General features: G+C 39.3%; 3 protein-coding genes, 1 non-coding gene and 1 pseudogene across 7 annotated transcripts; 2 read left to right on the plus strand and 3 right to left on the minus strand.

Annotated features, from left to right (window-relative positions):
• Positions 1 to 4,014: 4,014 nt before the first annotated feature.
• LOC115859529 (serpin B4 pseudogene) lies at positions 4,015 to 5,036 on the plus strand (annotated as a pseudogene).
• A 5,287-nt stretch (positions 5,037 to 10,323) lies between these two features.
• BPNT1 (3'(2'), 5'-bisphosphate nucleotidase 1) lies at positions 10,324 to 33,746 on the minus strand. Of its 3 annotated transcripts, XM_060298552.2 has the most exons (11): positions 33,645 to 33,746; positions 30,301 to 30,587; positions 26,018 to 26,145; positions 22,762 to 22,866; positions 21,963 to 22,070; positions 20,498 to 20,546; positions 19,177 to 19,268; positions 18,017 to 18,061; positions 14,954 to 15,151; positions 12,471 to 12,576; positions 10,324 to 11,199 (listed from the first exon to the last, which is right to left on the minus strand). In XM_060298552.2, exons 3-11 carry the CDS (start codon positions 26,135 to 26,137, stop codon positions 11,051 to 11,053), a joined length of 972 nt encoding a protein of 323 aa, XP_060154535.1. In that variant the 5' UTR covers positions 26,138 to 26,145; positions 30,301 to 30,587; positions 33,645 to 33,746; the 3' UTR covers positions 10,324 to 11,050. The 3 variants fall into 3 exon arrangements, with proteins under 3 accessions (XP_060154535.1, XP_030724195.2, XP_060154621.1); XM_030868335.3 differs by lacking the exon at positions 18,017 to 18,061 and having other exon boundaries at positions 33,645 to 33,742; XM_060298638.1 differs by lacking the exons at positions 30,301 to 30,587; positions 33,645 to 33,746 and adding an exon at positions 23,776 to 25,434 and having other exon boundaries at positions 26,018 to 26,142.
• Positions 33,747 to 33,869: 123 nt separating this feature from the next.
• IARS2 (isoleucyl-tRNA synthetase 2, mitochondrial) lies at positions 33,870 to 102,396 on the plus strand. Of its 2 annotated transcripts, XM_030868339.2 has the most exons (23): positions 33,870 to 34,231; positions 35,604 to 35,726; positions 61,533 to 61,692; positions 63,307 to 63,455; positions 63,539 to 63,588; positions 63,669 to 63,778; positions 63,866 to 63,956; positions 64,579 to 64,694; positions 67,756 to 67,925; positions 68,659 to 68,749; positions 70,055 to 70,206; positions 72,271 to 72,431; positions 82,300 to 82,402; positions 83,031 to 83,124; positions 92,255 to 92,363; positions 93,308 to 93,410; positions 94,467 to 94,592; positions 95,204 to 95,335; positions 96,378 to 96,484; positions 97,719 to 97,864; positions 98,559 to 98,749; positions 100,522 to 100,666; positions 101,868 to 102,396. In XM_030868339.2, the coding sequence occupies exons 1-23, from the start codon at positions 33,965 to 33,967 to the stop codon at positions 102,008 to 102,010; spliced, it is 3,039 nt and encodes a 1,012-aa protein (XP_030724199.1). In that variant the 5' UTR covers positions 33,870 to 33,964; the 3' UTR covers positions 102,011 to 102,396. The 2 variants fall into 2 exon arrangements, with proteins under 2 accessions (XP_030724199.1, XP_030724200.1); XM_030868340.2 differs by lacking the exons at positions 33,870 to 34,231; positions 35,604 to 35,726 and adding an exon at positions 53,233 to 53,251.
• A 248-nt stretch (positions 102,397 to 102,644) lies between these two features.
• Positions 102,645 to 192,380, minus strand: RAB3GAP2 (RAB3 GTPase activating non-catalytic protein subunit 2). The gene is made up of 35 exons (XM_030868336.2): positions 192,142 to 192,380; positions 174,163 to 174,224; positions 160,664 to 160,787; positions 159,706 to 159,787; positions 157,809 to 157,856; positions 157,657 to 157,732; positions 157,243 to 157,344; positions 153,028 to 153,127; positions 150,646 to 150,744; positions 142,742 to 142,890; positions 141,480 to 141,559; positions 141,267 to 141,356; positions 139,369 to 139,508; positions 137,035 to 137,251; positions 136,319 to 136,462; positions 135,999 to 136,081; positions 135,580 to 135,644; positions 132,209 to 132,299; positions 130,056 to 130,183; positions 127,436 to 127,649; positions 126,953 to 127,050; positions 124,551 to 124,656; positions 123,761 to 123,921; positions 122,441 to 122,669; positions 120,053 to 120,226; positions 119,846 to 119,952; positions 117,387 to 117,453; positions 114,956 to 115,026; positions 112,456 to 112,491; positions 111,128 to 111,202; positions 110,595 to 110,813; positions 107,295 to 107,384; positions 106,872 to 107,093; positions 105,884 to 106,042; positions 102,645 to 105,678 (listed from the first exon to the last, which is right to left on the minus strand). The coding sequence occupies exons 1-35, from the start codon at positions 192,254 to 192,256 to the stop codon at positions 105,523 to 105,525; spliced, it is 4,179 nt and encodes a 1,392-aa protein (XP_030724196.1). The 5' UTR covers positions 192,257 to 192,380; the 3' UTR covers positions 102,645 to 105,522.
• LOC115859563 (small nucleolar RNA SNORA36 family) lies at positions 148,046 to 148,177 on the minus strand. Its single transcript, XR_004042104.1, has one exon. It is a non-coding gene; the product is annotated as a small nucleolar RNA SNORA36 family (small nucleolar RNA).
• Positions 192,381 to 288,358: the final 95,978 nt, after the last annotated feature.

Here is a 288,358-nt window from a genome sequence, read left to right on the forward strand (position 1 = left end):
CCTAGAGCCCATGCTCTGCAACAAGAGAAGCCACGACAATGAGAAGCCTGCACACCGCAACAAAGAGTAGCCCCCGCTCACTGCAACTAGAGAAAGCCTGGGTGGAGCAACGAAGACCTAACAGCCAAAAATTAATTAATTAATTAATTAATTTTTTAAACATTGACTTTGAAAAATATAATTAAGAATTATGAAACAATGAAAATAAATTTGCAGGACTTCGCTGGCGGCGCAGTAGTTAAGAACCCGCCTGCCAATGCAGGGGACACGGGTTCAAGCCCTGGTCCGGGAAGATCCCACGTGCCGTGGAGCAACTAAGCCTGTGCACCAAAACTACTGAGCCTGCACTCTAGAGCGTGTGAGCCACAACTACTGAGCCCGTGTGCCACAACTACTGAAGCCCGCGCGCCTAGAGCCCAAGCTCTGTAACAAGACAAGCAACCACAATGAGAAACCCATGCACCACAATGAAGAGTAGACCCTGCTCGCTGTAGCTAAAGAAAGCCCGTGCTCAGCAATGAAGACCCAACACAGCCAAAAATAAAAATAAATAAATTTTTTAAAATAAATAAATTTGCATCTTTTATCTTACAAAATTTAGGTATTCTTGCAACTATGTGTTAATTCTTATCTTAGAACAAAGAATAAATTAGATATTGAATGTTTCTTTTTATTGTTTGAGTTTTGCTGAGCAAAGGGAATGAGGCAAGAGTTTTGGGCCAGGAACCTAAGAGCTGTCCTTTTGGAAAGCACTGACCACAAGTGCCTAGAAAGGGCTTAAGAACAAAACTTTACATTTTTGCCTATTAGTGACTCATTACCAAACTAGAATCGTTTATGATTCATCCCATTTTAGGGCAAATGCAGAAATGTGGGCCTCCTCTTTTTTTTTTTTTTTTGCGGTACGCGAGCCTCTCACTGCTGTGGCCTCTCCCGTTGCGGAGCACAGGCTCCGGACGTGCAGGCTCTAGACGCGCAGTCTCAGTGGCCATGGCTCATGGGCCCAGCTGCTCCGCGGCATGTGGGATCTTCCCGGACCGGGACACGAACCCGTGTCCCCTGCATCGGCAGGCAGACTCTCAACCACTGCGCCACCAGGGAAGCCCTGGGCCTGCTCTTTGACCAGCTAGTTTGAGGGATATCAGGAAAACAGGTCTATGAGAGACTTGCAAAATGGAAAGCAGTCACCTGGGATCTTACCAAGTTTAAATCATACTTATTTACTTATATTGCCTTATCTTGTTCTGAGGAGTAAATCCTTCAATTCCTCACTTAGAAACGTGATAAAACAAATCATTTTAATTGTGGAAAGCAGACAATAAGAATGTAAAAGGAAGGTGACATCAAGAGAGAAGCTAGAACACTAAATAGATGGCATGAAACTCTATTCACCTTCTTGGGATGAGCTAAAAAATTGGAATAAAAGCCAAGAGGAAAAATATTTACTATATGTTGAGGAAAGCACAACTGTGCTAATACAGAGACCGGAATTAAATTAAATACAGAGACATTCTCAAGGTTTCTTATAGAGAGGGCACCATAAAAGGTTTCAACACATACTACAGTAATTTTGATACATTGTTCTTTCAACAACATTTTTTAAGTTAACATTTTAACTATGTGCCAGGCAGTGTTCTTTGTGCTAGGAATATGTAGTGAACAAAAATAAGGTCTCTAAATTCGTGGAGCTTACATTATAGTGGGATGAGGCAAAAAATAAACCAGCTAATTTCATAAAATAATAAGTTTAATAAAGCAACAAAAGGATATGATAGGATTAAAAGGGATGAAATCAGAGAAGGGGAACTTCAGATACAGTTGTCAAAGAAGGCCTCTTTGAGAAGGCATGTACACTGAGCCCAGTCCAATAAGAAGGATACAAGTATTCAAAGATCTGATGTTTCATCACTGGAGGGAAAGTTGACTTATTTCTTAAAGAAAGATTTGTAGATCCTGCTTTGGAGAATCTTTCAGATGCAAATCTCTGATATAAACCAACCCACTATTGTCACTGAACCTGAGCCCTCCAATGCCAAGAGCTATGTATTATTCATCTTTGGGTCTCCAACATTATTCACTGTGCTTGACTTATAGAAGGGTCTCAATAAGTGTTGAGTTGAATGAATGAGTGGATAAATGCATGTAAAGCAATCTATAATATACTATGCTTACTCAATAACCCACCTAATAACACACGTGAAGACTTAAAAACTAAAGACATGAGTTAAATGTCAAGTGCACATATGGATTTGTAAGAACTGGAAGAGGAATAATTTAGTTCCTTATCTAACAGGATTCTTGATGTTTTAATTATAAATGGGTTCCTTACAATTAAATTTATGTAACTATTATTGGTCCCCTTATTTTAATATGTGATTTATTTATTTTCAATAGAAAAATAGAAATTCAAAGTAACTTTTTCTGTTTATCTCTTGCTATTAACAAATCACCACAAAATTTAGTGGCTTAAAGCAACACCACCATTTTATTAGATCTCATATTTTTGTGGGTTAGGAATTTGGACCGTCCTTGGCTAAGTAACCAATAGAAGCCCCAAGTAACATCGAGTGGGGTTTTTTGGTGCTATTTAACTGGAGGTTAGGGTGGTTGAAATTGCAAAAAACTTTACTCACCTGGTGCTTAGGATAGGAAGTCTGGAAGTTTAGGCTCAGATGGACCGTGCTTACCCTCCACATTTTCTCAGGTACTTTCCCTGTGATACAACAAGCAGGGTAGTAAGACATTATAAGTTGTGGCTGGCTGCCCCAAGAGTGGAGGTTCCAAAAGACCAAGATGAAGACTTGCAAGACTTCTCCTGATCTATCTTTGGGAGTCACACAGCATCACTTCTGCGGCACTAGATTGGTGACCAATGAGTCAGAGGACCCACCTGGATACAAAATAGGGTACTATACAAAGGCATGAATACCAGGAGGTGTGTTTCACTGGGGACTGTAGTGGGGTGAATTGTGTCCCCTGGAAAAGATATGTCCAAGTCCTAGCCCCCAGTACCCCTAAATGTTAACTATTTGAAAATAGAGTCTTTGCATAAGAAATAAAGTTAAGAATCTTGCAATGACATCATCCTAGACAGGGGAAAGAGATTTGACACACAGTGGGGAAAAGAGATGTGAAGACAGAGGCGGACATTGGAGTGATGCAGCCACAAGCTAAGGAATGCCAAGGATGACTGCAAACTACCAGAAAGGAGGAGAGAGGTATGGAATGGTCTCCCTCTGAGCCTTTAAAGGAACCAACCCTGCCAACACCTTGATTTCTGACTTCTGACCTCCAGAACTGTGAGTGAATAAATTTCTGTTGCTTTAAGCCACCAAGTTTGTGGTCATTTGTGACAGCCGCTCTGGAAAACTAATAGATGGGCAATCTTTGGAGACTGGCTACTACAAAGTTTAAACATTCTTCAGCGTCTTACTGTATACAGTAAATCATGTTTATCATAGTGTCATTGATAACAGTTCTCTACTCTTGGCTGTGCCTCTTTCTTATAGAAGGTAGTGCAGTGAACTGTAATTATAAATGTTGTCATGATATGTGCCATATTTAGCAGACACTAAAAAAGAAAATGGTGTTTGTGGATAACTTATTTTTCTTCATAACTGCTGAGGAAAGCGCTATGAAAAAGTTTATGTGTACTGTGAAGACAGTGAATATTCACTTAGTGAATATGTATTGTTTTTAAGTTTAAAAGGTATATTTTATTTTACAATATTTATAGGCAAAAATTCTGCAGTTCAGTAATTCGTGGAAAAGAAAAGCTTGAGGTGAAGAAAATATAGATCAAAAAATTAAAAGCATAATAGGTCTTTAGTTTGAAAATACTAGCACATGACTCAGTGAAGCAAACACCCAATTTGCATTTCATCTGTTTCATAAGTTCATAAAGTCAAGAGAGGACAATATTTTCTTTTCCCATCAGTATCTTATCGGCCTTAGGCCTGCTCTGTGTAGAAGCCAGAGAAAACACTGCATTCAAAATTAAGGTCCTTTACTTTAATGAACACAAAATTAAGAGCTACAATAGATCATGCTGAAAAGTCAGGAAATGTGCATCCCCAATTTCGAAAGCTTCTGAATTAAAGAAACCACTGATATATATTGAAGTGAACATCACCACCAGACTCTAAGGAGAAATGATGTATAGATTTCTTTAGGAGTACTTGAATAATGTTAGGAAATTTTACCTAGTCAGTGTGGAATATGCTGGTTTTGTAAATGCTGTAGAAGAAAGTAAAAAGATTAATTCCTGGGTGGAAAGCCAAACGAATGAAAAAAAATCAAGGATCCATTTCCCAAGGGCTCTCTCAGCAGCTCTGCCATCCTGGCTCTGGTGGACACAGTCTATTACAAAGGGCAGTGGGACCAGGACCTTGATAAAGAAAATACTGAAGAAGGAGGCTCTTGGCTGAACAAGAATGTGAGCAAATCCATGCAGATGATGAAACAAAGGAAGACCCTTCACTTCACCTTCCTGAAGGATGTGCAAGCCAAGATCCCGGAAATACCATACAAAGCAAGCATGATTTTGCTGATCCAAGCATGACTCTGCTGCTGTCAAATAAAGTAAATGGTCTGCAGGAGCTTGAGGGTAAACTCACCACTGAGAAATGAAGAGCCTGAGCAAGCTCACAGAACATGAGCAAGAGTGATGTGGATTTGTACTTACCTCAGTTCAAAATGGAAGAGAGCTAGGACCTCAAGGCCATGCTGGGAGCCATGGAGATGGTGGTCACCTTCAGTCAGTAGGACACCGGCTTCTCAGGCACCATGGTGTCTAAAATCCTGCACAAGTTCTATGTGGAGGTGACTGAGCAGAGCATGGAGGCTGCAGCTGCCACTGGTGTGGAAACTGTTCTAGCATCATTACCAATTTATGAACATTTCTATTGTGATTACCCTTTCTCTTTATCAAGCACAGTAAAACCAACGGCATCATCTTCTTTGGCAGAGCTTCTTTCCCTCAGATGCTATTAGCCTGTCACTGCTTTTGGGAAAAGATCACAGAGTTGTTCCAGTAAATTGATTGCTAGAAATAATAGGTTCTCTTTGATTCATTTTCCTTTCCAATATCATAGTCATCACTAACAATTTAATAGTTGAAATAGAATGTCAGGCAATCTCTCTCCACACACAAGAGAAACCCTCTTTTTGTTCCATTAAAATTCCCTTTGGGGCTTCGCTGGTGGTGCAGTGGTTGAGAGTCCGCCTGCCGATGCAGGGCACACGGGTTCGTGCCCCGGTCCGGGAAGATCCCACGTGCCGCGGAGCGGCTGGGCTCCTGAGCCATGGCCGCTGAGCCTGCGCGTCTGGAGCCTGTGCTCCGCGGCGGGAGAGGCCACAACAGTGAGAGGCCCGTGTACCGCAAAAAAAAAAAAAAAAAAAAAAAAAATTCCCTTTGGACAAATTGTTCAACTTTAAGATAAGGTAAGGGGATATTTCAATACTGTTATCGTCTAAATTTGAAATATTGTTCTGTATGTGACCTGTTTTAAATGAACCAAACTAAATTACACCTGCTCTCCAAACTTGTTAACTTGGACACCTACATTTCTTTTCATTTCGGTTATATCTGGGGCCCTTAAATGCCTATTTTTTATTTTATAAAGTAAATTATCAGTGAAACAATGATTGACTCAAATCAAAACAAAAAAGAGAAAATACTAGCACAACTTATACCTTTTATTATCATTGCATTGTTAACATCTTATATTTATCACTGTTTCAGACATCATTTTACACTGTAATTGCCTATTTTGTCTTTTGTATTATAAGCTTCCTGCAGACTGTACCCTCGTTTCACACCTTTTATCTGTTCGCACATTCCCTTTGCCTGAAATAATTTTCACCCAGGTTTTCATGACCAACTTCTTTTTCAAATCTGAGATCTGAATATACCTTCACCTTCTTCTGATGTCTTTAGCTTTTTTTTTTTGCTAATCTTGGATTTTCTTATCTATCATCTTTCAAACATCATCTTTACAGATTGTCTTTTAAACATATATACAAACACAAAAAGCCTTGTAAAGTTGGTCCCGTAACCTGTTCAGCCTCATATTCTCTATTGATGTTATATCTCAGTCAGTAAATTAGACAAAATGTTCTACTTGAAATCAGGGTAGTCTTAAATCATCTTTTGTTAGATACTTCTGTTTATTTGCTGAGAACTCCTTGGATCTCTTTTCAAGTTTCTTTTCATACTGATTGGTCATGCTGACCATTATATGGTCTTCTACCATATAATGCACTAGGGATGAAGAGGATCCTGGTATCATTTATTCAACAAATGAATAACCAGATAATCTGGTTTTGAACACCTTCAGTGATGAGGAACTTAATACTGCCCAAGACAGCTCCCTCTGTTTCTAAACACCTACTACTATTAGATGCACCTAAATCTGCTTTTTTGTACCTCTATCCACTCTCCTCTGAGGCTTACAGGCTTAGAATCCTCCACATGACAATCTCTCATATATTGAAGGCTGTCATGATGTCTCCCATTCCTTTGCTCTCCAGGATAGATGTCTCCTTCAAGTGATAGTTTTAAACTATCCCGGCTGTCCTCCTCCAAACATACTCCTGCTACTCAGTATGCCTTTTAAAGTGGGATACTCAGGGCTTCCCTGGTGCCGCAGTGGTTAAGAATCCACCTGCCAATGCAGGGGACACAGGTTCGAGCTCTGGTCTGGGAAGATCCCACATGCCGCCGAGCAACTAAGCCCATGCACCACAGCTACTGAGCCTGCGCTCTAGAGCCCGTGCTCCACAACCACAACAAGAGAAGCCACAGCAATTAGAAGCCCGCACACCGCAATGAAGAGTAGCCCCTGCTCGCCGCAACTAGAGAAAGCCCACGTGCAGCAACGAAGACACAATGCAGCCAAAAATAAATAAATAAAATAAATAAATTTATTAAAACAATAAATAAAATAAAATGGGATAGTCAGAACTGAACAAAACATTCTGGGTGTGGTGTGATCAGGGCAAAGCAAAGGCAGAAGCATTGCCTCTCTTAGTTTGCCCATTACAGTGCTATTAACATACACCATACTAGCTTTTTACAGCCACATTAAATTGTTGACTCATAGTAAGATTATAAACAATGAAAATCCCCAGAGTTCTCCATCCTCCAGTTATCTAATATAAGACCTTGCATATATCAGTTTACCCTTATATTGACGCACAGAGGATTCGACGGAGCCAATATTCTCTTTTAAAATATTGCTAAATTTTAACTTTTGAGATCATTTGAGTCCCATCTCTGTCATTCAGTACATCTACTACTGTCAAACGGAACAGAAGGTTCTAAAAAGACTGCAATACAAAGCAGAACATTCCAGGGGCCCAATGACTGAGTCCAGAGATGCTTTAAGAGTTCAGAAGAGGGCTCCCCTGGTGGCGCAGTGGTTGAGAATCTGCCTGCTAATGCAGGGGACACGGGTTCGAGCCCTGGTCTGGGAGGATCCCACATGCCGCGGAGCTACTAGGCCTGTGAGCCACAACTACTGATCCTGCGCATCTGGAGCCTGTGCTCCACAACAAGAGAGGCCGCGATAGTGAGAGCCCCGTGCACCGTGATGAAGAGTGGCCCCCGCTTGCCACAACTAGAGAAAGTCCTCGCACAGAAACGAAGACCCAACACAGCAAAAATAAATTAATTAATTAATAAACTCCGATCCCCAACATCTTAAAAAAAAAAAAAAAGGAAAGAGTTCAGAAGAGAGTGGGACTGTTTACTGGTGAGGTTAGTGCTAGGGAGTAATGATACCTATTCCAGTTGTTTAGAGTTTTCCAGTTTTATTATTCTTCCCATTCCCAGATTATAGTCACCATGCTGAGCATTACATCCCAGATCACTGATTTTGAGAAGCATGGAATCACCAAGGAAAGGGATATCATCAATAAAGACAATAAAAACAGTGTAGAGCTGTGGTACACAAAAAGAAACCTGTATTCAGGAAAGCGAGACACAGCAGTAAGTGTCTTAGATCTTAATGTCACTGTCTGTTAAATGCTTTTATTTGTTCCAAGAGTTTTTTTTTAGTTATGCTGAGTTTTCTAGATAGATATTTTTTTTCTTTCTATGCAACATTTGTATCTCTGAAGGCTTATCTCTTTCATTGTTTAGGACTTCCAGAACAACACTGAATAGGAGCAGTGGTAATGTTGAACAAAAGCATATTGGTCTGGTTGCTGACTTTAGTGAGAATGTCACTATTTCACTATCATGAATAGTGTTTGCGGGCTTCCCTGGTGGCGCAGTGGTTGAGAGTCTGCCTGCCGATGCCGGGGACACAGGTTCGTGCCCCGGTCCGGGAAGATCCCACATGCCACGGAGCGGCTGGGCCCTTGAGCCATGGCTGCTGAGCCTGCGCGCCTGGAGCCTGTGCTCCGCAATGGGAGAGGCCACAACAGTGAGAGGCCCACATACCATGAAAAAAAAATATATATATATATATAAAATTCACATACCATACAATTCACCCATTTACAGAGTACAATTCAATGCCTTTTAGTACATTCAGAATCATCCAGTCCTTACCACAATCAATTTTAGAACATTTCATCACCTCCCCAAAAAAAGCTCTGTACCTTTCAATAGGCACTCTCATTTTCCCTCAACCCTTAAAATTAAAAAAAAAAAAATGGTTTTGATGATGTGGCACCTGCCTGCCTCCCCGACCTCACTCTATAACACTCCTCTCTTTGTTCACCTTACTTCCGCCTACTCTGGCTTCCTTTGTGTTTGTTATTTTCCTTTCTCTTCTCAGAGACAATGTGCTTATTATTCCTACTAATAATCCCAGCTCTCGATATGGCTGACCTCTTTCCAGCCAGTTTTTGGCTCAGACATCACCTCTTCAGAGAAGACATCCCCACTTTATCTACCGGATATCTTCTCCCCCCCCCCACCCCGCCTCCGCTGCTTCCCAGCTCATCTTCCTGCTTGATTTCTTCTACAGCGTTTTCCACAATCTAAAATAATTTCATTTACTTATTATCTGTATTGCTTCACAAGAACATGAGCTCAAAAATGGAACAGACTTATGTCCACTGTTGAATGTTCAGTACCTAGAGCCATGCCTAATATACAGCAGGTGCTCAATAAATATTTGTTGAGTAAATGAATGATGGAATAAATGGAGGCCAAGGTGAGAGAAAACATGGTATTTTGGGGGAACTTTAAATGGTTGAGCATGGCTGGAGTACAGGTTAGTGAACAGAGGTGATCCTGGAGAAGGAAGAAGCTATAACATCAAGAGGTTCACATGTCATTGTAATGAGCTTGCATTTTATCCTAAAGGCAATAGGAAGCCATAAAAGATTTTTGAGGAAGTGAGTGGCATTACTAGATTTGGCTTTTTAAAAAACCTGGAGCCAATGAGAGATGGACTGGAGAGGAGTAACAGTGCAGGAAGGAAGATTAGACAGGAAGACACTGCAGTGATTCAAGGAAGAAATAAAGGGGTGTATGTGTGTAAATTAATGTAGAAGAAATGGGAGTGGAGAGAGAATGCAGACTTCCAAATATGTCACTTGGATAAAGTTTTTATATAAGAGCCTATAGAAAATAACTTCAAAGTTATTCTCACATTGTACTTAGATTTTTTTAAAAATTAGGTCTAGTCCACTGTTTTCATATAGACAGAGAACTCTTTTCTTAGAAGGAAGTACTTTCCAAACATGGCCAATTATCAGGATCACCTTGGGGATCTGTAAAATAATTTAGGGAGGGGTAGGCAAGAATGAAGAGTTTTTTAGACATAATTCAGAGATACCTGTGAGACATCAAAGTAGGCTTTTGGGTATAGAAATCTAGAGTTTGAGAGTTCTAAGCTAGATACAGATTTTGGAATTCTGGGTAAAAGGCCCTTAAGTGAAGCCATATTTGTGGATTAGATCATCTAGAGAGAACTTAGGACAGAATCATGGTGAACACTGACATTCAAGGAAAGGGAGACAAAGAGAAACCAAGAAAGGAGACTGAGTAGGAGTGGCTATTAGGGGGAAGAAGAAAAACAGGACAGTGAGAAGAGAGTTGCAAGAGGGAGAGGGGCCAATGGTGTCAAAGCCACAAAGACCTCTTCCTGCAGGTGCCTTGTGAAAACAGTACTCCAACACCGTCTCTAGTGAGTGTTACACTTAAATGACTACCGAATCCCTGGAGTAGCTGTCTTAAAATACACGGAATTTTAAGACAAAACCGCTTGGCTGGAGCCTGTGAATTCGTATTTTCTGAAAAGCTTCCCAGGTGATTCTGACATGCAGTGGGTTTGGGAATGATTAATTTAAACCACTTGCTTAATACAATGAGAGAAATTTATTTAAGAGCACAGGACAGAGTCCTAAACAATAAAAACCTAGGCAGAATATCAGAATAATTTTGATAGCATACATTATAATCTTCCTTTGGAAGGAATAGGAGCAATTACCTAACTTTCCACAGTTAAACTGCATAACGATGCCATAAGGATAAAGTAATGCCCACAGCAAGAATACATAGTTTCCAACTACTTAAAAACAAAAAAAGCTGGTGAATAACAGAGAGAGCTAGAATTAAATAATTTATTATAAAGAAATGTTTCTTCAAAATCTGTTTCATCAACATATAGAATATTTTAATGTATTCAGAATGGGGGTAGGAAAACGTTTTACATTACTGTGAAAGACAAGAATGAGATTTAGGTAATAACTTGTGGTTCTGTGCCCTAAAGAAATCTGGTTTACAAAACAGGAATGCTGATTCAACAGTGCACCAGGATGGCCAGTTGGAACTAAGCTTTACTTTCACTGCTCCAAATAAAAGGAGGAAAAATGAAATGTGAAATATACTGACTTTACAAGTTTTCCAGATGTCAAAATTGGTCTGGTTGATTCATTAATCAAGACGTTTAAAAATTCAGTTTTCTACTCCTAAGTAACCAAATGTAAATCGGTGATCAACAATGAATGAAGTAAAGGTAGAGCTCAAATTCCATCCAATTAGTTTTTGAGGAGCAAGTCCTTCTCCTGGTTGAGTCGACGAGATTTCCCTTCAAGGAACAAGTACATTTTTAACAGATTCGGGAACTCGACTTGCATAGTAGTCATAATTCCTCAGTGTGGCCAGGACGCCAGCTGAGTTCATGTGCTTCACTTCCTTGTTATACTGAAGGGCATTTCCATGGATATCGGTTAACTTGCCTATGGAAAAAACATCAATACAATGTCAATGGCTGATCGGATCATTATGGTTCTAGTTATTTCTAACAGCTTCTTGCTTCCCTATATAATAATATCCATTGAATTCTGGATAAAATAAGGAAGATAATGCATGACCACAAAGGTTAAGTATTAATTCACTTACAATTTAAGACTACAGAGGAACTTGACTAACTAAAGGCTAAATCATTATTTTTTCTGCCTGATTAAAATAATTTCACTTAGTATTTTCAATTTATACTTCTCAGTAGCAATTAATTTCTCTTTTCCTGGAGTGATTACGTTTCCTATTGGTTATACTCCATCACCCACGATTCCCGGTTTCAAAAGTGTTTTCTTCATTCTACCATTTATTAGTAACATTTTATTTGGTAAGAGTTTAAGTGAAGTATGTTCATAAAACACAACTGTGTTATATTACAGTCTCATTTAACATTCTAATGAGAATGGATCGTGATGAATTTAACTTCCTTGTCATGTAATATGCTGAGATATCGACACAATAATGTACCAGGAGAAATGATAAAATAAAAGTCAAGTGTTTAAGAGTAAATGTGGGGGCTTCCCTGGTGGTGCAGTGGTTGAGAGTTCGCCTGCCGATGCAGGGGACACGGGTTCGTGCCCCGGTCCGGGAAGATCCCACATGCCGCGGAGTGGCTGGGCCCGTGAGCCAGGGCCGTTGAGCCTGCGTGTCCGGAGCCTGTGCTCCGCAACGGGAGAGGCCACAACAGTGAGAGGCCCGCATACCGCAAAAAAAAAAAAAAAAAAAAAGAGGAGATGTGATCTGATGTCTATTTGAATTAGAAAAATTATCTTGCTGTGTATATATCTGTAGTATTTTTGTAGGTAGATTAAAAAAATTCCAACTCTGTGATCTTTAAGCGCTAGCACTGAGACATTTACCAATACAATATTGGTTCAAAAGAAACTAATGAGGATGATGATGAATATTTTACTTTTCAAGAAGAAAAACCCCTAAAAGCATTAAAGCCATAAATTAATAAGGGTTTAATTAAATGAACTGTGTGTAGATCAAGGTCCAAAAGAGAAACTGTAACTAAAGGAAAATGAATTCACTGAAAATCTACTTTCTCACCTATGAAATGCGAGGCTTAGATTGGATAACCTCTAACTTTCCTTCTATCTTTTATATCCTAAGAGTCTAGGTAAAGTAACATTACTGAAATATCATGTCCTAGCATAGTACGAAAACTGTATAAAAACTGTAATTCCCCCAAATAAAATGGACTAACCTCCCACAGCATGTAAAATGACTTCTGGAGCACAGGTATCCCACTTCTTACAACCAGGACTTGCAAATACATAAGCAGAGGCTTTGCCTTCAATCAGCTGGATAATCTGTAAGGTTAAGAGAATAATTATCCGTCAACCATGAATTAACTGAGGTACAAATAAAGAGAAACTGCTTGTTTCTATCAGTATATTTCAATTCCTCTGTCAGACTTGGGTTATAGCCTTTAGCAGGTGTAAATGAGTATTATGAAAAAACATATAGAATACATGCATAATAATGTAGTATCTGATGGGAAAAAAAGAAGTCAAATAAGCTACAAGGAGGATACCTGAATGGTCTCTATATTCTAAGTTAGTTAAAATAAGGTTTTCTTTTTTATGCTTTCTTTTCTTCTTACAGTAAAAGCAATATATATTTGTTGTAGAAAAAATAAAGCTTTTTAATCTTGTAAAAAATTTGACCATTATTATATAAAGGATACAGAAATATCGACCAGTACAATAGTGTATAGGTTGTAATAAATCCTAACAGATATGTGATGCTGACTAGTCTAAAAGCAGTTTCATAAGTCCTTGTTTTGGTATCATATCTGTTGCTATTTCTGCTACCAAAGTATGAATTTTAAAAGAGTCATCTTGGACTTCCCTGGCGGTCCAGTGGTTAAGACTCCGTGCTTCCCCTATAGGGGTTGCGGGTTTGATCCCTGGTTGGGGAACTGAGATCCCGCAAGCTGCACAGTATGCCAATAAATAAATAAATAAAAATCAAATCAAACAGTCATCTTACTAATGCCCTGTAATATTCATACAAAACTGAGGTCACTGAGGGACTTCCCTGGTGGTCCAATGGTTAAGACTCCATGCTTCTACCGCAGGGGATGCGGGTTTGATCACTGGTCAGGGAACTAAGATCCCGCATGCCGCGTGGTATAGCCAAAAAAAAAAAAATCTGAAGTCACCGATAGAAGCCGCATGACTCTCAGCAGTAACTTGCTATCAGCCTTTCGTTAGTTGCTTGACTTATTTTTTGGTTATACTATAAAGTAATTAGTGCTGTAAACTTCAGACTTCAAATATTGAGATGAAGAGGCCAGCCTGGGAGAATAAGGAGAGCCTCAGTGAACACAAGGTAACCAGCTATTCTTTTTAGGATTGCTGTATTCAATGACACGTTCAAACCATTAACCCTTGCTGCAGACTTCTGAGTAAAAGCTTTCTCTTTCTTTTAAGAAATCTGTGTCAAGTCTTATTATGTGCCAAGAACTATGCCAGGTATATTTTTTGAGGGAAGAGGGACTGTGGCTTTCGTCCGATTCTCAAAGAGGTCCTTGATGCAGAAAAGTTAAGAACTGCCCAACAAGGTCTTTGCAAGGAGAAAAGGTGGGAGCTGTGTAGGGTGGGGACTTTGCTCCTACGGGGAATGGTACCTCCTCGGGAATAAAAGAGGTAATGGCATTTTGTAGTTACAAAAGTAGGGGCAAAGAGAAATCATATTTCAGTGACTATCAGGAATATATTTTTACTTTGAAATGTTTTACATTTTTTTCAAAATACTGCTATTTTTAAACTTCCATTTTTCATCCTCTTATAAGTAAATGCTTTTAGAGGGAGATCACTTTGGAAGCTGCTGTAAAGGCTGGTTGAGGGATGATGACAGGTTTCACCCAAGGCACTGGCAGTTGAGATGGATGAGACATTAGGGAAGAATTAAGAAGATCTATAGGTAGGATCAGATTGATAGGATGTGAGGCAGGAAGGAGGCTAGGATGGCTTTCAGATGTCTGGCTAGAGCAGTTAGAAAAATGGCGGTGCCATTAAGCAGATAGGAAGTAGGGAGAGGAACACATCTGGGGGCAGGTAGAAAGAGGATGCGTTCCAACTGGGGATGCCAAATTTGAGATACCTGATGGATGTCATCATGACAACCAAGGGGCAATCAGATGAGAAGAGATCAGGGATGGAGATCAAATTGTGTTCCAATTCACAATATTCTCAGGAGGATGGGAGCCTAGGTGAATGAATGGGGTAAGTATCCAGAAAGGGGCAGGCAGGCCCATCCTGGAGTCTGTAGAAGAAAGGTCTGGGAAGTAATCCAAGAGGATCCTTGAGAAAATGAGGACTGGCAAGAGGCCTGGGGTCTTATCCAAATGGCTTATCACTGAATTCTCTTAGATAAAAAAGACTTGAACCACAACATTTAAAAAAAATTCAGGGAATTCCCTGGTGGTCCAGTGGTTAGGACTCTGCACTTCCACTGCAGGGGGCACAGGTTTGATCCCTGGTTGGGGAACTAAGATCCCACATGCCGCGTGGTACGGCCAAAAAAAAAAAAAATTCAAATGTTGCTGTAATGTGTCTTTAATGGCAAATTACAATCTTTAATCTCTTCTCCCAAACTCTTATTTCACATTTTGTAACAGTGCAGTATTTCTTTTAATAATTCAATTGCATTTCAGGGTAGATGATGGATGGATTTTGGTACCTTATTTCCTGCTCCTCCCACCCGCAGCACATCATCAGGGTTCATAGCTGCAACGCAGTCCGTAACCAACTGGCTGTTATGGGACCGGGTAGTTGTGATAATGTGTTTCCCGGCAGGCACTTCTTTCAGCTGAAACCCGAAGGCACCTAAACCTAAAACTCCCCAGATTGTTCTCCCCAACACAGCATCTGGTCCTGCCTATGTAAATGGGTGAAACAATGGCAAAGCTTGTCATCATTTGGAGAGAAAGGTTCGCCATAAATAGAACATTTAGTTATATTAGCAACATGATTTTTTAAAAATAAAAACATGATAATGTTATAAAGTACAAAAGCAGTATCATCGACAAAGAAATTTTCCTGAGAACATCAACTGATCGTTCTCATTGTTTTGGTTAATAATTGGGTTTCAGGGAGTTCCCAGGTGGCTTAGTGGTTAGGATTCTGGGCTTTCACTGCCGTGGCCTGGGTTCTATCCCTGGTCGTGGAACTGAGATCCCACAAGCCACACAGCACGGCCCAAAAAAATAATAATAATTGGGTTCCAAAGGTACGGAAAGGAACTTCTGGTTATTCCCTGGAGTCTTCAGGAAAGGCAACATCACATACTGATTCCTGTTCCTTTCAGAATTATCCAACAACCTCATTACTGTATTTGAAAATAGCTGTTTGCAAAAGGTACATAAAGTCCCCAGGAAATGAAACACCGTGTATTGATTACTTTTCATTGTCCAAGGAACAATAAGGATCATATTACTATGGGAATAGGTAATGGTGATAATATAATAATGCTGCTATAGAGACAAAGCGAGTGCATATGCCGATACTGAAGAGCGGCCATGTATAATGGGGTCAGGGTTAAAAGATTTTACTGACAATTGGGATGGTAAGATGACAATGACAGTGCAATCCCAGAATCTGTATTTTCCTTTGCAGCACTCAAAGAACTTTCAGCCACATTGTTATAACTATACACTTCATATAGAAAAACATAACCGGTATTTCATGGAAAGTAAACCTGATGCATAAAAGATTAACACAAAGTCGTCAAAATACCACTATATCAGTAGAGTAGACATACAGACATATATTTTTACTTAATACTAAACATGTACCACCCACCATACTAAGTACTTTACATATATTATCTCATTTAATCCCCAGAACAATCCCATGAAATAGTATTATCATCCTTATTTTACAGATGAGAAAAATGAGTTTTGGAATCATTCCGTAACCTGACCAAGGACTCTAAGAAGATCATAATCAAACTCAAGCTCATCTGTGTTCAAAGCCAGTATTTTTCGGGACCTCCCTGGTGGTCCAGTGGTTGAGACTCTGCACTTTCACTGCAGGGGGCGTGGGTTCGATCCCTGGTTGGGGAACTGAGATCCCATATGCCACAGGACATGGCCAAAAATAAATAAATAAAATTTTTTTAAAAAGCCAATGTTTGTCGTCACTAAACTAGTAGACTACCTCGGTTTACTTCTCAAAATGCTTTCACATACATCATCTTATTTACCCTACAGCAGTACTCTGGGTGCTGTTATAGTGAAATATGCTTGGGCTGCAGGGTTGGATTCCCTGGGAAGCGGAGATCAACACCTGTGGAAGGGAGGGGGGTGGGCAGAGGGAGAAACCGAGCTGTGATGCAGACACGACCACAGCTTCAGCCAACCCCATGGGGAGCTCTGGAGCCAGAATGGCTCTTCAGACTTGTACCAAACTGGGGAGAACACATCCCAAACTGGGATGAAATGCCAGGCCTTTACACCCCTCCAATCATCAGTCACTAGAAATGGACTACCTTGGGAATGGGCGTGTTACTGGCAAGGCGGTTCTTCACAGGTGAGGCGATCCCCAAAGAGGCTGAGAGCTGAAGGCTTTGTGCGGACGGCACTCCCAGCAAATGGGGCAACAGAGGAACCAAAAAACAAGCACTGGGGGCTCAGTATATGTTCAAGTGCTTCCCCTCTTCCCTCTTGAGTTTACACTATAGGAGAGGCTGGAATCGGGAAAGTACAGAGAGGCTCTGTGTGCTCGTTATGCTTCAGCTCAATTGCTGAGACTAATTTCATGTGCCCAAGAAGCCTATTTATTAATTCAGCTCTCCAGTTATTCTGAAAAAGAAAGGAAAGCATACTAAATAGAGGACATGAGCACTCTGGTCCCTAAAAACTCATATGACCTCTGTGAATGAATACGTCCGCAAAGAGGATGGGACCGTGGAATCTGGCGCCCTGATGAGGTAAATGCAATCCCATGAGGCAGCCAACTAGCCTTCCTCTGTGCTCCTGATCTCTCAGCCTCTCTTGCTGACTCTCTCCTTCAGAGTTCCCACACCAACTGTCTGGGGGTAAAAAAGGCTAACATTTTCACCTTACTGATGAGTTCAGTAAGATTCCTAATGGTTAAGGAGCTACCTCCGATATACAGACAGACTGGGTTTCTTTGCACTATTCCATGCTCTTTCCTTTGAGTGCTTCCCAGCTTCAGGATCTGTTAGAAGCAGTAATAAAGTCTGAACTGTAAAAAGTCTTCTATCTGGCTCAAGAGAGCAATGTAGAGCAGTGGCTAAGAGCTTGGACTGCAGTTTAGATACCAGACCTGCCATTGACCAACTAGGGCAAGTTACTTGTCTCAGTTTCCTCTTCTTTAAAACAGGGATAAAGGCTTCCTTAAAGGACTTTGGTGAGTATCAGAATGGGATAATGCATGTGTATCCCTCGAGTCTGTCAGTACACAGTAAGCTCTTGATAAACGTTAGCTATGATGATAATGACTTTAAATTGGACATTCAGCCTTGAAAACTACCAACAAAGCTAAGCAACTTTTCTCCTTGTTGCAACAAATTTTAAGGCATAAGCAAGAGAGAAGGAAGAGAGGAGGGAAAGAAAGTGTACAGAAGGGCACGTGGTGAAGGGACAGGTAACAAAGGAGAGAAGCAGAGCAGGAGAAAATGAGCTGGTACGTGGGACAGACAGTGACTACCAGGGTACCACAAGTTGCCTACCTCTTTTCTGCCTACCAGTGCAGCCAAAAGCCTAGCTATTTTTCTCACCTTTGCTTCACTCCTGGGTTCCCTTAACTTTTGATTTTCATTGTTCTGTGGAAAATGAATACAATTTTTCTAATCTCAGAAAGAAGTGATGGAAATGGTCAACAATTCCTAAGCACTTAGATCCTTTTTTGATAGAAAGTGCCACGCACTGCAATATTATCTATGAATTAAATGCCCCTATTTCACTTGCTTTAAAGTTTACATGACAACGGCAAACTTGTGTCTGCATATCATACTGTATAAATATTAGTCGTATTAAAAGAATGAATGGACTCTTAAGCAGTTCAATGTGAGACTTTCCCAGTAATGAATGCATAAATAGTTTTGCTGAATAATCGTAAGATGCACACGGTTATAAATAAAAAGTTATAATCACATAAATGATATTAAAAACAACAAACTTATCTTAGAACTAGAGATTAATCCTGCTCTCAACTCAAATTAGAGATTCAGAAGTAATAGTCCCCACTCTGGTTACTTTGTTTCTCCAAAGTTCTATCAAGGTCACACTAACGTAAATACCTTAAGTATTTTATTGCAACAATTTCCTTTAACATTTAATGTGATCTAACAGTATATTGCTGATTTGGAATTACATTAGCCTCTTACTTCTAAGGAAGACAATTTCTTGGGAGTATAGTAGAAAGTCAAAGCAGATTAGAGAGACAAAATGAGAGAAAAGAGTACAAGAACATGTTTAGTTAATGCTGACTATAATTTAGGCACTATGTAGTATTACCTGCAAAACCACATGGCTAGCCTCTTTTCTTGGTTGAAATGGTTCATTTCTTCAACGTGCTTCAAGCACCACCTGTAAATCAGGTGTCTCAATGACCAAGCTAACCAAGAGCCATATCAGTAATTCCCACACTTTTGCTTATGATTCGAATCATAAGGCATACGTAACAAATATGTGCAAATCATACAGTGTGTCTGTGTACAGTCACATACATACATACACATTCCTGGTATCAACACCCCCCAGAGGACCTGATTCCATACATCTGGGGTATAACCTGGGAATCCTTACTTTGGAAAGCTCCCCCAGATGATTGCATGTGCAACCAAGCTAGAAATCATTGGATCAGATAACATTAAGAATCATATAATACCATAATTATTTATCTAATAAAATATTTTGGTATCATTTATAGTAATACCTGGTAGTTGTAATATGGCTGGTTAATAACTCCTGCTATGGCTTTTCCTTCATAAGCAATTCCAATAAGAACTGTTACATTGTCAAGAAGACCTAAAAAGAAGAAATTTGTATCAATTACATAACCTTCTCAGGTTATGACTCATCATCAGCACATCAATGGCTCCAAGTTATTTTTGCAATAAAGGTAAGGAATTTGCAATGATTCATCCATGATTAAACCTACTCTGGCAAAATACACAAATTATGAGAGATGGCCAGGGACAGAAGTAGGGACTACAGCCACTTAATTGAATTGATACACATCGTCTCATGGTCCCATTAGTAATCATCTGTAAACCAATCAAGTAAATCAGCCATAACTCTGCAGCCATCATCATCAGATTCCTCTGTGCCCCCCCTACCACCATCCGACTCACCTCTGCCTGCTAGATCACTCTCGATTGCAGGATTACTCTCTAGATTTGCATTTCAAGCCCCTAAATTAAGATTTCTCACAGTGGGGCCAATGGACTAACAAGCAGCATTAGAATTAACTGGCTCAATTTTTTCAGTACAGATTCTCAGGCTCCTTTGCAGAGCTAGTGAATCAAAACCTCTGGAGGTCGGGGTTGAGAGCTGAATGAGCTGTTTAGGTGTTCTTACACGCACTGAAGCTGCCTAGAGCGCCCCTATTTCTCAATGGATTACAGAGACATTTTCACACGTACTACAGGATTCACTCCTCGTAGATATGTCTCATCCAAGGGCAGAGAGAGTTTTTTCTAGGAATTACGAGACAGTTTTCTTTTTTCAGCTGAGAACCAATATAAGAAAAGCTACGTTGATCTTCCTCTCAAAAATAAGAATCTAAGCTTATGCTACGCTCCTAAAACCTACCACTCTGGCTCTGAGCCTGGCACTTCTCACTTCAGCGTTGCCAACTTTATTTTAATTTGCTGCCTTCTAATTTTGCTCATCTTAGATAATTTCAGGAAGGAGAAATATTGCACTGTGTTTCAAAACCCATCTTTAGAGGTGAGGCTGTGAAGTGAGACAGCAGTTCGCAGAGGAAGCGAGCGAGGGATGGGCATGGGATGGTGGCAGAGCAAGGCGATACAGTGACACTTTTCATCATTTTTCTACCCAATAAAGCTGGGGGTTCAGTATAGTCCCTTCGGTTACATTGGTTTAATGTTAGTTATTTTCATCTAGGGGACATTAGGATTGTGGGACTGGTGGAGTATGGGGGGGGTGGTATTTGAAGAAGATTAAATGTTTACAACTAAACATCATATATTAGTCCTACTGCTGTCAAATACAAATATAAAAGAGATACCAACCTTCAGTATATTCCTTGGTACCATCCAGAGGATCAACCCAGACCACAAGCTAAAAAAGAGGAAATGTCCAAATTGAGCATATAAAATTTAAAAAATTGATTTAAATGGATAAACTAAAACTATCTTTTTTTTTAATTTTTGAAATTATATTATGGGTGGCTTAAGCCAATGTCATCATTGTAATAATTTTTTGTAATAATTTTTTAATAATTTTGTAATAATTAAAAAATAATTAAAATAATAATTAAAATAATTAAAAATTAAAAATAATAATTAGAATAAAAATAATTTAAAATAATTAAAAATAATTTAAAAATAATTAAATAATAATTTAAAATAATTAAAAATAATTAAAATAATTAAAAAATAATAGTAAAAAAGTAAAATATTAAGTAAAATATTAACACAACATTGTAAATCAACTATACTTCAATAAAAAAAATTTTGATATAAAATGGTTAACTGGTAAAAGTTTATTGTTACCTGAACACTAAACATGTGGCCATGAACATCCTGGGCTCTAGATGGTGATATAAGGAAAACTTTAAAGTGGCACCAAAAATGTTTTGTGTGGATGCTACTCATTTTTATATATAAATGTTGATTTAAGATAAATAATGACAGTCTGATTATCGTAAGGACACACGTATATGCGGCCAAGAAAAATGAATGGTTTATAAAACTGGCAGTAGCATAAAAAAGAAGTCCCCTCTTCTTAGGACTTTTAATATGATTCAGGATACGCAGCCATTAACCACTAGATGCTTGATGTAAATTTGTGAGGCATATTTCTGACGGGAGACACCACATCTTTTTTTCTATACTGCATATCACAGAACAAAGTGCCTTACTCATAGTAAGTGCTCAACGAATGAGTGTTACATAAATTAAAACTCAAAAATTAAAGAAGTGTGATAGTTATCTGAAGTCATAGATTTAATTTAAGCAACAATCAAAAGCAAGGGGGGTAATTTTTATGGCCTTCCAAAAATATAAGGTAGCAATCCATTTCATCTCCTTCCAGCTCCAACTACCAATGAAATGTTTTACTACCAAATTTACTAAATAACAAATTAGATTTTCTCCCTAAAAGTATTTTGTTTTTTGGCCATGCCACGCGGCTTCAGGGATCTTAGTTCCCTGACCAGGGACTGAACCTAGGTCCCAGCAGTGAAAGCACCCAGTCCTAACCACTGGACTGCCAGGGAATTCCCCCAAAAGTATTTTTAATAACAGTTTTAGAGTGAAGAGGAAATCAATAGAATGAGAAAATGAACTCGAAGTGAATAGGTCAGACATCCCATATGGTTGCCAGGCACTTATATGTTGGCTCTGAAAGATTTCAAGTTCCTGGTTTCCCTTGTTTTATAACTACCAAGTTTTCATCATGATGGCAAATTTTATTTCCTTTACTACGACAAAAACTGAAGATAAATAGAAAGTTAAGTAATAACATGGATCATACGTCTTCCTCTTTGATAGCACTGTACTGTGATGGGCATGGTTGCTTCAGTATCTCCTCCCACTGACCATCTTCAATCAACTCTTGATCCACGTCTTCAGGAGGCAGATCCTAAAACAGAGAACACAGATGATGACCGAAGCGGTTTCCTGTTTACAGAATACCGTCTGTCTCAGCAACAAGAAGAAATGCAGTATCACAGGTTTCACTAGTCCTTCCTGTTTACCATTTCTATTTAGAGCTTTTAAAGCACACTGAATAAAATTGCAAAAACAACCACATATGGCTCATCAAAGTTGATTACAAAGGATCCCAACTTCATTATCCTGAACAAGGATTAAAAAGAAAAGAATTTTTAAGTAGTATACACCTATTTACACAAGTGACTCTGCTATCAGCTATGTCTAACACTCAAATACATGAGATGTCAATTCCTTCACCTTCACAGTGTTAGTCTTTGAATAAGTATGCAAATAAGCCTTAATTAAAAAAAAAAACAGGAACCATAAAACCCATTTTATTCCAAAGTTCTAGAACTCCACCCATCTTATACTTTGTATGTTGAATGTCACAACAGTAACCATATCATCTATGGTCAAGAACTGACATATGTGGCTTAGAAATAAACCAAAATATTAAAAGCAGATATTTTCTGAAAGTCCAAGAAAAATGATAGTTATTTTTGTGTTAAAACACAAAAATATAATGCTTGAAATCATAAAAGTAGTGTATAAATCACTAAAGGGGCAATTACAAATCCATACAGTAAACAGGGATTTAAAAAAATATATGATAGTCTTACCTCTTCCCCTATAATTGTTAGTTTGGGGAATTTCCGTGCCAAAGAAGAGCATATGCTCATTTGAACTAATCGGTCCGCCTTGGTCTGCAGGTCTGTTGCACAGGTCTGCAACAAAGAACGCACATTTTAGCAGAACTAAGTATGAAATAAGTTGTTCTTTGATGCCTCATGCGTGATTATCTATATCCATTTAAATTACACTGTCTGTTTTAAGATTGATCAAGCTTAAATTAACATCATATGAGTCAGTTTCTTGGCTGGGTTTTTCTCATGGGATTTATAGTGGCTAAAGTTTGGAAAGGAGCTTTTAAATTACTTAGAATATTTTTTCCCCCAGTTCACAAATTCCTTTTATAAGATCTCTACGTTAATCTTTTGCTTAAGCAGGTTGACAGACAAGAAATTTACAGTTTTCAAGGCAGTTAATAATAATAAATAACTCTTTAGTTATTTAAAAGGTATTTCTTATATGGATCTTTCTATAAACTCCACTCAATCCTAATTTTAATAATTCAAGAGGTCCTCAGAATGATTCGTTATTTCTTATTTCAAAATTTTTATTTCTAAACTATAAAAAAATAAAAGTGAATGGCAGTAGTATTTACTACATAACTCACCTATGGCACTCAACTCAATCCATAACTCATATAGTCACACTTGTGAAAGACAGTGACCACTTCCTTGGTTAGCTTGCTTTCAGAGAATTAAGACATGTTGCAATTTATACATGCCTGTTTAGGTGGATTTACACATTATTTTATCTTAAATAGCAGATCTTTCGCAATACTTCGTAGTGAGATAAGGAATGACTATGAAAATCAAACTCTTTTCTGCCACAGGGAAGTTTGCTGGTTATCTCAATGTAAAGAACAATTTTGCTAGAATGTAGTGCCACAAAGGCAGAGACCTTTGTTTTATTTTCTAAAGAACTGTACCTGGCACACAGTAGGTGCTCTGTAAATATCTGTGGAATGAAACTACTTAAAATAATTGTTGAAATTGAAGATTACTTACCTATCAATCAAGTTTAGAGACCACTGCTCCAGAGGAAAAAAGACACATTGATAGCCATTCAACTCTATGAGGAAAGCTCTCCCAACTCTTCTCTAGGATAAGATATTCCCTGCTCTTTCTACCGACATAGTGCCAGATCTCACCATTCTAGATACTTTGTGTGACAAATCTGTTTTTGCCCTGTCTCTTTTAAAATGAGGTGTCAACAAGTGGATATAAAGTACTAGAAGTGTCTGACCAGTAGAGAGGACAGTGAGGTTATTATCTTTCTTTCTAACTTGAACACTATATTTCTATTACTCTTTAGCTATCGGCTACAAAGTGGTCCATCTAATATAATCACAAGAGAAAATCAATTTAAACAAAATAAATAATGCTAAGAGAAAAATATGCAAAGATATGATCCAAAATATTGGCGGTGGTGGCCTAATAGATGATTTTGTACTTTTTGCTGTTTTTCTCCACTTCCTATGTTTCATAATAGAGAAAACAATAAAAAAGGAAAGACAGTAAGATTAGTAGCCTTCTGAAAGTAGCTGTTTTACATTGTTGGCTTGTCATTGAGCATGTATGTGATCAACTAAAACCTCTTTTTCACACAAATTTGAATCAGACTCCCCCCTTATTACTTGAACATTAATATAGGACTTTATTCCTATTGTAATATCTTGTTGAATTTGGCCCACCTTTCTCAGAGTTTGCAACTATTTTGAATACTTATTCTGCAATCCAATACAACAACTAGCCCTTCCAGCTTCATTTTATTGACATATTTGATAAGTATCCTTTCTACATCCTCCTCTTCCACAGCACTTTTGAAAAGATGCATTCAACAAATTTTTTAAACTGTATTTAAGTTAATGGCTAAAGAGAAAAAGACAGTCAGGAGCAGAGTCCTACGATCTGTCAACCAGTGACCATTTTCCAGCTTGAAAGTGAATCATGAATAAAATTATGGGGTAACATTGTTCACCTAGTTATGAGTACACCTAACAGTGGCTCAGGATGGGGGATGAGAGATATCATCTATATATTATAAATAGCTTGAATGCTTTTTGAAAATGGAAAATAAGGGACCATAACAAATTTTTTAAAAAGTTGATTCAAATCAATTTTGATTTCAAAATCAAGATACCCTATATCTATTTCCTATACTATTAAGCCCATAAATCTATCAAAAAAGGAAATGAGATTTATTTCACTAGTTCTTGTGATTTTTATTCTTAATTTTAAAAGTAGTTATGTTGAATATCCTATAATTAGTTCACAGGAACTTATTTCTAAGTTGTTTTTTACTTATATATATAAGGTCCTTATTTTTTTATACAAATAGCCTTAAATAGATGCTTGACTAATCATAAAGGAGCATCTTAACTACATCTCTATTTCAAATCATTAAAATGTTTATCATATCCTAAAATTTTCCCACTTGGGAAAAATTACAATACAATTTTCCTTAAAGATTATGACAGGGCTTCCCTGGTGGCGCAGTGGTTGAGAGTCCGCCTGCTGATGCAGGGGACGTGGGTTCGTGCCCCGGTCCGGGAAGATCCCACAAGCCGCTGAAAGGCTGGGCCCGTGAGCCATGGCCACTGAGCCTGCGCATCCGGAGCCTGTGCTCCGCAATGGGAGAGGCCACAACAGTGAGAGGCCCGTGTACTGCAAAAATAAAACAAAAAAATTTGTAATGTGAAATAATCATAAAATCTTGTGGAAGAAATTATATTTTAAACTAGAACACATGCACGGTGGGATTTCTTTTAAGAATCAACTAACACTATAAACTATCTTTCTGTTAATTTACCTAAGTTTTTAATTATCATACTGGAAAGAAAACCTTTGCTTTAGGTTTCTTTTCCATGCAGAAAAAACATTTTAAAGCTTTGAATATAGGGGATACTTATTTAAATGCCAGATGTTACCAAACATGTCAAGTTCACCAAGGACTGCACGGCTTTGCATGAAGTAGATTACTTCAGGATATGAAGCTTGGTTCCAGTGCTCTGGAGCTAGACAGCGGTTAGAAGGCCCAGTCATATAAGTAAAGGTTTTGGAGGTAGGAAGTCTAGAGTCCTCTGCAGAGCAGAAATGGAGCCCATCTGAACTAAGGGTCTTGCAATCGCCATAAGGGAGCCATTGAGTATTTCAACTATTAAAGTCTGTCCAGATTATTATATCCTTTTAGCTAAACCTCAAGGGACAAAAACAGAGTTGGTATGAAATGAGACGAGACTTTCAGTACCTTCTCCACGATACCCAGGTCTCCTTCAGCAATAACACGCCTGACTATCGTTCCTGCCTTTTGAGCAATAGAATATGCTGAAGCCACCAACCGCATCAACACAGTGTGACTGGAAGCCATGACGTGCCCTAAAGGAAAATCGAGAGAAATGTTATGTTACTTTCAAAGCCAACTGCTGGTTTCATTTACTTGAATTCAATTCAACATATTGGTATTGAGTGTTTACTTGAGACTGCTTCAATTAACTGTATAGATTCTCTAATAAACATTTACTAAGAGAGACTTGGAAAAAGACTCCATTTCAGCATTAGCTCTCCCAATAAATTCTATAGTATTCTTTTTCTCTGCAGATGGGACATTTTGAGGCATGGGGGTAACTGGCCCAGGACTATAAACATGTGAATAAGTTTTATGTATGACAAATGTAATGTACAAAAGCTGTGGACGTGCTGCAGGGGCTAAAAAATAAGGTATAATACCTGCCCTTAAGGAGCTAATATTTTGGTGGGCTGAGGGTAAAATACTGTAAGCTAATGTCTATAACATAAAACTGGTAAGTGCTGACAGAGGTATGAAGAGCATAAGGGATGTGTGTGTATGTGGGAAGTAATTAAAAAGGGGAGGGACTGCATGTGATTACATTTAGTTTCTGAAACTCAATGAATATTCCTTTAGAGATTGAATAAAATTTAATCTGCTGGTTATTGGCTACCATCCTCATCAGTAGCAAAATAAAGAGAACAAGCAGGATAACCACTGGACTGAAGACCAAGCATTTGGAAAAGTAATGAGTGTCAAGCAGCCCCTGGCCCAATAAAAACTATGAAAAAAACAGTCTTTAGGATCAAGTACTTTCCTTTTTGAAAATACAGATTCAAATCCTGCAATTTTATTGACTGCTTTGATGCTGGGATACATCACCCAGATTCCCTCTGGGGTTGAAGGACTTACTTCCCCAGCTGTTGAGAGGGCTGCCAACAGATGGTCTTTGGCTGCCACGTCTTTAGGAATTTATCTGCTGAGAAGAGTCATTTCACCTGAAACTGGTCAACAGGGGGGTGTAAAGGCCATTCCTCACTCCAGCTGGGCTGCCACCCCAATTCTGCTGGGCCTTCCTAGCTTCCAAATTCCCAGTGGGGTGGGCTGAGCCTTAGCTGGGACTGAATCATGGTCCAACTGCCCTCATCCCCCATCCTGAGCCACTGTTAGGTGTACTCATAACTAGGTGAACAATGTTACCCCATAATTTTATTCATGATTCACTTTCAAGCTGGAAAAGGGTCACTGGTTGACAGATTGCAGGACTCTGGCCCTGACTGTCTTTTTCTCTTTAGCCATTAACTTAAATACAGTTTAAAAAATTTGTTGAATGCATCTTTTCAAAAGTGCTGTGGAAGAGGAGGATGTAGAAAGGATACTTATCAAATATGTCAATAAAATGAAGCTGCAAGTCCTTAACTTCCTTATAGCAGTTCAGATTACATCCAGTTTACAGATTAAATCCAGATTACATCCAGCAGTTCAGATTACATCCACTGTACTTCCTTCTCTACTAGTTTTACACCTTCTGGCTTGTAAAACACTAACTTGTGTAAGCATGTCTCTCTGAAAGCTCATCAAAAACAGGGATTAAAGGCACAGGCACTGAAGCCTACTTCCTGTGTTCAGTTCCTAGCTCTGGCACACATTAGTTGTGTGACCTTGGGAAAGCCACTTAAATTCTTTGTGCCTCGATTGGTAAAATGGAGCTAGCAATAGTATTATAACATAGAGTCATGGTAATTATTAAATCAGTCTCTGGCACAAGGTAAGCACTAAATAATGCCGGCTAACCATTATTATAATGATTATTCTCATTGCTGGCTATCCTGCAGGGACATTAGGGCAGCGTTAATGGCAAAAAAAAAAAAAAAAAAAAAATCCTATAGCTTCCGCAACATTATTTTGACTCTGAGGATATAATATTACCAATATGACCCAGAATCACAGCACAGGTTCTTTTTCATAATGTTCTGGGCTTGAGGCTTGGAGTATGAAAAAGGGTTGTACAACATTTAAGGCAATCAACCTAATATCCTATCATTTAAGGAATCTTTACAGCTGTCAACATGGCTAGTTCAGAAGGACAAAAACAATAGGAATCAATGATCCATTTCTTCTCATAGCCTGGGAGAGGTATCTTGAATTCAATATAAAGGTGGTGAGCATATGAGGATTAGGTTCTTAAAATAAATGATGAAATCGGAACCCAGGGGGAGTGCAGTAGTATCCAAGTTGAGGAGATGGAGCTGGGTGTCTGCCGAGGCCAACATGATAGGAGTGTGCAGGGCAGAGTACCAGAGAGACCTCTGGAGACCTGCTAATCAGTGCAGGCAGGTGAGGAAACTACCTGAAGGAACAGTAGGTGTGATCTTCAGAGCTCACACGGCTTGGGAGTTCATGCACCCACTAGCCAGTGGGAGACCTCATCATTCACAACACACTGGTTAGAGTAACACACATTGCGGGTGGGAATGTAAGAGGGTGCAATTACTTTGGGAAACAGTTTGGCTGACCCAGCATTCCACTCCTAGCTATTTGCCAAGAGAAAAAGAAGTGTAAGTGCTCACAAAGACTTCTTCATGAATTTTGTTTGTTTGGTTTTTTTTTTTTTTTTTAAATTTTTTGGCCACACAGCACGGCACGTGGGATCTTGGCTCCCCAGCCAGGGATTGAGCCCATGCCCTCTGCATTGGAGGCGCAGATTCTTGACCACTGGGCCGCCAGGGAAGTCCCAAGACTTCTTCATGAATGTTTATAGCAGATTTATTTGTGACAGACAAAATCTGAAAACAACCCAAATGTCCCTCAACAGGTGAGTGGATAAACAAATTATATCAAATTATACACTTTAAATATTTACATTGATTGTATGATAATTATACCTCAATAAAGCTGCCAGAACCATAAAAAAAAAGAAAAATAAATAAATGGTGAGTTCCCACTCAAAATACTAAGACAATTTATCTTTTGGAACTTGACTATAACAGAGCAAATTCTGAAAAAAAGAGAAATGAGCATATATCAAAATATGATATAAAACTATAGTAATTAAAAGTTTAGTCCTGGGCAGAATTTGAGAGACAAATCAATGCAATCAAATAAATTCCAGAGATAGATCCAAATACACTAAAGGTGATAATTCAAATCATGGAGGAAAGTTAATTGTGCAAAAAACGGTGGGGACAATTGCTAATCTTTTTAAAAAGTGTTGGAATCTTTTTGCCTTCTTTATATCAATGTGTATTCCAGATCAATGCATGATTTTAAAAGTAAAGAATGAAACTATAAAAGTATGGGGATAAAACATGAGTGAAATGTTTTATAAATTTGGAAAAGCACTTTTAAACGTGACTAAAACCAAGAATCCATTATATATTGATAAATCTGAAGGCATAAAAATTAAAATGTTTATATAGCCAAAATACCATAAACAAAGCAAACAGATGAGTGACAAAATGATAACAAAAATTTGTATCACATACTAGACAAATGTGCTAATTTTGTTACATAAGGGGCTTACATATATCAATATGTAAAAGATGAATGATTCAACAGAAGAATGTGCAAGTGACGCCAATAGGCAATACTTAGAAAAATAAAAGCAAAGGCCATTAAATCGTGAAATGCTCAATTTCACTAATTATGAAAGAAATGCAATCTAAAACAATGAGAAATGATTGTTCGTATGTAAGACTGGCATAGATAAGAAAGTTTGCCCAGTGTTGGCTGGAGTGTGAGGGAAGATCCTCCTGAGCATTATTAGCGAGGATGTAAAGTGGTGAAACCGCTTTTTTGAAAATCTTATTAACAGTAAAATGTACACATCTTTTAAACTAGCAATCACATGTTCAGGGAATCTAAATAAATAAAGCAAGTCTACAACCAGAAAAGGCAGTAGGAAGAATGTCTGCTATTTTAACGAAATTTAATTTTAGGCGTAAGACAGCCTCTAAATTTGGATGCACTAAAGAACTCACCGTCTAAGTCTGCCTTGTTATTTCAACAACATATGGCCATAAAAAGACCCCGGGGCACAGGTAAACAATCAAAATGCTGACACTGAAGAATCTAGGTCCGATATCGGAATATCTGGAGAAGTACTCTGATTTGCGTAATTTTTTTTAACATAAATCCTTTGAATCTCTTCATATCTGTGCAGAGGGGTGGAGTTAGGGGACCAATAAACTACTCAGATCTGCCTAAGGCCCTTGCGCTGCCCCGCAGGAGAGAAAATTACTTACAGTGACAAGACTGGCACCAAGTCGGACGAAAGAGACTTCAGGGGTAACCAAAAAAGCGTTACCAAGCAACAGGTCCCCCGCAGCGTCCAGTACAGCGCTTACCCTCCGCGGATAGGTCATCAGTGGATGCAGACTAAACCTACCTCAGCTACTGAGCATGCGGGAAGTTCGGCGCAGGCGCAGAACAGTTACTTTGCCACCGCCCGGTCTGATTTCAGACCCGCCGGAAAGTTCCACTTGTCCGTGTTTTCGCCAAGCTTTCCAAGCTTTCCGTAGGCTCTAGTCTCCTGAAGTCAAACCGAAAGGTGTATTAAGTAATCATTCTGGTTTCAGGTGTCTTCCAATCCACTTTGTGCTCACAGTTTACTCTTAAGATATTTGTTCGGTTAGTGATACCGCCCCGTGGCGGCAGGCGGCTACTTAACCTCGAAACCCTACGAGTCCGTGGACTGGCTTCAGGTGGTCCGCGACGCCCCTACCTCTGTGCCCCCTAAGAAAACTTTATGCAGAAGTGTGTTTGTTACTAGCGTTTATTTTTTATTTTATTTTTTTAAGCATTTATCAGATTCCTGAAAGGGTCTGTGACCCTCTCATTCGGCTACTGATTAGTCCTGGAAGATTTTTTCTCTTCCTGGTCGGATGTACCATATTAATTATTTTTGTTTGTTTTTTTGAAGCACAGGAAAAAAAAAAAACCTAATTACGACTTTTATTGCACTGCCAAAAGTAAAAACAAACAAGCAAAACCAAAAATTGCCTGTTTATTCATTTTGGCTTTCACCATATATTTAAGGAGCACACTTCTTGTGTCTGCCTGTATTTCTGTGTCCATGTGGGAGCCGACCTGCGGTGAGAACAGCAGAGCGAAGAGGCAATGATCTTTTTTTTCAGTATTGAAAAGTAGGGCACTGTGATTAAAATATAACAACATAAAATAAGATGACAGAGTTAATAGCAAACATATCAGTTATAACAACAAATGTAAATTGTTTAAACTCATCCATTTAAAGACAGAAATTCTCTGATTAATTAGAAAGCCAAACCCACTGTTTCATCAGAGTAGAATTCAGGGTAAGAAAAATTATCAAAGGGAACAGTCTTTTTTTTTGTTAAAGGTATCCTTTATATTAATAAAACTGCTTTATTTTTAAACATTTTAAAATTAAATAAATAACCCATCACTGCATTCTCGTTGCTAAAAAAGAAAAACAATCAAAAAACCCCATAACAATCTGTCCAAGCCTTTTCTTTTCTTATTTTCCTAGTTTCATATGCTTTATTTTATTTTCACTTAAAAAAATAAATTTATTTATTTTTATTTTTGGCTGCATTGGGTCTTCGTTGCTGTGCACAGGCTTTCTCTAGTTGCGGAGAGTGGGCTTCTCATTGTGGTGGCTTCTCTCATTGCCGAGCATGGGCTCTAGGCATGCGAGCTTCAGTAGTTGTGGCTTGTGGGCTCAGTAGTTGTGACACGCAGGCTCAGTAGTTGTGGCACGCAGGCTCAGTAGTTGTGGTGTACGGGTTTAGTTGCTTTGAGGCATGTGGGATCTTCCCGGACCAGGGCTCGAACCCATGTCCCCTGCATTGGCAGGCGAATTCTCAACCACTGCGCCACCAGGGAAGCCCCATTTTTTTTATTGGGTAAAAGATTCATTAAATTCTATAGTGCTATACAATTTTCAAAAATTTTGCACATGATTTCGTATAATCCCATAATAACCTTTTCCCCCTACTCCTATATTGCCCCTTCCCTTTCCGCTCTCTCTGCTGGTAAGCACTAGTTTGCTGTCTATATCTGTGTCTGCTTCTTTTCTGTTTTATTCACTAGTTCATTGTATATTTTAGATTCCACGTATAAGTGATATCATAACGGTATTTGTCTTTCTCTCTCTGACTTATTTCACTTAGCATAATGGCCTCCAAGTCCATTCATGTTGCTGCAAACGCAAAATTTCATTATTTTTTATGGCCGAGAAGTATTCCGTTGTTTATAGACATAACACATTTTATCTATTCATTTGTTGATGGACAGTTACGTTGCTTACATACCTTGACAATTTTGTAAATAATGCAGCTATGAACACTGGGGTGCATGTACCTTTTCCAGTTAGTGTTTTTGTTTTTTTCGGTTACATACCCAACAGTGGAATTGCTGGATCATATGGTTGTTTTGTTTTTAATTTTTTGAGAAACCTGCATATTGTTTTCCACAGTGGCTGCACCAATTTACATTCCCATCAACAGTGTAGGAGTGTCCAGACCTTCTTAGAGCTTCTGTCCCCAGATTGGAATTTTGCTTTAAATTTCCTGATAATGCAGAGCCATACTGCACCATCTGGTTTTGTAGGTTAGACAATTAGGAAAATTCTAAGAGCAGAATACTTACAAAATTTTTACAATGTTTTCCCCACTACTTTACAATTGTTTTAGCTTCATCTAATTCAACAGCAGTTTGTTCTTGTTTTTTAGAGACATGCCTTTACTAGATTCTTAAGAACATCAGCTTAGTTTGCATTAAAAAAAAAAATTGCTTTGGGAATTCCCTGGTGGCCCAGTGGTTAGGATTTTGTGCTTCCAATGCAGGGGGCACGGGTTCGGTCCCTGGTCAGGGAATTAAGATCCCGCATGTGGCAGGGCCCAAAATTAAAAAAAAAAAATTGGTTTCGGGGAGAGGGTGGTTAGTGAACAATTTTCACTTGTGTGCTCTTCTGTAACTCCCAAAGTTTTGTAATTAGAAAGAAACAATAATTTCTATTAAAAAAAAAAAAACAACAACTCACCAGAGAGCAGTATCAACAAATGGCTGCCATTACATGGAGTTCTAGTTTGAGAAGACTTTTACTTACATAATCTCATTTGATTTTCATAATAACTGAGTTAAGTCAGACCATTTATTTTATTATGTTACAGATAAGTATAACAAAATTTACCATCCATTGGTTTTTATAATTAAATTGTATAATTACACAGCGAGTACAACTGGCATGAATAAGTTCAAGGATAAACACAACCGACTGTGAGCCCAACAGGTGGGAAGGGAAGTGTGCAGGTGTCCTAGAGAGTTGCCTTATGCTCTGATAGCTCAGTGTACCCTCAGTGCAGGTTTTAGGAGTAAACAGAGAGCACTGTTGCATTCAACAACATGTTATGTGGAGGTAGGCTGTACTTGCTAAAGCGGTGCTTCCCAGTAAGGTAGCCATTAGCCCCATGTAGTTGTTGAGCACTTGGCAAGCTGCTAGTCCAAATGGAGATGTGCTGTATGTGTAAAATACATAGCACATTTCGAAGACTTAGCATGAAGAGAAAGAATGTGAAATATCATACTTGTAATTTTTGTTAATTACCTGTTGAAGTGATAATATCTGGTTTATACTGGATTAAAGAAAATATACTTTCTAAAAAGGCAGGCCGCTGTGATTGAAACATGAGCCGGTCGCGCCTGCCCCATCTCCTTCGGCCCCTGGGTATCAGCCCCGATCCGGGATGGTTGCCGCGGGGACCCGGATGTGGCCCCGCCCCCTGCGTCTCCCCGCCCCTTCCCTGCCCCGCGCTTGCGCAGTCCTGCTGAGGCGCGCGCAGGTGCTCTGGCCTTCCTCTTCCCCAGAGCCGGGCGGGAAGCTAGGCCCCGGCGCCTCTCCGGAGCCTGGGGTTGGCTTGGCTCGCCATGCGGTGCGGGCTGCGCCCTCGCGGGCCGGGAGCAGCGGCCCTGGCCGTGGCCCGGAATTTGTGGGTGCCGCCCCGCCTTCCTCGTCGGCCTGGCTGGCGAGGGGCGACGAGGAGGCTTTTGGTGCGGTCAGTCACCGGGGCCAGTAACCAGCTGCAGAATTCGAGTAATGGCAGCTATCGGGACACGGTGTTGCTGCCGCAGACCAGCTTCCCCATGAAGCTGCTGGGCCGCCAGCAGCCCGACACGGAGCTGGAGGTCCAACAGGTACGGACCGGCCTGTGCGCGGCGCGGGCCGGGAGGGGTCCTCGGGAGGGGGGACACGGGCCCTTCCCGGAGCCACGCCCGGGCCACTCACACCCCGGGTGGGGCGGGACCCGGCCGCAGGCTCCAGGCCCTTTTGGGCCGGGGGTATTGCGACCAGGTCAGTGGAAATCATGCGCTTCCCACAGGTTGTATTGGGTGAAAACAGAAGTGCACAAACCTCTAGGCAAGTACCATAGAGGTGGCCGGTTCCAGAGCGGAATGCTAAGGGGGAACCAGCGATGCTCAGCACGGATGGAATAGAAGTCCCAGTTTTAGTTTAGACAGAACCAGTCGAATTTGAACGCTTTTCCAGTGGCTTTTAAAAAGTAAATTAACATGTACACATATAAATAAAAATTCGATTATGAGAAGTTGAAGCTCACTCTTGTGGTATCAGTAGGTCCCTAGTTGGAATTACGGCTTGTTTGAAAGGTCAGGTAGCTGTGGTTACTTCCTTAGAGTCCGCTTCCTAAACTGTGCCTCTGTGTCCTGTATTAGACTGAATTTTCTAAGGGCAGAGATTCACTTGTTAGTTTGTGTAATTATAGAGTCTTTAAAATCCCTGATATTTTGGATGTATTGTCTAAGTAAATATGCTTAGATTAAATATTCTTATGACAGCTCTCAGAGTTCTAGACTCACAAACCTGTTTTGGCCATCTAATTTTTTAAAGCGTTTTATCCAGTACCTTCTGTATTTCTGGAACTGTGACAGTTGCAGATATTTTCTCGTATAATCTTCACACCAGCTCGGTGAGTTGGATATTATTAACATTTTTTTCAGATGAGGGAATAGGCCTACAAAGGCAAAATGACTTGGTCAAGGTTACACAGCAAGTGGGGGAAGGACAGTGGGATTACAATCAGTGTTATTCCAAATTAAGAGAGTAGCAAGTGTTGAGGCCAAAGGATAGCAGGAATAAGATGTGAGTACGTGTGTGTGTGTGTGTGTGTGTGTGTGTGTGTGTGAGAGAGAGAGAGAGAGAGAGAGAGAGAGAGAGAGAGAGATGGGGGATCTTCAGGTCCTTCACCATGGAGTGGAGGGTGGGGAGTGCTGAGAGACTGCCCAAGAACTTAGTGGTACTAAACCTTTGTAGGGTCCTGTATACGTTTATAAAGCACTTAGACTTTAAACTGAAGTCTACGGAGAAGCTATTCAAAAGTATTAAAAGATGAATACTCAGATGTGCATTTTAGAAACCTCACCATTTGTGTTTTAGAGTTGAATACATTAGAATGGGATAGGAAATAAGCAAGTGTTGGTTGTTATTTATGGTAAGATTCAGGAGTATGTATTTACATGATGTTCAGACATTATTGTTCTTTTTAAACAGAAATGTGGATTTTTGGAACTTTATTCATGGCAAAGAGAAAGAAAAGTGAAGACAGAGTTTTGTCTTCACGATGGACCTCCTTATGCAAATGGTGACCCTCATGTTGGACATGCTTTAAATAAGGTAATTATAATTTAGGTTACAAGACTTGAGGGAACACCTTTATTTAAATACACTTTGCAAAAGAGTATATTCTAGTTTTATGACAGTTATGTAAATTTGCATTGGCATACTTAAACTAAAATGTCTTAATAGAAAGTAGCAATAAACAGTTTCAGTACTGTGTGAAAAATAACATCACTTGTATTTGCTTTGAACTTATTTTATGTTAGTAAGTATCATTTTATTCAGTAAATCATTATTGAGCGCCTATTATGTGCCAGGTATTGTTTAGACTCTGGGAATAGCAGTGAACAAAATAAGGATAAGTCCTGGCTTTATGGAGCTCGTGCTCTAAACAGGAAGGCATAATAAGATAAATAAGTAAAATATTTAATATGTTAGATAATATAGCAACTGCTATAGACTGAATATTTGTCTGTGTGTCGTCCTGGCTCCCGCCCCCTGCGAATAATACGTTGAAACCTAATCCCTAATGTGGTTGTATTTGGAGGTGGGGCCTTTGAGAGGTGATTAGGTCATTCTTGGCTGCTGTGTGAGCAATAGACTGTAGAGGTAGAGGGAGTTTGGAAATAGGGAGACTAAGAAGGGGACTAGTGCATAATTCAGGAGAGAGATGATGGCCATTTTGACCAGGGTTGAAGCCATGAAAGTGGTGTGAGAAATAGTCAGGTTCTGGGTATAGTTTGGAGGTAGAGCTGACAGGATTTGCTGATGGATTAGATGTGTGGGGTGGGAAAATGAGAAGAGTCAAGGATGCCTCCAAGAAGCATCTCGAGCACTTAGAAAGTCAGAAGAGCTCTTACCTGAGATGGAGAAGACTGGGAAGATCAGTTTGGGGGAAGAAGTCAGGAGTTCAGACCTGGGCATGTTTCCCTTGAGACAAGATGAGACGTGCAGGTGGAGATATTAAATAGGCAGTTGGAGGCGAGAGGTCCATACTGGATATGTAAAGTGATAGGTCATCACCCTATACAGTTCAGGGTTGCATTTTGTTTTGTTTTTGAGGGGTGGCTGCTAGGTGCATTTTAAATAGTAAATGAATTGAGTGAGAAATTTAGGTTCTCCTCTAAGAGAACTCACTTGACTTCCCTGAATGTCACGTAGGCTTTCTCTGCTTTCTACCATGAAGAGTAAGAATGGTTATAGCTTGCTTCATGGTTATGCTGAGGTAATAGTAGTTAAGTGGTCTGCTTTCCAGGAAACAGTTGTTTTTATTACAGGCTATTTATCAGCTGACCTTTCTTTACTGATTCTTATTTCTCACCTACATTAGGTTAAATCATTTTATATTAGTACTCTCCTTGACTTTTTAAATTCATTTGGCATTCCCTCCCACCCCCTACAGAACCCCAAGAGACTTTTTTGCCAAGTAGAGCAGTAATTACACATGCATGCCTTTTGCAAAGCAGTGATTTTGTTGCTTGACATCAGTGTTCCTTTTGAGTCTAGAAGAGTATCTAAATCTTAATTTCTAGCATCCAGTCAGAATTTTTTTTCCCTTGTATTCAACTTACTCAGGTACTTGGATGAGCCTTGTAAGACTCCTTGAAATACTCCTTTTTTTTTTTTTTTTTTGCGGTACACGGGCCTCCCACTGTTGTGGCCTCTCCCGTTGTGGAGCACAGGCTCCAGACGCACAGGCTCAGCGGCCATGGCTCACAGGCCCAGCCAATCCGCGGCATGTGGGATCTTCCCGGACCGGGGCATGAACCCGTGTCCCCTGCATCGGCAGGCGGATTCTCAACCACTGCGCCACCAGGGAAGCCCAAAATGCCCCCATTTGTAGACAAAATGGCGTGTAATTTTTTCCTTCTGTTCTTGCATTATGGGTATCATCCAATATTTACAATGGATATGTTTGAGCACTTTTATAAATTAAACCTTGTTTTTCTATTTAAAATAAGACGCATGGGAATTCCCTGGTGGTCCAGTGGTTAGGACTCGGGGCTCTCACTGCCGGGGTCCTGAGTTCAGTCCCTGGTAGGGGATCTAAGATCCTGCAAGCTGCATCACAAGGCCAGAAATAAATAAATAGAATAGCATAGAATAAAATAAAGAAAATTAAAGAAAAATTAAATTAAAAAATAAAATAAGATAAAATAAAATAGGCAGGTATGTGATTGATCCATTTAAGGTATTATGATACCCCAGTCTTGGGTGGTATTTTTAAAACTAGAGTAAGTGTGGTATATCTTCCCATAATATCAATTTTATTTGTAGTTTGGGAGAAAAAAGATATTTAACCAGTTATTCAAAACCATTTTATGTTAAGATACATATTAATCTGCTTGGGCTGCTATAACAAAATACCTTAGACTGAGTGGCTTAACAAACATACATTTATTTCTTACAGTTCTGGAGGCTGGGAAGTCCAAGATTAAGGTGCCAGCTGATCTTGGCTCTCTTCCTTGCTTACAGAAAGCTACCTTCTCACTGTGTCCTCACATGGGGGTAGGGGGTGGTGGAGGGAAGAAGGGGAGAGGGGAAGAACGCTTTTCTTATAAGGGCACTGTTTCCATCATTAGAGCCCCACTCTTATGACATCATCTAACCCTAATTACCCCCAAAATTTCATTTCCCAACACATTGAGGGTTATGGCTCTAACATATGAAAGGAGGGGTTTTGGGGACACACAGACATTCAGACTGTAACACATGATATGAAATGGAATACAAAATTCCTTTGAATTTGAGAGGAATGGAAGGGATTTTCAAGTTTAAGCTTGTTCTAAGCCCTATTTCTTCTTTCATCCTTCTCCCACAGGCTGCTAGCCCAGCTGAGCGGCTGTTGATATCCAATTGTATGTTACAGCCCTGCCTGTGTTGAAATAGAGAGCTTCAACCAGAATGTAAATCAACTTGGTTACTAAGCACACAGTTTAGTGACTATTTTTGTAGCAAGACTTTCTTGATGAAGGAAGCAGTGAGTTGACTTACATTATGATGTAAAGCTCTTTCTCTTGAAATAGACTGGCACCTTTGCATAGTACTAGACGAATGTATAATTTCATTGTTCTCAAAAATTTTTTTCCAGAATAACCTGTGGTAACATGCACCAATCTTAAATTATTCAGTTTGATGAGTTATGACAGCTGTATACATCTGTTAATCTCCCAGTGCAAGATATAGAAGACATGTATATATGTGTATATATATACATACATTTATTGAAGTATAATTGATTTACAATATTAATTAGTTTTAGGTGTACAACATAGTGATTCAATATTTTTATACAGTACAAAATGATCACCATAGTAGGTCTGGTTGCTGTCATGATACAATTTATTACAATATTACTATATTCCCTATACTGTACATAACATCCCTGTGACTTATTTATTTTATAAGTGTAAATTGGACTTCTGAATCCCTTTCACCTTTCCTTTCACCTTTTTGAACATCACCCTACCCCCTTTCCCTCTGGCAACCACCAGTTTGTTCTCTGTATGAGTCTGTTTTTTTTTTTATATTTGTTTGTTTTGTTTTGTTTGATTCCACATATAAGTGAAATCATACGATATTTGTCTTTCTCTGTCTAACTTATTTCACTTATTTCTAGGTCCATTCATGTTGTCCCAAGTGGCAAGATTTTATTGTTTTTTTATGGCTGAGTAATATTCCATTTTATATATATGCCACATACCCTTTATCTATGCATCTATTGATAGACACTTAGGTTGCTTCCATATCTTAGGTTGCTATTGTAAATAATGCTGCTGTGAACATGGAAATGTGTGTATCTTTTCAAATTAGTGTCTTTGTCTTCTTCAGATAAATACCCGGAAGTGGAATTGCTAAATAGTATGGTATTGATAGTTCTGATTTTAATTTTTGAGGAATTTTCATACTGTCTTCCATAATTGTTGTATCAATTTACATTCCTACCAATAGTAGACAAGGGTTCCCTTTTCTCTGTGTCCTTATTATTTGTTGTCTCTTTGGTAATAGACATTCTTACAGGTATGAGGTGATATCTGAGTGTGCTTTTGACTTGCATTTCCCTGATGATTAGTGATATTGAGTATATCTTTTCATGTGCCTGTTGGCCATCTGTATATCTTCTTTGGAAAAACGTCTGTTCAGGTCCTCTGCCTATTCTTTAGTTGAGTTTTGTGTGTGTGTGTGTGTGTGTGTGTGTGTGTGTGTGTTTTCTTTTCTTTCTTTTTTTGCTGTTGAGTTGTGTGAGTTCTTTATAGATTTTGTATATTAACTCCTTATTGGACATCTCATTTGAAAATCTTCTCCCATTCCCTAGATTGCCTTTTAGTTTTCTAGATTGTTCCCTTCACTGTGCAAAAAGCTTTTTAGTTTGATGTAGTCCTATTTATTTTTGCTTTTGTTGCCCTTGCCTGAGGAGAAAGATCCAAAAAAACATTGCTAAGACCCATGTCCGAGAGCTTACTGCCTTTGTTTTTGTCTAGGAGTCTTAAATTCAAGTCTTTAATCCATTTTGAGTTTATCTCTGTATATGGTATATGAAAGTGGTCTAGTGTCATTCTTTTCCATGTAGCTATGCAGTTTTCCCAACATCATTTATTGAAGAGACTGTCTTTTTCCCATTGTACATTTTTGCCTCCTTTGTCATAGATTCATTGGCCATATAAATGTGGGGTTTATTTCTGGGCTCTCTATTCTGTTACATTGATTAATGTGTCTGGTTTTTGTTCCAGTATCATACTGTTTTGATGACTGTGGCTTTGTAGTGTAGTTTGAAATCAGAGTGCATGATACCTCCAGCTTTGTTCTTCCTTATCAAGATTGTTTTGGCTGTTCAGGGTCTTTTGTGTTTCTATATAAATTTTAGAATTATTTGTTCTAGTTCTGTGAAAAATGTTGTTGGTATCTTGATAGGGATTGCATTGAATCTGTAGATTGTCTTGGATAGTATGGTCATTTTAACAATATTCTTCCAATCAATGAGCAGCATATATCTTTCCATTTGTTTGCATTTGTTTGTGTCATCTTCAGTTTCTTTCATCAGTGCCATAGCTTTTGGAGCACAGATCTTTTACCTTAGATTTATTCCTAGGTATTTTATTCTTTTTAATGCAGTTGTAAATGAGATTGTTTTCTTAATTTCTATTTCTGATAGTTTGTTGTTTGTGTAAAGAAATGCAAAAGATTTCTGTATATTATTTTTGTATCCCGCAACTGTACTGAACTTGATGAATTCTAATAGTTTTTTGTGACATCTTTAGGATTTTCCATATATAGTATTATGTCATCTGCAAACAGTGACAGTTTTACTTCTTCCTTTCCGATTTAGATTCCTTTTATTTCTTTTTCTTGTCTGATTGCTGTGGCTAGGACTTCTACTACTATGTTGAAATAAAAGTGGTAAGAGTGGACACCCTTGTCTTGTTCCTGATCTCAGAAGAAAAGCTTTTAGCTTTTCACCACTGAGTATGATGTTAGCTGTGGGTTTGTCAAATATGGCCTTTATTATTTCAGGTTATGTTCTCTCTATACCCAGTTTGTTGAGAGTTTTATCATAAATGGATTTTGGCAAACACTTTTTCTGCACCTTGTGAAATGATCATATGATTTTTATTCTTTGTTCTGTTAATGTGATGTATCACATTGATTGATTTGCAGAAACTGAATCATCCTTTCATCCCTGGAATAAATCCTACTTGATCATGGTGTATGATCCTTTTAATGAATTATTGAATTCACTTTGCTAACATTTTGTTGAGGATTTTTGCTTCTGTGTTCATAAGTAATATTGGCCTGTAATTTTCTTTTTTTAGTAGTGTCCTTGTGTGGTTTTGGTATCAGGGTAATGTTGGCCTCATAGAATGAGGAGTCCCTGCCCTCATCACTGTTTTGGTTTCTATTGCTTTAATTTTTTTTCCCATTGTAAAATTTCAGGTGGGTTGAATCATAACATATTCTTTTGTGTCTGGCTTCTTTAACTCATGTAGTATTTTTTGATACTCGTAGGTGCTGTTATAGATGTCAATAATTGATTCCTTTTTAGTTGTCTTTAATTGGTTAGTAGCATTCCACTGAGAGAATGTACCAAAATTTATTCACTATTTTTTTCAGTCCTTTATTTTTATGTATACTTTAATGGAAAATTTGGAGAGGGCATGACCTTTGACATCTGTCTGTATTTTCAAAACCAGAAATCTGGTCACTAAACAAGTCAGTATTGCTATTAAAGCAGAATTATAATATGTATTGTACAATGTATTAGAACAGTTAATTGTATTGAAAACTTCTGAAACATTTGAGATGTGTTACACATATTGCACATTCCTCAGTATTAAGTTTGTTTGCTTCCACAGAGGCCAAATTATGCTGCTTGATAGCTCACTTTCAAATTATTAGACATATTACATCAGATGGTAAAAAGGGCATTTATTTCTTTTCATGGACAAAACTGAAGTGCTTGGTTTTTTTTTTTATTGTTTTTTAAGTACATGCTATTCGAAAGCAATATCATTCAAATTTTGTCTTAATTAAAGTTTATATTTGAAGTAATTGTAGATTCAAGTGCATTTGTAAGAAAAAATAGAGAGGACTCCTTGTACATTTTACCCAGTTTCCCCCAGTGGTAACATCCTGCAAAACTACCATATCACAACCAGGATGCTGACATCGATACAATCAAGATACCAAACATTTCCATCAAGAATCCCTCATGATGCCCTTTTATAGCTATATTCATTTCCCTCTTTTCCCACCACCTCCTTTAGCTGTTCTAACTACTAATCTGTTCTCTACTTCTATATTTTTGTCATTTCAAGAATGCTGTGTAAATGTAATCATACAGTTTTGGGGATTGACTTTTTTCACTCAGCATAATTTCCCTGAGACTCATCCAGGTTACTGAGCATATCAATAATAGTCTGTCTTATTGCTGAGTGGTATCCCTTGGTGTGATGTACCACAGGTTGTTTCACCATTCACCTGTTAACACCTGGCTTGTTGCCAGTTTTTTATATTATTAGGAATAAAGCTACTATAAACATTCACGTATAGGTTTTTGTCTGAATGTAAGTTTTCATTTCTGTGGGATAAATGCCCAGGACTGCACTTGCTGGGTCATATGGTAGTTGCATGTTTAGTTTTTTAAGAAAATACCAAACTGGTTTAAGTGGTGGCTTTTAGCATTTTACATTCCTACCAGTAACGTACGAATGATCTTGTTTCTCTGCATGTCAGCAGCATTTGGTGTTGTCACTGTTTTTTATTCTAGCCATTCTGATGGCTGTGTATCCCATTTTGGTTTTAAATTTGCATTTCCTTAATGGCTAGTGATGTTAAACACTTCTCCATCTATTTATTTGCCATCTGTTGAGCCTCTTTGGTGAAATGTCTCTTTATGTCTTTTGGCCATTTTCTAATTAGATTGTTTAATTTTTTACTATTTTATTTTGAGAGCTTTTAATATATTCTAGGTACTAAATCTTTGCCAGGATACGTGGTTTGCAACTATTTCTCCCAGCCTGTAGCTTGTGTTTTCATCCTCTTAACAGGGTATGTTGCAAATTGAAAGTTTTAAATTTTGATGAAGTCTAATTTATCAGTTTTTCCTTTCATGAATCATGCCTTTAGTGTCATGTCTAAGAACTCTTTGCCTAACCTGAGGTCCTGAAGATTTTTTTTTTTCTAAAAGTTTTACACTTTACATTTAAATCCCATGATCTGTCTTGGGTTTATATAAGGTGTGAGGCTTAGATTGAGGTTTATTTTTTCCCATATGGTTGTTTACTTGCTCCAGCACCATTATTATCTTTTCCCTAATGAATTGTTTTTGTACCAATGTCAAAAATCAGTTGGGCAAACTTGTGTGGGCCTATTTCTGGATATTCTGTTTGGTTTTTTTGTTCTGTATGTCTCTCTTTCCACAAATACCACAGTTTTGTCTACTATGGCTGTAGAGTAAATTTTGAAATTTGGTAGTCTGATTTTTCCCTTTTTTTTTTTCAAAATTGCTTTAGCTATTTTGGTTTCTTTGCCTTTACATTAAAATTTAGAATAATTTTTTTGACTTTGAATTTTGGGAGTATTAGCAGGTACCAGGTCAATTGTGTGGGTAGGTAGTAAACAGCAAGCAGTATGCAAATTTTTTGTGAGAACTAATTTTTAAAAATTACCCCCAGTTTTATTTATATATATATTTATTATATATATATTATATATATATTATATATAATATAATATTACATATATATATACATATAGTGAAATGATTACCACAGTAAGTTTAGTTAATATCCATTGTGTCACATAGTTCTAAATTTTTATTTTCTTATGGTGAAAACTTTTAAGATCTACCCTCTTAGCAACTTTAAAATATATAATACAGTGTTGTTACTATAGTCAGCATGCTGTACCTTACATCCCCAGAGCTGGTAAGTATTATAATTTGGAGTTTGTACCTTCTGACCAGTCACCCATATCTCCAACCCCCCCAGCCCCCACCTATGGCAACCACCAATCTGTTCTCTGTTTGATTTTTTAAAAAATCCATGATATATAAGAGGAAAAACAGATAAATTTGATTTCATCAAACTTAGAATCTTTCTAGGAGTTTGATTTTTTTTTATATTCCACATATAAGTTAGATCATAGGGTATCTGCTTTTCTTTGTCTGACTTACTTTATTTAGCATAACACTCTCAAGTTCCATCTATGTTGTTGCAAATAGCAGGATTTTCTTCTTTTTTATGGCTGAATAATATTCCATTGTATATATAGAACACATTTTCCATATTCATTCATCCATCAATGGGTACTTAGGTTGTTTCCCTGCCTTGACTGTTGTAAATAATGGGGCAGTGAACATGGGGGTGCACATATATTTCCAAGTGTTTCCATTTCCTTCAGATAAATACCCAGAAATGGAATTGATGGATCATATCATAGTTCTATTTTAATTTTTTGAGGAAACTCCATGCTATTTTCCATAGTGGCAGCACCAAATTACATTCCCATCTGTAGTCATTTTCTTAGCCCAACGCAGCCTTTCTCATATATACCTCCTTTGTGCTGTTATCAGCAAATATATTATATTTCTGTATGTTTTACACTGGACAACACATTACATACATATTTTTGAACATTTGCCTTTTACACCAGTTAGGAGAAGAGAGTATTCAGTTGGCCAAAAACTTCGTTCAGGGTTTTTCTGTAACATCTTATGGAATGTTTTTTTCCTGTGGATTTGAATTACCATCTGTGGGCACTTGCTTTTAGCCTGAAAAACATCCTCTCATGTCCTTTCCTATGAGATGGGTCTGCAGCAACAAATTCATTCCCTCTCTCTCTTTCTCTTTTTTTCTTTCTTTTTTTTTTTTTTTTAAATAAAAGAGTGGCTTTATCTTGCTTCCATTTTTTCAATTTAGCTCTGCTGGATGTAGGATTCTTGGTTGAGAATGTTTTCTTTGAGCACTTTCAATACGTGATCCCACTGCTCTCTGCCCTACGTTGTTTCTGCTGACAACTCAGCTGTTAGTGTTATTGGGGTTCTCTTGTAGATAGTCTTTTTTTCTCTTGCTGCTTTCAAGGTTTTCTCATTTCTCACTTCCAGCATTTTTAATGTATCTTTGCTTGGATTCGTCTGTGTTTATTCTTCTTGGACTTCATTTGGCTTTCTGGTTGAGTAGGTTAGTGTTTTTCAGTAAATTTCAGAAATTGTCAACTATTATTTTTTTGTATATATTTAAAAAATTTTTTTAACATCTTTATTGGAGTATAATTGCTTTATGATGGTGTGGTAGTTTCTGCTTTATAACAAAGTGAAACAGCTATATATATATATCTCCCCATATCTCCTTCCCTCTTGCATCTCCCTCCTACCCACCCTATCACACCCCTCTAGGTGGTCACAAAGCACCGAGCTGATCTCCCTGTGCTATGCGGCTGCTTCCCACTAGCTATCTGTTTTACATTTGGTAGTATATATAAGTCCATGCCACTCTCTCACTTTGTCCCAGCTTACCCTTCCCCCTCCCCATGTCCTCAGGTCCATTCTCTACATCTACATCTGCATTTTTATTCCTGTCCTGCCCCTAGGTTCTTAGAACCATTTTTTTTTCTTTAGATTCCATATATATGTGTTAGCATTTGGTATTTATTTTTCTCTTTCTGACTTACTTGACTCTGTATGACAGACTCTAGGTCCATCCACCTCACTACAAATAACTCAATTTCGTTTCTTTTTATGGCTGAGTAATATTCCATTGTATATATGCGCCACGTCTTCTTTATCCATTCATCTGTCGATGGACACTTAGGTTGCGGCCATATCCTGGCTATTGTAAATAGAGCTGCAATGAACATTGTGGTACATGACTCTTTTTGAATTATGGTTTGCTCAGGGTATATGCCCAGTAGTGGGATTGCTGGGTCATATGACAGTTCTATTTTTAGTTTTCTAAGGAACCTCCATACTGTTCTCCATAGTGGCTGTATCAATTTACATCCCCACCAACAGTGCAAGAGGGTTCCCTTTTCTCCACACCCTCTCCAGCATTTATTGTTTGTGGATTTTTTGATGATGGCTATTCTGACTGCTGTGAGGTGATACCTCATGGTAGTTTTGATTTGCATTTCTCTAATAGTGATGTTGAGCATCATTTCATGTGTGTGTTGGCAATCTGTATATCTTCTTTGGAGAAATGTCTGGTTAGGTCTTCTGCCCATTTCTGGATTGGGTTATTTGTTTTTTTGATGCTGATATTGAGCTGCATGAGCTGCTTGCATATTTTAGAGATTAATCCTCTGTCAGTTGCTTCTTTTGCAAATATTTTCTCCCATTCTGAGGGTTGTCTTTTCATCTTTTCTATGGTTTCTTTTGCTGTGCAAAAGCTTTTAAGTTTCATTAGGTCCCATTTGTTTATTTTTGTTCTTATTTCCATTTCTCTAGGAGGTGGGTCAAAAAGGATCTTGCTGTGATTTATGTCACAGAGTGTTATGCCTATGTTTTCCTCTAAGAGTTTTATAGTGTCTGGCCTTACATTTAGGTCTCTAATACATTTTGAGTTTTTTTTCTGTATGGTGTCAGAGAGTGTTCTAATTTCATTCTTTTACTTGTAGCTGTCTACTTCTCCCAGCACCACTTATTGAAGAGGCTGTCTTTTCTCTATTGTATACTCTTGCCTCCTTTATCAAAGGTAGGGTGACCATATGTGCGTGGGTTTATCTCTGGGCTTTCTCTCCTGTTCCATTGATCTATATTTCTTTTTTTTTTTTTTTTTTTTGGGAAAAACAGAGTGGCTGAATGGATTTTTTTTTTTTTTTTTTTTTTTTTACATGGGCCTCTCACTGTTGTGGCCCCTTCCGGATGCGCAGCCTCAGCGGCCATGGCTCATGGGCCCAGCCGCTCCGTGGCATGTGGGAGCTTCCCAGACCGGGGCACGAACCCATGTCCCCTGCATCGGCAGGCGGACTCTCAACCACTGCGCCACCAGGGAAGCCCTTATATTTCTATTTTTGTGCCAGTACCATACTGTCTTGATTACTGTAGCTTTGCAGTACAGTCTGAATTCAGGGAGCCTGATTCCTCCAGCTCTGTTTTCCTTTCTTAACATTGCTATGGCTGTTTGGAGTCTTGTGTTTCCATACAAATTATGAAATTTTTTGTTCTAGTTCTGTAAAAAATGCCATTGGTAGTTTGATAGGGATTGCATTGAATGTGTAGATTGCTTTGAGTAGTTCAGTCATTTTCACAGTCTTCATTCTTCCAATTCAAGAACATGGTATATCTCTCCCATCTGTTTATATCATCTTTAATTTCTTTCATCAGTGTCTTATAGTTTTGTGCATACAGGGCTTTTGTCTCCTTAGGTAGGTTTATTCCTAGGTATTTGATTCTTTTTGTTGCAGTGGTAAATGGGAGTGGTTCCTTAATTTCTCTTTCAGGTTTTTTATCATTAGTGTATAGGAATGCAAGAGATTTCTGTGCATTAATTTTGTATCCTGCTACTTTACCAAATTCATTGATTAGCTCTAGTAGTTTTCTTGTAGCATCTTCAGGATTCTCTGTGTATAGTATCATGTCATCTGGAAACAGTGACAGCTTTACTTCTTTTCCGATTTGAATTCCATTTATTTCTTTTTTTTCTCTAACTGCTTCTGCTAAAACTTCCAAAACTATGTTGAGTACTAGTGGTGAGAGTGGGCAACCTTTTCTTGTTCCTGATCTTAGAGGAAATGGTTTCGTTTTTTCACCACTGAGGATGATGTTGGCTGTGGGTTTGTCATATATGGCCTTTATTATGTTGAGGTAAGTTCCCTCTATGCCTACTTTCCAGAGGTTTTTTATAATAAATGGTTGTTGAAGTTTGTCGAAAGCTTTTTCTGCATCTATTGAGATGATCATATGGTTTTTCCCCTTCAATTTGTTAATATGGCTTATCACATTGATTGATTTGTGTATACTGAAGAATCCTTGCATTCCTGGGAGAAACCCCACTTGATCATGGTGTATGATCCTTTTAATGTGTTTTTGGATTCTGTTTGCTAGTATTTTGTTGAGGAATTTTGCATCTACGTTCATCAGTGATATTGGCCTGTAGTTTTCTTTTTTTGTGACATCTTTGGTTTTGGTATCAGGGTGATGGTGGCCTCGTAGAATGAGTTTGGGAGTGTTCCTCCCTCTGCTATAATTTGGAAGAGTTTGAGAAGGATAGGTATTAGCTCTCCTCTAAATGTTTGATAGAATTTACCTGTGAAGCCACCTGGTCCTGGGATTTTGTTTGTTGGAAGATTTTTCATCACAGTTTTAATTTCAGTGCTTGTGATTGATCTGTTTATATTTTCTATTTTTCCTGGTTTAGTCTTGGAAGGTTGTCCTTTTGTAGGAATTTGTCCATTTCTTCCAGGTTGTCCATTTTATTGGCATATAGTTGCTAGTAGTAATCTCTCATGATCCTTTGGATTTCTGCAGTGTCAGTTGTTACTGCTCTTTCTTCATTTATAATTCTGTTGATTTGAGCCTTCTCTCTTTTTTTCTTGGTGAGTCTGGCTAATAGTTTATCAATTATGTTTATATTCTCAAAGAATCAGCTTTTAGTTTTATTTATATTTGCTATTGTTTCCTTCATTTCTTTTATAATTTATTTCTGATCTGAACTTTATGGTTCCTTTCCTTCTGCTAACTTTGGGGGTTTTTTTGTTCTTCTTTCTCTGCTTGCTTTAGGTGTAAGTTTAGGTGGTTTATTTGAGATTTTTCTTGTTTCTTGAGGTAGGATTGTATTGCTATAAACTTCCCTCTTAGAACTGCTTTTGCTGCATCCCATAGGTTTTGGGTCATCATGTTTTCACTGTCATTTGTTTCTGGGTATTTTTTGATTTTCTCTTTGATTTCTTCAGTGTTCTCCTGGTTATTTAGTAGTGTATTGTTTAACCTCCGTGTGCTTGTTGTTTTTTAGAGACTTTTTCCTGTAATTGATATCTAGTCTCATAGCGTTGTGGCTGGAAAAGATACTTGATATGATTTCAGTTTTCTTAAATTTACCAAGACTTGATTTGTGACCGAAAATATGATCTATCCTGGAGAACGTTCCATGAGCACTTGAGAAGAAAGTGTATTCTGTTGTTTTTGGATGCAATGTCTTTTAAATACCAATTAAGTCCATCTTGTTTAGTGTATCATTTAAAGCTTGTGTTTTATTTATTTTCATTTCGGTTAGTCTGTCCATTGGTGAAAGTGGGGTGTTAAAGTTCCCTACTATTGTTGTGTTACTGTCAATTTCCCCTTTTGTGGCTGTTAGCATTTGCCTTATGTACTGAGGTGCTCCTGTGTTAAGTGAATAAATATTTACAATTGTTATATCTTCTTGTTGGATTGATCCCTTGATCATTACGTATTGTCCTTCTTTGTCTCTTGTAATAGTTTTTATTTTAAAGTTTGTTTTGTCTGAATTGAGAATTGCTACTCGAGCTTTCTTTTGATTTCCATTTGCATAGAATATCTTTTTCCATCCCCTCACTTTCAGTCTGTATGTGTCCCTAGGTTTGAAGTGGCTCTCTTGTAGACAGCAATTATATCGCTCTTGTTTTTGTATCCATTCAGCCAGAGTATGTCTTTGGTTGGAGCATTTAATCCACTTACCTTTAAGGTAGTTAACGATATGTATTTTCCTATTACCATTTTCTTAATTGTTTTGGGTTTGTTATTGTAGGTCTTTTCCTTCTCTTGTGTTTCCTGCCTAGAGAAGTTCCTTTAGCATTTGTTGTAAAGCTAGGTGGTGCTGAATTCTCTTAGCTTTTGCTTGTCTGTAAAGCTTTTAATTTCTCCATAGAATCTGAATGAGATCCTTGCTGGGTAGAGTAATCTTGCTTGTAGGTTTTCCCCTTTCATCACTTTAAATATGTCCCGCCACTCCCTTCTGGCTTGTAGAGTTTCTGCTGAAATATCAGCTGTTAACCTTATTGGGATTCCCTTGTATATTATTTGTTGCTTTTCCCTTGCTTCTTTGTATTTAATTTTTGATAGTTTGAGTAATATGTGCCCTGGCATGTTTCTCCTTGGATTTATCCTGTATGGGACTGTCTGCACTTCCTGGACTTGATTGACTATTTCCTTTCCCGTGTTAGGGAAGTTTTCAACTATAATCTCTTCAAATATTTTCTCAGTCCCTTTCTTTTTCTCTTCTTCTTCTGGGACCCCTATAATTTGAATGCTGTTGCGTTTAATGTTGTCCCAGAGGTCTCTGAGACTGTCCTCAACTCTTTTCATTCTTTTTTCTTTATTCTGCTCTGTGGTCGTTATTTCCACTATTTTATCTTCCAGGTCACTTATCCTTTCTTCTGCCTGAGTTATTCTGCTATTGATTCGTTCTAGAGAATTTATAATTTCATTTATTGTTTTTCATCAATGTTTGTTTGCTCTTTAGTTCGTCTAGGTCCTTGTTAAACGTTTCTTGTATTTTCTCCATTCTATTTCCGGGATTTTGGATCATCTTTACTGTCATTACTCTGAATTCTTTTTCAGGTAGGCTGCCTATTTCCCCTTCATTTGTTTGGTCTGGTGGGTTTTTATCTTGCTCCTTCATCCGCTGTGTATTTGTCTTCTCATTTTACTTAACTTACTGTGTTTGGGGTCTCCTTTTTGCAGGCTGCAGGTTCATAATTCCTGTTATTTTTGGTGTCTGCCCCCAGTGGGTAAGGTTGGGTCAGTGGGTTGTGTAGGCTTCCTGGTGGAGGGGACTAGTGCCTGTGTTCTGGTGCATGAGGCTGGATCTTGTCTTTCTGGTCGGCAGGACCGCTTCCAGCGGTGTGTTTTCGGGTGTCTGTCACCTTATTATAATTTTAGTCAGCCTCTCTGCTAATGGGTGGGGTTGTGTTTTTGTCTTGCTAGTTGCTTGGCATAGGGTGTCCAGCACTGTAGCTTGCTGGTCGTTGAGTGGAGCTGGGTCTTAGCGTTGAGATGGAGGTCTCTGGGAGAGCTTTCACTGCTTGATATTACGTGGGGCTTGGAGATCTCTGGTGGACCAATGTCCTGAACTCAGCTCTCCCACCTCAGATGCTCAGGCCTGACACCTGGCCGGAGCACCAAGACCTTGTCAGCCACACAGCTCAGAAGAAAAGGGAGTAAAGAAAGAAAGAGAGAGGGAGAGACAGACAGACAGAGGGAGGGAGGGGGAAGAGGGGAAGGAGGGAGAGAGAAAGAAAGAAAAGAAAAAGTTATTAAAATAAAAAGTAAAAAAAAATACATTATTAAAAATAAAAATAGGGCTTCCCTGGTGGCGCAGTGGTTGAGAGTCCGCCTGCTGATGCAGGGGACGCGGGTTCGTACCCCGGTCTGGGAGGATCCCACATGCCGCAGAACGTCTGGGCGCGTGAGCCATGGCCACTGAGCCTGCGCGTCCGGAGCCTGTGCTCCGCAATGGGAGAGGCCACAGCAATGAGAGGCCCGCGTACCGCAAAATAAAATAAAATAAAATAAAATAAAAATATATAGGAAAGTAATAATAATAAAAAAACAAAGTAAGAAAGAAGAGAGCAACCAAACCAAAAAAAAAACAGTCCACGAATGATAAGAAGTGCTGAAAACTATACTAAAAAAAACCAAAAAAAGATGGACGGGTAGAACCCTGGGACAGATGGTAAAAGCAGAGCTATACAGCAAATCACACAAAGAAGCATACACATACACACTCAGAAAAAGGGGAAAAAAATATGTATGTATATATGTGTGTGTGTGTATGTGTAAAAAGGAAGAGAGCAGCCAAATTAGTAAACAAATCTACCAATGTTAATAATCTCTAAATACTAAACTAAGATAAACATAAAACCAGAAACAAATTAAATGCAGAAAGCAAACCCCAGGTCTACAGTTGCTCCCAAAGTACACCGCCTCAATTTTGGGATGATTCGTTGTCTATTCAGGTATTCCAGAGATGCAGGGTAGGTATATCAAGTTGACTGTGGAGCTTTAATCTGCTGCTCCTGAGGCTGCTGGGAGAGATTTTCCTTTCTCTTCTTTGTTTGCACAGCTCCTGAGGTTCAGCTTTGGACCGGCCCCGCCTCTTCGTGTAGGTCTCCTGAGGGCGTCTGTTCTTCGCTCATACAGGACAGGGTTAAAGGAGCCGCTGATTCGGGGGCTCTGGCTCACTCAGGTCGGGGGGAGGGAGGGGTATGGAATTCCGGGCGAGCCTGCGCAGCAGAGGCCAACGTGACGTTGCACCAGCCTGAGGCGCGCTGTGCGTTCTCCCGGGGAAGTTGTCCCAGGATCACGGGACCCTGGCAGTGGCGGGCTGCACAGGCTCCCGGGAGGGGCGGTGTGGATAGTGACCTGTGCTTGCAGACAGTCTTCTTGGTGGCGGCGGCAGCAGCCTTAGCGTCTCATGCCCGCCTCTGGGGTCCCCGCTGATAGCTGCGGCTTGCGCCTGTCTCTGGAGCTCCTTTAAGCAGGGCTCTTAATCCCCTCTCCTAGCGCACCAGGAAGTAAAGAGGCAAGAAAAAGTCTCTTCGGCAGCTCCAGACTTTTCTCGGACTCCCTCCCGGCTAGCCGTGGTGCACTAACCCCCTGCAGGCTGTGTTCACGCCGCCAACCCCAGTCCTCTCCCTGCGCTCCGACAGAAGCCCGAGCCTCAGCTCCCAGCCCCGCCGGCCCCGGCGGGTGAGCAGACAAGCCTCTCGGGCTGGTGAGTGCTGGTCGGCACCGATCCTCTGTGCGGGAATCTCTCCGCTTTGTCCTCCGCGCCCCTGATGCTGCGCTCTCCTCCGCGGCTCCGAAGCTTCCCCCCTCCCCGCCCCTGTCACCCCCCCCCCCCACCCCAGTCTCCGCCAGTGAAGGGGCTTCCTAGTGTGTGGAAACTTTCGTCCGTCTCAGCTCCCTCCCGGAGGTGCAGGTCCCGTCCCTATTCTTTTGTCTGTGTTTATTCTTTTTTCTTTTTCCCTACCCAGGTACGAGGGGAGTTTCTTGCCTTTTGGGAAGTCTGAGGTCTTCTGCCATCGTTCAGTAGCTGTTCTGTAGGAGTTGTTCCACGTGTAGATGTATTTGTGATGTATTTGTGGGGAAGAAGGTGATCTCCACGTCTTACTCCTCTGCCATCTTGAAGGTCCCCTTTTTTTTTGTATATTTTTAAGCTCCTTTCCTTTCTTCTGAAACTCCCATTCCTTCCATTATGTTCGTATACTGAATATGCATGTTCCACATTTCTGTGAGGCTCTGATCATTTTTTTCTGTTCTTTTTTCTGTTTTTTCTTTGTTTTATGTAATCTCTGTTGCTCTGTATTCACATTCACTAGTTATTTCTTTTGCCAGTTCATATATACTGTTGAGCCCCTCTAGGGAATTCTTTGTTTCAGCTATTATTTTCAACTCCGGAATTCCCCTTTTGGTCTTTTTGACAAAAATAGCAATTTCTGTCTCTTTATTGATATTTTCTATTGATATGATATCATTATCATTCCTCCCTTTATCTCTTTAATCCTAGTTTCCTTTTAAGTTCTTTACGCATTGTTTTTTTTTTTTGGCCATGCCAAGTGGCTTGTGAGATCTTAGTTCCCCAACCAGGGATCGAAGCTAGGCCCACAGCAGTGAAAGTGCCGAGTCCTAACCACTGAACTGCCAGGGAATTCCCCTTTATACATGTTTATAATGGCAGTCTTGAATTCTTTTTCTGTTAACCTGACATTTGGTTGCCCTCATAGGTAGTTGATGTTGCCTGCTTTTTTTTTCAGTTTATATGCCACACTTTTGTGTTTCTTTGTATGTCTTGTAATTTTTTTTGTTCTTGGAAATTAGGCATTCTAGTAATATAATAAGTCTGTATATTGGTCTTTCTGCCACCGCCTGCTTCCTGCCCTGGCTTTTCATTGTAATTTGCTTGTTTATATGTTTGGTGACTGGCAGGGTTATTTTCATGAGGTCTGGTCCCACCCTGTCCCATGTTTCTCTAGTGTTAAGCCTCTGATGTTGTTTCCCAGGGAGGAGCAGCTTTGGGTATGCTCAGTCACCCTCAGAGGATAGTGGTTTGGGCAGAGCTCCCATCCTCTTTCCCTGCCAACACCCATCTGTTTTGTTCTGAAATTTTCCAGCTCTTGGCTCTGTTGTTTTCAACAGTGCCCTTGGGCATAAACTGTTTTGTAGACTAATTCAATCAAATTTGGGGTCCTTTGAAGTATTGGTTCCTGAGGTCAGTCTTTGATTCTTGTTCTGATCTCAGGAGGACTCCTCCCAGCCATCTTCTCTCCTGCAAATGAGCTGGCCTAGAGTTTAGCTCTGTCATCTTGAATCTATGAACCTTTTCCCAATTACCTTTCACCACAGCCTCTACTCTTGTTCAGAGCCCTCTTAGGCCTGAACCTCTCCTTGCTCTGTTGCTGGGAGGAGAGTAAGAGCTATTTGTTTTACTGCCCGCTTCTCCTTCCCCCGGGCAGAACCTGCCAGGCAGGGCTCTGGAACTGGGAGTGGGGAAACTACACTTCTGTGTGAGAGACACCCCGACTTTTGGAGCTGAGCACCCATGGGGAGGGTCACTAGCCTGAGATCTTCTTGAACTGCCTTTCCGGGTGTGGAACCACCATTTCATGAGCCCAAACAAGGGTGATTAGAGCTCCAGTATTCCCAGCAGACTCTCACACACGGTAAAGTTTCTGTTCCATGAGTGGGGTCTTAGAAGTAGAGAATCTCGACCTTGTAGCCTCAGCAACAGGTAGGTGGACAGGATCATAAATGCCGACCCCCTGCTCTCCCCAGGATCCCTGTGTCCTTGGCTGCACGGTCTGGAGTGGAGTCGGCCTTACAGAGCTGGCAGGCTGGAGGGAGGGAGTGGTCTTGGTTCTCATTTTTCTTGCCAAACTTTCATGGCATTTTTCTTGTTTAGATATTTCTTCCTTTGCTGTATGCCCTTAGGACCATTTCCAGAAGCTTTATTTATTTTTAAATATAAATTTATTTATTTACTTACTTATGGCTGGGTGTTGGGTCTTGGTTGCAGCGAGTGGGGGCTACTCTTTGTTGGGGTGCACGGGCTTCTCGTTGCTGTGGCTTTTCTTGTTGCAGAGCACGGGCTGCAGGTGCGTGGGCTTCAGTAGTTGTGGCTCACGGGCTGTACAGTGCAGGCTCAGTAGTTGTGGCGCACGGACTTAGTTGCTCCGTGACATGTGGGATCTTCCCGGACCAGGGCTTGAACCTGTGTCCCCTGCATTGGCAGGGGGATTCTTAACCACTGCGCCACCAGGGAAGTCCCTCCAGAAGCTTTAAATGATTAGGGTTTTAAATTATTTTCACCAGTTTTCCTGGCAATCCCATCCATGTAGCTTTTTTACACTGTCATGCCTGAAGTCAAATTCTGTTGCATTGAATTTTCTTTTATTTTTCTGTTCTTAATTTCATCAATTTCTGTTTTTTTTTATTGTTTCCTTGCTTCTGCCTGCATTGGGCTCATTTGTTTTTCTTTTTCTAGTTTTTGAGATAAGACTTTATATTATTGATCAGACTTTTATTCTTTTCTAATGTATGTATTTTATTGCTATAAATTTCTGTGTCATCACTCCTGTAGCTTGTGTCCCACAAATTTTGTCATGTTGAATTTCCATTTTTATTCATCTCATCGTTTTTTTTTTTTTTTTTTTTGCGATACGCAGGCCTCTCACTGTTGTGGCCTCTCCTGTTGCGGAGCACAGGCTCCGGACGCGCAGGCTCAGCAGCCATGGCTCACGGGCCTAGCCGCTCCGCGTCATGTGGGATCTTCCCGGACTGGGGCATGAACCCATGTCCTCTGCATCGGCAGGCAGACCCTCAACCACTGCACCACCAGGGAAGCCCCATCTTATCGTATTTTGAAAATTTCCTTTGAGAGTTCTTTGATCCATGGATTATTTAGAAGCATGTTGTCCCTTTATATCTTTTTTCCTTCCCTTGCTTTTAGCTTGGTTTACATATTTCCTCTGCATGTATTTTGGTCCATATAAGACAGTGTTTGACAGTTATCTTTTCAACTGTGAAACATAATTTAGATGACTTGAGGAAATGGAACGTTTATTATATTTACCCATATTTTTGTTTACCATACATTTTCTTCCTTCTTGATGTTTCAGCATCTCTGCTTTATTGTTTTTTTTTCTGTTTAGACAGTTTTTTTTAGCCATTCCTTAGGGTAGGTCTGCTGGTCACATATCCTTTTAGTTTTCCTTCATCTGATAGTGTCTTGATTTCTTTCCATTCTTGAAGTATACTTTCAGTGTATATAGCATTCTGGATTGTTAGTTTTTTCTTAGCACTTGAAAAATATTGTTCCACTTCTTTCTGGCGTCCATGTTTTTTAATGAAAACTTTGCTGTCTTTTAAATTATTTTTCCCCTAATAAACAACATGTCATTTTTCTCCAGCTGCTTTCAAGACATTTTTATTTTCAAAAATTTAATGATTATGTGTCTTGACATGGATTTCTTTGGATTTTTCCTCTGGATTTTGTTAAGCTTCTTGAATTTATAGGTTTATGTCTCATGGCAGTTTGGGGAGATTTCAGCCATTATTTTTTTGTGTACCTTTTTCAGCTCTGAAAAAGTCTCCTTTCAGGGCAGCAGTGGCACCAAAGTTAAATCTTTGTTATAGTCCCACAGCTGCATGATATTTTTTTTCTGTCCTTTTTCTCTCTTCTTTTTAGATTGGGTCGTTTATTGTTCTGACTTCAAGGTTAGTGGTTCTTCCCTTTTTCCCCTCCATTCCGTAGTTGAGCCCAACTACAGAACTTTTTTTTTCTTTCTTTCTGCGATACGCGGGCCTCTCACTGTTGTTGCCTCTTCTGTTGCGGAGCACAGGCTCCGGACGCGCAGGCTCAGCGGCCATGGCTCACGGCCCCAGCCGCTTCGCGGCATGTGGGATCCCCCCGGACCGGGGCATGAACCCTTGTCCCCTGCATCGGCAGGCGGACTCTCAACCACCTGTGCCACCAGGAAAGCCCTACAGAACTTTTTATTTCACTTATTTTCTCTTTTAAAATTTGCATTTGATAGCTCAGTAAAATTGAGCTATCAAATATAAGAAAAAACGTTTTCCATTTACTTTTTCTTGGATATCTACTGACTCTTTGCTGAGGCTTTCTCTTTTTTCATGTTTTTCAAGTATGTTCACGGTTGGTCATTTAAGCATTTTTATCATGGTTACTTTAAAGTCATTTTCAGGTTATTCTCGTCTCAGTCTTGGTTATCTAGTGACTGTCTTTTTTTATTCAGTTTCAGATCTTCCTGGTTTTGGGTATGAGTGAATTTTTGTTGAAACCTTGGCATTTTCTGTATTGTGAGATTTGGCATCTTATTTAGAACTTTCTGTTTTAGCTAGTTTTCACTGATACCTCTCTGGCAAAGGAAGGCCGTCACTTACAGAAAAAATTTTTAAATGTTCTTAATGGATAAAAAGTAAATCTGGAAAGTTAATGAGTTTAAATAGTCAAGAAAATTTAGGGGAAGACTGAGGACTGAATTGCTCTATCCATTAGGAGTATCCTGCAGTATTATCTGGTTGTGGTTCAGATCAATAAGACAAAACAGGTGTCTGGACTAATCTTTAGTCTAATATATTGTTATTTACCACACAGAAGCTTGAATAGGTATTATCTTTGCTTTAAAGTTGTTGCTTTTAAGTCATTTCTTCTATTTTAAATTATTTAAGGCTGACTTTTCCATTCTTCTTCTGGAACTTTCTGCTGCATATGTTAAGTGAAGACACTTTAAATTAATTTGAGAAAGATAGCCTAGTCTCTTGTTTTTAATACACTCAATGAGACTGTATGTTATAATAAAAGTCCAAAACAAAACTCTACTGTTCCAGATTCTTTTGGTTCCTAGGAATAGAAAAGCCAACTCTATGTGAATTAATCAAAAAAGGGAATTTATTGACTGTTTTAATGGTAGTTTTAGCTCCGTGCATGGCTGCACCCAGGGACTCAGATAATATTAGGGGTTGCTTTCTCTCACTTTCACTCTTAGGCAGCCTTTCCCCCTTTTGATGTCTGTACCCTCACCTTTACCTCCACCCCTCATTTCCCAACATTTTCAGGCTTACATTCGTCCATCCTTTCTTTTCTAACAGTTCTTACACAAGTACTTGGCCTGTTTGGGGTCACAAGTCTATCCCCGAAGTAATCAATTTGGACTTGGGGATAAAATATGTTGATGGCTGCAGTGGATCATGTGTTCACCCTTAGAGCTGGAATGGAGGGCAGTAGGCTCCACATGGCTTAAGGATCGAGGAGTAATTCTCTGAAAAACTGAGGCACCCCACAAAACGGTCTCTTCTGTGCCTAGTTGGAGGCTCTGTCCAAGACCATGGGCACTTTGGAACTAGAGGAGGAACGGTTCTTGTTCTTCCTCAGACAGTGCCATGTATAGTTTTGCTTGTTTTTCTCTGCTTGGGATACATCCCGGATGTTCAGATGGCTGCCTTCCTCATTTCCTTCATATCTCTGTTCAGATGTCATCTCTTCAGGCTTACTGATGTCCCTGTAAAATAGTGCCACCACCACCAGCCACATGCCTCTTTCAAACCCTTTGCCATGCTTTTAACTTCATAGTGAGTGAATATGTTTATCTTCTGTCTTCCTCCATCTGAAGAAGGACCTTGTTTCTCCAGTTTACTGCCATACTCTAGGTTCCTAGGACAGTGCTTGGCACATTGCAGGCATTCAAATATTTGTCTGTTAAACAAAGGAATACACGAGTATTGTGATAGGAAAATGAAAAACAAAAGGAGAAATGAGGGCAGAGAGGACTGTCATGACCAAAAGAGACAAATGGCTTTTAAAGTATGGAGGAACTTGTTTGGAGAGGAGGAGGGTAATGTTTGATACTGAGCAATTAGGAACATATTCCTGTTGCATCCCTGCTGTTTCTTTTACTAGAGGCTTCTAATAAAGGCTTCTGTCTTTCCTTATTAAGGACATTGTTAATTACTAGCTCATGATTAAATTAAAATTTTCGTTAATTAAAAGTAGCTTAAATGATGCCTTTCTGTTAACATGATGGATAGCAGCACTGTAAAGTAGAAATGTTGCAAGCTACAAATGTGAGCCACATAGGTAAGTTAAATTTTTTAGTAGCCACATAAAAATATTTCAGAAGAAATAGATGAAATTAATCTTAATATTATGTTTAGCTCAACATATTTGAGCCATCATTTTAACATATAGCCATTGTAAAGTTTGTTGGAAATATTTCACATTTTTTGGGGTATTAAGTATTTGAAATCTGGTATATGTTTTATATTTACAGTACATCTCAATTTAGACTAGTCAGTTTTGATGCTCATTAGCTGCTGGTGGCTAGTGACTACTGTATAAGACATCACAGTCTAGAACATATATGCATGCATTCCTTTATTCAGTAAGCACTTTAGAATAGTTCCACATACCATTCTAAATGCTTGGAGTTTGTGGATGAAGAAGACAGATGGAATCTCTGGTTTCAGGAGTTTATATTTTCTCACAAAGGGACAGATAATTAAATAAATAAAATAACTTTGAATAGGGATAAGTGGGAAGGATGTTATTTATATTGATTGATTTAAGTAATATACATAACATAAAGTGTACAGATCTTAAGTATATATCAGTAGATGAATGTTTATGCAGTATGACTACCACCCAGATCACAAGGCCCCCCTGCCCTTTGGTAAGAAGTTTGAAAGACTTTTACGTGGAAGAAGGGGTGAGTGGGAAGAATGTGTATTATCTTTTCTACTTTTGAGAGACATGGAAAGGAAGAAATATTTTTCTGGACTACTGCACTGTTCAGTTTTGGGAAGAAGGAGTTAAGCTTGGAGCCAAATCTGTCCTTTGTCTTTGAGCCCCCATTTTTTATTTTTATTTTTTTAAGATTTTTATTTTTTGATGTGGACCAATTTTAAAGTTTTTATTGAATTTGTTACAATATTGCTTCTGTTTTATGTTTTGGTTTTTTGGCCAAGAGGCATGTGGGATCTTAGCTCCCAGACCAGGGATCAAACCTGCACGCCCTGCAATTGATGGCGAAGTCCTAACCACTGGACCATCAGGGAAGTCCCTGAGCCCCCATTTTTAATTTTTATTTATTTATTTATTTGTTTGTTTGTTTGCTTATTTATTTATTTATTTATTTTTGTGGTATGTGGGCCTCTCACTGCTGTGGCCTCTCCTGTTGCGGAGCACAGGCTCCGGACGCGCAGGCTCAGCGGCCATGGCTCACAGGCCCAGCCACTCTGCGGCACATGGGATCTTCCTGGACCGGAGCACGAACCCATGTCCCCTGCGTCGGCAGGCGGACTCTCAACCACTGCGCCACCGGGGAAGCCCGCCCCCATTTCTTAGTGGTAACATATTTTTTAAAAGACTCTGCTGCCCCCTACTATCTAAAATGAGCTGAGAAACAGTTCTAGAACTATACTAAGTGAAGAGGTCTATTGTTTTATTTAGGGTTTTAGTAATAACAGAGTTAACCATGGACTTCCCTGGTGGTCCAGTGGTTAAGATTCCGTGCATGCTTCCACTGCAGTGGGTTCAGGTTTGATCCCTGATCAGGGAAGTTCCACATGCTGCGTGAGGTGTGGCCAAAAAAAAAAAAAACAAAAGTTAACCGTGATATTTCATACTCTGAGTGCATTATAAATTCTGCATTGATTCTATGATATTTATTAACTAAATATACATAATATTGGATTATTCACATTAATAATTTTTTTCAAAAGAGTAAAGCAAATTTGTACTCTGATATTTAGAAAGTTTGAATTATTTCTTTTTTAAAATAATTAAGTAATTAATTTATGGCTGCGTTGGGTCTTTGTTGCTGTGCATGGGCTTTCTCTAGTTGTGGCGAGTGGGGTCTACTCTGCGTTGCAGTGTGCAGGCTTCTCATTGCAGTGGCTTCTCTTGTAGTAGAGCACGGGCTCTAGGCGCGTGGGCTTCAGTAGTTGTGGCACACAGGCTTAGTTGCTCCACGGCATGTGGGATCTTCCCAGACCAGGGCTCGAACCCGTGTCCCCTGCATTGGCAGGTGGATTCTTAACCACTGCGCCACCAGGGAAGCCCTCAAATCATTTCTTAAAAAGGTAGTATGGTTTGCATATTTGCATACTCCAACTTTACAAACAGATTAGTAAATGTGGATGTAATGTTTTTCACTTTAGAATCTTTTATAATTCAACTTCCTTCTGGGGGAGTTAATGGCATTTTAAAAATCAGGTATTTGTTACTCTTGTGTTTATGTAGAACTTGAGGGAGTTGGTAGGTTTAATAGATAATTCTATATAAATCTTATTAAAATTAGGTTTTCTTAGTGTTTTAAAATGATATTAAGAAGAGAATATAAATTGTAGGCCACATGCTTTATGTGTGAATGATGATTATCGTTTTATCTTTGCAGATTTTGAAAGATATAGCCAACCGATACCATATGATGAGAGGTTCCAAAATACATTTTGTGCCAGGCTGGGATTGTCATGGCTTACCCATTGAAATAAAAGTATTATCAGAACTTGGTGGAAAAGCTCAGAATCTTTCAGCTATGGAAATTAGAGAGAAAGGTAAATAATCTCTATTTCTGTTTTAAAATGGTATTTGTAAACACTGCTTCCTTGGAAAAGTCAGGGCTTTATCAAAGACACCTGTTGTGTTTTGGTTTTTGCTATTGTTTTTCGCTTATAATGACATCTGTTGGAAACCACTTTGTGTCAAAGAAAATTAAGATTTTGTGTAATTGACTTTTATGAGAACTTATGTTCAGAAATGAAGGAAAGATTTGTGAACACATCCAAGTACATTTTTCAGTTCTTTAGTCTTCACATTTTGTTGAAATTATGATTTTGGTCAATGTTTTTATTTACTTTCTTGGCTAGGACTTGACCTATTTTAGGTGCTAAACCAAAAGTAAATTTTAAATTAAAAATTGTTTTGAAAGATCTCTTTTTTTGATCCTTTCCTTCCATAGAATGTGTCAGGGAGGACTCTTCTATCCTTTTTCTTTTTTTTTTAATTAATTAATTTTTTTGGCTGCATTGGGTCTTCGTTGCTACACACAGGCTTTCGCTAGTTGCGACGAGCCAGGCCTTCTCTTCGTTGTGCGCGGTTTTCTCATTGCGGTGGCTTCTCTTGTTGTGGAGCACGGGCTCTAGGTGCACAGGCTTCAGTAGTTGTGACACAGGGGTCAGTAGTTGTGGCTCATGGGCTCTAGAGCGCAGGCTCAGTGGTTGTGGCGCACGGGCTTAGTTGCTCTGCGGCATGTGGGGTCTTCCTGGACTAGGGATCGAACCCGTGTCCCCTGCATTGGCAGACGGATTCTTAACCACTATGCCACGAGGGAAGTCCCCCTTCTGTTCTTATATGTTAAACTGTTTTTGTTTTTTTTTTAAGGGCTCCTCAGTGTTTATTTATTTATTTACTTTTGGCTGCTTTGGGTCTTTACTGCTGTGTGCGGGCTTTCTCTAGTTGCGATGAGCGGGGGCTACTCTTTGTTGTGGTGCATGGGTTTCTTATTGTGGCAGCTTCTCTTGTTGCAGGCCACGGGCTCTAGGCACATGGGCTTCAGTAGTTGTGGCTCTCGGGCTCAGTAGTTGTGTCTTATGGGCTCTAGAGCACAGGCTCAGTAGTTGTGGCACACAGGCTTAGTTGCTCCATGGCATGTAGGATCTTCCTGGAACAGGGCTCGAACCTGTGTCCCCTGCATTGGCAGGGGGATTCTTAACCACTGTGCCACCAGGGAAGTCCCTAAACTATTTTATAATTGGATATGATTGTGAAGATTTCATACTTCCTTATGAAAGAGTATTATTGGTTGTACTGGTTAATTTTGTTTGTGTGTATATATAATGAAATAAGAATTGTTCTCTGACCTTTTCTTAAACTGAGAAATATGAAGAATAACTTTTCCAGTTTATTTTTTCTAAAAGTAAGGCCATTTTATGATCTCTCAATAATAGAGGAGATGGTAACAAAATTTTAACTTTTGAAATTTTAGTTAATTTTAGAATTTGTTGTAGGTATCTTCTGAACACTTTAACTTTCAGATAATTTTCCTATTAAAAATTTTTATAGTCTAAATTGTGTACAGTACGTGCATTTAGAGAGATACATGCTAAACCACGTTTAAGAATTTGAATTAATTTGTTTTCAAAAGCTTTTTGTTTCTTTATTGTTTTTAGCTAGATCATTCGCTAAGGCAGCAATTGAGAAACAGAAATCGGCATTTATTCGTTGGGGAATAATGGCAGATTGGAATAATTGCTACTATACATTTGATGGAAGATATGAAGCCAGACAGTTGAGAATTTTCTATGAAATGTATGATAAGGTAATAAAAGTTTTTTTTTTCTTTGAGTATGTTAAAATATGTGTTACAGAATTCCAGCTTTCATTTTTCTTTGTCTTTTATAGGGCTTGATTTATCGATCTTATAAACCTGTGTTTTGGTCTCCCTCATCAAGGTATTTATGTCTTTTTGGTATTCAAGGGGAGAATTTTGTGAGGGTTCCAAATATTTATGTTTAATATTTTTAAACCTTAGGACTGCATTGGCTGAAGCAGAACTTGAATATAATCCAGAGCATGTCAGTTGCTCAGTATATGTAAAATTTCCTCTCTTGAAACCTTCTCCTAAGTTGGCATCTCTTATAGGTAAGATTTATCTGTTGCTTGAGTTTATTAAAGTTATGGAATTATAACATTTGATTTGCTAGCATATTTGAAATTTTATTTTCACAGATGGTTCATCTCCTGTTAGTTTCTTAGTCTGGACCACCCAGCCTTGGACAATTCCAGCCAATCAGGCTGTTTGTTATATGCCAGAATCAAAGTAGGTATATTATTGCAATTTTTGTTTTATTCACAAATAGGATCAATTCTATTTTTAGCATTATTTTGATCTTACTTAATCCTTATTATCCTTTTAAAATTAGTGAATTATAACTTAGTTCATATAGATTTTATTAAGCTTTAGTTCATATAGGTTAAAGATTATAGGGCTTCCTTGGTGGCGCAGTGGTTGAGAGTCCGCCTGCCGTTGCAGGGGACATGGGTTCGTGCCCTGGTCCAGGAAGATCCCACATGCCGCGGAGCGGCTAGGCCCGTGAGCCATGGCTGCTGAGCCTGTGCGTCCGGAGCCTGTGCTCCGCAACGGGAGAGGCCACAACAACGAGAGGCCTGCGTACCACAAAAAAAAAAAAAAAAAAAAAAAAAAAAAAGATTATAAGTTTCAGTTCATATAGATTTTATTAAGCTTTAGAGGATTCTACTTAAGACCTTATTTCTACCTTTTTTGGAAAAGAAAACAGAAATGTAAGGAATGAAGTCCCTTGAAAATAGTACTTTTTTGATCTTAAAGTTAGTTTTTCTAAAATAATGTAAAACATTTAAAATGTTATCTGTGGTTTTTCTTTTTTCATTATTAGTAATTTACTCCTAAAATTTTATTTTAGATATGCTGTCGTGAAGTGTTCCAAATCTGGAGACTTCTACGTTTTAGCTGCAGATAAAGTAACATCTGTTGCTTCTACTTTGGAAACAACATTTGAGGTTATTTCAACATTTTCTGGTAAGGATTTACAGGTATTCTGACCATCAAAGTCATCAAAATATTGGGTTGATCTTAGTTTAGTACCTTGCTGAAGATTTCTTATTGTGAATCAAAACAGATATGGCCTCTACCTTTCTAGAATATATTTTACATTAATTAAACTGAAGGAGAATATGCATTGAACATGATAGGAGTATAGAAAATGTGAACATTGACAAAGGCACAATAGATTAAAAAAACATTTTTGGCAAATATCCAGTGGAAAATTAGACAGATGCCCTTTGTACAACATATAATGTACAAATTTCCCTCTAAAATTTTATTCAAAATTAAATTATTGAAAATTACTTTTATCTGATTTGATGAAGGGAGCAAGGAAGGAAATAAATACATTTATTTTGGGGTATATGATTTTAATAAGGAAGTTGAATAAATTCTGAAAGTTATTTCCAAGATAGCATTTCTATCAAAAGGATCCTTAGTAAGCTATAATTTGGGACTTCTGAAGTAGTGGCTGATTTTGAAATACAACTATGGATGAAAGAATGCTCAACATCATTAATCATTAGAGAAATGCAAATCAAAACTACAATGAGATATCATCTCATACCAGTCAGAATGGCCATCATCAAAAAAAATCTATAAACAATAAATGTTGGAGAGGGTGTGGAGAAAAGGGAACCCTCTTGCACTGTTGGTGGGGATGTAAATTGATACAGCCACTATGGAGAACAGTATGGAGGTTCCTTAAAAATCTACAAAATAGAACTACTATACGACCCAGCAATCCCACTACTGGGCATATACCCTGAGAAAACCATAATTCAAAAAGAGTCATGTACCAAAATGTTCATTGCAGCTCTATGTACAATAGCCAGGACATGGAAGCAACCTAAGTGTACATCAGCAGATGAATGGATAAAGAAGATGTGGCACATATATACAATGGAATATTACTCAGCCATAAAAAGAAACGAAATTGAGCTATTTGTAATGAGATGGATGGACCTAGAGTCTGTCATACAGAGTGAAGCAAGTCAGAAAGAGAAAAACAAATACCATATGCTAACACATATATATGGAGTCTCAGGGGAAAAAAAAAGGTCCTGAAGAACCTAGGGGCAAGACGGGAATAAAGACACAGACCTACTAGAGAATGGACTTGAGGATATGGGGAGGGGGAAGGGTAAGCTGTGACAAAGTGAGAGAGTGGCATGGACATATATACACTACCAGACGTAAAATAGATAGCTAGTGGGAAGCAGCCGCATAGCACAGGGAGATCAGCTCCGTGCTTTGTGACCACCTAGAGGGGTGGGGTAGGGAGGGTGGGAGGGAGGGAGACGCAAGAGGGAGGAGATATGAGAACATATGTATATGTATAACTGTTTCACTTTGTTATAAAGCAGAAACTAACATACCATTGTAAAGCAATTATACTCCAATAAAGATGTTAAAAAATATATAACTGGAAATCTAGGGAAGTTTAAAATTACCTTTGATCCTTAGGGATGATATATCTTTGAGTTTCTTACAAAAGAAAAAAAAAATCACAAGAGTAGATACTCAAAAATGGAAAGATTGTCTAGCAAAGTAAGGAAGGCCTCAAAATGCACTGCTTTAGATATAAACCAGTTAGAGGTTTAAACAAACTTAACAAAAATCAAAAGGTTTTTAATGCCAAAGGCATGAAAGAAGCTCCAGAATGTTTAATATTTAATACCCTTTGGACCTTGTTGGTGCATTAGGTAACTTAGAGGCTCCAGTATATTCTTTACTCCATACACCTCTCTCACTTCTTTTTAAAAAAATTGATATGTAATTGATATATAACATTATATTAGTTTCAGGCATTCAAAATAATGATTCAATATTTGTATATATTGTGAAATGATCACCATAAGTCTAGTTAACATCCATCGTCACACATAGTTGCAAATTTTTTTTGTTGTGATGAGCACTTTTAAGATCTAATCCCTTAGTAACTTTCAAATATACAGCACAGTATTATTAACCACAGTCCACCTCTTTTTTAAGTGCAAAAGGTATTAATAGACTTCCTTGACATGTTAGATGTTGTTACAGAAGTTGAGTGGCTTCTCAAAGGGTTTTTGAAAGTATTAAGGTTAAATTTAAAGGTCATTTTTCTAGACTGCATTATTGTTTCAAATTATTACTTTGTGAAAAATTAATTATTGCCATTTTTAGCCACCATGTTTCAGAGGAATATATATACTTCTCATTCGTGGCCTATATTTTCTTGTTTTCTGATTTGTAAATTGGGGATAATGTTAGCTGCTTTGTAGTATTATGAAGATGAGGTAAGAATTTATGTTGAGTCTAGTACATGTGGGTGCCCAGTAACTGTCAGGTATTATTTATCATCTCTTACCTTTTTAGGGTAACATGAAAAGCTACGAGTTCCCGCAGAGATAGTATTAGAACGTACTAGTCATTGACGTGTTGATCTAGAATTCTTTGTCCTCTATTCTAAAAGGTACATAACTGCACATAAATTAGAGAAGTTATTTTGGATTCATTTGATTATCTATTTTTTATAATAATTGCTAATATTTTAAAGCATCTACAGTGTGGCAGGTATTGTGATAAGTACCCAAAATGCTTAATGTGCATTAACCCAGTTTATGTTCACAGCAGACCTCTGAGGTAGGAACCGTAATTGTTCACATTTTATAGATTCCTGAAGGTCACAGAACAAATAAAAGGGAAAGCCAGAATTTGAGCCCAGTCTTATCCCAGATTCTGCTGTTTTCAGCTGATGTCTATTGCTAATCTTAAAGAGGTAGAAGAATTGCTATATAAAATAATTCTTTTTTTTTTTTTTTTTTGCTGTATGGGGGCCTCTCACTGTTGTGGCCTCTCCCGCTGTGGAGCACAGGCTCCGGACGCGCAGGCTTAGTGGCCATGGGCTCACGGGCCCAGCCGCTCTGCGGCATGTGGGATCTTCCCGGCCCGGGGCACGAACCCGTGTCCCCTGCATCGGCAGGCAGACTCTCAACCACTGCGCCACCAGGGAAACCCTAAAATAATTCTTAATTGTGGCTTTCTTTCCGCACAGGTGTTGACTTGGAAAATGGTACTTGTGCTCATCCTTTCATTTCTGAGAGGGTGTCTCCTCTTTTACCTGCCAGTCATGTGACCATGACAAAAGGAACAGGGTTGGTTCACACAGCCCCAGCTCATGGTATGGAAGATTACAGTGTAGCTTCTCAACACAACTTGTCCATGGTACTGCTCCTCTTTTTTCCTTTTAAATTATTGCTTTTGAAGAATTAAAGCAATAAACCCTAACTAATGTCTTTACTTTTGATAATAAACAATAATTTTTGTCATCGTAGTTAAGTTGTGAAATGCTTCTGTGCAATAAGCCTCCAAAGCCTTATTAACTCATACTAATTGAGAACGATTTCCCAGAATTAGCACAAAATTGTCACAGAGTTAGAATTGAAGAATGCATAGTAAATGGGGGCATTTTTTTTTTCCAAGTATTAAGTCACATAGACAAATTACTTTCAATCCCTGAAAAATGGCAAGTGGGTTTTACTAAATAGTTGAAAAGAGCCGGTTTTTAAATTTTTTTCAGACTAAACAGTCTTCTCTAAATTTATTTTACACACGTCAGTTACTTAGCAAGTTTTTCTATTTAGCTAAAGGCAAGTCTCAAAGTCGTCACAATGTATGTACACTGCCATAGATCTGTAAATTGAGGTTTTTAGTATATTTTGTTACTTTTTGTAATTAAACTTTAGGTGTATGTTTTAATAATACATTTTGCCTTTGGTGATTTAAATGTGTAATTCACAAATTCTGATTGACTGAATAAGTAGTATCCAAATTTTCAGTGTAGTGAAAGACTAGACTGTAATGAGATGTTTTATATAGTATACTGCTTTGCTAGATATTGTCATAAGATGAAATGTCTTGATACTTTATTTTAATTGTTCAAAATGACTCTTTTTAGGATTGTTTAGTGAATGAAGATGGAGTCTTCACAGATGCTGCAGGTCCTGAACTGCAAAACAAAGCTGTTCTTGAAGAGGGAACAGATGCGGGTGAGTACTGTTTATGTTGGTATCATAAATATGTATTTTCTGAAAAGCAGCCAGAAGTAACCTTTGCTGACAATTCTCTCATTTTGTACTTTCAACAAAAAGCTAAAATTATATTTTATTTATATTTTATTTTGCCACATGGTTTAAAATGGAGTTTGGCACTTTTTCATCTTTTGCTTTGAAGTTGCTCTACTTGTTTAAGCAAATCAAGGCAGTCAACAGAGAGTGATGTTATTTTAGGACTATAAAGATAGTCATCAGCAGTGTTAGTTTTGTGGAAGGATGAAATCAACCTTGGGACTAGATGCTGACTGTGAATCAGACACTCGCACTCCGTTTGTAACCCTTATATCACTGATACATATAGGATAGTTGATGTATCAACAATTTTAGGGGTCCTCCAGTCTTGAGTTTTCTTTCTGCCTTTCTATAAATATGGATCCAAGGACCAGGTACTATGAAAACCTTTCTTTGCCCACACTAAGACTAAGGCTAATTAGATCTGGTATATTAATTTTCTAGGGCTCCTGTCACAAATTACCATAAATTTGGTGGCTTAAAACAACAGAAACTTATTCTCTCACAGTTCTGGAGGCAAGAAGTCTGAAATCAAAGGTGTTGGCCAGGCTCTGCTCCCTCTGAAAGCTCTATGGAAAAATTCATGTTTGCCTCTTCCTGGCTTCTGGTGGCTCCTGGTAATCCTTGGCATTCTTTGGTTTATAGCTGTATCACTCCAGTCTGCCTCTATTATAACATGTTCTTCTTTGCTCTGTGTGTCTCTGTGTGTCCTTTCTTCTTAGAAGGACACCAGGCATTGGAATTAGGGCCCACTCTAATCCAGTGTGACCTCATCTTAATTGCAGATTACATCTACAAAGACCCTATTTCCAAATAAGGTCACATTCACAAGTATTAGGGGCCAGGACTTGAACCTATCTTTTGGGGGGACAGAATTCAACTCAGTATACCTGGTTTCTTCTGGATTACCTGGAGACCATTTTAAGATTCATAGTATGAAAGATTGTGACTCTGAATTTGAGATGTAGAATTCTAGATGTATTCTGTCATCTTTGAAAAGAAGAGCCATGGGAATGGCATAATTTGGAGTCTGATTAAGGTTTTACAGTGTCTGCTTTTATTGCCTGGAGATTCCCAGATTATGCCTTTGCTACCTGGTAGATGGCTACTCTTACTGTCACCTGTTGGCCCAGATTTAGTACTCCCTGGGAGTTTAGAGAGTTATTAGGATTTTCATAGTGCTTTTTAATTGTGTCTAATGTAAATTGTTATTAATTGTTTTTTAAGTTATAAAGATGCTTCAGGCTGCAAAGAATTTGTTGAAAAAGGAAAAATTGGTACACAGCTATCCCTATGACTGGAGGACTAAGAAACCAGTAGTTATTCGTGCCAGCAAGCAGTGGTTTGTAAATATCACGGATATTAAGACTACAGCCAAGGTATAAAAGGCATCCTACTGTAAGGGCTGGGTTTATCATTCCCTCAGTATGAAAGGTTTACCTGTGAGGTTGGGGTAGGGTTTTGGGAGTAGAAGGGATTAATGCTATTATTATTTGGTTTCATAAACTTGTAGAATTTTAGATCTGGAAGGACCTTGGGTTTCCATCCCTTCATTATACATGCTTAAAGAGTTTAAGTTGCTCTAATTTCCTGCCCAGTGTAGTGAAAATAGCATAGAATTAGGACTTCAGTTCAGCAAATTGTTTAACCTCTCAGAACCTCAGTTTCCTCATCTGTATAAAAGTGATAATAATGCCTACCTCACAAGATAAGTGAATAAAAGTTCCCAGAACAGTGTCTGGCACATAGTGGGCATTCAGCAAAACTCTTTTAAAACTCTTTGCTTCCTTAAAATTGAAATTGCAGTTCATTTGAAAAGCTATTTCTTTTGAGTTAACAAATATTTTATAACTGGCATTTTAAATATTAATATATATTTGAGCTCTTTCATTCAATACGTTTATGTATCTGTGTGTGTGTATATCTCATGAACAACTTGATTCTATTAAATGAAAGAACTCAAATATATATTTGGTAACCAGGCTGAGTATACAGATATTTTGCTTTACAGCTTGCATGTAACGTTGCTAATATTAGTTGGTTCATTTGTTGACATGGCAATTTGGGGTCCATGCCAAAGCTATGCAAGCAATTTATGCTTTCTACATTCATGTAGAGTGGATAACTGTGCTATGGACCGTTTCTTTGTTTTCTTCTGTTTTTTACATTTCTGTGAAGGCTGTTTTTCTTACCTATAAATGTTACAATTTGTAACTTTCAGCTCTGCACGGATTTTTGTTGCAGAACATCTGAGTCTGATGCTGATGCAATACGCTGAAGCCATATTTTTTTTTAACTTCTTTATAGAAAATTTTCAGTTGTTCCTCGCAGAAATAGAGAGAATAATGTACTGCCATGTTTCCATCACCCAACTTCAACAATAATCACCTTTTTGCCAATTTTATTTTTATCTGCATCCCTACCCATTATCTACACTTCCTACCCATTGGATTATTTTAAAGCAACTTAAAAGGCATTATGTTTTCCATAAATATTTCATCATGTATATCTGACATTTAAAATTAAAACATAATTTTAATGCCATTTTTACCACCTTAAAAAAATAATAGTTATTCCTTAACAAAATCAAATATCAAGTCAGTATCACGTTTCAATTTTTAATCAAAATAAATTGCGAATGTTGCCTTTCTACCAGTGGGTGGTGCTACAAAGGGCTTTGGGGGAGGGGATTTCTGGTGGTTCAGGTAAGCGAGGAAACTGTTTAAACATGCTCTAAAAATGTAAAAATGCTTTTATCGATGGGTAGAGAGACTTTCTTTGAGACTTTTTAAAATGAAGTTATATTTTCACTTACGGATATTTTTAAACATTTTTGCTATACAATTCTTTTCTTGGTAATTAACGAATGAAAGCAAATGCTAGTAGTTTACAACTTTTGGAGGCGGAAGGTGGAGGGAAGGAGAGTTCTTGAGAGACAGCCAGTAAATAGGAAGTAACTTATTTTGAGAAAGTGTTTTCTATGTTGTAAACCATACTATGTAAAATTAGGTTACATTGCAGTCCTTGTTTGTCCACCTAAGATAGTAGCTTATTTCTTAAGCATTTAAAGAAGAATTATTGAAATCAAGTTTGAATTGATTTTAACTGTAGTTTAATAAAGTATAATACTTCTACTAAACCTGTTATTACCAGCTTTGATCTAGGGTGCTTGGAAATTAGTATAAAATTTCTTGTCACATCCTCCAAAGGTGAAGTCTGCTCTGGATGTTATTTATTAGATCATTTGTGGTCCTATTTTAACATTGTCTCATTTGCTCTGAAATCTATGGTGTTTTTAGATTAGTTTCTTTTTGGTGGGGGAAGGGGGCATGTAAATGACTATAAACCTCTAAAATAAAGAACTGTATTAGGGTAAATAATGGCAGTTCTAGAAAATTTGTTCTGCTTTCTCTCACTGAACTTGATTTGTGAATCAATTGCAGGAATTGTTAAAAAAAGTGAAATTTATTCCTGGATCAGCACTGAATGCCATGGTTGAAATGATGGACAGGCGGCCATATTGGTGTATATCAAGGCAAAGAGTTTGGGGTGTTCCAATTCCTGTGTTTCATCATAAGACAAAAGATGAATTCTTGATCAACAGGTAGAACTCTTTCTAAAATTTTCAACATTTTAAAGTGAGTTGTATTTTCTTCAAAAATGGAAAAATAGTGGACTATTGAAAACTCTTGATATATGTTAAATAAAATATTCTAAAATAGCTATCTTTTTTGAGGGGAGTAAAATATAAATTTCAGAAAGATCCTTTCAGATGGATGAAATTTTAACAAACACTGGATTATTTTTTCAGTATCGATACGTAGAAGCAAAGACCGTGAATATTTTCCTATGAGAATTCATTATCCCTGACTGTGCCCTGTGCTGGGATAAGGTGTCAGGAGCCCAGAGATAAGCAGTGTTGAGTGGTGGAGCCCAGTATGTGATTTTTCTTCAGGAATTAGTGTCAGTCTTTCACTCCGAGTCTACGCTCCCTCTCAGTAGAAATGGCATTAGGTAATTGTATAGGTAATTTAAGAAACTATAATATAATTGAATGCACATAACTAACTCTAGTGATGATTACATTCCTAGTTATTTTTTTTCCTTAATTTTTTTTTTTTAATTTGGAAAGATAATACATGAACCTAGTGAACAATTCAGAGTAGAAAAGCTTATACAGTAAAAAGAAGATTGTTTTCCCTAATCATATACTAGACCCTTTTTTGAGGCAGTAAACAAGACTGACATGGTCCCTGCTCTTGATGAGGTGATAATCTAGCTAGTTTATCTTCTAGTAAATTAAGGTGGCTCTCAGTATTGTTGCTGTTATTAACAGATGTGGAAAGGGGAATATTAATCATTTCTTTTGCGAATACATCCTGGGTTATCATTTTTTTTGGAGTAATTTTGTTTTGGACATTTTACTAAGTTATTCTAGACCATGAGCAAAGAGTTTGACTGTGTTTTGGTAAGTATTTTCACATTTCATCAGTTGAGTAATGGAGAATTTAAGTAATGGAGAGATGACAGAGTTGAATGTCCTACCTTGGGGTTCATCATCATTTTTGTAAAAAGGTTCTGCTTTTCATTGTCAACATTATTAGTATTTCTTTAGGTGGTACTTTTGTGAATATATGCATTTTAGGTTTTTTTTAAATTGTTGACTACACTGTTGGTTTTTTTTTTTTAAATTACCTTTAGCCAGTATTAGTTAGTTCTTAGTATCCTTGGTGTGAAGGTTCCTTTTCACTTTGAAATGTTCCTTGTATCACTGCTTCACCTTATGGCTGACACCTTATGGCAACATGGTTCAGAGGGAAGAACTAAAGGCTCTGCCTTGAACAAATATTGAACCCTAAAACAGCTCATTTGCTTCAGTTATAAAGGATATGGCATTTGAGTAGGGCCTGGAGGATTAGGTGGCAAATGGGGGAAGGTAGTGGGATTAGGAGCTGAGGACCCAGAGTGGGGAAAACATAGCATGTTTACAGGAACCATAATGGGGCTGCAGGTTGTGTGAGGGGAACAGAAAGATAAACACTTAAGAAAGATTGATTGGGGCAAATTGAAGTGAGTCTTAAATACCAGGCTAAGGAATTTAAACTTTTAAGTAGGCATGAAGAGTCACGGTATGTTTTAGGAAAAGAAACTAGAGGTTAGAGACCAGGAAGTGATTTTAAGGCTATTGCAATATTATTACAACTTGGAGCTAAGACTGTTTGGCCTAAATATTGTTGCATATGTTGTTCTTAAAATTTAGAGCTTGATCACATAAAAACTAATATCTTATTTCCCCTACTAAGAATTAAAGTTGAGATAAGTTTACACAAGAATTGCTTAAAATTCCACACTGGAGAGTTTTCTTTTAAGGAAACCTTTATAAGACGCTGCCATTGTTCCTCATTCTTTTCCATATTTAGAGAGCAGGATTTTTAGGGTGTTTCCTTGAAGTGATTCAAGTGGACCAATGTACGTATTAGTAAGTAGAGCAAGCTGGTTTATTTGACCATTATTTAATCACTACAATAAAATGGTACATAGATCGATTGGTCAGTGACCTAGGTGAAATAAATGTGAGCTTTGTCAGAGAAACAGAAGCAGATTTTCTTTAGGTATCATTTATGTTTTATTTACAGTCAATACATTTACATGGTATGTAACAGATTCTTTTCTGTGCATCTGCCGTTGTGTTGCTTGCATGGTGTAGTTGATTTCTGATGCTGAAGTCGCAGAGATATACAGAATATTGGCCTACAGAAATGACAGACAAACAACCATACTGTCTGTCAATTCATAGGTCATTTTCCTGTACACCATTTCTGAATAATGACTCTAATCCTCTTCCATTTTTGGTCCTTTAAGTGACATAACAGTTAATTTTTAAAAATGGATGTTAATTCTTTGTCAGTTTTTAAAGACGGCATGAAAGGCTGTCTTTTTTTTCCTCCTTAATCAAATGAGACTCAAGTGACCATAATTTTTTTTGTCTTTCTTGAATACGCCTCTACATTGAAGTGAGTTGGTAGCCATCAAAAGTAACAGCATCTCCACTGGAAATTGGTGCACAGTCCACATGGAGTTGCTGTTACAGTTGATGACCCCATTAAGCAGATCAGAAGTTTCCTTTTTTTTTTTTTTCCGCGTACGCTGGCCTCTCACTGTTGTGGCCTCTCCCGTTGCGGAGCACAGGCTCTGGACGCGCAGGCTCAGCGGCCATGACTCACGGACCCAGCCGCTCTGCGGCATGTGGGATCTTCCTGGACCGGGCCGCAAACCTGTGTCCCCTGCATCGACAGGCGGACTCTCAACCACTGCGCCACCAGGGAAGCCCCTTTCTGCTTTTCTTGATGAAAGTCTATAAATTCTCTCTTAAGGATACTAGTTTCACAGAAGAAAATCTTGATTTATTCATGTTCTGAATAAGCTGAGAGATGGGTAGATTTGAAACTCTGATGTTTAATTTTTATTTGAATTAATGTTCTCATTTGCACTTTGTATTTTCTCAAGAAATAATTCCATTTTTGACTTTAACATCATTGATCATTTTTCTTAATCTGTAATATAATGCCTTTATAATTTAGGTGGAAATCTATTACTAATTAATAAAACAAATACTTTTTAGCATAAAAAAGATAAAATGTAGAAACATTTGCCACCTAGGAAGGAAAAGAGGTTGTTAGTTAAATTGCTTTCATTTCAGACCATTTAATCAATTTAAGAGTATTAATGCAATAGTTAACATGCATTTAGGAAACTTAGCCCCCAAATTCTGGAAATTGTGAGAAATTCACTAGAAGCAGGCAAGGATTTTCAAGTTTGGGTGTTAGCTTTAGCTACCTCAAATTTTTGCTTATGTTAATAATAATGACTTTTTGGTGAAAAAGTTTGATAATGTTCATCAAATAAAAATTTCTCCAAAATTGTTTCCTGTCATCTTCAAAACATAAGTATAGAAATAAATTAAAAATAGAGCTCCCCCACATTTCATTGTGTTCTAGAATTAAACTTAGTAAATAAATATGAAAGATTTAGCCTCTTACCTCATTCTTATTCCAGTAACTTCCAGAAGAAAAGAATATTATAGTCCTTAATATTTTGGCTTTTATAAAGACGAAATACAGGAAAATGAAACGACAGCAACAGTTTGTTCATTACGTAGCAATCTTAATGCTGTTTAATTTCTGGTAACACGTTAAATAAGCTTCAGCCCAGTTGATAGCAAAGTTTAGAATGATTGGTTGGTGTTATAGTGGCTGGTACTACCTAGCGGATTTTCATGGATTGAAACCTAAGAAGGACACATAATGCGTGTGTTTAGATAAGGCCGTTGCGTAAAGTACAAAGTTTTATGATGGACTTACTGCTTTATGAAATACAGCATTAAGATGGAAGCATAGAGATTATGTAGTGATAAGTGGTTTCACCCACTTTTATCAACAGTAATTTATACCATCTTTAGGTTATAAGTTAACTGTGTGTTTGTGTTAAGTATAGGGTATAATTAACAAAGGGGGGAATTCTTACATTTCAAAAGACAAATTTTGACTACTTGTGTGTTTTGGAAGAATATTTAATATCACTAGAAATGCCCATAAAATTGTCTTAAAACTTTTTAAATCACCATCTCAGTTTTGTAATAAAAAATTACACTTCTAAGTATTTATCCGAAGGAAACAAAAGGACTAACATCTCTTGTACAAAGATATATGTGTGTGTGTGTGTGTGTGTGTATATATATATATATATATATATATCTGTAAGGATGTCTAATACAGTTGTTTATAAAGAAACGTAATTATATGAAAAAGAAGAAATAATTAAAGTCAATTCTGGAAGAATGAATAGGTAGCCATTAAAAATGGTAGCTTAGCTCTTAATGGTTGTGTATGAAAATCAAATAAATGTAGCCCATCCTGACATTTGGCTGTTTCTAAATTTTTGCTAGTGCTATAATGAGTATCTTTTGAGCACTTGTGCAGCATTTACTTGTATATTTTATCGAAATTATCTTTTCAGATTTTGTTTGAATGTTAAATTTATCTTTATTTTGCAATCTACTATAGTTACCTCAAGTTTGGAGGTTATATGTGTTTTTTTATTGCAAATTTTGTTTTTAAAACTCTGCCACAATATTTTTAGGAGCATTCAGACCACCAGAGTACAAGTCAGAAGAAAGTTTTCGCTTAGTGATACCAATTCCGTGCACTTAAATTTTGATTTGTTTGGATTGTGAGAATGTTTTTGTCTTTGAAATCTGCATTCTTATTTGTCATAAATTTTATTCAGTTTTTATAGTCTGAGTTGTCTTTATTTTCCTGTTTTTAAAAACTTAAGTAGTATAGTTGTCTAAGATCTCAAAATAGAATTAAGTTACAGAAGATAATGCCCATTAAAGTATATTTAGTACATCATATTTTTATATTTCACAATAAAAAGAAAGGAAGCAAGTCTTGCTCTAAATATTAGTAGGAATTGGTCTATTAATGAAGCAGAGCTGCTTCTCTCCCCTCTTTAAAATGTTTCATATTTCTTTTTGATACACTGGAAAAAACATTTTTGGGGGGTCCAAATTCATCTGTATATGTCAGAAGGGACACAAATATAATGAGTCATATTTTTAGTAGTATGTAGTTTTATTTATGACAGCCTTTTTGAAACTAGATTTTTAAAAGCTACTACAGGATTATTTTCATTGGTGCAGTTAACATTGTATGGTTATGCCATTTTTAGTAAGTATTATTTAGGTAAACTAAAAAAAACAAAACCAAACTTTCCTCCTCACTGAAATAAGAGACCTTTATGAGTTAAAAAGTATATTTGCAAATAAGGTGTATATAATACAAGATTAAATTTCTTCTCATATTGAAATATTATATTGTATATCTAAGTGAACAACCTATATCTTTATAAGAAAATGTAGCAATTAAAACTTCAACTTTAGTTAGACTAGAGCTGGTTGACTAAACTTGGTAGGATTTTATAGTTGCCTTAATAACATGCCAGCTGCAAAATTGGAATCTTTCTTTGCTGTTGGGTATTTTTAGTTACAGACTCTCTAAGATACTTGAATATAGTTAAGTAATACTTAAAATATAATTCTGAAACTTCATTGAATTTATCTGCTATTTAGCGATATAAAAAAGAACTTAGTTTCATTAGAGTTGAATCAGGCGTTGTGAAACAGATATGTAAGTATCATCTACAGTTGTTAAGGTTACTGACTACAATGTTAGGACTTTTTTAAGAATAAAATTTTTCACATAGCCTTTCTTCTCCCAGCTTTTCCGAATGTTCATAGAAACTGAAGCTCAGAAAAAAAAAATGATGTATTCCTGTCAGTATCTAATAAGTTGCAGATAGCCTCTGCTCTTTGGACTTGGTGCCTGCTCTGTCAGCACACTAATCTCCCGAGACTCCCTGCTGCCCTGACTTGGTCTCTGGTTCACGCTTTCATTACACATGGGTAATAAGAGTCTTTTTGCCTTTGCTTAGCAAACCCCAGAGAAGGGGAGTGTGAGTTCACAGATACAGTGTTTGTCTTCATAAATGAGTTAGAAAGGCTGAATGGAGAAGTAAAAGCAGAATCAAGCCGTGATTTAGGAGAGACAGTTTCGAGGCCTGGCTTTTAGTTGTGTTACTTGCTTATTAGGCTCATGATTTAAGGAACCCCAAGGCACAGAACAGTTTATCTGTCAGTTTAGCTATAAATATGTTTTTTTATGAATCCAATTAGAGAGTGCTTGTAAAGTCCTTTTAAAATTATACACATAAATGTGTGTATATAATTTGTGGTATACACATAAATGCTTTTATTTATTTATTTATTTTTTGTGGTATGCGGGCATCTCACTGTTGTGGCCTCTCCCGTTGCGGAGCACAGGCTCCAAACGTGCAGCCTCAGTGGCCGTGGCTCACGGGCCCAGCCGCTCCGCGGCATGTGGGATCTTCCCGGACCGGGGCACGAACCCGTGTCCCCTGCATCGGCAGGCGGACTCTCAACCACTGCGCCACCAGGGAAGCCCAATGCTTTTATTTTGATTAATAATAATATTATTCTTAACGTCTCTACCTTATTTTCTAAATTAATATGAAATTTGAATGATTTTCCTTTATGTTTGTATTTTTTTATGTTTCTTTCCAACACATTTAAAGGTGCTTCACTGTTTTTATTTTACTATTTACCGAAAATTACAATCTAATGATAACATTGTAAAGATAGAAAGGCAGAATGAGGGGACTTCCCTGGCAGTCCAGTGGTTAAGACTCTGAGCTTCCAATGCAGGGGGCATGGGTTTAGTCCCTGGTCAGGGAACTAAGATCCCACATGCCGCATGAAGCGGCCAAAAAAAAAAAAGGGCAAAATAAAAATGACACTCATATTTAGAATCTTTTTTTAGTGAAAATTTCATAATTGGTATGATATATGTGTATAAATGTACTTTGCTAGTATCTTTTTTTTAGTTCTAAGAGTAATAGCATTAGGTTTATTCAGATTTTCTATTACAGTATATTCATATTTTCTTAACTGATAAAATGTTCTGTGCAAACTATTAAAATAGTAATATGTAACTAAATATTGTCATATAACTAGGTTGTTATTGCGCAAAGTTTTTATGGTCTCTTGTCACAAAAGTTTATCTTTATTGTTAAAGTCCATCTGAAATGTGTGACTGTATTAGAAATATGGACTTGTGCCCATTTAAACATTCTTATTGTTCATAATTTCTTCAGAATAGATGTGGTAGCATTATACTTTTTCATTCTGTCCTTCATAGTGTAATCAACTTAGGTATTTTGGATATCAATTTGTAGAGCATATTTAATTTAAATGCCCATTTGATTTTTGCTTCCCACAACAATTTTTCATAAACACTTCATTTTATCTGAATTATCAGACCCAGAGAGGTTCAGTGATTTGCTATACATAGTCATGATTAATAAGAAGCAGATCCAGATTAAGAACTTAGAACTTCTCCTATCCACTCCTCCTTCCATTTCCATCGACTCTCATAGACCTACATTTTTAGTTACTTACATTAATGGAGTGTGGTAGAAAAGAGGATAATTGGAAAGTTCGCTTTAGTGTATATACTTTAATCTCTAAATATTAATATGGATATGTGTTTTGGTAACTGGTTAACAAAATTAACTGTCTTAAGTTTCCTGACTTCAAAGAATCAGTTTATGGGACTTCGCTGGCAGTCCAGTGGTTAAGACTCTGTGCTCCCAATGCAGGGCACAAGGTTTGATCTCTGGTCGGGGAACTAAGATCCTACATGCTGCGTGGCAAGGCCAAAAAAACCCCAAAAGAATCAGTTTAAATAATAGCTAATGCTTATATAATACCTATTAATATGTGCCAGACACTGTTCTAGGCATTTTACATATAAGCTCAATTCATATCCATAATAGCTCTATTAATGATACTGTTATTATATGCATTTTGCAAACCAAGGTACGGAAACGTTGAGTGCTTTGCCTAGGGTCACATAGCTAGTAAGTTATAGAGCCAGGAATTAAATGAAAGCTGTCTGGCTCTGGAGTCCATGTTCTTTTTTTTTTTTTTTTAATTTATTTTATTGAAGTATAGTTGATTTACAATGTTGTGTTAATTTCTACTGAACAGCAGAGTGATTCAGTGTATCACACTGAATTCTTTTTCATATTCTTTTCCATTATGGTTTATCACAGGGTATTGAATATAGTTCCCTGTGCTATACAGTAGGACCTTGTTGGTTATCCATTCTGTATGTAATAGTTTGCATCTGCTAATCCCAGACTCCTAATCCATCCCCCCTCTCCCCTTTGGCAACCACAAGTCTGTTCTCTGTGTGTTTCTGTTTCATAGGTAAATTCATTTGTGTCATATTTGAGGTTCCACATATAAGTGGTATCACGTGGTATTAGCCTTTCTCTGTCTGACTTACTTCACTTAGTATGATAATCTCTAGGTCCATCCATGTTGCTGCAAATGGCATTATTTTGTTCTTTTTTATGGCTGAGTAATATTCCATTGTGTATGTGTACCACATCTTCTTTATCCATTCATCTGTCACTTTTCGAATTATAGTTTTCTCTGGATATATGCCCAGTAGTAGATTACAGGATCATATAGCAACTCTACATTTAGTTTTTTGAGGAACCTTCAAACTGTTTTCCATAGTAGCTGCAGCAGTTTACATTCCCATCAGCAATGTAGGAGGGTTCCCTTCTCTCCACACAGGGTCCATGTTCTTGACCAATATATTCTGTGTCTCAGTGGAAAGCAACTAGAGGAAGTTGTAATGTCCATAAAGCTGTGAGAAAATTTAGTATAAGATTTAGTATAAGATTTTCCCTGAGTTTAATTTTCAGACAATTTATAACTGTGTATTTTATCTTCCCAAAGATAATGATCAATTTCAGTACTCATTTGATATGCATTTATTGGCTTTCTGTTGTGTGTTAGGCATGTGTTAAATTTTACTGGATCATCTCATTTAGTTTGCAGTCATTCTGAGGAGAGTATCTAGGATCATTAAAATGCAAGTTCCACTACAGTGGGAATCTTATCTTCCTTGTTAACTGCTGTATCTCCAGTGCCTAGAACAGCGTCCAAAACATTGGAGATACTCAAATTATTTTTGAACACAAATTGCACTATTCTTCTTAACAGAGGGGACAACCAAGACTTAGAGAAGTTTTAGTACTTGTGTGTGGTCATATATATAAAAAGTAGCCGAGTCAAGATATAAACCTGGATATCTGTTATCAAATATCAGATCTCAAAATCTGTGCTCTGGTACAGTATTGCCTCTTATGCAGATGTATTTGGACTCAGTCCTATAAGCAGTGAGGGGGCACTGCAAATCTTTGAGAGGGGATTGGTGTGATAAAAGCAGTTTTAGGAGTGCAACTCTTTCAAAGATGTGTCATATAAATTAAATTTCATGTGTCATGTAGAGGAATGAGCATAGGGGAAAAGTCAGACCATTGCATCAATCTAGTATTGACGCAGTGAGGTTGGACTAATATTCTTTTATTTACTCAAAGAATAAATTTGAGTAATATTTCAAGGTAGAAACTGACAGAATGTGGTGGCTTAGTTTGAGCAGAAATTGGAGGAGGTAGATAATTAGCAGGTTTTGAATATAGGTACTTGGATAGAAAATAGATTGATAGAAACAGGGAAATCAGTAACTGAAATAGGGATATCAGGAGAAGTCGTTTTTGTTTTTCTTTTTCTTTTAAGGGCTCCATATGATCAATTTTATTTTATTTTATTGAATTTAAGATGACAGCAGGAACTAAGTAAGCAAGTAACTGAAGATAATACCACTAAATTTGGGGGAAAAGATAGGAAAAAATACCCTGCATATTGGGATAAATATCCTGCAGATAGGGAAAAAGTACTACTGTTTCTTAAATTTAAAATATTAGGTATTAATCACAATAATTAAGTGAACAATTCTACTTTGTTCCCCCTAAAATAGCCAAACTATTGAGCATATTATTAAACTAGTGGAGGAACATGGCAGTGATATCTGGTGGACTCTTCCCCCGGAGCAACTTCTTCCAAAAGAAGTCTTATCTCAGGTAAATTTCTATTCGTATTTAACAGCCTTTGTTATGTATTGCATGATTTAATGACAACACGAGATTCCCTGGGAGTTAAAAAGTAGTTATGTTATCATGTCAAGTGCATGAGTTTATTCATCTTAAATGAGGAGCCGGTGCAGTTTGAGAGTAGACATTTTTATTTAGCTAGAGAAGCTAGGTATATAGTGTAGCAGTAGAGTGTGAGGGATATTTGCTGTCTCACTGAGGGCCAAGATTGATTTTAACTGCTTTGTTGGCTGAGCAGAGAGAGGCACTTGTGACTTTGAGGGAACAGTGCCTAACATTGGTATATCAGGACTTTGTAGGACATGAATTCGAGTTAACTGATGGCATCACATGTTGACGAATCCAAGTTGGAAGATTATCAAGAAATAAAAAGTTTATATTTCCATTAGTAAATGTATAATTAAGTGACCACAATCACTTTTACATGGAAATGAAGCAGTTGTACGTAATTGCAAAATACTTAAAAACGTCTGAAATTTCATTTTAAAATGTGAATTTAATGGTTGTAAGTATTTCATTTTCTTAAGACCTTTTTGGGTATTAATTGTAAATGTTGTGATGGCTGTGTAATTAAAATGTTTTTACATTATCTTACTAGGTTGGTGGTCCTGATGCTTTGGAGTATGTGCCAGGTCAGGATATTTTGGACATCTGGTTTGACAGTGGAACTTCATGGTCTTATGTTCTTCCAGGTAATTTAAAATAGTAGATAAAATACCAATCAAGCAGTTTTGAAAATAAATAAATGCTATCAGAAGAAATCTATAATCAAGAACTCTTTTTTTTTTTTATGCTTTATTTGGAAGTACATCGGCTATAATATAATTTTAGATCTGGAAGAGCTATTGGATCTTTTAATCATTTTAAAAAAATGATTAAAAATCATTTAATCCAATGCTTTCTAAACTTTTTTTTTTCCATTTGAAATTTTTATATAGAACCACAATATATAAGATTAATAAAAATGGGTATTTTCTTCTTCCTCTCGGTCAGCTCATTCTCCTTGACCCCAAGGCCCTCAGTTCTGTAAAACAAAGTTTGGAAATCACTGAAATAGCCTGACCCAATCATTTTTCAGAAGAGGAGATGAGATTGGATTAGGGTCCAATTAGGTGATGGTTACATAGCTTAGTGTCAGGCTAGAAGTCGGGTACCCTGCTTTCCGGTTCTCATTCGTCTGTACTCTGTTACCTTCTCACAGCTTTACCCCTGTCTATGCAGGCAGCTGACTAATTTCTACTTCCTCACAGTTAGGGGAAGCTTTTGACTCCGTGGATAAAAAGGGAGGCGAGATTGGGCAGGAATTAGAAGGGAGTAGTAGCAGGCACACAGAGGACGTGTTTAGATGTGAGAAGATACCTTCAAGGATACTAAGTGAGAAGCTAGAAGTGAAATGAAATAGAGCTTGTCCCCACTGTGAGGTTAAAGACCGGGATGAGGTGCCAGGGAAGCAACGCTGCATCAGACAGGTCCTCACATTGCTGCTGAGTGCTGGCTTTTACCCAGGAGATCCTGTTTGCTTTCTGGAGCAAAGGAATGTGGGAAAACAGCTTGCCTGTTCAGCTGACCATTGTTAAAGGGATGAAGAGGGATCGTGGTCAGGTTTTACCTGGGGTATACTTCTGGTAGTAGGCCTCATTACTGAGAGGACAGCAATGTGATTCCTAGCAGGTAAATGCTAGGAATGCTCTAATTGGGCCTTTCTTTCAGCATAGGAAATTTGAAAAGCAAAATACACAGAAATTCATGCTTACTCTGTATTATAGCTAAACTGTACATAAAAATTCATAATGATCTAATATAATTTTTATAATATTGTATGCAGTAATTTTCAGAATTATTTCATACGTTTCTCCCACCATACTCAAGAGAAAATATTGCCAGTTTAGGTACTTTGTTTTCCTAAATTATATTGAAAATGTCGGCAGATAACACTACAGAAGGTAGGTAGGTAGGTTAAATAGTGTTATGTTATAAACAGGAAAAAGAGTTACCTCCTACCACATTTGGGGCAGCATCCTGAATTTCAAAATAGAATAAATATGCCATATGTGAAATAGTGCTTATAAAGTATATTTCAAAGTTCATTAGCTGCTTCAGCCTTGGTGAGTATTGCTGCTACTGGCATTGTTGCTTTTTAATTTCTAAAGTGGTTTTATGTTACCAAGTGCAGCACGTACAAATTATACCTGGAGCCATTGACTGTTAAACTGTGTGAAAATTGTCATTAAAACCTATCTGTGCTGCTGTTGGTGGTACAGATAGAGTTTAGTCGTACTATTTCAAGTTTGTTCTTAACCAAATATTTGAGAGTGACAGAAATAATTTATCAAACGAAATTAGTGGTAAAAATGCACCTAATCAGTAAATCATTTTTTCCTTCCATGTCATATATAGCTAATTAATTCAAAGAAAGAAAATCATTTTGCCATTTAAACATGTGTGTTGCATGCATAGGAGGATGCCAGAACATAAGTAAACTATCTTCACAGATAATACACAAACCCTATTTTATTTTATTTCATTTTGGCCATGCTGTGCGGCTTGTGGGTTCTTAGTTCCCCGACGAGGGATTGAACCCGGGCCCCCGGCAGTGGAAGTGCTGAGTCCTAACCACTGGCCCACCAGGGAATTCCCACAAACCCAATTTTAGACTATAGTTTCTACTTTTTCACTGAGATCTTATATTCCTCTTCCTCAAAAAAAAGTAAAGAATAAATAAAATAAAAATCTTATGAGATTGATCAGTAACAGATTAATTGGTTTATATTTCATCCTGTTTTCCTCCCTTTTCTTCTTTCATGATAAAAAATTTCAAAAGATAGGCAGAAAGAATGAGGTGGGAAGGAGTCCAGATACTAGGTGAATTCATAGTTCAAAAAACCATAAAGCAAAGGTGATTTTCCTTTAAAAAACAAAATGAGCAGTCATCTACTTTCCTGGGAAGGCTTATTGTACTTTTCATTCTCAGATGGCTTGTATCAAGTCTAATGTGAAATGATTCAATGTCTGCATGTTTCCTTGAGAGTGTATTATTGCAAAGTAAAATCAGCTTGATTTTGAGCTTAATTTTAGATACCAGTCTTCATCAGTATCTACTGATGTTTAACGAGTTGAATTTGGTGATTACATAGCATACATATCTAGTTTTACTTTTTGGTGACAGATTTTATGGCAGTGAAAGAGATTTTGCTTCTGTTTTCACACCAGGTCAAGTACCTGGTGAGTTCTTTGTGAGTTTCACTGTGAGTGAGTTCAAGGTCAGTAAAACTTAAGAAATTGAAACTTGAACACTTTCTGAAAGGGAATGGCATTTAAAGTGAATTAAATATAAGTAATAAGTCATATCCATATTTCTAAAACATTCCTTAAATGTTAACCAAAGATATTAATTATTGCATTGATTTAAAACTAATTAATATTTAAACTTTTTTAAAAATAGCTTTATTTTTTTGAAAAAATTTGTATAGACGATCTTATTTACAAAGCAGAAATAGAGACACAGACGACAACTTATGGATACCAAAGGGGAAAGAAAGGGGGTGGTGGGATGAATTGGGAGATTGGGATTGACATATATACACTGTTGATACTATGTATAAAATAGGTAACTAATGAGAACTTACTGTATAGCACAGGGAACTCTACTCATTGCTCTGTGGTGACCTAAATGAGAAGGAAATCCAAAGAGGGGATATATGTACAGCTGATTCACTTTGCTGTACAGTATAAACTAACACAATATTGTAAAGCAACTATACTCCAATAAAAATTGTAAAAAATAAAACGAATTAATGTTTAAAATTTTTTAAAAATAGAAAAGTAGAGAGAATCCATACCCCTTGAACCCCTTCCCCACAGCCTTCCCATTATCAGCATCCCACACCAGGGTGGTCTATTTGTTACGTTCGATGACCCCACGTTGACAAATCATTATCATCCAGGGTCCATAGTTTACATTAGAGTTCACTGTTGGTGATGTACATTCTGTGGGTTTTGACAAATGTATAATGGCATGTATCACACAGAATAGTTTTATGGCCCCCCAAATCTTCTGCTCCATCTTTTCATCCCTTGTTCCCTACTAACCCCTGGCAGCCACTGATCTTTTTACTGTCTCCATAATTTTGCCCTTTCCAGAATGTGGTATAGTTGGAGTCATACAGGATGTACCTTTTTCACTTTGGCTGCTTTTACTTAATAATATGTATTCAAGGTTCCTCCATGTCTTTTCATGGCTTGATAGCTCATTACTTTTTAGTGCTGAACAATACTTCATTGTCTGGATATACCACAGTTTATCCATTCACCTGGTGAAGTAATTAGTGTTTTAAAATATTTATTCTACATCATTTCTGATTCTTTTTAACAGATAAATAACTTGAATTAGAGAAAAGAGATCATTTTTTGAAACAGAAACTTAGATTTACAAATAAGTTTTTTTTAAAGTTACCTGTTTAAGGACATATTACAGTACTAATAGCTTAATTTCAAAAATTAATGATTATTTTTAGCAATTATTTTTTGTTTAAATTATTTTTAAATGTATGTATATTAAACAGTAGTTTTGCCAAATGTTTGTGCTGGTTCTACAACCTGCCTTCTTAGTTCAATATAATAATCTTGCTCAAAATTCATCAATTCAGCAAAATTATACCAATTTAGTAATGAAATTGTAGATTACTCAGTTTTTTGCGAATTCCTCTTTGATAGTAATTTTTTAGCAGTTGGTTTATTCTTTAAATTTTTACCATACCTAAATCACAGTCCTAGAGGTATTGAACAGTTGTTTCCTCTAAACGTGTATCTTTACTTTTTTTTTGGCTGCGCTGGCAACTTGTGGGATCTCAGTTTCCTGACTAGGGATTGAACCCGGGTCACAGGAGTGAAAGCCTAGAATCCTAACTACTAGGCCACCAGGGAATTCCTACAATTTTCATAAGAGCAAAAGTTATTGTAAAGAAATACTAACTTTTTACCACATGGTTAATCGTTACTTTTCCTGGAATTTTAAGACACCAAACATACTATGCCTCCATAAGAAGGTTCTAAATTTTTCTTTCACTAAAAGATCTATGCAGAGGCTTCCCTGGCGGTCCAGCGGTTAAGACTCCACACTTCCAATGCAAGGGGCACAGATTTGATCCCTGGTTGGGGAACTAAGATCCACATGCTGCCAAGAAAATATTAAAAAATAATGATAATAATAATAAAATTACAAAAAAATCTATGCAGGAAGGAAAAAGGATAAAAAATAGGCAGAAAAAAAGCGGTACCGTTTCTCCCTCTTGTACACTGCTAGTGGAAGTGTAAATTGGCACAGCCCTACCAGAAGGGGTTTTCACATTATGCGTCAAAAGCTTTGAAGTAGTTTTCTGTCTTTGGACTGAGGGATTCCACTTACAGGAATCTGTTCTGTAGTATAGAAGTAATCAGATCTGGATGAAAAATTATGTGTGAAGATATTCATTACAGTATTATTTCAAATAGTAAATGACATTGACCAACAACCCAATGTCCATCTGTAGAAAAATGGCTGAAGTGATATGGCATACATTCATATGATAGAATGATATGCCTCCATTAAGTCATGTTTTTGAACATTTTTTGAACATTAAATGGTCATGGGAAAGTATTATTTAAGGGCGTGTTAAATTTTTAAAAGTGCAGAATACAAAGATGTAGGATATTTACTCATGTAAATATTGGTATGCATAGACAAAATAGTGGAAGGAAATATGCTGAAATAAAGTGATTATCTCCGGGTATTGGGAATATATGTGATTTTATTTTCTTGAACTTTACTGTTTTACAAGTTTCTTAAAGTGAGAATGTGCTTTTTGTTGTGAGAAAAAAAAGTAAGCATTACTAAAAATAAACTTACTAGAACAGAAAATAGTCCCAGTAATTAATTATATGAGGTTGTTAAATGATTCTACAGTATACCAGCACTTGAGTTTGACTGTGGTTCGTATTACTTACCATCCAAGACTAAACTTCTCATCTTCATTTTGAAAGTTCCTATAAACTTTATCTTTTCATTTCTTACTCAGTGCTTTGCTACTCCAAAACTTCCCCACCTCCATCTTTTTCTTCTGGTTTCATACACCATCGTGGCAGGCTCTTGTTTGCAGAAATTTTCTAGGGTTACACTTCCTTTTCCAGAATGATATTTTGCTCCTTACCCAATTCCAGTAATTCAACATATATGAGAAATGAGAAAGACACCAAGACTTTACCCTTAATATGAATTAGTTGTTTCGTTGTGCTATTATTAATGGCCTGATTTTATTAGGTACAACATGTGTTTCTAGGACAGAATCAGAGACCATGTATTTTAAAAGTAATTTAGTATACCTAATCACATTTTTGCAAGTATTCCTTCATATAAAACTGTTTGAAAAAATATACCATCAGCAACTATCAAGTGCTCTTTATGATGTATCTTAATAATAATTAACATTTACTGAGTATTTACTATGTCCTAAGCATGTTATATTACGTGTTTAATCTCTAGAACAACCTTGTAAGTAGATTTTGGTGTTATCCTCATTTCAGTGAGGAAGAAATGGAAGCATGGAAAGGTTATGCTAAGGCCCCATGGGTAGTAAGCGCCACAACCAGGATTTGGACCCAGGCAGTCTGAATCTAGCCACTGTGCAGTCTTCAAATTGCTTTTATTCGGCATAGTGTAAGTCCTTAGGCAACAGCCAGCTTTCTTAAAACTAAAAATTTTAGAGCTGGCAAAGATTTTAGAGATTATTTAAACCCTTTGTTTTTTTAGGTGTGTTAATCAAGGCTTGGAAGCTATGATTTATTTCTCCAAGATGACAGAACGTTAGTTGGATTTCATGATTATGGACTGTCATTTCATTAGGCCAGAAGTAGGTATTTTCTGAAGAAATGAAAATTTCTTGGGAATACTTCCTGCTATTTCATTTTCCACTTATTTCAGAGAAGGATTTCCCCTAGTATTCTGTTATTAATCTTCTCATTAATTATTGCTACATCCAAAATGTGGTCTCCAGTAGGAAGTTAACATTTTGGGTGGGATGGGGTTTAAGTACTGGTATTGTAAAAGTTTAAATGGTTACAGATCGGTAGAGGAAGAAGGAAAGTAGGATATACATGTAACATTCTAGACGTTGAGGATAAAATTTTTGTTCTCATTGCATAGGCATTTATCATTTTATATTATCCTAGGCTTTCCTAACTACATAGACTAGGCTAACCTGTGTTTTCACCCTGATAACAACATAGTTATTTCTTGTTTAACAGAAAATCTACCCTATTGGCTATCATCTCCAAGAGGGCAGATAGCACAGTGCCTGCTAGGTGCTTGATAATGTTAGTTGAATTTAACTAATTTAATGTTTGATTACATTATTTCAGTTTTGTCTCCCACCTTCACCCAGATACTCTTTGTCACATAAGGATTACAACACTGAATCTTCAATGTTAGGACATAAGAGCAAATCACCATCATTTTACAAATAAAAAGGGATTGTGGGGGTTTCTTAGAGTTCTGAGTTTAGGTTTAAAATATGGAAGTAATCTTCCCCAAAGACCTCATGCTCCTGTTTTTGAAAACCATTTTTATTCTGAAAAGTCACAGAATAGTATAAAGAGGTACATACCTTCACCTAGATTTTCCATAGTCAACATCTGGCCACATTTGCTTTATATATTTTTTTTCTATATGGATATATAAACAAACTTTATTCTGTACAATTTAAAGGTAAGTTGCAGACTTGATGCTCTTTTATCCCAAAATATTTCAGTGTGTTTCCTAAAAACATGGACAGTCTCTTGTATAACCAATATGAACATCAAAATCAGGAAATTAGCACTGATTCCATACTGTTACCTATCTATAGATCTTACTCCAATTTCACCCAGTAATGTCCTATATGGGAAAAGAAAAAAATAAATAAAAAGTGGTATAGACCCAATCTAGGATCTCATGTGACATTTAGTTATCTCTTTAGTCTCCTCATTTTGTCCTCGTCTTTCATAAACTTGACATTCATGAAGGTACAGGTGGTTTATTTTGTAGAAGATAGTACCTCGGTTTGGGTTTCTTTGACGTGTTCTCATGGTTGGATTTAGATTGTGCATTTTCGGCAGAAATATCACAGAAGTGATACTGTGTCCTTTTCAGTGCATCATGTCAGAAGTCACATGATGTCTTTGCTGGTGATGTTTAACTTTTATCACTTGGTTAAGGTGGTGCCTGCCCATTTTCTCTTGCAGGGTTACTCCTCCCCCACCCCCATCTCCCCATCGTAATTGTTATTATACGTACAGTTGACCCTTGAACAACGTTGGTAGGGGCACCAACCCTCCCTGCAGTCCAAGTCTAACTTCATAGTTGGCCCTTCATATTTGTGGTTCCACATCCCTGGATTCAGCCAGCGGCAGATCATGTAGCACTATAGCACGTATTTAGTTAAAAAATTCCGGGTGTAAGTGGGCACTCACATTTCGAACCAGTGTTGTTCAAGGGTCAACTGTATCTTGTAGAGAGATACTTTAAGACTGTGGAAATATCCTGTTTTCTCGCCAGATTTTCACCTAGTATTTAAGCGTCCTTGATGATTTTTGACTGAAATGATCATTACTTATGATGTTTGCCAAATGGTCCCGTATTTCGGATTTTTAACTCTTGAATCAACTGTTGTTATTTGTTGAATGCTGAAGTAGCTCTCAAGCTTGGGTACATATATGTTCTAACGAATTTGAGGCTAAATTATTTGTACGGCATTTTTTTTTTCTTTTGCCATGTTTTTTCTTAAAGACTTAATTTTTTAAGAGCAGTTTCAGGTTCACAAGACTTAATTTTTTAAGAGCAGTTTCAGGTTCACAGCAAAATGAAGAGGAAGGTGCGGAGATTTCCCTGTACCCTCTGCCCTCACACAGGCAGTCTTCCCTGTTATCAAGGTCCCCCACCAGAGTGGTACATTTGTTACAATGGATGGACCTACCTTGACACATCATTATCATCCAAAGTAGATCGTCTACATTAGGGTTTACTGTTTGGACAAATGTATAATGACATGTATCCATCATCATAGTATCATTTGGAGTATTTTCACTGCCCTAAAAATCCTCTGCACTCTGCCTGCTCATTCCTCCCCTGCCCCGCCACCAACCTCATGCCTCAACCCCTGGCTCATAGGGCTTTTTTATGCTTTGCCCATCTTTTGACTGGGTCGTTGTCAAATTAGAAGTTAATAACTTGCCCTTTATAAGACATTTTTTCCTAATTTGTTTAATATCTTGGTTAAGTGCATATGCTCCGTGGCCAGATGGTCTACATTTAGACTCCATGTCTACTGCTTACTGTCTGCATAACCTTGGGCAAGTTATAAAAGCTCTCAGTGTCTCACTTTCCTCATCAGTAAAATGAGGATAATAATAATATCTACTTTCTAGAGTTACTATGAGAATTAAATGACAACATATAAAGTTATTGGATACTTAGCAAATAATTGTTGAATTAATAAAAATAGTTTATTTTCATAAAAGATTTAACTGGAAATATTGATATTGGTAGTTAATATGAATCAGTCCCTAATTTAGATAATATTTTAGTTATCTGTGGTTTAGGAGATCATACTCCAAGGTTTATTTTCTTCATCTTGATTAATAAATTGGCAGTGAGGGTAACAGCCCAAGTGAATGCAACCTAGCCATTGGGTATAGCATGACACAAGCAATAAGTAACATGATTACTTTTAATATTTTAATACCTTGATAAATATTCATTTCCATTTTCCTATTTAATTAACTTAAATTTGTTTTTTCATATTTATTTTTGAGGTACTGACCAAAGAGCAGATTTGTACATGGAAGGAAAAGACCAGCTTGGGGGTTGGTTTCAGTCTTCCTTATTAACAAGTGTGGCAGCAAGGAATAAATCACCTTTTAAGTAAGTATTACACCTGAGCTAAACAAGTCAGCACACGGTTGAGTATTTCTACTGAATATTCGCCAGTGTGTGAAGCACTGTACTGAATAATATGTATGTGATAAAACACTGCCCTTAATTAATTAGCTTATAGTCTGCAGTCTCAGGAGAGAAATAGGTTTGAAGTAAAAAAAAAAAAAAAAAAAAAAGAGACAAAAATGGAGACAGCAGTACAAAGAAGCCTTGTCACTTCAATACAGGTCATAATTCCTAGAAGAGGTAAAACCGGCATTGACTGGAGTAGTGGAGAAACCCACACGATGGATGTGGAGAAGGATATTCTAGCTTGACTGAGGACAGCCTCAGTCAGATACCCTTACATTTGTAATTTCCACAAGTGGCTAATGGATGGAAATATTTCTTTAGTGAATTTTATTAAATTAGGGATTCTTATTTAGTTACAGAGAATAGCTTTTCCTTATTCAAATATGTGAATGGAGGTTCTAATCAGAAAGATTCTTTAATAGCTTAAGATTTTTGCTATCTTAAAGTGAAAACCCATCTCACAATTTGCATGTTTTATGTCTCTTGTATAACATGCTTTTAAAAGTCGATAGAACAGCAGATATATATTTCTCTCAAATTGTCCTTTTGAAGATAATTTTTTTTTTAAGACATACTTTTTCCTGGTTAGTTTTAATGATCAAAATCAGTACATAATAGATGCTCAGGAGATAATTGTTTAGTGAATGTAAACATAAAAATTTTGTGTATAAGAGAGCTTACTATTTATCAGGATAAACAAGTAGCTGAGAATCAGACTTTGAAGAAAAGTTTTCATACATAATTTGTCAAGAAAAAAGATTCTTATGTCAAACTAAGTTACTCTTTTTAAGCTGTGAGTCATCTTCAAAAAGACCATCATCATTGTGTTCATTATTATAATAGCTAATTTGTCTTCTTAGGACAGTGGTTGTTCATGGATTTACCCTTGGAGAAAAGGGAGAAAAGATGTCCAAGTCTCTCGGGAATGTCATTGATCCTGATGTTGTCATTAATGGAGGACAAGTAGGTGGTTCCCTAAAAATTCATTTTATTTTTAAGGCTAAGTTGGCAGCCAGAACCCTTAATATAGTTACTTCAATGTAAAAAAAAAAAACAAAAACCTCACAAAACTATCTTTTATACTAATAGCAAATGCTTTACCATGTTTTAAATCTAGACTCTCAAATGATATGTGATTTTTTTCTTTTGTTTTGAAAAAGGGCAGGGTTGGGATTGTGGCCCTTTTGACTCATTTCAGGTCTGAATCTCCAGTTAGGTCCTGAGCCATGCTATCCCTCTTTTAATTGTCTGAACTTTAAAACTTTATAAACTGTAGTTTTACAGTTAAACAGAAACAGTATAGGAAAAAAATTAGATCACATCTTCTAAATGCATGTTTCAGGGAATTCCCTGGAGGCCCCGTGGTTAGGACTTGGCGCTTTCCCTGTGGGGGCCCAGGTTCGATCCCTGGTCAAGGAACTGAGATCCCGCAAGCCATGCAGCCATGAATAAATAAATGAATGAATGAATTAATGTTTTATTATTATATTCTTGGAAATGATACACTTTAAAGCAAGTCATTAATGAACATCAGTCTGGGGTTGCTGATACTTTGGTTTATTTTGGAGTTGCTTTCAGAAAAGAAATCCCTTCTCTTATTTTACTACCTTGGCTTTTTACTGCCCTCCTAGTGTCCAGTAATCAACTCTCTTTGTCGGAGTAGCTTGGGAATATTGCGAGGGAAAAGCAATCCTTCCCCTCCACCGGCCTGCTCCCCCATCACAGACGCATCTGGGCCAGTACTCTGTCCACCTGCTGTAGTGGCTGTTTACAGACATGACAGGAAACCATTGAACAAGATTGCAGGCCGAACTCTCCCTTTTTCCAGTTTTGTTGTTGTTTTAGATTCAGCCTGATCTCTGAGATCATTAGCCCTTATTTTGTTACAGTACGGTTATATTTTATGCTTACATTTTGCTCAAACATTTCTAAATAGGAGTCTTACCTAAAGCCTCTGTTCACCAAATTGTAATCGAAAGCCATTTATATGTTTATATGTTTTTTTCCCTCAATGAAAAGGATCAAAGCAAAGAGCCTCCCTATGGTGCTGATGTCCTTCGCTGGTGGGTCGCTGAGTCCAATGTCTTCACTGAAGTGATAATTAGTCCATCTGTACTGAATGCTGCCAGAGATGATATTAGCAAGGTCAGAGTCACTACTCTTTCTATTATGTACTATTCCCGAATGAAAAGTTTACTGAGTCGTTGTTAAAAAAAAATGAGGCACATTTTTGTTAGCACTTCACAACTGAATGAAAATGAGTTCTCCACATGTTAGGAGCTTTTAAAAATATCCTGTGCTAATTTATTTGTTTAAAAACAGTAGTAGTAATGCTGATAATTTTATACACTGTCTTTTTATATTTTAATATAATATGAAATTATACTAATTTTGTATACTTTTTATGTGCTCAATGACTGTGCACATTTATTCCATTTATTTTTACCTACACAACATTCTTAGCGACACAGATGAACAAACTTAGGCCACTGAAAGGCGATTTGCCCTTAGATTTTAAAGAAATATAATGAAAATTCAGTTTTTATGTATAAAGTACAGTGGTTGTTTCTGCAACTGAGCTTTTGAAATGAGAGTTTTTCTGCATTTGTAGTCTTATTATAAGAATGATATAACAAAGTATCCCATTAAGAAAGTAACATGAGTTGGATAAAAATTATAAAGAAAATAATTTTTCAGTAATAATTGAAGGACTCATATATTGTTTGACTGTATATTTTTTTCCTCAATATTTATAGCTTAGGAATACACTCCGCTTTCTTTTGGGAAATGTGGCTGGTTTCAACCCAGAAACAGATTCTATCCCTGTTAACAATATGTATTTCATAGACCAGTATATGCTACACTTACTGCAGGATTTAGCAAACAAGGTAAGTGTGCATTAATAAGCTTTTGGAAATAGCACAGTTGTATGTTGAAATTTGGGTTGTACACGAGTGGAGCATTCCTTGTTAGAAATAGTATCTAAAAGCACTAAAAAAAGTTATACTTGGGCTTCCCTGGTGGCGCAGTGGTTGAGAGTCCGCCTGCCGATGCAGCGGACACGGGTTCGTGCCCCGGTCCAGGAAGATCCCACATGCCGTGGAGCGGCTGGGCCCGTGAGCCAGGGCCACTGAGCCTGTGCGTCCGGAGCCTGTGCTCCGCAACGGGAGAGGCCACAACAGTGAGGGGCCTGCGTACCGCAAATTTAAAAAAAAAAAAAAAAAAAGTTGATAAATTCCACATGGTCCTAGGTTGATTAGGTATGAAGTCTTATGATTTCTTTCCTGGTCTCTCAAAAGACTACAGGAGTACCTGGTGGAAGCAGTAGGCACAGGCCTCCCCTCAGACCACATTTTTCTCTTGAAATCAGTTCCATGTATTTCTTTAATAGGAAGGAATAAAATAGAGTTGTACTTTATTTAACTGCAGAAGTATAGAAATATACATCTCAAAAATATAGAAATAACTGAAATGATGATTCCTATGTTGTCTTATAAGATACCCTGTCATATATAAACACAAATATTTTGTGTTTTCTCAAAAATTAAAATTGCTTCCACATACCCTTAAGAGTTGTACATGCAGATTTTCGCCCAATTTGACTTTTCAGGCATAAATGAAGGAACATTGGTAACTTAAACTCTTTGCAGTTTTAAAATAGTGTGGCTTCATCATTTAAAACCTGATCTTTTCATTTGGTGTGTGTTCTTTTGTAGTTTTCAGGGTAGACTATTCAGTGTTTTCTGAGGATGGTGACTTTCATATCCAGAAATGACGTTTTAAAGATCCTTAAGTGCTCTCGCGTTTTGCTGGTTTTGTATTTGTCTGCCTTTGAAACATATTTTGAAAAGGAACATATTTTGCTCATGATGACTTGCATTTTTATTTGCTTATCCCAGCTTCCGAATTTATTTTGGCTTTGTTCCCTAGATTACCGATGCATATAAGCAGTATGACTTTGGAAAAGTTGTTCGGTTATTACGAGCATTTTATACCAGAGAACTCTCCAACTTTTATTTCAGCATAATCAAAGATAGGTATGTATGACTGAATATTGAAATACTCAGCAAACACTGCTTGAACGTCTGCGCTGCCTGGCAGATGTTGGAAAGCAGAGGCGAGCAAGAGGGGCTGCCCTGTACCGTTATTAAGAAGTTGGGTTCTTGAGTCAAGTCTGATTAGGAAGTTTCATCCTGTCACTAGCTTTATGAGCTGAGGCAACTTATCCTATAATCTCAGTTTTTTAATCTGTAAAATGGTGACGATAATACCTGTCTCAGAATGTGGAAATGAAAAGATACAATGTAAGTCATGTGCTGAATGCTGTGTTTGACAGAGTAAGTGCTCAGTAAGTACTAGCTGTGAATATGAGGTAGCGAACGTACTGCTTGTCCTCAGGAGTTTGCTGACTTTGAGAGGGATATTTCTCAGAGAGAAGTATTCAGCCAGTTATTAATATAATGACATTGTATAACATCAGCGATACCCTTTTAGAGGCAGGCTTGGTGCTGTCCTCATGTTTTGCTCCAGAATGCAGGCGACACGGCGTGACTCTTATGTGTGACAGTAACTGAGCCAGTGTGAGGTGTCAGCCGCAGTCTATCAGCACCTCAGGGACCTTCCACTGGGACTGTAACTCCCAGTCCTTCCCTTGACACACTGAGAGGGTCACAGGGGTGGTGAGTCACATTTTTAAATACCTTCAACTAACATTAATTTTCCTTTAACACAGTTGTCTAGATTCTAGCTGTTACTGATCGGAAAAACAGAATTGGACATAGCGTAGGTATGAGAGTTTTTGAGGAGGTGGGCACACTTGGAAGGCATAGAGGATGTTATCAAAAAGGTTGTATGGGGCTTCCTTGGTGTCGCAGTGGTTAAGAATCCGCCTGCCAGTGCAGGGGACACGGGTTCGTGCCCCGGTTCGGGAAGGTCCCACATGCCGCGGAGCGGCTGGGCCCGTGAGCCACAACTACTGAGCCTGCGCGTCTGGAGCCTGTGCTCCGCAACGGGAGAGGCCGTGACAGTGAGTGGCCCCCGTTCGCCGCAACTGGAGAAACCCCTCGCACAGAAACAAAGACCCAGCACACACAAAAATAAATAAATTAAAAAAAAAAAGTTGTATGATGGAATATTTTATCCTTTAATTAGAAGACGTTGGAGCCATAGGCTTAGGCACTGTCAGAATGAACTCAGCCTGAGGCAGATCCCATCTTGGCAGTCATCGTGTACAAAGTGTTGTCAACCGCTCAATAAGTTGTTCTTCAACAGGCTTTATTGTGAAAATGCAGATGATCCCAAACGACGCTCTTGTCAGACTGCATTAGCCGAAATTTTGGATGTAATGGTTCGTTCTTTTGCTCCCATTCTTCCTCACTTGGCTGAAGAGGTATTCCAGTACGTACCTTACATTAAAGGTAAGAAATACTTGATTTGTTCTCTGAATGAGAAAGACCCTGGCTGAGGGTGCAGCTTCTCATTTTATCTACTTCACAAAAGAGGCACTTATTCATCTACAGTGACTGTTTTGTGGCCTTTTGCATCTCGATCATTTAGTAGTTTCTGCACCTGTGTGTGGAGTAGGATGAATTTCAGCGTGGTCTTCATGCCACCTTAAAGTGCTTTCTGAAATGTGTTAGCAGCTTGACTATATTGAGAAATCACTTTTTCTTAAATACCTTTATAAATGTCAGAAATATATTTTAGGCTTTTACTAAAACAAACGTATAGTGTCTGTGAATATTTTTATAATAGTTTTTTCTGTCTGGTTGTATTAATAAGCTTACAGAAAATTAGAAACTGTAGAATTCTAGAAAGAGGACAAAAGTCACTCATGATCTTACTTATAACCCAGAGACAACTACTGTAATATTGGGATATTTCTATTTTATTTTCTTCTAGGCATCCTTTGAGATCTCACTGTATATCTTTATCCTTTGTTTACATTTCCAAATGTTGATATAAATGTTTGGTAAGCATTTAGGATGGCTCCGTGCTAATTGTCATAAATAACAATTCTTATTTTCCATGCATAGTAAATATTTGATGGTTTGAGCTTTATATACAGTTTAAAATATATGTAAATTGGTTAACTTTTTTTTTTTTTATAAGAACCCAAGAGTGTTTTTCGTACTGGATGGATTAGAACCAGTTCTATCTGGAAGAAGCCTGGACTGGAAGAAGCAATAGAGAGTGCATGTGCGATGAGAGATTCATTTCTTGGAAGCATCCCTGGCAGAAATGCAGCTGAGTATGAGGTTATCATTGTGATTGAGCCTGGACTGCTTTTTGAGATAATAGAAGTAAGTAGCAATTTGTTCCTTTTGAAATGGTGTTCATATCATACAGCTTCATGTGAAATTTAGTTTTAAAAAATCTCAGTGTAAATAATATATTTAAAAAAAATTATAAATTAGGATTTCTGTTTTCTAATCCTAATACTAATCACTGATTCTTTGTTTCCGACTTCTCTGTGCTTCCTTTTTCTTCTCTTATGAAACATGTACTGTTGCTACTTATTTTTTAGGTTGGGATGGGAAGGTGTAATAAAGTTCTGTTTGAAATGTAAGCCCTCAGGGCTAATTAGACAATATGGCAGTCGTATCAGAATACACAAAAATTGGGAGCTTTTGAGAATTTTGTCCATCTGGACCAGATTCAAAACAAATCCCAAAAAATATTTTTATCTTTTTCTCATGAGATCTGAAGAAAATTCATTTGCTCCAGCAAATTATCATGGGATCTCAAAGCATTCATCCTATTTTTTAATTTTCAAAAGGGCCATCAGAAGTTTCTTCTTGGGATTCTTAGGGGTTGATTGGGCAGACTGACTTGTAGCTTAACATAGACTTAAGATCTTTCTCTAGTTTTAACGTTTGAGAAGAAAATTGGTAGTGAATATGTTTTTTAAAAAAGTTTTACTCGTATCATAGTTTACTAAAAAATGACCGTCTCATTTGGTTGGAACTTCAATTTAAACTTTTAATAATATAATTAAATTGATTAAGATTTGAGGCTTGAAATAGCCAGTAGGTATACGATTGTTGATCAGATAACAGAATTTTGGTAAGATGTTCACATTTTAAAATTTACAAGTTGGGAAGCTGATGACTCCATTTTATGAGCCAGGAAACTGAGCCCCATTGAAGCTGTGACCTGGCTGGGGCCACACAGCCTAGTACTGGGCTTTTCCCCTACATGTCATGTTTCCTTTGACTTCATTAGGTCTGAGTAATAAGCTGAAAACAATACAGCTTGTTTGGATCATTTATATTGGAAAAAAAATACTTTGGGATTTTCAAAAATGTGAATGTATTTTTCTTAGGAATTACACTAACTAGCTAATGGAGTCCTGGATATGTCAGTTACTAACTGTATGAATTTGTTAAAACCAAATTAATCTCTGAATCTCCTGTTTTGTCATGAGCTGATTTTTTTTCTCCTTAAGGAATTTTGTATTACTTAGCTCACACACTCGTTTTGAAGATGGAAATTACAACAAAAAATGTAAGAGTGCTTATCAGATATCCAGATTGTGTGCTTCAGAAGAGCTCTGTGCATTACTCAGATTGTCACCATTGGTCTACACTGCTAAAAGCAGATCCTTGTTTAGATAGTATCTTAACCCCTCTCCTACTGTAGGAAGCATGATACAGGGAAGAAGTATGGGCTCTGAGGTGGACAGACCTGGGCTGAACTGCAGCTGTACTATTTACTGGTCGGGAACGCCTGGCAAGTTAACCTCTCTGAGCAAGCTTCCTCACTTGTAAAATGGGGATAAAAAACACTGTAGCTGTTTTGTGATCATTACAAATACTGGTTGGACATTTAGCCATCTAGCAAAGTGAAGTGCCTGGCTTACAGTGTATTCTCAATCAATATAATTAATTAGAAGTTTTTAGTTATTACCTTTTATACTAGTAAGAATTGATTTATTTAATAGTATTAGCTCAGGAGGTAATGGTCCCAAAGGGTTCCTCACCAAACACAAGAACTTGCAGCATCTCTTTTTATAACCTGTTTATGGTAATAGCTTAATTTAGATAGATAGTAACTTGCAAATGCTCGTGCCCAGATGCTACAGGCTGAAGAGACTTCCAGCACCTCTCAGCTGAATGAATTAATGATGGCGTCCCAGACAACTTTGCTCTCTCAGGAACCACGAGCAGTAACTGCAGATGTCACTGAGCTTAAAGGGACATTTCTAATCAACCTAGAAGGTAAGAAGGAGGTGAGGGTAACAGCGGTATCTGGGGAACTGAATGATAATTATAGGTCATCTCCAGCTTTGCAGTGGACTACTTGTATTCTTAAGGCACATATACACTTGGAATACGGTTTTCTATGGAAGCAGTGTCAACAATGGCCAGGTTTCAAAACTAGCTCTCAAAGTGCCGTACCTGCCGATCTTAGGAACACAGGAGTAGGGGGAGGAGAGGGAATAAGTCATTGTCACTGCATGTGAAGTCAGTCTACCTTACTTTGGTTGGCTTTTGTGCCCCCTGTCCTTTGATACTTAGTCCTGCCCAGCCCTGCTACCCTTCCCCACTGTTGAGTCTAAAATTTCTTATTATGCTCACCCCAAATTAAAGTGTCATGTAGCCACCGTTAATGAAGAATCAAGGAAGTTTTATTGAACTCATTCCCACATTGATATAAGCATTTTGTAGTTATTTGTTTGATAGGGCATTTTGTCAGCTTAATTCATTCTCGTTGATGGAAAGGACGCCGAGTAATGGTAAGAGAGAAAAACTTGCAGATATTTTGGGAAAAGTGATGCTGTCTGTGCTTTTCATAATAGCTTTTAGGTACCAGCAGGAGGTGGGAGGCATCGGTTGAAATCTGAGGCCTGGCAGCATTGACCATGTAGTAGATTCTGGCTTAATTTGCTTTTCAAAATGTTAATCTACATTCTCTGTGCAATGACTAGAAAATAATTTACTTCCTTTACTGTACATTACCAGTCTGAGGTCTATTCATTGTGGAGAAGTTTTTGTTTCCTTTTGTCCAAACCAAGAAGTTTAATGTGGGGACACTGCCATTGTCAGTCTAATTTGGCTCTTTTTAAAATTCTTAAACCAGTATGTAGCTGGAGAGGCAGTGTAATTTATCAGAACTGCACCCAGATGAAGAGCTAGAAGGCCTGCTCTGCCTGAGTAGATACAGAACTCAGTGACCTGTGGAAAAATCAGTCTCTCAGGGTCTCAGATTCCTCATCTCTCCCCAGTCAGTCAGGTTGTATGAGTGAGTGAGTCCACTGTCTTGGCTGTTTATGTACAGATGTGCAAATGAAGCGGTATTTTCCAAGGCAGGAAGGAGGAAGCTTTGAAAAAGGAGCACCTGCCAACCAATTAAAAAGTAAAGAGCTGTACAAGTTCAGTGGCCTATCAAAAATACTCTTCACGTGTTTTTCTTTCATAGGTGGTGATATTCGTGAAGAGTCTTCATATAAAGTAATTGTCATGCCCACTACCAAGGAAAAATGCCCTCGCTGTTGGAAGTACACTGCTGAGTCATCAGACACACTCTGTCCGCGATGCACAGAAGTTGTGAGAGGGAAGTAATACCTCGCTGTGTGTTGAGGGCTTTCTGAGCAAGAACTTCTGACGGGACTGCCTGGGGGTTTAGGTGGACTGTTCACAGCACTGCAAAGAAATCCAAGATTTAGGTAATGAGTGGAAGAGTAAGTGGTAGAGGATGAGAGTCAGAGTTAGAGCTACAAGCTTTTTCTGCAACAACTAAATAAAAAATGATGTGTATATATACACATGGAAAAATATACCTATGCAGATGGATCCATAATGGACTTCCTCAGAACACAGACACTGAAAATGCTTGCCTACAAATGTGGCTCAGCAGAAAATGTTTTATATTTTATCAGTCTTCTTGACTCAGTATTTAAGTTCTATAATGTCTGTCTAAAAATAAAGGCACCTGGGAAATTACTGACTGATGGTGGTGCAAAAGTTGTGAATATCCAGTAAAAAACCTGTGGTTTTGAAGGAGAATGGCAGAGGGGTGTCTCGCTTAAGAGATGACAAGAGTAATTTCACTCCGCCTTAACAGCACGCACCGACCTTTTCAGAACAGCTAGTTTTTGGGTTGCCTCGGAAGCGAAGACATCACCAAGTTTGTTATTCTCCTGTAAGAGCGGAAAGTATCTTAATACTTATATTTATAAATGTTAAGGAAACAACATGAAAGCTGAAAATTTATTTCACTAATACACATAAAAGTTCACTACAATGAACAGACACAGAAAATAGCAGTATATACAGAATTTGACTACTTACAATACATTACAGTAGATAATAGGGCATTTTATAAACAATTCAGTACTGGATTAAAATCTTTCCAAGGATGGTTAATTCTGTTTAGCAGAAATACAGCAAATCCATTCCTGTCAGGGTGAGAGAGGGCTTTCACTGTTGCTGTTGAGTACTTTAAAAATATTTGTCTCTTGTAAGTGAAATGAACCACAGCAACTGCTAAGAGAACTTATTATTCCATGTATGCTTAGTGTTATTAAATCTGAGTTTTCTGTGACTTTAAACTGTAATCAATTTCTTTTTTAAAGAAAGCAATTTAAATTGAACAGTGTTTACTTCAACCTTAGTTTAATTTTTATAACAAAGGTGAAACACTTTTCTCCATACCTCATTTTTCTTTTTGCAAAAGCATGAACCATTTAGAAGCTTGGTGTGCTATATTCCTCTTCATTTGCATTTATCCTGTCTCTTCTAGTTCTACATCTAAATACAACCTGTAATGCAGAATTTATGATTATTTGAACGCTTTTATTTTCCTTTGCATTATACAACAGAATTTAACAAGGTATAAAATGCCTATTTAATGTTCATGAGGAAAGGTGCATTGGGGGGTTGGCGGTGGGAGTAGATCTAAGAAAACACTACTCGCTAGTTATCGGTTTCCCACCAATAACTGCAGTATGTGCAACATGCCTGTTTCAGAAACTGTCCATTCTGTATCATTATTTGTGGCTCTTCATGGTTACACAATGCATACACAGGTATTTATTTTCCTTTCCTCTATCAGATTTATTTTAAAAGCCCTTAATGAAGTAGTAAAATATTTAACTGCTTTTTTTAATCATACAACTGAGAATTCAATTTTAAAATTCTTTGAATGGCAATGTTTAGGATTATAAATCTTAACTAGAGACTCAATGCTTTGTTATGGTTCTAGGAGCCATATTTCAGCTGATTAATATTCTCAACAATCCCCAAATTTGATTACATGTCCTACTAGAATAAGTTCAGCCAGTTTTATTATCTAAAATGCTTATTAGATACCCTCTCCCCCAAAAGTGATAATGGAATCAAAGTGACTGATTTATTAATCTTTAAAAACGCCTGTAATTCCAAGTTTCTTTGACCAGCCTCCAAGGTTCATAACTACTTTCAGAGTATTTAGAAAAGTCACAGAAAGAACTAATCTTTCAGAATGCACGCAAGTGACTATATAGAGCTAGACATGTTTACGAGAAATCATATAAATGTGTCTGGATGGGGCAGCAGAGATCCCAGCAGAGGCTGAGAGGCTAGACCAGCCCGGGGTCGTTTTCAGTGTTTCTATTGCAGCGTGTGCCTCAATCAGACATACAAGGCCCTCACCCCACGTCCTGAACACATCTGAAAAATTAATCTTTCAAGATTTTATCATCGACAAATGAAACAGTAATTATTAAGTAAGTTTTAGACAGTTCTTCTTATTTGGATGTGATCTCTTAGTTAAAAAGAATTTACACTGGGATATCCTCAAACATCAGACTTTTCCTTTATGTTCCTGATTAACGCCTCAAATTTGTACAATTGCGAGAGTTGGCTTCTTCCTAAGGAAGTGAAGAACAAACTTCTGTATCACAACGAGTTGCTACGAATAACAGCTGTGATCCAGGACATGTCAGTACTCGCACTGTATGGCTACATTCCAAAGATTTACCATAATAAATACTTGGTGTTATTTGTACAGCTCTTTACAGAGTTTTGGTTTACAGTTTTTTGGTTAATTTGGTTTTAATCAACAAATGATTATTCAGCACTTGGACTGCTCTGGGCACTGTAGGGTACAAAATTAGTTGTATTTATCCTCTCAAGCCAGCTGTGAGGTAGGTTCGCTAAAGCTGCAGTGTCATCACTGAGCATTTCCTGTATTGTTCTTAAGAACAGGTAACAGTACCAAATCCCAGAAGCAGACACCTCAAAACACTCGTAGGAAAAATAACGTTGGACCTTAGATTTTTAGCATCTTTGCCCCTTTTTTTTAAACGTAAGTTTTACAAGATAATACATTTTTACAATTACCTGATGTGGATACAGCTTTGAATCTTGGCAAAAAGCAAATCTTAACTTGCATTTTAATTAATTTTGCTGTGTTGCTTGCATCTTAGATTCTGTTTTGGCAAGTACAGCAGGTTAAGGGTTCCATTTAGTGTCCATTCTGATGAATATATGATCTTGAACCCATTATTCCGCCACAGGCAGGGTCATCCTCCTCTGATGGCAACAGCATAACCTCTGGGAAAGAAACCTGTCAGCATCCAGAGCTCCAGGGGGCAGTGCCCCAGTACGGGACCAAGCATGATAACAAAGGCGTTTTCCCAACATTTACTAAAAAGGAAGTGGTGTACTTCTCTCATGTAACTGGTGGGGACTATACATGAACACGTTTAAATTTAATTACAATAACGTTTTGAGTACGAAATATAGAATGTTATAATAAGAACATTATCTGTAAATTATAACCAGTTTTAAATAGCAAAGTTTAACAATAAAGCTACTTAAGTGCTTGAATTAAAAATAAACAGTCAAACATCTGCAAGAGGAGTTAATAGTATAGTTGATACTTGTTCATATTTTATCATCAGTATTAACCAAAGGAGGGGAATTTAGCCAAGACTGCACTTTTTAAAAGTAATAATGTATTTTTATTTATTTTACAAAAGGAAAAAAACCATATTCCCTCCATAAAATTCCAGATCTTACTGTGTAAAATAACCATGCACTAATTCATATTATAGTCACAAAATTTTAGACTGTTTACAGTAGATAAAGTGTCATAAAGGAGGAATAGCTATGGCTTCCACAGCTTCAGTGAGGTGCAAGGCTAAACCATACTGCCCGTGGTTTTCTGGTAAAAGCTCAATTACTTTATTTACTAGTTTAGCTGTTGTTGCAATTGGCACTTCTGTGTTTTGAAGATCCTGGGGGCTCTGCAAATGGGACACAAAAATAACCCGTCAGTTACATACAACTGAATCATCTTACTTGAACTTAAGCATTAGCCAGAGAGTAATTTCCCAATAAAAATGCTTTTCTTCAGAACTAAGTAGATTAAACTTAAATTTTTCCTCTACTGAAAATGCACATGAAAAAACATCCAGTGACCTGCTGACTCCTCTCACTGCTGGCACTTACCATGGCCTTCAGCCAGGTGCACAGCGTCGGGGGCAGCCTGGCAAGTAGCTCCAGCCCCTCCCTCGTCTGCGTGCGCAGCACCGCGTGCGCCAGCCGCTGCCCTATCAGCACCAGCAGCTGCGAGGCCAGGACCTCTTTGTCCTGAACCTGGAGGATGGCCTGTGGAGATGAACGTGAACAAACAGATGCAAAAGCTAACAGCTGGGCTTCCTTTAGGAAAGGCACCCCCCGTGCCTAGTTCGGTGCCTAGGCGAGGCTACTTCATTTCTGAGGTATGGCCATTTATACAACCAAAAGAAAGCCCAATTCAAACAGCATTTAAACCCCAAATTTCTTCTCATCACCTGACTTTGGCCGCCTCTTATCTCCTAATTTTTCAGTTCAGCATGACTACAGGAGTCATTTTCAAGCTTTAGGCAAAAGAAGGGATTATATTAAATCATGTCGTGACTAACCGTGGGCTATGAGACCTCCTGTGACCTGGTCCCTGACCTCAGACCTCGTGTTCTTTCTGCCTCTAGCAGTAAGAGGCAGAAAACCTCCCCCTGGTTTTCTGAGTGGCTGGGCTGCTTCTTATCCTTGGGGGCTCGGCTCTCATGTCACCTCTGACCACCCTGTTATACTTCTGTTTATTCACATGGTCTTGTGAATTTTCTTCGCAGCATTTACCACTCAGTACAGAATTGAGCATGCTTCTCTGCTCCTACGAGTAGACTGTGGATTCTGAGGAAGGCACCCTGTCTGTTTTGTTTATGGCTCTGTCCCTCTGCATAAAACAGGCCCGGCATACGGCAGGAGTTACACTAAACATTGACCAGAAACAGGAATCTGATTAGTTTTTTATTTTAATTCTCTTCACGTTTTGTGCCTAGAAGTTCTAACAAAAGAAGGAAAAGCAAAAAGCTTTATTGGCAACTTTACTGATTCTTTACTCGAGCTATCAATTTTAAAACTTGAGCCCAAATGACATTCACCGGGTGATTATTACCTCTTCTCCTAAGTGGTCAGCTCCATAGCTGTAGAGTTCCCCCACATAATGCCTCCTAACAACGTCTTCACTAACTTGAAGGTGATGGGCCAGATCCAGGGCCAGCACTGGCCAATCTTGGTCTTTCCCCAAAAGAGTGGTCATTGCCTCTTCTGAGGAGCCTTTGTCCTTCGTGACTGCATGTCGGGCCTGGACAGCTGCACTGACGACTTTCAATAAGAACTTGAAGATGGGCAAAGAAGGAGAGCAACATCTTGTTAGTATGTTTCATTAAAAAATATGCAAATCCAAGTAATCGTTGACTTTCCTGTCAATTACTGTGGCTTTTCCATTAAAATAGTTATCAAAAAAAGACACATAATTTAAAGGGAAGTTAACTCTCAAGAACACCTTAGAGGTGGTCATCCCAATAACTGTAATTACCTGCTGTCGTACAGAAATAAAATTTGCATCCATTTCTCCACTAGGTAATAACTGAATTGAAGTTAGGTCTTTGAAAAATGCGTTTTTCCCCTAAAGAGAAAGAAGAGACCAAGAAAACTGATGAGTATGAACTGTTACTAAGGTGAAAAAAAGATTTAAAAACGAAGTCATTTAATCAAGAATAACTTTGATTTTTTTTGTCTTTGAACAATAACAATTCTATTCATTTAATTTTTATAACTATTACCTAGCGTGCGGTAGGCAGCCTTTAGGGTGGGCCGCGGTGGTCCCCTCCTCCTGGTACCCGTGCCTTGTGTAATCCCATTCCCCCGAGGGGGTGCTGGTGACTCACTGCTAGTGAGCAGAATTAGGCAGAGATGAGGCAGGTTACTTGCAGGATCAGGTAACAAAAGCACTGTGCCTTCTGCCCTAGGAGCTCATAATCACTCTCACTTACTCAGAGGGCTGCTGTGCCGTGAGCTGCCCTACGGAGTCACGCGTGTGGCAAGGAGCTGAATCCCGCTGGTAGTCGTGTAAGCCTGGAAGTGGATCCCCAATCCCGCCCCTGGTGGAGCCCAGAGGTGAGACCGCAACCCTGGCTGACACCCCAGCTGCAGACCTGCGAGAGACCTGGGGCCAGAGCCACCTAAGCAAGACTCACACACATGCTACTCATTTGCTGTTTTCAGCCACTAAGGTTGGGGATCATTTGTTGTGCAATAATTGATAACTAACACATAGTATATACTCTGCATCCTCTTAAAAACACTTGCTGAACTGTTTAAAAACATTTGTTTCAGAGAACAGATCTGTTTCCGAAGAGCCAAAAAGGAATATCAGGAAATAGTATTTCAGAAGTCCCCAGGAAGGAAATGTAATACAGAGCAAAGAGCTGGAAGACCCAGGCTCTAGTCCCAGGCCCACCCCTTCCAAACAGGTCACCTTGGACAAATGACCCCACCATCCTGGGCTGCAGTTTTTTCAGGTCATGCCAGATATCACCTAAGGTACTTTCTAGACCTAATCTATGATTGCAGGTCAGCTGGTGTGACCGCCAAGTAGGGTGAAGCCACTCATCGTTTAGTGGTGAGAGACACCAGACTTCCAACGGCAACCCACCACATGTGGACATCACCGTTTGGAAGTTTTCCCACACACTCACCCACAGTCTGTTACTCTGTAGTTTCTACCCGGAGGTCTTAGATATCAGGGTCTACTCTACACCAGAGCCTTTGGATTGGGAATATGTGTGCACGTTTATTATTTACTACGTTCCAGACACAAAGTACTTCATGTTGAGTATGTCATTTAACCCTCATGACAACCATGAGGTAGGCACTAGAATAATCACGCTCAGGCTAGGAGAACTGAAATAACTCTAGCCGGTAAATGGCAGAGGTGGGATTCCGTTTCACCTGCCAAAACACACTGCTTTGGTATTTGCATGTGAGAGTCACACAGCTGTCTCAGGCCATCCCAGCATGATCCGGGTTGAGACTAACATCACCACTGTGCTTGTCCAATTCTGGACATGTTCTGGTTTCTAAAAGTACCTTTTTGAGGGGAGTACTGAGCTAGGTACTTTATTTTGGTTGCTTTAAAACAAAACAAAAAAAAAACTTTTAAGTACTTATTGAAATAAATTTCTTAAAACATACTATTTCTGCTTCTATATACTCTCAGATTCAACACTTCCAAACCACTGTAAATGGGCTTCCTTGTAAATGGCATGCCCAGTCTCCCAAACTTGAAACTGCATTTAATTTTAATCCCCTCTGCTTCAGCACTGAACCTAGTGTGTCCTCAGGTTACTGACTCCTGGAAACCCCTTCATGATCTGTATTATTCTCCCCAGTCCACATCCTCACCAACTCCTGATTCCCAGTGGTTTCCCAGACTCTACTCACCACGCCCTCCCGTCCCTTCTGCAGACCTCTGTCATGTACCTTCTCTTTATCACCTCCTTACTTATGAATGCATTAAACATTTATTGGGCTCCTGTTATGTGGCCAGCATGGCACATAGACATGGGGATATGGCAAAGAGGTGGTCAGTTCAGGAAATGTAGACAAAGACTTTGAAGCGAAGGTGACACTTAAGTAATAAATGAATAACGAATAGGAGCTGACCATACAGAATAGTTGCCTGTGAAAACGGAACGATACAAACACGACAAGAGATGATAAGAATGTCTGCCTTCTCTGAGGGGTGGGGGGTAGTGAACAGTGGCTAGAGCACAAGGTAAGAGAGGAATGGACGGCAGAAAAGGTAAATTATGGGGTGGGGAAGCCTTCCTCGGGCTCCATGTTTCCCCGTGGCAGGAAATATTAATACTATGCCAGGTCTCCCGCTCTCACTCGCTGCTGCCCAAATGGACGGTGCCTTTGGGAGAAGGAACTGAGCTCTCAGCAGCGCCCTGTTCCCCCTTCTTCCAGGACGCAGTCTTCCTGGGGGAGCTCCCGGCACCAGGAGCCCGACGGGAAGCCTGCAGGTGTCCGGGGGTGCCGTGGCTGCGCAAGAGCGGGATCATCGTTTACTGACACAAGCTGGGGTGGAGAAGCCAGTTGAGGCTGTGTTTTACGTACTGGCATGAAACTAATACAACTGAATCTGTGTTTTGGGAAGAAAGCTCTGGCAGCATGGGACTGGGTGGAGGGAAACTGGAGGCTGCTGTACAACCCTAGGGGAGACGATGAGGCCTGAGCTCAGGCTACAGTGATGGAGAGGGACGGACACAAAGGATTTAAGGAAGAACTGATAAGAATGAACTTACAGTGACTGTGGGACTTGAAGAAGGGAACTGAGCTAGCTGTCTCCAAGGTCGCTAGTTTACGCCAGGGCACAGACAGCGACATCACTCATCAACTGACCAAGCCAGCGAACTGGGGGGGAACAGCAAGTGTAGGTAAGGGGAGGTGCAGGTGAGGGTCGAGAGAGATTTTAGGAAGGAGGTATCTGCAGTCCACAGCACATGCCAAGAGAGGCGTTCAGTAGAAATACATGCCCCAAACTCTGGGGACAGGTCAGGCCTGGAGATGCACAAGACACACAAGAGGGAGAAAAGGAGTGTATCCAAGAAGCATGTGCAGCATGAGAAGGGCAGATGGCTGAGAGGGCAGAACCCTGGGGCACCAATATTTAAGGTAGACCAGAACAAGGAAGCCTGACAAGGAATAGGGGACAGAGACCCCCGTGACGAATAATCCTATACAAGACACACACAAAGGGCTGAATGACTTCGATAAGACAGTCCTGCTAGACCCTCAGCTCCAAGAGGCTCTCAAGTCCTCCGAGGATTACCTTACTATCAAAGAGAGAGAGTGGCTTCACGGCCTTCAGAGAGAACCTCATGACAGCGTACAGGAGGGAGCACAGGACGGAATGGTGCTCCACCAGTGGGTAGTGGATGTGCCTCTGCTCCAGCGCCAGCTCCACTATGGAGACCGGTCCTTCAACGGCCAGCCAGGCATCCTCCGTGTCCAAGACGGGCACTTGCATTTCATCCCGGCTGACGTCTGCCTGGGTGTTTTGAGAAGGGAGAACTGTGTTCAGAATTGGAGAAATAATAGTTTGCAAACATCTTAATGAGCTTACTACCAGCAGCAAAGTACAAACCCGTATTTCTCCCCACCCCTCAAGTTATAATAGTAAAAAAACAAAACAAAACCATAAAATCTAATTCTAATAAGAAACATCACTATTTTTTAGGCTTAAGTCAAAACTTAGATGTGAATCAATGAAAAATAATCTCTTTTAATGGTTCTTAAGTCCAATGACTTTCAAAATATTTGACACTTTAGAGACAGTTCAGAATGAAAATATAGCTCTTTTACCTCCATTAAAGTCTGAAGAAGATCCCAGCAACACCCAAGGAAAGATGTCATTGCTGTGTCGCTCATCCCCACATCCTGTTGTTAAGAAGGGACATAATTAGCTCCGGCAGCAAAACTGCTAGTTTTTAATCAGAAAAATAAACAGAACACACACAAAAAACGCACCTATTCGACTGACTTTCTGCACTGAATAGACAGGTAAGAATTGAAAGTCAAGGCACTTGACTTTAATTCCTTTCTTTAGATTCAACTAATTTTAAAATTAGGCTTTAAAAAAGATGGTTTTACCCTCAACTTTTAAAATATGTCTCTCTGTATTGGAAAGACGCAGTGTCATCGGTGAACCACAGATAGCGGGGTGGCAATCCCGCTCCCATCTGGCTCGCTGAGGCATTTGCTAGCCAAACCATCACGGTGTGCGGTAAGATTCCTCTCGTGTGTGAATCTTAAAAGTTCCAAGAAAACAGCTTGGTGTGGTTCCAGAGCATCTTTGAGGGACTGAATTGAACCCTCTGAACAAAACTAGGATCCCCAAGCCAGTGAACTAAACACCAGACTGATGCTGTGGGCAACGAATCCTTCCTGAAGGGGCCTGTCCAAGGGGCCACTGTGCTCACATGCAGTCTTTTTTTAAACCAAGAGCCAACAAATCCCTTACATCCCTAAGTAATTCATCCTTAAGGAATACAGCACGTGTGTGTGTGTGTATGTACACACATATACGAACGGTAGTCATACAGCCACTCTCAAGAGCATACAGATGATTTCTTCAACAATGGCGATGTTTCAGGACCTAAGGGCCTATAATGGCTGGGTTCTTGTGTCCAAGTATTTATTAAGATACTCGTAATAAGAATATTTCAAAGTTTTGAGCAAACGCTAGCACTGTGAATCACTGACCTCAAATATAAGCCCCAGTATCCATGGACTGGAACATTACTGAAGACTATTTGTACAATAGCTATTAGATAAAGGTAGATCAAACTCACTACTCATATGAATCCACTTCCATTATAAATTTCTAATAGGAAGGACAGCAAAAATACGCAGCAGTGGCCGCATGTTATCCTCCTGTCCACAGTCCAAAGTTGAAGACATCTTGGCAAACTTAGTTTCAACATACTATCTGATAATCTGGAAAGGTAAATTAAAATTGGCCATAGTTCATGACCAGTTTCCTTATTAATATACTATTCTCTTTGCATTTTTCTTATCTCCCGATGCGTCATCAAAATGGTTAAAGGCAGAGTTCATCGCCACAGTTAATAAGGTACTACATAAAGTGCAAAATTAACAACTACACGTCTAGTTAAGGGAGATTCACTTACCCTGCGGCATAACCTATCCTTTGGTGCTTTTCCAACCTGAGACAAGAGGACATAAGATGCTGCATTTAATTAATAATTTAAATCAAAAGGCATTACCATGGTACAGGAAGTAGAAAGTAACCAAATTTAAAAAATGTAAACACAGCTATGAATAAAGGCAGTACTAATTTCATCCATTAAACATTGGTTCTACTGATTTATAACATAACGCAACTAATTTTGTGGTGGAACTTAAAAATATATTACGAAAAATACACTGGGCTCACAAATAACCCCTTTCAAAAATACTTATTTTTGAACTATTAAATAAGAAAAACTCCAAAAATCTGGTTCCCACTTTGCATAATCAGATTACTGCACTACCTTAAAACCTAGAACCAAACTCAAGGCTACGAATAAGCAGCAGCTAAGAATTCTGCTAGTTGATGAAGACACACAATACGAACCTTTAAATGGTCAGAAAGAAGGAAGAAACGTCTAAAGCAGACAGAAGTTATATTCCTGGCTCAGAAAATCAGCTGGTGTCCTTATTCAGTAAGTAATTAGTGAGATTCAACTGTATACTTTATACAGGGTAATAAGTGGGAGATAAAGGTTCTGCCCTTCAGGAACATTACTTGATAAGACAATTCACAGGAAACAGTGAAAATGAAAAGGACAACAGACTCTTCGCCTCATTACCTCTCACTGCGATTACTGCAATGGCCTTCAACCCCAATTTCAACATACTTCACTCTGTTGCCAGAATCGTTTTTTAAAGATGCAAATCTGAACATATCATTCCTCTGCTTAAAACTGCCCCAATGTCTTCAAGACAAAAATGACAGCTACCATTCACTGCGCCCTCACCAGCTGTGCCAGGCGCGATGCTAAGTAAGTTTACACATGTCAGAAAACCCCAGGTCCAGAGCCCACACAGAAGTTCTCCACGGTTGGCTTCCTGCTCCTTTCTATAGCCTGTACTTCAACCAATCAAAGCTACTTGCAGCTCTCTGAATCCAACATGCTGTCTCCCATCTCCAGGACTTTTTGCTGGAAACATTTGCTCCTCACCCACTTTTTACTGATTCATATATACTCATCTTCCAAAATTCAGCCCAGAAGCCTTCCCTTGTCATTTACTTCCTCTTCTGAGTTCCAAGAGCACCCTGTTATCTGTTTACCATCTTTCTGATTGTGGGTTCTTTGAGGGCAGGGGCTGTGACTTTTATCTCTGCAACCACAGAACCTAGCACAGTCCTTGGCACATAAGAGACACTTATAATAAATATTTGTTGAATGAATGATCCTAAACTCTCTGCTTCCTTGTTCAGGACTGCTTAAACCCCGAGTTTTGAGGGTCAGATGGGACAGTGGGTATAGAATGCTGAACATCTGTACACGGTAACACAAACATAGAAAAGGCTTTGTATTATTAGTCTCTCAAGACGGTGGTCAGAGGTGAAATAGAACAATACCATAAAGGCCAAAAGGAGTGTGTTTCAAGAAAGAAGCAGGTAAGTGGGCAAGAAAGATGAGTGCACAGGAAACAACTTAGATTTAACTACACAAAAAGGTTACCAATGATTTCAAAGCACTTTCTAGAGGAGCATGGCCTATAGGGGGTCTGAGCTGGAGTGCTGTTTTCCGTTTAGGAATGTCTGTCATTGTACATTTCAAAGAACATGTTGTCATTATAGTGGTAGTTCTCCTGACATCCACTTAACTGCTGCCAGAGTAACTGACATTCTCAGCTGGCCCGTAAAGCACACTGACAAGGGCCCTGGCCACACTGCTTGAGGCCCAAAGGCTCCCCTCCAGTACACCAGCAGCTTCTCCCACCGGTTGAGTTATAGGCTTACCTGTTAGGTTTGTTGCCAGGTTGTACATACTGTAATTAAGTCACTGATGAAATATGAACGAGGAAAAAAGGGAGTTCTTTATGTGAATACTGTGTTGACCCCTTTAAAAAGATTTATGGAGGAGAGTAGCTAACTCCTAGGTCTACTGGATTAGATACAGAGGAAACAACTACAAAACTAGGGGATAAATTATAAAAATCTAAAGATTTTGCACTCAGATTGCATCATAGCTTTAAAGAAACAGGATCTAGAAATCACAGGCAATGCTTTATGGGTGAGGTTAATGTAGGAAAACCTAAGTAAAATTGCAATCGACCCTATTCAGAGAAAATATCTTGGCCCTACATCCAAAGATTGGCGAGGAATTGTGCATTTGTATGCTTTAATTTAAAATAAAGTGCAAATCCTTGCTTGAATCGACCTCTGGTCTTAATCACTTGGGTTAAGAGGCTTTTACAGGACATTACTCTCTTTCAAGGATTTGGGCTCTTCAAGTCATCATCATCAAAAGGCCAGCACAGCTGAGCACAAATAAAATGTAATGTCAAATAAAAAACAGTCTAACAAGGCTTAATGTAAATAATCTTTCTTATATCAGTCAATTATTAAGGGAGCCAAATAAACAAGAAGTCGGTACAGGAAATTTACAATTACCTTACCTTATCCATCAAGTACGTAGCAGCAGAAAACCTTTTAACTAAAAATGTGTTCCACATCATCAGTGCGATGCCTGGACAACAAGTAAAGTAAAGCAATGACCAGAATGCTTCTATATTTTCTCTTCATCATATATAACAAATTGCTGTCTTCCTTAAGCTTATAAAACTATCTGGGCTATTTATTTAGATATTATTTCTTATATCTTATGTAATAAAATTAATAAAAACCCTTATCTTTAATAAAAATCAGAACTGGGCCGCGTGAGAGGATATCCAAATGGCCAATAAGCATAAGAAAAGACTATGTCATTAGTCATGAGAGAAACAGAGATTAAAACTACACAGAGATAGCTTTACACAACCAACAGAAAGGCTAAAATTGTTTTATATGACAACACCAAGTGTTGACGAGGATGTGGAAACAATGAGAATGCTCATACACTGCTGGGGGGATAATAAATTGGTAAAACCACTTGGAAAACTACTTGGCAGTATCTACCTAAGCTAAGTACGTCTACCGTGTGACCCAGCAATTCCACTGCAGAAACAGTCACAAAAATGTGTAGAAGAGAGGCAAGGACAGCTTTATGCATAACAGCCAAACACTGGAAACAACCTCAATGGAGTTTTCTAATATGTGACCACTAAATAAAGTGATATACAAAAAAAGTATTAAAAAGCAAAACAAAATACAAAAAAACTATTTTTAAAAAACTCAACCAAACAAAAAATCTGGGCTTTACATGTCCATATACAATAAACTGTGGCACTGATATTAAATTTCTGTAACAGCTGACAGGCAGTGTAAACATGACATTTCACATGCTGTATTATCACCCACACAGCTGGTTCTGTATCTAGGAGTGAGGTCCTGCAGAGAAAGCCAGGAAGCTTACTCAATGTGCAAATTGGGTAAAGTTTTTTTTTTTAATTGAAGTATAGTTGATTTACAATGTTGTGTTAGTTTCAGGTGTACAGCAAAGTGATTCAGATGTATATATTCCTTTTCAGATTCTTTTTCCTTATAGGTTAATACAAAATATTGAGTATAGTTCCCTGTGCTATATAGTAGGTCCTTGTTGGTTATCTATTTTATATGTAGTAGTGTGTATATGTTAATCCCCAACTCCTAATTTATCCCTCCCCTAACAAACTGGGTAAAGTTCTAACTTGAAGAAACACCATTTTTTCAGTAAGGATAGAATATTCTAGAGACAATATTTTCCAAATGAGCCACTTTAAATTGTTTGTTTTCTTCTTTGGAAGAAAGTAAGAGCTAAGATATGAATATATAAAATAAATTTTAAGTTCTTATCATGTAAAATGAGACATTTTAGAATTTCTGCAATTTGACCTCATACCACCTGCAACAAGGTGTTACAGGAGAGGAAATAAGTAGCTTCTCTAGAATGTAACACAGAGACATAAAGGTGATAGATACCTCCCCTTACCTGGACCCAAATCTAGTCTCACCACTTAGTATTTTATTAACTTCCTATCTTAGTATCTGACTAGCCTAGTACTGAGCTCCTCGATTAATTCATAGGGAATCTAATCTATCTATTAAATGGAACCAGCAATCTGGTGACAATTTTTCTACAATACTTTGTAACATTTTTTTCAAGGAGACATCAGCAGTCCCCATGGTACAGCAGCCAATGGAGAATATTCATGTTTATCAAAAGAAGCACAAGGTGGAAGGGATAAATTAGGAATTTGGGATTAGCAGATACAAACTATATTATATATAAAATAGATAAACAACATGGTCCTACTGTATAGCACAGGGAACTATATTCAATATCCTATAATAAACCATAATGGAAAAGAATATGAAAAAGAACATATATGTGTATAACTGAATCACTTTGCTGTATACCAGAAACTAATACAACATTGTAAATCAACTATATTTCAATAAAAACGTTTTTTTAATTGATGCAGATACTGACACAGACAATTCATTTTGTAAACAAATGAAATAAACTTAGGTTATTGATAAATACAAAAAAAAAATGGAGAAGAAGAAGAAGCACAAAGTAGTTTGTAGGGTACAGTATTATTAGGCTTTGGCTATCTAACTTTTTCATCAGGAATTACAGTCCTGAGCAGACCATTCTTCTTATCTACCTGTGAACTACAGAGGGAATCAATAATTCATGCATAATATTCTCCTTACTTACACCTAGGAATAGTCATCAGTGTGGGAAACTGATTGGTGGGGAGAGAAGGTGATAATTAGTGCCAGCCCCCTCCCCCTTTGGGGACAGCCTTTTTTCAAGCAGTTAAAACAGCCAGTACTTTGCATACAGCAATACACAGTAATGTGTTAGGTGGCAGGACTGTCAAGGAAAATTTTAACAGGATGTGAATTTAAGAGACTTGGCTCTTTGGAATGGAACAGTTACGTTTTTAACACCTGTTTACTTACCATTCTGAACATGTGCATTAAGAATGTGCTCCAAGTGTTCTATTGACCTAACAAAAAAAAATGCTTCCTTACATAGAAGGAGCAAAAAGAGAGAAAAAAGATATTATTTAATAGGTGTTTCAAATACAAACGGAGACTTCTTACATAAATTTCCACATAAAGTTACCCAAGAATGTTATACTAAGAACACAGAATTATTAGGGAAGAAGTAATTTTGCATAAGATAATGTTAATGGTCGCTCTTAAATTTACATCATCTATATAATGATTGATTCCTAGGACATCTGATTCAAAATTTACTGTGGTTTGTACATCATAGCAGTATTCTCTCCAATAAATACTTGAATTTCACACAGATATGAAAACAATAGGTTTACTTTCTTTGCAAATATCATTCATTCTTCAACAAATGTTTATTGAGCAACTACTATGCACCCGTCTGCTGGAGGCACCAGAGATATTGTCATGAACAGAACAGAACCAAATCCTTGCCCTCCCTGAGGTTATGCTCTAGTGAGGGCGCTAGATAATAAATATGATAAGTAAATTACATAGGTTGTTAGTAATAAGTGCCAAAGAGAAAACATTAAAGCAGTAAAGGGAAATAGGAAATAGCAGAGGGGATGTTGGAAATTCAACTATTTTTAATCAAGGTAGTTTACGTATGAAAACGCAAATATGGTATGTAAAACTGATGAAATTATCTGAATGTTTGCTAAATAAATTTGTGGCCTGGGGGACTTCCCTGGTGGTGCAGTGGTTGGGAGTCCGCCTGCCAATGCAGGGGTCACGGGTTCGGGCCCTGGTCCGGGAAGATCCCACATGCCGTGGAGCAACTAGGCCCGTGCGCCACAACTACTGAGCCTGCGCTCTAGAGCCCGCAAGCCACAACTGCTGAGCCCTCGTGCCACAACTACTGAAGCCCGTGCACCTGGAGCCCGTGCTCCGCAACAAGAGAAGCCACGACAATGAGAAACCCGTGCACAGCAACGAAGACCTGACACAGCCATAAATAAATTAATTTTTAAAAAATGTGTGGCCTGTACAATATTAAACACATCACCTTTGCTAATACGTGTCAGAAGTTCCCCACAAGTAATTTTGACTGTTTTGAGCCTAATAAAGCTGTGTGTGTAAAATGGTGGAATTGGGATAGGGGCTGTTGAATGGGACAAGGAGATAAATATTTAACAGGAAAAGAACAAACAAGAAAAATGACCAGTAAACAAACATTTTAAACTGACCACTTATTTTAAATGTTAGACCTGAATCTGGAATTAATTCATTCAGATTTTAGAAACTACTGTGTCTCTGTTCTGGTCCTAACGTTCTTTTCTCATGCGGGAAAAGTATCCTGTATAGGAGGAGCCTGAATACGTCCACCATTCAGGCCGCAGGGCAGTCAACCGAAGACGGCGACGGGAGGCGTATCAAGAGGCCCCCTACCCTAAAATCATCTTTTGGTCAAAGTTTAACTGATCAAAGACGATTACTTTGTTTCAAGCACTTACTTTTAAAATGTCTTCCTTTAATATGAAAGTGATTACATGTTCAAGACAACATTTTTCTCAGAGGAAGGAAAACTATTGTTATCATTAATGTATTAGTGTGAATTAGTTCATCAATGAGATTCTTCTTCAAAAGTACAACCTGATATAAGGACAATGAAGGAAAGAATTTTGATTTGAGAAGGTTAATTTACCAGAGTACTGACTAAGGAGGCCTATGTGAATGACTGTGCAGCAAAGAGAAATACATGTCATGTGTTTTTACATCTTATCTTATCCTGGTGTCAACCCTGAAGGACTGGCACCATCATTAAAAAAGGGTGCGAGCAAAAAACCAGGTTCAGTGACTGGGCCAAACCCAGACACCTGTCTGGAGTCATCAAGTCCAGGCCTCCAGCCTCCAGGCCTCGGGCCTCTCCCTGCACCGCTTCCAGACTGAGAATGCCTGCGAGCGAGGGCGGCTGCTGGAAGGGGCAGAGAGCGATGCCCAAGCGGAGAGTCAGGCTGGCATCAGAGTCCTCACTCTGGTTTTTATCATGATGACTACAGTACAATACGAAGAACTGTCTATAGGTAGATGCTATCTCACACAGACAGTCCAAAGGAAATAAAAAATACACTCATCACAGTTTAACCAGGAGTAGGGCAAAACACGCTGGCGTTAGAGACGCTTAGGCTTGAATCCTGGCCCGACTCAGGCAAGGAACCTGACTCCTCCGAGCCAGTTTTCTCTTCTCTAGAGTGGGGATAATGATGACACCCACACTTCACAGGTTTACGGTGAGGATGTTGAGAGAGGGGGTATGAAAAGGGCCTGGCACAGCTCCTGGTATGGAGACATTCCACAGGGGAAGACGCCAGTGTTTGTGAGTGACTGATGGAAACAGTCCCACGTACGTACAGCATGAGCACAAAACAGAACCAACACTAAAGTGGTGACGAGAGTCGTACCTCCGGATCTTTATTCCACTGAACAACGTACTCCCAGCAGCAATGGGCGTGCAGCACGTCCAGCTCGAGGCTACACGGAAACTGCTTGTAGGCCAAATGCAGCAGGTCTGAAAGTCAGAGGAGAGCGATGTATTGCTCCTGCCTGAAGGAAAGCTCCGCCCGCCTTCTCTATGCCAGATTTCATGTTTCCCCGTGTTTACGTCTTACCTGGGATGGCTCCCAAGTCCATCTCCACCTCTGACACCTCAGATAAACCTCTGTTGATACCTTCTTTGGGTTCATCTGAGTTTTCTGCATCTCTTTCTTTATTAGCCAGTTTTAATACTTCAGGGCTGACATCCTGTTTAAATATCCACTTGGCTACACTGTCTGCAATGCCACCTATAGTTTGGAGACATGAAAGGAAATGAAAATTGGCAGCATTTGCCAAAAGGAGCCCATACAGCACAGGATCTGAATGTCTCCATGAAGATCTAAGTGCCACGTTGTTTTAAGCCTGAAAGTGACCCCAAAGCTATGAGATTTATAGGTGTCGCCGCCTACCACTCACTGTATGAGGGCAAGTGGGATATTGGATCTCTAAGGGCATCTTTATACTCTTGTAAAAGATTAGCTAAATACTAATGCAGATGCATATATAAGTCTGTATACCACACACCTTCAAAGTCCACAAATTCAAAATGTACTTTATTGGACATAGATGGAGACATGAATACATGTTTCAAATGCTTTCATTTAAATGCAAGTGAAAACAGACTGATTAGCATGATACTTGTGTCTAGGTTTCTTAGGGCAAAACACTACTGTTAATAGTCAACTAACTTGCCTATATGGAATATTTGAGGGCAAAATTTAGCCATAGTTAATTAACAACATGATGCGATACCATATTTCCGTCATCAATATAGTTTAGGAAGTTATAAATTATAAAAAACATTCAAGATGAAGAGTCCCATTACCTAAAAGAAATAGAAACTTCTGTAATAAACCAAAACTTTTCCTCTCAGACTTTCTTTCTATTTTGATTCAAATATAAACCTTTTGACAAAAAGAATGTGAAGTCATAATTATCAGTGGAAATATCAATAAATGCTTGGCTTCTAAATCATCTGATAATTCCCGTTCCAGGATCAAGGCCCTGATCCTGTTGCTCGGGTTAATATTAAAATGGCGTTCCTACATTTTCACCAGGTGGCAGCACGGAGTGCAGTGAGTTTACAATTAAAAATGTTCACAAGCCTTCTAATGAATGAAAAAACGAGTTACCTAAATAAAAACTATAAATACCAGTATTTCTAAACCCAGACATGTAGTCACTCCAGTATCAAAAGCCTGACAGAGCGGCTGGTAAGGAGAGGGTACACGCCACAAGAAACTCAAAATTTAAGACGCCCGTGATCCTGCAAGATAGAAGCAAAGGAAGCCAGCGACTCCGGGACAGAAGAGAGTGGTGCATCGGAAAAGCGGTATGAAGTTCTGGGGAAGTTAGGAGGAAGAAGAGAGAACCTGCAGTCAGTGGATCAAGGTTTCGCGGAGGGAGGCAGCATTCGAGGCGGGCCTTGGCAGTTGAGTAAGATTTAGGGCCCACAAGCGGAAGCAGCTCAGCCTCTCAGACCCAGAGATGGGGAATCACAGATGTTCCGTGTGAATTAGAATCTAGCAACAAGCAAGCAGGAGGTGGAAATGAGCTGCATTCCAAGGTGAAGGTCCGTGGGGAGCAGGCCTAAGAGTTTACACTTTGTCCCACAGCAATTTCTGAACTTCCTAGTCCCAATCTTAGTCCCTTAAACCAGTAAAATTTTTTTTTTTTTTTTTTGCGGTATGCGGGCCTCTCACTGTTGTGGCCTCTCCCGTTGCGGAGCCCACGGGCCCAGCTGCTCCGCGGCATGTGGGATCTTCCCGGACTGGGGCACGAACCCGCGTCCCCTGCATCGGCAGGCGGACTCTGAACCACTGCGCCACCAGGGAAGCCCCCCAGTAAAAATTTTTGACAAGCCCAAAGGACTTTTAGCTTATGGGTTATATTTATTGATAATTACGGTATCAGAAATTAAAACTGAGAAAATGTTTAAAAAATTTTATTAATTCATTTTAAAATAAAAATAATAAACCCATTACATGCTAGTATTTTATGAAAATAATTGTATCTGCCAAAGCAAAACAAGATATTCAGTGAGCACTACACTTTTGCAAATCTCTTGGATGTCTAGCTTGGATCTGGACTGCCCAAATCAGCTTCGACATGCTATCCACTGTGACCTGATGTTTTGGTTGAGGTGTATGAGGAAGATCTGGCCTCACATAGATATGAAGCTGGAAAAAAAGAGGAGTGCGACCACTCTTTGAGAACCGCGGCTTATTTTCTAAGGCGAGGGGAAGTAGCTGGTGGTTCCTGAGCAAGGAGCTGACAGGATCAGACTTGGAGGAGATTAACTGAGAAGAAGTATGTGGTGGGTTATTTATTTTTAAAATCTGAGTGTATTTCTCTTTCCTTATTCTTTCAGTCATTTCTATAAAAAGCAAATGCCAAAATAGCCCATAACCATAAAAAAAAAACGTATATGGATACAGATGCTCAAATAAGCTTCAGGTTACCTTTTCCTCCTTCTAACAGCTTTTTAACAGAAAGCTTCGGGAGCGGCTCAGCCTGCAGCGATGATGCTTTGGAGGTTGAGGCATTCACTTTGCTATGAAGCAGAGTCTGAAGAAGGAGACAGTCCTCCAGCTGTTTCAGCAGAAGTTTCCAGTACTCGGTGTCAAGGGAAAGGGCCTCCCAGGAATCAGTGAGGGCCTCCGAATCAGTACCCGAAACTGTTTGGGAAAACTAACAGAAAATGCACAGGTGATACTCTGGCCAAGATTCTGGATCTACATTCACTTGAAGGAGCTTTTAACTTGAAAGCTGATGCGCAGTCAGGATACATCACAAAGCGATACACAGATGCTGTTTCACAAATATTACTACTTGGCTGGATGGAACATGAGGGTCAGGAGTAGCCTGGAGATTTAGGGGCAACGAGGATAGAGTCGGGGCATTTACCAAGAGAACAGCAGTGAGGCCCCCAATTCAGTTAGCACGCACGGCAAAGGTTTCAGGGCCATCCCTACGAGAGCCACAGCTTTTTCTGTCAGCACCAGGATACTAACGGTTCCTCAGAATGTACTTGCCAACATAAAAAATGTGTCTTAAATTTCTCTCCCTCCATTAGTATAAACATCGTAAGCCAGTCATATTAAAGTTAGCCCATAAACTACTGAGACTGACAATGTTGAGTGAACCTCTACGGACCTATTGAAGTATCTCATCTAATTTAATGCAACATCCCCCTAGAAAAAATTATTTGATTTACCATGAGATACAAGGGATGTTAATTAAGTCTTTTTCTCTTCTTAAATAAATTTCAGTTTTCAAGAGATGGGGAAAAGCCACAAAGCAGAAGGTCAACAGGAAACTTCCATTTGAGTCATTCAACACTCTATGCCAAAACCACCTTTGTTTATAAAAGGGGAGTATAAATACAATTGTAGGACTTCAGAGCCGCAAGAAATCTGAGAAGTGATGCCGTCTAACCCTGATCCTTTTGGACGAGGAAACTGAACCAGGACCCGCCTTTTAAAGGCACTCACCACAGATCACCAGCTGACGGCGGAGACCAGATCTCTGCCCTCCGAATCCAGTGCTTTTCCCCTTACGCCACGTGGAGACTAAGTTCAAGTATGCATGTCATCGGAATAAACAAACTAAGGACAGCACCCTTCACCCCCCAGAGAGACAGAAAAGATCCTGCTGGACACACATGTCAAATCCTAGATGTCGCACAACACTGAAGACGATGCAGCCCAGAAGGGGAAAGCGGCCCGGGAGCCAGCTGGAGAGGTGCCCCCCACCTACAGAGCAGCCCTCTGCCCACTCACTTTCTTCTCGGTCAAGCTGTTGGATATCTGGGCGGCGACAGCGTGCCCAACGTGCGCGGAAAGCAGAGCAGCCCCGTTGTGCTCAGACTGAATACAGGCCGTGCGCATCTGCTGCCACCAAGGGGACACTGACTGAGAGTCCCAGGTCTCTTCGATGGCCACTGCAGGCAAAGGGGGAAAGTTAAAAAGAAGAAACGCTTAGCTGGGAGACTTTTTTTTTTTTTAATTGGTCCAAACTTTGACATTAAACATAATGTTAAAACTAAATTCCCCACTGATGCATCTATATATTCCTCAATGAATTGGAAAATAAATCTACAATTTATTTTATTCAGAACACTTATAGTCTATTTATTTACGCTGTTAGACATCTTGCTTCTGAATCAACTGTAAAGCTCCGTTTGGAAAATTTTCATCATTGCTGAAAACTACTCTTGAATGTTTAATGTAACAGACTATTGTTCTCATCATGCCAAAACAATAAGAGAAATATTACCTCCACAGAAGACCATTCGATTCACCTCACTGAGTTGAGAAAATGCACTGTTCACATCATTTTTGATGATGATGCAAAATATAATTTTCATAAAGCACACTTTGAACGCATTAAGAGCTTTCTATGACTACACAGAAGAGTCTCTCTAGTGAAATGCTTGGTACCCTCTGGCCTCCTCCTGTTAAGAGAAAGTGTCCTCCCTCCCGTTTCTGCAGAATTTCAACACTGCACGCGGTTTCCGGGAGTGGGGCCCACGCTCCCGAAGAGCTGAACCTCGGCGCCCACAACGCTCACCTTTCATCTTGCTCAGGAGGCACAGCGTCGTATGGAGACAGCAGACAGACTGCGGTTTGTCCAAAATATCTTTTTCCTTAGAAAGCCAAACACTCAGGAGCAGAGACTGAAATCAGATTTTAAATCTTTTTCAGTCTAAAAAAATATTTACCATAAACAAAATCTTGTACTTTTCTAGAGAGCACACATGTACGCATGAGCGATCCGGTCTCTCTACTTTTCTAGAGAGCACACATGTACGCGTGAGCGATCCGGTCTCTCTACTTTTCTAGAGAGCACACATGTACACGTGAGCGATCCGGTCTCTCTGGTTGACAGGGAAGTGCTTGCTTGTTACATGATGCAGCGTGAGGGGTGGAACAGGCAGCTTATCTAACTTAAGAGATTATCATTTGTTGGGGATCTACATCCCATTTCCACCACTTCTTTAGGCCTCCTGGGACAGAGGCCATACTGGTTTTATTTTTGCATGTCCCTAATGGCTAATGGTGTTCAACATCTTTCAGGTGATTGATTATTTGCCATTTGTATGTATATGTTTTGGTCATGTGTCTGTTCAAATCCTTTGCTCAGTTTTAAACGGTACTCTTGTCTTATTACTGAGTTGTACGAATTCTTTGTACAATGTGGACACAATTCATTTATCAGATCTGTTTTGAAAAAATCTTGCCATTTCAGTTTCTTAACAGTCTTTTAAAAAACAGAAGTTCTGAATTTTCATGAAGCACAGCTTATCAATATTTTTCTTTTACAGTTCATGCTTTTTGTACCCTAAGAAACCTTTGCCTAAACCAAGCTTTCTCTGGTGTTTTCTTCTATAAGTTTTGTTAGTCTTACCTCATATTTATGTTCCACTTGGACTTAAATTTTATATATGGCTTGAGGTAAGGGTGTGAGGTTTGTTTTTTCCAGGTGTTTCTCTAACCCTGATTTAATGTAGACAACAAATTTAAATGAAATTGATTAAACACAATGGAAAATAAGTAGTATTCTGTGTTCATCTATTTAAGCATCACAATTTTGAGTGATAGGTAATACTTGTCTCCTTTCTAACTTTTTATTTTGAAGTAATTATAGATTCACTGGTGACACAAAGGAATGCACATGGCGGTCCCGTGCGCCCTTCCCATAGTCTCCCCTAATGTTCACATCCTACACAAAGCCAAGAAACTGCCATTTGTAAAATCCATAAAGCTGACACACGTTTCACCGGTAATACAGGCACTCATTTTGCATCATGCAGTTTTATCACGTGTAGCACTGCATACATGACCATCACCACAATCAAGACACTCGACTCTACCATCGGCACAAGACTCCCTCCTATTAACTCTTTATAGCCACACCCGTCTCCTCCCCTACACTCATCCCTAACCCTTGGCAACCACTAATCTGTCCTCTCTCTCTACAACTGTGTTATTTTATAAAGAAAATAAAATCACGTAGTATGTATCTTTTTAAGATTGGCTGTTTTCTATCTGCATATTTTCCTTGTTTATTCAAGCTATTGCCTGTAGCAAGAGTTTATTCCTTTTTGTTGTTGAGGAGTGTTCCACGGTAAGGATGTGTCACCGTTTGTATATCCATTCACCCACTGAAGGGCACTGAGTAGTTTTCAGTGTTTGGCTAGTATGAATAAAGCATCTTATGGACCTCCACGCGCAACCATGTGTATCTTTAACTGCTTTCCTTCCTGACATATACACTGCAGAGTGAGGTAGAACAGAATCCCTTTTTAAAGGGCTTACATGTTCAATTAAAACAATACGTTAACACAGTCACCAAGTTCATAGAGGGGGAATGCCCAAATCCTGGCCAAAATTTAAGACGTGTGTGTGGGGCTGTGACAGAGTATGTGTATGTGTACATGTGGTAGAGGGCAGGACGGTGATGGTGGGCTCACTCCCCTGCCCTTTTCAGAAGGGGTGAAAATTTAGCGTTGTAGTTTTTCCATTGGACGATTCTTTTATTTGCATTTGTTATAGCACAGACATTAACTCCTCATATATATTCAGAGTCTGGGAGTGTTTGATAATTCTATAATGCTTTAAGGGAACTCCATTTCGTTCTCCAGAGAAGATCTTTTTAGTTCTAATATGAACGTTTTTACTGAAGATCACAGTCCATTGTAAATGCGTGCATGCGTGACAGATTCTACATTTATTCTAGGCCCACCCGGAATATGCTGGTTATAGCTTACAGAGACCGAGAAAAGTAAGGTAATATGATTCCACTAAATACGGTGATTATAAATAGCCTTGATCATTTTTAGAAAGTTTTCATGTATGTTCTATGATATGCTTTAGACAATGGTCAAAAAAAAAAAAAAAAGAAGAGAGAGAGAGACGGACACGTCTGGGTGACAGTAGCAAGGAAGAGCATCCAGAAAGAAGAAACCTTACCAACAACAGCTGGGGGCTAAGTCCAGCTGACTCCAGAGCGTGGCACATATCCTCAGTGGAACTTTCTCCACATAAGCACTTCCAAAAAAAGAAACTGCCTGGTAAAACAAAGTCAAGACACGTCAGTCAATGACCACTTACCATCTGGACTCACCATCTTCCTGAATTGCAACCTAGATCCCCAGAGGAGCAAAACAACAGGAGAGAAGAGAAATCAGTGGTGTAACCGGCTTACGTGATTAAAGCAGAAGGCAAATCATTACATGTCTGACACTGTCTCCTGAGCGTACTTACTAATTCAGTACAACTTTTATGACATAGTGCCTACCTGTCCAGAGGATCTTCTGTTGACTGTGAAACACACATTAAATTCTTCGGTTAATTAATTTCAAAACAAACTCAATCTCTGAGATGCTATAAGCTCCTCCCAGGCTTTCATCTAGAATAGGGAGGATTCAAAGAGCAATTTCTCATTCTGCCTACCTAAAGCCACACGGTCCTCTTCACTTATCTTCTTTATGTTGATCACATCTTTCTCATATTCTAAATATTCCAGAAATGTTTTGACAGGCAATACACCATCCTTATCATCAGAAAATCGGACAGCAGTCCTGCTGTTCTCTTGTTTATACTTCTCTAATAACGCCTGGAGCTTAAGAAGTTCTTTTTCATCAAGCCTTAGTAACACAGCCAAGTCCTTAAATATAAGGGGAAAAAAAAACAGTTCTGAATAGACCATGTCTCTTTCTATGACTCTTCCGTAAGTGTCAACACTGTCATCTGAAATGAAATGCAAGACTAAGCAAAAGATGATGACTTTTGAATTAATGTCATAGCTGTGATGTGCTCTGCTTAAAACTTTACTCTCAATTCATGAGTAGGAGGTTATTTAAATAAACTAATCTTGAAATACTACATATTACTGAAAGTACCACTTTTAGAAAGTTTCTTGAGATTATACTCTTCTAAAATGTCTAAATTTTAATAAACATGTATTATTGCTTAATCAGAAAAAAAATTTAAGCTTTTCCCCCCAAACCAACGGGGAGTTCGGGGGTTTTGAGCATGAGCCCCCTGTTCTCCTGGCTTGGCCCCGCAATGAACCTTTCTCTGCTGAAAAAAAAAATATTAAAAGGGTGTCAACTGCCAACTCTTGTGATTCCGAGGAAACTAAAGAACTATTTGAAATTTAATGCTTGTTTATTAAGCAGCATAAACACTATAAAATAAAAGCAGTGGAAAACAGTCTTCACTGTATCTACATATAAATGCTCTATGTGGCTCTTGGGGCTGCAGAGATACAACCCGCCAGCCTTTCAAACTGTTTTTACGCACCTTATGTGCAGAAACATCTCTTGATCTACTATTATTCTTCTAAACTAGGGACAAGTGTACACATACACACACAGACACACACACACACGCACACATTTGCCATAGCAAGCAAAACTTTCTTCCCCTCATGCTACATGATTAAAGCTGCATTCTTAAACAAGAGCAGTTTTGTTATTTATTTACTTATGGATGTTGTTTTAAGAACAAGTAGTAAACTGCAAAATGCTACGGAATACACACAGGTGGTTCAATGCTATACCAAACTTATATGAACTATGTCCTACAGACAGCAAAAATGAATTAGTTTAGATTTGAATTTTAGTTTTGTATGTACAAAATTAGCCATTCAGCCTAGAAGTTGACTGCATGTTTTTTTAAGGATCCAAATAAGTCTACAGCAAAATACGGTTTTAATTCTTTAAAAGCATTTTAAAGATAAAAAAATAATAAAAAAGAACAATCTGTCAACTGATTTTTAAACGTTTATAATTCTTTTGCACACTATATTGGGGCTATCAAGTGGAAATGAATTCTACAAGGGATTATTAATGCCATATATTTAAGTTTCTTTTGCAGGGTTCAAGAGAGATAGTTTTGATTTTATAAAAAAAAAATTTAGGCATTGAAGAATCTATGAAATGTCCAGGCAATCCTATAGACATAACTTAATCAACTTGAACTTTTCTGTTGCTTGAAATGATTTTTCTCTATTGGTGAAATAGATAGCAAAAACAAAAGCTCCTGAAAAATGGCTTTGTCATTTATAATGGCACTCACAGAATATTATTGTGAAGATTGTTAAAATGTTTTATAAAATCCATCTAGAACCCCAAAGATAAAAAAAGATGTTAGGACTTGTAGGTTATTTCCAATACAAAGGGAAAACTTTCTCTCATTTTTCTGTCTAAAAATTTGTATTTGTGTATGTGTATTTACAATAAAAGGCATCCACTTTAAAACTCAATTAACTTTCAGATACACCAGATGAGTTTTATAAAAGCATCACCAGTGACTTGAAAAATCACTAAAATCACCTTAATAATTTTCCTTTAGACAAATAAAAGACATGAGGCCCTGATGCCAGGCAACCTGCCCAAGGTCACACAGTAGTCGAGGGAAGAGAGGACAATATTTCTCTCTATTCTCTATCAGGAGAAATGCGATTTCTCTAGATGGAAAGTAAGAATTTTGTATACTCTCCTCAGAAATGAGCAACACTGCACTGTAATAGAGATTACAAGGTGCTATCAGTTTTTTACGTTTTATAGAATAAAAACACAGAACATTTTCTACAATTACTTTAAACACTCTGATGTACGATAAAATATATTTTTTTAATGTATTTCATTACATAGGAAACAACAGAGCTTGCTAACAACACAGAAAAGCTGGTCTCTTCTGTTTGGCAGAATCTTTTTTTTCTTTAAAAGAAATTAAAATTTTGCTACTTCAGTAAACTGCATATATTTTAATTTGCAAACCCTGTCCAGAAGAAGTTGTATTGTATGAAGTAACCTTAAAAAATAAGGAAAACCAAATGCTTCTAGGTATTAAAAATGGATTAACAATAAGTTCAATATTCTAGCCTAAATAATATAAATTTAGCACCAAGGCACAGAAAGCCAGCAGAAGGTCTTGTAAAGAAAATACTGTTTTTTTACACCTAAAAAAACCCAAAACCTTAATATTCTACTTCTTTACTACCAATTAAAAAAATAAAAAATAATCAAAGAGATTATTTTGTATAATGAATAATGGGATTACTCACATTATCAGAGAATGGCGTGTCTGAATGAAAATCAATGGAATTTAATTGACTGACAGACTCATAAAGATGGAGTAATTTCAATTTATTGGCACAAAACTGTAGCAATCCTTCATCAACACACTCAAGCTCTATAAGGTAGAAGGAAAAAATAAAGAGATATATTTAACAGACTGATAAAAAAGGCCTTTCTTTCATTAAATCTCTTAATATTACATAATTCTTTGATGTTCTATTTTATTAAATATTGGGATGCTTAAGCTATAATGGATTAAGAAGGCAAAAATAATTTTTCCCGTCATGGCAAATGTCTAAATTTTTTAATGAAATAAGGTGCTCTAATAGAAGGGGACGTTAAAAAAAAAAAAAGAAAGACAGAAGAAATATTTTAGTCTAGTACTCAAATTTAAATAAATGATTTGGAAACAGGTTTGAAAATGTTCTCCCTCACCCCGTCAATCATATGTTGTCTATTATGCTCACACCCTGAGGAAGGACAAATAGAAAGTTGCCTGCCTCTTCTTATTATCATGGTCAAAGATATTATAATTCGACCAGAAAATGTGGATTGTGACAGAGGTATCCTCAAGAAAGGCTGGCAAAAAGTAGAATTCCACTTAATATCCTCCATCAATCAGGTTTTTTTTCAAGGTTAGTGCTGGAAAAATACTCTCTGTATAATACATATGATAATTTAAATATTTATTTCTAATACAAATGAATACTTATTCTCTAAAAAGGCAGACACTGAAAACTCCCAAGAACTCTGATATGGGATATAGCAACATGGAAGACTGTCCAAGTTCTTACAGCCATAATAAAACTTAGCATACTAAATACTTGACATTTTTAGGAGTCTCATTTATGGGTAGAACTTGGAACTAGTGATGTTACAGAACTCTGACAATGGTGTCTGGTTTACTCCCAGCCTAGTGCAAAATAATTTTTAACTTAATAAATTTTGATATTTTTTAAGGCCTTAGGATGGGATAGGGGGACTTTATCAGTGCACTATACTTTTTGAAAGAGGTATTTCTAACAAGCTGTATGCATTACAGGAGTTTACTATTTACCAAGAGTCAGCTTTACACATGTGTTGGAAAAAAAATTCTCAAAATTAGGATGCTTGAAGTCCTGAAACAGCATATTACGACTTCTCTATTAAGTGACTCTAAGTTGGCTTAAATATAATTAAATACACAGCTGGTTTCATATTTACACAACAAGCAAAAAGTCATGACTAGATGAAGTCACTGCATCACACACTACATTTTTAAATGATGTTAGGAATTCAGAATAAATTAAATTTTTCTAGCTCGGCTGGACAGAATGTGGAGTTACAAACCCACAGTTATAGATGTAATTCTTTTCCAGACAAATACATTCTGAACAGTAACAAACAACCAGAAAACTCAGAACTGGTCATGTAATCATAGTCTGTGATTTTGGAAGCCCTAGTTCCGTTCATGAAGGACACGGATGAAAAACTGTGGATTCCATACACTAACAAAACATAAATCAAAGCCTAGAATTTTTTTTTAATCATTATCATAGTCAAAACAACATTACTTAAAGTTAAATAAGACATAATGGCAGCAAGAGAACCTGGCTGTTTTTTGCTTACCACCAGTCATCTCGTCCCCTCCTGCCAATGGCTTTTACAACGCTCTACAGCTATTACCACAATAATCACTTCCCATCATTCTATACTGATATCTTTCCTCCCAGTAGATGGAGTCAAACGAAAACTATTTACAGTAAGAAACAGAGGCAACATATTCAGAGAAAGCTCAGAGGAAGATCAACAGCATACAGGGAATTAAAACAACAGGGAATTAAAAAGTCCCCAATACTAAAGGTATGAAATAAGTTTCCTTCTTTCTTATATATTATTTCCACATTAAAGTAACATGATGGGGAATTCCCTGGCAGTCCAGTGGTTAGGACTCTGCGTTTTCACTGCTGAGGGCTCAGGTTCGATCCCTGGTCAGGGAACTAAGATCCCACAAGCCGTTCGGCCTGGCCGAAAATTTAAAAATTAATTAATTAAAAAATACAGTAACGTGATGGCATCATAAGCAGTTAATACTTTCTATCGTCAGAGTTATAAAATTTGAGATGAGACCATAACCTCCAGTCAGTACAAATCCTATTACCTTGATTTTGTAAAGTGTCCATTAACGTCTGAGTGATGTTTTTAAGGCAGGAAAATGGTAAACGTATGCTTGCCAAAATGCTTTCCAATGCCTAGAAGAAAGATATGGAGCAATTCTCATAATTAGAAGGCAATGATTTTGTTCTTTAAATTTTACATTTATGCCTATACTTTCACTACCCCAAGCTTCAAAGGGAAGCTCCATTTTTAAGATGTTTTATTATACTTACCTGAGGGTTAAAGTTGCATCATAAGTATTATGTAATCAATTTCATGTCATGTCAAACATGGTACAATGACAGAAAGTCCAGACTGAGAATGAAACAACTTAGAAGGCTATTGATGTTCAACAGAATGGCCAAGACAAAACAGAAACAGAGATAAAGGTATTCACCAATAAGAGTCTGAATAAGTCTATACTCTATAGGTATAAATGAAAAGCAGACACTGTCATTGTCATGTCAATAATAAAAGCAGACAATAACTTAATTACTGCTATATTACTGCACTTGAGCATGGCTGGCTGAATCCACAGGCCATGCTAGATATGTATGTGTGTATATATATATATATATACATATAGACACACACACACACACACACACTCCCCACCTACCCGCTTCCTACCCACTAGTAGATATTTAAGAGTGGTTATCATCAGTTCCAAAATCCCTCTTCATGCCTAAAGAAGCAACAATCAGAATCACAAATGGGTCAGACACAGCACCTGAAGTTCCTACTTATCTGTTCATATCAGCACATTAAATTGGATTTTGACTGATGAGATTAAGTAGTCTAAAAGGTAGGCTAAGAATGTGGCATGAGACAAATATCAGACTGTAACACAACAACTCTGTGTGTCTGTGGAGGAGAAATGGGCGTAGAGGGCGGCTCAAGAGGTTGGTCCGGCCTATGATGAGGCAACTGGGTGAAGGATATAAAGAAAGTGACCGAAGAGGCAAATACCCTGGAAAATGTGATCTGCCTCTGTTCTGTCTACTATCACACAAGCTAGCAGCTGGCTCACTGTCCTATTATTCAGTCTTCCAAAGTCTAAACTGGTTTCTTTTCCCCCTTAACTGTTGTAAAACAATACACAACTTTCACTGTTAGGTTGTCTAGTATTTTTAATAAAATTCATAGCTTCATACAAAATTCAGTAGTAGAGTAAAACAAAAAAAATCAAGAAGACAGTGTGCACTATGCTGAAGTTTCCCAATTTCGTTGTTCCACGATGTAAGATAAGAAAGATGGTATCAAAATGAGAACTGTGTGGGTTATGAGCTTCCTTTCCACGACCGATGCCCTAAACTGCCTCTCCACATGCCCACCTTCTCACAAGAGTCCCTTTAATAACGGAGGCTGCCCTGAGGAAGATGAGAGCCCATGAGTGCTGTCAGTGGAATGGAAAACTCAATTAAAAGTCAGAGACTTGCCTGTTGTACAATAAGACGATAAACAGCGTTTTTAAAAAATGACTGCCGAAGTGAGAGAGTGGCATGGACATATATACACTACCAAATGTAAAATAGATAGCTAGTGGGAAGCAGCCGCATAGCACAGGGAGATCAGCTCGGTGCTTTGTGACCACCTAGAGGGGTGGGATAGGGAGGGTGGGAGGGAGACGCAAGAGGGAGGAGCTATGGGGATATATGTATATGTATAGCTGATTCACTTTGTTATAAAGCAGAAACTAACACACCATTGTAAAGCAATTATACTCCAATAAAGATGTTAAAAAAAAAAAGACTGTCACAGTAGAATAAGAGGGATAGAAAGAAATTAGTATTCACTAACATCCCACTACTTTAGATGCTGTGCATTATGAAAATGACATATTTGGTAAGGTCCCTGTTTGAAGGAGCTTAAAAGAGGTAAAGAGGAAAAAGTTGGGGAGCTTGACTAATATACACGAAATAATTAGAAAACAAGCATAGTCGGCCCTCTGTATCCATGGGTTCTGCATCTGCAGATTCAACCAACCATGGATTGAAAATATTTGGAAAGAAAAAATTCCACAAAGCTCCAAAAAGCAAAACTTGAATTTGCCACACACTTGCAACTATTTACATTGCACTTACATTGTATTTACAACTGTTTACATAGCACTTACATTGTGTTAGGTATTACAAGTAATCTAGAGAGGATTTAAAGTATACAAGAGAATGTGCCTAGGTTATATGCAAATATTACACCATTTTATATAAGGGACTTAAGCATCCTGAGATTTAGGTATCACAGGGGGTCCTGAAATCAATGCCCCCGAGGATACTGAGGGACGATTATAGTCATTAGCTCTCTGGTTCTGATTAAAAGTAGAGCTCAGAGGCATCCATGAGGATTGATGTGTCAGGTAAGAATTTATAGTTAGAACCTGAGCAGCATTATGAGGGACTTGGATAGGAGGAGAGTGGGAGTAATATAATGAGTTACTGTATTATAAGCAGGAGCCTGGAAAAGGTAACCAGTCTGACTATATCATGAGAGGCAGAGGCTGTGGAGCTACAAGGCCTCTTCCACAGTATAAATGCGAATGTCAATTAGTACTTTGAGAAGCAATTTATCATCAACTAGTACAGCCAAAGCTCATACCTAGCAATTCCACTCTTACACATGTGCACCAGCAAAAATGTACAAGGATAAGCACACTATCATTGTTGTTAATAGCAAAAAACTAGAAACAAGCTAAATGTCCACTGACAGGAGAGTGAACAAATAAATGGCAGTCACAGAGTGGAATTCAGATAGCACAGTACATGAGTCAACTGCAGCTGCAGGCAGCAACGTGGATGAGTCCCAGAAACACAATGCTGAAGGAATGAAGTAAGTCACAGAGGAAGACAGAGCGTGACCCCATTCATATAAAGTTCCCAAAAAGCAGAAAATGCATCAATATGTTTTAAAGGAGCCATACAGAAATGCTGTATCTGTAAAGAAAAGCAAAAGAGAAAGGAACACAAAATTCTGAAGACTGGTTACCTTAGGGATGGGAGAAGGGGACGGGATGGAGGAGGGACGTGCAGGGCTCTTCAGACTTCCTGGTAACATTCTGTTTCCTAAGGTGGGTGGTCACACACGTCGTTGTCTTATTATTATTTAATTTGAATATACGTTATGTATGGGTTTGTTTATGTGTATAAAACACATGTGCTTCCGCATATGGTAATATTACTTAATTAAAGAAAGAAGAGAGGAAAAAAAGAAACAATAGAAGCTTCCACATGGGAATATAAAAAAGGATGAACAGGAATGAAAACACAAAGGAAGATTTTAGCCTGTCATGTTTGGAGGGAAATAGGAAGAAAAAGATTTTGTTAAGAAGGATATGTACTAGCTACTCAGCAAGAAAGTTCATTTATTATATACACTTACTTGTTTTTTGGTTGCAGGGTACTTAATATCGAGAATTAATTCCTTTATTTCTGTTTCAATCAAATCTAGAAAGAAAATTAACCAAAGTAAGATTTTCACTTTTATGACAGTTAAACTTTATTCTGAAAGAAAAAATCATGTATTTGCAATATCAGTCATTCTAAAGGATTTCTGGGTTCTCGCGGAAATCATTGTTTTATTGTTACCAATTTTAATACTCCCTCGATGGCACATTTCATCCTCCAGAGTAATTCCAGTAAAAACTACACATGATTACTTGTACCTCACCTCATTCCAAAAAAGGAGCTGAAATAGCTCATAAATGCACTGAAGTGTTTTGATTGTTCCATTTAGAATATTCTATTAATTTAAAAAAAATGACATAACAGTTTGCTTCATTTTTACTGAAGGACACCTACCAAGATTGGGAGATTTTGCTTTCAGTAAGGCTCCCAGTTTCTTCACTAAGTGCATGTCCTTGGCTCGTTCACTCTTCTTATCACTAAAACAATAAATACAGCAAATTCTTACAGAATGTGAAACTGTTTTCCTTCTAACTTTGACACGCTCCAGATTTCTTTTTCCTTGCTATTCTTCCTATTTAACTTTAAAGGTTATCAGTCTAATCCGAAAAGAGAACAAAATGATAACTATGAAACAAAGTAAAACTAGTAGCAAATAAAGGACCAGGAAAAGTTAGCAGAGGGACACGAGTAAGCTGGCACGTGATACAACTTACCTCAATGCTAAATGGAAAGGGACATTTACTGTTTTCACACTTCCAGACACTGGATCAACCAGACAGATCTGGTAAGTCTGCGGCTGCCAATTCTGACTGGTAACGTTATTTAAGCCCATTATTTTATAGCCAGGATACAGAAGCCTGAGGAAATCACATACCAACAGGGTAAAAATCTTAGAGAAAGGAAAAATGTTACAAGGTGCTATTATTACAGCTTGGGACCCCTACATTATTATCAACTCAGAAGCATTCGTAAGGCAAATAAATACTGAGACCAAAAACATAAGTAAAGCAGGACCCAACTAGCAGGGTTCTTATACCTTGTTAAAATGTGCTAGAAAATTAAATGAACACAATCAGGCCTAAGCTGCAGTGGTAAACAAAGCATTCACCTCACTCAACATCATCACCAGGGGAACCGGAAAGAATCTTTCCTTTCGAGCCTCCACAGTGTAAGTAAGGGCTGGGGACAAATGACAGCACCAAAGCTGACTTTAATTCAGTAGCATATCACGGCCTCTTCAATCAGATTCCTTTGCTCTTAAATACTTAATCCTTAATTATATACCAGGCACTCGCAGGAAAAAAACGTAATAAAGGACATTTCAATTCTCAAACAACTTGTAATCTAATAAGTAGCTTTAATAAAAGCTTTACTCTAACAAAAGCATTCCTTTCTGTAACCAGGAAAAGGCCCGGCGTTTGCAGCTTACCTGCAGTGCTTTCCCACGTTGAAAGCGCCTACTCTAGGGCCCTGCTGTGTGCTCCACACTTCTAAAATGCCCCTCCGCGGTGCATAGATCACAAGGAACTGAGCTACTCGACTTGGACCCTGAGGACTTCCAAAGGGGGAAAAGTCCACCTTTTCTGGCACTCTTTCGTGGAGGTCCTCTACAATTTGGATCCAACCAGTCTGTGCATCTCGATACCCTTGGAGACAGAGGAAAGGAAAGCTACTTAGTTAGTTATGTCATCTAGGTTTAGCAGTAGCCTCCTGAAGCACTCTGGGATGTTTCTGGCGGCGAGGCGGGGAGCCTTAAGAAAAGCTGTAAAAGTACATTATAGGGGGCTTCCCTGGTGGCGCAGTGGTTGAGAGTCCGCCTGCCGATGCAGGGGACACGGGTTTGTGCCCCGGTCCCGCAAGATCCCACATGCCACGGAGCGGCTGGGCCCGTGAGCCATAGCCGCTGAGCCTGCGCGTCCGGAGCTTGTGCTCCGCAACGGGAGACGCCACAACAGTGAGAGGCCCGCGTATCGCAAAAAAAAAAAAAAAAAAAAAAAGTACATTATCGGGTGGGACGGAGGGAGACAAGAGGGAAGAGATATGGGGACATATGTATATGTATAACTTATTCACTTTGTTGTAAAGCAGAAACTAACACACTATTGTGAAGCAATTATACTCCAATAAAGATGTTAAAAAAAAGTACATTATCTTTTTATTATGAAATACATTAAACAGAAAAGAAGATAATAATTATGATAATACTAAATCACCAAGTATTAAAACTTCAGATTTTGCTATATTTGCTTCTGATCACTTTTATTTCTTTAAGAAAAAAACAGTTATCCCGGAGGCTTCGTGAGCACCCTTCCCTCATCTCATTCCCCTCCCTCCCACTTTTTAAAAAATTCTGGGGAGGTTATCAGGTTCAGACTTAAAAATACAATTAAAATATAAGAAAAAGATCAAATTGGTTCCCTGCTATTCAAGTCCCTGGGTGATGTGCAGACAGAGGGAAAACACGGACTGCAGAGAGATGGGAAACAGCTCCAGCTTGTGAGAAGAAAGATGCAGTTGACACGTCTTCCACTTGAGGGCGGCCCCTCTCACAGGCAACTGATCCCTCTCTTTCCAGTACAGGGAGGAAAACGACAGACTGCACCAGCTGCAGAAGGACAGGCAACAATGGCAGCGATAAGATCGCCATAGGGGATTTGGACCAGCTGGTATATATTCTGGAAAAGTCTTGCTGAGAACATACCCTTGATGTTGTTTCAGAAGACAAACACCATTTCAGGGAGAAATGATGTATCTGCAGCATTAAAACCTATTTCTAAAGACACTTAACCATGTGGCAGGTAAACACTGCAGGAATTCTCTGGCAAGAAGGTTAATAGTGGCCTCCTGGTCCACAGTAATTTAATGCCCTCAAATCCATTATTCCTCACAATGCTAAAAACAGACCAGATTGCACCAAAATTGTGATTTCTAACCAGTAGTCTGAGCTGACATGTTGCTATTCCAGGTAACTTCAAACAATGCATTCTTCCCTCCTCCCTGGTCAAGGAGATTTTATTTTACTCAGGTTGACAATGTGCCTAGATATTTTCAAGTCTCCCTTATAGTTAAGTTTGTCCACGTGACTAAGTCCTGGCTAATGTATTGTGGAAAAAGCTCGGCAAGACTTCAGAAAGTATCTTCAAAGTGGACTAAATTGTCAGTCTTCCTTTCCGCTTCTTCCTTCCTGGGATGCAGATTAAAAGGCTACACCTTCAGCAGCCATTTGAACCATGAGGTACCTTTGCATGGGGAAGCTACATGGAAGGAGACTGAGTTCCTGAGGACATCACAGTGACACCATATCAACCCTGTACTTGGCTCTATTGTTTGCCACTAAATGCAACTTCTAACTGACAAAGTTCCTGAGACACTTAAGTGAACTGACCCAAGCACGTAGATATGGAAGTCAAATGAGAAAAAAATGAATTTTGCTAGGTTTTGCCATCTTAAATCTGAAACACTTGCCTTGGCATTCGAGGGGGCAAGAAACTGAATTCAGGAATTGACAATGACAGTGAAAACTGAAAAGAGGTATGTAAGGAAGAGGTTAAAAGTGCCTGAGTTGGTCAAACTTAAAGGATATATCAGTTAGACTACTGGATCAAGTGTTGCTGATCTGAGTTTATGGTTTAAACAAACAAAAAGCATAAACGTAAAGAATTAAACACTGTTATCAACCAGAAGCTGAAGAAGGATAACACTGTCCAACTGCTGGGGTAGAAAGCAAATTAACTTTTTTTTCTGGATTTTTGTAAGAAAGTACCTTTCCACATGCGTATTGCAATTCCTCTAGCTACGTCCAACAAAATAATTCTGCCAAAATCATCTGTTACTGCTGCCAGCGTGTTACATGGAGACAGACATATACTTTCACCATGGCGTCTAGAATCTGGAAGTCCAAACCTGATATTTGAAAGAAAACAGAAAGCTCAAATCAAAGTGCAATCTAGAAATACATAAAAGAATAATGAAATGCATTAACAAAATAGGCTGAATCTGTTTTTATATAAAGAAATATGAACTTTCTATGGATTAATACCTAATTTATTAACTGATTACACCACATTTTGCAATACAAAATGCATAAGGAAATTTCTTCTATTACAAAATAAAAACACCTAGGTTTTATTTCAGAGATTTTCTATATAGATATCCACAACCTATTTTCAGAGAGTCTCAAGTACAACTAGATTTCCTTGATTAAGTGATACATCATAGGAAACAATACCCTCACAACCAACTAAATTTTAGAATACTCTGCTCCTACACAGGCATCTGTGTAGTTCTGATTTCTGATCTATTCTCTTTTTTTTTTTCTAGCTATCATATCTTGCTGATACCAATGCAGGTACAAGAACGTTCCTTCTTCTAAATAGTTATCTGTAAACTGCTCTTGGTCTATTATTAATCTTATTAGAACTGTGAGTAAAATAAAAGTAAAGAGGTACTGAGAAAGGACCAGAAGAGCTCATTTTGAAAAAAGTCCCTGCGACAAAGTACTCAAACTTTGTTACATCTCTTTGGATGCATAAGGGCCATTGGGCTTATTTCTTGATTCTTGGGTGACCTTAGAAAATGTGATGTGTTATAACATACTTTAAGATGGAAAAAACCCTGGAAGATGATCTTTAATCAATTTTAATAACAGATAATTAGTTATATCTCTTTAGTTGAAGAACATCTAAAAAAAGGAGGGGAGGTTTCTAGTTCCCTTTCTATTGGGTGATAAAAAATGATTTAAAAACAGAATCAGGCAAAAATCATACTGACTCCCCACAAAACCTGACAAATCCACTCAGTATCCTACAGCACTGCTGAAGCAAGCAAGGAAGCAAAGCCGGCATGTTGAAGAGTGCTTGGATGCATGGGACCCCCCATTTTTATTTATTTATTTTTTAAAGAAATCACTAAGTCCTTTTTGAGTTTCTATAGCTTAATGACAAACTAAACTTTTTACAGAAAGAAATCCAACAGCTATCAAAAAACCAATTCTCCTGCAACTTAAGCTAAGTGTACAGGTGTTTGTAGAAGAGCACACTCAACACATACATACTGAGCCCCCACTACATGACAGGGAGACAGCTGTGATAAAACAGGCAAGATAGCTTAGTCCTCGTGGACTTTACATTCAGGTGGAAAAAACTAGCCCCACATTGGGCTTCCCAGGTGGCGGAGTGGTTAAGAATCCGCCTGCCAATGCAGGGGACACGGGTTCAAGCCCCGGTCCAGGAAGATCCCACATGCCGCAGAGCAACTAGGCCTGTGCACCACAACTACTGAGCCTGTGCTCTAGAGCCTGTGAGCCACAACTACTGAGCCCACGTGCCACCACTACTGAAGCCTGTGCACCCAGAGCCCGTGCTCCGCAACAAGAGAAGCCACTGCAACGAGAAGCCCGTGCACCAGGACAAAGAGTAGCCCCGGCTCACCGCAACTAGAGAAAGCCTGCGCACAGCAACAAAGACCCAATGCAGCCAAAACTAAATAAATAAAATAAATAAATAAATATATATATATATAAAAATTAGTCCCACATTAATGACTTTTAGAAGCTCCAAAGACTCAGGAAATCAACAAATCAGCTAAGCACACAGAAAGACCATTAATTCAAGAGCGCATTCCTAAGAATACTAAAATGTGAGAAGAGCACGACAGACTTGCCTTACAGCTAATGGGGTAGCTGGTTCAACCTTGGGTTTTTGCTTCTGCACAGCTTCTTCTTCATGCTTGCTTTTCCAACCAAGCCAACCACTGGAAAGAAAGCAAATTCAGACTAAAGCCAGGGCTTCCAGAGTTTTAAACTGCAGACTATCAAAATATAAGTTAAAACCTAGTGAGATGCAAATTAGATCATTTAAATTGTGATGTAATTACCTGGCAGCATTAAATAAAGCAGAAGTGAGTTTACTTGCCACTGCTAGTGCAACGTGAGATAATAATGGTTGCGTGCTTCCCTGAAAAACAGAACATTTGAAAGAGAAAACAACAGCTGACAGATAAACAAAATATATTTTCTAAACGAGATGTACCTTAAAAAGGTAGGAGGTAGCAATATAATCAAAAGTTTTAACTCTACAGTTTAAAAGGGAATCCCCTGGTGGTCCAGTGGTTAGAACTCCGTGCTTCCACTGCAGGGGGCTCGGGTTTGATCCCTGTTCGGGGAACTAAGATATCGCAAGCCATGTGGCATGGCCAATTAAAACAAGAAAAAGAAAAGTAAAATCAATAGTAGTTTAGTTATCTTTAGGATTTCCCTCTTTAAATTGTAATTAATGAAAAAAAATTAAACTAGAACAGTAAAATGGCATTTTTCTACCAGGGCTATTGATTTCTTATCCACATACAACCGGCCCTTTTCCCTCTTATTTTTTTTTCCATTTTTTAACCAGTTTTTATTTAGAAATGTTTCATATTATACAAAAAAATTTTTAAGTATAGTTGATTTACAATGTTGTGTTAGTTTCAGGTGTATAGCAAAGTGATTCAGCTATATATATATATATGTTTTTCTTTTGCAGATTCTTTTCCATTATACATTATTATAAGATATTGAATATAGTGCCCTGTGCTATACAGGAGGACCTTGTTATTTATCTATTTTATATATAGGAGTGTGTATATATTTATCCCAAACTCCTAATTTATCCCTCCCCCTCTTTTTTTTTAAAATGTATTTATTAAAGCAAAAAGATGGTTTGAACCATTTTGAGAAGGGTGCTGTTTAAGCGAACAACAGTAGATACCAAATCTAACACCTAATTTTTCCCAATTTTAGGAAGCAATTTTCACCACTTTATCAACTATAGTTGGCGGCTTGCTCTGTCTTTACAATTCCTCATTTACTCAAATCCCTGGTGGGCTGACATCACTAACAACACTAAGCCTCTGATTACTGCACCAATATTTAAAGACAACTCAACTGAGAATTCGGGGCATCAGAAACAAAGAAGGCTGCTTGTATTACACTGACTTTAGTACCTTCTCGGTTAATCTAAATAATTTAGAAGAAAGTGAGTTGAGACTAATTTTAGCTTACACTGAAACTTAGAAATGTACTGCTTAATCTTTCTAAGGCTATGTTACCATCCCAATTTGTAGATATGTTGAAAAATCAAGATCCGTGATGAAACACTTACCTCTAAAGCATAGAAGAAGCCCGTAAATGGATTGGACCCTACAGTGATATACTGAGACATAGCGGGTGGGCTGTTTTTAATTGCTGCATTATATCCACCTATATTGGAGGCAGTCTTCATTTGATCAAAAGGGGACAGAGTCATAATACCTAATGATAAAACAGCAATAACAACACATGATTTTAATGCACTGAAATGACACTGTCATTTTAGGTTATCAGATTTTTATTTCCACTCCATTCTAAGATGCTAACTGCTGAGTTTCATTTAACAGACAAAAGTCATTTTCAAAAGCTACAAGATCAATATCATAAAACATAAAGATATTAAAGTTGCCACCTATAATTACTCTAAGCTATAAAATACTACAAAATTTAAATATTAATTTTTAAACATACAAATTCAAATGGCACAGATATATAGAGTCCACCAATATCTCTAGGTATTAGTTCACTTCTTCAAAGTAACAACTGAAACAGTTTCTTATGCTGCTTTCCAGAAATGTTGTACGCACATAAATGACAGCACACCAAATAAACTGATGTGTGCCTTGTTTTTTTTAATTTAATAAAATATCAAGGAGACATGCCTCATTCTTGGCAATCACTCAGAGTATTCCACTGTGTGGCCATGCCATAACTGATCTGACCTTCTGATGGACATTTATGTTGTTTCCCACTTTTTGCCACTACAAAGAATGCTGCAACATATATCCTTGATAGATCTGTGCATATCTATATATAAGTTCATTTGTATGGCAAATCCTCATAAACAGAAGTGCAGGCTCAAAGGGGATCTACCTTTTAAAAAAAATTTTATTAAGTACTGTGACATTGCATGCTGTAGAGTGCTGCCGATGTACACCCCGACCAAAAAGGTAGGAGAGCATCTGTATGCCCATATCCTTCCCAACACAGTGAAAATAAACCCTTTCAAACATCTACTGATACCCTGTAGTCCAGAAATCCCCAGGCTTTTACAATGCAGAGGTACTGGTCATTTCCCCAAGGCTCTAAGAACAGAAGTAGACAGACTGAATATTGACGCCCACATGCTGTGTGGGGCAGCAGAGAAGCCAGCGTCATTTAAACGCACCAGGTGGCAGGGAGAGAAGTAGGGGGGCAGTGACCTTAGAGATCTAGAAAGTAAAGATCCTGCTAGATTCCAACACATGTGGCCTTGGGCAGCGTCTTCCAACTCGGGCACTCTTGGTACATGAAGATACCCGGTTGACAGCTTCCGAACACAAACACACTGCAAAATGGAACATGAATTATTCTAATTTTCATATGTGTGTACTGCCTCGACTTTGAATGCAAATGGTCCAAAAAATGCTGGTAAAGGAAATGCTTTTAGGGAGTTCATAAGCAAACAACTTACTGGATTTAGGGATTCAAGTCATCAAATAATCCTTACAAAAGCTGAACTGTTCTGAAAGATTACAATGCCTGTCTCATATTTATGAATGAATTCATGATTCAACATACAGAATGTCTTTACTACATGATTAAAATTGGCATAAGTTCTGCCTTATTCTACCAGCACAACATCAAAGCCTGAATGGTGTCACATAGAAACTGAAATTTAAGTTTCAATACTCTCTCTTCATATTCCCGCACACTATAGGTGTGAGTATAAACGGCTACAAGCTATCCAGCAAAATGGATCCAAAATTTTAAGTGGATTTATTCTCACCCATTCTAAAGAGATGGTTGACCAGTTCTTTCCATCCTTGCCACGAATGATCTCTTCCTTCCCACAATTTAAGTCACCCACTTTTTGTTTTCATTATATAGGAAATTCAATAACACTTTGTCATTTCTTATAACTACAGAACTTTCAAGTTATCAGCCAGGTATACCGCAATATCATTTTGAAACATAATAAGTACAATTGACAATCTTTATTAATAATGTCAAATGCAATTTTTAAAAATTTTTATTAGACTACAGTTGATTTATAATGTTGTGTCAGTTTCTGCTGTACAGCAAGGTGAATCAGTTATACATATACATATATCCACTCTTTTTCAGATTCTTTTCCCATACAGGTCATTACAGAGTATGGAATAGAGTTCCCTGTGCTATACAGTAGGTCCTGATTAGTTATCGATTTTATACATGGTTGTGTGTATATGTCAGTCCCAATCTCCCCATTTATCCCTCCCCCTCCTCCCCACCACGCTCCGGTAACCACAAGTTTGTTTTTCACAACTGTGACTTTTTTTTTGTAAATAAGTTCATTTGTACCATGTTTTGAGATTCTACCTATAAGCGATATCATATATTTGTCTTTGTCTGACTTACTTCACCCAGTAGGGTCATCCACTTTCAATGCCATCCCTTGCATCCTGTCATTATCAACTGTATATTTTTTGAAACTTTGATTTTAAGCGTACCACCTTTTGACCACCACCTCTTAGCTTTCCATCTTAACTACTCTAGTAATCCCCTGTAATAATTCTGCATTTCATTAAGAGTTTCAGTACATTACTCCTACCATTTTCACACTATTTATCCAGTAACTCATGTGATCACTTCGCTTCTTACCTGGTTCTGATTTGTGTTCCATCACAATCACTCTCTTGCACGACTCCCCTGTCCCCCTCTTCCTCCACATACTCACCTGGCTCAATCTCACCCTTGGTTGACCTAAACTTTCTGCATTCTCTGCTGTCTGCACCGAAAGAGCTGATCATTGTCAGAGAAAAACAATACACCTGAGTTTTAGCATAAGGACCACAAACAAATGGGCATACAACACCAGCCCAAAATCCTACTGTCTTTCTCTGCCCCTCTACCCTCCCATGCCCAAGTCTCTTGAAATCTATTCATTGAAGAAACCAGGCTGTTGGACACTAATTTCCTACAGTCTAGATTTTGCTGACTGCATCCCTGTGGTATTATTTAACATTCTGTCCTGCTCTCTACATTGTGGCAAATTGGTGGGCTCTAGAGGACTGTTGTCTTTTGATTCACCAATTTTAGCACCATTTTTCATTGATTTAAGGTAAATGAAGACGTAGCATATATACAGCCCCTCTTTTTCCCCCCATATTCTTCCAATATAACCATATCTCAATTTTTAAATTAAATTCACATTCTCTGTTCTCATTATAAAGAACTCACTGCTGAGACAAGCTGCCTACTGTAATTACACTGCCTTAGATGTGAATTTTTCTTTTCTGGATTTATTACTACCTTGTTATTTAGGGTTTTCCCCGAACAACTGAGGCCTTTCCACACTTTCAAACACCTTACAGTTCTTCTTAATATAAATTTCCATAAAGTCAAACTCACTGGATAATTTTCTAGGTCTATTATACTGGCTAAAGAAGGCCTCTCTGACAAAATGATATTTGAACAGACACCTGAACGAAGTGAGGGAGAGAGCCATGTGACTAGCTGGGTAAAACCTTCCAAGCAGAAAGGGCAACAATTACAAAGACTGCAAAGTGGGAGAATGCTTGTTGTATTTGAGGGTCAGTAAGGAGATCAGCGTGGTGGAACAGGGCAGTGAGGAGGGGAGAGTTCTACAGGAGGTGAAGTCAAAAGGTACCATAAACCAGACAATGTCAGGCCTTGGATGCCACCGTAAGGCCGTTGGGTTTTATCAGGAATAAGATGGGAAGCCACTATAAGGTTGTGAGCAGAGAAGTGACAAAAATATGACTTATATTTCAAAATTAGCTGCTAATTGGTGAACGGATTTTAGAGATCAGAGAAAGGAAGCAGGAAGACCAGTTAGGATTTCTTTCTCCTCGATAGTTCAGGCGAAAGACAAGGGTGGCATGGACTGCTGTGCTGCCAACGATGGAGATGAGACTCGGTCAGATTCAGGATCTACTGTGGGGGTAGGAGAGACAAAGGTGGACGGGATGAGGAGTGTGACAAAAGGAGAACAGTCAAGGACGACTCAAAAGCTTTTGGTGGTGGCGAAAGCAGACGAAGACGAGAGAGAAGAGCAAAGGAGGACCAAGTGTGAGGAGAGGAAATTAAGAATTCTGTTTGGGATCTGTTAAGTTTGGATACCCAGGGGGAAATGTTCAGTAGTTGGAAAATGAGTAAGGAGTTTAGTGAAGAGGTCAGGACTGGAGTCAAAATGGAGATGCTGTGAGTTGATTTCCCGTTCTTATGTTGCTGAGTTTTGAAAGTAGGGGGTGGAAATATTTATTCTTAAATGCACCCCCATCTGGCTTTCATCCTCACCATTCCACTTAAACTTCTCAGATCAGAGTCAATGAAGAGCTAGCTCTATGTTGTCAAATCCAATGGACCTTCTCCTTTCTTGAATTCTATGACGCATTCCACAGTTAACCATTCCCTCCCAAATTTATATGAATCGGGAGCTCTCTCCTGACCTTATGACTCGTATATCCAACTGTCTACTTGGCATCGCCACTTCAATGTCTGATTGTGCCAGAAGTTAACCTGTAAAAAACACAACTGTCCACTTGTCCACTCAAACCTCTGCCTTCTACGCACATTTCAGCCATACCCTGACCATCCACTCAGCTGCTCAAACCTAAAAGCTAAGAAGTCTGTGACCCTTTTCCTTCTCTCGTTTCTAACACCCATCCCTTAGCAAGTGCAAATACATCTCCAACCTGGCTACTTCTCTCTAGCACCACTGCTTCCTCCCTAGACAAAGTCCTCATTCTCTCTTATTGTAACAAACTCCTTGCTGGTCTTCTCTTTATTCTGTAAGCCTCTCTCTAAAGAGCAGTCAGAGGGATATTTTTAAATATCTCCTACTTAGACTCCATCAATGACGTCCACTGCATTTAGAATAAAACCCGAACTTCTCACCCCTATGAGATCTGACCCCAGTCTACATCTCCAACCTTACCTGGTCCCATTTCCCCCTCACTGTACAATCAAGTCACATCAACCTCCCTTCTGTTTCTTTAAGCCTCCAGTCTTCCATCTCTCCCCACCCCGGGCCTCTATCTCGGCTTCTTCCCATCCTGCATGTCTCAGGAGAGGCCTGTGCTCACCAGTCTACCCAGAGTCCCCTCTTCCTTTACTTCTGTCATAACCCTCTGCTTATTTTCTTCATGATGCTTACTAACATTTCGTTATTACCCTATTTATTCATTCGGTTTAATTGTTTATTTTTTGTCTCCCCATCACCAGGACGTAAGCTTCATCAGGGCAGGGGTACTGTCTGCCTTGTATTTCTAGCACCAATATTAGTGCCTGGGGATGTAACAGGTATTCATTCATTTCTTTGTTGAATGAATTAGTCAGACCTCTACATAAAGATGTACACAGAATAAAGCTCATGGCACCTTTCCTTTCTTCATTTTGTAGGCTGGGAGATAAATGAATAGAATAATATTTTCTATCCAATCATTTCTCCTAGCCTGTCTCAATGTTCCAAAGTTTAATTAACAGAACAAGGAAGTCACCCTGAACTGAACTCAACACTTTGGAATTTCGCACATTTTTATGTTAGCAAAAAGTAAAGACAAACGAATGTCTACCAACAAGGTGCTTATTACAGATTATAGGCAGACCTCGGAAATACTGCAGGTTCAATTCCAGACCACTGAAATAAAGGAAATATCACAGCAAAGTGAGTCAATGAATATTCTGGTTTCCCAGTGCAAGTAAAAATTATGGTTACACTATATTGTAGTCTGTTAAGTGTGCAACAGTATGATGTCTAAAAAAACAACATACTGGGCTTCCCTGGTGGCGCACTGGTTGAGAGTCCGCCTGCCAATGCAGGGGACACGGGTTCGTGCCCCGATCCGGGAGGATCCCACATGCCGCGGAGCAGCTGGGCCTGTAAGCCATGGCCGCTGAGCCTGCGCGTCAACGGGAGAGGCCACAACAGTGAGAGGCCCGCATACCGCAAAAAAACAAAACATACTTACCTTAATTTAAAAATACTTTATTGCTAAAAATTGCTAACCATCATCTGAGCCTTCAGCGACTCATGATCTTTTTGCTGGTAGAGGGGTTGAAATATTTCAAGAATTACCAAAATATGACACAGAGACACGAAGTGAGCAAATCCTTTTGGAAAAACGGCACCAACAGACCTGCTCAACACAGGGTTTGTAAAAAAGCAGTACCTGTGACACGCAATAAAGCAAAGCAAAATAAAACAAGGTCTACCTGTATTCTGTACCAGAAATGCAACAATACACAAAGATAATCTGCGTGTCAGGTATCTTCTGTTCCCCCCCTCTGGATTCACACTCCTTCCTTCTCTCCCTGCTGGCCCCAGGAGCCAGTATGTGCATATTATTAGCCCAGACTTCAAGTTGGGTTCAGACAATGGGAAGTCTCACCAGGACATCAAAGACAGAAAGGAGAACGAAGACAGGATACCTATTTCCTTGCGACCACTGGCCAAAAGCCATCCTGCTCTTGAGGCGCTGATTCTACTCATTATCTCCAATGAGCAGAATTTAGGCCTAGGAGTGGTTAACAGCTGCACTGCTAATCAGCCCGCAAGACGCTGTACTATCCTTTGTGGTTCTCCTATACAACATCTGTATAAGTAGTTTCTCTGCAAATAAAACCTCTTTCAATTATCCTATTTCAAGGATGCCATCTGTCTTCTACTAGGACTCTGAGAAAATGTATATTTAGCAAAACTGTGGTGAAAGCCTCTTTGTAATATGTTGATTGGAAAAGGGCTACAATGTAGTTGTCATGATAGAATCCTTTTATGAAGACATATCTCTGCATAACCATACACATATTACACTTGCACTTACACACGTCTGTAAGGATGTTTACCACAAAGCCAATGGTGAGTATCTCTAGACGGTAGGATTTAGAGGGATTTTTTTCCCCTTTTTTCTTTATATTTTTATGTACTATGTGAAAATTTTAACAAGCATATACTATACTATTAAACAGAAAAAAATAGATATGTATTTTAAAATAGCATTTCCTTCTTCTCCACACCCATTTCTACTCTTAATTTAGATGCCCATTACTTCTCACCAAGATTATTATAGCTTCCTTACTGCACCTAGTTTCTAGTCTTGACCCCTACATTGCAACCTCTAAACTTCCACCGAAGTGATTTTTCCAACAGGCTAAGTGATAACACCATTCTCTTGTTCAGAATTCTTCAGTGACTCTCAACGTGGTGAGGAGAAAGATATTAAGTTCCTCCGCATAGTACACTAGTCCTTCAGAATCTGACTCCTAGTTACAGACTGGCCTCGCTTGGGCCAGTCTTCATTGTTTTTCCCTGCACACAAGGCACTTCCACCCCAGGCCTAGTACCTGTTGGCTAGAGTGCCTCACCCACGCTTGTTCTCTTGGTCAAGTCCTACTCATTCTTTCCATCTCAGATTGAAGTCAACCTCCTGTTCCCTGATTCCCTTGGTGCTGGGGGCTTCTCCTCTGCTCCCACTACAGCCGGTCCACTTGTCTACTATGACAACCATCATGCTGTGGCACCGTATTGTTTTCACATGTTTCTCCCAACTAGCCTCATGCTTCCTGACAGCAGAGACCCACGTCTTTCCACCTCCACATTCCCGATACCTAAGACAGTATGCCTTCAAATACTAGCTGCAAGAAAAAATCTGCTCTTCTCTATATTTTGCTGGTCTACAAGTTACATGTGTAGAAGACTGATCTATCTGGTAATTATATGAATTAAACACATCTGCATAAAAACAAGTCAAATAGTGGGTGACTTAAAACTGTACAGTACTGCTGCTGAGGGCATAACTGCTAAAACTGCTACCATTTCTTAAAGACATTAAACCTCCGATAATCTCTACGTCTGAACTACCTTCCAGATGTCTCACTAAAGACAATGCATATTCTTTTCACATGAGAATAAATCTACATTTCCAATAAATGAGATAGTTCAATCAAAAAGTATAAGAAGTAAATTCCAAAAGAACTGGAACTAGTCAGGCTTACCAATACTAGCATGATCGATAATTGTGTCAATATCTTGTAGACCCCACTTCTTATAAGCTAACGGTGGTGGCTGTATGTTCTCATTGCCTGATGCTGCAGCTGTCAAAGATAAAAATTAGACAATCCAAACTTAAATATAATGGAGAAAATGAAGTTTTACCAAAAAATCATCAAGAATAACTTGGTTTATTATTCTAAAATTTCAACTAAAAATAATGAGGCAAAGTCATGTAAACTATGCGTACAGTGAGATTTATTCACACCAATACAAGGCACATAAAATGCAAACATTAAAAGACTAAGTTGGCTGCCATAAGAGATTTTGGAACACTCAAGGAATCAGAGAAGACTATTAAACATTCTAGACTACCACTAAAAATCAAGGTGAATTCAAACTGCAGTAGAAGCCAAGTAACTAATTTCTCCCCCTTGAGTAAGACAGTGGATAAAATCCTGGAAACAGCAACCAGTGCCTTAGTGAAACCTGATGGTATGCCCAGCAAAGGACACATCATAGAAGGGTCTTGAATGCAAGTAACTGAGGCCAGGCTTACCAGAAAGATATGCTAACAGTGATAGCACTGCCAGAAAAATGAATGCAATGCTGATCACTGACCTCAGCATTTCCACCTAGGGAGTGAATAATGAAAAGAAAAGCAACAGTTCCAGCTCTTGTCACAGGTTCATGCCCAAGGCCCCAGTCATCAGTACATTCTCATGCTACATATTAGAAAACGGCTGGATTCTGGTTGTTTATTCTGGAAGTAGAAGTACTCTGATAAAAGAAAAATGTAATCCTCCTAGCACTCCAGATTTGAGACTAAGGCCAAGAAGAGAGTTTTCCTATATTGTGAAATAAAAGTCACAACAGTCTGCAGCTAAGTAATCAGAATTATTTTTAGAGCAACTTAAAATAAATAAGAAGGCACAAAGTGGCTTACTTACTTACCTCCTAGGAGATAAAATGGCTTTATGGACTCATACATAACAAAATAAACGGAAATTCAAAAATAGTAAAAATGAAACGGCTGACGATACCAATTAAAACACAATTGTCTACTTCTCGTTTATTTTATGGACAGAATTTTTATCTACAGAAAATGGCCAGTCTCTTTGGGCACATACATTAACGGTAACTATTATGTCTCCAAGATAACAAAGATATTGAAACTTATGGTGGGCTAAATTTAAATAATTTAAAAGATTATGAAAATAGGTATAAAAATTCAAACAAATTTTGACTTTACAGAAAAGCATGTACTATTAAAGAGCAATATAACCAAGAATGTTACAATCTGCTAAAAGGACAGTGAAAATTTTTCTATTGCAATGTAAGATGCTGCATTCTTTCCTTAGAAGAAATTATTTCTTTTGTGTCTTATAGTTTAGTTCTGGATTTATGAACAATCTTTATGAATCAGATAACACATCTTAATTAAACTCTTCTTTCAGGGAGCTGTCTAAATCATTTAAGAGTTAAACTTTGTTTGCTCTTTTTAGGACCATTAGGCTCCTTTATCCAAACCCAGTGGGGAAAGTCAGCACCAACACTGGTATTTTCATTGCTTTTAAGGCTTTTTGTTCCCATGACTTTACCATCTCTAAAACTGGAATCTTAAAATCAATGGTGTGACTCTCACTGGCAGCATTTTTACTTCTTAGTGAAACAGAAAATAATAGTGCACCTTATAATCAATGGCATCTTGAATCTGATGAAAACCAATATCCTCTTCTAAAGACATAATAGCATCAGAGTGTAAACTAGGGGTAGTAAAGATTAAGAATTCTTGATTATTTGTGCACTTTTCATGCCAAAGTCTGGAAACGATGTAGCTGCCTATGTAGATTATATTTAGGTCTCTAACTTTTCTCTGTTCAGAAGTGTTTCAAGTTGCGGAAAGCAGCTGTTAACTTCCTGTTGGGTCCTGCCTCCTGTGAGGAAAATGCCCCCTGCAAACTTTATGCTATCTTTACCCTCAGTGAGAATGGAAACAACGTAGAATCACAAGATTTTAGTATGCTGGCCCAAATAGCTGCCCATCTAGTGAGAAATCTGGTTTCTCAGCTAGATGCAACTAAATTCTCCACCTCAGTGTTGAATCTCTCTCTTAACTGGCCAAGACATATTGCTGAATCAGTAAATAAAGCCTGCAGTTCAACTGACAACATGTAAAGAGAGTTGATGTTCTAGTCCTGGCCTTTATCTTACTAAGCAATCTACCCAACAATACACTCCCATTTCTACAGTAACCGGTTTTTTTTTTCCTTTAAATCTAGTTCAGAAGGCCTTTTTAATTTAGAAGACATATTTAATTCTCTAAGTAGATTAAGTTAAATAAGACAAACATCACCAGAGGTTAGCTATTTCTTGGCCAGAATTACCTTTGGCCACCTGATTTCGACAAGCACGAAGAGACTGAAAAAGGCTAAATCCGTCAATAGTCACGATGGCAGCTGGATATAAGATACTCAACTCTTCATTCTATTAAAGGAATAAGAAAGAAGAAAATAATAAATTTTCATTATTGCCAAATAAGCATATCTATTTTTCTATTATAGCTGAATGTCATTATTAATGTCAAATTTTAAAATACTATAACTAAACAACTGTCAAACACCCAACACACAAAACAATATCAGGCAGAGGAACAGTAAAAATAGACAATTTCAGAATGCCTTTTGGCCAAGGACTTAACGTTCTTCTCAAATATGAGCCTTTGTACATGGTGAATAATGTTTTCAGGATAGATGGTGGGAGTAACCAAAAAAATGTACAATGTTTCATAAAAATGAGATAGAGTCACTGTATGGATTAAAAACAACACATAAAAGTAAAAAGAAGAGAAAAAGGAAACTCACCTGAAATCCCTGACATACATCAGTATATAGTGTCACATATAATCGCACACTTTTGTATGAGACTATACCATATAACATGTTTTTGGTATTCTAAAACTATTCTATAACATGTTTTTCATTACTCAACAATACGTCCATTATATTCTTCCATTTTAATAAGCGAGCAAATCATTTTTTGTTGTGGAGATGCTGTATTTCATTGTATGAACCAAAATTCAGTTAACCAGTTCTTACTGATGGACATTTAGTTTGGCCTCCTGCTTCTGCCTTTGCGCTCCACCACCCATGCTCCACAGACAGCATGATCTTCCTGAGACTCGGCCGATGGAACCACTCTCTTGATTAAATCTCTCCAATGGCTCCCTTCTGCACTTAGAATAAACCTGAACTCTAACCATGCTACAAGATGCGGCCCGTCTCTAACCTCATCTCACATCTCTGCCCTGGCTCCTTGAACACGAAGGCCATTATCACCTCAGTACTTTCCGTGTGCCTGGACCTTCACCTCCCAGGTCTTTGCCTGCCTAATTCTTCTGCTCGTTCAGGTCTCGGCTCAAATGTAGTTGCTCTGAGAGGCCACTCCTGAGCCTCTGTCTCGAACATCATCTCCATTCCCTCATCTCAGTACGCTCTCATCCACATGATTACTTCCCTCACGGCACCTATCAGAGGCTGGAATCGTCTTGGAATCCCTAGTTATTCATCGTTGGTTTCCCTCCACCATCCCCAAACTGCAGGCCCCACGAAAGCAGAAACTTTGCATGTCTGGTTCACCAATGGATTCTCAGTGGTTAGAACTGGGCTGGGCACATAATAGGCAGTAAATAAATATTTGTGAATGAATTAAATATTTTCATTATTATAAACATCACTGCAATAAACATTCTTCTGTATATATCTTTTCACATCACTTTGGTGTAAATTCCTTCAAGGGGGTCTTTTGGGTGTTCACGATTTTCATCTGTGTTATTAAACTGTCTCAACAAAGTACCTATCAATTTTTACTTCTATCAACAATACAGGACAGTGTCTGTTTTTCCATATTGTCACCAACTTTTGTTAATCTTCGCCAATCTGAAAGGCGAAAAATTATCCAAATGTAGTTGCTTATAGTCCTTAGATTATTAATAAGGTTCAAATTTTTATCATATGCTTTAGACCAATTATATTTCTTCTTTTGAGAATTGCCTTGCCCCTTTTTCTACTGGACTGTTGGGGTGTTTCCATTTTTAAAAGACATTTGTGGGCCACAAGGGGTGGGAAGCAGGGGACGAGAGAGCTGGAGTATGGGCTCACATAACAAGTTCACAAAGCTACGCTTACACAGTCCACTGAGCGTAGCAGCGGGGAGAGAGCCCCCAACTCGGAGGAACTAATCACCAGCTCGTCAGTTATCTCCAAAACGAGACCGCCTTCCTGAAGAAGACACTCATACAAACACCAGTGGTCCAACAGCAGCAGAAATTATGCTAAATGACTGAGATCTTTATGCAGAAACCGCGGAAGAAGCTTCTTTGACATTCCAGAAAAACATTTGGAATCCTCTCCTGCAATGATCAGCCATCACACCTACTACACTCACTGCCCCCAGAACTGAATTACAGGAAATCTGCTCCTGTGATCTTTAATATATCTAGGAGTATACTGAAGAAGCAGCAAATAGATATTTTTGATATATAAACTGATGTATTAGATCCAGAGATACTGTGTAGAATGCAGGGTAACGACAAAGGCTTCTCTCCGCATGTTTAATAAGAGTTATTTTTCAACTAAAGGATTTTCTTGACTCACAAAAGCAAAGAGCAAACAAATATTTAAATGTGAGTTATATTTTCCCGCCAGCTCTAAAAAAAGGTTATTATAGACATAACCAAGTTTAAAGTGTTTAAAGAACCTTCATCTTCCAGAGAATTTGTAAAAAAAAAAAAAAAAAAAATTATCTTCTTGGATTTCCAACAGCTTCTTCCTTGTTTCCTTCAATAGTTCCATTTTCTCCTGTCTCCTTACGGTGAATATTATAAGACTTAAGTCTTCAGGCTTCAGTTTTATTTTCCTATAACCTTTATGTGGAGGAATTCACTCATTACCTATGACTTCAACCATCGTCTTCAATCTAGTCTTTGTGTCCATATGGTAGTTCTGTATCACTACAGGCATGATGGTATTTTCATTTTATTTCCTACCATCACCTCAAACTCAACACGTCCAAAACCCAATTTAACAACCTTTGTTTACGGCCAAAGCAGTCCCCTCTTCCAACTTTGTCAACGGCACACCTCAGGATGGAGACCTTGGAGCCAACCCATTTTTCTTTTTAAAATTCAACATCTCGATACGATAACCAGTCCTGTCAAATGTTCCTCCAAAATGATTTTTGTACTAGTCCTTTCTCTTTCCACAGCCATTGCAGTCCTGGCTCCCAGCACTGTACATCTATTACAGATAACTTAAAAACCCAGATAACTAGCCTCCCTGATTCCAGGCTCTCACAAGTCCAATTCATCCTGAAGAAAGAGTCCTTCAAGATCCCTTTGATTACATCACTTCCTTCTCATAAATCTTTAATAGCTTCTAAATCTCCTGAATCAACTCCGATTCTCACTTGGCTTTCAAATTTATGAAAAATTTGGCCGCTCAGCCTATTCAACAATGTCTCATCAGTTACTAACATAGGTTTCTTTGTTGTCTCATACATAGTCCTGTGTTTGAATCTTCCTTCATTTTTCTCCTGACTACCTAAAATGCTTTCCCTTCTTTTCTCACTAATTAAGTTCGATACCCATTTTCAAGGCTTAATTCAAACTTCACCCCCTCAATGAAATTTTCCTGTTTTGTCCTAGTCCTAATTGAGCTCCCTCTTCTCTAAACGTGCACAGAAGTTATTCTGTTCATAAAAACTAGCAAATAATAAGGTATTGTTTAATATTACTGATTAACTCACTAATAGGTATTAATAGGTATTAGTCTAGTCTCTCTTACTAGTTAAGTTTCTTCTAGAGTTCCAGTCCATCTATCGCACAATTTAAGTCCACATAGTCAAATTTGAAGATTTGTTTACTTCAAATCTTCTGGAAGCAGGATAGCACAAAGAAAGAAGGCATATTATATAGTTTTGACAGGGTACCAAACAAGATGTGCTAAGAGTGTATCCGTTTATGTGGCTCTACGATTACTTTTTGACTGTGAGACAATGAAAATCTCACACAGCACCAGGAAGAAGCGAAAACTGTGGACAGCCTTAGACACTCAACGGTATTATTTTCTCTATCAAAATCTTCAATGAATATAAAATATTTTCCACAATAAATAAAAATTTAATAACCCCATTTCTGAGAAATAGGTTAGTGCAATGTGGTAGCACTATTAATAATACAGCTAGAACTTTTTTCTTTTACTCTCTATATAATTTTGACACCTAAGTTCAAATAAAAAAGATATAAAGTTACAAAATACCATTTTGTACCTTAAGTCACTATTAAATTCTAAAACTGAGAAAACTTTTTATCTTCTGACTTAAGTGTTTTATTTCATTATAGAGCAAAGCATACAATATTTCATTAAGTAAGTAAAAGCAAGACTGGTATTCTTTACTTGAGTAGCTTATATTTCTATTTAGAATATGATAGCACAGCTAACTGTGCCACAAGCAGATACTTAAAAGTTTCCACCCAATGAAAGAGGGAAGAAACGACTTCAAAGTAAAGCCACTACTACTCTGGACACAATCTCTTATGCTACCTGCTCCGTCACGCCGGGATGTCGTGGGATTTCATAGGTCCTGCACTTGAGCTGTAGCACTGGGTCCTCATTCAGGAGCTGTGAGAGCAAGAGCACGCCACTCTAGGAGGAAGCACAGAGATAAGCCCTGCTTGTTTTCTTACCAATATACCGGAACAGGTACAGCCAGAGAGCATCATTCCCCCAACAGGCCTTCCGTGGATGCCTGGTAGTCTGTTTGCAGAATATGGCTTCTCTTCTCTATAGCTCCTATCAGAACTTTCTACCACCACTGCTCCCCCTGTTCCAGCCTCCACCCCATAAAGTATCAAATACACAGTCCCAAGGGGCAGGTGGTCATGAGTCACAAGTGAGTGTGATGGGGATGGGTTACCAGTCAGCTGTCATCTCGGAACCGCACAGCACTCAACTCACCTCTGTGTAGAAGCGTACGTAACCCGAAGTAAAGCCCACCACAATGCAGGTCCAGTCTGGTCGTCCAGTGGAACTCCTGTTACGAACAAAAGTGACGATCTGAAGCGCTCATAAATCAAAGCAAAGAAAACAAATGACTCATTCATCCTTACCTCTTCTGGCTTGCTAGTGGGATACACAGAGCACTGGTTACACATTCCCTAGAAACAAAAACAAAAGCATATGCTTATCTAATGAACTGATCAATTACTTTGAAAGCTCTATAATGGGATGTTAAAGGGTAATAAGCGGAAGATGAGCTCTTTGGATCAGTTGTATCCAATGCCTACATAAAAAAAACAGTAAAGCTCCCCCCACGAGTAGGGTCATAAAATCCATTCACATAAAAGGTAATGTCATATTCACCTGTAGTTAATAAAAAACAGTGTTTTTCACTCTGTATTGTCGTGAAAAGCACAAAACTGAGAAAACATCAAATGATCACCAAGCAGTCATTTCCTACTGTTCCCCTCTCCTCTGCATCAGCTAAGAACTTGGGCAGAGGGTGGGAGGAACTGGCAATCACATTACAGGCAAGCTGCATTTCTGCTGAGTACGTTAATCTAGAGACTTACTGTATTTCAATTGGCTGGCTGCTTCTTTTTTGCAGAAATTGCTCCTGATAACCTATTTCTACGCACCTGCTAGGCTGGATGGTCCCTAAAAGGTTTTTTTTTTTCTGACACATAGACTTGAAAAATTTGTCTCGCACTCAGAGACAAGCCTCAAAATTAAAATAACTCCTACTGACTTTCATTTAACCTGTAAAACCTCAGGACCATCACCAGCTTATTCAACAAAATATAAACCCTCTTCCACATACATCAAACCAGATAATCACCAAACAAAATTAACCTTTTTGTTTGTTTGTCGTCTCTAAAGTAATTGAACCATTATGTTTGCTTTGCATTTCGGACAGAAATTAAATGTCTTCAAAATGCTTAGACTAATAAATGACTTAAGGAGAAATACTATTTATTTTGATAAAAGTAGAAAACAATTCATTGAGTATCTACAGAGTGTCAGGCATGTACTATGGATTTCTACTTGGTTGTCTTTATCTGAATTCAAAGTCTGAAGAATCTTATTCATTCCGACCAGGTACCTTTCAGTCATAAAAATTTAACTGAAAACAGGTTTTGGCTGCAGGTTCCAGGCTAGCAGCTCCATCATGGAACCATGCTAGAGATCTGGTTTTAAAACTCTTACTGGGACTTCCCTGGTGTCACAGTGGTTAAGAATCTGCCTGCCAATGCAGGGTACACAGGTTCGAGCCCTGGTCTGGGAAGATCCCACATGCCACGGAGCAACTAAGCCCGTGTGCCACAACTAAACAGCCTACGTTCTAGAGCCCGCGAGCCACGACTACTGAGCCCACGTGCCACAACTACTGAAGCCCGCACACCCAGAGCCCATGCTCCACAACAAGAGAAGCCATCGCAATGAGTAGCCCCCGCTCACCACAACTAGAGAAAGCCCACAGGCAGCAATGAAGACCCAACGCACCCAAAAATAAATAAATAAAAGTAAATAAAATTAAAAAAAAAAAAAACCTCTTACTGGATCAGTAGGAAACTTGAATTTACCAGCTTGCATTTCTGAAGTATTTATGAGTTTTAAGAATTAATGTAGCACTGTCCCCTTTAAGTACAAGCCCAATGCTGGCAAAGCAGAGAAGACAAGGGCTGCCCTTGACTTTTTAGCTGAATAAAATTAATGAAGAGCTGAGGAAAAGACAAAATGTAGGCAGGATGTTATGGGATTCTCTCTGAATTCTCCTTTAAATTCTCTCCAAACAGGTCTTTTTTTTTTTTTTTTAAGTAATCACATGGTTAATAAAATTAAAATTTACTGGCCAAATCATGCTCTACAACTTCTAAAGCTGCAAAGAATATACATTTACTAAACATTCCAAACAATGAAACTTCTTAATAGATTCACATACAAGTCAAACCATTTCACATATACATTTAACACACAGAGAGACAAAAAAAATGAACTGGTACCTACCCTTCTTCGACACTTAAAGAGCCACTCCAACCAACAGCAAACTGCATTTCTTCCTTCCCTTTATCACTATGTTTCCATTTTGCTGAGAAAAAATTAAGTTATCACACAAAATAACTTCTTTAACTATAGTATACTAAAACAGAATTTATAAATTTCACTCTTTCCTTTTAGAATGATGAGTACAGAATTGAATAGTTCTATATTAATTGATTTGGGTCTTTTTCTAGGTAAATATAAGATAATGTTTAAAAATTTTTATAAGATTTATATAAAACTCTCTCTTTAGTCTCTTTCCTCCAATTCAATCCATATAATAAAGTTATTAATTCTTATGCACCACCCCACCTTTCTTATTTATAAAACTACTTTTTATCTTTAGTTGGCAGAGAAAATTTTTCTATTAGATTTATGCTACTGGAGGGCAAATCTGCTTTATAAGACCATTCCATATCCATTTAATATAAGATCTTATTTTGATCAGTGAGGTTTTCCACATTCTATATATACCCAAACTTTAAATTTAATCTTCAACAAAAATTATAAGCTGAAAACTTATGCCCCAAACAGGAAACTACAGCACTGTGAGTTTTCAAATTAGAGTTGAAAGTCACTTGACTCACATTATTACTAAGAAGCAGTTAGTGCCCTTTTTAGCTCTGACTGCCCCTTGCAAGAACTGGGCAATGCCCAGTACTGCCTCTGAAATGCCATAGAGAGACAGCTACAGTATCTGCAGCCAAGAAAGAAAAAGAGAGGAAAGAAACAGAAAAGAAAGGGAAAAGAAAGGGGAAAAGAGAGAGAGAGAAATAAAAAGAAAGAGAATAAAAAGTGTTATATAACGTATCAAACTATGGAATGCCACCATATAATGCATACGAGAGAAGTAAAACTTTTTCTTTCTGCCTAATCCATTTTCTATTCTATGCATTAAAATAAATGAAAATAACAGAGTACTTACGCACTAGAAATACAGCTTTTTGCTCCCGAGTTATAACCATAAGATCATTGGTTGGAGATAAGGATAAAACACAATCTTGAAGCCAGGAAGTTTTTTGTGTTTTGCACGTATTTCCTTCTTCTTCCTGTGAATAAAACTACAATTATTTCCATGGAAAAATATCGAGAAAAGTTCAACTCAGCATGTCCACCTTGAGAAGCAAGGGAGAAGAAAAAAGGGATAAGAAACCTTCCCAATTCTTTTATAGTCTCAGTAATATTCCTTATCAAAACATGTCAAAGATGACCAATAAACAAAATATCCACTACAAGCAGATCTCAGTTTTGAATATTAATTGAAATTTAAAAAAATAAAACAGATAGCAAGACATTAAAAGAACCTCCCATAGGGATTATTCTAGGAATAATTCAGTACTAGGAAATTTAGTAAATAACCCTATTTGAGACAGATAGCTAGGGTATCTGCAGCTAGACAGCAAAGAAAACATTATCTGACAATTACGACCTGTAAAGTATGATAATTTGGACACATCTTTTTATGTAACCTGAAAGGTGTTCTCTCTTTTTAATTGAAAATGCATTCACTATGTAGGTAAATTCCCATGGTTAAAAATTCACAGATCTAAAAAGGTCTTCTTTGCAAAGTCTCTCTGATATTCCTGTATTCCGGCCCTCCTTTTGTTCACTCCGGAGACAGCGGTGTGACCGGTTCTCGTACATCATCTCCAGAGACACAACTCACATGGGCAAATACATTTAACTACTCCTTTTCCCCTTTTTCTGACACAAATGGTAGCATACTATATGCATACTTCTATATTTTACTTTCTTCTCTTAGCATATACCTCAGACTTCATTCTACATGAAGTTTCTGAATTTTTTAAATGGCTGCATAGCATTCCATTGTATAGACACACCATAATTTAGTCAACCAGCGCCCTACTGATGGACATTTGTGTTGTTTACACTCTTTTGCTGCTACTAACTATGCTACAATGAATAACTTTATACATTTGTCAGTTTATGTGGGAGTGTGTCAGCAAGCTAAGTTTCTAGAAGTGAAACTGTTGGGTCAAAGGGAATGTGTATTAGTAAATTTGCCAGATAACCCCAGAGTGTGCTCCACAGAAGTTGTATTAATTTATAATCTGACCCAGCAAGTTTTGAAAGTGCTTGCTTCCTCGGGGCTCTTCAAATTATGCTTCAACTCTGACTGATCTTCGTCCAACTAACAGGTAAAAAGTAATATCTCAGTCTATTGCGTTCCTCTTATGAGTGAGAAGAGGCATTTTTTCATATGCTTAAGAGCCTTTTCTATGAACAGCGTGTTCTTTCCTTTGCAGATCTCCTGCTGGATTGCTGTTCTTTTTCTAGTTGATTTGTATATACTCTTTACATACAAGGAAAATTGGTCCTTTGAACCTCAGAGTTGTAAATAGTTTTTCCAGTTCATGTCGTAGCTTATTTTTCTTCATGCAGAAGTTTTTTTATGTAGCTAAATTATCAACCTACTTATTCTCTTACGGCTTCTAGGGTTTATGTCACGCGGACTCCTACCTCACGCAACCCTACCCGATAGCTTTTGGATTGAATTTATCAAGATGGGGGCGGGTAAGAGGGGGGAAGAGATGCAGCCTGCTTTCATTAAAAAAAAAAAAAAAATACATATTTATGTTTTTTAAACTTTCAGTAAGCATGTATTACTAGCATAATGAAATTTTAAATATTTTAAAAACAGAAAATCATCCTAATCAGAAATATTACAGTAGTATTTCTAGGAAAGATAAATTATTTCTTGCTGTGATACTATCAAAGAAATATTTAAAATATAAATAAAATATGGGTTATAGGACATCTTCAGGAAAATCTCCAAGTAGGTCTGAAACCTCTGGGATAGTCATGTGATTATTTTTCCTTCTCAATGGAACACTGAGGAATAGATTTGGAACTTCTTTCTTCTGCAAGGTATGCTGAAGAGGCTGCACCCGCTCCCGAAAGATAACAAGAAGAGTAATACTGGCAAAATCCCAGTTTTGTTTTAGTAAAGCTCCATTTTTTAGGAATTTTGCTATCCAGTTTGCTGTTTTGTTTTGATTTGTTTTTTCAGTTTGCTGTTTTGAATGTGTATTTTTCTACATATAAACTAGGGAGAAAACGATCCCCTAAAGATGAAAGTTATAAGTTAAAAGTAAGTTGTAATTCAGTTCTCCCTGGACCCACAATTTCTGTCAGAGCATACAGTCTCTGTTTAGCTGGCACTCACCCAGAACTCCTCACGGTGCCTCGGCTGTAAGCTGAGGGCATCACAACCCTATGGTTCCCTCCCCAGGAACTGAGACCCAATTATACCAACTCTGAGGTTCAGGATTTTTCAAATGATTGGAGTCTCCCCTTCAGTAAGAAGGCTAGAAGCAGGGCAAGTCATACAGGGATATAATTTAGGTATTGTGTTTGATAAGAAATTAGGAGCGTCTAAAACTCTTTGATTGGTCTCTTATCCTAAAATTTCCATCTCATTGCAATAAAAAAGAAATCCAAACAATGCTCCAGAAAAGGGATAATGCAGCTCTCATTTTGGCAAGTTCCACAAAAAATAACTGAAAAGAATAACTGAACATCTATACAAATGGGTTCTTCCTTTTATCATACTTCCAAAATTATGTACAAACAGTAAACTCTAAAAAGTCTGTAAAAGTTACTTTTCAACAAAGAACACGATTTCTGTGTTTCTATCCTGTTTTCAAAATAATGCCACTAATAAGGATGAGATCTGTATTTTTATGTTTGCTCAAAAGACAAAGAGTTTAAGAAATTCAAAGATGGAAGGCATTGAAAGACTAACTGGCCCAAACCTCATTTCATAATAAAGATAGCAGTCTTAGGGCAGTTGAGAGATGTGCTCCAGGCCACACAATCAGTGTCAGAGCCCAAAGGAGGGCCCTGCTCATCTTGGCGGGTACCTGCGACAGCTCTTTGAGAAGCCTGGCTCCCCTTGGGACTTGACTCTAGTCTCAGTCAATGAAAAGTCCTTCTCAAAAAGAACTTCCCTATTACTTATCACTATATACCAGGCTAGTCTTTCTGTGGTTCTGTGAACCGACTTAGAGCCATGAAGAACCATACTTGAACATGGGAGCCAGCATATTCTTGAGGCATTCCTTTAAGCATTCCTTTAGAAATACTCTTCCCTCTCTCTTCTGTCTGTCCATCTCAAGTTCCAGTTCCTATCACAATTCCATCCTCCTCTGACTTCTACCGTCTTTCGAACTTATTGCAATGAAAACTCTTACTATCCTCTGTTTATGCTGGGATTGCATTTCTCCCATGCTAGACTAGAAGCCTTCTATGCTTTCTATGACTCAACTCCACATGCAGCACAGCTCTAATGGTAAAAATGAGGAAATAATAGCGTTCCAATTTCTCCTTACTTGTAGTCACAAAGATATTTGAATAACCTAATATTTATTCTTGCACATGAAACTGTACGACAATGAGCAATTGATTCAAAGTTAGTATCCTAAGTAACGTATCCTTAAGTAATAGTATCTTATGTTTTTCCTTAAGTAATATTACGATTTAACATTTCAAGATTCTGGCTGACAGATCCATGGCAGGTACAAGTTATATATAAAAAGGGACAGAGTACTACTCCCTTAGTTGGGCCTAGAACTCAATGTCAAATTATGATCATGCTCCGTCTGCCACCAACCCAGCAAATGGACTACAAGTGATCCCAGAGCAAACATGAATTTTGCCACATAAGTACTAACCAAGATAAAAGCACAAGAAACCGATATCACTTACACAGAAGCAAATTCAGAGACACTACTCCACAATGACTAGTTACATCCCCAACCCTGCTGAGCCATCTCATAAATGTACATTTTTAGTAGCATGAAACCAGAAAAAGAATCTTCACATGGGTCAGCATTCCGGTTTCATCTCTTGATGATGGGGGGGAAAGGGGGTGAAAACCAATATCTTCTGTCATTCTTCACTGCATTTCCTTTTCTATGTCCTCTCTAACTCTCCATCTTTCCTTGTAGCTGTGGGACTAAAAGCAGACCCCCCTAGTCTGTCGTGGCAAAGCTGGATGCATACAAGCAGGAGTTCCATACACCAATTGTGAAAACGGGTTAGGAAACGCTCACATGATTCTCTTATACAGGCAGACCTCAGAGATGTTGCGGGTTTGGCTCCAGACCTCCACAATGAAGCAAATATCACAACAAAGTGAGTCACGTGAATTTTTTGATTCCCCAGTGCCTATGAAAGTTATGTTTACACTATCCTGTGGTCTAATAAGTGTGTAATAATAGCATTACGTCTTAAAAAATGTACATACTGTAATTTTAAAATACTTTATTGATAAAAAATGCCAACCATCATCTCAGCCTTCAGCAAGTCATAATCTTTTTTGCTGGTGGCGGGTTTGAAATAGTCCAAGAATCGCCAAAATGTGACAAAGAGACATGAAGTGGGCAAACGTTGGAAAATGGCACCGATAATTTGTTTGAGGCAAGGTTACCACGAACCTTCAATTTGCAAAAAAAAAAAAAAGCTATATCTGCAAAGTGCAATGAAATGGGGCATGCTTGTAGTATATATGTTATGCTATATTATTATATCATATCATCATTAGGATTTGACGTGTCATAAAATTCTAGAGCTACAGTTTTAGTCTTGCCACTTGGGAACGATGCTAGCTTTTGTCACGAAATGCAAGGCTGCGTGCTCTGAAGACGAGCTCAACAGCTCTTCTGATCCACAGCCACAGTGGGGTGGGCGTGGGACGACCACCAGCTCCCGGTCACATGTAATTCCAAAGGCACAACATTCAGCGTATCAGGTTCAATAAGATAAAAGGCTGCTAACGACACAACTAAAAACAAGTGATATCCTTAAAATTATACACAGTGGTAGATTTTTGTTATTTCTCCATGGGTTTAGTTATTTTTCCCCAAGCAGTGTAAATGTTATCAGAAAAGCATAAAGCAAATTTACAAATTGACAACAACTGGCAGTGGAGGTGGGAGAAGAAGTCTTACATAAATCAAATTTCTTTCAATAAGTCCTCAAAAAAGAAAAAAAAAAATCCCTTGGTACATCTGGGTGATGTACATCAACAATCAACATGCTATATACAAAGGCAAACAAAGAATAAAAGGATGGGAAAGTACATGTCCTAAATGGTTCTATAATGTCTGCTACACTGTAACCAAGCAATTTGGTAGAAATCAGGCCACAGTCACTTGAAATCTCCTCTCACCATAAGGAAATCCTTTGGCATCAGCCTAAGCAGAGGACAGTGGGTCCGTCAAGAAGCGTTTGCCCCAGATGTGTGCTTGCGTTTGGCCACCTAACTCGACAGGAATGAGACAGGAAGGACGGCAGTGATTTGGATGATGTACACAGCAACATCTGCCAAACACTTGCTAAGTGCCAGACACTGTGTTCAATGCTTTACACATAAGTCTTACTTAATTCTCACTGTCACTCTATAAGGAAGGTTCTACTACTACCCTCATTTTGAGATGGAGAAACAGAGACTGATCAAGGTAACTTCTCCACATGACACAGACCGAGCAGGGATTTGGACACAGGCATCTGGACACAGGCCCTGGGGTTCAATTGCCTGGGCAACCTCTGTGCTGCTTCCACACTGCACTGCCCTGGGAAGCTGGGCCCTATAAGGAAAACTGCCAAGGCACCTTTAACTCTGCTCTGCTGCTGGGCTTTCAGAATGAAGGGGGTGACGAGAAGCTCTACCCCGCTTCTACACTAAAAGACGAGTGCCCCTCAATGATTAAAAAAGTAAACGGAGGAAAGAGGGCTGTAAAGGCCTAGTAAGGATGTGCCAGGAAGTCTCAGCACACACTCGTTGGCCAATAAGATGTAAGCTCATCACTGTTTTCTACCATAAGGGCATCTGCCTACCAATCAGATTTTTCTGAAAACCTCCCACACAATAATGGGGCCCACAGCCATGAACAAAACTCCCTTGAAGATAATGATCCTAAAATAATGCCGTCCTCTGACAAGGCCGTTAATTTCCCCAGCGAGGCATGATATTAAAAAAAACAAAAACAGCATCACCAGGGGCTACCACGGCTTTTCACAAAAGCCAGCACGTACCCAGTTACTAAAGGTAACATTAAATACGTCCATTAGCCATAAAACACAGACCCTGTTTCAGGGTGGGAAGAGAGAAAGTATAATTTTATTTTAGTGTGGCCTAAACTTCAAGGATTTTTCTTTGCCTTGAGACTAGTAAAATTTTTTCTCAATCTGCACAAATAATGGAAACCACTGGTGTGGGTTATGAAAAGGAATCTTTTCTAAACGCTAGGGCTGTGACAAATATATATTTTAAAAATTTACTTCTTTCGATTTTAAGCCCACAAATTTGTCAAACGATTAGTCTTTCACAACGCAGCAGATGGTAAAACTGCAGTAATTTAACCAGCCTTTCAATTATAGCTGGCCACCATGGGGGCTGGTAAATTATCACTCTGTAAACATAGTGGCAAATGTTTTCTGGTGTATCAGCTACTGTGATGACTAGAGAACCACTGAAGTAGCCCACAGTAATTTTTCAAAGCTTTCAATTTTAGTTAATAAGTCCGTCGTTTGCAATTATCACTGTCACTGTCATCGTGCTAACTTTCACAGGCATGTACATGTAACAGTGGTGCCAGCAAAATCCAGTATAAATAAGGGTCTGTCAGCATATTCACTGTAATTCTCAGTAGTTTACTACCTAAAGCAAAGAAATAAACTAGTCAGCTACACTTTCTAAACAAAGAGACATAAGTGCTTCAGCAATTTTGAAACACAAAAAAGTAAATAATGCCATGTAAGTTTTCCTTTTTTCTAGTCTACTATTAGCATATATAATACCCAATGCTTCTCAAACATTTTTTTAGGTAGCAAGACTTTTTATTCCCGAACAAAATTTTATACAATATCTTAATACATGATATAGATAAAAGCAGAAATGAGGAAGCTACCTAGCACCTTTGCAGAGCCCTAGAGCTTTCTCTAACATGGCATGAAAAGTACTGGTCCCGGCCATTTTCCAGATCAGGGACTAAAATTCTCAAGTGAAAGATCTTAAGGTCTTGTCAAAATTAAAATGAGGCAAGGCAAGAGCTCTAAATCTGGTTACAAATTTGATTACAGATAACCCAAAGAAAAAAAAAATTACAAACACAATTAGTCACAAAACCCTCTGGCTTCAATCTCAATTTTTAAAATTATTTTTCTTCCTAACCTTAGAGGAAGTTAATGATAATTCAGTAACTCTTACAGTTTTATTTCAATTGTCAATTCAAGTAGGATTAATTCTGCTATTATTTATTTTTTAATTGTATATATAATGTGACTCCATTTTTAGAGAATTTTCTGTGTGGCCCATTCATCCAACCACTCAACCAAATATGCCTACATTTATAACCCCTTAAAGTTAATAATGATGATTATCCTTAGGTGTTAGAAAGTTGATTATCTTACTCTTTTTATTTTTCTATAATACCTGAATTTTCGGTAATAAACGTGTCATTTTTACAAAACAAATTCATTACTCACAAAAAAATTCATTTCACAAATAACTACAATAAAACACCAAAACTAAAAAGCATACTTCTTTATTTTTGAAACAACTGTTTAATATTAAATACTAAATCTATGTGCTCCCTAGGCACCATGGGATATAAGAAAGTACCAAACAATTCCTGCTCAAAAACTTTACTGTCTAGTTGGACAAATAAGACTAATAAACAAGAATCAATTAGCACCCAATATAAATCAGAATAGAGCTAATAGTTAAATTAAATGCTATGGACTTTAAATTGCTATTAGTGTCCACACACACACACACACACACACACGCGCTCACACACACACGATAACAGTACACGTTCCTAAAAAATATTTGAGTGAAAAGCTTGAAAAGATGACAAACCTCACTCATAAATTTAAAAGTACAAATTAAAACACTGAAATGGCATTTCACACCATTCTGATTTTGCAAAGATTAAAGTTGGATAATCTACTAGGGGCAAACAATTTCAAAAAGTACCTGAGAAAAGCAGGCCTCTGTAAGAAAACATACCCATCTCTCATAGTTCTGAGTTTCCCAGTATTGATAAAAATATGGGTACAGAGATATATTTCATTTTTTACAAAATAAATAGAGCACAATGGTAAAAAGCAATTACCTCGGAGATGTTTTCATTTCTGTGACACAGAGAGTAGAAGGAGGCACTCTCATGTACTGTGTTTGGAATACACACTGGGGCAGGCTTTTGGCAGCACCCTTCAACAATTTTTATTAAAATTTGAAACATGCACACTTTTTAACCTTAGCAATTCCACGTTTAGTTATTTATTCTAAAGGAAAAATAAGAATGGCTAACATTTATTGAGCACATACTACGTATGTTCCAGGTACTATTCTAAGCACGTCTCATTTCATCCTCTTAATAATCCTGTGATTTTAATCCTATAATAATCCTATTAGTCCCACTTTAGGAATGACGTAACTGGACTGAGAGAAGTTAGGTAACTTGCCCAAGGTTTAACAGTCACTGAGTGGCAGAGTTAGGATAGAAATTCAGGCAGTCTGACTTTCATTCATGACACTACACGCATGTGTAACCAAAGATGCATAGTAGATATAAAGATGATTACAGCATCTCCTGTGATAGAAAACAGAAAAGACAAAGAACAAACAAAAACAAAATGTCCCTCAACAGGGGTGTGGCTAAATAAATCATAGTATATCTATACAATGTAACAGTTAGTATTCCTTTATAAGAACTAGATGATTTATATATGCAGACACAGAAAAACCTCCATATTACATTAAATGTAAAAGGCAAGAGGTAGAACAATATGTAAAAATGAAGTCTACATGGAGTTTCAGGTAAAGAGAGAATTAAACAGATCAATTTTACTCTCACTTTCCCCAGCACTCTCAACCCCACTAAAAACAACAGTAGAAGAGTTTGTTTCAAGTACAGACAAAAAGAAGGAGAGGAGAAAAGCCACTAAAATTTGAGAGCTAGAAAGCAGACGGACAGGTGGTAACTGATTTTACAGTCCCTGGAAAACTAACTCCCACTAAAGTGGTGGCGAGGAAAGATGAGAAGCAACCCCAGCTGCACTGCAAGATTGCCAATAGGCTTAGGAGTTGGTGCCAGCTCCCCCTGGGAGTGAGGGCAGAGATGCGGCTGAAGTCGGGAGGCTTGGTTGAAAGCAGCTCCCCAGATCCCTTCCCCCATCCCACACAGTCAGCCACTGTCCCTCCCTCCCTGGCAGAAGCCATCACCAAGCCAAAACCAACTGACAGAGCTACCCTACAGGAATGCCTGAGGAGTCCAGACTTGAACTAAAATGAACAACTGTCAACAAGAGCAAGGAAAAGTGGTGGCTGACCGCATAGTGAGACTAAAAATAGGTCACTTTTAAATATTTAGGCATAAATAGTGCCCCCAAGACTGAGCCCGGATACTGGTTGGTCTGTGGCCAAAGACCAGGGAACAGCTTACACTCACCTTTGCTGGCTGGCAAACAATCCTTTAACTGCACTTTTCACACTAGCAAATCACTCCACCGGTATCTACGAAAACCCAACTCATGGCCATAAAGATCAAAGGGTTTTTTTTACCCCCCTCTGCTATTTTTTTTCATTTATTAAATAACTTTTTTTAAATTGAGGTAGGGCTGATTTACAAGATCAAAAGTTCTGAGGCCCCCAAAAGGGGCCAAGAAATTTTAGAGAACAAAAAGGTAAAGGCAGCAAGAAAAGCTGGGAGAGTTATACTGAAAGCCATGGGCGAGCCCAAGACTTCTGAACTCCAGCAAGACTAACATTTTGGGTGGACAATCCTTTGTTTGAAGGGCTGTCCTGTGCATTGTAAAACGCTTCACAGCATCCCTCCCTGGCCTCTACCCACTTAGATGTGCCTTCCCCCAAGTTGTGACAAACAAAAATGTCTCCAGACATTGCCAAATGCCCCCTAAGGGGTAAAATCACCCCCAGTTGAGAAGCACTAGGCTAAACCCAGCTTGTGTTAACATGGAAAGTCACTGGCAAAATGAGTGTTTCTAATAGTCCAAGGTCCAAAGTCCTGATGAGAGCCCACCTGAGGAAAGGGACCCTCTGCGGCCACCATCCCCTCACAGGAGGAGGGCCTCAGGCGCATCCTTAGCGTAAGGTGGGTGCTCTCCTTCTGCCTCTGGCCAATCCACTGCTTACGTCTCTTGCGTGGTAGATAGCACCACAGTCTAAGGACACTAAAATAAGGCAAAATATTTTCCAGCATTACCCCAGATTATTAATGCTCTAATGCTCTAATCAGGTCATGCTGTCTCCTACTGCTCAGCCTGTAAACAAACATTTCTCTGGGGCCTCGATCTGACCAGCATGCTTTTTGCATTCCCTGTTAATCTGCTAAATCATTAGTGCCTCCGTAAACTGCATTATGTCACCTTCTGTAAAACAGATGGGACACATTCCTAAGGTGTCTCTTAAGTGGAAAATTTCCATGCTGCCTACCTTAACTGAGGACCTTAACCCAGGACCTTCTGTGCTTCCTGTTCCAGAAATCGCCGTCAAACAAATCCTCGATTCTATACTTCCAACCCTTTGGTCTTAATACACCAACGAAGGAAAGCTCATTAAATCTGCCTTGCCAGTTAAAATTAAATTAAACCCTACCAAGCTTCTTCCCGAACCGGCTAGATTCCCCTCATAGCATGAGGCTGAGCAACACACCACTTCTTTCCCAAAGCAAAAAAATTATACCCCAACTAAAAGCCCTTACAACACTGTCAAAAATTCGATTTACTATTTGTTATAGGATCAGTAATAGGTAGACGTTATAGTACAACTACCTTCTTTTCCCATTTCCCCCAGCCAGGTCCCCTTTGTCATGATGTCAGCTTAAAATACAGTACAGAGGAAGATCTTTGTTTTGCCTTTTCTTCCGTCTTGAAAGCCTATTCTGTTTGCCTTTCAATCCTTTCGTGTATTTACTCACGGGCAAGGAGGAATTCCTTAACCTTATTCATTGCACTTGTACACATAAAAGTTACGCCTGACATGGATCCATTATTTGGGGCATTGTTATGGACTGAATTGTATCCTGCAGCCAAACTTCACATGTTGAAACCCTAACCCCCCAATGTGACTGTATCTGAAGATGGGGCCTTTAAGGAGGTTAATTAGGGTTAAAAGAGGTCATAAGGGCACAGCCCTCTGATAGACTGGTATCCTTCTAAGAAGAGGAAGGGACACCAGAACCGGCTCTCTGTCTTCGTGCACAGGGGAAAGGCCAGGTGAGGACACGGCAAGAATGCAGCCATCTGCAAGCCAGGAAGAGGAGTCTCACCAGAAACCAACCCTGATGGCACCTTGATCTTGCGCTTCCAGCTTCCAGGACGGTGAGAAAATAAATTTCTGTTGTTCAAGCCACCCAGTCTGTGGTATTCTGTTATGGCAGCCAAGCAGACTAACACAGGTACGAAATATCTATAGGAGAAGGACATTTGCCCTTTTCTATAAGAGAAGCCATCCTTAAAGTTCCAAAGCCTACCAGTGTCACAGACGCTTGCTTTCTTGGACGTGGCTGGCTACTGCTGATAACAGATACTAGAATATGCTTTCTTCCCTAAGCCCTCATTACAGCTGACACCTCAGAATCGAAATTAAAGAGGATTTCTCCTTCCTTAGAAAAGCCTTATCCAGACCCCTGGTACTAAATCTCTATGATTACAAAAGCCCTTTACTCTCGTTTGCCATAAAAATAAGAAACTACTCTCAAAGAGCTGACAGACTTCTGGGGATAAAAAGCACCCTAAAGTTTTTATAGTTGTCTGCTGGACTCAGTAGCAGCGAGTTGGCCTTCAGGTCGGCATTCGGTGGCAGTGGGTGGCAGTGGCTACTGCACTTTCCTCTTAGGTACCCTTCTCTGTGGTTCACCGACACACCACTGCAGCCCGCCTAAACGGACCAGAACACAACATGTCTCTAATGCCAGACTAATGAAGAATGAAAGCCTACTTTCTTCTGCTGGTCACAGTAACCACCACCCAATGGCAATTGATAGAGAAGCCTATCATTGTTTTGACAGTTACAGCACCCTGACACAACCATAAACTGACTTTACGACAGTCTGCTTTTTCCAGTCCTGGTCTCTCTCATCTTTAATGTGGCCAAGGCCCGCCAGGTGGACTCTGAAGGAAGGCAGGTTTTGAGTTTGCTGTCTGTCCATGACAAGAGAGAGTCGAAGTTCCCTCTCCATGCTGACTAGGTGGCTACACCTATTAACCTTGACTAGGGCGTGTACTTCTGCGTTTCACACATCTGCCAAAAGTTAACTCTGATTCTTGCCATGCCTCTGGAGCTGGCTGTGCCTTTGGACTTGTTCATCACCATAGCTGGTAGCAGAAATAACAGAAATCTTTTGCCTCAGCTTAGTAAACTTTTTAATAGTCCTGGTATAAAACATGTTTCTCAGCCAAACTTCATAATGATCCTATACATGGAAAGTTCTGGATGATGCTGCAGTGTAAGGCAGAGGTCATACCCTTTTCCCTGGCCACAGTGCCATTTATGTTCTCACCCACCAAACAGGCTCCCTTGGCAAAGATGTCTTGTTTTGAGGACAGGATCCAAATTCAAAGAAGCTCTCTTAAACACTGCAGGGTGACTTTAACATCTGAATAACCTCTGAACCCCACTGTCCTGGCCCACTTTTGTTGTCTTCCAAATACCCTCACCATGTACAAAAGACTGTGACAGGGTAAAGGGTTCAAACAGTTAGGAATGATTGCTACACCCAGAATTGTTGTCAACGAGGCCTAACAATACTGTTTCACTCGCCACATTTGCCAAATCCACAGTGTGGGCAAATCTGTCAAGACAAAGAGAACAACAAGCCTCCCTCATCCCTGAGGGCCACTTGTAAATATTCAAATTTTATCCGAATGAAAAAATATTCCACATGTAAGTAATTTCATGTGTTTTCAGAATGAGCAGAAGCATACTTCAGCTTTCAACTGAAACAGTTAAGATGCGTCATCCCCAGATTTAGGATCTCCTTGCCAATAAAGAGAAGACAACATACTTTACAGGTCAGATTTAAAGGAGGCCTGATAACACTTACACATTCTAACTAGGCTGTCATTGTCTACGTCACCCAGAAGCAGCTGAAACAGTGGAACATCAAAATGAAATACTGTAAAATAAACCAACACATGACCTTTATGAGTAGGAGAGGCACCCTATTCCATAAAGCAGCCAAGGTGAGCTTTAAAAACCAGAAATCAGATAGTGCAGTTTCTGATCACATGCAGACTAAACTTCAAATTCACAAAGCTCTACACCAGGCCTGCCTGATTTTAAAATGTTAACCTAACACTGAAATATGTCACCATCATTACAAAAGGAAAATGCCGCTATCAAAAAGCATGCACATGTTTACAAAGACTTACAGGTTCTTGGGGCTCTGTTTCTTCCCATGCTCCCCAACCATCATCTTCCCAGTTTGATTTACCTATTTTGAAAAAGATGAAAAGTGCTTACATGAAATATAGAGCTTAAAATATTTTAAAAACATTTCCTGTAAACATAATAGAATCAACCCCTGATATATAATAAGTATTATATAAATATAATGTTCATATTAAGGAAGAAAACAATGGTAAACTATACTAGATCAGGATTTTGCTCTATGTAATAACAACCGGGAAACATTTGACCTGAATTTCCAAATGTATGTAAAAGTGTGCAGGTTATTTGGACCTTAAGATACTGGACATCGAGTTTATTTACATTTAGATCAAACTGCAAACGTGACTTTAAAAGAATCTTAAAATGACAAATATTTGTTACTTAAGACATCAGACAAGTTAAATATACACAATGACCAAAAACATACCTAAAATTCCACACAGATATCTTTAAAAGTGTTTTAATAAGACAAGGTATCAAAGATAAAGAAAACTGAATTTTGAAACCAGATAGGTCTACTATTCACCACCTTTTCCTGATACTCTGTGATTTCTTATATGTGAGAACACTCTCTTGGATTAAAATAAGATGTTCAACCAACACTGCAACGGGGAATTAAAAATCCCAAAATTGATTTGGACAGTATGATCCCTTACAATGCTCGTGTTACTCATTTTTATATAATTATCTTTGAATTTATCTCACATCATATCAGAAGAGAAGGAATAAAACTATAATTTTTAAAGGAACTACTCTGAAACAAACAGTATACTTTATATGTATTACCTCAAATTAAATTAAAAAAAAAAAGTTCCCCCAAAATGTGAAAAGAGCAGGCAGTTGCCTAATTATAAGTTTAGGCCCCAGAATCAGATTACCTAGGTTCACATCCTGGATCCAGCACTTACCAGCTCTGCGACCTGGAGCAAGTTACCCTGTACCTATAAGTTTTAGTTCTCTTACCATAACATCATGGAAAACAACAGTACCTAGTGGGGTTGCTGTGAGAGTTTAAACCAGACAGCACACGAAAGTCCTCAGTGCCTGACACATAATAAGTTCTCAATGCTAGTCATCAGGATTTAGCTATCAAAATACTACAAAATATAAATAAAATACTGTATTTAAACCAATCAGCTTCAAAATTCTGGGGGAAGAATCAACTTAAAAGATGGGACTGAACCTGTTATCTAGGATGCTGACAGTAGGAAAGAAGGCCCGCGTACCGCAAAAAACAAAACAAAACAAAACAATTTAACAAATGTTCTGTTAAATACCATGTGCCAAACCCTGTAGGAGAAACACAGAAAACCACAAACATATGAACTCCTTTTCTTGAAAGAATTTGTGATCTAGTGTAGGAGAGAAACAAACATGTAACAGCCATGGTGAGTGCTGTAATCGAATACTATGGGAACTCAGATGAGGTAGTGACAGAGATGAAAAAATATAGTGAGGAGTCATCTTCAACTAAGTCTTTAAAAAGTGGCTAGGAACTTTTCAAAGGCAGAGGCAAAAAAATGCCATTTTCAGATAGGGGTTATCACATAGCAAGTAACATTATTCAGCATTTCTATATGCTTCAATGCTTTATAGACATTAATTCACATAAGCATGACAAGGATCTTTTATCACCCCCTTTTTACAATGAGAAATACAGATTACCTCGTTTACGTAACTCTACCAAGATGACAGAGGATTAAGTGGCAGAATGGGGTTTGAACTCAGGTCTGCCTGAATTCCAAAGCCCAAGCTAGCAAGTATTCTGCTATACTTACTCCTACGGCTTATAAAGAAGGATAAGATTAGGAAACAGCGGGGCTTGCAAATAAGGTCAAAAGCAAGATATTTATTATTTTAAAGGGGAAGTATTCCCTTGATATTCAGACCTGTAAATTTTTTTTGTAACTTGGAAAGTTACAGTTTGCTCTTCGGCAATCTAATTCCGTTAGGCAATCTCTTTATTCTGCTAATTTTTCCACTGCACCAAAAACAACTGTCTTATTGTGGGCTGATGGCAACTAGGCCATCCCATTTATACGCGTCTAGAAAATGCTCTCTCTCGTGAGAAGCAAAGACCCAGTAAAGCTTATCACTCTAAGGTCCACAATTCAATGTTAAAATTGCTATAAAAATATTTATCAAATTACCACAAATCTTTGGGAGACCATGCAGCATTTAAAGTACTTCATAAAGGTCAGCTACTCACTTATTTATTCATTCATTCACTCATTCATTCATTCAACAAACACAGCACAGCACCTCTTCTGTGTTGGGCCCTGTGCTAATTAAGTGCTGGAGATACAAAAGCAAATAAGCCTTCAAAGAGCTTGGTTTGTGCACATAACCTTGTTGAATGCTGTACAAAAGAAAACTATGAAAAATGTGTTATTTCTCTTCCATATTGGTATAAAAAGTACCTGACTCAATTCACAAATGACTCACAGGATCGACAGAAGACAGCAGGAATTTGGATTTCCTGCCCCTGCAGAGACCCAGTTATCTCCTGACAGCGCAATTCAAAACAATCCAATCGGGACCAGAAAGACCTTGAGAAATACCTTCTTTTTACAAAATACTTGTGTTCATGACAGTTTACCCATACCTCAATCCCTCTGACTGGGGAATTTCTATTAACAAGACAAAGAAAATTTGATCAGGCATCTCCCACTATCACAGGAATACATTTCCCAAAGAGGTCACAGTACAAACAGAGGTCAAAGGAAGGTGAAACAGAACTGACTCAGATAGGTTAAAGATGTTTCTGAAGGCTGGTCTAGAATTCTATTTATAATCCTGTAAGAAAATGCATTCCAAATTCTAGTCAACCTAAAAATGGGAAACATTAAAAAAAACAAAAACGGAAATAGCTGCAGATTTGGTACTACCCTTGTGGCTATTTCTACTCAGTGCCAGTGCTAAAAATTTTGCAGCCTCCTGACTTATGTTGAAAATCATTTGATACTGTTTTGCAGGCTGCTATTTGACAGCTATTATTGTCGACTGGTAAAAAGTGTCAAAATCTCAGCACTTTACCAAGGTTATTTCTTATGCCCTCAAAATATGCAAGCAGATCAAGCACATTCTTAAAAAAAAAAAAAAGTTTATACTGAAAAAATAGCCGCTGAATGTCTGATAAAGTTGCCGTTCATGTACAGAATTTTATTCAGGCAGTCCTGAATTTTATTCAGTTCTATGAGGGATGGTATTCTTCAATCCACATCATCATCAGTGTATTTTAACTGATCACTGATCAAGGTTGTTGATGATCACAGCAACGTGTCTATCACTTGAGAACTATGCACTGTTTAATGTCAATACGGAACATCTACTGTAAAACCTTAAGATCTATAAATTTCTATGTACTCATGAAGAAATAAAACTAATTTACTTTTTGTTATCCAATTATGATTGTCTCTTGGAATAAATAGATCAAAATCTCCTATCGGCCAGGGTAATTTGAAAGTGCCAAGCTCTGGTATGACTTAAGAGGTAAGTCAGCTTAACAAAATGTACTATAGCGTATGGACACCAGGACATACAACTCTTTAGGGTGGTCAGGGTCCAATGTAAACATTCCAAAGACCCCACAAATCGCCAAATCACATTGGTATTGGCATTTACCTAGTTCACCTAATGAGCCAAGTGGCAATCACTTCAGTCAAAGGCTAAGCTATAAGTTACGGGGTAATTTTAAGCGTTTTTTCCCCCTCCATATATTAAATAAATAAGTAGCAACCATCCAATCTCCAGAAAGCAATTCTTTAAATGACACTGTCATCAACTGCCTGTATCCTTTATTTTGCTGAAGTCCAATTCAGCAACATTGATCAGAATATTAAGAAAATGGCATCCATGTTCATTGTCTTTGTAAAACCAGGGTTACAGTCTCTTCTGCAGATTCCCCTCTCTAGGTAGCCTTAAAATGTCTGCAAGGAAGAGACTAAAATAATGAATTAGGGATGACTGAAGTTTCAGGGTTGACCCCATTCTGAAAACGTGAGGCAGATCGTCCACGGATCACGCTCTGAGGAACTCTAGCTTCAAGGATAAATTTCAATGCCAATCTAATCTCCTTTTTCCTTTGCCTGCCCTCACCCTTGTTTCTGTTCTTTCACTTCAGTTAGACTCTTCACTCACTGGTGGGCAGTCCTTAGCAGCAGTACAATAAATATAAAATGCAAGCCACACATGCCATTTTAAACTGACTAGTAGCCATAGTTTAAAAGCAGAAACAGGTGAAATTAATTTTAATAATACATTTTATTTAATATGATATAGCCAAAACATTATTTCAATATGTAATCAATATTAAGTTATTCATGAGATATTTTACATTGTTTTCTTTGATCCTAAGACTTCAAGATCTGACATGTATTTTACACTTAGAGCACATCTCAGTTTGGACCAGACGTGTTTCAAATGCTCCACTGCACATGTGGCTCTTGGCTACAGTCTGAGACAGCACAAGTCTAGAACAACTCTTAGGTCTCTGATATCATGTTACACGATTTGATACCCAGCTTTACCCCTGAAGAGTCATATGTCCTTGGGCGATTTAATCTCTTCCCTCTCAGCTTCCTCTTTAGCAAAATGGAGTTAATAACTGTGCTTGGCACATATACACCCTTAATGGCTGTTAAAATGATTACTCTCCAAATACAGCACCCTCATTCCTCATTCTTACTCTCTGCCTTTGCCTATCCCATATTTGTCAACTAAAATGCATTCCCATTTGTCTCCACCTCTCCAAATCCAACTTCTCCTTCAGGACTCGGATTAATTCCTCATGACGTTTTCTTGAACCCACCAATGATCTTGTGAAACCATAGCATTTGATTATATTTTTCTTTCAGAACTTAATTATAAACTGCGTTGGGTCATTTATTGCATTGTTAACTTGTTTATCATAAATGTACATCTTGTCGATACAATTAACCATTAAGCCTTGGAGGACAGGGAATATGTATATTGTGTGTGCGCGCAAACTCTTACACACACACATATATAAGTATCTTCAAGGACACTATAAGTATGTAGCAAATATTTATATCCATTTAGAATATAAATAAAATGACCTTCTCACCCAAATGTTTCCCCATATATCCCTTTATAGGGATCAAAGCATCAAGATTTAAATTAATATATTTAAATATAGTAACCAAATCAGATGCTGATTCTAAACCTTTTACATTTCCAAAGAAATACAAAAACACTTTATTTTTTATAAATTTTATATACTCAGACTTTATATCCCAGATCAAAACCATCTTTCAAATAAGCTTTCTATATAAAATTATAAATATATTTATTTTGATAATTCTCTGTTCCATTCAATTTTAGTAAGAAAAAAATGAAAAAACAATTCTTAGCTTTAGTTTTGATTAAGAATAGGAAAAATAGAGTATTTTTGTTCTAAGTCAAGTCTAAGTGGCAGAATTTGACTATGTAAAAAAAGATCCTCTAGAAATACAGTTCAAAATAGTTGGCCTGATACGGATTAATGGATCTTTATATTTCATAAACACACACACATACACAATGTATATTTCAACATTTCAAAACAACAGTGTATCATTACTTAAAAAAGATCCTGCATCGGGGCTTCCCTGGTGGCGCAGTGGTTGAGAATCTGCCTGCTAATGCAGGGGACACGGGTTCAAGCCCTGGTCTGGGAGGATCCCACATGCCGCAGAGCAACTAAGCCCGTGAGCCACAACTACTGAGCCTGCACGTCTGGAGCCTGTGCTCCGCAACAAGAGAGGCCGCGATAGTGAGAGGCCCGCGCCCCGTGATGAAGAGTGGCCCCCACTTGCCACAACTAGAGAAAGCCCTCGCACAGAAACGAAGACCCAGCACAGCCAAAATAAATTTTAAAAATAATAATAATAATTAAATAAAATAAATTTAAAAAAAAAGATCCTGCATCAATAAAGGAAAACCAACACATTCATTCAATTAAGTATGACTCTCAACCTAATTTTTTAGTAGGCTAGAAAAAAATAATTACAAAGAACACTGAGTCCCCAAATAAATTACCATACCATTTTAAAGGCAAAGAAAAAAAGAGAGAAAAGAACACCCACATCATTCTTGAATTCTGTCTGTATTCTATTATGCAAATATTCTTTTTGCCAATAGTGAATAAAACAGGTTATACTAAAAACAACTAAAATTGCCTATTGGAGACATCTAAAAATAGATCATGAAAATGCTTCCCTAGTCTTGTTACTTTAGTGCTATGACTCATGTGCCAGATGTTTGCTCCCAAAGCAGTCATTTTACGACTATATTACATCAGGACAGCATCAGCTATAAGCAAAATATTTCAAAGGTTCATGTTTTAACTGGGCTTTCCCACCTCATTTCCTGTACAACTTACTGGGAAAAAAATGGCATTTCCAAGTCCAAGAGACATTTCTGCTTAGTTTTGAATCTGTAACTTTTGGGGGGGGGAGGGGGGAGCAAACCATTCTTGAGGGGTGAGTTTCCTTTAAACTCTATTCTTTTCACATTCTTAATCATTTTTCCTTAAAATTCACAGATAATCAAGGATTGCACTGAGGATTCAATTTAAGTCTTTCAAGAAGTTTGCCAGTTTAGATTACTTTGTTAGTCGACCTAATCTGCTGAAATTACCTTTCACTTTTATTTCATACCACACCTTGAATCATACTTGCTCTCTATATAAATAAAATTCCTAAGCTGATCTCCAACCAACTGACATGATATATAGAGAAATAAAAACAAGCAAGATGAAGTCACAAGTAACAGTAACAAAAAGCAACTACCTCTTCATTGATTAGTAACTTGACTTTTCAATCCTTAACATTTTTTTTATACCTATCACTGAAGAGGACTATTTTGAACTGTCTAGAATAATTGGTAACATAAACATAAACTCTTGTTCTTACCCTTATCAAGTTAAATGTTTTGCCTGAATGAATAAAACCAATGACTTTAAAATATATTAGTAAAATGTAACTACAACTCCCTCTGGAGAGAATTTTTTCCCTGAGGAGAAGTGTAGATTATACTAGTATTAAAAAACTGTTCAGTTTCTCACTTGACAAATTATAGTCACTGAAACCTTCAAACAATAGAGAAAACACTGTAATTCAATCATCAAAAAATTATAGATGTCTTTTTTAGGGACATTTCCAACGAATGAATTATTCTACCAACAAAAGCTTAAATGAGAAATTCAACTGCTGCTTTCCGTAGGTCTATTCAATTTAAAATATACATTATTCTGATTTGCTTCTGAACAGTCTGTCCTCATAAACTGAGTATTGGTTTTTCATTTAACAAGAACTTGAAGCTAGAAAGGAAACTGAATTCTAGAAGTGGGCAATTAATTTGACAGTATTTGCTTTTTCCAATATGAGTATGTCAAGATCACAAAGTAAATGAGAAACTGAAATCCTTCGACGTTAGGAAAAGGAAAACTTAATCTCCCTGGTCTAAGAAAAGATCTTATTAGCGCTGAAGCAAATCCATTTCCATTCTTCTAAGACAAGAAAAAAACAGAGATAATGTACTTGTTTCTATAAAGAGCACGAACCTCTAGAACCTATGACTTGTAAATAATTCAGGGGATGTAACAATTTTAGTTGGCTCTTCTTGGCCAAGGCACAGGAAGCATCACATAGCAATACAAAGCCAAAAAAAGGACTAAAGAACAGAGAAGGCTTAATTTCCTATGCCTCAGAATTATTAATCTTTTTCTATTTCTAAGGAAATGGAAATGGGAATATAAATTTCAAATTAGCATATTCCTTTCAGCACATACAAATATGCAGCAATCTAAAATGACGAGGCCATCCCATTTTCAATAAGAAGGAGTTTCTTTCAAAACACCATGATTAAATCGGACTAGGTCTCTAAGGTCCCTTCCAGTTCTGGAATTCTAATGACTCCTGTTGTCAAATAAGTGGCCTCCTATATCACAGAAGAAGAATGTTCTGATAATCAAATCACAAAAGGACAGAACTGAAAATATTTTTAAGCAGAAATAGAGTGTATCCTCCTCCTCTAAAGTTTAAAAACTAAACATGCTTCCTTTGCTCAAAAACCTAAGAAATCTCTAGACCTATCTTGACAAAAGCAACAACAAAACAAAACAAATCTGTAGACTTGAAGAAATTTAATATGCCCTATTTTATTTTTCAAAGGAAGTCACTAAAGGCAATAATATATTACGTATATTAGATAGAACTTATATAATTCTTTCCTACCACTTCATAATTATGTGTTGATTTATTATATCCAAAGCAGCAGAAAATAATGTGAGGGAATGTAAATGAGGATGGAGGTACATAAACACTGCTCACCAAAGCTAATTTCTGCATATTCTAAAACCAATTCAGTATCTTCCTTCCTTCCTTCCTCTATTAGAACAGTCTAATATTCAATTATTGTCCCTGTGAGAAAACTTTCCTTATATTTAAGCTAAATTCTTGCAACACCAGCTTAATTTTGCTATTACTTGCTGCTTAAAAAAAAAATACAGATAAAGTCTGATAATTATCTTAGTATCACACAAGAACCACATTTCATTTATCAGAAGAGCAAAAATCAAAAAAACTGATAATACAGAAAGATGACAAGTAAGTGTGTAAATGGGCACTTCTGTTTACCATGGATAGGAATGAACCTGACCAATTTTGAGAGTAACTGGGCAACTATGATCAACAATTAAAATGTGAATTTCTATTATTCAGCAATTCCAATCCCAGAAATTTACATACAGAAATATTAGCATCATGGGTAAAAGCATATATAAGGATGCTTACTGGAGCATTGTCTTATAGCAAAAATATTGGAAATAATCTAAATATTCATTGATAGGGGAATGGTTAACTAAAACCTGGTAGAGTCTTCATTGGAATACTGTACAGACATTAGGAAAAAATGCTATAGAGTTATATATACAGCTTGAAAAGATGTTGACATTAAGTAAACCAAAAAAGTTCCAGCATATACATTTTACAAGAATGAGTCCATGATATAAAATTTAAAATAGATAAATAAAATACCCAAGCAGTATGTGTGTGTTTATTGTCTCAGCAGAAAGTCTGGAAGATTCTCACTAAGGTAGCACTTTATAATAGAACCTCCTGTAATGCTGGAGGTGTTCTTTATCTGTGCTGTCCAATTAGTTAGCCACTAGGTAGGTATATGTGGCCACTGCAATGTAACTAGTATGACTGAGGAACTGAATTTTTATTTAATTTCTATTAATTTACACTTAAATTTAAATAGCCACATGTGGCTAGTGGCTACTATACTGGACAGCATAATACTAAAGTTTTAACATTTGGAATGTGGGATGTGAGTAGCCAGAAGGTTGTTTATACGTCTGATTTTATAGACTTAAAAAAAATAAAAAGAGGCAATGTGATCATGGGTAATTATCTCTCTCCTGACCTGAGATTCTCTCTTCTGAGGAATTTATATGTGAGACTTATGCTCACATGATACAAAGAAAAGTGATCTGTGTTCAAGGGACTGTTTCTGGTCTTCTTTTCAAAGGAGGTATATGGCATGGCAGACACTGTAGAGTTGCAAGGATTCCCTCTCATGAGGAAAGTTCATTTAGGGTCTCAAAAGTCCCAAATGTCACTCAAAAATACTTGCTATCTTATAGTTCCAGGATTGTCACTGTGTAGACCATTAAGTAACATCTGAAGAATACCAAGCTAAGGAAAAGATTATCTCCCCTTTTGGGAGATACTGCAAAGGCCACCCAACTGGTCATTCTATTTCCACTTTCACCCACCATTCCCATTCATTCTCTTCTTTGCCGACAAAGGAATGTGTTTAAAATATTAACCTGGTTATCCTGTTTCTCGGCTCAAATTCTTTGCATAGGTTGCCACTGCTATAGCTAGCAAGTTTCAAACTCTATCACCACTGCTACTACCTTAGTCCTGTCTTTACTTCTGAAGGCCCTGATCTGGACTTGTATGAACATCTCCCAAATGGTCACCTACCTCTAGCTTTGAACTACCCAACCTTTTTCAGAGCCCCCAAATCCATTTCTCTGCAACTCAAATCTTGAAATGCTATACTTTTGCTTAAAACCACCAATGGTTACCCTCTGTCTATAGCAGAGATTCCCAGTAAACTGCAAATGGGTTACAGGTGAGCCAAGATAGATCCTCTCAGCTCTCAGGACAGCCAAGTAGGGCCTGGGACTACTGGAACCTCTAGCAGGTCACCTCCCACCATGAACAGCTTTGTTTTACATTTTATGACCCATTTCTTTACTACCACACTAATTTATATATTTTTATTATGTTAAAAACACATAACATAAAAATTATCATTGTAACAATTTTTAAGTGTACGGTTCAGTAATGTTAAGTATATTCACACTGTTATAAAACAGATCTCTAGAACTTTTCCATCTTGCAAATCTGAGACTGTAAAACCCATTAAACAAGACCCCTTTTCACCCTCTCCCTAGTTCCTAGTAACCACCATTCCACTTCCCGTCCTACCAACAGTGTACAGAGTTCCAATTTCTCCATATCCTTGCCAACACTTGTTATTTTCTGTTGTTTTTGTTTGTTTGTTTTGTTTTTGTTTAATAGTAGCCAAGCTGGTGATTCTCATGATTAGTGATATTGAGTATCTTTTCATATGCTTACTGGCCATTTCTATAACATCTTTGGAAAAATGTCTATTCCAGTCTTTTGCTCAGTTTTCACTTGAGTTATTTATTGTTGTTGGGCTGTAGGAGTTCTTTGTATTGATATACTGTGGATACTAATCCTTTATCAGATATGATTTGCAAATATTTTCTCCCATTCTGTAGGCTTTTTCACTTCGTTGATTGCAGCCTTTGATTCACAAAAGTCTTAAAGTTTGATATAGTCTCATTTGTCTGTTTTTGCTCTTGTTGCCTGTGCTCTTGGTGTTATATCCAAAAACTCACTGCCAAGTCCAATGTCATGAAGTTTTCCCCCTATGTTTTCTTCTAACAGTTTTATAGTTTTAGGTCTTATATTTAGGTCTTTAATCCATTTTTTGGTAATTTTTGAATGTGGTATAAGATAATGGTCCAAATTCATTCTTTTGTATTTGGATATGCCGTTTTCCCAACACGATTTGTTCAAGAGACTGTCCTTTCCCCATTGAGTGGTCCTGACACTTTGTCAAAAATCATCTGATCATATACACAAGGGCTTATTTCTGAGCTCTCTATTCCATTATCCTAGTTGTCTGTCTTTATGCCAGTACCACACACTTTTGATTACTGTAGCTTTGCAATATGTTTTGAAATTAGGAAGTAGAAGTACTCCAACTTTTTCCTCCTTCTTCAAAATTGTTTTCACTATTCAGGGCCTAGGTCTCACTTTTTATGCATGCTATGATGAAAAAAAAGAAAAAAGATTGGGAAGGACAGGCCTATAGAAGAATGTCTTCAAACTTTTTGATTATATACACCCCAAAAGAGTTTTTCAATAATATGGATCCCTTGCACAAAAAATGTAATTTCTGATATATTAAACATGGATGTTTCAATATAGATTTATATCATCCTTTTAAATTTATTCAGTGGATTCTAAATACTACTGGGAAATACTACCCACAAACACCCATTTAAAAAATATGATTATCTTCTCTAAGAGTAATTTTATAAGTCCTTTTTTCTCCTTGAATTCTTATTTCCATTCACTTCCTCCACAGAATGCTATTCTAATATAATACAGATATGTATCATCAGTCCAAAAATTTCTCTGCAAAAACAGATAAGAACAGAGAAAAAGCAGTTTTCTTGGGATCAAAGGCTCTAAGTATTAAGTTTTTTTTTACTTGACTTATTGCAATTATTATTAGAAGCAGATAACTGAGAAAAACAACATACATTATCACAAATGTTGACAAATAATTATTAAACATAAATAGCAAAAATTATTTGGAAGTCTCTTGTTGATGGATGGGGGAGTTTACGGTGCCTTAAAGGGGAGGTTTTTTTAAAATGCCTTGGAAGCAACTTACTATAATAATATTTGAAACGTGTGAGAGGTGAGCCTTTGTTTAGTAAACAGGAGACGGTACGGTGGGAAAGTTGGCACTTATATAGGTGCATCTGGAAGCTGCAGACTGGAATGCATCTGGAAGGTACGGTGGGAAAGTTGGCACTTACATAGGTGCATCTGGAAGCTGGACCTACTTAAAACTGTCTGTTTCCAAGTAAACTTTAGCAAATTTCCCTGTAATCCCCAAGGTAGTCTTACTTCCTTGCTACTGCGTAAAATCTAAACTTCTCTGCCAATCTCTCCAGCTTTATCCCACCATATCCCACTCTTCCACCAGAATTTACTATCTGCATCTTTCTGAACCCCGTGCTGTTTCACATCCCTTGCCTGACCATTTTCTCTCCACCTGATGGACAACTATTAAGACATGGTGAAAATATCAGTTCCTCTGTGAAGACTTTCCTAAGTCCCCTAAACAGCGTGAACCAACACTCCTTCATTCTCCAACTATCATGTGTCAAATTATAGCATAACACCTCTAACACTCATTTACTGGCTGAACGCTCCTGGAGGAGAGGGACCTATTTTATTTACCTTTAAGACTACTTTGTACATAGTACGTGCTCAATAAATATTAGCTGAATAAAGGAATTAGACTGTTCATGTGTCACTTTTGTCATGGACAAAAATTTATCTCTAAGATCCTCTTCCAATTTTAAATAGCTAATGAAATCCAATACCTCTATAAATTTTCTGAAATTCCTATAAATATTCTACTTTCAGATTACTTTTCTCTCCCCACTATGGTCACAAACAAAAGAAAGCATTTTCACTCAGTATAAAAAAGTGGGTACTTTACATCATTTATAATATCCCAAAGTGATTCCATGATTTTAGGTTATCCTAAAAAGCATACTTTTCTCAGTGATTGGACAAAAACGTGACTTTAATTGATGACTCCAAGGTAATCCTCTGTATGCTTTACCTTCTTCTATCTTTCTGATAAAAGAGGCAAGAGGGAAACCTGCTCCACCTCATTAGTATGGCAACAGAAAATTATTTTACTATTAGGTAAATTAATAGATCCACAATATTATACTTAAATTACCTCCAAATATTTTGATTCTCCCTCTCTGTACATGTCTTTCTTTCTTTCCTTCCTTCCTTCTCTCCTTTCTTTCACCTAACTCGATTATAAATATCAGACGGCTCTGGTATAGAAATCCAATCTCCCTGGAAATTATGTCACTGTAGGCCAGGTGGGGACACATACTATTGCCCATCTCCAAAATTTCAAAGTAGGAGACCAAATTTTATGTCTAAATAGATAGCACTAGATTGAGTAGAACCAATTATAAATATTTATCACTAATGTAAACACTGAGAAATAGTAGGGTTCAAGACCTCTTTTAAAGCAATAGAAGACAGTCTCATTTTATAATTGATGATACAAAGTAACGTAAAGTCATACTGTTATTCTCTGAGAATTCAAATATAGAAGAGTAGTATTGAGATCTGGGTGCCCAGGTACTAGGTATCACTATGTCAATGGCAGCTATCCATATTAAAATTAAAAAATTATTAAACTAATAGATACGTCTTCAAAATTATCAGTTGCCTTATATATCCTCTAGAGATGAGCTAGTATACGAAATTAAAACTATATAAGCTAAATAAAATGATCTCATGATTTCTACTGCCCAATAAAGTAATCATTTACAACACTAATAAAAAAAGTGAAGAAAAGCAAAGCAAACCACCACCATAACTTCATTTTTACTCTAAATTTTCACCCTCACAAAAGTTTAGGTTCAGGTTTTCTTAATGATGAGCTTTCCAAAGCCTGATGTTTTGTAAAAGATGGCCTGGAGTGAGTACTGAAATCTGTAGTCCCAGTCATTTCAAGAATTCCAAGTAAACCATCTACAATAGGACAAGCTATTTTTCTGATTTTCATTTCTGAATTACAGCACCATTCTAACTGTAAAATACAGATTTGGCAAAGGGGCTCACCGGTAAAGAGGTTCTTTCTCCACTTTTTTTCTACTTGAATCGCTGGTAGCCACAATAATACCAACACACATATGCCTAAGAATTTTATTTAAAAGGATAATAAATTAAATCATATTTGCAAACCCATAGGCATATTATAAATTAATCTAGATGTTTGGGGTATGATTATATTCCCAAATGCCTGGATCAAGTTCATCGCCTAAGGCTACCCTTCATTGTGTGACCTTGGACAAGTATTCAATCTGTTGGTACCTAAATTTTAGCATTTATAAATGTGCCATGCAATGTGGTAGCCACTAGCCATATCTGACTATTTAAATTTAAATTAATTAAAACTAACTAAAATTAAAAATTCAGTTCCTCAGTAGCGCTTGCCACATTTCAACAGCTAGTTCTGGCTAGAGACTACCATACTGGACAGTATAGGCTTGGTGATGAAAAATAAACAAGATGAAATGATTTCGAGTAACAAATGAGAACAAGGGAGTAGGGGTGACTGTTTTAGACTGGATGGTCAGAAAAGGCCTCCCTGAGATGTTGAGACTTGAACAAGATGCACCGAGGACGCAAGGACCTGCACAGAATATCCAACGCAGGGACAAGGGCAAGGACAAAGGCCTCAGGCACGAATGGGCTGGACTGGTTTAACAACCAGAAAGTGTGTAGGAAGCGTAAGGAATGAGGAGAGAAGAGTATGAGGTGCAAGAAGTGGCAGGAAGCAGGGCCTCAAGGGCCTTGTAAGCCATTTGAGAACTCTGGATTTTATATTAAGTGCAATTGAAAGACACAGAGGGTTACAGAGAGAGGACTGTTATGATTATGTTGTCTTTAAAAGTTCACTCTGACTGCTTTTGGGAACTAACCATAAGAAACCATTAAAATGTCTACAAATTACAAGAAACCATTAAAAAGTCTACAAATAATAAATGCTGGAGAGGGTGTGGAGAAAAAGAAACCCTCCTACACTGTTGGTGGGAATGTAAATTGGGGCAGCCACTATGGAAAACAGTATGGAGGTTCCTCAAAAAACTAAACATAGAGTTGCCATATGATCCAGCAGTCCCACTCCTGGGCATTTACCCAGACAAAACTATAATTTGAAAAGATACATGCACCCCATGTTCATAGCAGCACTACCTACAATAGCCAAGACATGGAAACAATCTAAATGTCCACTGACAGATGAATGGATAAAGATGTGGTATGTATTTATATATACAATGGAATATTACTCAGCCATTAAAAAGAATGAAATAATGCCATTTGCAGCAACATGGAGGGACCTAGAAATTATCATACTAAGTGAAGTAAGTCAGAAAGAGAAGGACAAATACCACATGATATCACTTATATGTGGAATCTAAAATATGACACAAATGAACATATCTACAAAACAAAAACAGACTTACAGATATAGAGAATAGACTTGTGCTTGTCATGGGGGGCAGTGGGGAAGGAAAGGACTGGGAGTTAGGGATTAGTAGATGCAAACTATTATATATAGAAAAAAAAAAGAAAGAAAGAAAAGAAACCAAGAGTAGAAGCAGGAAGATCTGTTAAAAGAAGACTAGTGCCATTGCCCAGGTGAGAGAAGATGGTGGCCTGGACCAGAGGAGTGGGAATGGGATAGAGAAAATGTGTCCATGCTCTACATCCCCTGTCTACAGTCCTGTGTTCACCATCCTTCACAACCTGGCTCCTTGAAATAGGCAACTTCACTTTTTAACTCCTCAATATCTGGTAAATATGCTTTCTGCCCCCAACCCTTCCACTGAAGCTGTCCTAAGGTCCCAGTCACCTCCACCTTCCCAAAGCCAATGAGCCCTTTTCCATTCTTATCCTAGCTGACCTCTGCTGCATTTGCAACTGCTGACCACTCTTCCCTTCATCAAATCCTCTCTCAATTCTGGGGCATTACTCTCACCTGGGTTTCTTCTCTTTCTGTTACTCTTTCTCAGTCTTCTTCCCATTAATCTCTATTTGACTCTTAAAACTTCAGTGCTCCTCTACGGTTACATCTTCAGTCCTGCATTCGTTTCACTATATTCATAACCCTGGAGACTGACTGACACGTTTTGCTGGTAGCTCCCAAATTAATGCCTCTGGCCCAGGGAAACTTACTAAGTTTTAGACCTGTTCTACTAGACTCACTGCATACATTTAAAACTGGACAAACTGCAAACATTTAAGATGAAAAAGGTCCAAAACCTATTTCCTTCATTCCCCTTCATGAGAAACCCTTGCCCGAGCCAAAAGCCAAAGGCATCCTGCACTCCCTCTCCCTCACCAGCTGCAACCCCTAGCACCAGATCTTCATTAGGTCCTGTAGACTCGACCTCCTTAATATCTTTCTAATCTAGCTCCTGCTCTCAAGTCCTGCTGAAGCTACTTTAGTTCCAGCTCGTGTCACTTCTGCATGGATCATTGGAATAGCTTCCCAACCAATTTCCCTGCTTCCTATCTCTCCTCCACACTGCTGTCAAAGCACAAAACAGGTATTCAAAACTTTGTTGATTACATTAAGTACCATCTGACCACGTCATTCCTCTGCTTAATGTCTTTCAGATGCATCCCACTCCTTTCAGAAGGCTTGGGATCAAGCTCCTTATTACCTTTACAGCTCACCCCCGCAACCGTTTCCCTCATATTCTCCTCTTCAGCCATTCAGCCTTTCTTAGCTCTCTAAATAGCATGCCATTTCAGGCCTCCCTTCCTCTGCATATGCTATTACCTCTCCCTTATTCATCTAACTACTACTTCAAAGGTAGGCCTAAGTACCTCCAATTCAAGGAAGTATCCCCTTGTGCCATATATATATATAATCACGCTATACTGAGATATATATATAAATTAACAAGGGGTTAATTTACTTGTCCCAGCAACTTATAAGCTCTTAGATGGCAGAGACCACCAACCGTATTTGATGTGCAGCACTACTGACTGGCACAGAGTAAATATTCATAAGTAGGTTTGATTTGATAGCTTCTAAATTTTAAAAAAGGGGAGGAGCTTAGTTAGTGGGCCTTTCATCACCATTCCAGTAGAGCACAAAGTAAAAGCACTATACTGCAAAGCCAAATGTGCTTTGGACATATGGCTTTGTAGTAGAGCGGAAATACGAAGAAACCAAACACACAAAACACACCGTTTCAATAGGAGAAATGTAGGAAATTCTGAGGAACTATGCAGTAGCCAATAAACCAGACTTGGGATCTTATACTACGTGGACAAGTCACACTGTTTGATGATAATAAAAGGCGGACGGTTTCTCATCTCAATAAAGCAAATTAACTTTTCACGGCCATGCTACTGTAACTTTAGTTCCTGATGCGGATTCTCGCTCCCCGACAGGTTATTTTCCTTTGTTGAGAGCCGCCTACTCGCCACCCTAGGAGTCTCTCACTTGTCAATCACTTATTCTCTAAATCTGAATGAGAGGAAAGGGGAGGGAAGAAGGGAGAGTGTGGGCGATGATAAACCCTTTCGGGAGGGGAGGTAGCAGAAGGCCACAGTCCCAGGCATAGAAGAGCGTAGGGGTTGAGGAAAAACGAGGCTAGAGCGCTGACAGCTGGCAAGGAATGGGGAGGAGGATGCGATCGCGGAGCAGGCAGTGTTAACAGGGGACCCCGGGTTGGAGGGAGGGAAGATGGAGGAGAGACAAGTAGGAGTTGGGCGTGGGGAAGTGGGATAGGTAGAGACCAGATGAAGCAAGACGCAGTGTATGGCCAGAGGGCGGAGTGGCTTAGGCGAGAGGAAGACAGCAACGACGCAGCCAGGGCGGGCGGAGGCGGCTTCAGGACGAGGAGGGCAAGGGATCCGCGCAGAGAGAACAAGGGAGGCGCGGGGGCAACTAGGAGCCGCGGGGTAGAAGGGGCGGAGCGGGTGGGAGGCCCGACGCAGCCTAGCAGGTCCTGCGGGCGGAGGCGGGGAAGGGAGCAGCGAGGCGGGGGCACTTACTGGGGTCCCTCTTCACGGTGCAGCTGGGGTTCTCCTCCCGCAGACGAGGGAAGAGGAAGTCCCGGGCGGCCTGGAGGTCCTGGAAGGTGCAGAACTGGACAATGGAGCAGGCCATGGCTCCGGGGAACCCTGTTCGGGCATTCACCTTACCTCACCACACCCTGCCCCCCGCCCCCCCCGCCGCCGCTACAGCCGCCACCGCGGAGCCTGAAGAGCTTTCGCCACGCAGGGACGGGGAAACAAAACCGGAAGCTGTCAGCACCCTCGGGTCCGCCGCCCAGGCACTGCGCATGCGCGGGACGGCCCAGGTGCCCAGGCTGCTGCGGCCCGGGTCACGTGACCAGCGGCGGCCAGCGGGGTGTCTAACGTTGAAGCAGAGGCTGGGAGCCGGCTTTAGTCACAGTTCTGCGCTTGCACCCGGGATTGATCCCTTTTATTCATTCTGGCTGTTAGCCAGAGATGATCTAATTGGACGTTGTCCGCGCCGGCCTTTGATTCATTTAACCGAGCTTCTTGACGTCCTACTATTGGCATGATCTTGATATTTCAGAGAATAATCCCTGTTAAGCTACTGGCAGGCCAGTGGGGGACAGTATCACGCTAGTATCTGAATCTGAAAAGATTAATTTCCCTTCTGGAAATCAGCCCCCTCAAGCCTAGCTTTAAATGCTCCTCCAGCAAATCCTCTTGTCATCCTGTGCACGCCTAATATAGAACGTGTTATACGGTATTGTAGTCATGTTTTCGACATGCATTTTCCCTTTCATTCATTCGTTCACCCATCCATTCAACAAATACATTGCTCCTCTTTTCTATGTCAGCCACGCAAGGCGTTGAGTATAAAGCAAAGAACAAAAGAGATGAAATACTTGTTCCATGGAGCTCAAAATTCTAGTGGCTGACACGGGTAGTAAGCGATTATTTACTCACCTATTTAACTCAAATTGTGATAATGCCAGGAACGAAAGAAGTAAGTTCAAAGTGCTGTGACAACATAACAGGGAACCTCACCTAGTTGTGTTTTTTTTGCTTTGTTTTGCTGGGGTGGAGGTGGAGCGTTGCCAAGATCAGGAACAGACTTCATTATAAGCTCCTGAAGGCTGGGATGTCATTTCGTGCCCTTTATATCCTGTGTATAGCACAAGACGTGGCACATAGCTCAATAAATATTTGCTGGAGGAATAAATGGAATGTGTACATAAAGTAAATAGAACAACCCGCTTCTTTTACAAAGCACTATATATTTTTTAGAGTATTTTTCCACACATTGTCCAATTAGGTAGTCACAATGCCATCCTGAAAAAGTGTGTCTTATCTCATTTTTTTAACGAAGAAATTTATCTGTGTGTCTCTGAGAAGACTCTTTAAGTCCATTTAAATGATTTTTCTAAAAAGTAAAAACCAAAAAAGATAACATTCCTTCTTGATCTTGTAAGGGGTCACATGAAACTTAGATCTGGATTATGTAAACCGTCAATAATACGTCATTTGATGTACAGTCTTCTGTCTCAAAAAACACTTATATAACTGTGCCTGGACTTCTAACTGGCGGAACAGTTCTCAGAGCTTTCTGAGATGCTCTTCCCGGGTTATAATCCTGAAATGTGGCTCAAATAAAAATTTCCATTTCTTTCTTAGATCAATGGATTAATTTTTGTTGCCCAAAGGAATTATTTTAATGTTAGCAAAAAGAAATGTAGACACGAACTTTCCAAAGGAAACCTAAAGTGGTCGTCTACTTTGTACAACAGAAAAATGGGATGGAAATAAATTGAAGGCAAATAGATGAAGTCCAGAGCAATTCATTTCTGTCAGATCTGTGTGCCCACTCAGTCCTAGTAATATAACAACTGTGATTTAGTGCCCAGATTCCTACTGCATTAATTTGTTTCTAAAATAGAATGATTTTCATAAAATAGGATAATTTCTATGTTATCAGATGAACAGGGACCAGTTCTTTACCTCTAAAATATATGGTTGGTTTAGATGTGCTACAAAGTTCCTTCAGCATCAGAGAGCTATAATTCTAAAATCAAAACCTGTAGAAAAGGGAAGCTTTCACTGCTTCCTTTTTCCATCTGAAAAAATGCAGTGCTTCCTCACATCATCCAGCCCTGATGATTAAACCGTAAAATATGGCGCCAAGACCAAACTAGAATAAAATTTTAATTTAGATTCTTAGTTTTACATGATGACTAAAGAACACATGATACTTTTGGAAACGACACAGTGTCATTCCTTGAAAACCCTTCAAGTTCCTATTCAGGTAAATGCATTTTGTGGAAGTAACTGCCCTTCGCTGATTCAGCTGGTCTTTGTTCTGCCCTGAGGCATTCATATCTCTTGCGTGGGGGACACTGAATTTCATTACTGCTCGGTTTCAATGGTGAAATCCCTGACTTCCTTCCAAGTAGTACTGAAAAGACTCATTCATGAATGTTTTTAAGGACTTTAAATACCCTTCACAGAAATTACCTCATATTCATGAACTGAACTCTTCCCCCCGGGGAAGTTCTAAAGCGGCAGGGGGATGCCTCTGGAGTTCTGCTGCCATGGTTTCTGTGGGGCGTGGGAGGATTGTGTTACACACTGAATATCACTAACCACACAGCCCTAAGAAAGCACACTGCAGAAAATGGGCAGGCTTTCCATATCCCAGCCTAGACAGTGTCTCTCTAAGGTTTGACTTCAGAAGCTAGGAAGAGACTGTGACCAAACAATCGCAAGAGGGGACTAATGTGAACTCTCTCCGATATTTGTTATTGTGAGTTAGAGCATGGATAACTGTCTTTAAAAGAGAGATACTCGCTGAGCATTAAAGGCTTGGACTTGCCAGTCTTTTAACAGCAGCCAGAGGCTGAAGGTGTTGAGAGACAGGGTGGGCAGCAACGTGTGAAAAAAAGAGCAACGGACTTGGAGTCAAGAGACCTGATTCTGTCTCAGCTAGGCCTCCTCATAGGTCACATGAACTTGGGCAATTCATATCACCTTGCTGGGCCTTAGTCCCTTGAGCTATGAAATGAGAAGAATGGAGTCTGAAGCCCATCTCAGGGATGTGTAGGTTTTGGTAAGAAAATGGGAAGGAAAAGTTCTCGGCATTGGAGTTGCTCAAAAGGACGGGTCTATGTAGACACCCTACTAAGGGGCCTGGGTGGGCAGGAGTGAACAAGAAGGCACTGAGCATCTGTAAGTGAAATAAAGGAGAGCGGAAAAAGGGAATATCTTGAAGCACTGAAGCCTTATGTCATAGCTGTGCTGAGGGTCATCCTTGAACTGAACTCTGAATTCTGTGAGCGGAAGCAAAGGCTGTACACAACTCGTTTTTCTTCAGCAAACATCCACAGAGGATAACATCTATCTTACTACACTAAAGATACTGTTGTGAGCACAGGGAGGTGATAAGAATGAGTCCTCCAGAGACTCAGTGCCTAACCAGGGAAACAGACAAGCCCAAATAGCTCTAAAAAGCAGAGTGTGATGAGTACCATGGGTGACTTTCGGTGCTCATAAAGTGCTGTGGGAGAAATAAGGGGGAGATTCATTTTGATTCCTAGGCTTGTCCTGTGGAAAGGGAGTAGTGGGGAAAGAGTTATGAAAGGCGATAAACAGATTGGTTCCACATTAGCGAGAACTTCAAAGTCCAAATACTAGAATCTGAACTTTATTCTCTGTGCAAGGTGTAGCCAATTGAAGATCTTTTTTAGAAGAGGTAGGACATGATGGGTAGCAGTACGTGGCATGACCGACAGCAGAGAGACACCTCAAGATAACATAACATTATTCTAGATGAAAAGTAATGGCAATGAAAATGATTCTGGAGCCGGAATCAATGGATTTTTGGTATATGATTAGATATGGATGGTGGGGAGGGAAGACGAGACTCAAGATGGTGTTGAGGTGTTCTGCTGAGGAACTGGAGAGATGGCAGTGTCATGTCAGCGACCAAGAGGGAGAAGGCAAAAGGGGGAATGGATTAGGGTGCAGATAGGAATAGGCTGAATTCAGTATCAGAGTTGTTGAATTCGAAGTGTCTATGGAAGATCTAGGTTAAAACAAACAAACAAACAAACATGGTTTTTATAAACAGAAGTTAGAAATGTGGGATTAGAGAGGCCATCCACAGGAGTTATATTGAAGGGTGGGGATGAAAGTGTCACTGAACTCTGCATGGAGTAAGAGAAGGACTGGGTCCTGGAAACAAGATGGGAGGATTACGTTTTTAGGGGTGCATGGAGGAAGAAGCTCTAGAAAAGGAGATTGAAAAGAAGCAGTCAAAGAAATAAACTGTACATAGTAGCACCATGTCACAGAGGCCAAGGGAAGGAAAAGAAAATTTCATGAACAGGTGAATCTACTGTGTTGAATTCAATAAAGAATTTAAGGTCAGTGAAGGCTGAGAAGAGGTGATTGCATTTAGTAAGGGGGAAGTCACAAGCGATTATCCAACTTACAGATGAGCCAAACTTTGTTTCCTTGGCAGAAAATTTGTAACCTCACTTCAGTAGTACATTCTTTTTCTAACAGACACAGAGGCTAGCTATGGCAATCTTTGTCTTTAACTCTGGCTTAAGGAGAAATATTTTAGAAAGAAAAAGAAGAGTTTGTTTTGCTGGCATTTACCAATCACGAAAAAACTAACTTCACTTAACAAAAGCAAGAATACAAGAAAATATATTTATATTTTCCAATATTTATAGTGGGCCAAAATGTACTTTATAATAGCATAAGAAAGGAAGATATTAACATACTCAGCTAAAAACTCTAAGTGCTATAGTGCTTTTAAGTCTCCATCTTCTTTTGTGTGTGTGTGCTATTGATTACTTTTTTTGAGACATAATTGACATATAACATTATATTAGTTTCCGGGGTACAACATAATGATTCAATATGTATATATTGTGAAATGATCATCTCAATAAGTCCAGTTAAACTCCACCACCATACATAGTTACATTTTTTTTCTTGTGATGAGAACTTTTAAGATCTACTCTCTTAGCAACTTACAAATATTAAGTTACAGTGTTATTACACTGTTATTAACTATAGTCACCATGCTGTACATTACATTCCCTGTGATTTATTCATTTTATGGCTGGAAGTTTTACCCTTTAACTCCCTTCATCCTTTTTCCCCATCCCCTCCTCCCCTCCCTCTGGCAACCACCACTATGTTGTCTAACAGCTCTTTTTTTGTTTTTGTTTTCTTTAATTCCACATATAAGTCTCCATATTCTTGAACTTAATGCATTTAGGACTTCAGGTAAATAAGCCACCATATTTAAAACAATGAGACGACATGTGGAAGAGATTACTTGTGGCCCATTAGCCATCCCCCCCTCCTCATTTTTACAAAATAACCCCTATATTACTGGGGCAGCTATGTGCCCAGATTTAAAAGCAAACTACATTTCTCAACCACTATTTTTTTTAGCTTTAATTGGCCGTTTTATATATATATATATATATATATATATATTTTAACATCTTTATTGGAGTATAATTGCTCTACAGTGGTGTGTTACTTTCTGCTTTATAACAAGGTGAATCAGCTATACATATACATATATCCCCATATCTCCTCCCTCTTGCGTCTCCCTCCCACCCTCCCATCCCACCCCTCTAGGTGATCACAAAGCACTGAGCTGATCTCCCTGTGCTATGCGGCTGCTTCCCACTAGACATCTATTTTACATTTGGTAGTATATATATGTCCATGCCACTCTCTCACTTCGTCCCAGCTTACCCTTCCCCCACCCGTGTCCCCAAATCCATTCTCTGTGTCTGCATCTTTATTCCTGTCCAGCCATTAGGTTCTTCATAACCTTTTTTTTTTTTTTTAGATTCCATATATATGTGTTAGCATACAGTATTTGTTTTTCTCTTTCTGACTCACTCTGTATGACAGACTCTATATCCATCCAGCTCACTACAATTAACTCAATTTCATTTCTTTTTATGGCTGAGTAATATTCCATTGTATATATGTGCCACATCTTTATCCATTCATCTGTCAATGGACACTTAGGTTGATTCCATGTTCTGGCTATTGGGAATGGAGCTGCAATGAACATTGTGGTACATGACTCTTTTTGAATTACGGGTTTTCTTTCCTCAGGGTATATGCCCAGTAGTGGGATTCCTGGGTCATATGGTAGTTCTATTTTTAGTTTTGTAAGGAACCTTCACACTGTTCTCCATAGTGGCTGTATCAATTTACATTCCCACCAACAGTGCAAGAGGGTTCCCTTTTCTCCACACCCTCTCCAGCATTTATGGTTTGTAGATTTTTTGATGATGGCCATTCTGACCAGTGTGAGGTGATACCTCATTGTAGTTTTGATTTGCATTTCTCTAATCATTAGTGATGTTGAGCATTCTTTCATCTGTTTGTTGGCAATCTGTATATCTTCTTTGGAGAAATGTCTATTTAGGTCTTCTGCCCATTTTTGGATTCGGTTGTTTGTCTTTTTGATATTGAGCTGCATGAGCTGCTTGTAAATTTTGGAGATTAATCCTTTGTCAGTTGCTTCATTTGCAAAAATTTTCTCCCATTCTGAAGGTGGTCTTTTCATCTTTTTATGGTTCCTTTGCTGTGCAAAAGTTTTAGGTTTCATTAGGTCCCATTTGTTTATTTTTGTTTTTATTTCCATTTCTCTAGGAGGTGGGTCAAAAAGGCTCTTGCTGTGATTTATGTCATAGAGTGTTGTGCCTATGTTTTCCTCTAAGAGTTTGATAGTCTCTGGCCTTACATTTAGGTCTTTAATCAATTTTGAATTTATTTTTGTGTATGGTGTTAGGGAGTGTTCTAATTTCATTCTTTTAAATGTAGTTGTCCAGTTTTCCCAGCACCACTTGTTGAAGAGGCTGTCTTTTCTCTATTGTATACTCTTGCCTCCTTTATCAAAGATAAGGTGACCATATGTGCGTGGGTTTATCTCTGGGCTTTCTATCCTGTTCCATTGATCTATATTTCTGTTTTTGTGCCAGTACCATGCTGTTTTGATTACTGTAGCTTTGTTTTATACTCTGAAGTCAGGGAGCCTAATTCCTCCAGCTCTGTTTTTCTTTCTCAATATTGTTTTGATTATTCGGGATCTTTTGTGTTTCCATACAAATTGTGAAATTTTTTGTTCTAGATCTGTGAAGCATGCCAGTGGTAGTTTGATAGGGATTGCATTGAATCTGTAGATTGCTTTGGGTAGTATAGTCATTTTCATGATGTTGATTCTTCCAGTCCAAGAACGTGGTATATTTCTCCATCTCTTTGTATCATCTTTAATTTCTTTCATCAGTGTCTTATAGTTTTCTGCATACAGGGCTTTTGTCTCCTTAAGTAGGTTTATTCCAAGGTGTTTTATTCTTTTTGTTGCAATGGTAAATGGAGTGTTTCCTTAATTTCTCTTTCAGATTTTTCATCATTAGTGTAGAGGAATGCAAGAGAGTTCTGTGCATTAATTTTGTATCCTGCTACTTTACCAACTTCATTGATTAGCTCTAGTATATTTCTGGTAGCATCTTTAGGATTCTCTATGTATAGTATCATGTCATCTGAAAACAGTGACAGCTTTACTTCTTCTTTTCCAATTTGGATTCCTTTTATTTCCTTTTCTTCTCTGATTGCTGTGGCTAAAACTTCCAAAACTATGTTGAATAATAGTAGTGAGAGTGGGCAACCTTGTCTTGTTCCTGATCTTAGTGGAAATGGTTTCATTATTTCACCATTGAGAATGATGTTAGTTGTGGGTTTGTCATATATGGCCTTTATTATGTTGAGGTAAGGTCCCTCTATGCCTACTTTCTGGATGGTTTTTATCATAAATGGGTGTTAAACTTTGTCAAAGCTTTTTCTGCATCTATTGAGATGATCGTATGGTTTTTCTCCTTCAATTTGTTAATATGGTGTATCACATTGATTGATTTGCATATATTGAAGAATCCTTGCATTCCTGGGATAAATCTCATTTGAGCATGGTGTATGATCCTTTTAATGTGCTGTTGGCTTCTTTTTGCTAGTATTTTGTTGAGGAGTTTTGCATCTATGTTCATCAGTGATATTAGCCTGTAGTTTTCTTTGTGACATATTTGTCTGGTTTTGGTATCAGGGTGATGGTGGCCTCATAGAATGAGTTTGGGAGTGTTCCTCCCTCTACTATATTTTGGAAGAGTTTGGGAAGGATAGGTGTTAGCTCTTCTCTAAATGTTTGATAGAATTCGCCTGTGAAGCCATCCGGTCCTGGGGTTCTGTTTGTTGGAAGCTTTTTTTTTTTTTGCGGTACGCGGGCCTCACTGCAGGGGCCCCTCCCACTGCGGAGCACACGCTCCGGACGCGCAGGCCCAGTGGCCATGGCTCACAGGCCCAGCCCCTCCACAGCATGTGGGATCCTCCCAGACCGGGGCATGAATCCGTGTCCCCTACATCGGCAGGCAGACCCCCAACCACTGCGCCACCAGGGAATCCCTGTTGGAAGATTTTTAATCACAGTTTCAATTTCAGTGCTTGTGATCAGTCTGTTTATATTTTCTATTTTTCCTGGTTCAGGCTTGGAATGTTATGCTTTTCTAAGAATTTGTCCATTTCTTCCAGATTGTCCATTTTCTTGGCATAGAGTTGCTTGTAGTAATCTCTCATGATTCTTTGTATTTCTGCAGTGTCAGTTGTTACTTCTCCTTTTTCATTTCTAATTCTATCGATTTGAATCTTCTCTCTTTTTTTCTTGATGAGTCTGGCTAATGGTTTATCAATTTTGTTTATCTTCTCAAAGAACCAGCTTTTACTTGTATTGATCTTTGCTATTGTTTCTTTCATTTCTTTTCCATTTATTTCTGATTTGATCTTTATGACTTCTTTCCTTCTGCTAACATTGGGGTTTTTCTGTTCTTCTTTCTCTAATGGCTTTAGGTGTAAGGTTAGGTTGTTTATTTGAGATGTTTCTTGAGGTAGGATTGTATTCTTATAAACTTCCCTCTTCAAACTGCTTTTGCTGCATCCCATAGGATTTGGGTCGTCGTGTTTTCATTGTCATTTGTTTCTAGTTATTTTTGGATTTCCTCCTTGATTTTTTCAGTGATCTCTTGGTTATTAAGTAGTGTATTGTTTAGCATCCATGTGTTTTTATTTTTTACAGATTTTTTCCTGTAATTGATATCTAGTCTCATAGCGTTGTGGTCGGAAATGATACTTGATACGATTTCAATTTTCTTAAATTTACTGAGCTTGATTTGTGACCCAAGATATGATCTATCCTGGAGAATGTTTCATGAGCACTTGACAAGAAAGTGTATTCTGTTGTTTTTGGAGGGAATGTCCTATAAATGTCAATTAAGTCCATCTTGTTTAATGTATCATTTAAAGCTTGTGTTTCCTTATTTATTTTCATTTTGGATGATCTGTCCATTGGTGAAAGTGGGGTGTTAAAGTCCCCTACTATGGTTGTGTTACTGTCGGTTTCCCCTTTTACGGCTGTTAGCATTTGCCTTATATGTCAAGGTGCTCCTTTGTTAGGTGCATAAATATTAACAATTGTTATTATCTTCTTCTTGGATTGATCCCTTGATTATTATATTGTGTCCTTCTTTGTCTCTTGTAATAGTCTTTATTTTAAAGTCTATTTTGTCTGATATGAGAATTGCTACTCCAGCTTTCTTTTGACTTCCATTTGCATGGAATATCTTTTTCCAACCCCCCACACTTTCAGTCTGTATGTGTCCCTAGGTCTGAAATGGGTCTCTTGTGGACAGCATATATATGAGTGCTGTTTTTGTACACATTCAGCCAGTCTATGTCTTTTGGTTGGAGCATTTAATCCATTTACTTTTAAGGTAATTATTGATATGTATGTTCCTATTACCATTTTTTAAATTGTTATGCATTTGTTATTGTAGGTCTTTTCCTTCTCTTGTGTTTCCTGCCCAGAGAAGTTCCTTTAGCATTTGTTGTAGAGCTGGTTTGGTGGTGTTCAATTCTCTTAGCTTTTGCTTGTCTGTAAAGGTTTTCATTTCTCTGTCAAATCTGAATGAGATCCTTGCTGGGTAGAGTAATTTTGGTTGTAAGTTCTTCCCTTTCAGCACTTTAAATATGTCCTGCCACTCCCCTGTGGCTTGTAGAGTTTCTGCTGAAAGATCAGCTGTTAACGTTATGGGGATTCCCTTGTAGTTATTTGTTGTTTTTCCCTTGCTGCTTTTAATAGTTTTTCTTTGTATTTAATTTTTGATAGTTTGATTAACATGTGTCTTGGAGTGTTTCTCCTTGGATTTTTCCTGTATGGAACTCTCTGTGCTTCCTGGACTTGATTGACTATTTCCTTTACCGTATTAAGGAAGTTCCTCAACTTCTCTTGACTGTGTGGGTCCAAACGATTATGTGCTGGCCATTGAGATGGAGCACAAATTGTTGGAATTATTGGGAGGGATTTCCAGCAAGTTTACTTAAAAGAGGAACAGACAGCTAAGGAAAACTGTTCTAATCTTTCATTTCTCTTTTTTGTTTTTTTCATGGAATTTGATATTATGGCTGTAGCTCCTGTAACCATTTTAGACCAGGAAGTGACTTCACCTATGGCAGAGCATGGAGATAGGAGCTTGAGTGTCCTTTGCTTCCTGTAGCTGCCATCTAAGGTTGGACTACCACAACTGAACTTCTTTTATATAAGAAAATAAATGTTTACATGTTTTAGCTACTGTTATTTTAGGTTCTTTTATTGTAGCTAAACCTAATCCCGACACAAGAGGAACTTTTAGCAGAGGAAGCTTGGTCTGTTCCATATGTCTTGTTTAAATAAAAGCCTTTTTATTTCCCTGATCGTTTTTCTCAGCATAGCTCAGAAGAGATTAAACCAATTACCTGGATATGTTTAATTGTTTAAATAATTTGGTTTCATTTGGACATAAAAATATGCTCCAAATGACCAAATATTTCTTGTTTTCCTATTTTTGGCACAACTGAAATAGCTCCTTAAAAGGTTCTATGAAATAAAGGAATATCCCCAAAGTTGTGTACTGGCTGAGTGATAAGTTTCAACCAACAATTTTCATAATGGAAAATCAAGCGCAGGTTAGGAAGAGGGGAAACTGTTGGAGGGAGCTGTATTTAAACCTGGCACCCTAAATCCCAAAAGCCATTGCCTTGGGATTTGTGAGCTAAGATAACTGGGGCTTACTTTTTTTTTTTTTTCCCCCACACCGCACAGCTTGCGGCATCTTAATTCTGAGACCAGGGATTGAACTCATGCTCCCTGAAGTGGAAGCATGGAGTCCTAACCACTAGACAGCCAGGGAATTCCCTGACATCTTTCTTGACTTCACTGTAGCTTTCTCACTCTGGACCACACTTTCCTTAAAGCTGTCCCAAACCTTAGGTTCAATGAATCTGCATCCTCCTCGCCCCTTTCTTCCCCTTTGATCACTTTTTGTCTGGATATTTTATTAGCTTCTTGCTGTCTTTCTTCCCTTCTCCAGTCCTTTCTTCAAAGTGACTCTTATTCCAGACTCCTTTCTTTTCATTAATGGCATTATTCTTCTGCTGATTGGTTACTGAATAACAGAAAGACTAAAAATATTATTTGTCCCCCTTGTTCACCAGCCAGCCACCAAGCTCCATTGATTTAACTTCCAAAATGTATATCAGATTGACCCTTTCCTTATGGTCCTCACTGCCGTCTCCTTAATCCAGACCCTCATGACCACTTGCCTGAACTCTTTTTATAGCCCCCGGTTCTTCTTGCTTCTGATTCTGATGTCTTCCCACTCTAATCACCCTGCACTTTGTTGCCAGATTTGTCTTCCTGAGGCATAGATCTAATCAAAGTACTTAGTAAATCCTCCAATAGCACTTTAATATATTCTTCAATTTGTTCATTCATTTAAGAACTATTTTCTGGGTGCCCGGTAGGTCCTAGGAATAGCTAGAGACCCTATGAACATAAATATAAATAAGACCCTGTACTGGCAGAATTGATAGGTTACCAAGACACAAACAGGGAAAAATATTACAAGGGCACAGAGCAGCGGTGAATACCACAGTCTTGGGATTCAGAAAAGACTTTTTAGAGGTAATATCTGAGCTTTGTCTTGAAAGTAGAATAGATTTTAGCTGGTTAATGATGGTAGAAGCAAGATGGGAGAAAGTAACTCAGGCAAAGGAAATAACATTCCAAAAGGCTTTGGAGCAACAATTTGTGTGTGCAGAGAAACACAAGGGGCTGTTTCTGGAATGTGAATTGTGACGTCATGGTCAGGGGTGAGTCCAGGGAGGTAGCCATAGTGATTTTAAACTTACTCTAATTTTATTTTATTTTTTTTTAAAAAAGGAAAATTATAAATTTATTTGGCTGCATTGGGTCTTCATTGCTGCACGAGGGCTTTCTCTAGCTGTGGCGAGCAGGGGCTACTCTTCATTGCAGTGCGTTGGCTTCTCATTGTGGTGGCCTCTCTTGTTGCGGAGCATGGGCTCTAGGTGCCCGGGCTTCAGTAGTTGCAGCACACGGGCTCAGTAGCACCAGGGCTCGAACCTGTGTCCCCTGCATTGGCAGGCAGATTCTTAACCACTGCACCACCAGGGAAGTCCCAAAATTTTATTTTTTATTATTTTAACTTAAATTTTAATTCCTCCAGAAATTAAGGGCTAGTCAATATTTCTGTGCTTGCTTAAAGGTGAGAAAAGTCACCTTTTGTTCATTTTCTTTATTACTACCACTTTTCGCATCTTGCCTGCAGTCTAAAGGGCTGTGGAGGGAAGGTTTTATAGGTGAGAGTCATACATGTTAGTTTGGCCCAGCTCCACATGACATGTTTGACTATTTCCACTAGAGTCTAGATTTGTGTTGAATGTTGGCTTTCTGTTCCTCTTTGGTAAAATTTTCACAGACTAAAAGGTTCCAGAGCTGTAGAACTTCCCTTATGTGTTCAGTGAAGAACTCCCCTCTCTCAGGCCTTTTAATTTCTTCTCCTTACATTGACCGGCATAGGCAATCTAGTGTTTCACTCTTCTTGATACAGTTTCTTTCCAGTAGATGTAGTCAGTGATAATAGTCTTCCCAGCAGCCACTGGTGTGATTTATATTTGACATTGTTGAACCTTTTTCCAAATACAATCTTCCCACTGTCCTGCTTAGTTGAATCCTTCATTTATGGCCATACTCTATTCTTTTCTTTCTTACACTGAAAGGCACCTGGAAGGTTTGAACCATTTAAGACCATATAGACTCGTACAGAGCTATGCTGGAACATTCGAAAGGAGTTAATCACTGAGCATCTGCTATGTGCCTCTTCTCTACCCAGTACATCTTTGAAAGCCTTCAAAACTCAGCTCAAATATCACCTCCTTGGTGAAGGACTTGTCTTCGCAGGCAAAATTAGTCACTTTGGACCCCCATGTATCTATTGTAAAATATAGAACCTTGTATTATGTTTATCTGTTTGCATTTCTGTCTCCCCCACTAGATGGTGATGTCCTCAAGGGCAGGGATTGTGACCTGTTTACCTTTGTGACATTTATTCATTCATTCATTCATTACATTTTTAAAAATACCTGCTAGGTACCAAGAGCTAACCATGCACATGACTCACCCAGTGCACACCAGAAACACATATCTGTACAAATAGATGATAGATTTCAATGACACACACAGATAAATAAACAGGCAATTATAACTCCATTTTGGAAGTGCAATGCCAGGAACGGTACAAGAGAGCACATAAAAAGGGCACCCCACTTTGGGGATAAGGGAAGGCTCCTGGAGAAATTATCATCTAGGCTGAGCCCAGAAGGATTGAGTAGGTGTTGGTTGGTCAGATAAAAATTGGATGGAGGACCGAACAGGAGTAGAAAGGGCAAAGCATTCTTAGACACAGGAAACAGCTGAAAACCCCAGAGGTGAGAGGAAGTAGTGTATTTAGAGAATTGAACATCTTTTAGTCTGTCTAGAGCTAAAAGAAAAGTGTTAAGGTGAGGCTGGAGAGGTAAGGAGGGGCAAAACCTTCAAAGGACTCATGGTTTATTCAAATTTGTTTCTGACTCATAGACTCAGAGACAATGGTTTATTCAAATTTGTTTCTTTCTCCAGTGCCTAGCAAACAAGTACCTGAAAAACAAGTAGCTTGCTAATAAATATTTGTGGAAGGGAGGAAAGAAGAAAAGAAGGAAGGTTCCAGTAACCAGAAGGTGGAGATAAATGACATGAAATACAGATCCTGCCTGCCAGCAGGGCCATTAGACAGATAAGACATAGCTGTCAAAATAGGTAAATCAAAAGAGGTCCCATGTGATTATATACTGAAAGAGAGTGGTTCAGGCAAACATGGTTAGGTCTGGAGAGATTGCTGTGCCATGGAGTTGTCAGAGGACCTATATCAAGAAGATGGGACTTGACCTGCATCTGTAGGATGAGTGTGGTTTAACTAGGAAGAAAGAAAAGAAGGATGTTCTGAGTTTTACTGCATGTGGGTGAAGGCACAGAGGGACAAGGTGAAGGAGGAAGAGAAACCCTTCTAAACCCGTATGGGTTCTGTTTAATTAAGAGGTGTTTTCAGGGCACCAAGGTGTTTGCTGAAAGGCTCCAGAGGCCAGAAGACACTGTCTAGGAAAGCCTATTCATCGGGTCAAAGCTCAGGAGACTCAAGTTACTACAGTTGGCTTGAATTGAATATACTATTATTGTGGATATGTGTTCTAAAAAAAAAAAAAGATGCGGGATGGAACGGTGAATTCCATTATCCTCAGTGCTATAAATCACAATCAGTGCCTAGGACATAGTAGATGCTCAATAAACATTTTGGAATAAATGAGTTTCGATCAACAGCATTTGTGAGACTAACCTCTCTCTCCCTCTCACCCTCTACTGTCTGCAGAGCTGTTTACACTCTTCTACAAGGTTTCTGACTCTATGGTCAGTTTCTAATTTTCACTACCTAGGTTAGACACATGGTGACTTTGTGAATCATGATGTCAAGGGTGGCTGCTGCATTTCTGTGCAGGAGTAGGGTCTCTCTTGGCACTTCTCCAGGGCTTCCATTGACAAAGCAATGGTGTCCTTCTGCCCCCAGAACTTTGCCTTTTAACTTTGTTCTGTGGGAATGCTCTTGTCAGGCTCTGTAGAGAAAGCTGTTCCGCTCTTCATTTCAAATTTGAAATACTCTTGCACGCTTTTCCTACTTTAAATTAACCACTAGAGGGGGCAGTGACACACACGCTCTGTTGCTGCACCTGCATTGCACCTGTAAGACATTAGGGTTAGACGGAGCTTAGTGATCTCATGGGCCAACTTCTCCCATTTCATAAACAAATGGAGAGATGAAAGAATTTGCCTAAGGTCACGGGGCTGGTTAGTAACAAACCCCACACCTCTTCTTTTCTCTCCTAGCACTCTTCATTTCTGTACACCCTCTCCTGCCCTCCAGTCCTTGGAGGATTCTTGCAGGGTCCACGGATACGGATCGATTTAGGCAAGGCTGCTTAACTTGCTAAGAAATCCTTGGGCCACCAATGTCATCATCCAAGTGTATTGATTAATAGTCCATATCTATACGTGTGGGCTGGAGCGAGGAGTAGCATGAGGTAATGGCAGTTGTGCTGAATGCCAACACTTATAGAAGACAAGATGCAGTGGAAGGAGCTGGTGTAGCTATGGTTTTTCTGTTATACAAACAAGCTTTCCTTTATCACTTATTCTTGTAAATATCCTCCCTCTCCCCTCCTCTACTCTCAGAGGTGTGGGCCAGTAGCACAGTTCTGGCTAATCATAACTTCCTGTTCCTCCCGACACAGTGATGGTTCAGGGGAAGATATGATATCCAGCTGGGCCTATCCAAGTCCTTCCCTGGAATTTCTGAGTTTGAAATTGGAGGAACAACTGTCTTGTCTCAGGGGTTATGGTACCAAAAGGATATGAAGTTAGATGACTGTGGTCCTCTTTTGAACTAAATGGAGAAGACTTGCTACTGGAGGATACATGAGAGCTAATCACAGACCCAGAGATAAAGCCAGATGGAGGATTGAATCCCAGTTCCTGTCCTCAGCCCTGGCTCCTCAGGTTCTTGTGTTCTTTGAGTTTCCCTAGTTGTTATGCTTAGCTATGTGAGCTAAGATCAATTCCTTTTTTGTTGTTTTCTTTTAATTTTTAAAAAAATTTTTAAAATATTTAAAATTTAATTTTTATTATTATTATTTTTAAAATTTATTTATTAATTTTGGCTGCATTGGGTCTTCGTTGCTGCATGCGGGCTTTCTCTAGTTGCAGAGAGCAGGGGTTACTCTTCGTTGTGGTGCGCATGCTTCTCATTGCGGTGGCTTCTCTTGTTGCGGAGCACGGGCTCTAGGCACGTGGGCTTCAGCAGTTGTGGCACGTGGGCTCAGTAGTTGTGGCTCATGGGCTCTAAAGCACAGGCTCAGTAGTTGTGATGCACAGGCTTAGTTGCTTCACGGCATGTGGGATCTTCCAGGACCAGGGATCAAACCCATGTCCCCTGCATTAGCAGGCTGATTCTTAACCACTGCGCCACTAGGGACGTCCTTGTTGTTTAAAGATAGTTTGAGTTAGATTTTTTTAAATTAATTTATTTTATTTATATATTTTTGGCTGCATTGGGTCTTTGTTGCTGTGTGTGGCTTTCTCTAGTTGCGGTGAGCAGGGGCTGGTCTTTGTTGCAGTGCACAGGCTTCTCATTGCGGTGGCTTCTCTTGTTGCGGAGCATGGGCTCTAGGTATGCGGGCTCCAGTAGTTGTAGCATGTGGGCTCAGTAGTTGTGGCTCAAGGGCTCTAGAGCGCAGGCTTAGTAGTTTTGGCACATGGGCTTAGTTGCTCCGCTGTATGTGGGATCTTCCTGGACCAGGGCTCGAGCCCATGTCCCCTGCATTGGCAGGTGGAATCTTAACCACTGAGCCACCAGGGAAGCCCTGAGTTAGATTTTTGTCACAAAAAAGAATTTTGACGAGTACAGAGACAGTTCTATAGGGTGATATCACCTTTCTTCTGACCATAAACAAAGGGTCAAGCCAAGAGTCCATCTTTCAAATACCAGACTCATGGGTGAGTAGTGATTAGTTGTTGTTTTTGCTATTTCCTCACTGTCTGTCCTGGTTAGCTCAACCAAGAAGAACATGCTGCTAGTGAAGCCAAGGGCACAGTTCATGTGTTTCAGTTACTTCTGCTCTATCTACAACACAGGGCTTACCCCTAAAAACAGCCAGTTGTTTTGCAACCCATGACCTTGACCATGATGTATACCAGCATGGGTCAGTGCATGTCTACAATGACTCTGGAGCATGGCGTAATAGAAGGAGGATAAGATTGAGCCTTAAGTGGTCGTGTTCTAGTTCCAACTTCACCTTTCCCTTATTGGGAGACTCCAAGAGTCATTTAACTTCCTGGGCCCTCAGTTTACCAGGTTACAAAAGATAGGATACTTGAGTGACATGATCCTAAGATATCATCAGACTCTAAAATGACATTATTCTCAAAGAACAACTGAAGCACACGCTTTGTGAATGGCAAGTCAGTCTAACTGTTCTTGTACCAAAAAGATAAACGTTTAACTTAACCGTCTCTTCATCAGTCCTTAGGGCAAGCTAGATAAGGAATCATTAAGCATCTTTCAAACAGAACTCTCTGCTTCTGGCACCAAAGTACAGCCCTGCCCTCATTGGCACATTATTTCCTACCCTAAGGCTGAGTCCTAAATATGCCAGGGAAAGCAAATCCCTTCTTCTGTAATATTAATGATTGTGAAGCAGCAATTCTTTCCTTCAGGACCTGAGAGCAAAGAGCTTTCCCCGTGTTCTCATCTCTGCCACCCAGGCTCCCTTTGACACCTCTACTTCCCAAACTGTGAAGAGCTGAGTGTTGCTAGGAGACTGGGGCTGAAGCAGCAGGCAGCGATCAAGGGGGTCTCAGCTCACTGGGAGAGCAAGGAGGGTGAACACAACTGTTGAGTAAGTGGGGAAGCAAATGCTTCCTGGACTCCAGATCTAGTTTTTAAAAAGAGAGTTAACTGAAAGGGAAGAGGTAAAACTATCACTATTTACAGTTGACATGGTACTCTATATAAGAGAACACTAAAGTCTCCACACAAAAACTATTAGAACTAATAAATGAATTCAACAAGGTAGCAGGGTACAAGATTTATATTCAGAAATCTGTTGCATTTCTTTACACTAATAATAAAATATCAGAAAGAGAAAGTAAAATAAAAAAATCCTGTTTAAAATCATGTCAAAAAATAAAATAAAATACCTAGGAACAAGCTTAACCAGGGAGGTGAAAGACCTGTACACTGAAAACAATAAAACATTGATAAAGGAAATTGAAGATGATTCAAAGGAATGGGAAGATATCCCATGGTCTCAGATTGGAAGAATTAATATTGTTAAAATGACCATACTATCCAAAGCAATCTACAGATTTAATGCAATGCCTATCAAAATATCCATGACATTTTTCACAGAACTAGAACAAATAATCTAAATGTTTATATGGAACCACAAAAGGCTCAGAATTGCCAAAGCAATCCTGAGGAAAAAGAACAAAGCAGGAGACAAAGACTCCAGACTTCAGACTATACTACAAAGCTACAGTAACCCAAACAGCATGGTATTGGCACAAAAGCAGACATATAGTTCAGTGGAACAGAGTAGGGATCACAGAAGTAAACTCACACACCTAGAGTCAATTATTCTATGACAAAGGAGGCAAGAACATACAATGGAGACAAGACAGTTTCTTCAGCAAGTGGTGTTGTGAAAGCTGGACAGCTATATGTAAAGCAATGAAATTAGAACACTCCCTCAAACCATATACAAAAATAGGCTCAAGATGGTTTACAGACCTAAATATAAGACATAACACCATAAAACTCTTAGAACATAAGCAAAATATTCTCTGACATAAATTATAGTAATATTTTCTTAGATCAGTCTCCCAAGGCCAAAGAAATGAAAGCAAAAATAAACAAATGTGACCTAATCAAACTTAAAAGTTTTTTCACAGAAAAGGAAACCAACAAAAAAGAAAGACAACCTACAGACTGGGAGAAAATATTTGCAAACTATGCAACCGAAAAGGGCTTAATATTCAAAATATATGAACAACTCATACAGCTCAACATCAGATGAACAACCCAATAAAAAAAATGGGCAGAAGACCTAAATAGACATTGTTCCAAAAAAGACATACAGATGACTAACAGACACATAAAAAGATGTTCAACATCATTAATTTTTAGAGAAATGCATATCAAAACCATAATTAGGTACAACCTCACACCAGTCAGAAAGACTATCATCAAAATGTCTACGAATAATAAGCACTGGAGAGGGTGCGGAGAAAAGGGAACCTTCCTACACTGTTGGTGAGAATGTAAATTGGTGCAGCCACTGTGGAAAACAGTATGGAGGTTCTTTAAAAAACAAAAAGTAGCTATCACATGATCCAGCAATCCCACTCCTGTGTCTATATCCCGAAAAAATGAAAACTCTAATTTGAAACGATACATGCACCCCAGTGTTCATATATATATATATATATATATACTACTCAACCATAAAAAAGAATGAAATATTGCCATTTGTAGCAATATGGATGGACCTAGAGAATATTATACTTAGTGAAGTAAGTCAGACAGAGAAAGACAAATACTATATGGTGTCACTTATATGTGGAATCTGAAAAATAAGACAAATGAATCTATATATAAAACATAAACAAACTCACAGACATAGGAAACAAATTTATGGTTACCTAAGGGGAGACAGAGGGAGGGAGGGACAAATTCGGAGTATAGCATTAACAGATACAAACTACTATACATAAAATAGAGAAACAACAGGGATTCACTGTATAGCATAGCAAACTATGTTCAATATCTTGTAATAACTTATAATGGAATATAATCAGAAAAAAATATTACTGAACCACTTTGCTGTACACCCGAAACTAACATAATATTGTAAATCAACTATACTTCAATTTATCAAAAAGCCGATGAAATTCGAACAAACAAACTAAAAACAGAGTTATAGTACAAATGGGAGTAGGCTGGGGAAGGGAAAGGAGGATGTTTTGGGGAAGAGCTTATAGATAAGAGACAGGGATCGATCCAAGACAAGGCTCTACATGAGGTGGGTGTTACCTGAGGCTGTGTAGACAGCAAGGAAACCAAAGGCTTAGTGCTCAGAGGAGATAAATAGAGATGAAGTCATCTTGATTGAAGCTCCTGATGAATTGGAGTGGGACTAATGGTTCCCTGCTCTCCTCAGGCCTGACAAGGTGGCTGAATGCCTGCAGGACTGCTTAGATGCACATGACTGAGGCCATCCTTCCTGGGCCTGAGCTTGTCTCTGGGAATCACTCAAGGTGATCCAAAAGCAGATGTGTCTGAATTGCTCCAGATGGCAAGAGGCTGATGCACTGGAGCTCAGTGTCACTAGGTGGGAGTAATGGTCGATTGGACCATGACGGGAACCCCTTGGGACACAAGGTTAAGACTATATTCTAAGACAAAGGGTGGCCTGCTTGTTATTGACCTGAGTTCTTGGACTCTTTAATCAATAGAAATTGATAACAGGCCAGACGAGGAATTCACGAAAGGCTTTATTGGGACCCATGCTGCAGCCCAAGGGAGTGAAAACAAGCAACAGGTGTGCTTGCTGGCTCCCTGAAGTGGGGAGAGCTGATGCCTTAAATGGAGTGAGAGTGAGGGCAGATCAGTGAGTCGGACCCGAGGCGTGGCTTAGGTGGTCTGCCCAGCCCCTTGGTGTTGCCGTGTGCAGGGATCATGTGCGGTCCCTGCTTTTGCTCCTGGCATCTCAGAAGCGGCAGTTGGGTTTTGGCCTTTTTGTCTCTTGTTTATAATTTGCCCCAACTGCGCATGCATGCAGTTGTTTTTAGTCCCTTACCGTTTCTCTATTCTGTTGCTCCAGGAGATATTTTTCCAGGTGCAAGCACTGCAGCAAAGGGTCCCAGGTCCTAGGTCCCTGGCCCCACCCAGCCTGTCTCCTACTTACCTGGTCATGCTGTTAACAAGGCCACAAGCTTGCGTGGCACAGCACCTGGCACGTGGTAAGAGCTCAATAAACAGTTGCTATTATTTCTAGTGCTTTATTTATAACTATCCTAGAGACGGGTATTGACTATTCATCTTCTCCCTCCACCCCCAGGCTTTGCATCTATAATTATTTTGAGGTGATTATGAATTACAAGTGTCTTTAAAGTATGCCTTTTCTTCTTTTAATGCCCCTCTAAAGGTTTCTTGTCCCGTTACTGTTCATATGTGAGTTTTATACTCAGTCTCTTTCCACCAAGGAACAGTGATGATTCACCCCAACATTTACCCACATAACCCCATCCTGACAGACCAAAACGTGTGACTTAACAAAGCATAAACCACATGCTACCACATCTTGGCAGGAAAAAAGCACCTTTCTTTCATTTCTGATCTGCGGTCGGAGAATGCTTTATGCGTGTTTAATGTGTTGCGTGGCCTGCCCCCAAAGTCCCTGCCTTTTGGTGGGGGCAATGTGACCTTCAGGTGAGTCTCTTGTCTACTTAGCCTTGACTGCTGACCTGTGCAAAGCTGACTCTGCCTGAGGTTATGGCTTGCTGTTCCTAGCAGTGGCAGCAGCAACAGTAGCACATTGACAGCAAGCTCTGCATTAGAAGGAATCACATCCTGGAATGATGTCACGCATCCCAACGAGTGGTGGTTGGGTCACGTGAGGTCTGACATCATCTGGAGGTGGGAGCTTCCGGGAATATGCTGCCATTGGCAACTTTGCCAGGCAGACACTGGATCTTAGCTCTTTCAGGAGATGGAAAAGCAAACAGAGCAAAGCAAAAGTGTGTGCTAGCTTCAAAAATCTGAGTAGTCAGACCACAGGGGAAAATAAACAGTTGTGATACTTCCTCCAGAGTTCTAAACCCTTACCTCTCAGCAGTCAGACACGTTTGCAATCCAAAGGACCTTGGGAGACTTATCCAGTTCAACCATCTGTCTCTGAGGAAGATTACATCTAAAACTTCAAAGCATGTAAATCTCTCCAGGAGAATGATGGTACATAACCTGCTTTGGAACTCGGCTCCAATGTCCCAACCCCTAGAGCGGTGGCTCTTAGTTGGACTAGCTTGATGTCTGGGAGGAGTGGGAAGAGGGGAGGGTTTGGGCATGTCCCACAGCAGAGATTCTTAGGTATTCTAAGTGTGTGGAAAGATAGAATCTTGGGGAGAGGAATGCAGGGGATTGTTAAATGAAGCTTCTACAAACTACCTGGATAGACACATATAATATTTTAAAAATACAGAGCTTCACCTTTATTGATCATGATGATATTTTTAATTGAAAAATTTCAAATATACAGAAAAATTACAGATTACTAAAAGAAATACCCATATATATCCTTCACTTAAATTTGCCAATTAACATTTTTCCATATCTGTTTTATTTTTCTCTCTCTTTTCACACACACACACACCCTAAAGAGAAAAATAAAGCAATATTTCTATCGTCTATCTATCATCTATCGTATGCATCTAATATTTTGAACAATGGTGATAAATTGTTCAAAATTTTCAAACCAAATGTTACTGCTTCGTCCCCTTCTTGATCCTATGAGAATCTCTTCTTGAGAATCAAGAAGTTTGTTTTTGTGTTTTGTTCTCTCATACTCAAAGTATATACTTTTACTCCCTCAGTATAAAAAGAAGATAGCCATCACTGCCATAAACACCCTGTCTGCCTCTTGATTTTCACCAGAGAAGAAAGGGAAGTACTGAGTATGTAAAATGACTTCTCTGGTCCTGGCCAAATTGGACAATGACCAGGATTCAAATACTTTCAGTTTCTACCTTTTTGTTACCAACCAGGTGAACTGAGGTTCCTCTATATGTATCCATTCTGGCAGAATCTTCTCTCCATTCCTAAGCTGGGAATCATTTTTCTAAAGCTAGTATTTGAAGACTCCGGGGAGCCTGTCAAAATAGAAATCCAAATCTGCACTGAATTAATCCAGAGCAAAAACATCTTCTTTGACTCATGCCTTACTTTATAGTGAGAAATCAATCTTACCAGCAGTTGTGCTGTTAAGTTTTTACGTATATTACACACTCTCAGTTAAAACTCCCCGCTTTTTCCTATACTGATCACTAAATACAGGGGGTGAGGGTGGGCAGAATCAGTAACACCACAAAAATTGTCCCTTTTAAAGTGTTGAGTTAAACTGTTGTATAGGCACTGGAAATATAAAGTTAAAAGTAAAAAATTCAGGGAATTGCCTGATGGTCCAGTGGTTAACCCTGGTCGTGGGACTAAAATCCCACAAGCCGCACAGTGCGGCCAATAAAATAAAATAAAAAATTAATTAATTAATTCAGTCAATCTGACTTTTAGTTCCAGCTTTAATGAAGTAGCTGGTATAGACTCACCCTCCTACAGCAAACAACTGTAAAACTGGGCAAGGTATATGAAGTAACTTTTCAGTTATTAAACATTGAACACTGCAGGGCTAAGCTTCTTAAGAGAAGGGAAACATATAAAGTAACTACCACCTTCACCTTTGTTTTCTACCTGAAGGCTCTCTATAAAGGTGACACATGGAAATGAAGCCAGAGCGGGGAGAAACAGAAATTGGGACTCACGGACAATAAGACAGCTGAAATCTGTGGGTCAGGTACTAGGGAGAGGGAAGGGGCACAGAGTAGGAGACTCAGATATCAGCAAAGGAGTCCTCCTGAATCTTTGGCCAAATACTAAACTGCACACATGGATGGAGAGACTCCATGAAGCTGACTGAAGATTCCGGGGATTTCACAGTGCTGGGGAGACATCTGAATGCTAATTCGCCAGGGTGGAGAGACCTCACTACATATTCTGGTTATTTAGGTGAGATAATATGACTACACCTTAGGGAAGTCCGAGAGTCAAGGCTGCTCTTCATCTTGTCTCATACAGAGTAAAACTAGGATTCGACAGGATTAAGCTGAACCACCAGTTAACTGTCTGCTAGAACACAACTTAACACTCTTAGAAGACAGCAAAACCCATTGGAGTATCTACAGTGTTCATCTCACAATAAAAAATATTACTCACTGGGCTTCCCTGGTGGTGCAGTGGTTGAGAGTCCGCCTGCCAATGCAGGGGACATGGGTTCGTGCCCCGGTCCGGGAAGATCCCACATGCCGTGGAGTGGCTGGGTCTGTGAGCCATGGCCACTGAGCCTGCGCGTCCGGAGCCTGTGCTCCACTATGGGAAAGGCCACAACAGTGAGAGGCCCGCGTACCGGAAAAAAAAAAAAAAAAAAAAAAATATATATATATATATATATATATATATATATATATTACTCACATATGAAGAACAGGAAAACATGAATCATAACCAGGAGAAATAACATTTAATACAAACAAGCCCAGATATGACACAGTTCTGGAATTAGCACCCAAAACTGTAAAATAACTGTGATAATTATGTTTAAGTATCTAAAGGAAAATATCCACAATCAATAATTAGATGGGAAATGTCACCAGAGAAATGAAACTCTTTAAAAGAACTAGATGGGGGGTGCCAAGAATACATGATGAGGAAAGGATACTCTCTCAACGAATCGTATTGGGAAAACTGGATAATCACATGTGAAAAGATGAGAGTAGACCCATATCTTACACTCTACAGAAAAATCAACTCAAAATGGATTAAAAAATTAGATACAAGAGCTGAAACTGTTAAACTCCTAGAGAAAGCAGGGGAGAAGCTTCATGACATTCATCTTGGTAGTAATTTCATGGATATGACACAAAAAGCACAGGCAACAAAAGCAAAAATAAACAAGTGTGGCTACATCAAACTAAAAAGCTTCTGCACAGCAAAGGAATCAATCAGCAGAGTGAAAAGGCAACCCAGAGAATTGGAAAAAATATTTGCAAACCGTGTATCTGATAAGAGATTAATTTCCCAAATATATAAGGATCTCATACAGCTCAATGGCAAAAAATACAAATAGCCAAATTTAAAATGGGCAAAGGACTTGAATACACATTCCTCCAAAGAAAACATACAAATGGCTAACAGGTATATGAAAAGGTGCTCATCATCACTAATCCTCAGGGAAATGCAAATCAGAACCACAACGAGATATCACCTCACACCTGTTAGAATGGCTATTATCAAAACGACAAGAAATAACAAATGTTGGCAAGGATGTAGAGAAAAGGGAATCCTTATGCATGCTTGGTGGGACAGTGAAATGGTGCAACCACTATGGAAAACAGTATGGAGTTTACTCAAAAAAATTAAAAATAGAACTACAATATGATCCAGCAATCCCACTCCTGGGTATATATCTGAAAGAACTGAAATCAGGATCTTGAAGCAATATCTACACTCTCATGTTCATTGCAGCATTGTTCACAGTAGCCAAGATATGGTAACAACCTAAATGTCCATTGATGGATGAATGGATAAAGAAGATGCAGTATACATGGACAATGGAATATTATTCGGCCTTAAGAAAGGAGGAAATGTTATCATTTGTCACAACACGGTTGGACCTGGAAGACATTTTGCTAAGTAAAATAAGTAAGTCACAGAAGGACAAATTCTACATAGCTCTATTTATATGAAGTATTTAAACGCTCAATCTTTCAGAAGCAGAAAGTGGAATAGTGGTTGCCAGCAGATGAGGGAGAGGGAATTGGGGAGTTGTTCAAAGGTATAAAGTTACAATTATACAAGACGAATAGGTCCTAGCTATCTGCTGTACACCCAAGTGTCCACAGTTAACCATATGGTGCTGTGCACTTAAAAATTTGTTGAAAGAGTAGATCTCATGTTAACTGTTCTTACCACAAAAACAAAACAAACAAAATAAAATAAGCAGAAAACTAAAAGGAAACATTTGGAGGTAATGGATATGTTTATGTTATTGCCTTGATTGTAGTGATGGTATCATGGGTATATGCACATGTCCAAACTTATCAAATTATATGCACTAAATATATGCAGTTCTTTTGGTATCTCAATCATACATCAATAAACCTGGGAAAGAACATATGCAACGTCAAAATAAATGAATACAAGAACCAAGTGGAAATTCTAGAACTGAAAAATAAAATATATGAAATGAAAAATTTACTGACTGAACTTCACAGTAATTTGACCAATGGTGAAGGAAAAAAAAAGTCAATAAACTTTAAAACAAATCAATAGGAACTATCCATACTGAAGCACAGAGTGGAAGAATGATTGAGAAGAAGAAGGAACCCAACTCAGTGAGCTGTGGGAAAATATCAAGTGGTGTAACATATATGTAATTGGAATCCTAGGCAGTGGAGAAAAAAATTGAAGACACATTGGCTAAAAAATACTCACATTTGATGGAAAATATTAACCTGGAGATCTATGAGTCTCAACTAAACCTCAGCAGTATAAACATGAAGAAAACCACACCTAGGCTCATCATAATAAAATTAATAAAATCAATAAAATCAAAGATAACTGTGAAAGCAGCCAGAGGGGAAGAAAAGATGAATTATATACAGGAGAACCATGATAAAGATGATTGTTGAATTTCTCATCAGAACTAATGAAAGCCAGAGGACAGTTGACTGACATCGCTAAAATACTGAGAGAAAAAAATAAACTATCAGCCCCAAAATATGATTGTTGATCTAGGATTCTACCCAGCCAAGCTATCATTCAAGTGTGACACAAGATAAAACATATTTTCAGATGTTAGGTCTCAAAAATTTTCTTGTCCTTTTCAAAAAGCTACTGAAGGATGTACACCACCAAAATAAGGGAGTAAGCCAAGAACTAAGCATCCGAGAAACAGAGGATCTAACACAGGAGCAAGAGGAAGAAAAATTCCTAGGATGATGAAAATTGAGGTGTCCTGGGTTTCTGGCTGAGTATTAAGATTAGAGCACCTTGAGCTCAGATTGGAGGAGGGCAATAGGCACCAGGAAGATGTCTCTGGGGGTGAAAATGGATCTGATAGAATATCTGATACATTTGCAGAGGAAAAATGTTTTGTGAGGATGACTTCTCAGGCTTTCTTTGCAGTTAGGAATGAATATGTAACATAATTCTGACCAGTGATATACAAGCTGCATTCTACTGGGGTGGAAATTCTAGGAAAACTATTGTTTCCTGGTGAAAATCAAAGAGTAGCTGGTAGACCCACTCTGTTGTCCTTACCCCTTCCTCCTACCTGGAATGATGATGTAGTATCTAGAGGACGTAGAAGTACAAGCTTGAGTCCCTGAGAACAAAAGCTACACCGTAAGAATTTTGTAGTGTTAAGGATCAAGGATTCTGGAATGTGAATGATATGATAATGACAAAACTATATTTCCCAAAGGTGGTGGGGAACGGAATCAGTTTAAGTGGAACTGTACACAGCCTTAGATTAAATAACATTGAATCATGCACATCAAATCATTATTACTATCCAGTTTTCTTCTCTGTTGAAATGACTAGTTTGCTTAATGCAAAAATAGCGCAAGCTAATTATTGCCACCACCTTCAAAGTAGGGGCAATGTAAAGGTTGAATTGTTCATGGATCAAATGAAAGAATATAGAAGTGTTTTGAATATCCTCTTGAAAGAATAATATCTTTCTCAGTAGATAACTAAGAAAAAAATATTTTGAAAATTACTGCTTAACCAACTAGTCACAGCACAAGGAGAAATGGGATTGGGTGATAAATAAATTTTTACATGGCCCTATTACATTCACTGTAATGTTCCTGTATTGTAAGGGAAAAACACAAAAGAAATAGTAGCTGTTCTAGTTCCAAGGTAACTATTTCATCAAAGATAATTCTGCTTCCTAGTATTAAATTATGAAAATGACTTCCTTTCGCCTCATAAAGCTGGTTACTCTTTCAAAGTTCCTCCCATCCACCTCTTCTCCTGCCTCAAAAGGCTTTTGAAAATAAGTGACCTGAGACAAAGTATTCATCTCTCCTGATATCTGTGTGACTTTTATGTATAATGCTTAACCCCAGACCCTGGGGAAACTAGTGTCCCACCCCTCTCAGATTTGATGAAACAACAAAAGGTTCTCAGGAAAATACTGAAAAATTCAATTGCTGGCAGCAAGAACAAAGATTCACCCTCTAATTTTCTAGATGTGGGTGGATTCTGTCCACGTAAGTATCATTTAAAATTTAACGTTAAATCCTTTGAGTTCTTCAAAAGAAGATAGTAATGAACAGAGGATGCTGATGACAATTTTAATTATTCATAACATTTGTTTCTTGGTGAAAAGATGCATGTCTCAAAAGGGGGAAACGAAAATACCGACAAGTTGCCAGGCACTGTACCTCCTTTAATTCTTATAACTACCTTTAGGAGTGGTATTATTATTGGTGATCAAGCTGGGGCTCACAGAAGCAGGTAACTGAGCCAAACTTACTTAGCTATTAAGTGATGAAGTTAGGGTTAGAACTCAGATATGCTTGACTCGAATTTTTTTGGTATTCCTCTACACTGGGAATTTTGGCATCTTCACAGCTGTAGAATTTCACCTGGTTAGTGGCCATTCATTTTGTTGACAGATTGACCATGGAGCCTTTTTAGAAGTGATCATTGAGCTGATCACATTAGCTGTTTCTCCTTAGACTTAGTGGTTGACTGCCTCCTCGTGCAAAAAACCCTGTACTATAAGGGAGAAAACAAAATACATAGCAGACAGGGTCTTTACTCTCAAGGTACTCAAATCTAAATGGAGGAAAGAACTTACAAAAACTGGGGATATAGGTATATGAATAGCTGATTCACTTTGTTACAAAGCAGAAACTAACACACCATTGTAAAGCAATTATACTCCAATAAAGATGTTAAAAAAACTATTTATTTGTCACCAGGTATTGATTAATACGCTGGAGACAGCCTGATTGCTTTCCTAATTTTTTTCTCATTCAAAAGATAACAGCTACACATTGTAGGGAAATCTCTAGTGCCATCACTCAGTATATTTTCTTTAACTCTTGTTTTTCAACTGCACATATACATATATTTAGACATTTAAAATTAAACTATACCTGTACATATGTGTATGTCCTTTTTTAAATTCAGTATTGTATCATAAGCATTTTACCATGACATTAAAATTATTTCAAAATATAATTTAATGGAGGTATAGTATTCATTGTACTATAATTTATTTATTACCCATCTATAACTAGACATTTATAGTCTTCAATATTTTTATTTTTATAAATAATATTGCACTGAACACCCTAGACCACAAATCTTTACCTATGTCTCTACTTATTGATTTAGTATACATCCATTCGGGAGGAATTGAGAATAAATTTTTGGAAACTCTCGACACATGTTGGGAAGACTTTGCATCACTTCAGGCACACAGCTCTAGGGGCTAAAGTACCACATCATGTCTCCAATCCACGCACTAATTTGGTTTACATTCATTGTTTCTTTGATTTCCCTGAATAGAGCTTTCTACCCATTTCTGGTAGTGCTGTTTTGTGTTACATTTTATTTATAAAGTTTTATAGTTGACTTTTGTGCCTGGAGTGTGGTTTGATAGAATTGGAATTCTTTGCTGTCTCCACGTTTTCTACTTAGGATATATCTATATAATCTCATTGCAAATGAGATAGCAGAGTGCCTTGAGTCTAGAAAGTGTCCCTCAAGCTCTGATTGGCTGAGGTCTTGTATCTAGCATCTGAGCACCTGCCAGAGGAAGAAACTAGCCCTGGATGAGACCCTTGAGCACAAAAGTCTCCAAACTGGGAGGGAATGTCTATCATCAGACCTGATATTCTGATATAATAAATTGTGAATTGTTATCATGATGAAAGACAAATGGGTCTGGAGGGAATTACGGATGATGTAATTTGAAGATGGGTTCAGTACGTTTAAACTTTTGTGAAAAATTATTCTGATAACCTGGTCTTAAGGCATCACCTTCCTTATACCTGTGATGCTTGTAGGAGTGTCTCTTGGCATCAAGAAGGCAGTAGAGACTCCAAAGATTCTCCACGCCAGACTGGTCTCTGTCTCACTATGTTATTACAGGGACCCAAGAGTGTTCGAAAGGAGTGTTTTAATATTGTTAACAATACATATCACCAAATTGCTGCCCAGAAATGTATACATTTATACTCCCATCATAAGAGCATGTGATAGGGGCTCTCACGTTGTATCCTCACCAGCACTGAACATTATCTTAAAAACCTTTGCAGGGAATTCCCTGGTGGTCCAATGGTTAGGACTTGGTGCTTTTACTGCCAGGGCCCGTGTTCAATCCCTGGTCAGGGAGCAAAGATCCTGCAAGCCGAGTGCCGCAGCCAAAAAAAAAAAAAAACTTTGATATGTTGTCAGGTGTTTTCATGGAGTTCTGTGTCTCAGGCTGTTTGAGGTAGCCTAGGGTCAACGGAAACATAACCCTGGTTTAAGCTGACCAGCAAAGATGAGTAACACTAGCAATGACCAACCTTGGCTGAAGCTGGGAGAAAAAAGGTTTAGCAATGGAGAAGAAAAGAACAAGCTCCGTTTAAGATAAAATAACTTTGGATTGCCCATGGGGCATCCAAATGGTGACATCTAGCAGGCCATTGAGTAGCTGTGTGCGGAGCTCAACAGAGAGGTGTGAGATGTAATTAGAACCTCCAGAGCATTAATACATGGCAAGTGGGCAAAACCATAAAAAGAGGTGTGATTGTGTAGGACTGTTCAGAATGGGAAAAGAGTTCTGTGTGGACTCTTGGGAAAGATCAACATTTAAGAAGTTGAAAAAGAAGAACAAATTAAAGGCATTTTTTAAATGAAAAGTCAAACAGGTGGAAAGAAAACTCAGAGAATCCTGTCGTTGAAACAAAGGAAGGAGACTTTCGGAAAGAAGGGAATGGGCAGTGTGTCCCCAAGAAAGAAAATGGACAAAGTGTTGGTGATTGGGAGATGGGGTTTTAATGATAGTTAATGTTTAGCATCCCAGGGTCACCTCCATCCTTCCCTGCCTGTTAGTCGCTTTCTCTCAGGTTCCACAAAGAACAGTATATACAGGAATATCAAATAAAAATCACATTGCAGTTTTTATTAAGGACCAAGCCAATGGCAATAACTCTCAATGCAGCTCTGGTGGGGATACGATGGATCTCTTTAGGCTTGAGGCATAAATGAGATTTGTGACCCTGAATTTCCTGGCCCTTCCCCACTCTGGGTCAAACCTAAGTCTTAGGATCTTACCTACCTCTGGCTGGTTGCGTCACAGAAGGATGTTGAGGTGAGCAACTTGATGGGGCCTCCTGAGGGAAGGCCCTGAGTCCACTTGTCCATCAGGCCACCTGGAGTGGAAGAGAGAGCTCAGAGGAAGACTGTGTGCCTACTGCACCATAAAAGACCTCACCCTTTGGCCACTGAAGCAACTCTGCCTCCTAGGCAAGTGAGCGGGTTCTTTTTTTTTTCTTCTTTAAGATTTAATTTTATTTATTTTTGGCTGCGTTAGGTGTTCGTTACTGCGCGCGGGCTTTCTCTAGTTGTGGCGAACGGGGGCTACTCTTCCTTGTGGTGCGCGGACTTCTCATTGCAGTGGCTTCTCTTGTTGCGGAGCACGGGCTCTAGGCACATGGGCTTCAGTGGTTGTGGCTCACGGGCTCTAGAGCACAGGCTCCGTAGTTGTGGCGCATGGGTTTAGTTGCTCCGCGGCATGTGGGTTCCTCCCGGACCAGGGCTTGAACCCGTGTCCCTTGCATTGGCAGGAGGCGTCTTAACCACTGTGCCAGCAGGGAAGTCTCATGAAAGACTGTCTGCTGCCTCTTGTCCCTTCAGTGGGAGAAAGCAGATTCCTTCTGTTCTCTAGGAGCTCAGTATAAGTATTGCTCAGACAATAGCATTAAAAAAACCATCATCTTCTAAGAATAGACCCCATCATTCATGAGGATACATTCTAGAGCCATGTTGTTTAATAGACTTTTCTGTGATTATGGAAACACTATATAAATCTGTGCTATCCAATAAGGTAGCCACTAGCCATGTGTGGCCATTAAACACTGAAATGTGCTTCATGTGACCGAGGAATTAATTAAAATTTAAATAGCCACATGCGAGTCACAGTGATCAGATTAGACAGTGATATTCTAGGGATTTCAGGGAATTGTGAAATCTCCTGATACTCTCCTGACTCATGATAGACCTGTTTTCTCTTTTTAGCCTTTTGATTTTTATTTGATCTCTTATTCCCAGTTATTTTAGGTCTGACATTAAAGTGGTAGATTAATATTCAATGCAGACCTAATATAGCTCAAGGAGCCTCTGTTTCCTGATCTACAAAATGAGAGCACCAATAACCAGCAGTCTACTATTGTGGAGGTTAAATGACACAGTTGAACCATACATTTCAAATATGCGAATAGCTTTCTCAGTTGATTTGCAACTTGTCAGTTTTAGACATTGATTTTTGTGATTCAGGGTTCAAGCTCTCTCAAGGCACCCACAAACAAATGTTCTCAAGTTAAAGCAAATCCCGAGTGGTGGGAATGTGCAGGTGGTGGTGGCGAAGTCAACTGTGATCCTGTTGAAGTCCAGGGCAGGCCACCCCAAATATGTGCCTCCAAGGCATATCATTTTCAATTAAAGTTACTTAGGGCGGCTTCCCTGGTGACACAGTGGTTAAGAATCCACCTGCCAATGCAGGGCACAGGGGTTCAAGCCCTGGTCCGGGAGGAACCCACATGTCGCGGAGCAACTAAGCCTGTGCGCCACAACTACTGAGCCTGTGCTCTAGAGCCTGCGAGCCACAACGACTGAGCCCACGCACCACAACTACTGAAGGCCGTGCGCCTAGAGCCTGTGCTCCACAGCAAGAGAAGCCGCTGCAATGAGAAGCCCATGCACCACAAGGAAGAGTAGCCCCCACTCACCGCAGCTAGAGAAAGCCGGTGTGCAGCAACTAAGACCCAAAGCAGCCACAAATAAATAAATTAATTAATTAAAAAAATAATAAAGTTACTTAAGAAATGACCAGTGCAAGAGGGACGCTCTGACCCTCCTCTCCGTCTCCCTGAAAACAGGAAATAAATCTCTCATGTGAAAGGTGAACTCCCTACATCTGGAGGTAGGATACCCTTACAGCCGGAGATGGGGAATTGGGGGCCAAGAAGCCTATATAGACAAACCTTGTTAGTTCTTTAATTTACTACCCCAAGCCCAAACTCCATTTAGATTCTTCACTAACTGAGCACCCAAAACCTAAGTTTCTTTGTCCTGTCGATTGTTCACAAATTTGTTGTTTCTTTATCTAAAAAGAAACACTCTCTGCTTTGGCCACTTCGGTGCCCTTTCTATAAGACCTTTGTGCACACAAATTAAAATGTGTTTCCTTTTCTCCCGTCAATCTGTGTCATGTTGATTTTATTATTGGTTCAGCTGTAAGAACTCAAGCCGGGTAGAGGGGGCAATTTCTCCCTTGCTGACAATCCAGAGACAGGGAGAGGTGGAGAGGGAACCTCACTATTCTTCTCATATGATAAAGCCCCCATAGAAACTCAGGTGAACTCTGAGTTTGGTTCTACCAACAGGTCTCCTGTGTCTGGCTCTCTGATAAACAGGAAGACGTTTCTGACAGTGGAGACCCCAAAATGTTATTTGTCTCTCAGAACACGGGGAAGTCCTCTAGTGTCTTGGAGTGGGGATTGATGCCATTCACTCATTAGACCTCCCCCAAATATGAGTAGGAGTAGAGACTTTTTTGGGGGCCAGAACGTGCATGAATTTTCAGGAATGGAGAAAGTATTAATCAATAATCATCTCACTCAAGGGGAACTGCTTGGTAACACTATCGGCCTCCTCATTTCTAACGCTGAAGTTAAAAGAAATGTATTTTGAGACTCTAATTTTGACAACATTTTAGCAAATCACTGATAAAAGAAATTCTTCCAGCTCAAGGAGTCCTCCAGTGTTTTACTTCCTGTGTGTGTGTGTGTGTGTGTGTGTGTGTGTGTGTGTGTGTGTGTGTGTGTTCACTGTCCCCATGGCAGGATTGCCCTGAGGTCTAAGGGCTGAGTCCTTTTAGCATGGCTAACTGTAGGTCAGTGGCTGAATCCGATAACCTTTGCTCAAGGCTGGTTTCTTTGCTTTATTGCCTATGATGAAGTTACTGGAGAATGCCTTTTGTCCCTGAGGTTTGTTTGCCTTAAAAAAAAATCAACTTATTCACATGTTCCATAAGCTGATGGCTGGAATAGAGTTTAGAAATGATTTAAAGCCTTCCCTCTCACAGGGAGATGAAGGTTACAGAAATCATGAGTGAAAGGTCCAGGACCAGACCTCAGGGTACTCACCGCTCCAGGCTCTTTCTTGATGATTTGAGGATTGAGTTTCCTTTCAGTTCTTCTATTTTTCCCTGTTCATTAAACATGGTGCATTCATTATAGAAATATTGGAATGTATAGAGAAGTGTTAAGAAAAAGAAAGAGGGAGGAGGAAAAGAAGGAGGTGGAGAAGGAGTGGTGCTGGGCATGGCGGGACGGACAGTTGGAAGGTCCCTGACGTTGCTTAGCAGACGGGTGCTAAGAGCAAACGTTTCCCATGTGAGCCTAGAAGAGGAGAAACTGATTTTGAGACAGGCTGGCACCTGGGACCCTTTGCTACAGTGCTTGCACCTGGATAAACCTCTCCTCCAGCAACAGAATACGAAGAAACTACAAGGGACTAAAAATAACTTCATGCATGGGCAGTTGGGGCAAATTATGAACAAAAAGATACAAAAGGTCCAAAACCCAACCGCCACTTCTGAGGTGTCGGGAGCAAAATCAGGGGACTGTGCGTGAGCCTTGCACACAGCACCACCAAGGGGGTGGGCAGACCACCTAAGCTCCGCCTCCTGCCCAATCCCTGGACCTACTCTACCATCACCCCATTTAAGGAATCAGCTCACCCTCACGCAGGAGCTAGCAAAGGCATTTTTTCCCCTTGTTTTCGCTCCCTCATGCTGCAGCACAAGTCCCAGTAAAGCCTTGCCTGAATTTCTCGTCTGGCCTCTTATCAATTTCTATTGATTAAAGAGTCCAAGGACTCAGGTTGGTAACAACTTCTCTTGCTTCTCTTTACTGGAATGAGATGATTTTCATTTGGCATGCTTGTTGGGGTGTCGCATCTTGGAGGGACTGTTCATATGTCTATGTAGTGCTGGGATGGAAAGTTCCATCCCAGGGTGGATGGGTCACAGGCCCCAGGAGAGTCCAGCAGGAGGACACCACTCTGCTCTGGAGCCCTCATGTACAACCCACTGGTGCAAAGGGTGGATGCAGTCTGCGTGGCTGCCTGTGGCAGGCTCTGAACACCTTCATGTTCTCATGCCTCCAAGGGGTCAGGACACATAAGCAGGTCTTGAGAAGCAGATATGCTCACTCTAGACAATCTCCGTGTGGAGCTCCTCCGGAAGCCGGGGAGGAACCCGAGGAGCAGGTTGGGTTCTGTGCTTCAGTGTGCTGATGCGCAGAACACTTATGACACAGGTTTGGTTGGTGACTAAACTCTACTGTGCTCTGCTTTATGCATGACGGTCATCAGCATCATCAACAGGGTCCACCCTGAGTCTGTTCCTATTAGTGGAAATGGAGTTGCACAAAACTATCCACACCCTCAAAGAGCCTATCTCTTACCCACGCATCTGCAAGCTGGCCATGACATAGAGGAAGATAAGCCAGCTCGGGCTGTTCAAAGTCCTTGACTTTGGAGCCAGTGTTCTAGGTAACTGAATAAACCATCTGCACCCTTAATGAAAGTGTTCATATATTCTCCTTCTGCTTCCCCTCTCTCTTATCTATTATGGATGGTTATTCCTTAGTGGTGAGAGGTAGGGTTTATCTCCACCATTCACCAATGTAAAAAACCTGGAAGATTCATTCTTAGTTGCCCCCTTCATCCCAGGCTACCTTCTCCACCTGTTTACTAGACTTGAGACATGCTGACCCTCTATTAGATCCTCAAACACCACACCCCTTTCTGCCTCAGTGCCTTTACACGTGCTGTTTCCTCTTTCTGGTGGGATTGGGTGCTGCTCTCTCTCTGCAAACTCTAATCAAGTGCTGCAGTTAAAGTATCAGTTCTTCGGAAAAGCCTTTGCCCAAACTCTCAGACTAGGTCAAGTCTCTATTTGAATACCTCTGTAGGTTTACTTTGTGTCACTTGTTACAGAGAAGGAAATGAATGAATATTGTGTACTTTACTTGAAATGTTTTCCATAGTAGCCACCTTTGCAGCAGAGACCTGCCTGTCTTCTCCACTCTATATGCCCAGTGCCAGCCCCTGAGTCCACCAAGTACTCATTGCCATGGGAGGGAGGTACATGTCACAGGAGGTACAGGAGGTAAGCAAAGCCTCTTCTGCTCCTCCAGGGCTCAGCAGGCAGGTCCACTTGACCTGGGAATAAACCCTAGAACCACGGCACATGCAATTTCAGTTACCCTGGAGAAACTAGGTGGAACTCCAGGTAGGATTTTTTTAAATCCCTTAATGCCTAGATAACACGTCTGAAGAAAAGCTGTACTTGATATAAAAAAGGAATATCCAGCATACAGGTATTATTTTCTTCTGGTAATAATAATCCTAATACCTTAGTTTTGCATGACATACCTGAGTTTGTTTACAAAACTCTTCCATGTACATGAATTTATTTTAATTACATAAATACAGGTAATATAATATAAATAAATATAGGTAAATAATAGGTCTTTCACATTTGTCATCTCAATCACAGAAAGCAAATGCTACCTTTCTGGATCAAAAATATATTAAGGGGAATTTATGTATCTTTTTCTAAATAATTCCTAAAAAGTAGAAAACCAATTATTTGGTTTACTTTTATGATTTTTGCCCTTTGAACTGTTATATTTTTAAGAGTTTTAAGTGTCTTTTAATTAACCATTGAGTGGTGAAAAACTGAAACCATTTCCTCTAAAATCAGGAACAAGACAAGGTTGCCCACTCACACCACGCTTATTCAACATAGTTTTGGAAGTTTTAGCCACAGCAATCAGAGAAGAAAAGAAATAAAAGGAATCCAAATCGGAAAAGAAGAAGTAAAGCTGTCATTGTTTGCAGATGACATGATACTCTACATAGAGAATCCTAAAGATGCTACCAGAAAACTACTAGAGCTAATCAATGAATTTGGTAAAGTAGCAGGATACAAAATTAATGCACAGAAATCTCTTGCATTCCTATACACTACTGATGAAAAATCTGAAGTAGAAATTAAGGAAACACTCCCATTTACCACTGCAACAAAAAGAATCAAATATCTAGGAATAAACCTACCTAAGGAGATCAAAGACCTGTATGCAGAAAATTATAAGACACTGATGAAAGAAATTAAAGATGATACCAACAGATGGAGAGATATACCATGTTCTTGGATTGGAAGAATCAACATTGTGAAAATGACTGTACTACCCAAGGCAATCTACAGATTCAATGCAAACCCTATCAAACTACCACTGGCATTTTCCACAGAACTAGAACAAAAAATTTCACAGTCTGTAGGGAAACACAAAAGACCCTGAATAGCCAAAGGAATCTTGAGAAAGAAAAACGGAGCCAGAGGAATCAGGCTCCCAGATTTCAGACTGTACTACAAAGCTACAGTAATCAAGACAGTACAGTACTGGCACAAAAACAGAAATATAGATCAATGGAACAGGATAGAAAGCCCAGAGATAAACCCACGCACATATGGTCACCTTATCTTTGATAAAGGAGGCAAGAATATATAATGAAGAAAAGACAGCTTATTCAATAAGTGGTGCTGGGAAAACTGAGGAGCTACATGAAAAAGAATGAAATTAGAACACTCCCTAACCCCATACACAAAAATAAACAGAAAATGGATTAAAGACTTAAATGTAAGGCCAGACACTATAAAACTTTTAGAGGAAAACATAGGAAGAACACTCTATGACATAAATCACAGCAGAATTCTTTTTGACCCTCATCCTGGAGAAATGGAAATAAAAACAAAAATAAACAAATGGGACCTAATGAAACTTAAAACTTTTTCACAGCAAAGGAAACATAAACAAGACAAAAAGACAACCTTCAGAATGGGAGAAAATATTTACAAATGAAGCAACTGACAAAGGATTAATCTCCAAAATATACAAGCAGCTCATGCAGCTCAATATCAAAAAAACACAAAACCCAATCCAAAAATGGGCAGAAGACCTAAATAGACATTTCTCCAAAGAAGACATAGAGATGGCCAACAAACACATGAAAGGATGCTCAACATCACTAATCATTAGAGAAAAGCAAACCAAAATTACAATGAGGTATCACCTCACACCAGTCAGAATGGCCATCATCAAAAAATCTACAAACAATAAATGCTAGAGAGGGTGTGGAGAAAAAGGAACCCTCTTGCACTGGTGGTGGGAATGTAGATTGATACAGCCACTGTGGAGAACAGTATGGAGGTTCCTTAAAAAATTCAAAATAGAACTACCATATGACCCAGCAATCCCACTACTGGACATGTACCCTGAGAAAACCATAATTCAAAAAAAGTTATGTACCACAATGTTCATTGCAGCTCTACTTACAATAGCCAGGACATGGAAGCAACCTAGGTGTCCGTTGACAGATGAATGGATAAAGAAGATGTGGCACATATATACTATGGAATATTACTCAGCCATGAAAAGAAATGAAATTGAGTTATTTGTAGTGAGGTGGATGGACCTAGAGTCTGTCATACAGAATGAAGTAAGTCAGAAAGAGAAAAACAAATACTGTATGCTAACACGTATATATGGAATCTAAAAAAGAAAAAAAAGGTTCTGAAGAACCTAGGGTCAGGACAGGAATAAAGACGCAGATGTAGAGAATGGACCTGAGGACACTGGGATGGGGAAGGGTAAGCTGGGATGAAGTGAGACAGTGGCATGGACATATATACACTACCAAATGTAAAATAGATAGCCAGTGGGAAGCAGCCGCATAGCACAGGGAGATTAGTTCAGTGCTTTGTGACCACCTAGAGGCATGGGATAGGGAAGGTGGGGATATATGTATACATATAACTGATTTACTTTGTTATACAGCAGAAACTCACACACCATTGTAAAGCAATTATACTCCAATAAAGATGTTAAAATAAATTAACCACTGAGAAATCTGAAAATGTTCTTTAGCATTCAACTATTCACATATGATTACTTTATGTTTTAATAAAATATAATTTTGATGTCCAAAAATGTACATTAAGTGGTGAGCATGAAGTGGTACCTGGGATTCAGCTGGGGCTTACACTGTGATAGCTGCTGGAACCCAGGGATGTTCCCTAACCTCTCTCAACAGTGTCCCATCTGACATCGGAGAGGTTGGGCCAGGAATGTGTCCACTCTTAGCTGAACAGGCAGGGCACATGCCTTTGCCAAGGGGCCCCCGTTGTGGAGACGAGACCATATATTCTCAGTGTTATTCACAGTAGCAACAGTAGATACTGTGTACTAGGTTCTTCGCAGTCATTATCTCATTTCGTGCTCTCACTAGCTCTGAGAGGGAAGTATGATGATCCCAATTTTCCAGGAAACTGAACTAAATGAAGGCAAAGAACTGGCCCAAAGATCCAAGTTAGTAAGGGACAGGGGTAGGATTTGAACTTTGTTCTCTCCAGCCTTCAAGCCCCTAAGTTTAGAACCTCCTCCCCTAGCCTCACATCATCTCACTGGATCCTATATTCTTTCCCTGTTTTCATCCTATTCCCCAGGGAATCCCTCCTGGACCATGTGCAGAAAATCCATATTCTTGTTTCTTTACTAAGGAAAGCCAACCAACCGAGCCATGAAGATGCCCAGAAGAACGAAGTAATCCTGGTCTCTTAGAAAGCAATTGTGACATCTATAGTGAAGCTTTTCCCTTACTTTATTATATATATATTATCTCAATATTCACAACAACTCTGTGAGATAGGTATTATGACTCCCTTTTCTGGGGGAGAAAGCTGTGTCCCAGTAAAATAATTTGTCTAAGACCGCACAGTTTTTAAGCAGTGGAGATATAATTTTTAATCATTTCCATTTGACTCTCAAACTACTGTTGTCCCTTGCTATTCTTATAATGTGCCAGAGATTCCAACATCTGTATTTCTAAACCGTGCTTCTCCCGACTGACTCATGTCCCTGGGAGCAGCACAAAAATCCTTTTTCAGACATGTCCTGAGTTTTGGTTCAGAAAACAAGGTCAAAGACAAGCAGCCTTGCAAAGAAGGACTGAGCAGACATTCCCTTTTGCCCTTCTTCACCAGTGGATTTCTCCAGCCGGGAGGGATGGCTGGTGGTCTGGAGTGGCCAAGGCCCGGTCCTCCCATGAGCCGGGCTTATTGCAACCCTTTTTGAGTGAACAGCGATGAAAGCCACAGAGAACAAGCAGCTGCTACCTTTAATTTTATTTTTATTTTTTAGTCAACTGGAGGCTTTGCGGGGAGTGCAGGACTCAGGAAAGAGCACGCATCACGTGGGCACTAATGGGACCACGAAGTTGCCTCCAGCCTCTGTGTTTCCTCTCTTGTGGTTTAGCTTCTGCTGTCCAGCTCTCCCCACAGCCCAGAAGCAATGACTCAGCAAGGGTTGCTGTGAAGCACAGCCCTCTAACCCTCGTGCTGAAGGTGAGTTCAGCCATAAGGAGCTGCGTCTTATGCTTGTGACTCCTGTGAATCCTGCCTGACAGCCGTAAATCACCTTTTCCAACCGGCCAAGTAAAGGGGAGCTTGTGCTGAGAAATGGCTTCAACACATCAAATGTCAAGTTCAACCCCACAGAGCGCACCATCCCTTCCCTGGTCTCATCCTCTTGCCTTTCTACAGATCCAGTGGCGCTGATCCAGTGAGCCAAGGAGCTGGTCACCTCCTCTATGCAATTCCTCTATGTGGCAACTATAGACATGCTATTCCCAGGAAGACTCCCAGAGACAACTGGCCATTTGCAAACAGCAGAAGATGCACTGGTAACCATAATTTTGTCATGTTTTGGGCTCCTACTTACTACCTAAGAATAGTTCACACAAGTCATAATCTGCCCTGCTATCGTATGAAAATATAGGCAGCTTTAACACGGATCAAAAATTTAACTCAGGGTCCAGGTGCTCTGTTTACACCAGATTGCTTCCTTTTCTTTTTTAAAAAATTAATTAATTAATTAATTTTTTGACTGCGTTGGGTCTTCGGGCTTTCTCTAGCTGCAGCTCAAATACTGTGACTTTCAAGAATCAGGCTCTGGCAAGCCAAAGGAACAGGTATTTCTGGGCTGGTAAGATCTGGTGTACTTCTCAAATTGTACCAGCTAGGAGCGCACCTGCTCTACCTGTGTAAGGAGAGAGCCCTGTGGGTTGGTTTTTTTTTTTAATATTTATTGGAGTACAGTTGCTTTACAATGTTGTGTTAGTTTCTGCTGTACAGCAAAATGAATCAGCTATACATATACATATATCCCCTCTTTTTTGGATTGCCCTGTGTTTTTCATATCTAGAATTTTCTTCAGTACTTTAAATTTGAAATGTGAGGGGTAGGATTATCTAGAACCACCCCTCTCTCCTTGCTTCCCTCCCTCCCTCCTTCCCTTCCTTCCTTCCTTCTTTCCTTTTACAGGTGGGAAAAATGAACAAATAACTTACTACAGGTTTCCTAGGGTTATTGACCATGAGCAGTGGTGTGCAGGTGATGTTTAACAACGGGCTGTCACAAAAAGTGAGCTTACGAGTTTATTATGAATTTTACTGGTATAAAAGGAACGTGGGGTACAATTTACAAATAATAATAAAATATACAGCACACTTTATTGTAAATTCCACATAGCCAATTGACCCTCACTAAAGGCTTTTGTTGATTTTGGCAGAGTTCATATATCCATAGCCAACCTACGATTGCAATTCATCCATGACATAACAAATAAAGTTGTAGCCTAATCCACTAAATCTTTGCCCAATAAATTTATTGTCATATATCTGTTATGCAGTCTACTGCTGATTTACTGTTTATCCCCTTTATACAAATTATAACCAGTAAATTGACACCTCTTGCAGCTCTAGTAACATTTGCAATATAATTTTTTTTTTTTTTGCGGTACACGGGCCTCTCACCATTGTGGCCTCTCCCACTGCGGAGCAGAGGCTCCGGACGCGCAGACTCAGCGGCCATGGCTCACCGGCCCAGCCGCTCCGTGGCATGTGGGATCATCCCGGACCGGGGCACGAACCCATGTCCCCTGCATCGGCAGGCGGACTCTCAACCACTGCGCCACCAGGGAAGCCCTGCAATATAATTTTAAAAAATAAAGGTTTAATTTAATCACTGGCTTGAAAAATTCTTGAAAGTTTAGCAGCTAACTCTTGTAAACCAAGCCAGCTCCAGTGCACCTCTGCCTTAGGGGCTGGCAGCTACCTCGCTTGATTCTCTTCAAATCTTCTTCAAAGCAGGGCTAGGATGTAGGCGTCAATAATCAAAAAACCAAATGGTGTTTGCTTTCTGTCCTGCATGACCAGGGAGAGTTTGCTGACATCTTGCTAACTTTACATTCTGAGATGCCTGGAAACCATCTAACAGAACAGACTGGAGCCTGGGTTGAGGGTATGTAGTTCTTTATGAAGTGACACCTATGCCCTTCATCTCCCAGCTCAGGCAGAGATGCCAAACCCTCTCACTGAAGACAAAGCCCGGCTGAGGCAGGAAGGGAGCGCAGGAATTTAAAGCAAGTGACTTTCAGTCCATTTTCTTCAAGCCTCATGTCTTTCTATCTACCTGTTTGGCACAAAGTCAGTGACAGGGACTGGGTGACACTTTAGGGATCAACGTGACAACCACAGTCCAACCCCAGCTCATTTTCTGCCCGCTGGTCACTCTATCCTTCATTATCTAAGTCTGGTTTGTCACAGTTCTGGGAGGTAAGAAGACTTTTTTAAATGATCAAATCTATATATGCCACCAATATGCATTTGGGGGAGGTGAGTTGAAAAGATCCAGATATGTTTCTTTGGTCTTTGTTTCTTAATCTCCCATCCAGGAACTTATAGGTCTGTGCCTGCTCCAGGTAGAAGCATAGTCTCCCCTGAGGCTTGACGAAAGATCATGTGATTTCCCCTATCAGATTTTCCATTGATTCAGCAGACAGTCAATTGCCCTAAAGCTGAGTTTTGTGTTTTTGCCAGTCTGGTTGCAGTGAGCTGCATTTAACTTCTACTGTTATTAATGCTATAGCTTTAGGAAGGATGAGTAAGGGACAGAACGAGAATATGTGGGGCAAGGAAGGCAACGGATAATATTAAGTTACCTTTGAAAATCAGAATTCATTGAGTAAAATTCACTTAACATCATTTCAACCGTTTTAAAGTGTACAATTCAGTGGCATTTCGTGCATTCACAATGTTGTACAACCATCACCATAATCTAGTTCCAGAACTTTTCCATCATCCCAAAAGGCAGCCCTGTACCCATTAAGAAGCAGTCACCCCTGCCCCCTGCCATCTCACCCCCAGCCCCTGGCAACCAACTAATCTACTTTCTGTCTCTATGGATTTGTCTACTCTGGACATTTCATATAAATGGAATTACCCAATATGTGGTCTCCTGTGTGTCTCGCTTCTTTCACGTAGCTTAATGTTCTCAAAGTTTATCCATGTTGTAGCATGTATTTTAAGTTACTTTTTTTTTTTTTTTTTCTTTTTTGCGGTATGCGGGCCTCTCACTGCTGTGGCCTCTCCCGTTGCGGAGCACAGGCTCTGGACGCGCAGGCTCAGCGGCCATGGCTCACGGGCCCAGCCGCTCCGCGGCATGCGGGATCTTCCCGGACCGGGGCACGAACCCGTGTCCCCTGCATCGGCAGGCGGACTCTCAACCACTGCGCCACCAGGGAAGCCCTTAAGTTACTTTTGAATAAAAAAAAAAATTGAGAGGAAAAGTCACAGATCCACTTCGCCTGGCTGGATATCTCCTTTCACTCAGTTTTGCTTGTCGTCCAGGAGAGAAAGAATGGCCATTGCAAACCTCTGATTCGGTGCCTTATCCAGTCCCAAGGAAATGGGAAAAGGAAGCTGAAAGAAACAAAGAAAGTCTATATATCCCAGGTGAATAGTTGTTCCTTCAGGGTACCCCATAAACTTATTTTTTGGATGTTTTAGTCATATTTTGGTTTGTAGGTATATATACTTAAAGAACACTGTGTTAGCAAAATTTTGGCTCAGGAAGAACTGACTTAATATGCTGTCTCTTTAATTTGTTTTCTTTTCCAATAGCCATGGGGAAGTAAAAGATAAAACCATGGCAATGCAGAATAAAGGTTATAAACAAAAATCCGCGAGCTGCTCAGAGAGAAAAATGGGTAGGATCGCAATGACTTCACCACTTGTGAAACAAGCGCTCAACTCTTGGCAATTCTGTTAAAAGAACAATACTATAGAGTTGTTGCTTAAACATTTCCTCCTGGCTCTGTGCCTCATCACAAATGTCTACAATAGGAAAATGCAGTCATTTATTAGGTTCCTGTTTATCTTTCTATTGTCACTTTTTTTCTTAGCCTAGTGAATTGCAAGCTCTTTGGGAGAAAGATATATGTCTGATTCTTGTTCCTGTAACCCGGACCTCTGATGATTCAAAGGGCCTCAACTGTTTAAAAATAGGACTTCAGACATCTCTTTATGTTGCATTAGAGTAATTAACGTTAGTTGCAGTAGCAAAACAACCTCAAAATCTCAATGGTTTCACACAATAAATATTTATCCTTTGCTCACATCACAACTCCCAAAGCAGGTTTGGCAACTCTCCTCCAAGAGATGACTCAGGAATTCAGGCTCCTCTATCTTTGGGGTTTGCTGCCCTCTATGGCCTCTTGGAGGCCTCTGCATATCATCTGTATGAGCTGTATCTCACTTCCAGTTGTGCTCCTTTGACCACCGCAAAGGGCCTGGGAGATGTAGTCTGTGTGTTCAGGAAGTGGCAATAGTATCAGTGAGCACCTAGCCAGTCTCAGCCGTAATTGTTCCTTCCCCTCTGGCATGCTCGGGAAGAGGTGGGGGGAAGGTTGCCTCATGTTGGTTCCTGGTCAGTCAAGTCACACCTATGCCTCTGCTTTGCGGGATTCCAGACTGGTGAGCTCCATTCTACCATGGACCACCGTTCACTTTCCGCAGTTCTAGAACCTTCTACATCCCTTCAATCAATGCTGCTGCTCGGATGAAGCTGAACTCAGGAAAAGGAGAGTCTATTCCCTCATAACCACTTCACAAAGATCCTTCCCTTAGCTTATAGCTAAGCCAAGGCCAGACTGTAACAACACAACTTTACTGAGGGTTTTACTTGAGCAACTGCCTTTCCTAAGAGCAAGCAGTAACTTGTAATGATGTGTCTCAGGTTATATTCAGCAAGTCTTCCCATAATAAAATAGACTTTATAAGGACCAAGAAAGTCAATCAAACTTTTTGTAGCTAGAGAGTTACAAACCACAGGTCTTCTGCTCTATTTATGTTTATTTTTTACCTTAAGGCTCTTTTGATGACAAATAAGAAGATTCCACTAAGCTAACTTAAACAAAAATATAGGGTGTGGGAGATTTATTATGGGCAATAGGATAATAGGAGCAAAGCTATCTCACAAAGATTTGAGCTATTGGCAACTAGGCTCATTCATGCTCTTTGACATTGTACATCAGCTGTCTCTCTTCATAAATGGGCCTCGGCTTCTCCCTACACAAGATGGAAAGATGGCATCTGAGTGTCCAAGTTCATCATATAATTATATTATTTCAAATCAGTTTGTATGATTCAACTCTGCACAGTGTCTAAGTTTATATAATTTCAAGTCAAGTACCCATTTGCAATTTGCAAGTGTCTCTTAGCCCCAGTTCTAGTTTGGGAAAGAGACTGTTCCATCTTAGATGGCTAGCCTTGATCTTATTAACTATAGCCAGGGAGAAAGGATCCTGTGGTATGTACATCTCTGCCATTGTCTACCTTGTGGGTTGGAGTGGTGTGATATTGTGATTTATAATAAGAAACATATTTTTGGTCTCTGTCCTCTGTTCCTGGCACAGAGCTCTGAAAACCTTTGGGATTTTCTGAGTGATGAAAATTGACAAAGGTGTCTTTACTTATGTTAATGAGATGACTTTTGGATTCACTTTAGGATGGGGGCTGGTTGCCAGGAGAACCAACCATGTGATTAAAAGGTTGGAAATTTCAGCCCCACCCCATTGAACTCTGGGGTGGGGAATGGGGCTGAGGGTTGAATCAATCACCAATGGCCAATGATTTGATCAATCCTGCCATGTAATGAAGCCTCCATAAAACTCCAGAAGGACAGGGTTTGGAGGGTTTCCAAGCCAGTGAACATGTGGAGATTTGGGGATAGTGATGCCCTTGGAGAGAGCATGGAAGCTCCACGCCCCTTTCCCATACCTTGCCTCATGCGTCTCTTCCATTTGGCTGTTCCTGAGTTATATCTTTTTATAATAAACTAGTGATCTAGTAAGGAAAATGTTGCTCTGAGTTCTGTGAGCTGCTCTTGCAAATTAATCAAACCCAAGGAGAGGGCTGTAAAACCTCTCTGATCTATAACTTCTCAGTTAGAAGTGCAGGTGATAACATGGACTTGTGACTCGCATCTGAGGTGGGAGTGGGGACAGTCTTGCAGGACTGAGCCCTTAACCTGTGGGATCTGATGTTATCTCCATGCAGATAGTGTCAGAATTGAGTTGAATTGTAGCATACCTGGCTAGTGTCCAAGAATTGCTTGGTGGCGCGGGGGAAAAATCTCCACATTGGAATTGGTATCAGAATCACAAGTGACCATTTCCATGAGAGTTGAGATTTCCAGAGTAAAGGAATCCTTCTCCAAGGTAACTTTATTTCCTATTGCCTATAACAGAAAATTGCTCAAAAGTTTGAAAAGAGATTTTTCTGGATTTGATCCTCTTCTTTAAGATGTCCAGGATCATGGGTTCAAGCTTGAATCAAAGCTTAAATGGCTTGACACCCATCCCTCTCCATTGCAGGAATCCCTGTAGGAAGGAAACTTCTGCCAAGTACAGAGCCTGGGAATGAGAACTCAGTCCTGAAACCAGAGAAGGTCTATAATAATCCCCCTTCACATGTAACTCCAGGGGTCTTTGTCCTGTGTCTGTCATACTTGCATCTGCCATGGTCCCAGGGCAGTTCTTTGTATATAGCCGTCCCTCAGCTATTTGTATAGCTGAGGGCTTTGTATATAGCTGTCCCTCAGTATTCATTCAATACTCTTTGAATGAATCATCAGTTCATTTGAACAGGGTCTTTTCCATTTGCTAGCTTCCAGAAGAACTGTCAGTTCACTGATGATTTGTTCGATGTTGCAAATGTACCTCTTTTCCATATTGTGAATCCACAAACTTAAGTTGATATCCTTTGGTCCTCTAAATTTCTTGACAGTCAGAATTCATTATCACCTCCTTTATGCTCTATAGTAGCTGGTTTCTGTTGTTAGCAAATCATTTGTCATATTGAATTCCAGTTATTCGCACCCAGGTCTGCCTATCCAACTACAGTACGACTGCCTGAAGGTGGGGATTCTCTATCTGTGTGCCTGGCACATATTAAATGCTCAAAAGATGTTTCTTGAAAGTACAAACAATAAATGAGTTAGCTCTGGGCTTCCCTGCTGGCGCAGTGGTTGAGAGTCCGCCTGCCGATGCAGGGGACACGGGTTCGTGCCCCAGTCTGGGAAGATCCCACATGCCGCGGAGTGGCTGGGCCCGTGAGCCATGGCCGCTGAGCCTGCGCGTCCGAAGCCTGTGCTACGCAACGGGAGAGGCCACAAGAGTGAGAGGCCCGTGTACTGCAAAAAAAAAACAAAAAAAACAAAAAAAAAGCAAACAAAAACAAAACAAAAAAAAACAAACAAAAATGAGTTAGCTCTGCTTCCTGGGGGATACCAACCTTAGGGAAAAAATTGAGCCTCTGTAACAGTCATCAAATAATTTTTCTATGGATGTACCTTCTTACCATTACACACCCACCCTTCAAATTCCAGCCAGATATTTCTGCTGTTTTCCTGGGGTGAGTATTGCACATATTTTCTTATGCATTAGTTACCTCAAATGTATTTTTATGTGTCTGTTAGGGTCAAATAATATACAAGACCTGAGAATACAGTGATGAGGATGACGATGGTGATGATGGTGATGATGATGGTGCCTGTGAGTGTTTGAGAAGCTCAAAAAATAGCACCTTTTTTTCTGGAGTTCTGAACCAATCCAGAAATAAGACAAAACAGCCAGCATTTAGAGTCAAAGTTATAACATTTTAAAAATTCCTGGGCTTCCCTGGTGGCACAGTGGTTAAGAATCCTCCTGCCAATGCTGGAGACACGGGTTCGAGCCCTGGTCCGGGAAGATCCCACATGCCGCGGAGCAACTAAGCCCGTGCACCACAACTGCTGAGCCTGCGCTCCAGAGCCCGCGAGCCACAACTACTGAGCCTGTGTGCCACAACTACTGAGCCTGAGCTCTAGAGCCCGTGAGCCACAACTACTGAAACCCGTGTGCAGCAACGAAGACCCAACGCAGCCAAAAATAAAAATAAATGAATTAATTTAAAAAAAATCCTGATTGAATTTATATTGGAGAATGAGCCTTCTATCTGTGGACAAGCGGGCTTCTAAATACTAAACCTCAGAATTCAATAGACTTACCCCACCCAGTCACAGGGAGTGATTTCCCACGTGGTCTGTCACTATAAAATCAGCCACGGAGAAACAGCATGCGTGCTCTCTTAGGGAAGGCTGGCCCCCAGGGGAAAGGACAGGGAAGGATTAATTGATGGAATATGATCCTCTTGGTTATCCCACGGCTACTGCAATTTTCCTGCCACTGATGATCTTTCTCATATCCGATGCTGGAAGTGACAGCTCGTCTGTCGATATGCCTGGAAGATGCGGCCCCTGCTGGTGTTAGTCGAAGGCACTTCCAACGCTGTCACGGCCCAGCAACACCTGTGCCAAAGCTGCTGACGCCTGGTCCAGGCGATAATGTCTCAGCTGACTCCTGTGGTTGCCAAAGAAGCCAAAGTTGCTGAAGAAGTGTTGGCACCAGCAAATTTGCAAGCTCAGCGTCTCTCAGAGCTTACAGATAAGGAGCTCTTGTGGCTTCCACTTGCTCTTTCCCTGCAGCCCCCTAGGCCTAAGATTCAGGCTAGGTCAGTGGGGACTGAGCCGGAGGACACTCTGAGGGACAGATACAGCCACCCACAGGACAGTCATGGGGATGAATCCAGAGCTCATTCATACCATCTCAGAGAGATGCCACTGGAACTGAAAAAAGAACATTCGCCATGCAGCCTTTGTGTGTCTGTCCTGCATCACCCCACCTGTACTGAGCTATGAATTACAAGTGCTTCTAAATCCTCTCGTTACTTTGTGACTAGCGCAATTATTTGCAATGTGTTTTTATTTTGGTGTTAACATGAATAGGTTACATGTAAATGTTAAATGTGTAAAACATGCCTGTTTTTATAACCTAGTATTGGTGTTTCTTAATGTTGTAATATTTCGGGAGTCTCAAACAGAAGGAGTTTGGGGTTCCTTCAGCCTCCCAGCCTCCCCCATCTCACCTGTTTTGTCTGTTTACCCCTCCCATTCTGAACCTCTGTCCTGTATCAAACTTGTTTGTCTTAAAAGTCTCTTTCCTGAAAAGGAGTTCTTTCCCAGAAGGTCCCTCCACCCCTCATGTAGGTAGATCCCTGTTGAACATCCCCCCAGCCCTGCCAGTCCCTGTGACATGCCTGGACTTGCCTGAGTCCTGGAGTGAACCCAGCTTAGGCCCGTGCTGGGGTTCCTGCTTGAGCAAAGGATGGATCAAGAGAGGCTTACCTGAATTAATCCAGGAGCTTAATTAAACTAATAAAAGCAACGTTCACAGGGCGGATATAAAGAGGACACTGTTTCTGGGATTTGTTTCCATTCTTTTTCCAGCTTTAGCTTCTATTCAATCTTTAGCCCTGATTAAATCAGTATATTTCAATAGTCACACCTAGAAATCTTGCAAGTATGACCATAATTTAAGGAATGTTTAGAACACTCTTTTGTTGGGGATTTGAATGAACGAAGCTTGTTTGGGAGTTCTAGATCTTACTGCATATTGTTTTTTTTTTTTTTTGGTTTTTTTTACAGAGGCTCACTTCTGTTTATATTTAGGACCCAACTGTATTAATGATTTATTTCTCTGAATTCCGTGGTAAAGGTGCTTATTGAAATGACTGAGACTCAATACTCTCTAATGGCCTATTTGGGAAAAGAACCTAAAAAAGCGTGGATATATGTATAACGGATTCACTTTTCTGTACACCTGAAACTAATGCAACATTTAAAATACGCCGATAAAAGTTAAAAAGAAAAAAGAAATGACTGAGAGGCTGGTGGCAGGAGGAGAAAGTAGATAAAACTTCCATACCTGACTTTAAAAAATGTAAATAATCACAACTGTTGTCACAGCTCAAGTAAGTAGGGGCTTCCCTGGTGGCGCAGTGGTTGAGAGTCCGCCTGCCGATGCAGGGGACACGGGTTCGTGCCCCGGTCCGGGAAAATCTCACATGCCGTGGAGCTGCTGGGCCCGTGAGCCGTGGCCGCTGAGCCTGCGTGTCCGGAGCCTGTGCTCCGCAACAGGAGAGGCCACAATGGTGAAAGGCCCCCGTACCGCAAAATAAATAAATAAATAAATAAGGAAGTAGGAGTCATCCATTGGAAGATGCCAAGCAGTGCCTGGAATGTTACAAAGCCCAAGACTGCTCACCTTTTTTCCAGGTGGGAATGTTGGAGGTGCTGAAGGAAGGGCGCACTGGTTCCCAATCAGGGTTCCTGGCACGCTTGGGGGCATTTGTTAATGTGTGTGTTAATGTGTATATTGTTCACAAGACTGTTTTTTACTAGACTATTCGCACCTTGAGGACAAGGATTTTACTTCTAGCATATCAATGTTATATACCCAACTGGGCACTTAGCAGGCTCTTCATAAATATATGTTGAATGAAATGTGCTCTGTCTGAAATTCTCCTTTTAGCTCTATTCATATTCTCAAAAAAAAAAAAATCACAGAATAAGTCTCTCTCTTTCACTTCACTACTTAGCTGATAGTTCTTCATATAATTTGTTGACTGGAAAAAAATGCACAACTTAAAAGTTGAGAATTATGTTTTGTTTGGCAGACAAAACCAAGGGCTTAAGCCTAGAAGACAGCCACTCAGATAGCTCTGAGGGACTTCTCTGAAGAGGTAAGGGAGCAGCAGGATATAGAGGGGGTATTGCAACAAAAAACAGCTAGTCGGAACATCAAAAGATTACTGTTAATTAAAGAAAACCAGACATCTCAAGTTAATGAATCTAGCATGCTTTTCCGTGTACGGGGGAAGGTGCAAGAGTCTGGGATCATTGAAATCATTCCTTTGAAATGCACCTTAACTATCTTGGACCAGTATCCTGCTTTTCTCCATCCTGAATCCCCTCAGGGTGCACAGCTGGGGAGGCTGCAGTGGCTGAGAGCTTCTTGGCTGCAACATCCTTGGTTTACTGATACGGCAGGTGACATTTTTTTATCCATAAACTGAATCAGTCTTTTTCTCACTAAGTTAAATGACCTCGTCAGGCACCTAGTAGTTTCAAAAGGACTAATTATTTGGAGCATAAACCTTGAAATATTTTAAAAACAACAGAGATTAAAGCACTCCCAAGTGTTATTGGCCACCATGTTAAGTGCTTCTGGGCTCTACTCATCTCCTGCTGCAGATGTTGTATCATCATTCTTCCTACAGCAGGATAGATTTTAAAATTAGATGTGCTTGAGTTTACATGGTCAATATGCATTGGAAGGAACAATTCTCATTTCAGTACGTCTGCAGCAATCCTGGTGTTTCTGGGGTGTTTCATTTGACAGAGTCCAAAGGCCTCAATTATGTACCTAGAGTAAGTTTAGTTACACTCTTTCATGACAGGCAGGCAATAGGTTCAACTCCATTCTACATAGCCCAGCACATGGGATGGCACGAAGAGGAAAGATCATGGCAGGTTAAGAGTGTGGAGAGCTCAATATGGCATGAGTATTGAGTAGAAATCGAACCTAGAAAGAGCTAATGCTCTAAGCTGGGTGTAAGGTACATTTGTTGTTTGCCTTCCTGGTACTCAATCCTTCTGTTGCTGTCAATAGTCCCTATTTTCATTTTGAAATCCACTCCTCCTCCCTTTCATTCCTGTGGCCTAGAGTAGGCTCTCGCTCTAGGGGTGGAAACCGGATTGAAGCCTGAGCCAGTAGCTGTAACATATTTTCTTGGCGCAAGACCTAGCCTAGTCTAGTCAATGTGAGTCTCTGGATATTTCTTGAGAATTCTGAGTCAAAGACCCCCACTCTTTTCTACCAGATTTAGACCTTGAAGGAACTTGTTCCCAGAGCAGGTAGCAGCCATTTGGAGGTTATAGGGGGAGAGCCTTTCTGAGAATGGAATCAAAGCAGAGGAAGTTGAATCATGGCACAGAGAAAAAAATGGGTCCTGGAGATATCACTTGAGCCCCTGCACCATGGTGCACCTGAACTTCTGAAATTTCTACATGCATGAGCCAATACATTTCTTTGTGGTTTAGGCCAGTTTGGGTTGAATATTCTATTACTTGCAAGTGCAAAAATCCCAATGTATACACTCAGTTAGTCAAATTCTTTTGTCAAGTCCAAAGTGTGAGCTCAGAGTGAAGACTGAGAAGAAAAAAACAAGCAAATTGTAAGAGGACACTGGAAGGGTCTATGACATATGACCATGAAGTAAGAGGTTCTCCAATGATGGCCCTGAATGGGGATGTGCAAATGGTTGCATTTGCCGTTAAAACCCTACTTCTCTTACGATTCTTATTTTTAAGTTCAATTTTTAGATAAATCCCAAATATTCTTATTGAAAACATAGCTTTAGAAATCTAAATATGGGATATAAAACTTCCCAAGGCCTACTGACCTTCTGAGAAATATTTGAACCATAAAATCCAAAATAAACTAAGTCCATTTTTTTAAAGTTTCAGCTATCTGAAAATCAAAAAGGAGCATAGACTCCTCTAATTCAACTTACTCCAGATCTCAGTTACCAAGAGCAACAGATAGTTATTTTGAACACAGCTCTCTGACATTGCTCTCTTTCTCTGTACTCTTCTTGGCAAATGGGTAGAAAATCTGCAACATCTCACAGTGAAAATCTAAGATTATGTCAGATAGTCACAGAGACAAGATAAACTACCCTTCAACCGCTAACCAATGCTCAGCATCTATGGCTTCTATTCCATTAATTTTTTCCTGCTGATCATGATTTCGGACATACAGCAGAGAACAGTAGCTTGCAGTGAACAACAGCTTGAAACGAAACTTTAGTTCTCTGACCAGGGATTGAACCCTGGTTGCAGCAGCGAAAGTGCCAAGTCCTAATGACTAGACCATGAAGGCCAGTGGCTAGAGTCTGGGCCCCAGTCCTTGTCTGCCTTGAAAAAAAAAAAGAATTCTGACAAGGAGTCGGAAGGTAGAGAGGAAAGTAAAGCATTTATTAGAAAAGCAGAGTACATGCGGGCGTATGCACGGGCTAGCTCCGAGAGCTTTGCGCCTTTGGGAAGTTTAAATCATTTGTAAGGGGCTAGTCTTCCAGGTTTTTGTTCTCCTCTGGCCATTCATCTTGCTTTGACCCCATGGCTGATTTGCCTCAGGGCCCTCTCTTATGTGCTCACGCATCCTTTAGCCAAGATGGATTTCAAGGCAAGGGCCTTTGGGGGAGTTAGTGCAGCTTATTATGGTCTGGTGTCCCTTCCGTTTTGACCCCCAAGGAGCCTTTCTGTGCATGTGCAGTTAAGGTCTCCCTGACCCCAAGGGTGGGAAATATATGACCTCCTGATCGTTTTCCCAAGCAGGGATTAGCTCCTCTCTGCCCCTGCCATGACTGTTACCTTAAAGGGTCCACAGGAGACAAAGTCCAGCTCTTTACTCTGTTCTTGTTGTTATTTCTATCTTGAAGTATAAACAGGAAGCTGGCTGTAAATGTCTAACCTGGGGCCCCTCTATCCCCTGCCTCAATCAAAACACAAGATTCAGTCCTGGCTAGGGGTTCAGTTTAACCTACACAAAAAATAGGACGTGGATGCTCAAGTGAATACTCCATGGGGGAAAATGAGTATACGATGGATTTCAAAAAATCCTTGCTGGGAGGGAGATGATGATTTGGGGCTGATTGAGAAACTTCACTGTCCCGTTCAAACCACTGCAGAGTACTGCCTTTCTTTTTCTCAAGAGTGGTGGTTCATTTTCACAAATCCTTTTCATTCATTTCTAGGAAATAGTTTGGTACTATTTTCTAGCCAGAGAATGCATCTATGACCCATTTTCAATGCAGCTCTTTGCACCTAAGGTGAAGATGAATTAATATGAATATTGTTAAGTGAAGGTAATTTTCATTTTTAACACACTGAAACTTTCTGTTTTCTGAACACATAGTCCAAGTAACTGAGCACTTAATTGTCCCTGTAAAGGTTTCATGTATGTTACTTTTGTTGACTAAAAAAAACCCTGCACAACCTAAAATTTGCTAGTTATGTTTTATTTGGGGACCTTACTGAGGACTATAGGCCAGGAAGGCAGCCTCTCAGATAGCTCTGAGGAACTGTCCCAAAGAGGTAAGGGAGGATATACAGGAGTTTTTGTTGGAAAAAAACAGAACAAAATACCATGTAGTCAAACACCAAAAAGATCACTGTTAATCACAAAAAACAGACATCGCAAGTTAATGATTTTTGTGCTTTTCTATATATGGGAAGATGCAAGAGTCTGGACTTATTGAAAGTATTCCTCTGATATGCACCTTAACTATCTTGGGCCAATATCCTGTTTTTCTCCATCCTGACTTCCCCTCAGGGTTCACTGTCAGGGGTGGCTATGGTGGCCAACAGCTTGATGATGGACAACATTCCTTGTTTACAGGAATGTCAGACAGCATTCTTTGTTGGTAAACAATGGCAGGCAACAGTTTTTTTGTCCACACTTGGTCTCTTCAACTGGGTCATAAGATAGAAAGGAAAGTCCCTCCTCTGGGATGGAGAATAGCTTTCCCCATGTCCCTAGCCCTGTTAATGTCCCAGGAGTGGATGGCTACCATGTATGTGGTCTCTGACTGCCTACCTGGAAACGTGTACTCACACTTGCTGGATTGGGCTCTCTCCTCTCCCCTTCACTTTTAAACACTTTTAAAAGCCACTTTTCCCTGGCTTTTAAACATCCTCTGTGTTGGACCCTGCAGCTGCCTCTGCAGCTAAAGTAGGTATCTCCAGCCATCATCTCTCTTCATTCTTGTTTCTTGCTTTCAGTTGCTTCTTCCTCACTGATCCATGCTGCTAAGGCTGAATCATACCTGCTAACCAGTACTCACTCAGTTAGGACAGACCAGAATGAGAAGATGCAACGATCCTATCCGTTGTCTATTGTTACCTAACGAATCAGCCCCAAACTTAGTGGCTTAAAATAATATTTATTCTGCTTACAGATCGGCAGTTTCGGCAGAGAATGGCAGGACCAGCTCACCTCTGCTCCACACGGCAGCAGCCTGGAGTGGCTCGAAGTCTGGGGGCTCACACGTCTGCCAGTTGATGCTGACCGGACTCAAACATCTGCGGCTCCTGGAGCATCTTGCTCTGTTTCCATGTGGCCTCTCCATGTGTTTTCTTCAGCATGGTGGCTTCTGGGTAGCCAGACTTCTCAAATATCTGAGCTCAGAGCTCCCGATGTGTGAGTCGCAAGAGAGAGAGCCCAGTGGACGTTGTATACTTTTTTCTAACCTAGCTTCAGAAGTCATGCAGAGACAGTTTCACTTCATCATATTCATTAATAGTGAGTCAGTAAGACCAACCCGTTCTCGAGGGGGAAGGCAATTAAATTTCTCGCGCTCACATCAAAGGATTTCAAGATATGCTTTCAAACCACAAGGCTCATCTCTGCTCCACACGGTGTGAGCACGCCTGAGACCATTCTCTCCACGTGGATTCTCACCTTCAAGGAGGCTTCCTTGGGCTTGTCCACATGGTACCCCGTTTGGGGAGGGGATGAGTAGAAGCTGTAAAGTCTCTGGAGGTCTTGGCTCAAACTGGCAGAATATCATTTCTACCACTTTCTATAGGTCAAACTGGTCTCAAGGCCAATCCAGATTTAGGGAGTGGGAAAATATGCTACGTTTTGATGTGAAAATTTGAAAGCATTTGTTGCTATTTTGAATCTCCCGCATGTGGCCATCCAAACTCCTTTCCCTGAACACTAAAGTTAAAGAACTAAGTCCTAAGATGCAAGAAGGGTTAGTTACCCTCTCTCATTCCTCCCTTATTTGTAGTAAAGTGAACAGGAAAAGAGTTTGTTGAAAAGAGTTTCTGGGAATGTTTCCTTTCCGTCTTGTGGGGAATACTCCTTCCTTTCTTCCCTGGAGAAATGTTGCCCATGAACCTTGCCTGACCTTTAGGCAGAGAGACTCACCTATCAACTAACTTTCCACCTGAGAGATGCTCAGTCAGGTAGGGGTATGCAGTCTTCAGGGGATACCAAGTAGAAGTCTTCAGTGTCATCCTTTTCCTTCTCCCCAGACCCAAACTCACACGCTGAATTGTGAATGAAGTGTTGAACCAAATGTCTCAGGGCATTACCGAGTGTTGGATCAGGAGCTCTGAGTGTGCATAGCTAACTGCCTCTCTTATATCATGTATGGGGCTGCACGAGGCAGGGTGAGCTGAGGGCAGTGCAGAACCTCACTGAGTTAGTTATCTTTCATTTCCTCCTCAATCATCCACGTGTTCTTTCCACATGAGGAATGTTCTCTTTAAGGCCCCTGTCTTCCTGTGGGCACGCTGTACCTCCCCACAGGTTCGGGGAGGCCCAGCCCCAATCCCTCTTGCGTCTTACACACTCTGCCACCACAGGCTTCCATCCGAGTCAGTGGAATCTTCCCTGTGGGCTTCTGCTGGCTCTGAAGGGAGGGAGTGGCTGAACTCAGCCTTCAGCTGAATGTGGATGGGGGATGGGGGGCACCAGGCTGGCTCACTAGTGAATTGGCACCACTCCAGTTTCTCTCCAGCAGAAATAACTACGGCTAATTCCTCTTAAATTGCCCAAGAGCAGTTATACCCCACCATGGATAGAACTAATTTTACTTTTTCATTGACCTTTTTAACATGATTTTGATCCTATTTCCTATGAAATAGTAGCCCTGGCTGTATTGCAGTAGAGGTTCATATGCCTCGTTTTCATTACAGAGACCCTCACATTCTCTGCAAAGGCCTTTATCTGGTGTCTCTGGGATGAGTGGCACGGTGCTTGATTGGGTATCTTTTGGATTCTTGAATTTCTTCCCTTGAAATTGGGTTGCAGATGGAGTGGGGGGTAGGGGAAGAAGCCAGGGAGTTTCAGCTTATTCCTGTAAGAACATCTCTGAAAAGAGGAGATAGGCATGGAGGAATCAGGTTGGAATGTCCTTCCCTACTGAATATATTTTGATTGGATCCAAGAATCCCAGTAGCGTAAAATGGCATAGGACAGGGGTCTTAAGAAGTACATAGGCATAAAAAAATGATACGAATGATCTTATTTACAAAACAGAAACTCAGACATAGAAAACAAACTTATGATTACCGAAGGGGAAGAGGGAGGGAGGGAGATTGTAAAATTCTAAAACGAAAAACTACATAGGCATATTTTTCAAATACAGGAAAGTTTAGAACAGGCAGTGTGGGTGTGCGGCTAGCACCACACCCCTTGTTAGATATGCCACGGTGTAGATATAACAGAAGTTTTTCTCAAAACAATTTCCCCACAGCAAGGTTTTTACTTCAAAGTTATTTCTAATCATAAGAAAACATTTTAGACCAAATATCTTCCCAAAAGGTGTTGGAATCTTACTGTTGAATGTAAGCAAGTTTCTAACCTTCCTTCCTTCCCCTCCCTCGCCACCTCTCTCCCTCCCTCCTCTCTCCCTCCCTTCCTTCCTTCCTTCCTTCATTTCTTCTTCCATTGAATAACTTTTTTGGAGTATATTCTGTGTGCTTGATACTCCACTAGATGCTGGGGGTGTTACAGTGAACTAGGAATAAAATCCCTGTCCTCAGGTGCCCACAATCTAAAAATCGTGGAGATTCTAATAGATCTTGACTGTGTGTGTAAATTGCATAATGGAGCTACTGTGTAGACTGTATCTAATCAGCTACTATCCTGATAATCTGCCCCATGACTTTCCCAACCATATCCCAACACCCCAACTTTCGACCCCTGGATTTTGCTGCCTAATTTTCTCATTAGCCCCAAATTTGCCATTTCGAACTAGAGGCAGCACCCAGAAGAATCATAAAGCATCTTCCTACTTTCAGATCGAGGTTGGCGATGTTTTTAGCAGCAAAGTAAACATGGACCACTGATTGTTTTTGTAAATTGCATTTCATTAGCTTTATGATTAATAAAAACATCTCCAAGACTTTTTGCAATAGCAGGATCGAGTCCTAGTTTTATTTTGTATTAAGAATTTTTTTCTTCCAGTTTTATTGAGATATAATTGACAGCCAGCACTGTATAGGTTTAAGGTATACAGCATGACGATTTGATTTACATACACCATGAAGTGATTGTCACAATGTTGATCATCTCATATAGGTACAGAATGAAAGAATTAGAAAAAATTATTTTCCCTTGTGATAACAGCTCTCAGGATTTACTCTCTTAACTTTCGTATATAACACTCAGCAGGGTTAACGATGTTTGTCATGTTGTACATGACATCCCTAGGACTTATTTACCTTATAATTGGAAGTTTGTACATTTTGACCACCTTCATCCAATTCTCCCTCCCCCTCCCCCCAGCTTCTGGTACCTACAGATCTGATCTTTTTTTCTCTGAGTTTGTTTGTTTTGAAGTAAAATTGACCTACAACACTATGTTAGTTCCTGTTACACAACAGAGTGATTCAATATTTCTGTACATTTCAAACTCATCACCACAAGGAGTCTAGTTACGATACTGCACCCTACAAAGATATTGCGTAGTTACTGAGTAAGTACTAGTTTTAGGTGGTGATGTGAGATTTTCCCTCTTTTTTTTGTATTTATCAGGCATCTTAGAGGTATTCGAGAGAGAACGGGTTGGAGCTGTCATGTAGGTGCCATTTTAAACCGGGTTGATATATTTTATTTCTAGATATTTAACCTTTATTCTTTATTTGTAGTATTAGAACAAACTGAAATCAAGAGCAGTTTCCAAACGGCACTTTAAACCCACCCCAGTTCAATGACTTTTTATGATAATCTAAAGCAGCTTTTACATAATCAAAAAGGCCAAATTATATTCTGCAGACTTTTTGTACACAAGTTATTCTATTCCAATCATTTGGAAATTGATAATCCCAATATAAAACAAATGACATCTTTCCATTGACAAGTTACAATGCATTTACTGCATTTTATTTTAATAAAGGCCGCGGTAATAAGGGAAAATTTTATCTACCAATTTACTTCATAATACATTAATTACAATTAACACTGAACTGAAGTGATACCTTGAGAATTTCATGAAGAATTTCACATTTTGTTCAGAAAGGGAAGTGAGAAGCCTCAACTCTTCATGTTTGCAGGGTTCACTAATTTATACATGTTATAGTTAAGGGCACTAATGGTGCTTATTGTTGCAGTTCAAGACAGAGGCCAGAGAGTTACGGCAGAAATCTTGCCCGAGCACCACTTGATCTAACCTTACACGTTTTCCCCTGCCTTCTCTGACCAAAGTTTTGACCCCTGATGATTTGAAAGTAAAATGAATCTTACTTTCTCCTTTTGGAGAGACCGAGGAGATCTAGGTTTAGCTCATTTGAGGCAATGTGTTTAAAGATATAAGTGGAGTCCCGGAAGCAATGGCCCAAATCCAAGAGGCTTTGGGTCAGAAGCTCTTCTATCTTCAATCTGCCTCGCAGAGTGAAATATAAATGCGAACTGAGACACACAGCACGACATTGCAGAACATGAGCTAAAACATGCCTCCTTGGGTTCTGCCGCTCCTTAGATCACAGCAGTTAAGGTCTGGCTGTCAAACTTCTGTGGCAGCTCACACTTGTCTGGGGGTGCTTGTTCAACAAGCATTTCGGTTTGCCATCATTTACATCTGTGCAAAGCGGAAGAGCAGGTAAGGAGTGAGGTTTGCAGGGTTGGGGGATGGGAAGGAAATAAATAGCTTAGATGTTTTATGCCTTTGAGTTCATGGGTAGATGCTGATTGGAGCTGGGACACAAACACAGTCTCCACATCAATAAGTCAGACCTCTCGGGGGCTTCCTTGGTGGCGCAGTGGTTGACAGTCCGCCTGCCGATGCAGGGGACACGGGTTCGTGCCCCGGTCCGGGAAGATCCCACATGCCACGGAGCGGCTGGGCCCGTGAGCCATGGCCGCTGAGCCTGCGCGTCCAGAGCGTGTGCTCCGCAACGGGAGAGGCCACAACGGTGAGAGGCCCGGGTACCGCAAAAAAAAAAGTTCCCCTCCGTTGCCAGATGCTTCTGCTGTATCTCCAGGGCAGCAAGCCTTCCTTCCAATACCCGTATCTTCTTTAGGAATCATGGCTATATAAGGGCTAAAGGAAAGGCGTCTTTCAGTGGAGCGGGCCAGCATCTCACATTTCTCCAGCAAGAGCCAGAAAGGAAAGAAACCAAGGGCTATAGTTCAGAGCTTATCTGGAGTCTCTTTCCCATCAGCACAGGACATTCAGAGTATGCGTGCCTGGTCCTAGTTGTTTTTTTCCCTCTGTCCACAATGAGTGAGAGCCATTGAGAGAAGGAGTGGTCAATCACGCCTCACAATGCCACCTCAATTGTGATGAAAATGTATTTTCCCTGTGTTCTCTTGCTGTAAGGGAGACCTTTCTTCTTGCCACCCACACTGCTGAATTGTCATGGTCCTCGGGACAATTATCTCATTATATCTCACCTTTCTTCTCTAAGATGAAATTTGCATCGTGTGATAGACAGTGTAAGGAGATCCTTGGGTGGCGGTTGGTGGTACTGTTCTCTACTTGGACATCCTCTTAGGCCTTCATGTCCATAAAGCATATTTCTGGCTGTAACTGAAAGTTTATTAAGGTTGTTATCAGCTCTAAGGAGCTAATGGAAAAATTATAATTCTGTATCCATACTCCCACTTTTCAGGGAGAGAGAGTGGGTATCCCACAGCAGTGCCATTTTTCAGTCAAAATCAGTCATGTGATACAATATACCCTCCCAGACAATAGAGCGGAAAATGCTAAGGCCTTAATGCTCTTCGGTTTTTTTTTTCGTTTTTTTTTTTTTGCGATACGCAGGCCTCTCACTGTTGTGGCCTCTCCTGTTGTGGAGCACAGGCTCCGGACACGCAGGCTCAGTGGCCATGGCTCACGGGCCCAGCCGCTCTGCGGCATGTGGGATCTTCCCAGACCAGGGCACGAACCCGGGTCCCCTGCATCGGCAGGCGGACTCTCAACCACTGCACCACCAGGGAAGCCCTCGAAATGCTTTTTAACTGCTGCCTGCAATTTTTTTCCCACAGGCTGCCAAGCAGAGGGAGGAAAAGGCAGAGTGATGGGAGTTGGGAGACAAGTTTTATAGCCTCTGGATTTTTGGTGGGAAGAAATGCATGTGGTTCCAATATGAACTGAAAAGGGCTCAGCTTTTGAGAAGGAGGCAGAGATGCCAGGAGCAGTATAATTAAAAAGAGCTCTGGCTGCAGATACCCTGGATTTTACCGTTTAACCATTTCACGCCCCTTTTAGGGCAGGCTGCAGAAACGTCTTTCAAAAGAAGCAGAAAGCAATCTGGAGTTCTGGCTCTTAAAAGAGCTAGCAAACAGAATTTGAAGAGTATGGTAAAAAATTTAAAAGGATTGGAGTTTAAAGAAGAAAGTGTTATTCACTGTTGCCAAGTTTCAAGATGATTAACTTCCTTTATCTGCTCATTAATTTTCTGCAATGCAGCGCATGTATGTGACTCTTGGGTCAATCAGCCTGCTTTATACCCAATTCTCCTGGCAACCTTGTCTGCCTCCACCCCCCCCTCCCTGCTTCTCCCCAAATTCTTAGCCAAAATCCTAAGTCAGATGCCTACCTAGTTCTTGCTTAAGATACATTTCCCAAATTAGGTTCTGCAGAACGTGTTCCACAAGCTGTTAATAATCATGCTACACTGTAAACGGTATGGAAAATGCTGGATTAAATAAAGAGAAACAGTTCATTGGCTTCAGAATTTCTCAGCATCTTTAATATGCTCATTCACATGGTAACCTGCAAAGAGGGACACGTTAACAGTGTTTCCCAAATTTGTGTGATCACGGGGCACTAGTTTGTGATATGTTTGTGTTAACGTTAAGAGTTTTCAGTGCATCCAAAAGATGGTTTGAGAAATGCTGGCCCAAGAACATTCCCTCAACAGTATTCTCTAATGTATCCTTACATGGTCCAACCCAGGTACTCCCTGAGATCTCTGAGTCCGTTCTGGTTCCGCTCTCCCATCTGCAGCTCCTCAGTCCAGCCTTCGAGGATCTCCAAACTTCTTTTTCAATTTTACCATTGGGGGGGGGGATATAAACAGACAAGGCAGTAACTGCATCTCTCAATAGTATCTCCCTATACACATTCAGTATTCATTCCTTGAACCTATTCCTAGAATCTCCCACCTCTGCCTTTCTCTCATCCCACCCCCTTTTCCCTGAATGTCCCTTCTTCCCATCTCACTTGTCTAAATCCAACCAGTCCTTTGAGGGCAATCTCAAGTGCTATCTCTTCCAGGCAGCCTTTCTCCATCACCTCTTTCCAGAATTAAAAGTTGTCCTTCTATGTGGTATATATATATACAATGGAATACTACTCAGCCATAGAAAAGAATGAAATTTTACCATTTGCACAACATGGATGGACTTGGAGGGCATTATGCTAAATGAAATAAGTCAGGCAAAGACAGATACTGTATGCTATCACTTATATGTGGAATCTAAAAAGTACAACAAACTAGTGAATATAACAAAAAAAGAAGCAGACTCACAGGTATAGAGAACAAACTAGTGGTTACCAGTTGGGAGAGGGAAGGGGATACGGGCAATATACGGATAGGGGAATAAGAGGTACAAACTATTAGGTATAAAATAAGCTACAAGGATATATTGTACAGCATGGGGAGTGTAGCCAATATTTTATAATAACTGTAAATGGAGCATAACCCTTAAAAATTGTGAATCACTCTATGGTACACCTGTAACTTATATAATATTGTACATCAACTGTATTTCAATTTTAAAAAAAGTTGTCCTCTTTTCTTTGAACTATCACAGCCCCTTGATTGTTTTTCATAGTATTTAACATTCTGCCTTATGTAATAATTTGCTGTGGTCTCTCTTTTTGTGTTCTTTAAGAATACTGACTTTTGAGCACCTACCACGTATCAGGTATTTTGTTAGGTGTTTTACATACCTCTTCTTTACTAACTCTGAAAAGTTAGTGTTATTATACCCTTTTTACAAACTGGGAAAAAGTTGAATGACTCGACCATTCTGGTTGGTAAAAATGGCAATTTAGGAAGGTCCTTAAACTTAAACCTGAGTCTACCTGCCTCCAAGACTCATAGGTTAAAAGAATGAGCTGTGGTCTGTATCTCATTAAGGACATTTTTTGGTAAAGGTTTCTATCCACCTGACTGTATAATCCATTAGCACCAGAACCTTGATTATAATAATGAAGTTGAATCTTAAAGGGGTTTTTAAACAAGGGATTTTAGAAAGACTTCAACAGGCTTATGGAGAATGACTAAACCACTCTCTGTACTAAAAATTATAACAAATGTTTATACAACAGATTCCAATTCCAGTCGCTAATTCCTCTCCACCATCAATCAGTGAAATCTTAAGTCATTGTGGCCTTTAGCAAAATACTCAGTTTTGTTATGGGTCCTCTTCCAGTGCCTATTGTATTCTTCTAATCTGATGCCATCTGCAGGGGAATAATAATAGCAACTTCTGTACCAAAATCAAAATGACGATAATGATAAAAACTATTCAGGGTCCACCATTGTGTGCTAGGTAATACATTAGTTGCTTTACATGTACTATCTTTTGTGTCATAACTTTGATATGTGTCCGTTAGCACCCTTTTACCCACAAGAAAACTGAGACTCAGGGAGACTAAACAACCTCCCTAAAGGTCACACAGGTAGTACTGTCAGAGCTGAGATAGGGATCAATATCTGACTTATTGCAAAACCAAATTCTTTTATTTACTGGTCTTCAAAATGGAATATGTGCACCACTGGGATGTGCAAAAAAAATTTTTTTAAGGTATACAGTGCATAGTTTTAAGGAAATCAATTTCCAGATCTTCAACCCTCCTCTTTGAGATATTCTTTCCTAGAGAACAGACCTGTGTTCACAATAGCTCTCTATATTCCTCACACACTTTAAATCTTACTATGGGCACATTGCCCTGGAATTTAAAACTTCCCAGTGCCAAGCCAAAGGAGGGCTTCCTTTGATGGGTAACGAAGGTGCCATGAACCTCTAAGATCCTGTCTTTCTTGGTTTTACTCTTATTCCTGATAAAGGTGGCGGGTGGCCTTCGTGTGTGGGGAAGTTCAGATTCAGATATATGGTAAAGTGGAATGGGGGGGAAAGTGACAATTTTGCTTGATAAATTTGCCTCTTTCATTTTCTGACTATTGAGAGAAAGTCTTGTAAAAGTAAAGTCTTGTAAAAGTAAAGCATTGATAAGAAATATTGAATACTTAAAATAGATTTCTTAAGGCATTTAAATGTAAACGTTTTCCAGCTATTTTCAAAGGAGTACTGCTTACTCCTTTATAGCTGGAAAGCAAGTCATCTGTCAACAACAATATAGGGGAGTGACATTAATTCCTGTAAAGGTAACAGGAAGCTTTTTCAGGGTACATTAACTAAACTGCATAGATAAAACTTTTACGTGATTTCCTTTTCAGAATCGGTCATTAAAACCTATATTATCAAATCATATTAAATATTTATTCCAGTTGCAATCAATCCTTGTTTCATCTTATAAAATGTTTAAGTTATTTTTAACTCATTAGCAAAAAATAAAATTATGTCCTTGTGGTGATCACGATTCATCTGACTAAAAGTTGTCATCTCAATATAATTTTATGTTTTATTGTAATCAATACTTATAAAAATATTTACTTTGTTTTCAACAATTGTGTTTTCATCAACTGTGTTTAACAATTATAATGATAATGCAACTCCCCCTAAATTTTAAACATTTAACACGTTAGGTCATAGAAAATAAAACAAATGTTAAATTTTCTATTAATATACATATTTTAATTACAGGCATGATGAGGTGATCAAAGAGTTTTAATCACAAAAGACTTTTAACCATAAAATATATTAGGATAGATTTTTTTGTATATGTGTGGAGAAGCAGAACAGAAATATGCATTCAAATAGAACAAAGAAACGTTAAATTTCCAAATATTAAAAAAATGACCTATCTCATATTTTTAAAGTGAATAATTGTGGATATCAAAATGTTATGATATTATATTTCATGGGATAGTGTAACAGGTTTTTTTTAAATTGAAATATAGTTGATTTACAATATTGTGTCAGTTTCAGGTGTACAGCAAAGTGATTCAGTGTGTATATATATATATATATACATTTTTCAGATTATTTTCTATTAAGGTTATTATGAGATATTGAATATTGTTTCCTGTGTTATACAGTAAATCCTTGTTACTTATCTATTTTCTGTATAGTAGTGTAATAGGGAAGAACAAATGTGACTTCATATTAGATCTGTTTCTTTTACTTTAACCTTTGTATTCTATTGCTTTTGCTTGGAGTTAAGAATGCTGCCTATAGCCTGAAATATACAGGATAGCCCATTCTCAAGGCTCTAACCTTTAAGGGTATAACACTTTTCCATTCATATAGAAATAAAAAATTGCAGAACAGAAGATAACATTTGTCTTGTTGGAGGTTTACAGGAACCTCATGACCTGACATACAGGGACAGCTGCGAGAACAAAGGAGTCCTACCCCAAGAAGTCTGCAACAACCATGTCCCTCACTCACCTTGCCTTTAAAAACACTTTGCTAAAACCCTTTGGGGTTTGGGGGGCACGAGCCACCCGTCTCCTTGCGTGGCCCTGCAATAAACCTTCTTCTCCAAAATCTGTCGTTTCGGTTTGTTTGGCCTCACTGTGCATGGGGCATACAAACTTGCATTCGGTAACAGTAGTTTGTATCTGTTAGTCCCAGACTCCTAATTTATCCCTTCCCCCTCCCTTTCCCCTTTGGTAACCATAAGTTTGTTTTCTGTGCTTGTGAGTCTGTTTCTGTTTTGTACATAGGTTCATTTGTATTATTTTTTTGATCCCATACATAAGTGATATTATATAATATTTGTCTTTCTCTGTCTGACTTATTTCACTTAGCATAATGCCCTTAAATTCCATTCATGTTACCACAAGTGGCAAGATTTCATTCTTTGTTATGGCTGAATAATTTTCCATTGTATGTACATATCAAGTTTTTTTATCCATTTATCTGTGGGTGGACACTTAGGTTGCTTCCATATCTTGGCTGTTTTGCAGATAATGCTGCAATGAACATGGGGGTGCCTGTATCTTTTCGAGTTAGTGTTTTTGTTTTCTTCAGATAAATACCCAGAAGTGAAATTGCTGCATCATATGATAGTTCTATTTTTAGTTTTTTGAGGCACCTCCATACTCTTTTCTGTAGTGGCTGCACCAATTTACATTCCCACCAACAGTGCACGAGGGTTCCCTTTTCTCTACATCCTCCCAACACTTGTTACTTCTTGCCTTTATCATTGTGGTTTTGATTTGCATTTATTTCTTGCCTTTATCTCATTGTGGTTTTGATTTGCATTTCCCGGATGACTAGTGATGTCAAGCAAGATCCGCTTCATCTTAGAAACACATTGCAAATGCTTTTTCCTCAGGGAGGACCTTCCTGACCTCTCATCTAGGTCAGATACTTTGTTATATCTGCTCACGGAAGGATGATCTATCCTCCAGGACACTTAGTAAGTTTTAAATGGCACATTCACTATTAACTGGTTAGTCTCTCCTCATGAGATTGAAAATTCCATGAGATCCAAGATCACAGTTCTTTTGTTTGTCTGTTTAATCCCTATTTTATTCCCAGCATCTAGTACAGTGCCTGGTACATGCCAAATGGTCAATAAATACTTGTTGAATGAATGAGCGAATGAATGATTGAAAGAATAGTGAATCTGTCCTCTCTGGAGCAGAAGTTCTTAGCCTTAGCTGAACTGTGGAATCACTTGGGGAAGTTTTAAAAGGTACTGATGCATGGGTCTCACCCCAGAGCTATTTTACTTAATTTTTCGGGATTGTGGACTCAGAGTCAAGATTTTTAAAAGCTCCTTGAAGCTGGAGGTTAGATGGAGGCTTAGAAGAGTTGAAGTATGTGTGGATGCATATGTGAAGTATGTGAGCACATGCGTATATGGGCATATTTACACACAGGCACAGTTACACCTTTCAGGAGGGTTTGGAATATGTTCAATGGGTCTTTTTCCCAGAATAGCACTTTGGGGAAAACATTTTTAAACAAAATAGCTCTTCAGCCTCTTTCACTCAAATTCAATTTCCTAGGTGGCGGCAGAAGTTGACCTCTTTACTGCCTAGAATAAAGCAATTCTGGGCTCCCTTTCGATCTTGACAGCCTAACCTTAAAACATTTTTTTTCTGTTGCTGCCAAGTAATGACAGTCAGGGTATTAAGCTGCTTTTATTTTTTAGGGAGAAGAACTATTTTCAGCTCTGGAATCAAGGCTCTGATGCGCAGTTAACAAGCCTTGACATTCTACAATCCTTGTAGAAAATCTTAGTGTATTAAAATTCCAATCACACAGATTCCAGTCCTCTGTCTCCCCTTCAAGAGGCTACAGACCAGACTTCACAGCCAGTCCCCCTCCGACTACATTTCCTCAAACGTTTTCAGCTCGTGCATGGCCTGACATTAGTGATGACTCACTAAACTGTGGCAAATCTGCTATTTGCTCTGTAATCCTTTCAGGTGGAGATCAGACATCTGTGAGTGAAATAATTTTTATGAGGCAGTGGCAAACCTTTCCAGCACCCAGCCGGTTAATACAGGCAGATTTCCTGTGGACTTAACTGCTTGGAGGTCAGATTCTTTCCCCCCAACACTGAGGCTTCCGCGCTATTTGCTGACTGAGGGCGCTGAAGCACTGCCCATCTCTGACGCCCTTACCAAGGACAGACAGGGGCAAACACAAGCAATGGTTCTCAGTGATTTCTTTAAAGCCCGGTAGTTCCCTGCAAAGCATTCTCACCCACTCTACTGTCTGCTAATGCACACGATACGAAGATTTCTGTGGAGCTTTACTTCCTGAAATTTCTATTAGTAAATCAGAAGCACATTGAACTTGCTTTTAAAATATGATACTGTCTCCCGTCTTGAGATTTTAATCCAAATTCCTTCCTTGAAAGAATCACTGGCTTGTTGCAGTGCGTGTATGTGTGTGTGTGTGTGTGTGCGTGTGTGTGTGCATGCATGTGTGTGTGCGTACGGGGTGAGAGGTGACACTAACCCACTCTGGAATAGGCCCATTGACTTTGGGCCACCTTGGGGCAGATCAGAACCAAGTGACTCTGATGTGCCTCTAGGCCGAGCACACACACCTCAGGCGTGAATAGGACAGGGCAGGTCTACACCTGACGCCGTCAGGTACCAAGGGACTCCCAGCTGCGACGGCAATGGGAAAGTTTGTGAAGTGCGATTCTTTGTTCTGTGACATTTTGCATCTCTTCAAACCTCTATTTTTAAATTCACTTGGAAACTCCCTTCTGTTGACCATTCTAGCTGCTCCATTATCCTTCCTTGAAGGCATAGGGAGATGCAGTGTTTTTCTCAGAGTAATCCACCTACACACACCCTCTTTAATGGAGTGTGGTTTTAAAGGGTGTCTCTTAAGAACAAGCTAACTTGTAGCAAAGAGAAGTCTTTCCTGTTTCCTCTATCAGTGGAAGGGTTGTAACTTACGCCTTTGGAGCTCAGCTTCCTTACCTCTCCCTTTGATTCTCCAATATTCATTTGTAACCTGATAATTTCCCCATGATCGGCCTGGGCCAGTGTCACCACCTGCTTCTCAGCGATCCTTCCTCATTTTCCACAAAGAACAGCGAGATGAGCATTTGATTTGGTGCCTTGAAGTTGTATCTATCTGCCTTGTTTCCTCAAGTGGTGTGTACACTCCGAGGAGGCACATTTCCAGGTTCTATGAGTGGGGGGACAAGAAATAGCCCACAAGAGTAACAGGAGCAGAGTTTGTCCAGGAAACAAGCGTGAGCTTTGTTGGAGGATAGAAATCAGAGCTTAGAGGCCAGTGGGGCAAGTTCAATGTTACAGGTTGACAGTGAGTCCTGGTGGTCAGGATTAGAGGGAACAAATCCAAAAGAAGAGAGTTAAGGTCCTCCTGAGTAACCAGGACACGTCTTCTAATTTTGTAAATTTCAGAGGATTTGATTAACAGGGAGGAATCCTGGCTGAGGCCCTGGAGGCCATGCCCTAATTGACCCTTTCACCCCACAAGGCTGGGCTCTCTGTTTAGGTAGAAGGGGATTGGTCACAGTTATAAGCTATTGTCACAAAGGTGGGGCAGCCCTGGGGGAAAGGCCGACTTCCAGTTCCTCCCTATTGATCTTATAATTTCTCCCTTCTCACTCTTAGAGGATCTCCTACTGCTCTTTTATTTAGCCATGAAAAAGCACTTACTGAATGTCCACTGCGTGAACTGTTTATGCACTGAGAACACAGGGGTGAACAGGAGAGAAGCTTCTATTCTGTGCACTTGGGAACAGTGAATGGGAAAAACTCAGTCCAGCCTTCCCTCCTGTGTGTCTTTTTTATTTACCCAGAACACTTGACGTCTGACACTTCTGGTCACCGAGTGTGTGGGGTTTCTTTTCTCCAACAGCAAGAAATTCTCCACGATGCCAGCTGGGTGTCCTCAATTTAACTCACTTCTGTCACTCTCTTCCCAGAGACAGAGTCAGATCCCATACGTTACAGTCTCAGTCCCATGAGACTGCACCCTCCCCCGCCCCCGACTTTAGATGCCAGGGAAGTCAGGTTACCCACAACCTCTGTCCCACTTGGCTACAAACCATAGGTTCCCATGACCCCTTTGGATTTGATTAACTTGCTAGAGCAGCTCACAAAACTCAGGGAAACCTTCACTTAAGTTTACCAGTTTATTAAAGGATGTGATAAGGGATACAGATGAATAGAGGCATAGGGCGAGGTCAGAGAGGGTCCTGACCACAGGCGCTTCTGTCCCCATAGAATTGGGGTGCGTCACACTCTCATTACATGGATCTGTTCACCGCCCTGGATACTCCTGGGGCTCAGTACTTCGGGGATTTTGATACGGAGGCTTCCTCTTATAGGCATGGTCAGTTATTAACTCCATTTCCACGTCCTCTCCTCTCTCTGGAGAAGCCTCAGAGGCTGGGCTAAAAACTTCAAGTTTCTAGTCGTGGCTTTCTGATGACCAGCCCCCAGTCAGGAACCCACCCAAAGTCTCCTCATTCGAACAAAATATACACCTCGTGTTCTTATCACTTAGGAAATTACAAGCGTTTTAGGGGCCCTGTGCTAGGAACTGGGGGCAGATTATATATATTTTATTATCTTACCGAAGGACTGATCAAAAGTTGCCATTAGCCACAGGCAAAGAATTGGGGTTTTCTCCTTCATGTGAGGGATGCAACTGACCCCGTGAAGACAGCTCTGCAGGGCTGGAGCTCAACGGACTCAAGCAGGGGGGAACTGGGCCTGGGCTTTAGGCTCTGGGAGGCCCTCCAGCAGCTGGTGATACTCAGCTGGTTGGACTGGAAAGGGCTGCCAGAAGGTCCCTTTGCCACTCTAGTGAGGGTTTTATACCCTCCGGGATCCCCCAACTGTGCTGGAGGCTGTGACAGAGGCATGTCTGTCCACCAGGAATGGGTGACAGGGACACCTCAGGAGAGCTCGCTGCAGGACTGAGCGGGTTTAAGTGCAGTGTCTCAGGGTCCACTTCCCAGGCATATCCTCCCCGCAGCAGACCGAGGCTTTCCACGGGCCTGAAGTAAACAAGGCAACACACGGATGGACGATATAATGTCAGGTAGAAACCAATGTTACTGAAACATCCAGAAGGGTAAGGCAATCATGAGGGAGGATTAGTGGCTATTTGGGGTAATCAGGGAAGAATTCCCTGAGGAGGTGACATTTAAGCAGAGGCCTGAAAGGACAGAGAGATGGAAGCAAGCGAAGGGCTAGGGAAGAGACTTCCAGGCAGAGGGAAAGGCAAACGCAAATACCCAGAGGCAGGACCTAGCTTGGCGGGTGGAAGACAGCCGGAAGTACGGGGAGGTGAGAGGGTAGTGGGAGAAGGTGGGGGGTCAGGGGAGTTGAAGTCCCAGAGGTCGGGAGGGACCAGATCACAAGAGGTCTCGAGGCCACAGTAAAGAACCCTTGCTCCCTTCCTTAGCAGCTGAGCACGTGCAGGAGGGAGAGGGCCGCAAGTTAAAATTCCAATCACATAGATCCCACTTTTCCTCTCTTGTCAGGGGGAGCTGAGGCCAAGGGTGTGTATGCAAAGAGCAGCACATCCTTGGACAGGGAAAGCCATGGGCTCACTCCTTGCTGGTCTTGGCGATTGACCCGCCAGGCAGAGGATGAGGCTTGAGCTCCATGAGGCTTGAGCTGCCCAGGATGTTTCTGAAAGTCTCTAGAACCTGACCTTGTGTAACTAAGCCCCTGTCCTTTGCTTAAAAGGAAAAGGCCAGGCGTCTTTTTTTTTATTATTATTCAACCCACTGGGCCTACCTTTTTTTTTTCTTTAACCAGGTAGGCCACTGTATATTATGGCTGTGGAAGATACACAGCTCTCAAGCTTATGTACTTAAAATTTATACCCCATCCTCTGTCTCTAAAAGGAATTAGATGATATGAAAGTTTGAGGAGTGGAAGCATTTTTAAGGGAAGTCATGGATCTATCTTAGACAAAAGCAACTCTGTGAGACTTAAAGAACTAGAGGCAGAAAAATGCCCCCAGAGATCAACTAGAGTTGATCTGGAAGGTTCTACGAGTTCAGTAAGGCATTTTGTGGGGCAGTACCAGCCTTATAAACCTGCACGTACCATAGCACACTCTTGCTAGACCTATGTAATCCCAAGGTATCACTAGCTGAATGGTCTCACGTGGCTACCTCTATATAGTCTGAGAGATCTACTGAGATTGGAATTAATTCAGCCCTCCTTGAAAACACATGTTTGTGGGACAAAGGTCGTTCAAGCAGTCAACGGAATCATAGAACCTCAGACTCCAGAGCCATCCAGTCCAAATGCCTCTATGAATTTATTTTCTCTACAGCCCTTTTCCCAGATAGAATCTGAAGGCTATCTGCTTGAATACTGACAGGCTGCTAGCTTTCTCCACAAAACAGCCCATTTCTTTGATGTTGGCTTTAGTCCAACTTTCCCAAGTGCGTTTTACAGACACAACTCCTTGCTTCAGGAGTTGTTAACAGATGAGTCATGAAAACTAAATTAATAAATAAAGTAGAATTTGATTCTGTCGGGGTCAATTAAGTTTGGGAATGTTCCTCTTGGAGAAATTTTAAGCATACTCACACATTAAAGGGTTTGAGGAATCCAGCCAGGAAGAAACCCATTTACTTTGTCTAATCCAAAGATGCCTAAATTTACCACATGGTACATTCTAGTAACATCCAACGGGAGAGTAGTCTGTGGAGAAATAATCTGGGGGAAAGCTGTCTTCATGGTTAGAAATGACTTCATTTATTGAATAGAAATCAGTCTCCCTATAACTGTCAACCTACTATTTTTAATTCTTGTCTCACGAGTTACATGAATAAGTCGAAGCCTTCCTCCAAAGGTCAGCCCTTTGGGTACAAGAAACTTCCATGTTCCTCAAAGGTCCTCTCTTGACCAGAAAACAAAAACAATACAAAACAAACAAACAAAAGTGAATACAGTTTTATTCATTTCAACTGTGCTTCCTAGAACCTCTCACCATCCTCTCTGGTTTGCCCCTTGCCTCCTGTGCTTCCAAAACCCTCTCACCATCCTCTCTGGTTTGCCCCTGCCTCCTTGACAAGTGGCCAGACTTGGGCACAGTTTTCCAGATATAGTTTTACAAATGTAAAACTACAGATTATTTCCCCCTCGATCTGGATGCCACACATCTAAAAACAGGGCTGGTGCGGATTGCATGAACTTTTAACAGAGGCCATGTCAGCTGTTGCTTCATTTTAACGTCGTGGTCAAGTCGCAGCCTCCAGGTCTTTCCCCTTGACTGGTTGCCAAACCAGTTCTCCCCCATTCTCTCTTCACAGGACGGGTGTAAGGACACACTGCTTTCTTGTCCTGTCCTCCCTCAAGCCTCACAAACAACCAGGGCCACTTAATTCCCAGTTGCCGGCTCTGGGCCTCTTTGTATTCTAGAAGAATTTCAGACTTTCGATGGAGAAGCAGCTCCAGAGCCGAGATCCATCGCTCTGCAGAGCAGCGTTGCCCAGACACGCTGCTGACCTCACTCTGACGACCTCTAGGGACCAGGCTTCTGGCTCTTGCCTTCTTCTTTGAGACCACATACCAAGTCACTGAGTCACTGACAGATTTCCTTCCGAGATACTGTTCTTCTGGAAAAGGAATCCCACCTTGACCCCCTTGGACACCTGGCTACTGAATCCGAAAATGAGCTGCGACCTCCAACTACGTGCAGTCCCACCTGACGCCCCCCGCAGCCTCCTCCTGGGCAGACGGGTTAGGTCATGGATAGCGCTCTTCCCACGCTGGCCACACTTCTATCTCAAGTTCTGCCTGTCTCCTTGAAGGAATCCTGCTCTCCCTGTGCCATCTGTGGGCTTCCGTCAAGAATGGCAAATACGCAGCACCCATGCTGCTCTCCTCAGCCCCTGCGCGTGGGGCAGGTATTGCTAATCAGTCTCAACACTCTTTCCAGCACAGCCTGGAACTGTCTCAGGAACCTCTCTGACACTGGACCCCAGGTCACCTTGCCCAGTCAAATGGAATTGTCCTGCAGATGGAAACTTATTTGCCATCCTGTACTCTATCATTTGCCTCTTACTCTTACCTTATTAGTCCTGCTTTGACTGTAACCTGTTAAAAAGTTAGTATTTTCATAACCTCTAGCCTTTATGTGGGCTTTAGGGATTCTGATATTTTCTTTTCAGGTCTATGCCCCTCTTTTGTGTAGGTGATAGTTAAGAGCACAGGCTCCGGAGTCAGACTGTTTAGATTCAAATTCAGATTTGGAAAACCTCCTGGTTGTTTGACTTTGGCCAGTTTACTTAACCATGTGAACCTTGGCTTTCTCATCTGTTAAATGGGCATAATAACAGTACCTAACAAATACTGTTGTCTCCGGATTGAATGAGGAAAAGTTTGTAAAGAGTTTTGCATAGTTCCTGGCATACCTTAAGAGTAAATGTCAACTATAGAGAGCAGACTGGTGGTTGCCAAAGGGAAGGAGGGTTAGGGAGGGAAGGATTGGGAATTTGGGATTAGCAGATGCAAACTAGTAGATAGAGGATGGATAAACGACAAGGCACAGGGAACTAGATTCAATATCCTGTGATAAAGCATGATGGACAAGAATATGAAAAAGAATACATACGTATATAACTGAGTCACTGCTGTACAGCAGAAATTAACACATTATAAATCAACTACACTTCAATAAAATTTTTTAAAAATTTAAAAAAGAATAGGGCTTCCCTGGTGGCACAGTGGTTGGGGATCCACCTGCCAGTGCAGGGGACACGGGTTCGATCCCTGGTCTGGGAAGATCCCACATGCCATGGAGCAACGAAGCCTGTGAGCCACAACTACTGAGCCTGTGTTCTAGAGCCCACGAGCCACAACTACTGAGCCTGCGGGCCACAACTACTGAAGCCCGTGCACCTAGAGCCCATGCTCCACAACAAGAGAAGCCACCGCAATGAGAAGCCCGCGCACCGCAATGAAGAGTAGCCCCGCTCACCGCAACTTGAGGAAGCCCTCGTGCAGCAACAAAGACTCAGTGCAGTCAAAATTTAAAAAAAAAAAAAAAAAGTAAATAACAACTAACAAAACCACACACAAATTACTTATACCAACCCAACTGAAATCATCAGTGGGATTGTTTGGAATTACATTATTAGAATTATATTTAAATTATTCTGGAAACGTTTACCTTCTATTAACCATGCTCCCCTTTAGAATTTCTGGTCATAGTGTTTTACCTACTTTGTCTCTGAGGGTCTGACTTCTGCTTTCTGTGCCAACTATTCCCAGCTTTCTCTTTTGTGGTCCATGAACCCTGTCTGGTCACCAGGTCCTAAGGTATTATCTGCCATGTCAGCAAACAACTGGTGATGTTTGAGTCCAAATATCAATTCCTCTCTTAACTCCCTCTGCCTTCTCAGTGAGGCCACCCTAAAAGAGAGAGGGAACTTTCCTCAGGCAGATCTGTGCAATGTATGTGTAACAGAAACCAAATGTTAGGACCAGGCCCAGCAACTCTGGAGCCCGAATATCAAATAGGATCAAGACTTGAGGCACTTTCTCTAGAGCACAGGAGCCAAAACTTCCACATGGAGCTGGTTAGACTGAGCTAATGGCAAGTGCTAGAAAACTGCATTATCCAAGGCTGGCTGCATCCATCTTTCCCTAAGTTGTTTTCAGAGGTCTTGGCACTTCCAATCAAGGGGTCAGATCCAGTGCACTCACCGAGGGCTCAGGAAAGAGATCACATTCTAAGATGAGGCTGGGAGAAAGCATTAGTCAGCAGTTGTGAAAGAGATTAGCAGGTCCACAGAGCTGGGAGCAAATGTTACTAATGATTCATAACGCCACCTCTGCCTCACCCACATGCCCCACTGGGCTCCTGGCCTGCTTGCTCGCTCGTTTGCTTCTTTCCTTCGTTCCTTCTTTCCCTCCTTCCTTCCCTACCTCCCCCTCCTTCCCTCTCTCCTTCCTTCCTCCTTTTCTCCATCCCTCCCTCCTTCCTTCTTTCCTTTCTCCCACTATCAATATCCCCAACCAGAGTGGTACATCTATGACAACTGATGAACCACACTGACACATCATAATCGCCCAGAGTCCATAGTTTATATTAGTGTTCACTCTTGGGCATTGCACATTCCATGGGTTTGGACAAATTTATACTGACATGTATACACCAGTATAGTATCATACAGGGTAATTTCACTGCCCTAAGACTCCTCTGTGCTCTGCTTATTCATCCCTCCCTCCCCATAACCCCCGCAACCACTGATCTTTTTACTGTCTTTATGGTTTTGTCTTTTCCAGAATGTCATATGGTTGGACTCATTCACTATGTAGCCTTTTCAGATTGGCTTCTTTTACCTAATAATATGGATTTAAGTCTCCTCCATGTCTCTTCATGGCTTGATAGCTCATTTCTTCTTAGTGCTGAATAATATTCCATGGTCTGGATGTTCCACTCTTTATTTATTCATTTACCTACTGAAGGTCATCTTGGTTGCTTCTAAGTTTTGGCAGTTATGAATAAAGATGCCATAAATATCTGTGCTCAGGTTTCTGCATGGATATAAGTTTTCAGCTCCTTTGGGTAGATATCAAGGGGCAGGATTGCTGGATCACACGGAGAGAGTATGTTTAGTGCTGTAAGCAACCGCCCAACTGACTTCCAAAGTGGCTGCACCATTTTGCACTCCCACCAGCAATAAATGAGAGTTCCTATTGCTCCATGTCCTTGTCAGCATTTGAGGTTGTCAGTTTTCCAGATTTGGGCCATTCTATAGATATGTAGTAGTATCTCATTGTTGTTTCAATTTATATTTCCCCAATGACATACAGTGTGGAGAAACTTTTCATATGTTTCCCTGCCATCTGTGTATCTTCTTTGACAAGGTGTCTGTTAAGGTCTATGACCCATTTTTTAAATCAAGTTGTTTGTTTTCTTATCATTGAGTTTAAGAGCTCTTTGTATATTTTGCATAACAGTCCTTTGTCAGATGTGTCTTTTGCAAATATTTTCTCCTAGTTTGTGGCTTGTCCTCTCATTCTCTTGACATTGTCTTTTGTGGAGCAGAAATTTTTAATTTTAATGAATTCCAGCCTATCAATTCTTTCTTCAGGCTATCTTTCCTGTCTCCAATTCTAAGACAAGGTCAAGATTAAGAGAACACAAGCTGACTTACTAGAATTCTAGTCACTCCAGGACCTGGGAGAGGGAGTGACAGGCATTTCCCAGACTAACATGACATGGGCTGAGATAAAGAGAAGATAGAATCCCAGGCATTAGAAAGTGGGCCAAGAGTGGGCACTGGCTCTTGGCAATGCAGCAGAATTTTATGTCTCAAGGCTGAAGGATGGTGAGCGTGGGTGTGATTAATTCTGACACTTGCTTGGGCTGATGAGGTTTAAATACTTCCTACCCATGCCAAAATAGGGCTTCAGAGATGGAGGAAAGTCATGCCAGGTAGGAATCAAAGGTCTCTTGTTATGGGGGTAGGAGGGAGGCCTGAACTAGGAATCAGACTGGACCTACAACTATGGCCCTCTGACCCGTACCAATTCATTCTGCTGTGTCCTGTTTGGCCTAACTGACTCTGGGAGGCCAAGGGACATTTCTCAATGTTAGCCAACAGACTTCTGTCACTCCGTCCCTCTCCACTCTCCAGATTGCATGGCCAGGATTAACAGGCAGTGAGGACAAAGAGTCTGGGGACTCAGGTGTATTTGATAAAGTCAGGCAGGTAGTTACCTGCCTGGTAATGGAGGTGATGGAGAAGGTATGCTGAAAACCTGGAACTTGAAAAGCTGAAAAGGTAAGGCAGATGGGGTAGGTAGAATGTGGCAACTCTGAGCTGTGTCTTTAAGGCCACAGTGGCTCAAAGATTCAGCTTCCACGGAGGCAGTGGTCTGAGGAACAAGGACACAAACACCAGTCCTATGCCTAGGGCAAGAACCAAGTGCTCTTCTTTCACCTTCCCTTCTGGCTATAGGTGGCCCTGGGTCCTTGACTGAACAATTGCCAGAGGCCCATGGGTGCACCCTGCTTTTGCAAGAACAGGGATGGAGGTTCTAGCATATCTGAGAGCGTCTTATACAGTCAGTGTGACTATGGCTAGACTAGATTAGATGTCCCCTTGGCCATGGAGCATTTTGTTTGCCTAGAACTAATATGTAATAGTGGGTCAATTACCCAGATGCCCTGAGGCTCTGTTCATGTTTGTAAGAGGTTGGCAGAGAGGTCCAACGGTGGGAACATAGGCTGGAGACTCTAGGAATTGGGGAATTTGATCACAGAATGTGGGGAGAACTAATGAGTGTCTATGAAAAGTTTTAAGCTCTCTCCTCTGTGCTGACACTGAGCATCACTGTTATTAAGGTGCTCTGAGATCTTCATATAAAGATCTCTGTCAAGTTAAAAGTTAGGGGAACAATAATAAACACTGCCGTTTGGAAAGGCCAAAGATAATGTAAAGACATTGCTGACCAAGTGTTGTCATGATTCCACTCTCTGAGCTCTCTCTATTAATGAAACTACTCCGGGGGAAACTTACAGCAAGTATTGAAGACAGGAATCTGAACGTTAACTTCTATGACTTAAAAATTCTTAGAACTTTCTCTTCATGTACATTAGTGGTCTTAGCTGTTGTTGATTAGCTCCTGATACACATGTACTGGAAATAATAGGTGTCCCCAAATTTCTACAGGGGATTATAAAGCAGCTCTGCTGTATCTTCTCTCTCTTTTAGGTTGAAAACCAGCTAAGAGTCCCCCCAGTTGAGTAATTAATTCCATTTTCAGTGCTTCTGAGCACCCCTGACACTTGCAGTCTCACTCTGCTCATCTGAGACTGAGATCAGGTCTTGCTCCTTCCCATTTGCCCTCTTACAGTTCTTGGGCAGAGCTCATTTTGGTAGCAAATCTCCAAGAAGAGTATAACAGTTCAGGTGCTGGGTAACAAATCCCACTACTCTTCCATCCCTTGTCTCTGCTTTGAGAAAATCAAATTAAGCCAAGGCCTCTGCTTGACCAAGCTGCCCATCAGTGGTCACACTTTCTCACCGATTTCCTTTTGTAACCCCTGGGTCTAGTGAGCATGGCGTTGTGCATGGGGCCATGCTTCCTACTTGTATTCAATTTAACAATCACTTAACAGTAATTCATCTCTGGGTTTTGGGAAATGACTAAAATGGAAAGTGTCCTCATGGAGCTCATGGCCTGACTACAGTTTATACCATTTATGGCTCTGGTCAAAGTACACTCATGCTGGTGCAACCTGTGGGCTGCTACTGAGACCTTTTTAGCCAGTACTCCTGGAATCAGAGGTTCTACTTTGGGAATTTTCTTCTGATGCTTCTTCACCAGTGAGGACACTAATACCACCTGACTGTGAAGTAAATTTGTTCTAGACTTTCTCCTTCTTCTTCTCCTCTCAATCTTCATCCCAGGACTTTGATTTTGAATGCCCCCTGTGGAAAGCTCCCTACTGTGTTAGCTGATGGTTCACCCTAATTTGGGGTGTGTTGGGAGAGGAAGGGTTTAGAAAGTAGGAAGAAGCCTTCATATCCAGGGTCTGACTTGAAACATTAATCCGGTTTGTTGTGCAGAAGCTCTAATCAACTCCTAATCATGCCTGAATGTGGGGGACCCCAATGATCCCATATAGATTCATGGCAAAAACCTTGGCTGGTAATCTTCTACTATCCAGCCACCCGCCTTGATCCTTATCATGTAATCCCTTTACTGCTCCTGGGTTTCAGGCAAATATTCCTGAAGACATCTCCATTTCTTCTTCCTCTGATAGAGAGTCCTCATAAATCTCGTTAGCTGTTCTAGATTATAATGTATATTTTAAAATCATAGCATTGCTTATATTAACAAATAATTAGAAACACCTAAATGCCCATTACAGAAAAGTGGTTACATTTAAACAATCTATAAAATAAAATAAGGAGCCACTTAAAAAGAATGAATTAGAACTATGGACACTGATATGGAATGATATCATTGTTACAGTGTTAAAAGTAAACAGTGAGTTTCACAACAGTATTTTAGTATGATCTAATTTTGGGAAAGTTTTGGATGAATGTTCATCAATCTGCATAATGCAGTGACTATTCTGTAAGGGAGGTGGATTCCAAACAGACACGTGCATTCTGCTTGGTGTACTGCTCTATCGTTTGCATTTTATAGCCATGTGTTAACTTTACGATTAAAAAACCCAACGCAACTAAAATTATACCAAAGTATGGCAGGTGCTCATTTGAATACGCTGTGGTTCACTGAAAAGTAGACATGTTGAGTTATTATGTCAGAGACTCTGGATGAAAGCAACAAAAACCCACCTTAAGTGAGAAACAGGGATTTATTGGAAGGAAACTGAAGGAAAGATTGAGCAACCTGGCCTCAAGAATAACCCAAACTAGGTCAATTGCCAGGGTCTCACTGTAGGAATGCATAGACCACTCCTATGATTCTATGGTGCCAGGATCCATAGGGCACAACCACTGGATAACCCAGCTATAACAGCCTTTAGGTCCCTGTGTCCCTAGTCAAGATTCAGATTCACAGGAAAGAGGGCCTGGTTGGCCAAGATTGGGTGTGTCTACCTGTGCAGACATGGTGGGTGGGGAGGACTGTGGTGGGTACCCTTCTGGAACTTCATGCAACAGAAGGGGAATTCTTCTGAAGAAAGAGGGCTGCTGTTTCTAAAAGGTGAGATGGAATGTTGAGCAGATTAATATCAACAGATTTTCACTTTAGTGATTTTTCTTAGCAGTGGCGTGAACTTTTTCTAAATCAACCATGTTCTCTTGCCTACTGTGACCTCTAGCACATATTTTTGAGGAAAAAATAAATAGGGACTAGTAATGCTGCCTGTGAAAAAATAATGCAACTGATGTTAATTAGCTCATGAGATTTAAACCCCTGACACTGGCATCGTTACTATTGTGTTGAACTGATCTAGTTAATCAGCCATGGATAACACACCCCACACACATGCTATCTGGGTGTCCCTGCTTCCCACATATCCAGCTGAGCAGGGCCATGCTCTAACACTCATGTCAGAGCTGGTGATGAGCTATACCCCAGAGCTCCCTACTGACTAATATCAGGCAGTGCTCATGAATGGTAATGAAATCAGGCAATTTTCACAGCTATAAAATAATGGGGTCAGACTACACAATCTACAAATTCTCGTCAGGCTCTGACAATCATATACTTAATTTCTAAAAAGTTGTTAAGTTCATGATTCACAGTCATATTGAAAGTAAAATACCATTCAGCATCATCAACCTTGGGTTACTTTTGGAGTTGAATGCAATGGCTTCTTGGGATTAAATGTCAGAAATCTGCACATTTTCTATTGTGCTCCTTGGTTCAAAGATGCATTTAGTCAGGATTTTCAAGAGAAACACAACCAATAGGAAATAGACAGATAGACAGACAGATAAATTTAGCACCAGGAATTGGCTCATGTGATTCTGGACTCTGGCAAGTCCAAATCTGCAGTGTGGGTCGGTGCCTGAAGACTCAGGAGAGCTGATGGTACAAATGAAGTCCAAAGGCAGTCTACCGAATTCCCTCTTGCTAGGGGAGCAGGAGGGAATTCTTGTTCTACTCAGGTCTCCAACTATTTGGATGAGGCTTACCCACATTATGGAGGACAATCTGCTTTACCCAAAGTTTGCCAATTTAAATGTTAATCTCATCCAAAAAAACATTGACGTTGACATATAAAATTAAGCATCACAAAAGAATTAAGTAGGGCTTCCCTGGTGGCGCAGTGGTTGAGAGTCCACCTGCCGATGTAGGGGACACGGGTTCGTGCCCCGGTCCGGGAAGATCCCACATGCCACGGAGCAGCTGGGCCCGTGAACCATGGCAGCTGACCCTGCGTGTCCGGAGCCTGTGCTCCGCAACGGGAGAGGCCACAACAATGAGAGGCCCGCCTACGGAAAAAAAAAAAAAAAAAAAAAAAAAAAAAAGAATTAAGTAATTTTTTATTGTTTTCATCTTGATGAAGTGATTTCACAAAGAGATTTTTAGAATTTTGTGTACAAGACTAGCCATGGGCTAATATAACCTAATTAAACTTAGAAGCTTTTTCACAACAAAGGAAACCATTGACAAAATGAAAAGCCACACTACTGGATGGGAGAAAATATTTGCAAATGATATGACCAATAAGGGGTTAATATCCAAAATATATAAATAGCTCATACAACTCAATATCAAAAAACAAACCCAATCAAAAAATGGGTAGAAGATGTGAATAGACATCTTTCAAAAGAAGACATACAGATGGTTAACAGACACATGAAAAGATTCTCAACACCATTAATCATCAGAGGAATGAAAATCAAAACCATAATGAGATATCGCCTCACCCTATCAGAATGGCTATCACCAAAAAGACCACAAAACAAATGTTTTGTGGGAATGTAAATTGGTGAGAATGTAAATTGGTGCAACCACTATGGAAACCAGTTCGGAGATTCCTCAACGAACTAAAAATAGAAGTACCATATGATCCAGCAATTCCACTGCTGGGTATATGTCTGAAGAAAAGGAAAACACTAATTTGAAAAGATACATGCATCCCAGTGTTCACAGCAGAATTATTTACAATAGCCAAGATATGAGAGCAACCTTAGTGTCCATCAACAGATGAATAGATAAAAAAGATGTGGTATATATATACAACAGAATGTTACTCACCAATAAAAAAGAATGAAATTTTGCCATTGGCAACAACATGAATAGACCTAGAGGGTATTATGCTAAGTGAAATAAGTCAGACAGAGAAAGACAAATACTGTATGTTATCATTATATGTGGAATCTAAAAAATGAAACAAACTAGTGAGTATAACAAAACAGAAATAGACTTACAGATATCGAGAACAAACTAGTGGTTATCAGTGGGGAGAGGGAATGGGGAAGGGACAAGATAGGGGTTGGTGATTGAGAGGTACAAGCTTCTGTACATAAAATAAATAAGCTGCAAGGATATATTGTACAACACAGGAAATATAGCCGATATTTTTCTTTTTTATCTTTTTTTTTTTAACAAAGATACCACTGTGAACGTTGTATAGATATGGTTCCTGTCTTTATGGAATTAATTAATTAATTAATTTATTTTTGGGCTGTGTTGGGTCTTCGTTTCTGTGCGAGGGCTTTCTCTAGTTGTGGCAAGCGGGGGCCACTCTTCATCGCGGTGTGCGGGCCTCTCACTATAACGGCCTCTTTTGTTGCGGAGCACAGGCTCTAGACGCGCAGGCTCAGTAGCTGTGGCTCACGGGCCTAGTTGCTCCGCGGCGTGTGGGATCCTCCCAGACCAGGGCTTGAACCCGTGATGGTACCATAAATTCTGCAATCTGTGTTTCCACTTGCCGTGGAAAATTCTTTTCTCTGAATGAAGTTGGTGTTTCACCTTGTGCAGAGATACTTATCTGGGGGACACACACTTGGTGATGGTGTTCACCAACAAGAAACATGCATACTGGTTGTTATATGCAGGAGAAAGGGCCTTATGAATCTCATTTAGGGACATACATACACTTTTACCCACTAGTTAGATCTTTGTAAAAAGTTAGTGGGTTAAAAATAAGTCAAACCATGGGTGTAGAAAATGTCTCTGTCACGAGATCAAAGTTTACTATTTTTTCGCAGGGATGAGTGTGGAGAGGGAACTACTGTTTGGGATGATCTTAGATTTTCCTAAAAGTCAAATTTGTTGAGTATAAACAGCTTGAAACAGGATACATAAGTTTGGAAAATGAATTCACAAAAGGACAAAAAAAGACGAGTGGATTCCCTCATGCTAATGCCTCCAGATGGCGCTGAGCACAGAGCGCAGCCCTGACCTTGACATGTCTTGCATATGTATGTCTCACATTTCAGAGGGCAGCTGAACAAGCCCAGTGTGTTCTTGAAAATCTCACTGTCGCAGAGTAATTCTGAAGAAGTTTACACAGAGAAGGGAAGTTGGAACCACTTCCTCTCAGCTGGACCCCTGGCTCCTTATTTCACTGGGACTGTGACTTCTTGTTTCATTTTTAGCCCATGGTAAAGGGGACATGTAAGCGCTGAAGGTCAGTGAGAGGTTGAGGGACTATCTCTGCATTCCCTGGAGAGATACTGCATCTCGAACAGACTCCTTTGAGACCTCTTTCCCAGCTGCTCTTCTGGATTGGTAACCAGTGTTTGCAGCCACCACCGCTAATCCTCATCCATTTCTACCCTATTGCTCTGGTCTTCGGCGCTAGCTTCTGATGAACAGTTTCTATAGCAACCAGAGTAACACCTCCAATCTGCTACCTCCTAACTCCAGAGATGAAAAGAGTAAAGGAAACATAAGCTAAGAGCAATTAATCTTCAATATATGCATTTTAAAAGAATTGCAGTTCAATCCAGACTGATGCTTACAAGGGCTGATGACGGCCACCGTATCACACGTAGGCCATCATGATAAAGAGAAGGATGGTGGTGGACACTGTAAAGCAGAGAGAAGTCAGATTACACTAGCAGCAATCCAAATGTGGGTATATTTATAAAGTGGCTGAATACAGGTTGCTGGGTAGCTAGCTATGCTCACTCATTAGCTAAGCAGCTCACAGGTGGCACATGGACCACTGTGTGCCTATCAAGATCACAAATATCTGTATCACTCTTTGGGATCACTAGAGCAATTTAAATCTTGAATGTTCCATCTGGAAATGCCAGGTTCTTTGGCATACTTAACTTACGTAAAATTAACATTATGAAATAACTTGGAAAAACACCTAATAAAATAAATGCACCTTAAAAGATGCAATAAAAGCTTGTCTTTTCACAAGGAGAAAAGTAAAAGAATTGTAGTTTAACTACCAATAATTATTTAATACAGAAATCCAGACTGAATGGTCATATTTCACCTTGCTTTGGATGATGGGTATTATTTTCTTTTGTGGCATCTCTCCTAGTTGATCTATTTTCCTCCTTTTGTTAATTGATTCTAGGAAGTGACCTAAAATAATGTTTCTCAAGCTGGAGGTTAGGAGGACTCTTGAAGAGGTCAATAGTCCTGATACAGTGAAAGAGCAGAGAATGGAAACCTTCAGATTCTCAAACAAAAAGAACTAGCACTCTCCAGGATTTTCTTTTAACAGATAATGTGTAAGAAAGGATAATGGAGAGAAAGATGATTTTAGACTACAATTTATTGCTGCCTCTCAAACTTGCCATAATCACTGGAAGCTTGTGACTTATCTCTTTCAGAAACGCTGAACTGTGTACCACTATGACCTCTTTACTAAGCTTTAAATAAGGAATTGGGTAATCTCTTTTTATTGATCTTGAAGTTTGCTGGTTCTTCCTTCTGCCAGTTCAGATTTGTTTTTGAACCCATGTAGTGAATTTTTCACTTTGGTTATTGTAGTTTTCAACTCCAGAATTTTTATTTGGCTTTTTTAAAAAAATGTATTTCTTTATTGATGTTCTCTATTTGGTGAGATATCATTGTAATAGTTTCATTTAATTGGCTGCTTGTTATCCAATGTATAGACTACATTTTCCTGTTTCTTTGCATTTCTGGTAATAAAAAATCTGAACATTTTAGATAATATATTGAAGCAAGTCTGGATTTTGATCCTCCCAAGGGGTTATTGTTTTTGCTATTTTGTTTGTTTGTTTAGTGGTTTGCCTGGACTAACACAGTCTGTTCAGTGTGTGGCCACTGAAGTCTCTGATCAGATTTTTTAAGTTTTTAATTATTGTTTTTATGCTAAAGCCAGGCTTCCTAGCAGTCACGTGTGGTTCAGCATAGCTGGGTGGTTACCCAATGCTTGTAAGTTTACCTTAAACATCTGAGCCAGCAAGGCTTCCATCCATTGCCACGGGATCTATATGGGTTGGTGCACACATTCAAAGTTCAGATGGTTCATAATTCTACCTTAGCTTTCACTTTCTGCTGGAACAGGTCCTCATGCTCATTTAGGGGCCCCTGGGACCAACTTTGGTCTTTCCTGAGTGTGCATACAGCCTTCTACATGCACACTATCTTCCAGATTCCCAGGAATATGTTGGATCTTTTCATAGCTCCCATGGCTATCTTGTTTCTCCAGATATCCCTTAAAAATTTTTGGCTAGTCTCTGCTTATCCCAACCAGTACTGTAGCCTTAGGCAAATGCAATATTGGCCTTCCCAATTGTTTGTCACTAATTGCTTTTGTTTTTGACAATACCCTAAGGTATGGGATTTTTCTGGGGAGCTTCATATATGATCAGCCCCCTCCATCACATTGAGGCTTCTGGTCTTCATGGTTACTGTTCCATGGACCTAAGGGTGGGGTGGGGTGGGAATAGCTCCAAATTCAAATGCTACAGACCCCACTGTTCTTACTGAGGTTCAGTTGTTTTTCCTGAATTTTTGATTTGTTGTATGCTTTTCAATTTGTTGTATGCCTTTGGTCAATTTCTAGAGTTCTGAAATTGTTGCTTTTGATAGTTTTACCAGTTTCATCAGTGCTTTTTCAGGGCAGATTTGCCAAGGTTCTTTTCCACCATTCTGGAAGTGCCCAGCTCTCTCGGCACCTCTGTTTGGCACTTGGTACTAACATTAATTATAAAAAAACTCTAGCCACAAAACTAAGTATGTTACTGGTTGAGATGATAGAAAAATAATTGCAAGCAAATAAAAATCTATTTAGATAACTTAAAAACAAATTAATTTGATAAAACATAGGCAAGCAAGAAGTTTTATAGATTTGTCATTAGGAAGTGTTCAATGACTAGCCTCCCTTTGGAACTCCCATACTATTCTTTGCATATCTCAATCAGTACAGTCACCAAATTGTTTCTCACTAAGCTACTCAAAATAAAGGATTATGTTTTAATACTCTAAGGGATCTCTCAATGTGTGGTCAGAGTCTACAGTAAATACTCTATAAATTCTTGCTCAATATTGTTGAACGTTGCAGATATGTTTTAGAGATATCCCAAGGCTGAGGGCAATGCTAATAGTGCTTAAACAGTGGAACAATCTGCATTTCATTTCCAAAAAATCAATATTTTGTGTATACATTTCAAAAATTAATTTGAGTTGTTCTTTTATACTCATTCTGCAATTAATTATCCTTAACCCAATTTGGTATTGACTTCTGAGACATCTTTCTTTCACATAGCACATTCCCAAAAGAAAAGTGCTAAAACCAACTTGGCTAAATCTGTTATGTTTAATGGCCCCTCTGTGATATGTGTTAACTTCTGATGCGTGTTTGCAATAGCTTGAATAAATTATAGCTATCAACCATTTTGACAACACCTGATATAAAAAGCCCAGAACACTTGTTAATTAGGAAGTGATTAATTGCAAAGTATTTAATATCACATTCTTTTTAGTATCAAATTGTCAATGTGCTCTTCGTTACTTCCTACAGCTCCCAGGTCCCCTATGGGATCACTTCTATGCTGTTACCACCATTGTGACAATCCCCCTGACTGTAGAAATACCATGGGTATTTCTTTCCCTCTGTTCTCTTCATCTCAAGGGTGAGACTGGCTTCCCCCCAATTTTACATGGTAGAACAGATTGCTACAGGTAATAGAATTTTTCAAAGTTTGAGGATAATGGAAAGGAAATAACCACATTGCACAGGTCCAGAATGTCTGGGGAGTCCTGTCTCAGATAAGCTGTCTGCCTCACATACAGCTAACATCTATGTAGTCATGGGGGGCTCACCTCCCACCTTTGAAATTGCTATAAGCATTTCCATGTCTCCTAGTCCAAGCCCTACTCATTTCTGGCTCTAAAAAAGAAAAGAATGTTTTTCTCAGGCCAGACTAAACCTGCCTTCTAATTCCTCATTCCCTGACCCAAAATTGTTCTCTTTTCCCAATATGAAGCAATCCAGATATCTATCTTTGTTGAAGGATTCTTCAACTCCACCTACCAGGGTATGGTCTAACTAATCCTGTGATCCCCAACAGGACAATCACAAAGAAATACAGCACCACTACTATTTTTCAAAGCCTGAATCAGTTGGTCTAAAAGAAAAGCAATTATTTTATACAAATTATTTTTTTGTCCCTTCTCATTAAATATTCATAAAATCTGGAGGTCTGGTCCTACCAACCACCAGTTTATCTCATAAATTTGCTAAGTATTCTAGGCAAGGTGACTTTCTAGGAACCATGATAATTATAGATATAGTCAAGTTAAAGTCCCTTAAAATGTATTTTTTGAATGAGTGAAATACTTTCTGGTAATTAACTGTTGATGACTGTTAGGCAAAATTTGATAATCCTGTATATTGATATGGACATGGGGGGAAAGAGAAATTCATTACAGTAGGGAAGAGTTGGGGGATGTAGATCAGGGAAGACTTTACGGATAAACTGGTATTTAAATTGGATTTTGAGGGATAGATTGGATTTCAACAGGTGGAATTTGAGAAGCTGGCATTCCTGACAGAGGGAGTAAACTGCATACACAAAGGCAAGGTGATGAGCAAGAAGCCAGCAGGCTCAGGACGTGCTGAGCCACCCAGCTTAGTCACACCTTTTGCCATTAGGGAGAGAGGTAGAAGGAAAGGCTGGAAATGTAAGACGTGGACAGTCATGGCAGGCTTTGAATACCTGCTAGGGATTTTGGATAACTTTTCTACAAAGAGGAGGGAGAAGGAAGTGGTGAGTTAACCCAGTAGATTACCAAAAAGGTAACTGGGGATTCTGTAGCCCTGTGGGGCTTTTGTTTGTCTTTTAGACTAATGTTTTCCATGTCAACAGCAAGTTCTCTAATAAAGTGTCATGTTGGTAAGGCCACAGCACCTGGGAGATGGATTTCCTAGGGTGTGTGAACAGAAATATCTGCCAAGCTCCTAGAAAGTGTCATTTAATGAAGTGGATAGTACCAAGTATTGAGTTTAAGGGAGGGGGATGGGGTGATGAGTTTAAGTAAGAATTTCCCTTGGGAGTTTTCTTGAGTTGTGTTCAAATGCAGGAAGTGTGGTAAGTGGCAGGAAGAAGGTCATTCTAGAATTTGCACATAATTTATTTTTTAATTGAATATGCCATTATAGGCAATGCTAATACTCTGAAGCTATCTTTTCTTGAGTTTCACATTTGCTTTTCTTTATCCCACCCTACCACTCCCACCAATGGCCCAGCATATGGCAATTACAATGGTCTCTGCTCAGCAAGCTGATAAATTCGCATGATACCAAAGGAAAAGGAAGAGCTGCCAGGATAGTGAACTCTCCAAGCAGAGGTATGTGGTGCAAATACAGATAGTGGCTTATGATCCATTTCTAGTTGCAGGCAATAGTCTAAGAGATGTAGTCTGAGTGATAAAAGGTTAGAATTTCCAGCAATTTTGATTGTTTATGTGGCCATGGGAAAGAGTGTTGGAAATGAGGACTGACCTAGAAAATCTGAATGGTGCAAAGGATTGGAAATAGTGAACTGGGAAGAGAGGAGAGTGGAGAGCAAACTCAGCAGACACTAGTCAGGAATACCCGAATACCTGGGACTACTCATTCTCTAACTCCTCACAGCTCTCCCCTCTGCACTTCTTCGCCAAGTCAAAGCCCAGGATGGAAAGTCCAGCATAGGATGGAGCTCCAACCTCCAATAGTTGCCAGTCTTTTCAGGGAATAACAAGGCTCTCTCTGTCCTCAAGTGTTTGTCCTGGAAGGTTTCCTTCTCCTCTGTCCTCAAGTGTTTTCACACATATCAGCTCCTCCTGTTGACACTGGCACCAGCTTCTCCTCTCCCCTCCTGTCTCTGTGGCTTACATTTCCTTTTGAACACCTCTGTCACTCACTTCAACCCCCCTAGCAGAAAGCTTTTGTTTTTAGATGAGTCCTACCTTGAGGAAAGAGCAGGGTACCAGCTGTGAGAAACATCGGAGGCCATTCCTTGAGTCCTCTTTGAAACATGTTTCTGGGATCATGCCAACCCCATTCTACAGGGATGGCAGGCCTGCAGATGGAACTCAGAAAGAAATGATTGCCCTGGGCCAACTCCACAGACAAATGATGAGCTAATTTCTTCTCAGGAAGAGTGTTGTGTATTTGCTGGTCAGAATCTGCCAAAAAGTTCAAGTTCATATGCTTAGAGCTGTATCTCTCCTTATGTCTATCTGGCTCCATTTAATGTTTAAAGAGCCCATTTCATTAAGCCTTAGGCTAAACAGTGTGGAGTCATTTATTCATAGCTGAGGTGGTAACCAAGGTAATGAAGGAAAACAGAGAAAGGAAAGAGAGTCAGCTGAAGGGTAAAACATCATGTGGTGTGGTGTGTACGTGCATATCTGTGTTTAACTGTCCATTAGTCTCATATTGTTCTTCTTCTTTGTGGATTGCCCGAAGCACATTTCGTCTCTAGGTTGACTTTCCATTTAGAAAATGTCTTGCCCATACTTCCCCTGTGTGTCTGTGTTTATGAACTCAAGGAAGGTGAATTTTTCTAATTGAAATATAGTTGATTTACAATGTGTTAATTTCTCCTGTACAGCAAAGTGATTCAGTTATATATATATATGTATTATATGTATACATTTTTTTCCATTATGGTTTATCACAGGATATTGAATAGAGTTCCCTGTGCTATACTGCAGGACCTCGCTGTTTATCCATTCTATATGTAATATATGTAATAGTTTGCATCTGCTAATCCTAAACTCAATCCATCCCTCCCCCACCTCTCTCCCCCTTGACAACCACAAGTCTGTTCTCTATGTCTGTGAGTCTGTTTCAGTTTCGTAGATAAGTTCATTTGTGTCATATTTTAGATTCCACATATAAATGATATCATATGGTATTTGTCTTTCTCTTTCTGACTTACTTCACTTAGTATGATAATCTCTAGGTCCATCCATGTTGCTGCAAATGGTATTATTTCTTTTTTCTTTTTAATTGTTGAGTAATATTTCATTATATATATGTACCACATCTAAGGAAGGTAAATTTATAGTCACCTAGTCAAAACACAATTAGAAAGGAGAATCAGTTATTTCAAAATCACTGTAATGTTTTCTAGAACCAAATATGAGTATTTTTGCATTGTTGTCCAACATTTCGAAATGGTCTCTGTTTCTGTTCATTTCCACACCAAAGATAACCAGGAATACACTTTAAAGCACAATCCAGCCTAATGTTAGTATAAAAGAGACCAAATTATATTTCTCAATTTGCATGCTGTTACAATTTCCCTTTAAAGACAGCTGTATTGAGATATAATTCACCAATTTACAGTCTATAATTCACCAATTTACAGTCTATAATTCAATGGTTTTTAATATATTCACAGATATGTGCAACCATAACCACAGTCAATTTTGGAATATTTTCTTCATCTCAAAAGGAAACCTTGTACCTTTTAGCCATCACCTCCCTAGCCTGTCCCCTAGCCTGAGGCAACTACTAATCTACTTTCTGTCTCTACAAATTTCCCTATTCTGGACATTTCATGTGAATAGAATCATATAATATCTAGTCTTTTGTGACTGGTTTCTTTCTACTGGCATGTTTTCAAGGTTCATTTATGTTGTAGCATGTATCAGCACTTTATTCCTTTTTCTGGCCAAATAATACTCCATTGTATAGCTATATTACATTTTGTCTATCCATTTGTCAGTTGATGGACATTTGGGTTGTTTCTACCTTTTGGCTATTATGAAAAACGCTGCTGTGAACCTTCACGTACAGGTTCTTGTGTGGACATGTACTTGTTGTTACAATTTCTGTTGTCAATTGTAAAAAAGCCTTCATCTGTCCAACAACTCATCCATCCATTTTCTGTGTCAGATGTAGCACAGATTCTTGGTGCCCTGCCCAGTCCATATGGATATAATAAATCATTGAATAAATAAATAGGTGGGGGAGAATAAACAGATCAATGAAGAAGAATTCAAAATAATTTATGTAGATATTCCACTCTCAAGATACCCCACTCTCCAAGTGTGAGCTGCTCATATAGTGACTTCCTGCCAAAGAGGACAGTATGGAAAGGGGAATAAAAGGGTAACATCACAGAGGAGAAACCTGATAAATACCACCTCACCTGGTGATCAAGGTTAACATCCACAATGATAAATCATATTCATAATATGTATGATATTGATATGAAGTGTGATATTGATATGAAGTGTGATATTGATATGAAGTATGATATTGATATGAAGTGATGAAATGTCATGCCATCTTCCTCCTAAAAACACAAAACTCCTGTCTAATTATGAGAAAAATGTCAGACAAATTCCAGTTGAGGGAAGTTCTACAAAATACTTGACCTGTACTCCTCAAAACTGTCAAGGCCATCAAGAACAAGAATACTCTAGAAAAGGCTCACAGACAAGAGGAGTTTAAGAATCTATGACGACTAAATATACTGTGGTATCCTGGAAGGGATCCTGGAATAAGAAAAGGGTATTAGGAAAAGACTAAGGAAAACAATAAAATATGAACTCTAGTTAATAAAAACTCATTTTTCATTTATTAATTGTGACAAATCTATCATACTAATGTAAGATACTGATAACAGGGGAAACTAGGTATTTGGAACTCTGTATTTTTCTGTAAATCTAAAACTAGTTCTGAAAATTATTTTTAAAAAACAGAGGAGGACATCATTTAAAAAAACAGAAATTTATTGATTTTGCAATTCTTATTCTATTTTGCAGATATCCATTTCTCTTCAGCCGGAACACTGGTGAGTGCTGCCTATGACAATAAAAAAATCAAATCAATGATGCCAAAGAGGAAGGAGAAAGGGCCAGTGGACTGAAATTCAGGAATTCACACTCTGGTCTCTAATTTCCTATGTGACCAGGGCAGATGCTCTGTGTCTCTGGGTCCTAGTTTTCTCCCAAAACTATGAATGAGAGGAGTGGAATGGGTGAATGAATGCTAAGGTCTCATCTAACCTAAACCTCTAGGCTCCCATTTGATCAAGGCTGAAAATCTTTGTTCCATCTTGATAGCTCCTTTTATTGTATATTCCACATCTGGCCCATCAGTGTATCCTGGGATCCCTACCTGAATCTGATCAAGTCTCACTTCTGGCGCTGCTACTACCTTGGTCCAAGAAACCATCATCCCTCCTGGGATTATCATAACAGTCTCCACACTCTTCCTTGTTTTTCTTTTTGCATCCTCCCAATTTCCAATATAGGCACCAAAATGATTTTAAAAGTCAAATCAAGTCATTTCCCTGCACAAAACACTAATGACTTCCCATCTCACCTGCTGGAAAAGCCAACCTCCTTTCATTGCTTCTAAAGTCCTGCATGATCTGGATTTCCATTGCTCTCTGACCTCATTTCCTGCTCTCTCCCCTTCAGTCATTCCAACCCCACTGGCCTCCATGGATGCATGAAGTACATTCCTGTCTCAGGGCCTTTGAATTGCTGTTCCCCCTGCATGAAATGCTCTTTCTTTGGAGAGTCATGTTTTGCTCCCTTACCCCTTTCAGTCACTGGACTAGAGAGGCTGTTCTCTGATACCACAGCAACCTCCTCCCCACTCCACCTCCAGCCCAACCTCTCCCTCCCCTCTCTGCTTTATTTTTTTTCTACAGCCCTTATCACCATCTGATGTCCCATATGTTTAACTGGTTATCTGCTGACTTTCAGTCTCTTGTGCACAAGAATATAAGCATCTTGAAGCACAGGGACTTTGTGATGTTCACTACTGTGTCCCCAGTGTTTAAAACAATCCCTGGTCCATAGGATTTACTTAATAAACATGAGTTGAACAAGTGAATAAGTGAGTGAAAAATGAGTGAATAAACGAACAAATGCTCTCCTGAACAGGAACCTGTCTCCAATGGCTTGGTACATTCCTTATCTCTCTCTCTTCCATCCTTAAATATTTGAGTTAAATCTCTCTTCCCTGAGGTTTTAGACTTTTATACACTCAAACTGGGAAGACTCCATGATGCCTGGGTCACATCCCTCTTTATGGCAGTAGGTGTGAATGGCCTCGTGCTTGAGTGGGGATAAGGCAAAGAGAGAATCTAAGGTGCTTAAAAAAGAAATCAGTCAAAATTTCAGAAATGTTACACTGCTGCACCCTTCACACACTACTTTTAACTTTATTGGTTTCCAGGTATGCCTCCCTTAATAGACTGCAAGCAACTTTCAGAAAAGTGTTTTATGTGTTATTCACCTCTGTATCCCCAATCCCTAGATGGTGCTCAGCACATAGCATTTTTTCCAGTCAATATTCATGAGTCTAGTTGAATCAATAAAACAGAAGTACCAAGGACTTTTCTGGCAAAGTGCTGAAAGTTCCATTTTTCTTTGGTTTTAGGTGGAGAGGAAGGAAGTTTTTCTGTGAGGACATTCCAGCTGGATGGAAACACAACTGCAAAGACCAACCTAACACCAACAATCCCTTTATGGGACAGAAACATGAAGACAACTCCACTAGGGTTTAAGTCTCAGCTCTATTACTAGTATGGCCCTTTGGACAATTTACTTAAGTTTCCTCATCTCCTAGTAATCTTATTCATCAATATTATATTATCCTCAAGTCATATGGTAAGAAGTAGTGGAGCTGAGATTCAAACCCAGGCAGGCAATGCAGGCTCCAGAGTCCACACTGTTAAAGATCATACTGAAAAGTAAGTTCAGAAGGATTTGTCTTAATTTTTTAAATGAGGTATCATTTGAGCCTAAAATCATACATCCAGGGTAAGAAATTCCAGAAGACATAAGAAATAGCAGAATATTATTTGGAAGCTGCCATGGAGTTGTTAGGAGAACTATATGGGCCATTACATGAAAGCATGTAGAACAGTGCAAACAGTAAGCACTCCCCAAGCCCTGGCTATTATTGTTATTATTTAGCCTTCAGGTGCTACTTCTTCAGCCCTCAGTCTGTCTGAACAGCAGGGCTACCTGCAGGGACTTTCCACCAATTCTTAAAGACAGGGCCTATTTCCTCTGAAAATCAGCACTTCATAAATATACCAAGCTTGTGTTATGGGAAAAAGAAACTTTTATTTTATGGCACAGAGAGAAGTAAAGGTATTGGCAAGGGAAAACCACAGAAGGTCAAGTTCCTGGAGCTAGAACTTCACTCAGAGCAGGGCTACAAGTTCCAGTTTCCTAGTTTGGCTCCATTGCCTGCAGGTCATTACATCATAGGACCTTGGAGTAGAATGAGCTATTGGAGATTTCTTGATGTTGCACCCTTGTTCCTCCTACTCTGAGAGCCTGTTAAATATTCCCAGTTCCCTCACTCTCCCCTTATATCACATGTCAGGAATCAGGGTCATGTAGTGAAAAGACGATGGAATATATACTTACTGGATATATATTAAGTCTATCCACAAATGCTAAAAGTATATAGAAGCATATGAGATACAAAATATAAGTCAAGATCCTCTTCTACACATTGGCTTACTTTAAAGGGTCGAGAAGAAATGTATTATTTACATTGAGATTATCTACTGGTGTGTGTAGAAAGTTTAAATTAGCTGCAAGAAATTTTATCTAGACATGCACCTGCCTGTGCTATGATCTGGTATATACTGGGCAGATTAATTACAAACACTTCTTCTGTTCCTTTAAATATGATCAGGCAGATACAGAAGTTGGCGTTTTCATAGTGAGTGCATTTCTTCTAAATGCCTTTGTTGGGAAGTCCTGAATTCTTCTTTTCAAATAGTTTCTGTTTTGTTACTTTTGTCATTAGGTCTTTTGTTTTCTGCATTTCTCTTTTTAAGACACATGATGCATGGGAGATACCAATGAGATTTTCAAGCTCTCTACTGTCCTCCAAAGCCTGTATATTACTTAAATTTTGCATTATTTCCATGAATTCGTCTGATGATTTCTCAACTTTGGATAGCAACACCATGAATTCATCATTGTCTTGTGTAGTAGATTCCTTTCTTTTGGTTATACTGAGGTGATTCCAGTTTTTCCTCTTTCCATTTGATGGTCCATTTTTGTTCTCTTGTTTTGTTCTCTCATTTTGGAATCAAAATGACTTAGGATTGAATTCCATTTCTGCCCCTCTGAACTCTGTGATAATTGGGCAAGTTGACTTTTTCTGTCTCAGTTTCTTCAGTAGGAAAGTAAGGATAGTAATAGCTACCTTTTTTTTGGCTTTTGTCAAGAA

The sequence above is a fragment of the Globicephala melas genome, chromosome 1 (genome assembly GCF_963455315.2).
Source record: "Globicephala melas chromosome 1, mGloMel1.2, whole genome shotgun sequence".
Classification (NCBI taxonomy): domain Eukaryota; kingdom Metazoa; phylum Chordata; class Mammalia; order Artiodactyla; family Delphinidae; genus Globicephala; species Globicephala melas.

What these genes read in the sequence shown, in the direction of transcription:
- BPNT1 (XM_060298552.2), bottom strand. Translation starts at nt 26,137, where the DNA reads ATGGCTTCCAGTCACACTGTGTTGATGCGGTTGGTGGCTTCAGCATAT. An exon ending in GTGCTATCAAAGAGGAAGAC is followed by an intron (nt 20,547 to 21,962) that starts GTATGATCCATG and finishes CCTCTTTTTTAG; the next exon opens with CTTGTGGTCTGGGTTGATCC. An exon ending in AGCCATATTACAACTACCAG is followed by an intron (nt 18,062 to 19,176) that starts GTATTACTATAA and finishes CATTTTCCACAG; the next exon opens with AACAATGAAAATCAAAAGTT.
- IARS2 (XM_030868339.2), top strand. Translation starts at nt 33,965, where the DNA reads ATGCGGTGCGGGCTGCGCCCTCGCGGGCCGGGAGCAGCGGCCCTGGCC. An exon ending in TTTTGGTCTCCCTCATCAAG is followed by an intron (nt 63,589 to 63,668) that starts GTATTTATGTCT and finishes TTTAAACCTTAG; the next exon opens with GACTGCATTGGCTGAAGCAG. An exon ending in ATTTCTAATCAACCTAGAAG is followed by an intron (nt 100,667 to 101,867) that starts GTAAGAAGGAGG and finishes TTTCTTTCATAG; the next exon opens with GTGGTGATATTCGTGAAGAG.
- RAB3GAP2 (XM_030868336.2), bottom strand. Translation starts at nt 192,256, where the DNA reads ATGGCCTGCTCCATTGTCCAGTTCTGCACCTTCCAGGACCTCCAGGCC. An exon ending in TAATGCACATGTTCAGAATG is followed by an intron (nt 115,027 to 117,386) that starts GTAAGTAAACAG and finishes CTTGTTGTCCAG; the next exon opens with GCATCGCACTGATGATGTGG. An exon ending in CTGACCACTTAGGAGAAGAG is followed by an intron (nt 106,043 to 106,871) that starts GTAATAATCACC and finishes TCATCTCCACAG; the next exon opens with GCCATCCTCCAGGTTCAGGA.